The sequence below is a fragment of the Phycodurus eques genome, chromosome 9 (genome assembly GCF_024500275.1).
Source record: "Phycodurus eques isolate BA_2022a chromosome 9, UOR_Pequ_1.1, whole genome shotgun sequence".
Lineage (NCBI taxonomy): Eukaryota > Metazoa > Chordata > Actinopteri > Syngnathiformes > Syngnathidae > Phycodurus > Phycodurus eques.
Genome location: NC_084533.1, coordinates 25,051,626 through 25,326,812, shown reverse-complemented (window position 1 = coordinate 25,326,812; position 275,187 = coordinate 25,051,626). Strand labels below are relative to the sequence as shown.

Below are 275,187 nucleotides of genomic sequence, written 5' to 3'. Positions count from 1 at the left end.
TCCCTCAGGCGGCGCTGCATTAAAAACCGACATCAATGTGTAAAGGATATCACCACGTGGGCTCAGGAACACTTCAGAAAACCAATGTCAGTAAATACAGTTCGGCGCGACATCCGTAAGTGCAACTTGAAACGATGCAAAGCAAAAGCCATTTATCAACAACACCCAGAAACGCCCCCGGCTTCTCTGGGCCCGAGCTCATCTAAGATGCACTGATGCAAAGTGGAAAAGTGTTCTGTGGTCTGACGAGTGAACATTTCAAATTGTTTTTGCAAATTGTGGCCGTCGTGTCCTCCGGGCCAAAGAGGAAAAGAACCATCCGGACTGTTATGGACGCAAAGTTCAAAAGCCAGCATCTGTGATGGTATGGGGCTGTGTTAGTGCCAATGGCATGGGTAACTTAAGGCACCATTAATGCTGAAAGGTACATATAGGTTTTAGAGAAACATATGCTGCCATCCAAGCAACATCTTTTGCATGGACGCCCCTGTTTATTTCAGCAAGACAATGCCAAACCACATTCTGCACGTGTTACAACAGCGTGGCTTCGTAGTGAAAGAGTGCGGGTACTAGACTGGCCTGCCTCCAGTCCAGACCTGTCTCCCATTGAAAACGTGTGGCGCATTATGAAGCGTAAAATACGACAACGGAGACCCCGGACTGTTGAACGGCTGAAGCTGTACATCAAGCAAGAATGGGAAAGAATTCCACCGACAAAGCTTCAACAATTAGTGTCCTCAGTTCCCATACCTTTATTGAATGTTGTTAAAGGAAAAGGTGATGTAACACAGTGGTAAACATGACCCTGTTCCAGCTTTTTTGGAACGTGTTGCAGCCATAAAATTCTAAGTTAATGATTATTTGCTAAAAACAATCAAGTTGATCAGTTTGAACATTAAATATCTTGTCTTTGTAGTGTATTCAATTAAATATCGGTTGAACATGATTTGCAAACCATTGTGTTCACTTTTTATTTATCTTTAACACGTCCCAACTTCATTGGAATTGGGGTTGTACTAGATTGTGGCCAGAAACTGAGCCACTGAGAACAAGAGTGGGCTAACTGCACTTTAGTGCAGAAATCCAATATGTTCCAATTTTGACATGTAAGGCGCAGTCATTATTGTACTCAGCACTTTTCCTGATTCATCAGTGCAACATTGGGCCAACTCCCCTCCAAAAACGATAATTTGATTAAATTTGATTTTACTCACAAATCAAGAATACAGCCGTATTATACAAGGACAAACGTGTATTGTAATCGGCTTCATTCATTTTGTTCAACACATATAATTCAGGGTGAAAAGTTGAACAATTTACGACAAAAGCATTTGATAATGTTCATCAGATTCGTTGTACTCAGTGGTTATCAAAGTTTTAAATCACATTGCATTTGTGTATTTCAGGTGACTGTTTTTATGAAATAAAATAGGTTCTGTTTCAGATGTTAGGGACACCCTGTATCATTTCAAGAATTTATTCATGTTTGATCTTTTAATGTCTTTTACAATTATTTTTTGAATAATTCAACACATTTCCCACTATGTAAAATTAATTGTACATTTTCAAGAAAAACTGATGAGCAAAATAAAGCCTTAAGAGCTTGTGAAAAATGAAAGAGGAACTTTAATAAGGGTTGTAGTTCCCCATATTAGGTCCTTTAGGTTGTATACCTTTCTTTTGAAAAGTTGAATATTTTCACTTAATTTTTTTTAATGTTTTAGATTCATAGTCAGCAGTTTATGAGAATAAAGTAAAAAAAAAAATATATATATATATATTATATTATTAAAATATATATATATATATTATATATATTGTATATTTTGTGAATGAAATCATAATAGAAAAGGTATATTTTTAGATTAAAATTAAAAATCTTATGAGAATAAAGTCGAGGAAAAAGTCCCAATAGGATGGAAATAAAGTCGTACAATTTTCTTCAGAACAAATTTTTAAATCTTATGAGAATAAGGTTTTATTTACACTTGAGAAAATGTCATGTTTCCGAGAAAAAAAATCACATTCAGTATTTTACCACTTTTTTGTCTACTTTCAATTAGAATAAAAAAAGTATATTCTCTAGATAAAAAGTCGTAATTCTATGAGAATAAAGTCCAAGCAACCACTTATTTGCCTAACCACTTCTCCTCACCTGCCGTACAAAACAAGCGACTGATTGTTTTTCTCTTTCCACCTGAAGAGACGGCCTATCGTTGTATGGGCTTCCTCACAGTCAAATGCAAACGAATGCAATTGATGGAGGACAAACACGGAGGAGGAGGAAAAAATGGAGTGGGAGCTCCCTTGACATTCTCTGCACGTGTGGAGATGACGACGCGGTGGCATCTGGGCTTTTAAACCAGCGGCGAGTACATGTCGCACTCCGCAAATACATCAAGTGAAGCGTTAATGTGCCGCATGCTAATTGGAGGAGATGTTATGCAAAGTTGATGCTGTCATTTTGTGTGCGCGTGTGTAGGTGTGTTTAATTGATAGTGACGCAGGTAGAGATTTCTTGTCGAGCAGGCTTACATGTCACCTTTTATTATTTTCATCCACAGTCGGGTTTCAGGGAGGTGGTTTCAAAAACAGGGTTCTGGTTTCAGATTAGGGCTTCGAAACAGGGTTATGGCTTCGAAACAGGGTTAGGGTTTTAACCCTGCGGTAGGGTTTCAAACAAGGGTTAGGGTTTCCAATGAGGGTTTGAAGACAGAATTAGGGTTCCAAATTGGGGTCTGAAGCCAAGTTTTGAGTTTCAAATTTGGGTTTCAAGACAGGATTAGGGTTTCAAACCAGGGTTAGCATTTCAAACAAGGAGTAGGGTTTCAAATTAGTATTTTAAGATGTGATTAGGGTTTACATTCAATGTTAGGGTTTCAAACAAGGGGTTAGGGTTTCAAATGAGGGTTTGAAGCAAAGTTTAGAGTTTCAAGACAGTCATCAGATTAACGTAGTATTTTAGGTTATGGTTTCAAGCCAAGGTTAGGCTTTCAAATGAGTGTTTCACGCCAAGGTTGGGGTTTCAACTGCGGTCACACAAGACCTCGGCCTTTTGGTGCGTTTCTAAATATAATTTAGTACATTTGGTTTTCTCCACTCCAGTGACGTTCTCCAGTGCGGCTGAGTGTTTTGCACTCGAGAGCGTTTTTTTTTTTTTTTCTTCAGTCGACCAGCGAAAAGTTGTCGGTAATGGACTCTCTCACCAGGGCATCCATAATGCAGCAGCCATTTGACTGAAAGCCTTTGTCTACACCCTCGTATGAAGCACCCTACAGTCCTAAAGTACTAAAAACGCCACACGGCTACAATGACGCACACTGCTTTTTCAGTTTTCAAGTTCATTCCACAATTTACGGTTTCAAGACAGGGGTACGGTTTGAAATTAGGGTTAGGGTTTGAGGACAGGGCAAGGGTTTCAAAGTTAAGTTTTACGACAGCGTTAAGGTTTGAATGAAGAGTTAGTTTCAAGAGGATTCGGCTTCCAAATTAGGGTTCCAGGCCTGGGTTAGGGTTTCTACAAGGACTAGGGTTTTATTCATCCAGTTAGTTTTTCAAAGTAGCGTTTCAAGACAGGGTTAAGGTTTTAGATTGGGTTTTCAAACCAAGATTAGGGCTTTAGAGATGAGTTTCAAGCATGGGTTATGGTGTTAAACAATGATTAGAGTTTCAATCATAAAAGGTTTCGGTTTCAAATCATAGTTTCAATCCAGAGTCATAGTTTCAGGTTAGGGTTTCAATCCAGATTTAGGGTTTCCAAAATAGGGTTAGGGTTTCAAATTTGGGTTAGGTTTCAGTCATCCAGAGTTTGTTTTTCAAGTTAAGATTTTAAACCAAAGTTATGGTTTCATTAGGGTTATAATCCAGATTTAAGATTTTCAAGACAGGGTTAGGGTTTCAGTCATCCAGGGTGAGGGTTTAGGTTGATGGTTTCAAATTAGGGTTTCAAGACAGGGTTCAAACCTGTGTTAGCGTTTCAAATGGGATAGGTATTTCATTCATCCAGAATTAGGGTTTCAAAGTAGGAATTTAAGACAGGGTTATGGTTTCAGGGTTATATATTCAAGACAAGATTAGGGTTTTAAGGCTGAGTTTCAAGACAGGGTTCAGGTTTCAATACAAGGGTTTTAAAGATGGGTCTAATAGATGGGTTAGGGTTGTACACAATGATTAGGGTTAGAATTTCCATCATTCGAGGTTGGGTTTACAGTAAAGGGTTTCAAATGAGGGTTTTAAGAGTTTGGGTTTCAGTCTTCCAGAGTTAGGAGTTCAAAGTAAGATTTCATGCCAGGTTTAGGTTTGAAGTTTCAGCGAAAAGGTTCACAGATGTAGGCTCACACACACGTAAAAACGAAGCTGACTATTTTTTGATTGAACTTTTCATTGATTAAAAGTGAACAGCTCAACTGTGCTCAAACATTTCTAGAAAGACAAAAGAGCAAAGCACATCAGCGCTGATCCAACATGCTGGACAAACGAACGCTGTAACCTTGTGAAGTGCACTTAGTCATACAGTACGGTGTTTCCCAACAGGCGTGTACTTCGACTGGTTGCAGCGGGAGAGAAGAGAGAAAAACAAAGCCAAAGAGAAACTCTACTTGGACGTTAAAAAAAAAAAAAAAAAACAACAACAACAAAAAAAAAGATGTGATATGGATTTTTGAAACACTCTGAAGGGGGTGAAAACATTAACGAGCTCTGCTGACTGTAGTGTTGGTGCAGTCAAGGTGTTGCGGACATGAATTAGTATGAAAATCCTGTAATGCCGTGGTCGCAGTGGCAGGTTTTGATCCCCCCTTCCGACCCCCCGTCGAAATAGTAGTCTTACGGGAGCGCAAACTAGGGCTGTCTCAGTGGGCGCCATTCAAGACAGCACACCTACTGGGTGGTCGGATGAATTTTTCATGTGGATGTGTGTTACTGTGGAGTTAGAGATTGGGTAACGTTAGATTCAGGTCAAGGGTTAGGGTGATTAGGGGTAGTGTAGAGTAAAGGGTAAGCAAGTAAGAGTAAGGTTGGCATTAACGTGGTTAGGGGTCTAGGTTATGGTCATGGTTAGGGTTGCTAGGGGTTCCGTTTTGGGTGGTTAGGAGTTAAGGAGGTAGAGAACTGGGTTTTTGTAGGGTAAGAGATTAGGTTAGAGTGATGGTAGATTGAGTTAGGGTGGTTAGAGGTCAGGGATGGTAGGATTATGGATGAATATCTTGGAATAAAATTAGGGTTGTTCGGGTTAGGATTAGGTTAGGTTAATTAGCATTAGGGTAGGTAGGATTATGGATGGACGATTAGGATTCAAGGACTTTAATTGTCATAGCAAAACACATTTACACATTATATGGCATGAAATTCGATACCCCAAATCCCAGATTATGAATTAGTTTGGGATTATGGTTAGGGTATTTAAGGTTCGTGGTTAGGATGGGTAAAATTAGTTTAGCGTTAGGGATTAGGTTAGTGTTAGGGGAATTAGGGTTAAGGTTACGGTAGTTAGGGTTCGGGTTGTTTGGGTTGGGGTTTAAATTCTACAGTAGATGTTAATTATGGGCGGCACGGTGAACAACTGGTTAGAGGGTCTGCCTCACAGTTCTGAGGCCCTAGGGTCAATCCCTGACCCCGCCTGTGTGGAGTTTGCATGTTCTCCCCGTGCCTCCGTGGGTTTTCTCCGGGCACTCCGGTTTCCTCCCATATCCCAAAAGTATGCATGGTAGGTTCATTGAAAACTCTAAATTGCCCGTAGGGGCGAATGGTTGTTTGTTTATATGTGCCCTGCGATTGGCTGGCAACCAGTTCAGGGTGTACCCCGCCTCCTGCCCGATGACAGCTGGGATTGGCTCCAGCACGCCCGCGACCCTTGTGAGGAGAAGCGCCTCAGAAAATGGATGGTTGTAATTTATTCACATTTTTAAAGTAATATTGTTCATTTTTGCAAGTTTGAGACATGATGATGATGATGATGATGATGAGCACTGGGGAGCCGTCTCAGCGGACCCTTCCAACCAGCATTGATATGCATGCCTGCATTCTGTCCATATTGCCATCAGACCTCATTATGCAAAGCAAACGAACATGGCAGCTTCAGCACGGACTTTGCCTCAGTGGGGGCGCTGAGGGCGGGGGTTATCTTTCATAGCAAATGACTGTGTGATGACAAGCCTCATCCAGTTTGGATTAGCATCCCCGGTGAGCTTCCGGCGGCTGCGCTAATGTTGTTTTCAGTGAGTGTTGTGTAAATATTGACATTTAGACGTGACAGAGATGAAATGTCTTGATGATGGAGGTAAGAATGAATACTCTGGATGTCCATTTCTATACTAATATGACACATAGGGTTCAATGCCAAGGGACTGTGTTTCAGGACCAAAAAAGGTCATTAAAGAAGGTCATCCCCCAAAGGCATGTACTTACCCCAATTCCAGTGAAGTTGGGATGTTGTGTAAAACATAAATAAAAAGAACATAAATACAATGTTTTGCATTTCCTTTTTAACCTTTCAACCAATTGAATGCACAACAAAGACAAAATATTTCATCTTCTAACTGATGAACTATATTATTTCTTTTGCAAATATTCTCTCATTTTGAATTTGATGACAGCAACACTTTCCAAAAAAAAAGCTGGGACAGGGGCAACTTGAGGAATGCTCAAAAACACCTGTTCGGAACATTCCACAGGCGAATAGGCAAATAGTCCGACAGTTTAAGAAGCACGTTTCTCAATGTATAACTTCATCATCTACGGTCCGTAATATCATCCAAAGATTCAGACTCTCACACACACACACGGCTGACTTAAAGGTCCACAAGTACTTCGCAGCCTCTCTAGAAATATAGTGGAGTCAAAAGTGCAGTTTTCCTCTTTAAAATGTAGTGGAGTTTAAATAATATGTACTCCAAAGAATGTACTCAAGTACAGTACAGATAATCAAAATGTGTACTCAAGTACAATACGCCAGTAAATGTACTTTATTAATGTCCACCACTGCGTGTGATTTATTGTTGACTTTGTGGTTTCACTTTTCAGCTTGTTATTTGTTATTGATAATGAGAAATTGTCATGCACAGAAAATACAACGTAAACAATAACATTCAATGCGCGCCTGCCTGCCCGTTTGTAGCGGAGAGAATGGCTTGATTTTTCATGATTTTGATGTTTCAGTTTTGTTTAATCGGTCAAATTTGGAAGAGTTGTTAACAACACTCTTCTCTGTAGTGTGTTGAATATAGAAGACATTCATTTTTACTTTATAAAATGTTTAAGGTTAAGGTTAGGGCGTTACTGATAGAGATTAGGTTAGGGTTAACGTTTGTTCTTATTTGGATAGTTTGAATTTGAGCATTGAGAGCTCGGGCAGTCAGGGTTATATTAGGGTGGTTGGGGTTATGGTTAGTGAGGTTAGCTTTTGGGATTAGTTTATGTTGTGTTTGTGTTCAAGAGAGGGTTAGGTATTAGATTTGGTCAGGGTATGCAAGGTCAGGGTTGTTGTTGTGGTTTGTGGTTTGTACATGACACTCAAATTTGACTTTAATTAAGCAATATGCAACATTTCTCACTCAAAACTACCAAAGCGCTGAAAACGGGATGTATACTGCATGTTCAATTCATATTTTGTTCATGTTTTCTTCCAATATGTGGCATGCCTGCAAGCGCTACAGGCTTTTCAAACCACACAGGAGGAACATTTGACAGCATAACAGTCGCTCGCCTCTCTGTCTAACTCATCTGTCAGTTTTCCAGCCTGCCACCTCGCATCGTTTTCATCCACACAAAAAAGGAGAATCTGAATATATGTGTGAAATGTTTACAAGCTACATTTATAGGACAAAGATGTGAAAGAGCAGACTTTTTTTTTTAGTTAATTAATTTGATGCGCAAATTGGAAGATCAGACCCCGACGGAACTACAGTAAATCTTTTATCATAGGCTGCTGATCTTAAGTACAGTTTCACATTTTTTTGCTTTTAAGTTTTGGCTATATTTTTGATCTTTTAAACCATAGGTGTCAAACTCAAGCCCCGGGGGCCAGATGCGGCCCGCCACATCATTTTATGTGGCCCGCGAAAGCAAATCATGCTCGTCGACTTCTGTGTTTTTTTGCTAAAATCCATCCATCCATCCATTTTCTGAGCCGCTTCTCCTCAATAGGGTCGCGGGCGTGCTGGAGCCTATCCCAGCTATCATCGGGCAGGAGGGGGGGGTACACCCTGAACTGGTTGCCAGCCAATCGCAGGGCACATACAAACAAACAACCATTTGCACTTGCTTTCACACCGACGGGCAATTTAGAGTCTCCAATTCGTGCATGTTTCTGGGATGTGGGAGGAAACCGGAGTGCCCGGAGAAAACCCACGCAGGCACGGGGAGAACATGCAAACTCCACACAGGCGGCGCCGGGGATTGAACCCCAGTCCCTCAGAACTGTGAGGCAGACGCTCTAACCAGTCGTCCACCGTTCCACCGATCTCAAAACTAGTTATCCCTCAATTTGTTGTGTAATGGTAAGAATATGTTTTGGTGATGATTAAACATTTATATGAATGAATGAATGAATGATTGGTTCCACTGTTGTAACGGCCCTCTGAGGGAAATCAGAACTACAATGTGGCCCGAGACAAAAAAAAGTTTGACACCCCTGTTTTAAACTGTTATATCCATTAAGATAAACCGTAACAATAGCAGGCTCTGGGTACAAGCTATGCAGTTGTCTGCATAGTCAGTTGAATGCCTCAAATATCAAAACTAGTCCAGATAAATGCAGGCTCTGGATAGAGCAATGCGGTCGTCAAAGATTTTTGAAATATTCAGGGTGTCATTTTCCACTTACATCCTGGAATTTGGTTCAACAATACAAAATCCAGCTTCTTGGAACCATCAAACCAGCGTTATGAAGTCTGCACTGATTCATCAAATCTGCTTTGCTGACATATGAGAGAAAATGTCAAGGTTTTTAATCATCACATATTGGGAGAAAGCACATCTTCTTACTAGGAAAATGTCTTCCATCTTTATTTCTAATACATCATTCAGTATCAGTCGCCCCACTGCCAGCTTGGCTCTATAATGGGGATGAAACCCTTTGGAAAAAAATATGCCTCAAAATTCAAAGAAAACTTTGAAGCACATCAGCAAAGGAAAGTGTGTTTTGTTTCTTCTTTGGCTTTTTGGTGTTTCAGGATCTTCCTGTCATTTTCTTTCTTGTCCTCCAATGTGTGTGTGTATGTGTGTGTGTGTGTGTGTGTCAGGCATTTTCAAAGGCTGGGCTAATTAGAGTTAGGGTTATGGGTTTGGGCGTTGGGATTAGGGTTAGTGTGGTTAGGGTTGGGGTGTTGCAGTTCGGGCATTTCGATTTAGGGAGGTTAGGGTGGTTACAGTTAGGGTTATGGTTGTTAGTGTGAGGGTGATGAGGGTTAAGGTCAGGGTGGTTAGGGGAGTCAAGAATTCAGGGGTTTATGGTTGGGGTTCAGGTTTAGGTTTGGTTGTTTGATTAAGGTTGTGAGATTTGGCTTTTTTCAAGTTTCAGGATCATTTTCTTCCCTGATGCATGTTTCTTACAGGCATCTTTAAAGGGGCGAGTACTTTTACTTTGTATCAGTTATATCGTCCTTTACTTCTCTTTATACTTGTACGGTGGTGTTATGGCACATGAAGGTACTTTCTACACAGCTTGTAATAAACCCCAAGAGTTGTCTTTTGGTTCTTGCGAGAGGATGCAAGATTACATAGCGCAGACACCCGGTATGTGACCTACACGGTTTTCAGAGGCAGGTTTATGTTAGAATGAAGGTTAACTAAAAGCTTCTTTGATGTTTTAAATTCCCTTCATCCCAAAACAACAAGGTATCTGAGGAGATCCGGTGGATGAAAAATTGTTTTCCCAGCTGAAGATAAAAATGATAATGAAAAGCTCCATGATGGACAGCCGTGTTATTTTTCCCTTTAATTACTCGCCAGAGCTGCATTTCGGCATCGAGGAACAGCTGTTGGCGCTTTCAACACTACTTCCTTCCCGAGATGAAGGTCCCGCCTCACGGCAGCGTTGAACAATTCCAATTCTTGATCCTTCGCCGACTCCTATTTCTGATTGTTTCCTCGCACACGCGTGTGAAAGCGAGACCTCAATAGTCACTCGAGCAGATGCTGCTGATTAACGGCAATTTACCGCCAATCTCTGTTTTATCACATTCGCACCCCCCTGTGACAAACCCCTTGGAGAGTAGCTTACTCATCGAAACGGGCTCACATTCGATCATCTTTAATCTATCATGAAGGTGTTGTTGGTTTTGAGTCCCACTTCTGAAATCAATATTGGGGTGGGTTGCTCTTCTGACACCAATTTTGAGGTGGGGTAATTGTCTATCCCAAAAGTGTTGCTGGTTTCAAATCCCATTTTTGATACCAATTTTAATTTTTTTTGGATACCAATTTTACTTTGTTGTTTGTCCCAAAGGTGTGGATATTTTGAAACCCACTTCTGACACCAGGCGGGGTTGTAGTCTATCCGGAATGCGTTACTGATTTTGACTCCCACTTCTGACACCACTTTTAGAGCTCGGTGGTAGTCTGACCATGAGGCATTGTTGGTTTAGAATCCCGCTTCGGACAGCAATTCTGGGGCAGGGCTTTGATCTATACAGAACGCGTTGTTGGTTTCAAGCACCACTTCTGACACCAAGTTTGGTGTGGAGGTTTATCGAGAAAATGCTGCTGAATTCAATTTTGAACTTATTTCTTATGAAGATGTTCATTCAAAGGCCCTAATTAGCATGAATTGACAAAACGTTTGTCAGAATGACACTTTTTATTTATTTTTGAATTTTTTTAAAGATGATGGTCTGTATTTTTATCCAAAAGCAAAATTGCGAAGCTAACCTATTCAAATGTAGACAGAATATATGAACCCATAATGTACTTTAAAATAGATTTGAAAATGTTACCAATGGTTGCCATGGTAACATGAGTAATGCTATTTGTCAGGAACTACTGGATGGATTTGGCTGAAACTTGTGATGCACCTACTTGTAAAGCTTAACCACGATAAAATGTGTAACTATTTAATTTGGTGCTACAGAGCTAATTTTACTTGATGCTAAAAAAAACCCGAAAAAACTCCAAACCTAAGTGGCTGAAATTTATCATTATTCGTCAGAAGAGCAGTGTGGACAGTAGAATAGGTAATGCACTTTAGTCATCACTTGTTTTTCCTCACAAATGTATTTGTTCTGGAGTATTTTAAAGGTGTTTGAAGTTCTCATTCTATGTTTTTTTTTTCTTTTTTTTTCTCTCGAAAATTTCACCAAGATGGCGGCCACGTGTCACGTTGCTACTTTTTGCACATTACCGCCGCAATCCAAACAATTCCATTTTTCATCTTAAATGTGCAGATAAAAGGCAGAGGAAGGAAATACTGAGGACTTTTTAAATTTGTACAAATTAGGATTAAAACAAAAACTGAATGATCAGATGTGCTTAAGTATTCATCTCGTTTACTCAATACTTTGCATCACTTTTCAGTGTTCAGATGGAAACAAAAATCTACTTTTGTTTGTGGTTTCAAGGCTCCAAAATACTAATGTCACGTGAATGAATGCCCCAAATGAATCAATTTGTATCCGTTTTTGGAAATGGTGCTGATGCATATAGGCTTTAATGTCTCAGGTCTTATGTTAACAATTAATCTTGTCACTTGAATAGACATTAAACATGCTTGTGAAAGATTGGCGCAATCTACCTTCTATTCTATCTGAGAGAGTTGCTTGGACTTTGAGCAAAGACTCATGGGGACATCTAGTGTTGACTAAGGAAAAGACATTTTAAGAGCCACAATGAGCAAATCCTCAAAAACATGGTGTAGCGTGAATGGCAAAATGCTATACAAAATACTGTACTGTCTATTCTATGAATACAAATAAGCACAGCTTGCATAAGAAGACTATTAGAAAATGTTTAATGGTACAACATAGCAAAAAAAATTATTAGTACCTACTACCTGCTGCGATACTGGCTGTATACACTTAGTATCGGATAAATACCGAATCTTGATATCGTGATATTGGCCTTATATTTACTTTTTATACGATCGAAACCAAATCGTCCCATCACGGACCACGTTTCAGACGCTGACCTTGTATTTACGTAGTATAGGACCAATACCAGATCTTGCCATCACTGGTATCATCCCTTGCAATTAGGCGACTTGGATAGGAGCTGCATTTACTTAGTATCAAATTGATACCTAATCTTGCTATCACCGATACTGGCCCTGTATTGACTTAGTATTGGGTTGATACAAAATGTCGCTATTGCTGATACCGACTCTGTTGATACAGACTCGACAGTTGACTAATGTTTTTTAGATAGGGAAAAAGTTAGATCGGAATCAAAATCTTCGCAATTAATTTACTAATCGACATCATTGTTTATTTTTTTGAAGCTTTGTTTTTCTCACAAAACTGCTTCAGTAACCTCCCGCCGATGCCGCTCTTATCTGCCTTCCGTGATGATGCACAAGCGCCGCAGTAGTGGTAATCCGGGTCGGCCGTGATTCAACCAGAAAAGGCTTCAAAAACGGCGTTAGCAATGAAAATTGAAGCATTCCACCCAAAATGCTAAATGGGAATAGGATGCAAAACCTGCAAGACGTAACTTACTTTTCATGGCAGCAACTTGTATTCACTTAGTATCGGCTCAATCATCAAATCACCCACCGCCGATACCAAGACTGTCTGGCCCTATATTTACTTGGTATCAAATCACTTCCGATACTGGCCTTGTATTTCCTTAGTTTCTGCTGGATACCAAATTATGCTAATGCTGAAAGTGATTCTGACATATCAAGTAAACACTTGATATCGAATCAATATCGGAACTGGCCCTGTATTCAATTCAAATTGTCTTGATAACAAATTTTGCTATCACTGATTCTGGCCTTGTATTTACTTAGTTGATATTGATACCACATCCTGTTGTATCGCGTGCCTCGAAAGCACCAGTGTCAGACTCAAGGCCCGGGGACAGGTCCGGGCCACCTTGTCAACTTACACGAATAGATTTGTTAAATCAAAACAAAGGAAATGTATTTATATAGCGCAATTCATACACAAGGTAACTCAATTGGCTTTACATGATTAAAAGCAGTTAAAAACAAAGAAATAAAAAAACAGCTTATAAACATTTAAAACAAAGCGAGAGAAAAAATACTATTAAAACAACATACAGTGCAAGGAATATCATTGAAAAGTGGAAATGCTCTAAAAAGCATGGGAAAAATGAAGAGTTTTTAACCTGGACTTAAAAGGATTCACACTTGGGGCTGACCTCACTTCTGTTGGCAACTTATTCCATTTGTGAGCAGCATAATAGCTAAATGCTGTTTGCTTTGGACTATTTGACCTGAGTCTGTTGATCTCAGAGCCCTACTGGGTTTATATTCCATTAGCATTTCATTCATGTATTCAGGACCTAAACAGTTTAGTGATTTATAGACCAGTAGCAGAACTTTAATATCTATTCTAAAGCTGACAGGAAGCCAGTGTAAATACTTTAGAATTGGGGTAATATGCGCTGACCTTTTTGCTCCGGTCAGAACCCGAGCTGCAGCATTCTGAATGAGCTGCAGCTGTTTAATGCTCTTTTTAGGGAGTCCAGTCAGAAGACCATTACAATAGTCAAGTCAACTTGAGATACAAGCATGGATGAGCTTCTCCTGGTCTGCTTGACACATGCAAGCCTTCACTCTGGATATGTTCTTCAGATGGTAGAAGGCAGTTTTAGTACGTAATTGATTTGATATGACTGTTGAAAGTCAGGTTGGATTCTATCAGATCACCAAGGTTTCGGACTTGATCTTTGGTTTTTAAAAAGAGTGACTCCAGGTATTTACTAACAGCAATCCTCTTTTTTTTATTGCTAAAAACAATTATCTCAGTTTTGTTGTGGTCTAATTGAAGAAAATTTTGGCTCGTCCAGTTATTTATCTGTTTTAGACAGTGACACAACAGCTCACCTCTTTTCATTTTGGCAGAAAATCTGTACTGAAACGAAGATTTTTTTTTTTCAAACCAGTTTTATTTTCACCAAATCTAGTAGACTGTTACACATTTGCTCCACAATGTTGTGTGCTTTAATGACAATAAACGCTTTAGTAGACTGACAATGTGGTTGTGCCACAATGCCGTGTGCTTTCACAACTGATTTCTCCACAATATTGTGTTCTTAAATGAAAATTCGACACATGTGCTCACTCCACAATATTGTGTGTTTGAACAATAGGTCACTCCATAATGCTGTATCTGTGAACAATGATTGGTTGATTCACATTTTTGTATGGTTTAACAGTGATAAGCATTCCACTAGCTTCTCACTTGTGGTCGTTCCACAATGTTGTGTGCTTTAATGATGACTGGTTGCTTGAATGGGTTCTTAAACAATGATTGGTTGCTCCACAATATTGTGTGTTTTAACAACAGTTAGCTGTCCAGTATGAGCACTCCACAATATTGTGTGCATCAATGATGACCGGTCACTCCACAATGTTCTGTGCTTTAACGATGATTTGACATGTGGTCGCTATACAACATTGTGTGCTTCAAAACTGATTGGTCACCTGACCAAAATTGTGTTCTTAAACTCAGAATCGCGTTCCAGTAGATTCTCACGTGTTCGTTCCACAATGTTGTTTAAAAAACAACATGAATTTCCGTGAGAATCTCGCAAATGATTTTTCCACAAAGCTGTGTTCTTTAACAGCAACAATCTTTCCAAAAGCTTCTCACAAGTATTCGCTCCACAATGTTGTGCGTCCATATTTATTTTCAAGAGCTACGAGACTTCTCCACTTCTTTCCATTCTTCTGCATTCACAGCAGTGTGCATATGCATGTGTCGTACATATACAGCTAAATGTGATACACATTAGAGCCCTCCATACACAATACTGTGTGTTTTTCATGAGCGTGAGGCATGTAGCATTGGCACAGACTAGTGCAGATAATGACAACAATGATGCTGCTCTTTTCTGTGTCCTCAGCATTTCAACCAGCATTGTCCGAGTGTCCGCTGAATGGAAATTAGATGATGGTTGGCACAAAACAAGCCACACACACACAATAAAAAAAAGAAATAAATACTGCCAGGCTTTTCATGAGGGCCCCTTAAAGTCAAAATACATTTTGGTTGGTATTACTAAAGTGGGATTTTTCATTTGTCACTTTACAATGGGTTATTGCTACTTCGTGATAGCAATAGTTTTCTTGTCATTCTTTGATGATTAATTGTGAAATAAAACACTCGTTGAGTTTAATGCGGGCATACAAGTAAATTGTATTGCAACCTGTTGCTCAACCAGAGACACGTTACCTCAAATCCGTGGGATATCTCACACACCACTGAATTCCGACTTGGTTCCACTAAATTAAATGATAGCCATTCTTCTCTTCCCATTGCTTGATGACAACGTTTTCGATGAAGAACTCTTTTTAGTTTTGTGCTCACGTACACGGAAATAGTAAAAGCCGACGATGAGCATGACAGGGAAAATTACAGTACGTCCCTCAATGCAACTATCAATTCCGCTCCACCAACCTGTTGCTGTGACCAGGGAGCCGCCTCCTCCTCGTCTCCTTCCTTCCGCATTCCCTCTTCGCCTGTTATTTGCCTCTGCCTCGGCTCGCTCCACCCGGCAGAAGCATGGCTGCTAACAAAGTGATAGTTTACGGCGGAAGAGGCGCGCTGGGCTCCAAGTGTGTGGAGCATTTCAAATCCAAAGGATGGGTGAGTGTACGCGTGCTAGCCAAAAAGGCTAACTTGACAGCTAGCCACCGTTTCAACGAGTTCACTTATCTCAGGGGAGTGAAAATAAATGCGAATTCAATCTATTTTTTTTGTCCTGTTCTAAATCACCAGTGGGTGGCCAATATCGACATGAGTGCTAATGAGGAGGCTAACGAGAACGTGATTGTCAAGTTGACTGACTCCTTCTGCGAGCAGGCGGGCCAGGTGAGTGATGGCAGACAGCCACGCCACATAACTTGCATGCAGCTACAGGTACAACGTGACGATATTAAATTGCTCACTTTTGTGTTTAACGACGCGCGGTTGGAACTTCTTTTTTTTTTTTTTGCCGTCGGTGATGCGTTCACGCTACTGGCAACGAGCGTATGATTCTTGGTGTTGCGTTCAGGTTCCTGGCAGGAGCGTGCGTTTTTTTTTTCCTTTTTAATTGGTGCGGGCGGCTGCCTTTTTTTGTTTTGTCTATTTTTTTGTCATGTAGGGTTAGCAATATGGCAACCCCTTGATCAGTGTATACTGTAATGCCCATGTATATGTTAAAGTATGACACAGTCACTGATGCACTGCAGTTGATTTATTACCTTATGCAGTACATTGCACAATGCACATTCATACAAGAACTGCTATCGGCTACAACTCTTAAATCACCCTGTGGTCTCTCATCTGAAATTTGCCTTTGTCCCCTTGAGCGCTCATTTCTACTGACGTCACAACCGCCAGCCATCAGGCCCACACTCAGAGCTAGAGATGTTACAATACTATAAAACAGTGGCACAAGTACGCGTAATTATTTTTCTCAATGGCCGTGCTACTACATGCTTGTACATTTAAACAAGTCGACTATTGATACATTTCTTGAAATTATAAAACGGTACATTTACTGCTTTGAGAATACATTTGAGAAAGACCCTTTGTTGTCAAGCTGCCTTGTGACCACAGGCATCAGCTGACAGATTATTTTTAGAAAATGTGAATAATCCCCACATCTAGCCTTAGTGTGCATGATCTGTTTTTGATGTCTTAACGGATTTAGTTTTACATATATTTTACTGTTAATTTTTTTATTTATTTTTATATAGGTCACAGCAGATGTCTCCCAGCTGCTCGGCGAGCAGAAGGTGGACGCCATTTTGTGCGTGGCTGGCGGATGGGCGGGAGGAAACTGCAGTTCCAAAGGTAAGAGGTCAATATGTTTGCTTTGCACAAGCAAATGAAATCTGGTTAATACATTTGGTGAGATTTGGGGCATCTTAATACAGCCGTATGAAAATGTTCCCCAATTTGAAACGAATTCCATGTTTTTAATATCATGTCTGTGATTAGTTTTGGTTAAGAATTACAACAAACATATCAAGACTCTTGAAATCCGGGAACTCACCTGCCTTCATGTAAACAAGTCACTGCTCACACAGCACAGAATATGTACTTGATTGTGTAAATTAATGCTTGATGGGTGGGCAGGCACTGCAGAGACCCAACTATTTATACATATGAAATTAAAATGTCAAATTTCCACCACACGTCCCCACATTGTGCAAAGCCCCCCTGGTCCGAGGGAAACATGAGGATACACTGGAGTAAAACTTAAAAACACTCCAAGACAACCGGACAGGATAAAAAGTGAACAAAGGGAGATACAATAAAATAGGATGGAAAACATAAATAGATAAATGAATAATACATAAGAAATAATTCAACAGATAAATGAATGAGTTAAAAGCAAAATAAATAATTAAAAAATTCAGTTAAAAAATAAACCAAACTAATGAGTCTTGAGCCTCCTTTTAAAAGCATCAACAGTCTCTACGTTGCTGATGGCCTCTGGCAGGCTGTTCCAGAGGCGGACACCAGAATGGCTGAATGCCGCCGCTCCATAGGTTTTTGGTCTAGTGTTTGGAATAATTAAAGGGCCTCAGGACCCACGAGGCTTGATATTAGAAAAGCATATCAGATAGATATGGGGGCCTAAGACCGTTAAGACATAAAAACTATTACAAACACCTTAAACTCGATCCTGAAACACACAGGGAACCAATGCAGCGCTCTTAAAACGGGAGTTTGGCAAAGTATGAGCCCCATGGTATTCACCACAAAATGGCTACTTTAACTAAAAATGGCCGACTTCCTGTTCAATTTCAGGCGTGGGTTCTTGATCATTTTTCTTGCGTCCAGTCATGTTAGCCATGTTCAACCAATTTTAGGGACGGGGGCGTTCATGTTCAGGGACCCCTAAAATACAAAGATTTCATCAGAATGCAACTTGGATGTCTCCTGTGTCTCAGATTATCACAAATGTGTGCTCTTGCTCTTCAGACTTGTACAAGAACACGGATCTGATGTGGAAACAAAGCGTGTGGACCTCCACCATCTCCAGCCACCTGGCGGCTGTGCACCTGAAACCGGGAGGTCTGTTGACTTTGGCTGGGGCCAAAGCCGCTCTGTCGGGGACCGGAGGTGAGGTCTACTCGTGCGTGTGTGTTTACCATCCTCGTCCATGTGAGCCTATTGATCTACGTTTGTTGTCTGTCTTGTCAATACAGATGATGTGTGTAATAGAAAGCGCCGCACGGAATCAACTCTCTTATTGGAAGATGTGCCGATAAAATGGATCTGAGCAAGAGGGGAAAAATTTGGACAATTCTGTGCTTCGTAAACAAAGTCGATGCGCTGATCGGCCCGTTTGTCCATCAGCCGGCTCGCTGACCTGGCCGCGACCCAATCGCCTCGTTTTGATCACTGGCAAAGTGAAGCTGAGTCAATATTTAGAAAGTAGTTCACCAGAGTTCACGTGGGGAGCCTCTGAAACTCCAAATGCTGCAGACTTTGTAGGAGTACAGAATAATGCTTGGGTCTTTCGAAAACATGATAACTCTAGTGTTACTTACATGAAAAGAAATGGCATTAAAATCACTCTCTGACCGCATTGGTAGGCTGTTAAGTGGACGGCAAAGTAGCACGTGCCGCTGGAGCCGAACCCCTGACTGTTTTAGCTAAAGAGAAGCCCGAAGAAAGTCATTTCCGGAAAAGGCAACTTAAACAAAATAGTAATAATTAGGCATGTGGTTTGACACTGAACTATAGTTCCTCTGAATATAAACTTTGCAAAACATGCATAACTATAAAAAATAAAAACCAAAAATATAATTAATACAACTAACATTTAAAATTGTAAATGTAACAAAATAACAACTGAACTAAAATAATTAATATAATACAATTAAAATTGAAATATAAAAAAATGCTCTATAACAATAAAATAAAAATATTAATGTAATTAAAAAACATAAAATAATACATGTGGACTGAGTAAGCCTGTAGTATGTTAACAAAAATGAATACTATACAAAATTACCATGAAATAAAGCAAATATAATAAAATACAGTAAAAAATAAAATAATAAAAATATGATTTACAAAACATTAAATTTAACTAAAATATAATTATGTAATATATAGATATATATATAGATATCTATAGATATCGTGTATATATTTTTATATTTTAGTCGAAAAAGTCCTGTAAATGTAATTTGTGGCACTGCCCTTAATGAGTTTAACTAACAAAAGATATTTATATAATAACAATAAAATCTAACTATTAAAAATAAAATAGTAAAAAGTAAAAAATTCGCAATAAAGATTATTTATATTCACTGGCCTTGATGATGTTGTTTGAACCTGAATTAACACGTGTACCCCACTCGGCAGCTGAATAGGTAAAGTCTCCCAGTCTCGACTTACTATTATTATTTAAAGATCTTTCAAAAAATATGGTTTAAAAATAGTCATTTTGTCAGCTTTAACTGTACAAAATAATGTGAACAATTATTTCCCCATCTTTCTTCCAAAAATCTTTCTTCACAATCCCCTCGTCGCATTATTTCCACATTGAACACCATTATTGATCCTCAATTTGTGCTGTAGAGGCAAACAAGCGCATTAGATTATCTTCAATAGTGCAGGGGGCTCGAACTTGCATCCTGTCTCATAGCACAAGTCCGCGCTTAAGGCTAACCTCAGCTTAGCATCAATTTTGCATTCTATCTTGGACATTTGACTCATTTAACGATCGTAATGAACTTATAAGAGAACTCTCCTCGCTTCCATTGATCCATTCTTTATTGGTGGGCCACCAGACTGCCCCAAGCAAGAATTCTTGGGATTCTGCAGCAAGCCACTTTACATTATTGGGGGGGGGGCGTCGTTAAGTACATCCAGATGCTGAAGCTACAGAACATTCTCATCCAACTGCTTTTGATTTTTTTCCCCCCACCGCTTTTCTTTGTTGACCCTAAGGCATGATTGGCTACGGGATGTCTAAGGCCGCTGTGCACCAGCTATGTCAGAGTCTGGCCGTCAAAAACAGCGGGATGCCTTCAGGGGCCGCTGCGGTGGCCATTTTGCCGTAAGTGTTTGAACCCTAGTTTGTCATGCCAGTTTTCCTATTTTATGTTATCAAATAGTGACCCCGTCCACTAATAGATGCTGGACCCCAATTAGTCAGCAGGTGTACCATCAACTGGAGTTGAAGAAACGCCTTTCTCAAATAGACTCTCATCATATTAGTCAAACAGTTAATTGTGGAGCCCATTAAACTATGTTGCTAACCAAAACAACAGCACCTACCAATGCACGAAAACAGTTTCTCAGATAAATTAAAGTTGCAATGTTTTGTTTTCATCTGCAGTTTAACTCAACGTAGATTATAATATACCAGTAAAATAGTTGTGTATTATTTATTAAGGATGTTGCGATCCAACTTTTTCACTTCCGATCCAATACCGATATTGCAGCCTTGAGTTTGGGTCTATTCCGATATGAGTCTGATCCGATCAGCGATAATCGTACATCCATCCATCCCCTTTCTGTACCGCTTATCCTCATTAGGGGAGCGGGCATGCTGGAGCCTATCCCAGCTATCTTCGGGTGAGAGGTGGGGCACACCCTGAACTGGTCTTCAGCCAATTGCAGGGCACATATAAACAAACAACCATTCACACTCACATTCACACGTAAGGGCAATTTAGAGTCTTCAATCAACCTACCATGCATGTTTTTGGGATGTGGGAGGCAAACGGAGTACCTGGAGAAAACCCACGCAGGCACGGGCAGAACATGCAAACTCCACAGGGGCGGGGCCAGGATTTGAACCCCGGTCCTCAGAAGTTTGAGGCAGATGTGCTACCCAGTCGCCCAACGTTCCGCCATAATTGTACATAATTTAAATATTTTGTAATGTGGAATGTTATAAAAGTGATATTACTCAAGCAGAGAACAATAATCAGCTACAGTAGGTACGAAAAAAAATGATCAATTTATTATTAGCCAATGGGTTACATAAAGTAACTGCTATGCAGGTCTTGACCTCTGAGGGGCAGTGTGGTGTACGCAATCACATACACACTTACAGTAACAAAGATATATGTATGTGTGTGTGTGTGTGTGTGTGTGTGTGTGTATATATATATATATATATATATATATATATATATATATATATATATATATATATATATATATACACACACACACACACACACACACACACACACACATATATGGTAAGGCATATTAACAATGACCTTAAAACGAACAAGAGGGTTTTTTGGTTTTTTTTCCTTCAACAATTGCAAAGACGGTTACTGTAATTAGCCCTGTGCTGCACGCGCGTCGCATCATGTTGGACAGATAAGCAGCAGACAATCATCATAAATAAGGTTATAAATGGCAGATCACTGATGAGTCTGTTGTCGCTGAGCGGTTTCTTTTTGCACAATCATCATGGATATCTAGAATGTTCTTTCTTTGTAAAAGGAGGGTGTATCTACATTGCGCTTTCTATTTGGTTGCTCTTTCCACCAACAGCAGCAGCCTGCTGGAGGGAGGCTGTCACATCTGTTTTGCATTAGCCCAATGACTTGCATTTCTGCTGCTTTTCAACCCCCATGCACCAACTTCAGGTCACATGACCGGTGCTGCCTGGCATCATAAGGCAAGCATGTGGCTCCTTTTGTGGCGGCTTTTTGTTTTCTTCACTGGCCACAACATTAGGTACACCTGCACAATGCAATATCCTAAATCCAAACAAAATCCAATTGCAAATCAAATCAAATGGATTTTGAAGTTTTTTTCAAACCGTTGAATGCACCTCAAAGTGCTGTACAAATCAATCCCCTCCCACCACACAGACACACACATGCACACACACGCGAAGGTTAAAAATAATGTAATAACCTATTGCTGACGGGGAAAAAAACTGCAACTTTTGATGCTTTTGTTTATACTATTAATTTAACTGCCACATTGATTTATTACCTTGAAATGTTCTTATCTCCCAAGGATGAACTTAACTTGATTCTGTGTATTGCATATTCATTTTTAAGCTTTGTACTGAAATTCCAAATTTAAAAATGTTTTTTATTTTATATAAATTATGGTTATGAAAAAGGTTTAGCCTACACTTTCATTACAATATGACAGGGCTACATATGACTGCATATACTTTATGTACAGTTGTGCTCATACGTTTACATACCCAGGCAGAATTTGTGAACAATTTTGTTTTTTTAAATACAATTCATGACTGAACAGCAACCATCATTAATTTCTTTATGATTATGTTTTGTTTAATGATAATCCTTTTTTGAAATGCTTGACAGTTTAATTTGAATCCCATTAAAATAAAATTAAATGTGTTTTGACTGGTCCTTCATGTTTAAAGAATTGTTCACATCTTACAAATTCTGCCTGGGTAATCAAACATATGAGCACTATTGTGCATTTTCTCCTTTACTAAATAAAAGTAGGGCTGTGAATTTCAAAATAAGAGCAAGAAAGTATTAGATGTTCAAATGCAGTGCTTAACTTGAGAATAATTATTAGGAAAAAAATAAAGTACAGATAATACTTCGTGTTTTGATCATATGAGTAGAAGCAAAATCATGCATTGTCGGTAGAAGGGTTTTCCGGAATCTTTAGGTCAACTTTGGGGGTGCGTATAATACATGGGTGCGCATTATACACGCGAAATTACAGTAAATCATTTTAAAACTTTTCCCACTGTTTATTTTTAAATTTTAATTATTTTAAATTTTAAATGAAACACTCTTTTTGAGAGGGGAATTAAAAACTAAACAAAAAAACAACTGAAAGTGTGCACACCCTCTTATAAATGGGATGTGTCTGTGTCCAGAATTAACCCATCACATTCAAAATCATGTTAAATGGAAGTGAGCACGCACTTGCAACCATTTGAAGTTCTAGTAGGCTTTTCCTGACTTTTTTGTTTCTAGTAAGAAGCCTGAAGGTTTGTGCTAATATTGACCGGTATTTGTAACCGTTCCTAATTCCCTCCACCTTGTTTAAGGCCGCAGTTCCAGCTGAAGAAAAACAGCCCCAAAGTAAAGTGCTGCCACCACTATGCTTCAATGTATGTGTGGTGTTCTTTTGGTGATGACCATTGTGTATGCTGTATACCCGTAACCCAGACATACTGTCTGAAAAAGACGGGGATTCTTGTCACATGTACTAAACAGCCAGTACTTATTCGAAATTCCTGCAGCTTCGTCAATGTTGCCGTCAGCCTCTTCGCAGCCTCTCTGATCAATTTTCTTCTCGTCTTTTCATCAATTTCGGAAGGACGTCCAGTACTTGGTAATGTCAATGTGTTTGATGGTATTAATGCCTTGGAAATTCTTATGTACCCTTCTATTGACCTTTGAACAATGAGATCCCTCTGATGCTGTGGAAGCTCTCTGCGGACCATGGCTTGTGACGTAAGATGCGATTACAAAAATGTCAGAAGAAGGATAACTGTATTTTGATTTAATCAGGGATATTTTTAAATGGTGGTAGGTGTGTGCTGACTAGCATATGAGACGAGTTTGAATGTAATTGGTTAATTCTGATCACAGTCATTTCTCAAGTTATACGAGGGTGTGCACCCTTGTGCAACCACATTATCTCAGTTGTTTATCTTTGTTCCCATTCTGAAAGTTTGTATTATTATTTTTTCAATTTAGTGTCACAGGTTATCGGTCACATTAAGGGTGGAAAAGTTTATCTTGGTGTCATTTTTTTTTTTTACGTCACAAAAACCTGACATTTTGTGTCGAATTTTTATATCCACTTGCATCTTTTCTTATAAATATATTTTACTCAAATCTGGATATATTTTTTTTAAATTAAAAACTAAATATTATTTAAAAGAATTGTATTCAAATCTCAGAGATTTTTTTGTAAACGTTCTATTCCCCTTTTTAAACTAAAATTTTTTGGGGGGCCTTAAAATGTTATTCCTATTACTTTGTATGTTTTACTATGTTTTTTTTTTTTTTTTTTTTTTTACTGGACAGGTTTGAAAGCATTTTACGTATTTGACTCGGTCTAGTTGCACACACTGATGCCTTTTATGAGTCAGAGCCAGGCGCATCTGCTGCTGCTCACCCTGATTGTCATCTGCAATCCATTTCACAACAGGGTTACCTTGGATACACCCATGAACAGGAAGTTCATGCCGGACGCTGATTTTGGCACGTGGACACCTCTGGAGTATGTTGCAGAGTGAGTATGAGTTTATTATATTACCATCTACCACTCATAGTTATCTGGTATGAGGTAGAGTAATAGTTTTATTGTACAGTGTTTAACTTCTCCTTATACTTACTTGTATGGGTTTGGAGAAATTCAATTAAAGCATGAATTTAAAAAAAGGTTCCTAAAGGTTTTATAGCAGTAAACTGTAGTCATTTAAGTTGATTTTAATTTATTTGCTCATTTTATGATGACCTCTCTTTTTATGTACATTGCATGGGGGAAAAGCAAATGCAGATGCCTTAAAATAGATGCTGGATGTATATAAATCCACACCAGATTACCAGGAGGGAATAGATTAAGATTAGATGCAGGTCCAGGGGAAGCAAATAGAAAAAAATCCGCCTGGAAAATGAAAAGCGATGGCGATCCTTTCAGTCATTCTCCTTTTTTATTAGCATAATGACCTTGCGCGTGATGACCGTGCATCATAACTCCTGAGATGCTGCCTTTGTTAGCAGTGAAGGAGTTTGCATTACGCCTCCTGTCATGTTCATTTCTCAGGAACAGCAGTCATGTCCATGGGTCATTTTTACCGCGGGCTTGTTATATGATCCAAAATTGTCACCCCCCCCCAAAAAAAACACCCCAAAATAACATTGGTTATACAGTGCCCTGAAAGAATTTGCCTCCTCCTAAAATAAATTTTTGCATAGTTTATTAAAATAACTCAAGTAAACATAAAATGTCATTTTTAACTCATTTTATTTATTTGTGGATTTAAAAAAAAAAAAATTAAAAAATAAAATAATTCAAAGTTACCTGGTCCTGTGTGGAAAAGTAATTGCCCTCCTTGTTAATCATGAATTCACTTTAGCTAATCACAATTCTTGGAAAGCTGAGAAAGAACCTTCCTGACAAAATGAAGTCTGCCAAAAGATCTAAAAAAAAAAGCTGCAACAAAGTGCCACGATCGAAAGAAATTCAAGAAGAAATGAGAATTAAAGTACAGTATTTGACATCTATCAGTCTGGAAAAGGTTACGAAGCCGTTTCTAAAGCTTGAGGACTCCAGCAATCCACAGTGAGAGCCATTATTTGCAAACGGACAAAACATGGAAAAGTAGTGAACCTTTCCAGCAGTGGCCAGCCTACAAAAATGACCCCGAGATCACAGAGATGACTCATCCAGGAGGTCACAAAGGAACCCAGACAACATCTAAAGAACTGCAGGCCTCCCTCGCCTCAGTTAAGGTCAGTGTTCATGACCCAACAATAAAGAAAAGAAACTAGGCAAAAATGGCATCCATAGCAGAATTCCAAGGCAAAAACCACTGCTGACCAAAAAGAACATAAAGGCTTGTCTTATTTATGGGGGGGGGGGGGGGGGGGGGACATCAGAATTATTCCTTAGACTTTGGGAGAATATTAAATGGACTGACAAGACCAATGTTTACTTTTTGGAAGGTGTATGTCTCATTTGGTGTGAATGTAACACATCCATGATGATGATGATGATGATGATGAGGAGGAGGAGATTATTGTTGATTGATGGAACCATGAATTCTGCTCTTTACCAGAAAATCCTGAAGTAGAATATTCAGCCATCAGTTTATCTCTAGCCGAAACGAAATGAGTTCTTCAGCAGGACAAAAATCCAAAACACACCACAAAGTCAACTTATGAATAGCTTCTAAAAACAAACAAAACAAAAAAAATCAAGAGTTTTGGAGTGGCCAAGTCAAAATCTGTATTTCAATTCGATGGAAATTCTTGGGCATGGCCTTAAAAAGGCCGTTAATGCTCTTAAATTGTCCAGTGTTGCAGAATTAAAACAATTCTGCAAGGACGAGTGGGCCAAAATATCTCCACAGAGATGTGAAAGACTCATTGCCAAAACGCTCGATTGCAGTTGTTGATCCCGAGGATGGCCCAACCAGTAATTCGTTTAGGGGGCCATTACTTTGTCACACAGGGCTAGGTAGCTTTTCAAGAGGTTTTTAAATAAAATCACCCTTTAAAAACTGCATTTTATGTTTACTTTGGTTATTTTTGTATATTTATATTTGTTCGATTACCTTCAACATTAAAGTGGGGAAACTATACAAAAAAAGAGAGAATTTGAGAAAAGAAGGGGGCACATACTTTTTCATGGCACTAACTACAAGCATGATGATGATGATTATTATTATTATTATCAATATTAATATTCCCTATAATAATTTGGCAGTTGGAAACATTGTTTTTTTTTGTTTTTTTTTTTCCCTCTTTCTTTCTCCCGCTACTCGTGGCAGGGCATTGCCACTATTCCCTCTGTGGGGTTTTACTGTACAGAAACAATTTTTATTTTTTTTATTATATATTTTTTTTTTAAATAAAATCAATCCATTTTCTATACTCCTCATCCTGTTCAGGGTCGCAGCCATGAAAAGAAATTACTTCCATAATATGTCTCCTTTAATACTCGGTTAACTGTTTTTTTTCATTACGGTTCATGGCTTATTTGTACACACATAACAGTTTAGAATGCCAATGATAGATTTACATTATATCCAGTGGGGAAAACAAATTTTGCTATCACACTGATGTCCGTGAACGCATAGTGGAGGTTTCACTGGGATGCAAATCCACATTTTAAATGTGTTTGCGGCCATGTTTAAACCTCTCCTCGCCTCCTTTTCCCGCTTAAGAATGTTCCTCAAGTGGGCCATGGGCGTCAACAGGCCAGCGTCGGGCAGCCTGATGCAGCTGGTCACCTGTGGTGGGGAAACTCAGGCCGTGGCAGCGCCCTAGAGGACAGACGGAAGGACGGACGGATGGGGATGTGGCGAGAAGATAACGATGGAGAAGCGATAGAAGGCTCACAGGGTCATGGAGTTTGAAGGCAAGCGAGGAGAGAGGAAAAAAAACAAAAGGTAACTGGTTCAGTGTCACATGAAGGACAACAGCGTTATCTAGCTGTGGATGTCTGTATTGCTGTTACGGCATTGGATGCTCCTCAACAACATGATTACAAAATATAATAAAAGGACCAATATGATGTTCAATGGTGAGTTTTATTGGGGTGAAACAAGTGATGGGCCAAAACATTAGCTACACAACCCAATGAGATCTAGTAACAAAAACAATACCGTAACACTTTATTATTGTGGTTACAGGCATCATTGGCACATGGAAAGCTGTTTCTAATATTCTGACCATATAATGTCACTGCATGGGGTAACCAAAGCATTAGATATAGCAGATACATTTACCTTAAATAACTAATAAGGGTCTCTGACTGACAATCAAAACTGAGCATTCTTCCAGCTTTTATATTTTATTTTTGTTTATACACCACAGACTGTTTCTAATATTTTGACTTAACCAAAATATTAGCTATAACGGCTAAAATTTCTATAATTAACTAATACATATTTAGATTTTTTTTTTTAAACATATACTAATAAATTAGCCCTGACTAGTGATTAAAACTAATGATACCATCCCAGTAATTATTATACAGCACCTTTTTTTAAGGGAAACAAATATCTGTTTTCTTGACAAAATGATTAATATAAAAACTACAAGTTTACGAAATACTTAAACTAAAATGATTTATTGAAAAATACACTATCTTTCAAAAGTCAAAATCTATTGGTTCAAGTGTAGTAATGAAGCGTGCAGTATATTTCTCTCCACCAGGTGGCAGTGTTTAACAGTCCTTTTGGACGCGCGCGCACGCACAGCCGCGTGTGCTTGGGCATAAAAATAATTTACACACTGCTCTTTGCTCGCCTCCCTCTCACCTTGGCGAATGCAAATGCGCGCTTGCATCCGTTGCACGACCAAAAGATAATTTCAGCGTGCCTGTTTTCAGTTGTGTGCAGCGCAGCAGCTCGTATATTCAGCAGCAGTGTGGAGGCAAGTGCTCATAAACAGGCAGAGTGCTAAACTCTGGTGTTTCTCGTATATGGCGTGCTGCCGTGGGAGCACACGCGTGGCTGTTGACAAGCTCGCTGCGATAAATCACCGCCGCTGAGGATTAATAGAAAGAAGCAAAAGCGGCGCCCGGCTCCCCGGAGGAGCTGATGTGTATTTATTCGAGGTGGCGGAATCATTCACAGGCGTGAACGCCGCCTCCCATGATGCCTTGCTGCTGCACCCAGTGAGTCACTTCTGGGTGAACGCTTCTGACATGGAGTGGTGGGCCGATGAAGTTGACTCTGTGATTTTATATTCAAGTATCCGAGGCAGGACACTGTTTGTGTGTAAGGGGATGCTGTGTGAAACTTGTGGCATTATCCCGGCTTCACTGGGTTATGTGTAAAAGACACAGGTTAGACATATGCTGGGTCTTCTGTTGCGGCAGAAAATGATACTACCGCATAAGGTGGAAAATTCATGGATCAGTGCAACACTCGTTTCAAGAAGGGGGGGGGGAAGCATACTAGACCAGCTGAACTTCATTTAGGGTTAATCAGAGGCACTTCAAATGGCAGCACGTGTGTGTAGACTCACATTTAAAGCTGGGGAAAAAAAACATTTTGTTGAATAAAGTGGGAGGAAAAAGTGTGTGAACCCTTTGGTATTTCTGCATAAAATGGTAATAAAATGTAGTCGGGCCATCTAAATAAGAATATGTTACCATTCCCAAGATAGGGATGAAAAGGTATAGACTTTGGGTTCTTTAAGAGCTAATCAGAGTCAGGTGTGAACCTACCTGGATTCTAATTGAGACAAGATTGGAGGTGTGGCTTAAAGCGCTTCTGGCCACTAGGAAACGCACGTTAGAATTGTTTCGTGTCATGGTACACATCATTGCCTGATGTGTACCATGTCTCGCTCAAAAGAGCTGTTGGAAGACCTCCGCTTAAGAAGTGTTCACTTGTATGAAGCTAGATAAGGTTAGAAAAGTATCTCTACCAGTATAGCTGTTCATCCTCAAAAAAAAAAAAAAAGAACGTTCGGCATTTTTGCTTGCTTCTAGGGAGTGGCCTTCCTGTAATGAAGACTGCAAGACCACATTACAGACTACTCAATGAGGTAAAAACACCAAAAACAAAAAACAACCTAGAGTGTCAGCTGAAGACTTACAGAAATCACTGGCTGAAGACTTACAGAAATCACTGGCAGAGTCTACCTTACGTAAAACATTAAACAAGAGTGTGGTTCATGGGAGAACACCAAAGAGGTAGCTGTTGCTGTCTAAAAAACATTGATCCATGTTTTAAATTTGCTAAAGAGCACTTGGATGTCCCATAGCACCATTGGCAAAATATTCTTTGGATGGATGAAACCAAAGCCCAATTATTTGGGAGGAACACACAAACGCCATGTGTGGAGGAAAAATGGCACAGCACACCAACATCAAATCCTTATCCCAAGTGTGAAGCATGGTCGATGGAGCATCATGGTATGGTCGTGCTTTGCTCCCTCAGGGCCTGGACAGCTTGCTATCATCAATGTAAACATTAACTCACAAGTTTATCAAGATCATTTGCAGAAGAACTTGAGACCATCTGTCCAACAGTTGAATCTCAAAAGAGGATGTAAGAAGTCCAAAATGAATCCTGATTGTTGTGCACGTCTGATCTGCTACAACAGGCAACGTTTGGTTGAGCTTATGAATGTTTACATTTTATATGAACATGACATTAAATGAGGCTACTTTGAAATCTTGTGAGCATTTTGTAAACTTGCATCCCCTGCCTTGAACATGAGTTTGAATGTGATTGGTTAAGTTTTTCACACAACCACATGCCCAGTTATGAGGATGTGCGTATTTCGGCAACCACATTATCGCAGTTGTTTTTTTGTTTGTTTGCTTGTTTTTTTAATTCCCCGCTCTAAAATATTTCATGTTTGTTTTTTTTCTTTTCAATCAAATTGTATTGGTTGTAAGTCACGTTAATGTTAAAGGTTTTGACATTTATCCTATCCTAAATTATTAAACCTGGGATTTGAACAGGGGTGTGTAGACTTTGTGCATCCACTATATATTATACCTTACACCTGTGGCTGGGTAATATGGCCTTAAAATAAAATCTCAGATGAAATGTGATCTCCTCTGCTGTTTTTTTTTTTTTTTTTTTTTTTTTATTATTATTGTTTTTATTCTCAGTGAAATCATCCGCAAAGTCATAACAACATGTCAACATGGGAAAATATGAACGTGGCCAGTTTTCATTCAGGTGTTTACATGAAAGCATATGTAGCAGATTGCGTTTCACACTTAGCGTTATTGGCGACGGGGGGTCGAGGTTCTCGGACTTGGGCGGTCCACTCGGTGATTCATCGTGCAAGGCGACCACGAAAGCGTCTCGCAAACAAAAAGCAACCCCCCAGCCCCGTTCCTGAGGTGAATTTGTTGATTAAAATCTCTCGTGTGTGTGTGTGTGTGTGTGTGTGTGTGTGTGTGTGTGCATGCACGCACGCACGCATGTACGGGGGGGGCAAAGGTCATATATGTCAATACTAGACTTTACACCGATTTGATCGGGCTGATCAGTATCGGCCGATATTTCGCATTTTAAGCTGAACGGCTTTAATGTCATCATCCGCAAAAGACGTTAACTCCGCGTCGCCACGTGCACAGTATATTTGAATCCAAAAGCTAGTTTATTATTAGCCTTGTCGCGTGTCTTTTGACGTAGTATTGTTAATATCTGACGGCCAATTAAGTTATTTAAAAAAAATAAATTGGTCTTCCAATGTGAACTTGTCACAAAAATAGACAAACAGTCTGCTGAAACTAATACCACACCAACAATTACTTGTTTTTATTGGACACACTTATGTACAGATTGGAAAAAGTATGAACCTTAAGGCTAATGACTTCTTCAAGTTCTAATTGGAGTCCCGAGTCAGCCAACCTTCCTCGGGGCCTGGACGCATTGCTGTCATTGACAGAAAAAGGAAACTGATGAAGTTAATCAATTGAAAAAGCACAACTCAAAAGTATTTTCTGTCAAATGCCAATCTGTCGTCGTAGTAGAGCGGCTCCAGCTACCGGAGACAAATTCCTTGTATGTTCTTGCCATGGCAAATAAATATTTGACATTCATGTTTCAGGTAGAAGTCGTTTTAAAAGAATGACTCTTTTAAAAGTAGGCTATATATATATATATATACATATATATATATATATATAATTTTTATAGCAGTTTTGTCATTCGACACGATTGAGTGAGGGTATTTAAAGGTACAATGATGATGTGTTTTTGTGTGTGCGTGTGTGTGTGTGCCCATTTGTGCAAAATGTGTGTGACAAGGAGGTGCCCTGCATGTGGAAGCCATCGAGGTGCACATGGAAGGTGAGTCCAGATGGTAGTGGTTATCCCTCGGCGGCGGCGGTTTGCGTGTAATCCGACCTTGCGGGGGAAGGACCTCTCCGTTTCCCGAGGACCAGACGCCGCATGTGTTGCGTGAGACTAAGTCACCCACCCCACAAAAAAAAAAAAAAGCCCAGGAACCCCCACCAGCCTCTTAGGTTCTTGGCAGCGGTGCTCTCTCCTTTTTTTTATAGTTTATTTTGTTTTTCTTGTTGGCTAACAGTATGAGTGGATCAGAGGTGAGCCATCCTGAGAAAAAAATGTGCTAGTGGTTCTATTGTGTGTGTGTGTGTGTGTGTGTGTGTGTGTTTTGCTTTAACTGCAAAAATAATGGTGGTAAGTGTACTGGACTCACTTCAAAACACGCAGCAATTTGGCACACATAGTGAACAATTCTTCAAAAAAAGAGGCTTCTATATATATATATGTGTGTGTGTGTTTTTTTATTTATTTATTTATTTTTGTTTTGTTTTTTGACAGTTGAAGTTTGTCAAACTAATCATAAAGCAGAGAGACTTACACATAGGGTGGTTAAAACAACCACAGCTGTCTTTAAATCCGCTATCTTAACACTAATGCTAAAGCAAAATGGGAAACTCTATAGACGTGCTAACAGTAGCATCTATATGGCAGTGTTCTAACCCTTTAAGCGATGGATATTTGAACACCTAGGGTGCAGCAGCACATGGAGACAGACAGTGGCTGTTACAGTTCGCTAACTGCATACGCACAGATTTGTGCTTAAATCGTGCGTACGCATGTTTGGCGGACTAATCTGTGATTCATCGATATGTTCGTATTTGAATTGGTGTGTACTCTGAGAAGGAATTTAGAACCTCAGATCGTGTATGCACCAATAATGACAGATCAGCTAAATAAAAAGGCATTCTTTTATTACATTAATATGCTATATACTTATGATGATAGGATAGTATAATGATGTTATTGTGTATAAATTAAAAGGCATTCTATTATATGACCAATTTGATATAAAACACAACTATGTACAATATTGATATAAGTAGGCGGCTCAGTTTGAGGGCAGTTTGGCCTAGAAATTATTGAAGCCCCCTGATATATATAAAAAAAGACTGGTTATTGGAATTGGTTTGGAGAAGCGGCAAGTTATCGGTTATCAGTATCGGTGTAAAAAAAAAAAAAATCAATCAATCAATTATTATTAAAGAATGAATCCTCATAATGACTGCCATACCCTTAATGGAACCCTGGTACCATCTGCCATTGAGTAAATAAAGGTCCTCCAGTCACTCACTTGAACGACCCCGTTTGGACAAAGGTATTGGCACACGCTTCTTAATTAGTCAAAGTTTTTCAGCTTTTGGGTCCGAGTTTGTTTTTTCGGGAGAGGTGGTTATACCCGCATTGACCTCTAGATGGCACTGAAGTCCCTTGTCAAACGGAGCTGTGGCGTGGCGGCAGCATCATTAAAAATACTAGTGATAAGTTTGTGATTTAATTAAATGGCCCTGAAGCCAGCGACTGGCAGCGCAAGGTCGGCGTGGATGTGGAATTTGTTTTCTCTCTCTCTCTCTCTCTCTCTCTCTCTCTCTCCTATACTTCTCGCAGAAAGGCAACATGAGTTTGGGAGTCTCTCAAGTTCAAGGCAGCATGAGATGTGGAGAGAGAGAGAGAGAGAGAGAGAGAGAGAGCAATCTATGTGAATGAATAAATAATGTTCTGAAGAGGAGGAGCCGCTCCACATCGTCCTTCTGTGCGTGCTCATGCATGCACGTCGACTGCCGCAACCAAAAGTTTTTGGGGATTTATTATCTTTGTTGTTGTAACACCGTTATGCTTATTAGTGTCACTTGCAGTTGCCATGCACAACTGCACTGCATCATGCAAACAGCGGCAAAGGGGGCTTTTGGTTACGGCGGTCTTTAGTTGCATTTTTTGAATATTCATAGATTTTTAATTATATATATATATATATATATATATATATTTTTTTTTTTATATTCTCACTTTTTTTTTGCTGAAAAACTCACCACTTTGATTTTTTGTGTGCCATCTGGTTGCATCTTGGTGCCAAGGAACTGCCTAAAGTAGCCCTTTAATGCAGTGAACATTGACACTTACCTTGTTCTGGACTTTTCAAAAATTGTCTGCAGAAAGACCAGTTGGTTATATGAGGGTGTGCACACTTTTGCAACCACAATATCTCAGTTGTTTATATGTACTCCCCCTCTTGAAAATATGTCATTTTTAAATTGAGTTGTGCAGGTTACAGGTCACATTCAATGTGGAAAAAGTTTTGAAATCATTTCGCTTGGTGTATTTTTATTTTTCATATCACAAAACCGGGCATTTGAACAGGGGTGTGTTGACTTTTTAAATCACTGTTTATGAGGAAATCCGGTAATTTGAATCAGATTTTTAGATGTTTACTCCCAAACCAAGTTGAGATGATTCGAAAGTAGACTATAATGTTCTCCGGACATATAGGCATACACTTGTTTCCTGGCCTCTTGACCTCACAGCGTCATCCAGGAGTTAGCCAGTACCCTCCCCACCCCCCGGTGGGCCTCAGGCTACGTGCGCTACACATGACCTTCCTTCTCAGCCGCAAACCAGCTCCTCCTCCTCCTAGCAGCATTCTTAGACTTTCTTAGTCCAAGACCATGAGAGAGGAGGAAGGCAGCCATAATGGACTCGTTATATCGCGGCAAGTTGGAGGGTAAGCGGGGGTTGGGTGGGTGGGCGAAAGCGGGTGTTGGGGGGCGGGGTGGGGTTTCTGGGATGGGCGACATCACACACGACCCACCTAATCACATCTGACCTGCGTGAGATGACAGGGAAAAAAAAACTATCAGCTTCTTTTCCTGCTTGTTAAGAGCACCTCGCAAATCATGTGCAGCATTTGTTGCTAACGCGTGCAAACACACATGTACACACACACACACACACAAGGGACACACGAGAATGGAAAGGTCAATCTGGTGGTTCAAGAGATTTGTCAAATGTTGTCATTTGTGAACTCGTTCCTCCGTAATAACGGTACCGTGTCATCAAGAAAAAAAATGTTCCCTACTGGTTTATGCATAACGTTAGGGCAAAGTGAATCTGTGACATGGTTGAAGTTTGACATCTGTGCGGTTTGTCGATTGGATCCAAAAGTCAATAAATGGCTAATAAGGCTTGCAAAATGGCCGGATTGGAAATCGCCGACGTAGTTATGTCAGTTACACTTTTTGGTTGGTAGGCAGTTATGTGCAAGTGAACGGGAGCGGCAGACGAGACTAACATTAAAATATCCCCCCCTTTTTTATTTTTTTATTTTATTTTTTTTAACCCACATCCCCTTTCAATTCCCATTCTCTATTAGTGGGGAAATAATCCCACAAACGTTTGGTGAATTCTGATTCACAGTGATAGTAAAACCCCACTTCGAGGGACCCAAATGCAATGTCACTACGAACGCTTGGCCGCCGCAAGCCACAAGACAGCGGATATTGCCAAGAACCGGTCAGAGAAAAGCTGTTTTCCACATTTAAATGAAGAATCACAGCAATGCAATCACTACGGCGCGTATTTACGTATCAAATATTCATGAGAAATTCTCAATTGCAAGGCGTAAAAGACCACCTAGAATAGCTTGAAAAAGGGACATTCTGGGCATTTTCAACTGAAATTATCGTGCAAACCTGATACATTTTTTGATGCAATGAGACCTTTAAAAAAACAGTCATAATAATACAAAATATAACTTTATTTTTGGAACGTTACTATTACATTTTTGCAACTACTTCTTGCTATTTGCGGTTGGACCCAATCCCTATACCTCCAAATAGAGCAGATCCACTGTACTGCATCTTTTTCTCCAAAAATTCATCATATGACTTGCATATGATACATTTTCTTTAAAAAAATGCAATTTACTGATTTTATATATATATATATATATATATATATATATTCCTTGTAACATTGCAAGTTTTCTTCTCGATAAAAATAGATTTCAATTTCCTGATGTTTTTTTTTTCTTTCTTTTCAGCGCTAGCTTAATACTCTTTTGCCGTGTCTAAGAAAGAACTAGAGCGCCACCATCTGGATCTGCTGAGCCACTGCTCTTGCTCCTAATGCCTGGTCGCACCGTCCAGACAGTAGTCAAGTCCGACGTACAAATACATGTTGTGCACGGCACACTACTGCCGTGTTGTTCCAAAATGTTGTCTGTACTCTTGTTGGTATTTATTTTTTATTTTTTTTGCCCTCCGTCTCAGCAGAAACATGCAACAACCTGAGCCTCGGAGTCAGTGTGGGCGGAAACTGCAGCGGGCAGTAGTCAGTCAAATCCAGGTCAGTGGTGGGGGGGGTCTCATGTGGAGGGGTTGGCTGTCGGCAATGTAACAATAGGCGAGACCAACTATGTGACCAAATGGAGACTTTCCATAGCGTCGACAGGATCTGACCAAGTTAATCCTCTTGAGAGCGGCGTGGTCGCCTCTTAGGACGGATTACGCACGCACACGTGCGCGCGCGCACACCTCTCCTCTGCTGCACATCTGTCTGGCTCCTGTCAATCAATCTGTCTGTCTGCCATACAGTGGGCATTTAAAAATAAAAATGAGGCCCTCAAACCGTAGAAGAGACAATGGGGTTCCCTGACTGAGACTCTGGTCGCTGTGGAAACCGTCTCCCCAAACATCACCTCTTCCATACTCCCACGACACCGAGCGTCGTCCAGACACACGGGCCGCCCACACACAAACGTGTTCCTCATTTACATCCCGGGTCACAAAAAGGGTGTGCCTGTGCCGGTTCCATATAGATTTTTTCAGCTGATTTTACACAATTAAAACATTGTCGCCGGCGCTTTAAAAACATGGCCGCCGACGTGGATTTTCGTATTTTAATAGTGGACATCTGTGTGTTCGTATGTGGCATTTAGATATAAACTGGAGTTTCACTCATTTTGTGTACGTGGGTTATATTTTGTTTCGTTTCCTTAGATTGAAAATGGAAGTCATTTTAAAAATCACCGTAATACACTAACTTTTTTACTTCTAACAGTATGACTTTATTGTTGTAAGATTCTGACTTTTGTCTTGGTAAAATTCATCTTTGTTCTGGTTATATTCTGACTTTTTTAAAATTAAAAAATATGACTTTATACTCGCAACATTAAAAAAAAAATTCCTATTGTGAAATTTATTACAACTTTTTTTCCCTGACACCATAACCACCTTTTTTTAAGAATACAAATACTCAAAAATAGGACCAAACCTGTAAAATTGGGACTTTTTTTCCCCTGTAAAAAAAAGCACAACTTAATTCTAGTAAGATTAAACCTTACAGTACATAGACTAAAAAATACAACATTATACTGGCAAAAATGACTACTTTAATTGTTGTTGTTCAATTGTTAAAGTTGTGAATTTTCGTCTTCCCACAAAATCAACAGGATATTGAAATATTTGTCCTTGTAAAAACTTGAATCCTGCAAATTGCAACTAAAAAGAAATACAAATTTGTTCCTCGTAGCATTCAAACATTTTCTATAAACAACGATAACGTTATTGTTGTGTGATTTAAACTATGAACTGTGAACAAGTGCGTGAGAAAATAGTCGAACAGTTTTAGGACAATGTTCCTCAACGTACAATTGCAAGGAATTTAGGGATTTCATCTTCTGCGGTCCATAATATCATCAAAAGGTTCAGAGAATCTGGAGAAATCATTGCATGGAAGCGGCAAAGCCGAAAACCAACATTGAATGCCCGTGACCTTCGATCCCTCAGGCGGATCTGCATCAAAAACCGACGACAATGTGTAAAGGATATCACCACGTGGGCTCAGGAACACTTCAGAAAACCAATGTCAGTAAATACAGTTCGGCGCGACATCCGTAAGTGCAACTTGAAACGATGCAAAGCAAAAGCCATTTATCAGCAACACCCAGAAACGCCGCCGGCTTCTCTGGGCCCGAGCTCATCTAAGATGGACTGACGCAAAGTGGAAAAGTGTTCTGTGGTCCGACGAGTCCAGAGTTCAAATTGTTTTTGGAAATTGTGAGCGTCGTGTCCTCCGGGCCAAAGAGGAAAAGAACCATCCGGACTGTTATGGACGCAAAGTTCAAAAGCCAGCATCTGTGATGGTATGGGGCTGTGTTAGTGCCAATGGCATGGGTAACTTAAGGCACCATTAATGCTGAAAGGTACATATAGGTTTTAGAGAAACATATGCTGCCATCCAAGCAACGTCTTTTTCATGGACGCCCCTGCTTATTTCAGCAAGACAATGCCAAACCACATTCTGCACGTGTTACAACAGCGTGGCTTCGTAGTAAAAGAGTGCGGGTACTAGACTGGCCTGCCTCCAGTCCAGACCTGTCTCCCATTGAAAACGTGTGGCGCATTATGAAGCGTGAAATACGACAACGGAGACCCCGGACTGTTGAACGGCTGAAGCTGTACATCGAGCAAGAATGGGAACGAATTCCACCTCCAAAGCTTCAACAATTCGTGTCCTCAGTTCCCAAATGTTTATTGAATGTTGTTAAAAGAAAAGATGATTTAACACAATGGTAAACGTGACCCTGTCTCAGCTTTTTTGGAACGTGTTGCAGCCATAAAATTCCAAGTTAATGATTATTGGCTAAAAACAATCAAGTTTATCAGTTTGAACATTAAATAGCTTGTCTTTGTAGTGTATTCAATGAAATATAGGTCGAACATGATTTGCAAACCATTGTATTCTGTTTTTATTTATGTTTAACACACCATCCTAACTTCATTGGAATTGGGGTTGTAAAAGAAAATATAACATTATTCTTGTAAGATTAAAACATTTTCTTTTAAGATTGAGAACTGTGCTTCTGAACCCTTTCCACAAAATTGACGTAATGTAGCTTTTTATCTTGTAACATTACGACTAAAATCTTTAGTCGTAATGTTAAAAAAAATTCTTTGAAAATAAAATTTTGTTCCTGTAACATTGCAACTTTTTTGATGAACAAATAGAACTTAATTTTCATAATATAAAAAAAAAAAAAAGAAAACAGGGCAGCATGGGCAGCACCGACTGGTTAGCGCATCTGCCTCACAGTTCTGAGGACTGGGGTTCAAGTCCCGGCCCGCCTGTGTGGAGTTTGCATGTTCTCCCCGTGCCTGCGTGGGTTTTCTCCGGGCACTCCGGTTTCCTCCCACCTCCCAAAAACATGAGTGGAAGGTTAATTGAAGACTCTAAATTACCCGTAGGTGTAAACTTGAGTGCAAATGGTTGTTTGTTTCTATGTGCCCTGCGATTGGCTGGCGACCAGTTCAGGGTGGACACCGCCTCTCGCCCGAAGATAGCCTGGATAGGCTCCAGCACGTCCGCGACCCCAGTGAGGATAAGCGGTATAGAAACAGGATGGATGGATGGCTGGATTAAAAAAAAAAAAAAAGAATTCATACTGATAAAAATGTTTTTGTCAGACTTATGACTTAATTCTTGTAAAATTAATACTTTTTGAAACTTTATACTCAGTAGAATGCATTTACAAACAAATCTCTGAACTCACTTTACAGGGTCTTTAATGAATCTGAAAAATACTGTATGAGTTTCATTTTTTTTTTTCATTGAACTGCTGAAATAAATGAACTTTTCTACCGTCTCCTATTTTACCGAGGGACACCTGTACATAACATTACGACGAAATGCAAGTGATATGGGGATGTAGCTGGTGGTCTTCCATTTTACTTTGGATTATCACTCCAACGCGGTATCATGAAATGATCGTTTGGAAAAGGATCGTAATTGTACCGTGAGTTCCTCTGTCATGCGGTTGCATCTAAAGTTCATCCTCGTGTGTGCTAAAACACGACGCACGTGTGCTTCCCGATCACACGTTTGATTCAGAGCTAGTTTTTCCTCCTGCGTTCCTGACGGGAGAATATCTGTGAATCGCTTTTGTCCTTGATTAGCCATGTTAATTTATGCAAGCCGCCACCCGACTAATACAATTTCGGAATATATAAGTGTGCCTCGCGCTGCGGTAATGAGATATGCCAATAATAGTATGTAAATGTGCTAAATTATTGAATAGGCATGACTGAGGATTTCTTATTAGTTTGCATATTTATTTCCCCTCCTCTCTCCTCCCTAAAAAAAAAAAAAAAAGATTTTCATTTTTCAGTGCACCTCAATCCAATAAGTCAATCTAATCAAACACAGAATCAATAATTCAGATGTTGATGAGCTTGCGCTGGCCTGACCTCCAAATGTTAAGTTTTAGGGGGGATTTGGGGGCGCAAAATTTGGCCAGCGGTCATCTTTGCCCGCCATACCTTATTAATAAACTCATGACTGATCTGAAATCAATACAGTTTAGCAGACACTCACCAGCAATTAGTGCTAAGTGCACATTTTAATGACTCAGCACACTCGTCGCTCCCCTCGTGTGGGATTCTGTCAATATTTATTTAAAAATGAAAATTACAAATAAATAATAAATACCTAAAAATCCCTAATATAGAAAAATCGAAAATAAATAAAGTGACCTGGTGTGGGATTTTTTTTTTTTTTTTAAATAGTCAATACAGGATGTAATAGAATAATACAATACTAATAAATATGTACCAAATAATGACTACAATAAAAAAATATACATGCACCAAAAATATCTTACGGATACATTTTAAAAATATGACTGGTGAAGAATTTTTGTACCCCAAAAAATCTATGTAAAAAAATTTCCCAAAATAAAATTACGTACAAAATGAACACAATACAAAATTGTAATTACAATAAATAATAGATACCTGAAAACAACTAAAATAAAAATATATTTCCAAAACAAAAAAATTATAAACTATTACATAATATGATATTATTATTAAATACATTTCAATCATAAATACATACAATTATTTCAAATATCTACTACATATAAAATTATTTTGTCAAATTATAGCGTATAATGAATAAAAAACATACCTAGTAGTCACAAAGACATACTGTAAATAAATGATAAATATTACTAAATAAATTACCATAATAAATAAATACATACAGTTATTTCAAAATATCATTTTACATATGAAATAAATGTGATAAAAAGTAAATAAACAAAAACTAACAAATGTAGTGAATGTAAATAGATAATGATGAATACATGAATGTTTAAATGTATAAAGTGTATGAAATTAGCCTGTTGCAGTAAATGCCTTCTTCTTCACCTCTCTCCTTGCCCTTCGTCTTCGCACTCTCTCCATTCGCGCTGCCTCATTTGCAATGATTATGTTATCAGGGCAGCCAGGCAAAAGGGTGGAGCAGCCATAATTTCCAGTGCGGGATTAGGCAGAAATAACGAGGTCACCAAGTTACAGTTGCCATGGAGACGACACATCCAAGAACGCAGGATGCGGTTGCTAAAAAAGAAGAAGAAGAAGAAGAAGAAAGACGAAACAAGAAGGCGCAGGGTTCTTTTTTTTTCAACTTTTTTTTTCCTTCTCTCGCGCTGTCTCGGGAGAACTTTTTTTTTTTGGAATATATATATATATATATATACCCCCTTTTGTTTCTCCAGCATATTCACAATGATACATTCAGTGAATCTGCACGTCTCCTGCTCATATTTGTGTGTACTTTTGACTGCAGCTGCTGCCTCAGAGGCGCGCAATCCAGGCCGCAGGTTAAGGCCCAGCGTGACGGCTAACTATTGGCCCACATCAATGACAAAATAATGCCACTGCTTCAGACACAACGTTTCGGGAATCCTCTGCGAATTCCCATGATGCACCTGGCAGCTGGGAAGAGGCGTTGCCGATCATCGGCAGCTCTATTGATGCTCTTTGGGATGATGGCAACTATCCATCCATCCATCCGTTTTCTGAGCCGCTTCTCCTCACTAGGGTCGCGGGGGTGCTGGAGCCTATCCCAGCTGTCATGGGGCAGGAGGCGGGGTACACCCTTAACTGGTTGCCAGCCAATCGCAGGGCACATACAAACAAACAACCATCCGTACTCACATTCACTTCTACGGGTAATTTAGAGTCTCCAATGAATGCATGTTTTTGGGATGTGGGCGGAAACCGGAGTGCCCGGAGAAAACCCACGCAGGCACGGGGAGAACATGCAAACTCCACACAGGCGGGGCCGGGGATTGAACCCGGGTCCTCAGAACTGTGAGGCTGACGCTCTAACCAGTCGGCCACCGTGCCGCCTGATGGCAACTATGCTCACTAAATATTATTGTTATATTATTGTGACATCAATTTAAAAAAAAGTCCCATCTTGCAGCGCTAGCATACAAAGAAAAGGCAAAGAAAAGGAACGTTAGCGTGTTGAAACTGGTGAAATTTTTAAGAACATGTTGACTGGGTTCTGGTAACGTATGATGTTAACATGAAAGCTAAAAAAAAAATAAAAATAGGGAAAATATGGAAAAATGACTAGTATTGCAATATTATCTTATTTTATGTGACAAAAAAAGCAATGGCAATTTTGAAAAATGCAGAACTCTTGCAGTATTAGCATTAATAAAAGTGACAAAAAAATAAGGTGAACTTTGACATTTTTTTTATCTGGCACCATTAAAAGTGCCCACCCATCCCTCCCCAAAAAAGAACAAAATGTAAATGTGGAAATAATTGCATATCACAAGTGACAGGAAAGACAAATGTTGAAAAAGCCTGATCCCGGGATGTTAATGTATGAAACATGTCAAAAAGTTAGAAAAATGTTGGAAAATGCCCTATTTGTGCACTGCTATCATGCCAAAAGAGTAAAAATGTGTTAAAATTGTACATGAACTCCTAAAATGGCGGCATCCATCTTCTGTACCGCTTTATCCTCATTAGGGTCGCGGGCGTGCTAGACCCTGTCCCAGCCATCTTCGGGCGAGAGGCGGGCACACCCTGAACCGGTCGCCAGCCAATCGCAAGGCACATAGAAACAAACAACCATTCGCACTCACATTCACACCAATGTTGTTGTTGATGCTCGCAGGTTGATGAAGCCAACAGAAGCACATCATCTGCAAAAAAACCCAAAAAAAACCAGAGATGCAATACTGAGGTCACCGCAGCGGACCCCCTCAAATTCTGTCCATAAAGGTAATGAAGAGAATCGGTGACACAAGGTAGCCTTGGCGGACTGCAAACCTCTCTAGAAACGAATCCGACTTTAGGGGAAAGTGCCATATGTCGTACAGTTCTTTCGGTCTTTGCTGTTTAAAGAAGCTCAAAATGACTTCAGCTATGAAAGTAGCTTCCTTGAGCTAGCTGCAGCACCTTTAAATATGATGACTTGAATTAGCATGATTTTTGGGTTGTGTGTGTGCGCGAGTAGCGCTGGAACATTCATTGTGCTTCTGGATTATTCCAGTTGCCTCACATCAGGTAGCTCAGAGAGATCGGCTGTGTGTACGTGTGTGTGTGTGTGTGTGTGTGTGTGTGTGTGTGCGAGACTGCTGCCATGCCTACAAGATGGGGGATGGTGGTAGCAGCTCAGCCATCTTTTTTTTTTCTTTTCTTTCTTTCTCTTCCTGAACATCAAGTTTGGTCTCGCACAACGGTCTTCGACATGTCATTGTACAAATCTAGATGAGGGGAAAAAAAAAAAAACAAAAAAAAAAACAAGGAAAACTTTGACAAATGACCTATTTGGCAATGTTGGCATATCAATAGTGGGGGGAAATAAGGAATGTGTTACAAAATGGTAAACGGTGTACGGAACGCACTTTATATAACGTTTTATCCACACAAATCATGTTTCCTGGAGCCCTTTACAAATGCTCACACATTCACTCATTTGCACACACATTTATACAACAATGTAGGGTGCAGTGTCTTGCCCAAGGACACTTCGACAGCGGACAGTCGGAGCCGGGATTCGAGCTGCCCGCATTTCAGTCACTAGACAACCAAGCCACAGCCATCAAAATGCAATCCATTGCAATGTTAACATATAACATAAAAGTGCCAAAAACTTAAATATTTGAAAAATGCCGTGTCTTGCAGTGTTTGCATATCAAAAGTGAGTAAAATATAAGGAAAATGTCTTAATGTTGAGAAATGCCATACATTTGCGATGTTAACACGTTCAAGGTGCAAACAAAATTAAGAAACATGACGGGAAAACGCCGCGTCTTGCCTGTGTCAGCTTATTAAAAGTGCTATATAAACGAAGAAGCTGTTTACAAATTTCCTGTCTTGAAATGTTAGCATATTAAAATTCACCAAAACAATTAAAGAAAATGTTTAACATGTTTTATCTTGCTATTTTACCATGTTAAAAGTGACCGGAAATTATGGAAACAGTTAAAAAAAAAAAAAATGTTAGCATTTTTAGAATGACCAAAATGAAAAAAAATATATATATTTTTAAATGCCATGTCTTACAATTTTACCTGTTAAAGTGACCTGGCATTATAGAAAAAGTTAAAAACAATGCATATTAGCATACTAAAAATGACCCAAGTTAAGAAAAAAATGTGCCATTTTTCAACATTATCATATTAAAAATGCCCACAATTTGAAGAAACATGTTGAAATATTTCATGTCCTGCAATTTTAGCATATTAAAAGTGTCCAGAAATGATGGAAAATGTTGAAAAATGCCCCATCTTGGAATGTTAGCATATTAAAAGTGTCAGAAATTCAAACAAAAGTTCAAAAATGCCATATTTTGCAATGTCATTTTAAAATGGGAAAGATATGCCTGCACATGCAGTAGTTTTGATGCCATATACAGTCAATCTTTTTTTTTTTCTTTTTTTTTTTCTTTTTTTACCTACTTACCCTTTTCCAGTGAAGTTGGAACTTTGTGTAAAACATAAACTCAAAAAGAATACAATGATTTGCAAATCCTTTTCGACCTGCATTCAATTGAGTACACTACAAAGACAAGCTGTTTCATGTTTGAACTGAAGAAAATTATTGTTTTTTTTCTTTGCAAATATTCACTCAATTTGAATTAGATGACCACGCTTGAAATGTTAGCATATTAAAAGTAACAAAATGCACCATATCTGGCAGTTTGCATGTTAAAAGTGACAAGAAATCAAGGAGAATGCTAAAAATGCCATATCTTGCAATGTTACCCCATTAAAGGTCATTCAAATGAATAAAAATGTTACAAATGGTCTATCATGCAATGTTAATGTGTTTAAGGGTAAAGATATTTTGGAATATTTGGGAACGGTTCCCTACCTTGAGGTGTTAGCATATTTAAAGTGCAAAAATATAAGTCATGTGTTGATTAATGACATCTCTTGCAATGTTCGCATATTGAAAGTGACAAAACAGTTAAAGCAATGTTGAAAAATGTCCTCTCTTATTATGTTAGCATATTAAAAGTGACTCTTTCAAAAATGTTTGTGTCCTAAGATGTCAAGATATCAAAATTGACCAACAATGCTACAAATGATCTAGCTTGCAATGTTAGCATATTAAACGTGTCAAAGCAAAATAAGCAACATGTTGAAAAATGATCTTTATTAAAATTTTTGCATGTTCAATGTGCCCAAAATGATGGATAATCTTGCTATATTATTGTATTGAACATGGCCAAAAAAAACAAGAAACGTCCAAAAAATGCCATATGTTGTAATGTTAGCATATTTACCGTGACAAAGGATGACCTGTGTTCTCATTTGAAGGTATCTGTTCAGTTTGTTTAATTAAGACTACGTGTGGGGTGGGGGGCGGGGGGAGATTGCTCTCATGATGGCGCTTCTGACTTCGCGCACTCGCAGCGTTGTCAACAACCTCTATTTGACCTCTGTCCATCTGCCAAAAGTTGTCGACGACGCTTGGCCAAGCGGCATTAGCTTTACTCGACTGGGGAACTCGTTTTCACCCGAACATCTGCAGCAGTGGGGTGAAGGGGAAAGGAGGATGACGGGGGAGATGGTGGGAGAGGGGCGGCCGGTGGTGAAGTCTGCAGGCACGTAGCAGAATCTGGCGACGACTTTTAGAAAAGGATAAATCCCAAACGCAGCTAAAGTGCGCCAGGCCAGGACTTTTTTTTACATCACCGTAAGAAGGACGCGCGCTCTCAATCGGGAATAGGTTGGCTTAAAGCTAACAAACAATGCAAAACGCTGCAGAGAAACTAACTGTGTCACACACAGACGGTAGAGCAACACGGAGACAGACTATATGATAATACTCACAAGTATATTTTCTTTATGCTCTGCAAAAAAAAAAAAACGACAAATTTTACTGCAGCTTACTGAGTCACTTGGTTGTGATCGTCTCCATGTATATTAGCATGTCTGTACGATGCTGCTCCCAAGTGGCACAGACGTGCACAGCAGTGATGCACAAATTACGTTCTATTTAATAATGTAATTATTATATATATTTTGGTAAAGTGCAATATTACAGACTGCTATTTTCCTGTGAAATTTCCCAATAATAGCGTTTCCATATGAGTGTTTTAAGTTACGAGCATGGTCACAGATCGACTTGTATCTCAAAGCACCGCTGTATATTATAAGTGACAAAAATAAGAAACGTTAGAAAATGTGTATTAAAAGTGACAAAAATGAAGGAAAATTTTTACAAAATTGCCTAATGTTGGAAATGTTAGCATAGAAATAGTGACCCAAAAATAGGACAATAGATTTTCAGGATTCTCCTATTTTGCTTCGTTAGCATATTTCCTGATGTGGTGGGGGTGCGTAATGGGGGGCTCGGGGGTGCATATGAAGTGCTAAAAATAAGGAACATGTTGCCACTATAGAAATGTTTGCATTTTGAAAGTGACAACAAATAAAGGAAAATGTTGAAAATTGAAAATTCTTAAATTGTTCACATTCTAAAAGTGACAAGGAGCATGTTTAAGGAGCATGTTTAAAAAAACAAATTCAGTGTTGCAAGATGTTAGCAAATGCACAGCGACCGAAAAAATAGGGCAATTTTTTTTTGGGGGGGGGGGGTGTTTCAATTCATTATGTGTCACTTTGAACATGCTAACATTCCCAGAGAGGTTATTTTTATTTTTCAACAGTTTCCTCATTTAAAAAAAAATAAAAAATAAAATGCAAGCATGCAACATTAGCATAATAAGTGACAAAAATGAGGATGCGATGCTAGCATAGTAAAAAAGCCCCCCAAAATTAAGGAACCTGTTTTAAAATTTTAGCATATTAAAAGAGCCAAAACGCACCCAAGCGTGCTGACCCGTAAATATCCAGCCAGCCATTTTCTACGAGTACATCCTGGACTGGTTTCCTGTCAATCACACAACACAGATGGAAAATCTTTAGTTAACGTTATAAGAATATAAATATATATTACTGTTTTGAAACTTTTTTACACTGTTATGTTCTAATAGATATTCCAACCCACGTCTCCCGGCATACGAGCTAACCACTAGTGTTAACCATGACCTGTGACCTTAAAACCAGGGTACGTACATACTGAACGGTGATTTCGTTAGCATGATCATTTCCGTGTTTTGAAACTTCCTACCGATAGATGGCACTGTGATTTTAAGGAAGAACAGGGTGACTTTCTTGGAGTTGAGGCACAAAACGTTGCGGGGCAACTCATTAGTGGGCCCACGCTAACGCGCACCTAACGTGTTGTGCGACGGCCATAGGTGAGCGAGACGTGCCCTTAAACGCACCCTCGGGTGAGGTTGGGGCGCGTATGTTTTTCACATGTTCGCTTTCCTGCCGCACCAGGGTAATCTTCCGTTGCCTCGGCGGACCACGGCATCCTGTATGAGCCAATTCCCGGGAGACGTGCCCCCCCCCCCCCCCCCCCCCCAACGCCACCACCACAACTCCGCGGCCCTCCGCTCTCCAATCGCGCCCCCCCATCTCTCGCTCTCTCTCTCTCTCTCTCTCTTTCTCTACATGTCCTCCAGACAGCCGAGCCCTGCACAGGCTCGCTTATTAACTGACCTGGGGGGTGGCGATGGGGGGCTGGTGGAGGGAGGGATGGAGTGAGTGGTGGGGGGGAGGAGGAGGAGGAGGATAGGGAGAGGGGGGGGCGAGATGGAGAAGGGAGGAAGAGGAGGGGGGAGGTTGTTGAGCCCAGGGAGGGAGGAGGAGGAAACGGTGGGTGGGGGGGGGAATTATGAGCTTGTGTGTGTGTGCGTGTTTGTGTGTGTATGCGTTTGTGTGTCTGTGTGTGTGTGCGCGCGCACCAGTCTGAGTGTGATCAAGGGTGATGGGTTGCACGAATGTGTGAGTGCGCGCGTGTGTTTCTGTGGGTGCGTGTGAGTTTGTGCGCATGATTTTGTGTGTGTGTGCGTGTGTGTGTGTGTGTGTGTGTGTGCGTCAAAGTCAGAACTGGTAGAAAATATTAACCCTTTGCTCACTGCACTGCTGTGTACAGTGTGTAGTCAAAACTATGTAAACTGTGCGCGTCTGTGTATTGTTTGTGTCTGGTTCTGTATGTTTCACTATTTGTGTGTGTGTGTACGTGTATGCATAGCCTTGCTGTCTAATGTGGGTCCATGTGTTGTCATGCTTGTTTGGAAGTGCGTTTTCCATATATGTGTATGCACGTGTGGTCGTGTGCGTTTTCTCAATGCATGTCTGTATACACGTGCATTTGTGTACTCGTGTTTGTTTGTGTGTTTCTTAATGCATACTTCTCCGCGGTTTCATGCTGCTTTCAGGCTGTGAGTGTGGTTTTTTTTTTCAGGCATGGCTGTGTGTGCATATAATAAATGTAAATATAAGTATATACTGTATATATATATATATATATATATATATATATGTATCTGTATGTATCACATATATGTTTGTGTGTATTTTTCTGTTTCATGTGTGCACGTGTGTGTTCATGCTTCTTTGTGATTGTGTTCCCTTCTGTTTGTGTGTGTGCTTCTATGCATACTGTATGTCTGTTGCACATTCGTGTGCATGGGGGCGTGCGTGCGTGTGTGTTACCGCAAGAACTGCAAGAAAATATGAACCCTTTCCTCACCAAACTGCTTGGTTGTGTGTCTGCATGCGTTACTGTTTGTGTTTTTGTGACGAGAGTGAATGCGTTGGTGTTTGTCTGTGTACAGAATGAATCATTTGTGTAGTTCTGCAGTTGAGTTCAAAAACCTACGTGGCGTCGGTGGATGGAACGAGACGTGATGTCCCAGATGTGCTCACTTGGATTCAGATCTGGGGAATGGGAAGGCCAGTCCATAAGATCGTGGGGAGGGGGTTATCTTGTGTGGGTTGTAGACACTGCCTCATAATACCGCAAAGTGGTGAGAGTACGGGCAAAGGACGAGGGCGGGGGAAAGGTCTGCAAAAGCATTCCCTTACAGAGTTGTCTCGCTAATTGCCTCTCATTTCCACCTGTTGTCTGTCCCAGTTGAAATTCATTCACAATCAGTCTTGCTTCCGAACTGAACAGGCTCACGACTCGGAATTACATTGTGTTGTTGTTGTTGTATGTGTGTATTACTCTAGGGCGGGGTACCTTGAGTGGCCTGACTTACGAGTTTTTCGAGATAGAAGCTGCCACTCAGCCGATTCTTTTGGTTTGTTTGTTTTTGTCTTGAGTTGTGAGCAAACGTTTGGTAAGAGTGAGCAATTCTTCCAAAAAAAAAAGGCCAAGTTGAAGTTTACTGTCAAACTGAACAAAACAAAGAGAATTACGTGTTATGCAGCCAAACAAAGCACATGATTTTGTCTTTTGGTAGTGCACCATGGGAAACGCCATAGGCGGGCTAATGAAACTAGCATTGAGATTATGGCAGATAAAAACCTTTAAACAGCTGATACTCGAACACAACAAAAGCAGAAAGTGCATATAACAACAATCGCAGGCATTTATTATTTATCCACTGTGAAAAACGACTAAAATTACCAAAGCTTATTTGCGCCGGTTTTCTTTTGTGTTTCATCGTCAAATCTACTTGTAGTATATCTCTATGCATTATTATACTACCCCCTGGTGGCCAAGGCGTACACACTAGAAGGAGCAGCACAATGATGACAACATGATGCAGAAACAGTTATTAACAATCTATTAAGTGCAATATTATAGAGTGCTATTTTTCTGATACAAAAAAAAAATCATGCTATAAAAATCTTTGTTGGTGTTTTTTTTTTTTTTTTTTTTTTGCAGTGAGTTCATGGCATTGCCATGAGATATTGGTATGTTCTGAGTTAAGAGCGTGACCACTGGACAAATTAAATTTGCGAAGTCGAGGCACCACCGTGTGTATGTGCAGGGTGCATTGAGTGTGTGCGTGTGTGTGTGTGAGTGATGCGACTGTGCGAATATTTTTGGTGAGTGTATTTACTTTAGTTTTGTCCTCTGCGTGAGTGCGTGCGTCTGTTTATTTTGTGTGTTGTGTGCGTCTGTGTCTGCATACGCAGGTGTCTTTGTATGTGCTTCTGTATTTGTGCGTGTGTGTGTGTGTGTGCGTGTGTGCACTCTTGTGTGTTGCGCTTGATTTTGTGCCTATATTACTGTTTGTGCGTGTATGTGATGTGACTGTGTCACTATATTTGTATACTATTGTGTGCATACAGTGTATACTTTTGTTTGTGTGTCCTGCACGAGTCTGTGCGAGCGTTACTGTTTGTATGTGTTTTTTGCCTGTGTGTGTGTGTGTGTGTGTGTGCGCGCCTGTATACACGTGTCCTTGCATGGGCTCCTTTTTTTGTGCGCGTGTACTACTGTTTGTACTTCTCACATGAGTGTGTTACTGTTTGTGTGCGCGTGTATTTTTGCATGTCTGTACCTTTGCCTCTGAGTGTGTGTTGCTTTTTGCATGTGTTCTTTTTTTCCCCCTCCTGTTTGAACACACTGCAGTAAAAAGCAGGACCGTGGTGCGATCAAGGACATGCGTACAGACCCACGCAGACAATACAATATGTCTAAACTTGTCATGTGTGTCCTCAATGCCTAATATGATTGTGTTATACTCTCTTTGCTTTTCAATTATCATTTGCTGAACATAGATAACTAAATAAATACAAAACAAGAGAGCTTCTTTCAAGTTTTACTCTCACTTCCATCATTATTATTATTATTATTATTATTATTATTCGGCCAGCAGCCGAGAGGGAAGAGGGCGAGCAGGGTAAGGAAGAGGGAGAGAATCACTCACAGCAAAATGCAAATGAGCCTGGAAGCTATTACGATGCTAATGAGATTCCACCATAGCAGAAGTATTCCGGTATTCGGGGTATATTTCTTCCATATTTGGCTGAGATGGAAACAGGCAACGCGCTACTGTGCTTGTATGTAGATGTGCTCATATTTTCTAGCTTAGCATTCTAGCTTAGCGTTAAAATGGGCGCTATTGTAATTAATTTGTGCATTCATGCCAGAATTAAACCTTAAATGGTGTTCTTGCACAAATAAGCATGTAGCTATAACATACTTACAAAATGTTTTTTTGTTTTTTTTTTAATGGTTGTTTGTCTTTCTTAATGGTTGTGTGTTGTTTGTTTTTTATAACATGTCGGTACTCTCACACTTACTATTCAAATGGTTTTAGCGGACTCTCCTGCACAATACTGAAAAGTTTTCGCTCATAAACGCTCGTGAAACGCTCTCCTACGTATGACTGAATGTCTTGCTCTCATAAACTCAAACGCTCTTTTCCGCGCATGTCAATTGCGCTCGCGCACGCATGTCGCACACGCTCCCGCGCGCATGTCCATTGCGCTCATGCGCAAGTCCGTCTGACCCGCGCGCTTGTCAATCGCGCTCATGTGCACGAGTTGTCTTCAGTGAACTAATGTACGTCTTTAATGGATGTATCATGTATTTGTTTTCGTAAACACATCAAAGACAGCTTATCCTACGATTACATGCAACGGCATAGTATATATGGTATGGCGTCGTGGTAGAGAAAGTCTCAACGCAGGAAAGAAGCTTCCAACAAACCCAGACATTTCTTGCAGTGTGACAGCAATGCATACCGCTCGCTCACCGGTCCATTCTTGGACAGGAAACAAAATGTACCTTGGAGTTGTGAGTGAGGAGGAGGAGGAGTTGCGAAACATGGTGGCAAACACTTGTGGCTGAGAACGGAAATGGGTCAGGACACAAGCACAGACAATCCGCTTCTCTCTCGCCGTGTTACCATGGCAACGCACCCTATCTCCTGACACTACCTGCTTTTCGCGCACACACAGACACACGCCCCACACCTCGGCAGCCGCAGGTTTGCGTTGCACCTGAACGCACCGCTGCAGCAGTTGCTGTGCCTTGAACGCACCTTATCATCTCGCCTGATAAAGTTTTAGATCCTTGCTTGCTTGTTTGTGCGAGAACACACGGAAAGGTTTAATTGTGACGTTTATGTGCAAATTAACACGATAGAGCTTTTATTTATTCATTTTTTATTATTTTTTTTAAACAAAACTACACTCTAAAGTTATCGATGAGCCCATCAGACGTTGTCCTAAACACCTAGGCCAATTTGGAGTCTTGAATGAATCTCGATCGGTTTTGCGCCGGACGGTCACATATAAAAGATGACTGAATACTGCCACTTTAAAGCGTAGTACATTTCTTTTTCCACACCGACTGTGCAGTGAATTCGGTCTCCACCTCTGCCACTGACATCGCACCGAGACACGAGGGGGCGTGTCAATTTTGGCGATGAAAAAGGGCTGTCCCGAAGACAATCAGTTATTTACCAATTACCAAAATTGACGGCTATTATAGGAAATGACTGCCAGTTTTATTCTCGTGAGCGAAGGATGCATAAAATCAACTTGTTAGTGAAATACGAACCATTTGCAGCCCGTAGGTCCTTTAAAGGTCACATCTGTATTTTTTTCTTTTTCTCTGAACTACACAGGGACGACACAACGTTCTCTATGATTGTGTATACTTAGCGGCGTTAGGGAATGTACTTACATATATTGGCTGTCAGGGAGAGGATCCAAAGGGACATCAATGTCCAGGTTTAAGAGGGACGACACAATGGAGTCAATTTAATATGTAAATGTATTTAAGGGGCTGTTCAGCTGAACGTGCTGGCCTCATTGGATGGAGTGTGTGTGGGGGGGGAGCGCTGGGGGCAAGCGAGCAAATCCTGTGAGAAAATGTCAATTGAAAAGGTCTTGAGATATTAAAATATGTAGTTTTTAATTAAAGCTTTATTAATAGATTTTTCAAAAGTTTTTGGCTTTTTTTTTTTTTTTTTTTTTTTTTTTTTGAATTACCCGAGCGGATGCCCGAGGCGTTTGGATTACAACAGTTATCTCGCTCGATACCGACTGCACGCGGCCCTCCCTCCTTCAGACATTCCGGATTAAAAGTCAGACTTCATCAATGCTCTTCATTAATTCCCAACGCGAGGCGTTGAAATGTGCACACGTCGCGTCCTGTTTATTTTTAAGATGCAGGCAGCCGAGGCTTCTGCTTCTCGTCATCATCGTCATTATCGTCATCATCAAATTTAGTAGCGATCGGACAAAATCTTTTTGTACGAGGTCGTCTTTGGAGGAGCCCTGGAAATAGGCAAAATGATGCGAAAACGGGACACTGCCAAAACTCCCAAATCCTACCAAGAATATTTGTGTCGTAGTTTTAATTTGACACAAACGCACGGGCAAACTAAAACTCCACCTTGTGGCATTATGCGTTTCCTGCTTTGTGGCTCGTCATCAAATTTTGCCGCCATGCTACGTCCACACGCGATGAATGAAAGATGTCCTGAGTTTTTGCAGACTTTTTTTTCCCCCCCCCCATTTACAGGAGGTGCTACTGAGCCAATTTTTGTGATATGCAGTGCCCTTGAAGATAAATGCATTCTGGGAAAAATCTAGGAAACAGCTCCATTGCCACAGTTTGAGCGAGGTCCCCAAAAGCGACGTTCGGAAGACTTGACTGTGGAAGAAGAAGCTCGCAAAGAGTGCACGTGATGACCTGCAAAGTGCACTTTATTCATCTTTTAAGACCATTAAAGTAAGACAAGAACACACGGGATGTATTTTATCGTTTCATATTTCAGTCTGGTTGGCCTTTTATCAAAAAATAATTGACAATAGAACATACTAAGATACTCAAATGGGCTTTTCTTAGTGTTTTAATCTCACAGCAAAAAATACAATTTACTGAATTTAGTTTGTCGTTTTAATAGGTTAATATAAAAATACTTCTAATGTCCTACACGGAGTAGCAGCTGTTAGGTCACGTTTCCTTAAAGCTGACATGATCGTTTTTTTTTTTTTTGAAAGACGCTATTGTTAAAAAAAAAAACGGACATTTAAGCGTTTACTTCTGAGTTCAGTTGAACTCTCTTGTTAACCAAAACAGGAGCACCTCCCGTCGGCCACGTCAAGAGCCTCTCAGATGAATGAAGTCAACCAGTTGGACAAATCAATGCCTCCCTCAAGTAGACGCACATGACGGTAATTAAGCCAACCAGGAGAACTCTGTTGCTAACCGAAACAGCAGCACCTACCTTGCCGTGTAAACAGTCTCTTGGATTAATGAAATTGTTGACTTAGCTAACGCTTCAAATAGACATCCCACGACCACCGGAACACTATTTTTCAGATCGCAGATGTCGCTAACCAAAGCAGCAGCACCTATGGAAGAGTTTCTCAGATTAATGAACAGTGCAGAGTCCATCATAATCAGTCTTATTTTGCTTCAAACTCCACTTTCACTTGCCACACATCGCAATACTCTTCCTCCCTCTCCCATCTGCAGTTGAGTCAATGATGAAGTTTTAGCCCCTCCCCCTTAAAACAAAAAAGGCGCACGTGAACTTTGCAGGAGTGCAAAAGTCAAGAGGAAATCTTCTCTGGTTTTGGAGGGGGAGGGGTGGGGGTGGGGGGGGGGGGGGGTCCTTGCAGGAAACAACTCCCCTCCTCCTCCTCCTTGCACACTCCTCCACATCTGCCCCCTCCCCCCTCACTCTCCTCTTCCTCCTCCTCCTCCTCTTCCTCGCGCGAGCAACTTGCAGAGTGCCGCTCAGCCTCGACCGCGCGGCTCCCGCTTGACGCCGGGGGTCCCTGCAGAGGAGCGCCCGCCCGCCTCCATGTGCGTGTCCGCTGCGTGCTGAGATCGCGCCGGCCCCCCCCCCTCTCCCTACCCCTAACCCTCCCACCGAACCGAACCGCCGAACCGAACCATGTGCAACAACGACCCCTTCTACTCGTCCCCCTTCGGACCCTTCTACCGGAGACACTCGCCCTACATGGTGCAGCCCGAGTACCGGATCTATGAGATGAACAGGCGGCTCCAGACGCGCACCGAGGTGAGTGAGCCGGCGTGCCCGGCCGGCGAGCTGCATAGTGCGGCTTGGTGTTGGAGGAGGCACCGGTGGACGGTGGAGGTCCGGAGACGGAGGAGTCAAAAGTGCGATTTTGAAGTGTTTGACGGGGCCGAGGGTTTCGTGTGGCGTTCAGGTACCCAATTACTTGGCGTCACCTCATTTTTCTCCATTGCGCAGATAATGTGTGGTGACACCAGTTGTTGTTTTTTTGTGTTTGTTTGTTTGTTCGTTTGTTTTGTCATTTGAACCTATTCAACATTTTAAGCCACACATCATGAGTTTATAGTTGTTTGGTGGAATGATACGTTCACGTAACCAATTAGGTTCAATGTGCACCTGAATTATGTGAGAAAGCACTTTCTAGTGTGAAGATTTGAAATATCAGGAATTTATTTACATGTACTGTCATACTAGTTTCCCCCCCATTTATCAAGTTTCTCAGCTTCTTAAAAGCTGCGTATGGAACTATTTCCAGCAGAAATCATGCTGTATTTGCAGATTCTAAGGCAGAAATCCTGACTTTATAGTTGTGTCTTGGAATGATATGTTCAAGTAACCAATTAGATTCAAGATGCACCTGAACTAGGTGAAAAAGAACATTTTTTAAGGGAAGATTTGTGGAATCTCACTGCATTATTTAGATGCATTAAAATACTTAAACTTATAACTATTTTCTACAGAAAAGATGCTGTATTTTCATATTTGAAGGCAGAAATTCCATGTCTATTACTTTATACTTAAAAAAAATTGCATCTTTTGTGTTGTTAACTGCAGGAATCCTGCTGCGCTTTATATATTACTAAAGCATAGTTGTGTGCAGCAATCCCGATTTTTAATACTGAACTACAGTTGAATGTAACATTGCAATTGTATGATGCGTTCAAGGACCTCATTTGTGGTGTTCAAGCTGAGCCTGTAGCAGGAGAAAAGACACATTACAGTTGTTTACAACTTCAATCTTGTTGCGGTTTAACATTTTAAGGCAGTGATTCTCAAACCTTTTACACAAAGTTATACCGAAAAAAAAAAACCACTTAACTCTCCAAGTACCACCATAATCACCAACATTAAAACATGTTTTTTTTCATTAGCCACAGTAACATGCAGAGTTTGAACATTAAAATAGAGAGAAAAAAAATACTTAAGTGATTTCATTAAAATGTATTGCGCGGCCAAGTTAAATACAAATGTCGCCTAAATTAACGTTTAAAAGCAAATATTTCTAAATGGTTAAAGGCAAAAATATTGTACCTAAAAGGGAAGTACAACCAAACTGTACTTATTAACTGTACTGGATTAAAAAAAAAAAGAAACAAAAAGTTGAAGCCCATGTAACATTTATGCACAATGTGAACAATTAATTCAGTGATTCTTTTGGGTACCACTAGAGGGAGCCAGCGTACCACAAGTGGTACACATACCACACTTTGAGAGTCACTGTTTCAAGGCAGAGTTGTGTGCAGAAATGCTGCACCCACTGCGATTTTTCTTTTTAGGGTATAAATATGATGCGTTCAAGAACACAATTAGTTGTCTTGCGTCTGAACTAAGAAATAATTTCTTTGACGCCAGTCAAGTATGAACTAATATTTTGCAAAACATTTTTTTTTTGCACAATGTGCAATTAAAAGACATATTTCCCACATGCAGTGTATTCATTTGCATGTATTTACATACAAATACATGCATGTTTTATGTATTTTTTTTACCCTCTTTTAAACCAAATGCAAGCCCCGGGCTCATGCAGGACAACTCTTTTGACCCACCCCTTGGTAATTATTGATGGTGCCTTTAGTTTATGAATACACTTTGGCCACTATATGTCAACTTTTTGCTGATCCTAGTGAGGATAAAAGTGTGTAAATGTGCAGATACAGTCTGTATATGATCGCTGTCCAATGAAAAACAATGAGTACATTCTTGTTGTATGGCTAACGAGGCGTCATTAGGGGATATTTTAAATAACATTCTTATAGCTAGAGGCTAATTGTGTGCATACAGTATGTGTTTCAGTATTGTGATTTATTATTATTTTATTTTTTATTTTTGGGTAAACTGAATTTTAAAGCCAGGCAACAGCAGCTTGCAGATGGCGACTTTTTTTTGTTTCTTTTTTTCCTCCCTTAAGAGGAACTTAAAGCTGAGCGAGGCGGTGCGGTGTAGCTGCGTGATGCATTATTCATATATATCGCGGAGCGCTCTGTCCGAGCACCCCCCCCCCACCGGGACCCCCGCACCAACCCCGCTCACGCACGGTGCGATAAAACACGCTTGTGTGTGTGCGGACAATCTAATGAGATGTATGTAAAATCCTGCCTTTACAAAGATAATGATGCAGACTTTTGATTTTGATTGACAACTGTCAGAAAGGCTGTGTCGTCCACCGAGAAATACACGCCTCCCTCAAAAAGATTGCTTCCCTTTTATGATCAGGAAAATAATATATAGAAACTATAATGACCTCAGTTGGTAGACACTGCCCAAGGTTTTTCCTGGCTCAAATTGAGCTGGTACACATGCGGATGCCACGCCTGCCGCTGGCTCAAACGAACACATTTTATTTTTTTTTAACATACATTTTATTGTTCTTTAACATCAGTCACTTAAATCATATGTGGTAGTGAACTACAAAAAAATAAATATAGGAACCGTGTTGGATAGTAAGTTAAATCCGTTGATATGATCCGTTGTTAGTTAGTTAATTAGTTAGTCTGTAGTAAGAAATTTATATTGGAACACAAACGGTGTGGCAACACACATATACAGACCATATGGCAACACTCACAGGCATGTATTTTTTATCTTCTGTGAAGAACAACTAATATTACTTCCGTACTGAGAAGCCAAGAGAGGAGTTGAGCCTCCAGTACAGGATATCCCAAAGTCAAAGTCATTTTTGTTGTGGACCTCATCGTAGATATGGGTTCCCTCAGCGGGCCCTTATGACTCTGAACCTACATAAATGTATGATTGCCTCATGCTATAACATATAAACAAAACATTTATAGATAGCTACTTTTGAAATCAGAAGTGACCAAAAAGTTTGTTTTTCCAACTTTTATGCAGTTTATTTTGAAAGTGTGATTGGTAGCAAACAAAAAATGCTTGCAATATCTCAGTGTGATTAAAAATGAAGAAATGAGCAGTTTTGGTACTTTAGTACAAATCATGAAGTCGACGCACACGATTTGCTTTCGCGGGCCTCTTACAATGATGTGGCAGGCCGGATCTGGCCCCCAGCCCGCGAGTTCAACACATGTGGTGTATCCATATGTCTGTCTTATACTGCCCCCAGGTGGCCAAGGTGCGCACACCGCAGTGAGAGTGACGAAAACTCATTTTTTTGAATTGTATTAAGTCATTGCTTTATAAAAGATATTATAGAGTTCCATATTCCTCATTAAATAAAATGACAATTGACAAATGGATGAACTATTGTAAAGTTGCCAATCACGTAGTATGCTGAATCTTTTTGTGTCCTTTGACATCTGGCCGGCGCAATTTGGCGACTGAGGGCTCTTTTTTGATGATTTTGATGAAATGATTTGCTTTAAACAACCATTATTTATAACTTTTAGACAAAATTGTTTTTATGTGATGCCTTCCATAAATGATGGTGGTTTTAATGTCACTCTACTAACATCGGGTTAATATTTTCCTGAGCAATCAGACGTGCTTGGTTCCAAGAGAGACAATATTTACCTGTTTGTCCATGAACTCGTCTGACACATTTGCAGTCGTTAAAAAAAAAAAAAAAAAAAAAAATTCATACTGTATTTAAACGAGCATATTTTCTAACGTATAACTTTGTTTATTGCGTAGGGGTTCCTCAAACCGTGGCCGTCTCAGACATAAGCGGTAATTGCTGAGCCCATTTGATCTCTGTTGCGAACCAAAACAGCAGCGTGTCAACAGTGTCTCAGTCGAATTTGAGTCTTAATGAGTTCCCTTCGCAAAAATAAAGGCTAGTATGTTATGTGAAGACTGCGCTTTTAGTAAAGTTTCCATCGACTCCGACGAGCGGTCGCTCCAGAATGCTGTTGTGTGTGAGACATATTTTTCACACATTTTTGCCTCCTTGCTTTGGTTTTTCAGTGTTGGGCTTTTAATTATACAATATTATTTTCCTTCATTGTGTTGTTATGTAAATAAAATATTATTTTATCAACATATCAATTCTAAAAATAAAATAAAATCATGTTGATCATATTTAAATGTTAATAAATTGATTAAAAAGGAAATTAACCCTTCAATGTATTTCTTTTTTTTTTCATTTAAGAGTCACAAAATAATATTTCCCTTCATAGTATTTTTATGTTAATGCCAAAATAATATGGATTGCTATAGTATTTTTTAAATGTTGTTATTTTTTTGTAATAAACATAGTCATTGTAATTCTTTAAAAAAACATATTCTTTCCCTCACAATATTTGTATTTAATTAAAACCATTTTTTTTCAATTTTTCTATTTTGATATATATATTTTTAAATTTGTGCTTAAAGCAAAAAAAATCAATTTCCATCCATCCATTTTCAACACCGCTTATCCTGGTTAGGGTCGCAGGACACTGGAGCCTATCCCAGCTGACTTCGGGCGAAAGGCGGACTACACCCTGAACTGGTCGCCAGTCAGTCGCAGGGCACACATAGACACGGACGACCATTCGCACTCACATTCACACCGTCACTGAGTGGGAACTGAACCCACGCTGCCTGCACCAAAGTCAGGCGAGTGTACCACTACACCATCAGTGACTTAAAGCGAACAAATAATACAATATTAGTTTCCTTCTTAGTATTTTATTTCATTGTAAATGTTTTTTAATAAATTACATAATATTAATCATTTATTTCATTAAATGAAATTGTTAATTTAAAACCATAAAATATCGGATGTATTTTTATGTGAATAAAAAATATTGACTCATATAATGCAAATCAAAAAATATTTACCATTGATCATATTTTTTATTTTATTTGTATTTATTAATTATAGTCATAAAATCATATTCTCCATATTGTTTTTTCATTTTCATGATGTTTTTTTATTTTTTATTTTGTTTCATAACATTTAAAAAAATATAAAGTACAAGTAATATGAGTTTCCTTCAATGTATTTAAGAGTAATTATCTCATGCTCGTGAGTCTTTTTGCTGACTGGCTGCGAGAAGTCACATGATCCTAGCGCTTAACTATGGCGAGGAGCCATGTGGCTTGATTCGAGTTGAGTTTGGTCTCTTTTTCCTCCCGAGCAGACCGCTGAAGCCAAACAAGTCGCTCGTTAGCTATTCCGTCATCTTTGGAGGGTCTCGAACCGGAGAAGGTGACCGACCTCGGCGCAACGCCACCTTGTATGAAAGTGGACTCAAGTCTCCCCGCCAACCCCCCCCGCCTACCGCCCTCCTCCGCCGACAGAAACCCTCCCATTTGTCTTATTCATGAGCGAGCGTTTGAACGCGCTCGGCTGCCGCTCACACTCAAGGACTTGACATTCAGAGGAGACTCGCGTTCGCTCCCGAGAGGACGCCGTCGTCTCGGCGAGTATCGCTGGCGTCACCTCCGCGTGTCATTTGTTCCGCGTTTTGCCTAAACGCCTTCATTGGTGCCTTCCGAACCGCCGATGGGAACACTTTTTATTGACTCGAGGGGCATCCTTCCTTCTGACCTTGTTGAGATGAGTTATTAGTTTTGTGCTTTATGAGTACCTTCAAACTTCTCCAACCATGCTTCGCTCAAATACCCTGACAAAAACTAAAACGGTCTTGCGGTTTAGGATTGTCCATCTATTTAGGATATGTGGTGCAAATGTGGTCGTAATTTGATAAATTCATCTTTGAGGACCCCTGAAAATGTACGAAATAACCCACTAATGGCCGCTTGAAACCAAAATGGCAAACTTCCTGTCGGCTTTTTGAGATTTTTTTGTGTTGCGACGTGAAACTGGCTTTGGGGGCTGGATTTTTAAAACTACACCTTGTGGTGTGATAGGAGTTTTGTGTTGTACAGCGCGTCATCAGACTTGGCCGCCGTGCCCCGTCGACACGCAATGACAGACAATATAATTTTTCACAATTTAGCGTCATCCATTTGTTTTGTATACGTGATTATAACTTGGTATTCATTGGAGACAATCTCTAGGAAAATCCATCCATCCATTTTCTGAGCCGCTCATCCTCACAAGGGGGGTCGCGGGAGTGCTGGAGCCAATCCCAGCAATCATCGGGCAGGAGGCGGGGTACACCCTGAACTGGTTGCCAGCCAATCGCGGGGCGCATACAAACAAACCACCATTCGCACTCACATTCACACCTACGGGCAATTTAGAGACTTCAATTAACCTACCATGCATGTTTTTGGGATGTGGGAGGAAACCGGAGTATCTGGAGAAAACTCACGCAGGCACGGGGAGAACATGCTAACTCCACACAGGCGGGGCCGGGGATTGAACCCAGGTCCTCAGAACTGTGAGGCAGACGCTCTAACCAGTCGTCCACCGTTCCGCCTCTCTAGGAGAAGTTTGTCTTAAAAGGACCACCGAAAAGGTCCAAATTGAGGTTAAAAAGGCAGACCTCCTGTGTGGTTTCAGGCCTGGCTTCTTGAGACTTTTTTGTGGGTCTACACATGATAGCCATGTCTACCAAATTTCATGTGACTGAGTCAAACCGGCTGTGGGGGTTGAATTTAACACAATTCTGCAATCTGACAAACAAAAGGATGATTTCGAAAACAAACTTCCTTGGTGGAGGTTCGGCAATGGGTCACATTCTGTCGTCTTGAGCGCCGATTGGCATAGCTCGCGTGGAAAATGAAAAGGGAGCAAAAAGCCAAAGTCGCGCTGCTGTCGGGATTGACCCTCCAACCTCGGCGACTTAAGCGCTCGTGGCCCTGTGATGACTGTGGCCGTGTTTCCATCGGCGCCTTATTACCGCCTCGCTTCGTACTTATTACCTGCCGGCTGTATTGCCGCACGCCGCCGCCGCTATCCCATTACCTTCATTTTAGACCCCCGCAACCCCGTCGCGACCCGCGACAATCTTAAACGGGGCTTTGATGTGGCTTTGATGCGACGCCTCGACGCCGTTGTTTCTCTGTCTGCGGTGATTTACAGGTCGAATTTGACACTTTAGCGTATGGAAATGAGGTGATGGATTAGCATTCAGAGGAGGAGCTTGATGCGATCTCTGCCGCGCTAAGGCCATTAGCATAGAAGGCATTAATATGCAGTGCAGGCACAAAAACGCTGTAAGTAAAGCAGTAAGACAAAAGCCTCAGGGGTTTTGTTGTTGTCTTTTCAGGAGGGGTCGCTGTTATGACACCTCATTCTGACCGTGGAATACAAGAAAATAAGCCTTTTTTTCGATGTGGCAAGTACATGAATAGAGTAATAAAGGACTAGGTATGTGGATATGCAAATTCCAACCTGTACACGAATAAGCAATTTATAGAGATGTGAATGTGAACGGCAGCAAGAAGAGTCAGCAGCGTTGTAGACAGTACAAAAATGTCATGTATCATTAGTCTATACGGTATTCGAGAAGTTGAGAATGAAATACCAGTAATGCTATGAGAAGTGCAATGAAAATAAGACTTACAGCAAGAATAGTCGGCAGCATTGTATTTAGCAAAAACAACACACTAAGATGTTGATGTAAAGAAAAAACTAGCAAGTGATGCTAATGCTTACACGCTCTCCCTGAGTGGACATGGACTTGATTGGATTTTGTTCGTCCAGTGCTCATAGTCCCGCCCTTATTATTCCGCATTCAAACGACTCACGAGACATCTGACTCGTTGTCCGGCGCGCCCGTGGAGTGTTCATTACGACCAAATCCCTTGTTCCTGTCAGGGCTAGAAGTGGATGGGCTCCTCTTGCTGGCTCACACGCGTCACATTAGCCTTACTATGTGGGGTCAAGCTGAGCGGAAAGGATTAAGATGGACAGTCGGGAGATCAGCATAACGTTGGACGTCAACGCCACCTCCCTATTTCCAGACAGGAGCTGTAATTACCTCAGTTCATAGACATAAACATTAAAGAGTGAAAATATTTGAAGTCTGTTGTCCACCAAAACAGCAGCACCTTATAAGGCAGCATTAATTGAGCCAAAGTCTTTCCGCATGTTTTAAACAACTTCACTATGCGCTAGTAAAGATGATTTTGGACAGTGGTTCTCCCCAATTAAACAAATATACGAAATCAAATACTCCTGCTTACCTTAGCTTTAGGACATTTAAAAGCTCTGATATGATTGTAATGTGTTCTGACACAGAAATGTGACATCCTTGCATTGTTTTATTCATCAATAAAGTAACATTCCTTTTTTTTTTAGTACATTAAGTATTTCATTACAGTAATAACGACCTAATTTTTGTAGATCATGGTCTTTCTCTCAGTTCTTTTTAGAGACTTTTTTTAAATGAGTCCCGATCAGAAGCAGGTATCCGGGACAGATGTATGAGCTAAATATTTGCCTATGCCATCTCGCTACCCGCCACTTTAATTCTTGTTTGACTGTTTTAACAACCACAACAAAAAAAAGCTCAATACATTATGAAGCACATTAGTTTTTCTTGATTTCTTGATATCAAATTCTGGTTATTTACTAAGAAAAAGTAGGTTTAGTGATTGAATGTTACACTTGATTCATTTCTGATTGCTCAAATTTGGGTATAAGATAGCAAATTCAGTTTAGAAATTCCTCAATCCCGTTCAAAATAATAAAACGTCACGAGCTCGCCGAAATCAAAACTTCCACATTAAAGCACTTCTTAATGCCTGATGCTCTCGTGCTGATTTTTATGACAGGTGATCCTGATATAATGAGACATGTGTCTACATAAATATATACAATATTGTACTTTATTATAAAAACAAACGGTAACAACAGTTTGGGCATCATGATTAATTAATGGGGATGTATGCAAGTATTAAAACTGCGAGCAAGCTTTGAATCTAGCCTGGTTTCAGTCTCCGCCCCCACCACTGCCCCCTGCCGCCTCGCCTGTCTGCACAAAGGAACGCCCACAGCTCACTCAACGAAAAAAAAAACAAAAAAACACGAAGACCGCGCCTCGTCACGCCTTCAGAGTTCTCCTCTGTCGGCCAGGTGAGCGCGAGGAAGATTCACAACTGCTGTGAGTGACACAGTAAGCTGCTGTAATCGTAGTCATTTCTCACAGAGGATAAATAATCTATACCTGTGACGATTGCTATATTGTCTACTTACATGTGTTGCTGCACAGGTTGTGTTAGAATATCAGTTGCTTAAAGAAGCTATTTGTTAGCCCGTCTATGACGTTTTGCATTGTGTGTTCGCATGAAAGTAGCGGACTTAAAGGCAAAGTATGGGATTGTTTTGAATACACAAAGTGTCAATTGTTGCGTAAACTGTGAGTGACATTAAACATCTTGAAGACTTTCTGACTGAAGGCTCGTATTGAAAAACAGACGAGCATTTAACGTTTGGATCGGCACACGGTTTTAGCAATGATAACGTTTGATATGTTTATGTTTCTTAGTTAGCATTATTTTCTGGGGAGATGCCGAATTGTGTGGCGCTAAATCACAGTTGAAGAAGGAAAGTAGCTGGAAGCTGCTGTGTGGTGCGATGCTTTACATTCCCAACATGGTAGCCACAACCAAGTTTTATAAGCTGATTAGCAGGGGGAAAAAATAAATAAATAAAAGTGGATTTTATTCATCCTTTTCTGCCCACGCATAAAGCCGGCTGCCGGAGATTTACTTGGAATCTACTAACCCATACCGCCCCTCTCCCGGCCCCTAACTCATGTGTTGCCATGTAAAATATTCAACCAGAATGATATTTCATCATTAAAAAAAGAAATGAAGCTTGAGGTTAGTTAGCAGGCGGCTTGCGCTTTCTGCATGTTTCATCATTTTGCGGATATTCTCTGTGGAGATGAACTCGGTTCAACTCTTCTGCATCAAAACAGAGAGCAGAATATCGCAGCTGATGACTGTTTATTTTTCTCCCGTGTGTTTATTTATTTTGGAACTGACGCTCGGAACAATTAATAGGTGTAAGATCACAAAAACCTTTCTTTACATCTTTACATCCAATTTCTCCTAACTGCAGAGACAAATATTAGCTGTGGTTGTAGAAAACATTCCCTTCCTGAGTTAATTGTTAGCATGGAACGGAGATGCTCAGAATCTTTTTGTGGTCATTTCAAACTTCCGCATGGTTGTTTGTTGCTAGGCAGAGTTTGTCAGGAAACATCATTCGTAGTCATATTACACTTTCGCAGTGGCTTGTTACTAGGCCGGTTTAGTTTGGTTCAAAAAATTGTGGTCATGTCAAGTTTCTGTGGTCACTTGTTGCTATGCAGAAATTGTTGGGTGAAATCATTTGTGGCCATGTCAAATTTTTGCGCGTTCGTTTGTTCATAGAAGAAATTGTTGGCCAAAACCATTTGTTTGTTGCTAGGCAGACGTTATTGGCCAAACGTAATTTGGGGTCATGTTAAACTTTTCTGCAGTTGCTTGTCGCTAGGGAAAATTCACTCGCCAAAATAATTCATGTTAATGTCATGTTTTTGCATGTTTGGTTGTTTCTAGGCAGAATTTATTGGGCAAAAATAATTTGCAGTCATGTTAAACTTTTGTGCATTTACTTGTTGCTTGGTGAAATTCATGACAAATTAGTGCGGTGACTTGCTGCGAGGCGAAATTCGTTAGGCAAAATGATTTGTGGTCATGTCATACGTATGGGTGTCCACTTGTTGCTAGGCAGAAATCATTGAGCAAACTCATCAGGGGCCATGGCAAACTTTGGTGCGTTCCATTGTTGCTAAGCAGAATTAATTGTGCTAAATCATTTAGGGTCCTGTCGATTTTGGGGGGTGATTATTTGGTGCTTGGCAGAATTTGTTTTTCAAAATAATTTGTGGTCCTGTCAACCTTTTGTGTGGCGTGGTGGCCTGTTGCTTGGGGGAATTTGTTGGGTCCACTGCACCACATAGCAGATAAAAGGACAGGGAGAGGCGGCAGGAACAAACACACTACTACGGAAGTGATGCGTCTCTCGTGTTCAAAGTGGTCCCTCCACATGTTGTTTGCGTCCATGTTTATGGTCTGACTTTCCGGTTAAAGTGCGCTTGTTCAAGGGCAACGTGTTATTATTATTTTTTTTTCTGCATTAATTTAGCTTCATTTGCCTAATGCATGGCTGCCGGTGGTGGGTGCTGTGCGTCGGCCAAGTGCGGCAACATTGTAGGGCCAAGAGGGTAAAACCTGCATAACATCTGGACATGATTAAAACACTCTGCGGTCGAAAAGTAGCAGTTCAGGTACTTTTAAGACCAGAAATTGGTTTTGAATCAATAGGTTTTTGAACACTGATAAGGGCCTGTCCATGTTAATTTTTGTCTTCTTCATTTAGGCTGAGATTCACTAAATGTTTGCGCATGAGAAAACTGGCACAAACATGATTGCGTGTGCCAACAGATGTGGAAGCTGATCTACTAACCGGGGCGCAACCAGCATTCTGCCATATGCGCTAAATTGCTGCATGGTTCGTTTTGCGCTTTGTGGGAAATTTTAAAATGCGCAATATGATTTATCAATCCTAAGACAAATTGCGCTTGCTTTAAATAGCGCGACCGAGAGGCAAGTGCGGGACCAGCATAGTGTGGGCAAAATGAGAACTTTTCCACTCTTTTGAACATTTTTTAAATGCCAAAAACATAATACATCAGGACGTATCGTCTATTCAGCAATGTCCTTTTTAACCGTGACGAAGGGAGCCAGTCACAAGAAGGAGTCATGCCACCTGGCCCTTAGTGGTTTAAGGTGATTTGTAAAGCTGCAACACTGCCCCCAAGTGGCACGAAGCAGCTCGTCGGCAGGATGGCTGCGTTGGGTTTCCCAAAAGCGGACAGTTTAAAAGTGATTCAGAGGGAATGGATTGGAATAAGTGGTGACTGTTTGGACGGTATTCCCTGGAAGACATACATTTTTAATTGCATTTACAAAGAAAAATGTGAGCGCCTGTCAAAGTTATCCGAACTGCTGGTGACATATGGTCAGGCACGTGCACACACAGACCGACCCCTAGTGGTGCTCACGCACCTGCCTTTTTGCCGTGGCTGTGTTCAGAATAAACCAATCACATTCTCGTGTCAAATGAGAGTCAGCACACACCCGCCTACATTTCAAGTGACTTTGATTAACCCCAAATAACGTTCAGGTGTTCTTGTATCACACACTCATACATTTTCCAAAAACACACTTGAAATTTTAAGTGTGTTTTTGGAAAATGTAGCTTGGCTTGGATGTTTTTCTTTTCTATTAAATTGTATGCATTTTATTGTTATGTATTTATTTTGTATTATTTATGTATTTATTTTTTATCCCTCAAATGTTCTCATTTCTATCACATCACTTTCGCCATACATCAGCTGATTTCTATGCTTGGGTTACATTTAGCAACGCAAAAGATATTTATTTATATAGCGCATTTCATACACAAGGTAACTCAATGTGCTTTACATTATTAAAAGCATTTAAAAACAAAGAAAAAAACAGCTTGTAAACATTAAATGCAATTAAAACAGCATACCTTGCAAGAAATATCATTTAAAAGTGGAAATGCTCTAAAACGCATGGGGGAAAAAAAGAGTTTTTAACTTGGACTTAAAAAGATTCACACTTGGGGCTGACCTCACTTCTGTTGGCAACTTATTCTATTTGTGTGCAGCGTAATAGCAAATGCTGCTTCACCATGTTTGCTTTGGACTCTGTGCTCCACTGTTTGACCTGAGTCTGTCAATCTCAGAGCCCTAATGGGTTTATATACCATTAGCATTTCATTCATGTATTCAGGACTTAAACCGTTTAGTGATTTATAGACCAGTAGCATAACTTTTAAATCTATTCTAAAGCTAACTGGAAGCCAGTGTAAAGACTTTAGAATTGGAGTAATATGCTCTGACCGCTTTGTTCTGGTCAGAACCCGACCTGAATTATTCTGAATGAGCTGCAGCTCTTTAATGCTCTTTTTAGGGAGTCCAGTCAGAGGACCATTACAATAGTCAAGTCTACTTGAGATAAAAGCATGGATGAGCTTCTCCCGGTCTGCTTGACACATGCAAGCCTTCACTCTGGATATGTTCTTCGGATGGTAAAAAAACTTTGCTCTTCCCTATTTTCCATTATTTTATTTTTCTGTTGCTGTTGAAGTTGCAGAAACAACAACGGTCACTTATGACTTTCTTCTGGTTTCGAATGGGCTGACATTTTTTTTTTTCAAACTGTATGTTTTATGGAGTGCACAGTTTAATGCTTTAATACCCGTTTATGTCATCTAGCTTGCAGACCATTAAATAAAGCCTCGCTTGCTAAACAAGCTTCCTACATGTATGCCGTTCAGTTGTTCTGTACTCCCACATGTACAATATAACCCGAGGCTCTTTTGAGTCTCAGTCAAACTTGCTTCCCGCCGGTCGCTTCGCAGGGGCTGCGTTCTATTCAGGAGCCGAAAAGGCTTTCAGAAAATGTTATTTCTCAGAGATCACGACCCCTAAAAACGCCCACGCTACACTCTTACCAGAGGCTGGAAGAAATAACAGGGAAAAATATTCAGGCAGACGAGTGAAAGCTACACGGTAAAATGTTTTTTTTAATTATTATTATTTTTTTTTAAAAACATATATATTGAAAGAGGAAATTTTTGAGAAATTAACTCCAAGCAAACAATAACTGAGCTTGGTGACAGGGTGGATAGTGACAGGGTGGATATTTTTGGCTAATCTTTGCATTTAATGAGCATATGGTCGAGCTTTGCAAAAATGATTCAGTTAGCCAGCGGACTGTGTACTTTTTAACAAATATATTTAAAATTTCTGAAAGGATTTTTATTATATATATATATATATATATATATATATATATATATATATATATATATATATATATATATATATATATTTATTTATTTATTAATTGATATTTCACTATGGCAGAGTGGACACGTTAAGCTCGACAGCATCCAACTACACACAATACTAAAAAAAATAACACACAATACTACTAAAAATAACGAAAAATGTATGCAAATATATATATATATATATATATTTTATCTTTCTTGGAATAAAGGCAAAACACTGGTTGTAATGTCACTAAAAACATCAGAGAGTTTTTAAAGGGTGGACAGCAATTGAATGTTAAATATGATTATGAAAATAGAATACAGTAGTCGTGGTTGCCGCAATCTTGCGGAATTTGTTATAACATTGTTCCTCCATTTTTTTTCCCATACTCTTTGTACAATATTTTTGTGATATCCATTGCCCTTCCTCTCTCGATATCCAGTATTTTATGTGTTTAAATGTATTTATATTTTTTGAAACTGTCTTTAGAGACCTTAAAAAACAATCCAGTGTCATAAATGCTATAAAAACATGCATAGGGGTGTATTTACAGTACATTATTGTGGGGAAGGTCTGGAACGTAACCCCAGCGATGAGTGACTCGTGTTATCAAATTATTTGTTGTGAACAACCAACCTATGTACAAAATTAGATTTAGTAGCATTTAAGCACTTATTATACACACTTCGGCGGCACGGTGGCCCGACTGGTTAGAGCGTCAGCCTCACAGTTCTGAGGAGCGGGGTTCAATCCCCGGTCCCGCCTGTGTGGAGTTTGCATGTTCTCCCCGTGCCTGCGAGGGTTTTCTCCGGGCACTCCGGTTTCCTCCCACATCCCAAAAACATGCATGAATTGGGGACTCTAAATTGCCCGTAGGTGTGAATGTGAGTGCGAATGTTGTTTGTTTGTATGTGCCCTGCGATTGGCTGGCAACCAGTTCAGGGTGTACCCCGCCTCCTGCCCGATGACGGCTGGGATAGGCTCCAGCACGCCCGCGACCCTTGTGAGGAGAAGCGGCTCAGAAAATGGATGGATGGATGGATATACACACTTCAGTTAGCAGAGGAGTGTGTGGGATTTGCCAAAGTTACCTACATCCACTGAAAAAAAAAGGTATATCATGAAAGAAACACATATTAAGAGCCTTTTAAGATCATTTTACTGCTATGTGTGCAAATGTTTGCAACATTTTCATAATGCTTGAGTGATTGTGATTAGGGCAACAAAGACACTTTATTGTGTTATTGTGTCTCCACTGGTCCAATATTACAGCGGAACCTTGCTTTTAATTATATATTCATTCCCAAAAAAAAAAAAAAAAAAAAAAAGTCAGACTAAAACCAAATTATATGAAAACTGAAGCAAAATTTCCCATTGGGAATAATGTAAATCCAATTAATATGTTCCAGACACCCCAAAAAATTAACAAAACAAAACATTTGATTGAGAATAACTATAGTTTAACATACAGAAAACAATATGAAAGAAATATAAATGACTAAGGCTAGATTCCAGGAAATGAGTGGCTGAGTCACATGGGTGGCCAGATGCGTTTGCCACCAATCGTTTTCAACTGGATGAAAATGGAGTCAAAAAAAAAATAATTAGCGCATACGCAAACTGAGATTCCGCTGTATATTAAAGGCGGACACACTTTGTTTGTTTGAATTCTGATGCAGCGTCCGGCTGCGACCGAGCGGGTTCCCCACCTCCGTTTGGCGGCGGGCGGGCAAGCGGGCGGGTGCGCCTGATTTGTAGCATATGACAACAAACACGGTCACGCCACGCGGCTCGTCAGGGAGGCTGAAGGCGTGAATGAAGGGAGGATGTTGTCTGTCAGGCAGCTGCAGGGAGGCGAGCGGCACGGCGCACCCCGACACATTAAAGCCGCGGGGAGCTTGAACTACGCTAAATATATCATTTACAAGTGGCAGTGTCGGTTTGGTGACGCTGGCTGGCCTTAGAGCGGCGCTGCAAGATTTATATGCCCCCAAAATCAAACATACCTGGTACTGTCATTTCTTTGATTTCATATATAGTTGTTTATTTCATTTAAACATTCTCAAAAGGCATGTGCAACAATCATATTGTCGAATTCGCATCTTAATACGTGTTTGGTGTCCCTCGAAAAAGCCTTTGATCTTTGAGTTCTGCTCGTGAAAAATAGGAGCAATAACAAAAGAGATGCATTTAGATTTTGGTTCGGTACACTTGTATGTACTTCCTGGCGTCTTTAATTCTGGCTGTCACTATAAGTCACTGACAAAGACATTTAGACAAAGAATTGTATTTGTGAGTTTCACTTCGCAACATAAGATTTAGCAGGCATGTCTATAGCGACGAGACCCACGAAAAAGTCTCAAGATGCCAGGCCTGAAAAGACACAGGAAGTCTGCCGTTTTGGTTTGAAGCTGCCATTTTGGCCGTCAATGACCACCTCCTCCTGGAGGTTTTGTTCAATTGATAGCCAGTTTGACAGATGGGCGCTATTAAATTGCAAGAATTTTTAGTTTTCGTCATAGCGTGTGGTCAGAGCGTGGCTGTGAAATTCGATGACTCGCCATGAAACATGAAACTCTAACCCAGCTTGACAACATTTTCACTTGGAAACATGAAACTTGGTTGACATGTTTATCACGAGTAGACCCACCAAAAAGAAACAAAAAATAAATTCTCAAAAACGAAAAGAGACAGAAAATCTGCCATTTTGCTTTGAAGCGGACAGTTTAGGCTCAATTTGTCCATTTCCAGTGGTCCTTCTAAAGCGGGCTTGTCATATTGATACCAAATTTAAACAACCTATAATAAATATTTGTTGGCCAGTACTAAATTGCCAAAGATTTTAGTTTTCACTACACTTTACGCCGATCTGATCGGTGTTATCGGTATCGGCCGATAATTAGCATTTTATGCTTATCGGCTTTCATGCCATAAGTCGCCGACGTCATCGATCGGCTCCGCACAAGACATTTAACTCTGCGTCTTCGTCACGTATGAATCCAAAAGCTAATTTATTTTTAGCCTTGTCACGTGTTTTGTAGCGCAGTACTGTAACAATCTGACGGCCAATAAAGTTTTTCCAATCTTGTCGGTCAAAAATCACGGCGTCGGTGTGGGACTGTTTTGCGGTGTCTGAGCACAACTCATGTACGTCGTGGGGAACGTTATCGAAATGCTTCAACACAACAAATTTGATCGTGCACCTGAAGAATGTACACGAGGAGCGTGCCGCGTTCAAGCAATGCAGCGTGGGGGGAAATTTTTTAATTTATTTTTTTTAAGTCAAACGGACAAACTCTGGACAACACCCGTGCATATAGCCGGGACAGTGAGAAAGCGTGTCATTAACATTATTTATTAAAGTAATTTAATTGCAGTAAGTTAGCACCCATTATTTCTGTCATGTAATGTTGATTTGACCTAAACTTATGTCAGTGGCCGATCCTTGAATGCCCCCTAGAGGTCATTGGTGTTTTAACCTTTGTCTAAAATGCTAGAGAATAATTTGAGCTGGGACGGCTCCAGCACGCCCGCAGCCCTTGTGAGGATAAGCTGTACAGAAAATGGATGGATGGATGGATGAATACAGTATACAGTACACAAGTATATACAATAAATGAACAAGTCATATAAATAGACACATTGCTCCATCTTGTGATCGGATCGGTGATCGGTTATCTTTTTTTTTTTAACTTGTTGATCGATGATCGGCCCCAAAAATCCTGATCGTGTAAAGCCTAGTTTTCACTATTGCGTGCGGTGAAGTTTGACTCCCCATAAAACAGGGTCAAAGATGAACCAAGTGTTTGTTTTTAGAATCTCTTGGAGGGCCGTATTGATTTTGTGGGCCGCGGCCCGTAAGGTGCCCCCGCCTTGATTTGATATGTGAACGTTACTTTCTCTTTGCATGATGGCCGAGTTTGTCGGACACATCTGGATGGCGGTAGTTGTCAGTAGTCGTAATTTGTTGTAATTGTCAACATGTGGGAAGTGCTCGGCGCGTCATAACTTGTCAGAGCATATTAGCATCAATGCTAAGTCTTAAAGGAGGGGGGAGCAAGGAGAGAGTCAGCAAATCCCATCTGGACTGCTGGGAACGAATGTAACAACACTGAAGAGCTGCCAGTCTCCAATGTAATCCCATTATCATTAAAGCTCACGTTAGCGTGTGGAGTGTTATTTGTGACGAGCACGGAGGATGGAGAAGGAATAGTTAAGTGTGGGATTTTGAAAGGCAGCATAGAGCGTCCTCCCCTGGTGTGAAGCGTGTAGCATTCAAAGTGGCTGGACTTCGCTATGACTTGTCGGAGCCTCAGGCGAAGTCCACGGTGAAGAATAGTCAAAAGCACACTGAGGCTTCTTCACGCTGGCCTGTGGGATGCAAAGACTATTTAGTATTCTATCAACCTAACATAGGTTATTTAAAAAAATAAAAAATAAATAAAAAAAAAAAATCGAGTTTTTGTAAACACACAAACAGAGAATTTAAATGTCTTATATGAACCTAAGGAAACATCCAAAACTATTTAGTCTTCATGAACCAAACATACTTGTTTGGTAAACATCCATCCATCCATCCATCCATCCATCCATCTATCTATCTATCTATCTGTCTATCTGGTTAGTCAGCGGATGACATATTTTAGATGCTACTTTCTGCTCTAAAGTGCACACCGTTTCGCTCGTTAGTAAACGAGAGAGAGAGAAAAAAAGAGAGAGTTTTGCGTGCCTGTGAACCGAAACGAAAGGTTCGGACTAATGTCATGAACCGTCCCACCCCTAGTTACGCTACTTAGTTGTAGTAAAATGTTCCCAATCACATATTTTTTTTATTTTTAATCGTTTCAAACCAGTCAATGAAACTTAATGTTTTAACAGTTAGCTAAACTGTTAAATTAGCTTACCTGTCATTGTGGGTTTTGTAGTGACGGATAAAGTTTGTCGTCGTTGTCGTGTCTTTAATGCACAAGTTGCAAACCATGCAGGTTGCCAGGCTCTTTTTGCACACTTCATCGAAAACATAATCCTTGAATCCAAATTGTTGTTGTTGACGCAGGGGGCTACGTCACACTGGCAAGTACGTAACAATGCAGACTGTGTTGCCAGGTTGGCGCGAACGACCCCCCAAAAGCTTTCTTTTTCTTTTTTTTTAATTTTTTTTATTTTATTTTTTTTAAAAAAGCAACCTTAGTTAAAATGCAGATTTCCAACTTTAAACAAGATGACTTGTTCAAATCCTTTGATTTAAATCAAAGTCAAGTCTTTCTGAAGTATTTGGCAAGCAAGTCGCAGGTCATAAAACGGGCAGATCGAGTCGACTCGAGTCCAGTCATTTGATTGGAGTCGCCCCATCTCTGCTAAAGAATAGAAATAAATACAAGATCTTTAAACAAAAGACAATTTAAAGTCTCTAATTGGCCTAATGTTCATAATTATGTAAATGTTGACGATAATTTGGTCTTCAATGAACCAAACAACGCAATTAATCAACATAGATTCCACGCCATGGCGAGATTCTTAACATCTCTCCGCGACTGTCTTTTGCACAGGAAAGCGACAGTTTGTGGTGGGACGCCTTCGCCGCAGAATTCTTCGAGGAGGACGCCACGCTCACACTGTCCTTCTGCCTAGAGGATGGACCAAAGAGATACAGTAAGAGCAATGCTTTGAGCTTTCTTGCTGAGAAACTCCGACATGTGGTCGCTCCACAATGTTGTGTGCGTCCATGTTAATCTTCCCTGGAAATACGAGACCTATTTGTTCCACCCGGTCTACCTCACTTGTTGCTGATTTCTCCATAATACTCCTTTTTTGTTTGTTTCAAACTCCATTTTCACAGTAAACCCGGACTACTCAGTCACCCCGCAATGTGGCGTAACGCTACTTTTGATCAGTTATGTAAAGATGAGTGCATGATTGTGATTATTATTCGATATTGCGCCTTGGTCACAACTGCATGCAGTGGACATATTGATGCAGATAAGGAAGCGGCGCCCGCGTGATTCCGCTCCGTCACGGAGGAGGCGAGGCGATGTCTCGCTTTCGGTATAAAAATTCAAAAAGAAATAACAAAAAGAAAACCCCCGAACGGCATTGAGACGAAAACCTCGTTTCCCCCGAGGAGCGCGAGTCTTAGCGGCATCCAAAGCAGCGATGACTCACTGTCGTTGACTCTCCGATTATGTATCCACCTGTGGAGAAAACTGTGATCCGCAGCGGGAGCAGGATTTTACCAAACACTGAAAAAGGCAGCTATTCATTTTACAATTGGAAGAAAAGCTACAAGGTTAGCAGCAAAGCTTCTGTTTGGTGCCCCCAAAGTAATAATAATTTTAGAAAAATGTGTAAAAAAATACATTCATGAAAAGTAAAAATGTGGTTAGCTTCTGGTTTTATGCCCCGGTAACAAGTTGGGGACTGATTTAAAAATGTTTTTCAATAACAATTGGCCTATTTTGAATGAATTAATTTCATGTCAACGTGCTAACATTAGCCTAGCCCTTTCACTCAGGAAGTACAGTAAACGAGCCCAAACCTGTCGATCGTTTTATAAAAACAACACAACACAACACAGAGTCGAGGGGATTTGAACTCCACAACAACTCCGGTGTATTCAATGAAAAGCTGAAAACAACTTTTCTCTCAAGTCAACAAGCTAACATTAGCCTAGCGTCACATACGTCTGTAACATATTCTGTTCTTAAAATATCAATTAGGCAGCTACTTGTTATTTTGCGTCTTATTGTTATTGCACAATCAGTAATAACAACACCGGCGGCTCGTCCAATCACATTTCAGCCTTCCTCGTCTTGCTTTTAAAAGACAATTTGGGGGCGCGCGTAGCGTCTCCCTCACGTCGTAAGAGAGCACATTAAAGTCTTTTTACAGCCATGACATTATATTGCCTTGTTCCTGCTAATATTTTTTATGCCCGCCTGAGTGTCAAAAATGGCCTGGCGGGAGCGTGCGAGAGGTGCGTTGTTTACGCCAAACAACTCTCCATCAGGCAATTATTGTGCGCCGCGCTGTGCCGAATATTCAACACACACACACACACACACGAGCGTATAATTACGCACTACCCCTCGAGTAGCCACCACGGCCCTCGTCTGGCTGGAGGCGTCTGATGAAAGCGTCGTGATGCAACCAAAGAGCAAGGCTCGTTTCCCCCTAAATGAGAACAACGGCGTGCAAGTGTTCCCTCGCAATCGTTGCAGCAGGAAGATGACCACTAATTAACCGAGTCAATGGAACTTCAGTGTTATTCGTATTACAGTCAAGCCTTGCGACAGCAAAACGTTTGCCAATAATAGACGCCACACCAAAGAATGTTTAGAAGTGCCTATATAAATAGTTTAAACGCCAATTATACAACATTACTCTTAAAAATGATTGGCTTACAGATGATTTGAGTTGGGGGAAAAAATGCAGCGGAAGTGTGAGAATGCAACCCGTAAAAAAAATAAATCAAATAAATATATATACATATATACGTATATACTACTTTCCTGTTAGCCTTTTTTTAAATTTTTGACTCAGTGATACATTTTTTGGAGCTACTTACCTTACGGTTCGAAAGTTTTGGGGGTCACTTATAAATGTTCTTTTTTTGTTTGTTTGTTTGTTTTTGTTTTTTAAAGAAAAACATTTTCCATAACCAGAAAAGGAAATCTTAATAATACAAAAATACATCAATAAAAATAATAATAATAAATAAAAGGTAGAAGCTTGTTAAAATAATTGCATTTATTTATTTTCTATTTAACAAAATGAGTAAAGTAAATTAATGGATGTATTTATTATATATGTATTTATTTTTTTATAGTTCCATTTAAAAATAAAGCGATTATATTTTTTTATTTGTTGTAGTATTGTTAATATAAAACAATTCTGAGGAATTACAAGATAAAATGCTGTGGGAAAAGATTTCCTAATTCCTAATTAAAACATGAAAATAATTAAATTAATGAGAATAATGATGACTAGGTAACAAAATCAAAAACTCAATTCATAAAATACAAATAATTACTTAATTGTTTAAATGCTTGTAACACATGTTGACTTAATTTCCTAATTTTTAAATTAACTAACACACAATGCTGACGAAACTAGCATCGATGTCCTGGTAGTTATAACTCTCAATAATGAACACATTATTATTATTATTATTATTATTATTATTGAACAACGAAGCAGCAATACATGTAGACAGACAATATAACAATATTCACAGGAATATATTCTCTATTTGCTGCAAAAAACGACTAATATCGTTGCAGTTTAATTAACTTGAAAGACACCATCTTCTTCATGCATTTATTATTATTATTTATTTATTATACTTCCCCCTGGTGGCCAAGGCGCACACACCAGAAGGAGCAGCACAAATTATTATGATGTATAAACTGTTTAATTCTTTGCACTATGGTATTACTGTATATTTTTATTAAAAAAAAAAAAAACAATACTGTAGAATGCTATTTATCTTTGAAAAAAAAAAACATGTTTGGTGATGATTTGAGACACAAGACTTTGACTAGTTAAGATAACCGTCACAGAACAAATGAAACTTGCAAGTCTAGGCACCACTGTATAAAGATGTTCTTTTTTATATATGGGTTCTCTATATTGTGGATTTTCACCAATTGTGGGCGGGTGCGGAACGTATCGCCTGTGATAAACAGGGGCTCACTGTATTATACACCCAAGAAATGGTTAAACACCAAAAATCCAAACGTGTTAGTCTCGTCTTGACATATTTTACCACACGCATTTTAACAGGTAGGGGCGGGTTGTTTAGCAGCAGTGTACAATATCAAAAGGGATGTTTTGCAGAGTTATGTGCATGAAAGGGGGCTGGGGGAGGGTTTCGAGGCGGGTGGTGTCGGGGCTCAGAGGTGAAGTCCGCCATCCGACTCACTTTCTGGCGAATCAAAAGATTGACAGCGGCGAGGGTGTCGGAGTGGGAAGCTGCTTTTATTAAATCGGCTGCTGGAGTGTGTGTTGAAGGAGTGCAAAACGGGTGGAGAGAGCGGGTGTTTTTTGAGAAGAAGGCGGTGGCGGGGGGGGGGGGGGGGGCGGGAGTTGGCGGGTGGGGGGATGGAAGGGGCACGGCGTGATTGACAGGCGGGATGATGCGGCGGCGGCGCCTCAGCTGCAGAGCGGAGATGTAACCCCGCTCCCTCTCCTCGCCGTTGATTGACAGCTGAGCCCCGTCCTCGCTAACGCAGCGGCGGAAGATTCCGTGGGGTTGTTGACTGAAACACTATTTCGTGCAGCTTTCGACGTTTTTCTTTCGTGTTGTTGATGCTTCGGTGCCAGGGGTGTCCAAAATTTGGCCCAGGGGCCATTTGGTGACTGCTGCCTAGCTGGTATTGGTCCACACTTCTAATACAGTGTTCCCTCTATACTGTGTTTATTTGTGATGCTCTCGCATGTGGGAAAGGAGAGCCACAGTGGCCGATGGACTTTTCAGCCGCAGCTTATTGAATGCCGGGAGAACAGTAAACCACAAACGCAACGAGCATACTCGCGCAAGAACTGCTGTCGGCCACAGCTCACACCCAGACTAGCCGACGTCATAGGCCCCGCCTCTTAAAAGCGCATATGTAGCACACGTACACAATACGTACTCGTTTGCCTGTACATTTTACGCCTGCATTTTGTTTGTGTTTGTTCAAATACGTTTACAATGGGTTTAAAATGTGTTTTAAGATTAAATGTGTCTTATGTATGTGGGAGGGGTAAAACCATACAAAAAATGTATGTATTTTTGTATGGTTTCTATAGCTTGCATTGTCACCCCTTTTACAAGATATCGCACTACATGTTTTTTAAAAAAAAAATTTAATTGAATGTTGCAATTTTTAAATTCACTCATACAAGGTAAGTGCTGATTAAAAAAAAAATCACATTTTTATTTTATTGCAAAAATAGCTTTTAGTTATTCATAAGAATCAAAATAACAAAACATTTCAATGATTAAATATAAAATAGAACGCTGATTAATTTTAAAAGATTATTTAAGATAGAACATCTATTATATTTTCTTTAAATTTGAGTGCAAAATAATATTTTAAATATTGATTTATTTTAAAAGTCTTTGGAACAAAAACATGCCAAATGTACCCAAAAGAATGCTGATAAAAATTAATTTTTCATTGAATTGTAAAATGTTTAAATATAAAATATGACTAATTTAAAAAGCATAAAAACATCATATGTTTTTTTTATTAAAAACATATCTATATATTAAAAAGAAATGACTGATAAAAAAAATATATAATAAGATGGATAAACTTTGACCTTTGACCTGTATTGCAAAGAAGATGATTGGCTGGTTGATAAAATGGAAAATTCCTTCAAGGTTGTGAAGACACAATAATTAAAGATACATTTAAAGGTCAATAGTGTCCTTGCGTTGCTGTAAACCTTTGTAAAAGAGGCTTGTTTCAAGCTGCCATTGAGTTAAGGTGACAAGTACAAATTTAACCTTTGACCTCAACTACGTCGGCCACTTTTTGTCAACACGTGATTGAAAATCTATTATATTCTCGCTTTGTCATGGAACAATTCATCCATTCAGGTTGAAGAAGAGAAGTAGAGAAGAGAAGGGAATCTTTTCTGCAGCGGTGCCAATCAATAATAAAAGCTCAAATTGATGCAGGTTGACTTTGATGATTTTTTCATGCAGTCTGCATGACTCAAGTGGGCGTGAGCACACTAGCGCTATTTATTTTAGTCGGTCGGGTGAGAGCGCACCAGCAGAATATCATTCATGAGAATTATTTTGAGCTTTTCGTGACACCCAAAAATGCTTCATACTGTAGGTTAAAATAAAAAGAATCCATTTGGAATAAAATAAAAAAATTTAATTAATGTGTAAATAATACAATAAAAATATCAAACAAATACAGCAATATATAAAATTCTAATTTTTAAATGTTCACGAACAAAACAACAAATATAATGACAGAAAGGGTTTAAATATATCTGATAAATAAATACACATATTTAATGGTATAATTGTCAGTAGATTCAAAGACACAGGTGGAAGCGAAAAAAGTTAAAAAAGAAAATGCATGAATAAATTAAATTGAGAATTTCATAAGCAAATACAGTAAAATAATAATAAATAAAACAATGGATAATATATCGACAAGTGGAATAAATACATACAGTATCACATACTATACATAAAATAAAAAATATATAAAATAAATATATAATTGTTACCTCTGCCAACAAACAATGTCACATTCTAAAGAACAAAAAATACACAAACTACAGCAAGAAAAAAAAAGGTAGTTAAACTTTAATCATGTCAGCTCAGAGACGGCCATTAAAGTTAACTGATGAGCCCAATTGAACTCTGTTGCCAGTCAAAACAGCAGTACCTATTGAGGAACGGAAATATTCTCTGAGAGGAACTCAAGTGTGCAATGAGGCGCTAATTAGTTTACCAGTAGACCCATATGCAGATTTTTTACAATTTTTGATTTTCGATTTTTTTGCTTATCTCTTGCATTGGATGTGATCGGGTCAGCGGTGTCCCTAATGTTGTGGCTGTTGACGGGAGTCGGCGGCGGAGGGTGGGAACGCGGCCGACAGGAAAGCCGGCGACGGCTATCGGAGGGCGCCAGCCGTCCGCGAGGATGGGCCGCTCCTCGGACTTCCCGTTTCTCGCCGCGGCTGCCGAAACAAGACAAGCGCAAACGCGGCCTCAGAAACAATAGACGAGGCCGACGCGAGCTCGCGAGTCATCCTTCCTCCAAATCTTCCCCCTCGTGGATCAACATCCTGTCCTAAACCAGTGCGTCTTTATCAACTGTTGCATTGTGCTGTCTCTTGTCACTGGCAAACATTCAGAACGAGCACAGGCATAGTCCTCTTAACAATAGACGGTTTATTAGTGGGTTTCTATTATTTTGACCCTCTCATGTCAACATTTATCATGGTGGCCCGTGAGTGCTTGTGAGCAACATTTCCCACTACTGCTACTACAATTGATATTTATAATTTAGCACTTTCAAATCATAGAATACGCTAAAATAGATTTTTTTTTTTTTTTTTTAAAATAGGTGGGGTACACCCTAAACTGGTCACCAGCCAATACTTTACAATTGAAAAATAAATTACAGTAAAATATACACTCCTAAAATAAATGGCAAAAAAAAAACCAAATATATATACAATAAAATGCAATGAAGTACCACGGCACAAAACAAAATACTATAAAATCAAAATATTAATTGCAATGAAAATAGAACAATATACTACAATGAATTAGAAAATATAGGAAAATAAAATGAAGAGAACAAAGTACAATAAAATAGAAAAATAAAGTACAACAAAAATAGAAAAATACAGTACAATAAAACTAAATAGAAAAATAAAATATAATAATATAATAAATAAAATACTAAAACAAATACAATAAACAGAATGCAAATATCGACAAATAAAATCCAATTAAATAAAAATATAACAATAATAATACAACAGAATGAAGTAAAACAAAGCAAAGCAAAGTTATTTATGTAGCGCATTTCATACACAAGGTAACTCAATGTGCTTTACATGATTAAAAGCATTTAAAAACAAAGAAAAAACAGCTTATAAACGTTTAAAACAAACAGAAAAATAAATCAATAATACAATTAAAAGAGCACACAGTGCAAGAAATATCATTTAAAAGTGGAAATGCTCTAAAAAGCATGGGAAAAAAGAAGAGTTTCTATTTCTAACCTGGACTTAAAAACATGCACACTTGGGGCTGACGTCACTTCTGTTGACAACTTCTTCCATTTTTGTGCAGCATCATAGCTAAATGCTACTTCACCATGTTTGCTTTGGACTATTTGACCCGAGTCTGTCGATCTCAGAGACCTACTGGCTTTATATTCCATTCATGTATTCAGGACTTCAACCGTTTATTTATGAAATAAAAACTCAAATATCAAATAAATGATGAAATACAATACAAAAACAAAAATATGATAAAAATAGAAAATTAACACAATAGGAAATAAAACATGAACAAAAACAAAGATGAAAACTGAAAATAGAACCACAGAACCATAAAATATCAATACAAATATCAACAACGTTAAAATATGATGTACTTATTTTCCTTTTAAAAAATTGTGATATAATATAAGACCTACAAATAATTTTTTTTTAAAATTGTTACCTGTGAGGCCACGTGTTTTTTGCCTTATTTGTTTGTGATCGCCCACGATGACAAAAACTGCTCAATCAAATTGTGGAGCTTGCGGAATATGTTAATTAAGATTCCCTTCAATTGTGCCAATTTAATACATTTTTTTTTAGTCTTGAATCCTAATGAGGGAAGATGAGGATTCAGACCTTCCTTCCTTCTTGGCAGATTTCTGGTTTGACATGTTTCTAACCTTATTTATTCAAAAATCTGAGCGAGTTAGCTGCTAGTGTGTCATGGCTGACACACACGCACCTAATCTAAAGTGACTTGCGCGCCCGTATGACGTCCACAGACCCGGTATTTCCGCCGCGTCCCGCTCGGCCTCTCTGTGTCGTCTTTTCCGGCCAATTAAACAAGTGAGCTCCACGGCGAGGAGACTTGTCACTGACACAAATCTCCCGAGTGAATTAGTGCGTGAACGGAGAGGACGCGGCAAAAGGATAAATTACACACCTACCGACGCCTTCGTCCTCCTCTTTCCTCTTCTTTTGGTCGCCATCGCGGGACTTTTCTCTGCCATCTGGAGTGAAGAAAAGTGGCGGGCGACGCATCGGGGTAGTGTGAACGCGCTTGTTCACATCGCAAGTTCTATAAGTTCTTACAGTGGGTGACCGTGTGGGAGATGTACACTCAGTACAGTGCTTATTTTATAACAGCGACAAAAGTGTGGGTGTTCAACCCTTTCACCGGGATGACAGTGGGTGTCGAAACGGCGCCCCTGCTGAACACATTTCTTAAGCCACCTGTAAAGGCCATCCGCCATGGTGACGTGCGTTAATGCGGATTCGTTCGGATTCGGAGAGTTCTCTGGGTTTTACTGAAGGAGGAATTTCTAACGGAATTCACCGTTTGTATACAGTACGTTGAGTGCTTGACGAAAAAGACGTATTTTCAGCACCTGGTGGGATAACTTTGTTTCTATCGTGAATTGGCCAAAGTAACAGCATTGGCAAGTGCCAAAAGCCTTAGTTTTAGGGTTCTGTAATGGCAAATACAGTATAGCAGTATGTTGAAATTGTTCGTCCAAAATGATATTTTGAACGCTAGAATATTATTTTGATTATTATATATATATATATATATTTATATATATATATATATATATATATATATATACACACACAATTTTGTCCCTCCAAGGGAAATTCAAACGCTCACTCCAATTTCTACTTTTATGTTGCAGACCGCACATACAGCAATGCAAAAACAACACACAAAGAAATTATTTTGCACTTTCCCAAAAAGAGACAAACTCTTATACTTTCCCAAAAAGATGACACACTATTCTTTCCCGTTCCAGAAAAGTAGATAAACTTGATGCTGCGCTTCCCCCCCCCAAAAAAATACATTTTCACTTTTCCAAATAAAGAGACAAGTTTGATGTTGCATTTTCCTCAAAAAGAAGCGAAACTGTTGATGTTTGCTTTGCAAAAAAAAGAAGACAAGCTATTGATGTGAGACTCCACCCTCCCCCCCCCAAAAAAAAATATTGATGTTACACTTTCCCCAAAAAGAAGACAATCTATGAATGTTGAACTTTCCAAAAAGACAAACCTGATTTTGCACTGACTCAAAAAAGAAGACAAACTTGATGTTGCGCTTTCAGGAAAAAGAAGGCAAATTGTTGATGCTCGCTTTCCAAAAAAGGAGACAAACTGATGTTGCACTTAAAGCACAACAAAATATTGATTTTTCACTCGCCAAAAAAGAAGACAAACTTGATGTTGCGTTTTTCAGAAAGACAAAATTGATTTGACACTTTCAAAAAAAGATGACAGAATTAATTTTGCACTTTACAAACAATCGACAAACTTAGTGTTGCGCTTTGCTAAAAAGAAGGCGAACTGTCGATGTTTACTTTCTCAAAAAGAAGACAAACTATTAATCTTACACTCCCACCCCCCCAAAAAAACTATTGATGTTACACTTCCTTAGAAAGAAGACAAATTATCAGTGTTGCACTTTTTAAAAAGACAAAACTGATTTTGCGCTTTCTAAAACAGAAGACAAAGTTGACGATTCACTTTCCAAAGAAAAACGATTGCTATTACACTTTGCCCAAAATAAAATATTTCAGATGTTCTACTGTATGTTGCGCCGCACAGGAAGGGCCTGGGCCGAGATCCGAACCCAGAAGCTTGGATGTGCGAGACAGACATGCTAACCACTACCACACCGTTCTGCCCCATCTTCAATTCCAATTTAGCCAATTCAGCTTTGCTCTTTGGGGGAAATAAGCCTCAACGTCTGAATGCTTCTAAACATGACACACATTTACATCTTAAAGCGTCCGGCCCGGCTAGGTAGCCCCGCGAGGTCCGTTACCGAACAAATCTGCCATTTTTGTTTTTACTCTTTTTTTTTTTTGTGCCTGTGTAATTTAGTCTCTTTTTACAGCGACAAACAAGGCGCTCATGAAAAAATGACGCGCAAAGTGCAGCGGCCGGGCTTTTAACAGTGAAAGATTCTGGCGGAAGGTCAGCGAGGCGAGCGCAGGGAGAGGAGAGCTGGATTAATAATGAATACCAGCCTCATCTGCAAAGCGGATGGATGGACGGACGGACGGATGCGCGGGAACACATTCACCTAGAAAAGATCCGCACACACACACTGACAGGAAGCGACGTGATACACAAACACACACACAGTTATTGACACATGGAAGAAAAATCCATATTTATATATAATACAGTGTGCAGGAGACCCATCAGCCTCTATGGTCCGCGCGAGGCTTTACTTAAGGCATAAAATGTTTATGTGGGCCTTTTTGCAAATTTGACTGTATAGACATATTTTTATTTTATTTGCTTAATTGCTTCATCTAAGCGTCACAATCTATCTCTACAGTTCTCTTCAAAATATCAATATATCTGTTGGAAATTTTTATTTTTTTAAAATCCTGTGTCCAGATTTGCAGGCTGTTATTGCATGCCAGAGTAACAATTAGGTGGCAATTAGGCTTCCAAATCAGGTTTTGGGTTTCAATTTAGAATCTCTGAAATTAGGTTTTCAAATGCAGGATTGGGTTTTCGTGGTAGGGTTACAAATTGGGGTCTCAGACCTCGGTTCAGGGTTCAAATTGGAGTTTCAAGCCAGGGTTAGGGTACGAAATGAAGATTTCAAAGTGGGGTTACAAATTAGGGTTTCAAACCTGGGTTAAAGGTTTTCAAACAAGGGTTAGGGGTTTCAATTTAGGGTTACAAGCCTGTGTTAGGATTTGAATTTAGGGTTTCAAGGCAGATTTAGGGTTTCAAATTAAGGCTTTAATTTAGGGTTTGTATGTAATTTTGTGTGTGCGTGCATGTAGAATTCACAATTGTCATTTCCTTGAAGGTTATGTTGACTTGCGGCGCCATGGTTACCGTAATGACTCACATTGTTGACCATGTGAAGCTGAGCGGCATGCAAACAATCAAGTTGTTGTTTTGTTCCGAAGCATCCAGGGGAGGACAGGGGGGGAGTTCATCAACCAAAATGACCTAAGACCCCCCCACACACACACACACAGACTAAATAGGTGGTGGGTTTTTTGCCAGGTATCATTGCCCCTTTCGGATTAGCGCTTGATTATCAGAGGCCAAACAGAGACAAGCGGTGCTCATTATCATTGATTCCGACTTCCCCGGGAATGTGCGTGTGCGTGTGTGTGCGTGTGCGTGTGCGTGTGTGTGTGTGTGTGTGGTTGGTATTGAACGACACAGCGTGGGGACGCCTTGTCAGAGCGGTCCTTGGCAATGACTGTTTTATGGGGAAAGTGATACACGGTGTTACAGTGTTTGGGTGGTGCTGCTGTTGGGTTATCAGGGGTTGGGGTAAAGGAAGGGAGGGTTGTGGGGGGTGCATCTATGTCTCCCGTTTCCCGAGGGGGGGTTAGTGCAGGAGCCCCCCCACCCCCCCTCCGCACTGTTGAATTATGGATGGAGGTGAAGAGGGGATGAGGGCTGGCCTCGAGGGAACAACCCCCCCTCCCCCCTTACCTTACCTCCATCCTCCAGCCTAACCCCCATCTTCATTTCTCCCTCATGTTTTTTTTCTCCCTCTTTTGTCGCACCTTCACCCTCATCCCTCTCTTCCTCCAACATCGGTCCACTCTGCTGAAACTAGTCGGCAACGTGCGTTATGCTATTTAACCCTTAAAATGGACAGTTCACCCTTGTTTGTGCCTAATGGCCAAAAAAAAAAAAAAAAAAGCCACAAACTGCTGTTTATTTCCCCCCCACTTGAAATGAGTCGTTTTAAACCTACTTCAGCCTGAAAATGTTCGAATGTACTGTGTATATATAGATTTCAAAAAAAATGATTGTCAAATGAAAATGCCATTTTTGATCCCACGTTTATTATAATCATAAACTAATATGATCCTTCTTGAAGGGGAGCTTGCAATAATTGTTTTATAGATAGGGAGAAAAAATATATTTATTATTCATATTTGTTAAAACACTCATTATGACATGACTGTAGAACATGATGAAAAATAATTTGTGAAAAAAAGCAGCAGTATACAAGAAACAGCCGCGCCCGAGGAAAAACAATCAATAGACAGACGGTGTGAATTACGAAGTTTCAATCATTGAAAAGCACTCGCTAAACTGTCAAAGTAGCATTTTAAACCCGTGTTAGGGTTTCAAACAAGCATTAGGGTTTTAAATTAGGGTTTCAAGACAGGGGTATGGTTTCAAAGCAGGATTTTAAAATAGGGTTTCAAATTTGGGTTAGGGTTTAAAAAAAGGGTTGGTATTTGAAATTACAGTTTCAAGCCTTGGTTAGTTTTTCAAGCAAGATTTAAGTTTTCACATTGGAGTATCAAGGTAGCGTTATGTAGGCAAAGTAAAGTTTAAAACCAGGGTTTGGGTTTCAAATCAAGATTACAAATTAGGGGGTGTTTCACACTTTTGTTAGGGTTTCAAACAACAGTTAGGATTTCAAATTAGTTCTTTGCCACTTGACTCCGGTATATGCGCAACCTACTTCGGCTACTTCCGCAAAACGGGTCGAAGCATTTCCTCGAAGGGGGAAATTCTTAACACGAGATGTCAACACACAGCCACCAAAGATGACAATAGTCCATGTTTAGGCGTAGTTCTTGTTTACATATGTATTATCATATTTGTATAAAGACATTATTTACATGTATTTTACTTGTGTCCGAAGACACGAGCCATAAATAAAACAAACATTTAGCAAATTTGTCTCAGGCTCGTAGCATACACAGGAAGTCAGCTCGCCTGTTTTCCAGGTTTGCTCCGCATATAGACGATTCTTATCACGCTTTTTAAGTTGTTCAGGTTTCTGATTGGCTAAATGGTCTTTCAGGCAGGGGTTAGTCCATCTCAACTTTCGTTCGTACCTTTTATCTGACACGACCCACTCAAGCCTGTCTACACTCCACACAATTACTATTGCCCACTCATGGAAAAAAGGATTTACAGAATAATTCCTGGATCCGCACGCTAATTCCTTGCCGCTCTGAGATTAAATTGACTTTTTGGGGTTTTTTTTTTTGTTAGCACATTCTGAAGGTTTAAAGGAGCTTCTTGGATGGAAAACTTCCTGGATGGACGTAAAAACCACAGAAATGGAATGAAAGTCTGTTCTATTTTTAAACATGGCTGAATTGAAATTTTTTTTAAAAAAATATCTTCACCTTTGTGACACAGGGATCTACTAACTCAAGGTTTCAAGGCTAGGTAAGTGAAGTTAGGGTTTGGGTTTCAAGTTTGGGTTAAGGTTTCAAGTCAGTGTTACAAATGACAGTTTCAAGTCTGGGATAGGGTTTCAAGTTAGGGTTAAGGTTTCAAGCTTGGGTTAGCGTGTCAAATCGGGGTTAGGGTTTTAAGTCAGCGTTACAAATGAGTATTTCAAGCCTGGGTTAGGGTTTTCAAAATAGATTCAAATCATGGTTAAGGTTTTAAATTCGGGTTGTAAATTATTAATGATGATAGTTTCAAGCCATATTTGTTTTTCACATTAGGGTTTCAAATCTGAGTTGTTGTGTTTATGAACATTTTCTAAACGCTTACTCCATAATGAAGAAGAATCAGATTTTTGACATGATGACTGTCGAAATTGTAAAGGAATCAACATACTTCGTACACAAGGAGACCTTCTGATTGGTGGAATTAAAGCTGTTGTTGTTTTTGCAGCAGCAAAGTTGTTGAGCTGACGGAAAAAAAAAAAAAAACACAAGATGCCAGCTTTGATGACAGGAAGTATGCAGAGAAGACGACCAGAGACGGAATTAAACTTTTATGACCCATGAATATTTCATGTTCTGGGCAGTGATTCCCACAGTCTAGTGCATATACTGTGTGTGTGCGTGTGTGTGTGTGTGTGTGTGTGTGTGTGTGTGTGTGTGAGTGTGTCTAGGAGGACCCCCGCTAGTTGTGAGTATTCCTCTAGATTTGTGGTTTTCATTTACATAGTAATAGTTTTGAAAATTCAGCCCTTGAAGCCAGTTTCACTTAGCATCGTGTAATTTGGTAGTCATGTGTATCGCAAGTAAACCCACCAAAAATTCTCAGGAAGCCATGCCCAAAAAAAGACACAGGAAGTCTACCATTTTGGCTTACAGCCGCCATTTTAAGGTTGTTTTGAAATTCTAATAGGTAACGCCACAATTTTGAATATGCATCCCTTGGAGACAGTTTCATTTAGAAATATATAATTTGGTTGGCATGTCTATCCAAAAAGTTTGAAGTCACCACTTTGGGCTAATTTTGCCCCTTTCTAAGAGTCATTCACTGACTAATTTGTCCAAGGGATCTTGTCAGATTGCTACCAAGCAAAAACAATTCAGCCCCCGGTGCTAATTTCACATACCAAGACGCAGTTTGGTTGGCATGTCTATAATGTGTAGACTCACAAAAAAGTCTCAAGAAGCCATGCCTGAAAAGACAGAGGAAGTCTCCCATTTTGGTCTGAATCCGGCATGTTATGGTCATTTTGGCATGTTTGTCTAAATGCTACCAAATTTGAACCACATATACGGCCAAGTTTGACAGCTCGCCCAGAGGCAGGGCAAACATTTAACTTGAGTCGACTTAATTATTTTGCCAATGAAGCTAGGACCCTCCCTCCCATTCGAGCTGCGACGGCGGAACCGGCCCCGGCTCAATCGATGATCGAGCCGGGGCCGATCGATACGTCAGTTCGGTTTTCAGCCGTGCCTCGCTGGTCTCGCCGATCGACAACACCAGCGAATGCCGAAGGCTAATCATCGATTGGGGTAGTATTTTTAGCTTAGCATATTGATCAGGGGCCGCACTGTAGGTGGAACAGAGCGCGGGTTTGTACACAACGCCTCGCACTGTAAGGAAATCAATAGACCTCAGCCAGATGCTTGATCCATTCTGTTGTTCCTGCTCCTATAATGCGTTTGCTTATATTTGTCGATGCTAGTCATTATCCATTTTGCTATTCATATATATATGCTATCGACGTTGGTATGTGCTTGGCGAAATTTATCGATGTTTCTCGCTGATATTAAAGTTATTGAATACTTGTATATTATATTGCGTATTGTAAAAAATAAATAAAACAAAAATAAAAAGCCAAAGACAAAGCAAAACACACTTGTGGAGTTAATCCTTTTGATCAGTGATTCCCACCCACTGCGCCTTATCATATTTGACGGAACTGATCTGAAAATGATGAATTATTTACTCCAAATATTCTGTTTTTTTATTCCCGTGACGTATAGTGTCTCGCGAGATTTGCCATTTATGGTTTAACCAAAGCATTTCCCCAGTTTTCATATTTTCATAAAATTTTGATCATGTTACACTATATATATTTTTTAAACTATGTTTAGGCAACTAATCCTGCAATATGTCTCGTTGCTACTTTTTGTGTCAAATGCTTCAAAATTTTCCATTAGAACAGACTCCTTCAGGATATGCGATGGCAAGAACACAAATTAAGTATATGTAATGAATAATTAAAGGCCCTGTAAAGTGAAAATAAAATTTGGCACACGCCTGCCAATTTTAAAATGAATAAAAAAATTGCAAAGTGTATAAAATGAGGCTCCAAAACCATAAAAAATAGAGCCCACCTCCAAGCTTTCGGTCGCTGCGGATATGTCCGCTGAATGCTGTGAAAACACGCCTGTTTGACCTTCACCTGTCAATCAAACAAGTTTGTTCGTTCACTATGTGCTCAAATGTTATAATAACGTGTGCTGCCATTTTTAATGCCTCCACCCCACATACACACACAACACCGAGCGAGGCGCTAACATATTAGACAACCCCGCCACTGGTATCGCAAGTTCACAAGCTTGTTAGCTCGCTAGCTTGTTAGCTCATGAGCTCACGGTTTAGTGAATGTAATAGTTAAGTTTCCCTTCAATGTCTCTGGTGTGTGGATCTACGCACGGCGCATAGGGCGAGGCTGCGGCGTATTAGACGGAACCAACGCTGGTCCACGAGCTCGCTAGCGGCTACTAGCTACGAGCCGGTAGTGACTATTAGCCATTAGCGGGCTTGCAAACCGACAGTGGAGCCATCCGATTCGCCATCACCTCGCTCCGTGCACCGCATATGGCATAACACGTCAGCGAAAATACATTTTTTACAGGTTTTAGGCATAGATTGATGGCTAACTGCACCCTGTGGTGGTAGAAAGGGGCCACGTTATTAAGTAACGCGCAATTGTGCCAAACAGCCACCGATGGAATGACGGTGCTCTGTAGTTTTATAGTGCGGTAGGGCCAACTAATGCCTGAAAGCCCAAGTGTGTATTTCGCCTTCTTTTTAGCCTCGCCTAAATAAACCAGACAGTTGAGATGGTGAAAAGAGTTTAACGTTACATCGCAACAATTCAGTACTAAATTGTTCACAGTCTTTGCACGTTTTCAGCTGTTTAGAAACAAAACACAGAAATGACTTTACAGGGCCTGTCGTATTTGATGATAAACTCATTTGTTATGTACAGTATGTGTATTATGGGATGTACAGTATGATGTTTGATGATGTTCTTGCATGTGGGTGTTGTTCGCCCAGCAGCCTTTCCACTAACTCTGCGCAAGATTACGACTCTAAATGTACATCCTCTATATTGTATGTGTGTGTCTATGCCTATATGTATATATATGTGTGTGTGTGTGTGTGGGCAGCTCAAAGCATTGCAGTCTACTGTTGCATTTGTACCATACATGCCAGAGATTTTGGTCCATATATGGCTAAAAAAAAACAAGCAAAGGAAGGATTGCAAAGACACCTCCACAGTACCATAGGAAACAAAGCTAATACCAACAATATAAGTATTTATTGTCAAATGTCAGTGTCCAGTTTTTCAGTAAATAGTGCTCAACTACACACAAAAGGATAGTTCATCCTGGTCAAAATGTGTTTTATGTAGTGAACCCCGCAATATTTTGAAAATTCAATCCCTGACGTTTGTTTCACTGAACATCCTGAAATTTGGTAGACATGTCTATCATGAGCAGAGCCACACAAAAAGTCCCAAGAAGCCAAGCCCAAAAATGCAAAGGAAGTCTGCCATTTTGGTTTGAAACAGACATTGTAAGTCATTTTCAGGGGTCCTATAACAACAAACTTGTCCTAGAGATTTTGTCTGATTGCAACCAGATAAAAAAAAAAAGAAAAGAAAATCTGCCCCTTTTTTTCCTTTCGCAACATGAAATTTGGCAGGGGTGTCTACCATGAGTAGAGCCACAAATGAGTCTCAAGAAGCCATGGCCGAAAAGATGTTTTGTTTTGAAACAGATGTTTTGGTACGGTTGCTAATAAATTTGAACTACGTATACTTGACAGATGGACGACGCTAAATTGTGAAGCACTTTGGTTTTCGCCATTGCACGTACAGTAGGTGTAACATGGCAGCTAAATGTGACTACATTTATTGTGAAATGTGTATATCATATTTCCGTAAACAGTATTTATTGACTTACTTATTTACTTCAGATTGGATGAGGCCTTTATTTGTACCAACACATTTTTGGGTGTATATCCGCCTCTGTAGGTGATGTGTATTTGTTGGCAGTGGTACTTTGTGTACTTGTCTCAGTTTAGTTTGTGTGTGCAGCCTCCATACATTTTATATGCGCACTGAATGTACAAGCTTTTGTGTAATATATCTGTGTGCATTTATATGTGTGTGTGTGTGTGTGCGCGTAAGAGTGGGTAAGAGCGGCCCCTCTTTATTCAAAGCACAAACAAAAAGGGCTCCCGACGTATTTTCTGGCTGGCTGACGTTGCTGGCAGGAGTCCTGGGCACCGCCGGTGGTGGGATGGGGCGAAGGGGGGAGTTGGGGGGAACAATCTCGACAAAGTGGCGTGAATTAATGTGACTAATTAACACGACGTTAATTATTTGTAAATTGCATGTTTGGATACACATTACTTGAGAGGCATATGCCGGTCGTTGTCTTCCCTCCTGAGCCTGTGCCAGCTATCGCGCATCTCTGAAGGCGCGCCAGCCAGAAAGCCGGCCAGGGGAAAGACTACACAAAAAGTGAGATCTGGTGTACTAGTGTAATTCATATCATATACGGTAGTGGCTTGAGATACAAGTGTAATTAGTTCTGTGACCAGCTAACGCTATCTCAAATCATCTTTCCCAATTGAAATGAATGGAAATGCAATTATTCCGTCCCCCCCCCCCCCCCAAAAAAGACCGCAAATTCATTTTTTTGTTTGTTTTTTTTTTCAAAAGAAAATTTTCACTCAACAGTATTGTACTGTATACAAACATAGTGAAACATTTGCTGTCCACACAATAACCTGTAATGTGAGCACAAAACACAACTGAAGGGTCTGAAGCGCACTTGTATCTCAAGGCAAAAAATTGTCCAAGCGACAGCTTGAATGTTGAATAACCCATAAGTCAAGGCACTCATAGCTCAAGGCATCCATGTATGACAATAAAAAAACTGCAGATATTTTGTCTTAAAAAATAAAAAAGTAATTAAATTATTTTTATTTAAGCAAGATGATCTGCCAATAAAAAAGGAAAACATAGCTAGCCTAAAAAACGCTGATGTAGGAAAATATTTAAGAATTACTTTCTAAATATATAGGAAAATGTGCGTCTATCATCCAATAAAAAGGATGCACAAAAAAGTCTCAAGGACGCATGCCTGAAATTCAACAGGAAGTCAACCATTTTGAATTGAAGCAGCAATTTTGGACGAAATCATGGGCTCATGCTTTGACAAACTCCTACTTGGAAATCTTTCTGACTAAGTCCCGGTCACAGATGAGTGATGCTAAATTGCCAAGCTTTATTACCTAATATTTGCTAAGCCTTTTTGTTTGATCATATATATTTGTTTATAAATTAGCTTAAACACCAGTTTCATAAATTTGAAATTTGGTGGACGCGTCTCTCATAGTACATACATACAATACATTGTCTATTTGAGCCCTCCTCGCACTCATGAAATCAAAGCTCTGAAGCCCCAATCAGTAAGAGGTGTCCTACGGAAACGGGCGGATCTAAATTGATAGTGATTTTAGCCTACCACGTTTAAAGTTGTTGAGTAGGCGTGAAAGTTTGATGATTATGTTGAAGTTTCGCCATCGAGTAACAGGAGCAGTCCATGAATGGACGTCAGCTGACTTGTCAACAGTCTGCGGGCTTTTGCAAGGGACCCCAAGCTGCTCGTTCTTCAGTCGAGCCGGCTCGAGTGTAAATAAAAAAAAGTCCGACCAAAGCCGAACGACGACGGCAAGGCTTGAAACGATCCCAGCGTGGCCGCCATTACTCGCCATCTATCACTCTGTCACCCCCGGCGACGCACGCTGGGTTTGATTGTGACGCCTTTTTTGGCAAGACAAACTCTAGGCCTCGCTCCACCTCGCCACCTCTCTCTCTCTCTCTCTTTCTCTCTCTCTCCTTAGCCCCCTCCGTCCCTCTCTAGCTCGCTGACAACCCTTATTTTATTTTTTTCATCTTCCCTCCTTCTACCTCTCCCTCTCTCCATCTTTCATCCCTCCAACCCCCACCCCTTGGAGCTCCTGCTCATTAGCAGTCAGCTCCATTGCGAGACGTACTTTGTTTTGCAGTGCGGGCCGAGCGAGGGAGGCAGAGACAGAGAGAGAGAGTGAGAGAGTGAGAGAGCGTGAGGGGTCCAATTGCTGCTCACGATGCCAAACACTGTATGTGTTATTTAGCCATGACTGACTGTATTGAGTTGGAAAAACATGCCAATCGTTGTTATGCACAGACAGACACACACATGCACACAAATGAATAAACACACACACAAACACACATAATTTATTTTCCTTAAGTAGCAATAGAAATGGTAATAATCTGTTCTGAAGTCAAACTGCAGCCATGGTAAATGCTTTTACGTGATGTTTTAACCTTATAACCCTCTTGCATACAAGTGTAAAAAAAGGAAAACAATGAATCACACTAGTTTAAATTTGGAGGAAAGCAAAAGTGACAAAACGTGCAGTGTTGCTGGAGTCTAACTGATTTGAATGTGATGTCACTTTAGCATAGCATCTGTTCGTATCCATTGTCAAAAGGGTATCCGACTACAGGGTGTGATTTAAAACTTTGACTGTCTGACTACAGGGCACGGTGTGAAATCCCTATGCATCTGCCTGCAGTTGCTCTCTTGCTATATGTCAGTTTACTAACTTTTAGCATGTCAACATGTTATCCACTCTCATCTGAAAGGGTATCTGTCTGCAGTGTATGATGTGGATAAGGTGCTTTCTATACAGTGTTCCTGACCGAGCCCTGCCACAAATAGCAAAAAGCTGTTCGTAATTTAGGCCCGCTAAAAAGGTTTATATTTGCCTACAGATGCCACACGATGGTGGTAAAGCACCATTTTTATCGAAATGAAGCTCTCAACTCTCTTAACATAGTTCCAATGCACCGAGATGCCACACGATGGTGGCAAAGCACTACTTTTGTCTAAACGAAGCTCCTGAGCTCACATAGTTCCTTGGCACTGAGATGCGACATGATTGCGGCAAAGGACCAAAATAAATTCCAGAAGAAGCTCCTCAACTCACTCCAACATAGTTCCTTGGCACCAAGGTGTCACAGGATGGTGAATAGTTATAGGTTCCCCCCAAAATCCGCTAATAGGTGAATTGATGAATGCAGAACCACAAATATGTGGTATTCAAGTTGCTTTAAGATAGCATACAAAGTCTTAACATGTTGGGATTTTTTTTTGCGCATTCTCATTTGGAAGGGTATCTGACGACAGGGCATGATGTAAACACCCTGTGTTTCTGCTTTTTTTGTTGTACTCAACTGGCTGTCTTGCGATATGTTAGCATAGCAACTCTGTGAGTTAACTCTTAGCATGTCTTAGCATTCTAAATAGTCCATGAAGATGTTACAGAATAAACAGATATTAGATATTAGCATACCAAATGTTACTGCATTGTATGTTTGTACTGTTTAGCACACCGTCTGATAGCATGTTAGCATTTTATCCATTCCCATTTTAAAGGGTATCTGAATACAGGAAGTAGTGTAAAATTCCTTTCTTACTCTCTATTCAAGGTGATGTCTTGCTTCTGTATACATATGTTAGCAACTATTAGCATGTTGGCATTCTACATGCAGTGTTTCATTGACCACCTCTTTGTTACCTCCCTCTGCTCCAGCGATTGGCCGGACGCTGATCCCCCGCTACTTCAGCACGGTGTTCGAGGGCGGCGTCAGCGAGCTGCACTACGTCCTCAAGCACTCCAAGGAGTCCTTCCACAACTCGTGCATCACGCTGGACTGCGACCAATGCACCATGGTCACCCAGCATGGCAAACCCATGTTCACCAAGGTACGGCGAACCCCTGTTTATCACAGTGGATACAGTATGTTCCAGACCAACCTGCCAGTGATAGAGACCATTAAAAAAAAATGTAAATAGTTTTACTCCTACCCAATGCTTTAAACACATGTAATCTTTTTAAAACATGCTTAAACTTGTAACCCAGTATGTAACCCAGCCGCTATTCCCAGTCATCATAGAGATGGTTGCATCTTCATCTGGTAAGCATCAATGCTGTGTGTTTTTCCTTTCTCTGTGTTTCAACTCCCACCTGCACATTATTAATATACATATTTGAGAGGCCTTGTCAGGTGTTCAATTTTGATTTATGATGAAAACATTATTTTCCCAGGGGCAAAATTGCATTGCACTTCAATTAAAAAGACTTTCACCCCTGCCAATCCCCCCCCCCCCCCCCCCCCCCCCCACACACACACACCTAACCCACGTTTTCCCTTGCTCCATTCAGATGCTACACATTAATTACAATTTGTTTTTTGAAGGAACCCTTGAAATGGGCAAAACAGGCCTAAAATATCTGCTCCAAAGATAAATAGCAGACATCCCGTGTCTTTTCAGGCATTGGTTTTTGAGACTTTTTTGTGGGTTTTTCAACCAAATTTCATGTTGCGAAATGAAAATTATTTCTGGGGCCAAATTTTCAGATTTGTGGAGTTACTGTATTAGAGTTACCTGGTTTATGGCCTTTGTCACTACGTTGTTGCCCACACGCAATGACAAAAAAAAAAATGTTTTACATTTTTGCATCGTTCATCTGTCTAGTATACTGAATGTGTTTCAAACTTTGTAACAAATGGGAAAAGTTTAGCTTTAAACGACATCTGGAAATAGTCCAAATTGGTCCTAAAATTGCCACTTTTGTGGGTCTACTCATGATAGATAAGCCGACCAAATTCCATGTTGCTCAGTGAAACTGGCTTCGGGGGCTGAATTTATAAATTTTTTCGTATAGGTTTTTTGACTTTTTTTTTTGGAGGTCTACTCATGACAGACATGGCTACCAAATTTCATGTTAAGTTCAACTTGCGTCGGAGGATGAACTTTCACAATTGTGGTGTTATGTACTGGAGTTTCAAAATGACCCTAAAATGGCAGACTTCCTGTCTTTTTTTTTTTTTTGTATGGGTTTTTTGAGACCTTTTTTTATTGGTCTACTCATGATAGACCTGACTACCAAATTTTATATTGCTAAGTGACACAGGTTTCGGAGGCTGAATTTTTTGTTTTATATATTTTTGGTAGCAATCGGGGAAAAAAAATCTGAAGGGCAAGTTCATCTTTGAAAAACAGCAAAAAATGAGCCAAATGACCGTAAAATGGCCGATTCAATCCAAAATGCCAATCCTCTTGTAATTTCTTGGGCATGGCTTCTTGAAACTTTTTTTGGGGTCTCCGCATGATCGTCACGCGTACCAGATTTCTTGTTGCTATCTGGAACTGGCTTTGGGGGCTGAATTTTCCCAACATTCCTGGGTTTCATGCATAAACAATTTTCGCAGGCATCAGCAATGTATGTTTTCGAGTAGCCCTCAAAATGGCTTTTTATTTGGACTAAGAATAATTTCCATGCAGCAATTTTAAGAAGCCCTCTAATGATAAATAACACAATCCATAAAATTACGAATCAGATACGAACGTGGCGCCGCGGGCCCGGTCAACACAAAGCTACATTTTTTTGTGTGCCCGCCGTGATTCTCTCCCTCTTTTCATCTGGCTCTAAATTGGATGAGAATAATTAATTTATTAGGAAAAAGAAAAAAAAGAAAAGAAAAGCAGAATTCCAATAAGCAACCATGTTCTCCCTCAGCTCCCAGCAGCGCCGCCGAGCCTCGCAGCTCCGGATGCCCGAATCTCAATCAGCTCTGCTTCGCCTCGCTTTTCCCTCACGCACCCCCTCCAACGCCCCCCAAACGCCCCCGCCCCCCCCCCCGCCTCCCACCCAGCCTCACCTCAACACCCCCCCTATCATTCCCTTGCTCGCTCACTCATTCTCCCTTCGCTCTCTCTCCTCCACCGTTCTCCCTCTCATCCCATTCCCCTCTCTCCTACACCCCCCTGCGCACCCTCGACACGCACACACACACGCACACACACACATGCATCCTTCATCCCTAGAGAAATCATCCCCAGCTCCCATCTCGCTCTCCTCCGCCCTCTCCCTCTCTTCCTCTTTCTCTTGCTCATTCTCTCTGTCTGTCTCTTTCTTTGAATGTCTCTCGCCCACAATTCTACATTAACGGCGCGAGCACATTTTTGAGTTTTATTGCAATTCACGCTAGTCTCATTTTCTTCTTAATTTTTTCGCTATGCTGCCATAACAATGCATAATTTGTTTTGTGTAATGTGTAATGACAGTGTGCTAACAACAGTGCATGTTAACTGTGTAATAACTTGGTAATAACATTGTAATAACAATCCTTAATAATACATTATACATCTTTTTAAAATAAACCTAAAAGGTTTTAGTAAACAAATAACTTGAACCAGAAAAAAATCTGTTTATTTAAGTGCAAAAGTAAGATATTTTAAAATGTAGGCTTTTGCGCAAAACTTTAATTGGTGGTCATTTCAGTCATTTCTTTCCAAGAATATATAATTTCCACAACTGTAGCCTAATTTGCACACAAAAAACATACCATTTTTGGTAACTTTTGTGTAAGATCTGATATGTTCCTTTGTATAAAATTCTAATTACATGCAAAAACATTAGTCCTACGTTTATATAAAGTGGATTTTTTTTTTAGAATGTAGGCTTTTGAGCAAAACTTAAATTGCTACAAAACCTTTTGTAATATAATCTCATCTCGACACTAATTTGCATGAAAGTTTAATTAGTCACAAAGACATATTCATGTTCACGTAAAAATCTAAGTTTTTTTGAGTGTAGGATTTTGTGCAAAATTTAAATAGAAAGCATATTTTAAGGTCAGTTTTTAAGTTTTTCAATATTTTTGATTGATACATTCTCATTAACCCTACACTAATTTGCATGAAAGTAACATCACTCATATTGACGTGAAAATCAAAAACCAAAACTTTTTTCCAAATGTAGGATTTTGTGCAAAACTGATTGGTGAAAAACATTCGACGTAAATTGCCTCATATTTTTTGCGTAATATAATCTCATTAGCTCTACACAAATTTACATAAAAGTAACATCTAATTACATGCAACAACATTACAATCATGTTAACAAGTAAAAATTGAAAACATTTTCCAGTATAGGATTTTGCGCTAAACTTGAATTAGGAGAAAATCTTTTTATGTCAGTTTCTTTTGTTACATTTTTTGGGGTTGTTTTTGAGTAGGCTATTACATTCTCATCAAATCTACGCTCATTTGCATATCAGTACCTTCTAATTACACACACAAACTATGTAAAAATGTAGAATTTTTGGTCATGTAGGATTTTGTGCACAATTTGAATTGGAAGCAAACAGGCATCTTTTTATTTCCACCCCCCACCCCCCCCCCCCCTTTATTTTACTGTTTTTGACTGAAATATGCACTCTTCAGCTACACTAATTTGCTTCAAAGTAACATCAAAGTCATCGTATTAAAAAGTTACATTATGCGCTATAATTCCTGTTGTCATGGATTTCTGTCAACTTTTGTCTTGCCATTTGTATTCGCAGCCAATGTCTCGCATCATCCAAATTGATTTAAGCGCGCCGGGCTCGCAAGTCACTAACTGATTGAGCACCGCTGTGTTGTCCTTTGGCGCTCGTCGCCGTCGGAGATGCCCTCGTCTCAGCGTCGCCGTGCGCAAGATTTATAACCCCCTCGGTCCTAAATCAATGCAGGGGGGAAGGGGTGGTCTGCGAGGGGCCTCCGACTGTTTAATGGAGCGCTTTTTAATCCGGGGTATTCTCCTTCATCTTTTCAGTGGCTATTTATCGTCACGTAATTTGATTGGAGAGCATTGTGCCCGTGACAAAAAATATATGCGCGTCTGATCGAATCCATGTACAAAAAGCTTGCATTCGGGGGGGTGATATAGTGTATCTCCGCAATTTTGCCGCCAAGATGAATTTCAGCAGCTTTATTACAATGGTAAATTAATTCTAATATATTTATTTCAAGAGCAAGCAGAGGCTTAGCTAACCACACAGGTTGTGCCATTCAAATCAAACCCATAAATGTACACGTTGTACAGTTGTACCTCAACTTAGGAATGACCATTTGCGTTTTTTGCCATATTATGGTGGTTGATTGACTGATTGGTTTATTTTGTCGCGTGTTGCGAGCAAATGTTTGAGGTGGTGGCAGCGAACTTCCCAACAAGCAGAAGTTTGGCACAGAGTGCTTGCTTCAACTGTTAAATGCTACGCCCAGTTGAAGCTTATCGTCAAACTGAACATGAAACAAATAATTACACATTTTGTCTTCAACCAAACCTCATAACTTTGCCTAACAAAAGTCAGCTAGCTTACTGCTAAATCACAATGCAGAATGCCAAAGACGGGCTAACGGAGCTAGCATCTATTATGTGGTAGCAACGTATGAAGACAGCACATACAGCACTCACAGGCATATGTTATTTACCTGTGTGCGCTGCGAAAAACGATTAATATTACCGAAGATTAACTGCAACTGTCTTCTTCTGTGTTTCATCGTCAAATCTCCATGTAATATTTAGATATTGTACTGCCCCCTGGTGGCCAAGGATCACAGATCAGCAGGAGACCCATTGAATTAAAGCATGAAATCATGATACACAAACTGTTTCATTCATTACAGGTAATATAATTATGATATTACAGTAGGCTTTTATAACCCAAAAAAAAAAACGACTGTAGTGTTAATTTACTTATTGAAAAACACATTACAAATATCTTTGGGGTTGTTTTTTGTGGGGGAACAGATTCATGGCATATCAACTCATTTCAATTGGGCAAAATGATTCAATTCCATTGATTCCATTTCATTGCAGTACTGTCAATTAAAGTAATGCGCATTACGAAGTGGATGCCAACTGCCACACACTTTCACTTTCAGCTTTTTTCCCCCCACAGTGCCATCTGCTGGATCAGGTCATCACTGTCCCACTCGGCCCCAATACAAGCAGTCAGTCATGGCAAATTCATAAAAAACGACATGCCTCGATAATATGTTCAGTGGAATAAATATATGTTGTATTTTATAAATATGTAAACATTTTGATTGATTTAATTTCATTTAAATTGAATTCATTTTTTTTTTAAATGGGTCTCACAATCCTAATAATTTGGGACAGAAGTGTGGGTGTTTTTCCCACCTCTTTTGTGCCTTTTATGGTTCTGTCATTTCCTTGATATACCTCTGGAGATCTATCTAGTTCTCTCTCTCTCTCTCTCTCATGACTATGCTGTTTATACACAACAGCAACACAGGAAAAAGGCTTATAATTGTGTGTAAAGTTATTTGCATGTTGAAGAAAAACATCCTTTATGGATCGTTTCAGTGATTATTAGCTTGGATTACTAAAAGCATGCCAAAAAAAACAAAACAAAGTTGAACCAGTTTTTGCACCCAGCTATGAAGTGTTTTCTTTTTTTCTTTCTGTGTGTGGGCCTCCTTAGGAGCAGCCTTGCTTTGCCGTTAAAAAAAAACAAAAAAAAAACGACAAAAAAAGTGAGCGTAAAAGTGTATAATCCTGTGAGGCTGTTTTGACGTGCGAGACAAAAGAAGTTCAGGTCAGGCAGAGTTGCCAATTAGGCGAGAGAGAGAGCGAAAGCAAAAGCGCGAGAGGGAGAGCGAGAGAGACACACAGAAACGATGAAGAGAACATTTTCTAGCTCCCTTTAGCTGAAGCCAGCACTCGCCGGGGCGCTCGCTCGCTCGCTCGCTCCAGCTTCTCCTCACGCCGTGTTGCCGTGACAACCAGCAGGCGAGAGAGGAACGGAGGGAAAAAAAAACAGCTGATTAGTCGGCATGGCAACGGCCAAGATGTAATCCCAGCAGACACACTCGCTCTAATCAATGTCCCCCCCAGCGCAGATGCTCTCCTGAGGATCAACAAGAAAGATGCTGCCGGCCATATTGCACGCCATGTGAACCCTCACCCGATGCCAATACGCCTCACTCCCAAAAATATAACGTCAAGCTCGCCCACAATTTCGAGCAAATTCCCTCATAGGAGTTGGTCAAAATGCAATCCCGAGAATTTGCCCAAAACGGCTGCTTCAAACAAAAATGGTCGACTTCCTGTTTCATTTCGGGCATAGGCCCTTGATACTTTTTCGTAAGTTCTTTTATGACGGAAATGTTCACCCAATTTCGTGCGAAACTGGTGTTTCAAATACTCAAAAAATACTCAAAATGATGATCAATGATGATGTTCCGCCCACATTGGATGAACAGGAAAGACAAAGAGTTTGGTAATTTAGCATAACTCATCTGTGTAGTTGGCCATACGTGCCTCTAATGGCGGCTCATTTGGGCGAATTCGCTATTAGGCGTTGGTCAAAGTGCGATCCCTGGAATGTCACCGAAATGTATGGAGACATGTCCAGCAATTTTCGTATAGATCAGTCAAACTGGTTTCAGGGGCTAAATAGTTTTAACTTACTCGTAGTCGTTAAACTTTGACGCCATGCTCCGCCCACATTACATGGCATACCGTAGGTAAAGAATCTGTGTGGTTGAGCGCTGACCAACTGTCAAGAAAACCTGCTTCCGATCGGGGCTAATTTAGGCAATTTTCCTAGTAGGAGTTTGTTAATGTGCGATCCCTAGAATTCACCCGAAATATCTGCTTTAAACCAAAATGGCCGACTTCCTGTTCAATTTTGTCCATGGGTCATTGAGACATTGGTGCATCCTGTTATGATAGACATATGACTTAATTTCAAAATCGATGGGTTAACTGGTGTGAAGGGCAACAAAAAATTGTAAGTCGCTAGTGGGCGCTATGGAGTAAGTTTGGGGGGGTTAGGTTTGGGGCCCCGCTAAAATAAATACATATCCAACAGAATACACGCAGGTGCCAAAATTGGTGAGTTTTTAGCTGTTTCTCTCTAGCAGATAAAATGCATGCTCTATACAGTTTAAGTCTGGAAATGGATCCGTCCAATATTAAACCTTCCACTTTTTGCCCCTGATAAACTCCTTTGTTGCTTTGACAATGTGTTTTGGGTCATTCCCCCACACACAGCTCTTATGTTATACTTAATAATTTAGAATAATACAGTATTATACATATCCGTTGTGCTTTAGTCAGCTCTTACTACTTGCTGTTCCCTTTTAAAGAGCTATATAAATGTTCACCTCCTCTTTAAATATTTAGTCCCTTCTTTGCAGTTGTTCATGCATTGATTTCACTACTGATAGATGTTAAAGCCTTGGCAGAGGTCTTTTTTTTGTTGTTGTTGCTTAAATGAATCTAACAAGTGACAACGTGGCGGCAGGTTTGCACGGAGGGCCGTCTGATCGTGGAGTTCGCCTTCGACGACCTGATGAGGATTAAAACGTGGCACTTTACCATCCGGCAGTACCGAGAGCTCATTCCCCGCAGCATACTGGCCATGCACGTGAGTTGTGCCACACTGTGACCATTCTGTGACTGTATCACGTGCGCACGCACACACACACACACACACACACACACACACACACATATATTGAAAACCCGAAAATGCATCTTTTTAATTTTAAAGTGAGCGGTATTGTCTGTTGGAGTGGTTGGGTAATAATAATCGGCTTAATGCCAGTAAGTGATACTTTGTCCCTTAATCTGTCGACTATGTCTAGACATGGAAGCTGTGTTAAAAACAAAAACAAAACAAAAATATTCCACACAATTATAATACACCAGGCCGTTTTAACTCCATATAGGCAATTTGATAATCAACTAATCATTTGAACAAAGGTCTTAATTGAATTTTGAATGCTTCCAACTTTATGGGAAAAGTTTTGGGGGAATGAGAAGGTCCTTTTATGTTGGCTGTACACTAAGCAAGGATGGTGTGAGATGGTGAGGAAGAGCAAGCACATTACACACGTTTGGAATCAACTCTTTGTGTCCTGTTGGTGACACTTTTCCCAATACAGTGGTACCTTGACTGATGAGTGACCCAACTTACGAGTTCTTCCAGATACGGACCGTCGCTCGGCCGATTCATTGCTTTGACTTGCGACCCAAAAAGTTGACATGCGAGCGTTAGTTGGTGGCAGTGAACTCATCAGTTAGGCAGTCAGCGGACAATTCTTTTAAAAAAAAACAAAAAAAAAAAAACAAACAAACTTCGAGCCGTTTATTGCCAGGTGAAGTTTGTTGTCAAATTAGACGTCAAATTAAGAGAATTACACATTGGGTATTTAGAACAACCACATTACTTAGCTTACTAGCTTACTAGCTTAATGCAAACACGCAATGCAAGACGCCATTGACGTGCTAATGAAAGCATTTATGTTGTGGTGTTATAAGCTTTTAAACAATGGCTACTTTTGGTACAGCAACACATATATTCTAGACGTTCTGTTTCATGTGGATATTCATTATACTCAGTGAAAAAAACTAATATGACTTAATAATAATAATAATAACAATGATGACTGAGTCACTTGGTTGTTAAAGTCTTCTTCGTTTGTGTCTGTATGTCTGTATTATACTGCCCCCTGGTGGCCAAGTCACACCAAGTCACCAGAAGGAGCACAATGTGTGACTGGAAGGGGTTAATGGCATTTGCACTCGTTTCAATAGGAAAAAAAGATTTGAGATATGAGTGTTTAGAGTTACAAGCGTGATCACGGAATGAATTCAACTCGTTAGTCAGGGAACCACTGCACTTTTGTCGAAACAAAGTTGACGTGTCGCAATCCATATGTTGCATCGTGTACTGTACAGTATGTGATGGCCATGATGTGCGTGTGTGTGTGTTTTGGCCAAATCTTCATAAGAATTTTACCTTGCCGATAAATTGGCCCCTCTGGGTGCCGTCTCACTAATTCCAGAAGAGGTGCATTGTGGGCGTTGTGTGTGTATATGTGTGTGTGTGTGTGTGTGTGTGTGTGTGTGTGTGTGTGTGCGTGCGTGCGAGCCTTCATTAGACGGTGCAGCCATCAAAATGAGTGAACACTGCAGACTACACACACACACACATGCATACGCACGGCTTCGCGCGCGCGCACACACACACTGGGAAATAAGAGTAGAGTCCACAACTCAAGAGACGTGGAACTTGTTTGACGCTTTTCTAGTTATTCTGCTTATTTAGCAAGAGGAGCCATCACATTAATCATGTGACACATGCTAGCGTGCTGATACGTTTTTTTTACTCTATAGATTACTTTGTTATTTTGCATATTTCTATCGTGCATTGTCATGAATAACTGGGCAGTGTAGGATTTTTATTTTTATTTTATTTCATTTTATTTTATGAATTATATATCCCTAGTTGCCCAGTGCAGCATGCACTTATGGTTAAGAATAAGAAAATAATTGCTACAATCACATTTTACAACGTACATTATATTCTGTGAGAGTATATAAAGCTGTTACGAGATCGCTGTTTAGTGGCGTGGGAACGTGCAGTAGCCATAAAGTCAAATAAATCATCACCTAAGTAAATGTTAGCGAGCTTAGCTTAGTGTGAAAATGAAAATACACGAAGAACCAATGTAGTGTGTGAATACATAATGGTCCATTGTAAGGCAATGGCTCCTTCAGTGGATGAAAAAACTATCAACAACTATGCTACATGTGCTTATTGTTACTATGTCAAAACAATCTTGAACATGAGTTACGTGTGGTTCCACTCCAGTGCTGTAGGGGGCAGTCATAAGCATTACAAAGTGGGTGTTCCACAACAGTAAACTTAATGTTAAACCACAGCTCTATCTGCTGAGTCGTTGCCCTACTTGTCCCCAATTCAAGCAGACTGTAACAGCTCTGCGTTTTTGTGCTCGGCAGAATTTGTGGGTCATTTGTGCCCCCAATACCAGATTTTTTTACATAAATGGGAGAAATGGCACACGCTAAACAAATCCATGCATGTATTCTCATTAATTTTTCAATTTAAAAAGTGATGGTTTTGGAGATGTAAGGTTTCTGCCTGGCGCCAGTGAGATTCCAAATAATTATTTGAACAACTGTGTATGACATTAAAATCAGAGAGCGAGCGCTTTTCTCACCACTGCAGCCCCTGGTGGATCTTCTGGGGCACTGCCCCACTTGCCTCAGTGTTAGCATAGTGGTCGTGCATGTCATTGCTACTTGCAGTGTGTACGGAAAGTATTCAGACCCCTTAAATGTTTCACTCTTTTTTTATTTTGCAGACATTTGCTAAAATCCTTTCAGTTCATTTTCCCCCACATTAATTTACACACAGCACTCCATATTGACATATTTATTAAAAATGAAATATCACACAGCTATAAGTATTAAGACCCTTTTCTCAGTATTTAGTAGAAGCACCCTTTTGAGCTAATACAGCCATGAGTCTTTTTGGGAATGATGCAACAAGTTTTTCACACCTGGATTTGGGGATCCTCTGCCATTCGTCCTTGCAGATCCTCTCCAGTTCTGTCAGGTTGGATGGTGAACGTTAGTGGGCAGCCATTTTCAGGTCTTTCCAGAGATGCTCAATTGGGTTTAAGTCAGGGCTCTGGCTGGGCCATTCAAGAACAGTCACGGAGTTGTTCTGAAGCCACTCCTTTGTTATTTTAGCTGTGCGCTTAGGGTCATTGTCTTGTTTGAAGGTGAACCTGAACACTCTGGAGAAGGTTTTCGTCCAGGATATCCCTGTACTTGGCCGCATTCATCTTTTCATCGATTGCAACCAGTCGTCCTGTCCCTGCAGCTGAAAAACACCACAGCATGATGCTGCCAGTGATGGTTGACTTCCTAGAACTTTTGCCCATCTCCACGACTGGGGATATATATTTGGGTTCTTCTTGACCTCTCTCACCAAGGCTCTTCTCCCCCAATTGCTCAGTATTGCCGGACGGCCTGCTCTAGGAAGGGTTCTGATCGTCCCAAACGTCTTCCATTTAAGGATTAATTAACAGATCTGTGCCTTGCCACAATTCTGTCTCTGAGCTCTTCAGGCAGTTCTTTTGACCTCATGATTCTCATTTGTTCTGACGTGCACTGTGAGTTTTAAGGTCTTATATAGACAGGGGTGTGGCTCTCCTAATCAAGTCCAATCAGTATAACCAAACATAGCTGGACTCCAATGAAGGTGTAGAACCATCTTAAGGATGATCAGAAGAAATGGACACCACCCGAGTTAAATATATGAGTGTCACAGCAAAGGGTCTGAATACTTTTGGCCGTGTGATATTTCAGTTTTTATTTTTTTAATAAATCAGCAAAAATTTCAACAATTCCGTTTTTCCCCTGTCAATATGTGGTGCTGTGTGTACATTAATGAGGGGAAAAATGAACTTAAATGATTTTAACAAATGGCTGCAATATAACAAAGAGTGAAAAATTTCAGGGGGTCTGAAAACTTTCCTTACCCACTGTATGTATGCTTTGTTTGCAGGGTCACCTTCATTTGTGACCCTCGCAAAATATGACATCTCGTCTCAACATGTTTGCCACTTATTGCTTGGCAGATTTTGTGGGGCACTGTCCTTCGTGGCTCCAAGACCCAATGACAAACTGATGAATACCAACCTGGGGCAGAGGGCTCCACTGCTCCAAAAGCAGAGAAACACAAGAAAGATGTTGTACACAAATGTATACACGTTTTTACAACACTTTTTTGAGCACTTGAATTTTCCCACTGCAGCGCTATATGATGGATCTTGCGGGGGGGATATCGGTGCCCTACAAATTCTGCCTAGATACATGTGGCTTTGTGTGATGTAAAAATAATCAGAGCTATTCCATTGATTTAAAAGGCTCAATAAAGGTGCAGATCAAACTAGTCATTTTTTATTTTATTTTTTTGCATTGGGGGACAAGTGGCACAGTGACCAAAACCACAAAGATGGTGCCGCAGTTAAAAATGATGGCTCCTCCTTTTGTTACAATCTGTGTTTCGTGCTTAAATTATAAAACAATAATGCAAATAAATACATTTGTTTCCACATTTCTTTGCATTATTTCCTTAGTATGTGCCACCTCCCCCCCCATCCTTTCTGGGCTATATGGTGGTTTCGTTGATTGGTCTCATCCATAGCGCCCCCTCCCGTGGAACTTGTGGGGAACTGTCCTATCTTTGCCGCTAATTGTCAGACTCTCACTGTTATCCATTAGCCTAGCGGTTAGCCCGTCAGTTAGCATTTCGCATTCAGTTTGCATTGTTGTTGTTTCTTTAGAATTCCCCCTGGAGGCTGAGAATTCAATTAGTGACAAGGATTTGGACACGGAAATCATAATTTTATTAATTATATGGCTTTATTAGCGCGGCAGTAACAAAGGTCTTCTTGACTTAAAATGGCAACATGTGTTTTTTTGTTTTTTTTTGTGTGTTTTTTGTTTTTTTGCATTCACGACTTGAGTGCGTCGAATCCATATGAATGCTAATCAGCGTAATTGGCTGTGGATAATTGCTTGTATTTGGATTTATGTAGTGAGTACTGTGTTGTGTTTTTTTGGGGAGGCCTTTGTCTGCATGCGTTTTCTTCTGCAGGCACAAGACCCTCAAGTGCTGGAGCAACTGTCCAAAAACATCACACGCATGGGTTTGACCAACTTCACCCTCAACTACCTCAGGGTAAGTCTGTGGGTGTATGTAGTTTATGTATGTGTGAACAATGTAGAGCAGTGATTCCCAACTGTTATTGAGCCAAGGCATATATTTTGTATTTTACATTGGAAAAAAATCTCACAGCACACCACTGAACACATGTCCCAAAACACTGCCTATACAATATATAGCATAGTTAATTGTTCCTTCTGCTATCGAGAGAAAGAGCATTCCATTGTTCTACCACTATATGTATGGCGTTGGCATAGATAGATGAATAAAGATACATTATTTGTAGTAAATAAATAATAATTGTCAAATTTTAACAGAATATTGTAAAAAAATAAAATAGATTAAAGTAAATATATTATCAATAATAAATCAACTACAATGAAATGCGTTGATTCTTACATGTAATACTATAGCAGAATGTTGTCCAAAGTAATATAATGTCAGGGTTTTGCGGTGATGGTGTAAAAAGTGGAGGACCCCAGCGCAGGGAAGCGAGGCAGGATGAATCTCAAAAAGGACTTCAAGTCAGTAACACAAAAAAAAACAACCAAGGCATGTGGAAAGTCAAAATACTAAATTACCAAAGTTCCCCCCCCCCCCCCCCCCAAAAGAAAATCTACATTAAAAGTTACAAACACAAAACAAAACAAAATACTCACAACAGGAAATATGACAAAACTATAAACATGACTAAAAACAACAATACGACACAGAATGGGTTAAAAAAAAACGCAGGTAACTAAATGAACAAATTGACAAGACAATAAAGAAATTGATGAGACAACGAGGCACACCCGGGACGAGACACGAGTTGCTGGAAGGAGCAAAAGGCGGAACAGGGCTGACAAAAACAGGTGGAGACAAAAACCTAACGAGTTAGCAAGACATGGGAGGGAAACGAGACTTAGCGTGAAACTAAACTAAATACATTCAAAACAATGCGAAAGTCCACAAACACAGATCATGACCTATAAAATATACTTCTACTTCTACTACTACTACTAATAATAATATTAATCAATAAAAATCCATACATTGTAACATTTCTACATTTGAAAAGTACATAATATCCATTACGTGTTACATATTGCAGAAGAATATATAATAGAATGTTATATTAATATTCCAAAATGCGAGACGGACAATATGTTCGTGTCTACTTTCTCATTTAACAAAAATTACAATTACTTTGTTTAGTTTATGCTGGCACTTGAGGAAAAAAAAAAACAGCCAATAATTTCTTCTTTACTTGTGCATGTTTATGTAGTGTGTCTAAGCTATACTGCGTGATAACCGCAAACTGGAAGGTGCTGTTTTTATAATAGAAATATATGTATAACTCAGCTGTTGACTGACAAGCTCGTATTTTTCCAAATGGTGAGATGCGAGTGTGAGGCGGAGGAATTAATTGGATACAGAAAATTAGCATAACATTAATGAACGCTCCCTGTTGAGACGCGTAATTGCGAAATGGCACGCGATTCGGGCAAGGGTGGAGGTGGGGTGCGGTTGGTGATGAGATGGGGGGGGGGGGGGGGGCGCGGTAAGGGCACCTCGGCTGCTTATAATAACCCAATTGAGGGAGACACAAAGGGGGGTTGGGGGAGGGAGGAATTGGGGAAGGGAAGGAGAGAGGAAGGTGGTTGCCTGTTTTTGTTTTTCCCTTCACAATGATTGTTAATGCATAAAAGCATCTGCAACGCAGCCGATAGACTGTCCTTTGCCTAATTATGTCTGCTTTTGAGGAACAAACACAAACCTTTGCGGAATTTAGGATCAAGTATGTGATCCAAATTTAGCAGCAATTGGACAAAATCTGGAGGGCAAGTTATTGTTTAAAGGACCCCTGGAAATGGGCAAAATAACCCTAAAATGCTAGTTTTGAACCAAAATGGCTGACTTTCTGTGGGGTTTTTTTTTTTTGGGCATGGTTTCCTGAGACTTTTTTTGTGGTTTTACTCATGGTAGACATGTTTGCCAAATTTCATGTTGCTCAGTCGATCTGGCTTTGAGGGCTGTTTTTTTTTTTTTTTTTTTTTTTTTTGGTAACAATCTGAGTAAAAGTAATTATTCCCACGACCCCTGGAAATGGCCTAAAATGTCTGCTTCAAAACAAAATGGCAGACTTTCTGTGTCTTTTTGGGCATGGGTTCTTGAGACATTTTTGTGGGTCTACTCCTGATAGACGTCTATTAAATTTCTTGTTGCTAAGTGGAGCTAGCTTCGGGGGTTGAATTGTTCTAGATTGATAACAATCGGACAAAATATCAAAGTCCTAAATGGTCTGCTTCAAACCAAAATGGAAGACTTCCTGTGACTTTTCTGGCATGGGTTTTTGGGACTTTTTTTTTGTGAGTCTGTTCATTATATACTTGCCTAACTAATTTCATGCTGCTAAATTAAACCGGCTTCAGGGGCCGGATTTCAAAAATTAAGAAATAATCTATGGCGAACTACCATTTTTCTAGCTTCTACCTGCGACTTCGGCCAGATCAAAATCTTTAGCAGGATGAAAACGTCTGCAATATTTGGAGAGTTTTTGCGTATGGTAAAGCTCTCACAATTGCAAAATTTGGCCGAAAACAAGGTACACACACACACATTGTTGTTGTACAATCTTGTTGACTATGCAGTCATCAATCTTATCCATCATGGCACACAAATGTTAGCTTCCCTTCTGTTATCTTAGATCACCAGTCCATACAATACACCCTTTCCTCGTACGTATGAGAGCGAGGGAAAAGGTCCTGACACCTTCCCCTTGTCTCTCTTTGGGAATACATCAACGTGTTTTGCACGTAGCCGAGCTTCCTTCAATTCAGTCTGAAAATAGACGCGGATTTCAGGAAGAGAGCCAGCGTTGACTGGCAACGCCGATCACAGGCCAGAGTTGGAAATCGTAGAAAAGCACGAACTGAAGAAATAGCGTGTTGCTGTTGTTGACGTTGTCATTGTTGTTGGGTAAACTTTTCAGCTCGAAGTGTGTGTTGCTAGGCGACATCGTCCTTCGTTGCGGCCGTCGTTGTAATATGGCGGGGGGAAAGGACTGGGTTGTTTTCTTTTTTAATTTCTATTCTTTTGGATTTTTTTCTGTAAGAAAATCGAGCTTTTTATTTCTATATATTATTTTGTACTTTTTTGTTCAAAATATATATTTTGTACACTTGTTAATGATTATGTATTTCTATTTTGAGAATATAAGCTATTTTGAGCATATAAGCTTAAATGCTTATATATAAGCTTATAAGCTTATAATATATCAGCTTATATAAATATAAGCATATTTTTCATGAAATTATTTTGTATTTTTAATTGAACTTTGTGTTATGATTTTAAAAAATACAGTACATTTTGCTTTTGTGTTTAAGCTATTTTATTTTTTATTTTATATTCCCAAAAAATTGGAATATAATTACTAAAGAACTAATTCAATTAATCTTTTCTTTTAAAATAGCTCGCTATTTTTATTTGTTTAAATGTCTCTATTAAAATATGAATTCAAACCTTTATTTCAAATATTTTTATTTTATTATATTTTGTCTTTAAAATATTTCAAGCTACAAAGTATGCAGTATATAAATAACATTTTACTCCAATGACTTTCTAGTTTTCATTTTAAAATATTGTCTTTTTATCGACTCAATTTGTAATCATTATTTGAAAACATTGAGTTTTTATTTCTATAAATTATTTTTCATTATTTTCCCCCAAAATATCAAATTTGTTGTGCAATATTCTTTTATTCTTTTGTGGTCTATTGTTTATATATATATATATATATATATATATATATATATATATATATATGTGTGTGTGAGTGTATATATTATATACATATGTATGGGGTTTACAGTTTTTTTTTTTTTAGCACAAGCAAGTGATCAAGCTTAATTAAAAATTGATTCCTGCACATTTAAACATTCGATAAGAAAGTCTTTGAGGCGTAAACAGCTTAACAAATGCTGCACATATTAAAACAAAACTAAGAAAAATCGTCTTGCGCCATTAGGATGTGTGTTCTAACAGACTCCGAGTTGCTCTGGTGCACATGACAATAAACTTCTTTTCTCAGACGATTTCATAAACGCCCATAAAAGTCTGATTTACGGGGCAATTAACACATCAAGCGAGAAGAGCAGCAAAGCCTGCCTTTTTATGGATTTCTTTTAATGGGGGCAACGCTTAACGTGGCTCATTTGCATGTTCTTGTTTAATTTACGAGTATTTTTCTGTCTTTTACCCGTCCTTTCCGTGCAGTTGTGTGTCATCCTGGAGCCCATGCAGGAGCTCATGTCCCGACACAAGACGTACAACCTCAGCCCGCGCGACTGTCTCAAGACATGCCTGTTCCAAAAGTGGCAGAGAATGGTGGCGCCGCCAGGTAAGCGGAACCCCGTACTCTTAAAGGACACCCCCCCCCCCCACACACACACACAGTGTGGCAGGACCGCAGATGTGCTTCATGGAGATAAACATCAAGAAAAGCACTGCTTGACAATGAAAAATAATCTTTAAATCCACCATTTGAATGTCCTGCAGCAGACAGAGTAAAACATATATATATATTTCATACTTTTCCTACTAATAACGGTCTCGTCAAGTGAATTTGACTTATATGGCGTCAGTTCACAACAGAAGTTATCGCTCTTTAGATTGAGGGGAGGGATATAGTATTTTATTACAAATGTGCGTTTGTGATTTGTTTTGTAGTTTACAATTTCATGACTTTATGATTTTATTATTTTATTTGCATATGTATGCCAAGAATATCATTGTTATTATTGTATGAGTTTGTTTTATTATTTTTGGATTTTACAATTTACATTTTTTTGATTTTATTATTTTGTATTTGTATTTGCATATGGGTATTTATAACAATTCCTTGTTGTGACTTATTTTATTTGAGGTAAAGGAATATTATTATATATTTTATTTATTTACATTTTTTGTGTTATACTGATTTTTTAAATAGTAATTTTAGTTAATAACGTACATTATTAGAAGATAAATAATAGCTTCATTATTATTATTATTTTAAATTGTTATATTATTATTATTAGTATTATTACTCATTGCTATCCGGTATTTTTAAATAATACTATTAGGTAATACAAATAAACTATTTGTAAATAAATAGTAGATTTATTTGATGATATTTTATAATAAAATAATTTGTTTATAATAATAATAATTATTATTATCCATTGTTTCTTATTGCAATTATTATGTGTTTTTCACATTTACTTTTTTCATTACTCAGTACAATGCTCTAAACACACAAAAAAAGTACTAAAAAGTCAAACTCTAAAAACTAATTACAGATTTTAAAACTGAAAATTTACACCGAAAGCTTCCATATTGGTGCTTCCCCTCCCTTTTCTCCCTCTTTGCTTTCCTGCCATTCTTCTCCAACCCTCTCCCGCCAGGAAGGAAGCATCCACAGGATTTGCACCCCATGATAATTTATTTTTTTTTTCTTCCTCATTATTTATTTTATTTTTTTTTTTCCGGGAGGGGAAACAGGAAGCGATTGCAGTGCGTCAGCGGCGCAGGAAAACCCCGTCCGATAACACAAATCTGTGACAATAGTTTTCCGAGGAGCACACGCATCTGTCAATGTCAACAATGCAAAGAGGAAAGATGCGGATAAGAAAAAAGTCAAGTACAGAACAAAAAAAGCGGTAAGGGTCACAATTGTGCCCGTAGGAAATAATGGAAGTGAACATAAAGAAAATAAAACCTGTATTTTACAAAAAAATATATACTATTATTTATATTTTTAATATATGTTATTATATTATCGAATATAATAATATACAATGATAATATTACTTATCATATTTATAGAGCACATAAATGAAGACATAATGTGATTTTATATTCATATCATGTGAATATAAATATGTTCATGTCATATTTTTTATACAATATCAAACTTATTATTTTTCTTATTTCATGTATTGTTATTATGTATTTATAGTAATATTATCATCATATATTACTAAGTGTAAAATGAATAAGATAACCAATGCAAAACAACAAGAAAAAAACAAACAGTGAGCTTAACTTTGATAACAAGTGAGGTTTTACTGCTGTGAATGTGAGTCCACTTAACCCACATAACTTTTACATTCTTAGCTGTCGTACTACAATTTAACCGCTGTTCATTTTAAAGCATAAACACAATCAAACGCTCAGTTTTAACTTTAATGGGGAGAAAGGTGATCGCTTGTCTTTTTTTTGGTTTGTTTTTTGTTTACCACTTTTAACTCATATAAGTGTCACAACGACAAGGTTTTGTTGAATGTTTGGATATTTGTGTTCACCTTCTTTGTGATCAACGTGCCTCACTCTCTTCACTGCTTTGAGTCAGCGCAGACAAAAAAAAAAAAAAAAAAACTCAACATCATTTTGGCTTTCAGCTGGACACCCGCAGAACTTCAAAACGGAAATATTCCCCACCAATCACAAAAAAGGTATCTTTTGTTCCCAGACGGACAAAAATCTTCCCGCCGAATGCCTTGACTCTTCTACATGTTCAAATAATGACTGCAATGGAACTTAATGCATGTTAGAATTCTCCTACAAGCTCGTGATGAAAGGCACAATAGATTAAAAGCAGATTGAAGCATGAATGTGACCTGTGCCTCACATCAGTGGCCCTGATTAAAAAAAATAATAATAAAAACTTGCATGCTCGATTCACGGTATTTATGTGAAATTTAACTCTGAAAACAAACCATATGTCATTAAAACTAGTCTTATTTATAGTTTTTTTAAAATTATTAGTAATTCAAACGTACTCTTTGGTATACATACTTTTATCACCCAGTTCTACTTATCTTCATTTTATAATGTTATAATTTGCATAATTTTTTGTATTTGCTATTAGAATATTTCCCAAAAATTATAAACAAAATTTTAGGGTTTTTATGACTTAATGTAGTTTGTAATATATTTTTAAATATTTTTTCCAATAACTTTAATTTTTTTTCATGACTAAAATTCTTAATATTGTTAGTGTTAATTTATTTTCATAATGAAATAAGAATTCTGTCTCGTTTTAAATATTGACACATAATTTCATTATGAATAATCAACCAAATATTGAATGTATAAATATGTTTAATAAATGCATAAATTGTTTCTTTTATGAATGTTTTATTTTATTTTTTTACAGTCAATCAACTAGACATTTATTGAGATGAATGAATAAAAGATCAATTGAGAAGGAATTATAATGAATAGATTTTGATTAACCAATTTTGGGGGAAATTGGCTGAATTCATGAAAAATAATAGTTTAATAATAAAATATGATTAATGCTCCTTTTTAATGTTCTTATTTAAAATTAAATACAAACAAAATGACATTTATATGTAAAATTGTTTATTTTATCCATAATTTGTATTTTATTATGTACAAAAAATAAATTAACCTAATACTTAATGAGATATATTTTCAATGAATCAATTTAATTAGAAATTGTAAATGCAACATTAAATACCTTATTTTAATTATAAAATAAAAATCCATGCTAATCTCATTTTATAATTGATTTAATTATAATTAATGAAAGTATATGTATGTGTACAATTATTTTGGACTCTTTTTTTTTTTTTTTTTTTTTTTTTTCATTTTATTAGTTACAATAAATAAACCCCTGCCACAGAGAGCTTCCGCTACTAGTGCATTCATAGATTGACGCTTCTGCATGTGCCCGGCCGCCGTCTCCTTTGTGCCCGACTGTATGCGTTATGTCCCTGGCATGGCCTCTGTTTTGTCTTTGCTGGTCGCGCCAAAGCTGAGCCTGCCCGACAGACCACCACCAAGCGGAGGAAACGGAAGAACTCGGCCAGCAGCGCCAGCAGCAGCGTAGGCGCCGCCGCCGGCAAGAAGCGCAGCCCCGCCACCAACTTCAGCCTCTCCAGTCAGGTACCTGTAAGCATCGGCTCCATCCTGGTTTGACTCCCTTTAAGTGCTTTTTTTTTTTTTTTTTTCCATAGGAACGCTAACAAAATGTTACCAAAGAAGTTTTGTATGCATTACCTGGCAATTGTGTTAACCAGTGTTTCCAAACCTTGTGTTCCAGACACAACCTAATAGAAAAGAATCTATGAAGTACCGACCGTATATTTATTTTAAATATATATATATATATATATATATATATATATATATATATATATATATATATATATAATTTTATTAAAGCGCTAGTCATAGTACCAAAACAAAATTTGCATGGTGTAGGTATTATTTTCATCACATTCTACACTGTAGTATCTGTGACTTGAATGAATGTGTGTCGCTTTAAAAGGCGGGGCCTGGCCTGTTGAGTGACGTAGAGTTGGTAGTTGCTGGCTCAGGATCGCGCTGGCTGTTAAGTGACTAACCATTTGCCACGTTAAGTTTACTCAGCATAAATCGTGGCCATCGGCAGCTCGTGAATGAATGCGCTAATTGCCAGTCAGTCAGTAGTGCCACTAGCCACCCCAAAAGATGGATTTGGTTATTGTGTTAAAGTCCTTTGATTTTTCTGTATGTTGCCCTTGAAAGAAAAAGTAATGTAATAAAATATAATACACAAATACTCACAGGCATGTATTCTTTATCCTCTGCAAAAAAACAACTAACATTACTGCAGCTTACTGAAAGAGGATTTGAGTTACGAGCGTGGTCATGGAACAAATTAAACGTGTATCTCAAAGCAGCACTGTACTTTGACAAACTACTAAACGAGCCCCAATCGGAAGCAGCGATCCAAGACAAAAGTGTGAAAGGGCTTCACAGGTTCCGCACTCTTGTGTTCCCAACTCACAGCCGACTAAATATAGATTGACGGTGAAAACTTTTCCCAGCAAAGTTGAACCTCCAAAACAAATCTTTTTTTTTGGTCTTTTTTCTGTCTCTCTAAGTGCTGCTGCTCGCTGTACGAGAGGTGGAGAGAAAAAAAAACACACACACACACACAAACGTATTCCGTCTGTCTCCCACACACTGTGTCCTCGTTTGCTTTCGCTGCCGTGTCTGTCTGTGCCACGCTTTGCTGTCTCGTCATTTTGTCGCGTTTGTTGCCCTCGTCGCTCTCTCCCACTCTCACAGGCGTCACGCACACGCGCAACCGCGCACATACATACACACCAGGCCTGCAATTGTTTTCTCTCGAACAGGCAGCCTGGATTGGTGCCAGCTCTCATTATTGCATGTGTGTACCCCCCAATCCCATCTACTGCCCACCCAACACACACACATTCACACTCCTCTTGAACGCCGGCAGTGAGGATGCTAACACGCTGGATACATATGTTGCACACCTGCTGTCTTTGTCTGAGAAGTTGTTGAGTTTTTTTGGTGTGTGTGTGTGTGTGTGTGTCTGAGCGCGAGCCTACGTGAGCCCAATGACAACAAGCAGTGGACCCTCGCCAAGGGAGGAGCGTGGGGGGTTCTGCTTGCGGTGGTGGTGGGTGGGAGGAGATGGGGTGGTGAACAACCGCTGGAGGAGAAAATGTGTGTGTGTGTGTGTGTGTGTGCGCGTGTGCGTGTTGAGGATTGGGTGCCTACAGTGTGCAACAGTGATCTCTAGTGGCCAAGTGGGGATTGAATAATATTATAAGACGCACCTCCAGCGCCTATTCACAAATTCACCTACAGTGGTGCCTTGTGATAGGAGTTTATTTTTTTTTTAGTAATAGTCTCTCAAATCATCTTTCCCAGTTGACGTGAACGGAAATAAAAGTGTTTGTAATGGGTTTTTTTTTTTTATAAAAAAAATTGCAGTCTATAATATTGTAGTTTAGAAAAATGGTAAATAAAGTGCACTTATATAGCACTTCATCTACACCATGTGGTGCCCAAAGAGCTTTAAAAAGCCACCCATCTTAAAACATGGGCGGCGGCTGCCATGCAAGGCACTGCCAGGCCCATTGGGGTGAAATCAGGGTTCAGTGTCTTGCCCAAGGACACTTCAACGGCGGACAGTCAGAGCCAGTATTCAAACCAGCTACCCTTCAGTTAGTGGATGACCCACTTTACCAACTGAGTCACAGCCTTGTCAAAACATACAGTAATCAAAATAGCATTAGCTAACAGGGTTAGCTGCTGATAAGCGTCAATTTTTCTTGATTGCTTGGCGAAGTTATCAACGTGGTGGCGGTGGTTTTGTGTCGAGGGATGTGTCCACGCGCCACAGACGCACAGTGCAGTTTATGAAGTGCCGCCTGTACGGGTGAAAAACAGTATTGTTTACAGTATTGTCTTTACGGGCACTCAATTGTTTCCCCCAACACTCTGGGCTCTGCAGCCACAATAGTAACAACGCTCAGACTCAGACACTTGTCACTTCCATTTCCTGTTCTATGTTTATTGTCATTTTTCCTCTTATCAAAGGTTTGAGAAATTAAATTTAATTGCTATAAAAAATATGCTGATGAGGCACAAGGGACAATTGGCACGGGCCCATTCAAAAGCTCAGGTGCATTGCCGCTGCTAGCACCAAGGCTAACTCATAACGAGATGAGTAGTCAAGTAGGCAGCGGTAATTAGCGAGCAATTAACACACCGCCAAGTCTCGCACTCGCCACCAGCTGTTGTCATCAGAGGAGTTTTTGGCAGTGGGTGGGTGGGGGGTCCAGAGGAAGGTTGACGGGCCTCCTCACGAGAACAGATGGCGAATGAGGCGCACTTGTTGGCAATCAGCACGTTTTTGAGCTAATGACTTAATTAGCTATGCAAATGGGCAAATCAGTGTGGATATTGTCATTTAGTTGAAAAAGCTCACCTAAATTAATTAGCCCGATTAAGGCATAGCTGGGCAGAAAAACGGTCACTGGGGGGGGGCGAGGGGGGGGGGGGTGATTTTTTTTGAGAGGGACTTTGATAAATAAAGTGAGCAGCACAGTGGAAACGTGATTAGTACATCTGCCCCGTAGATCTGAGGTTTGGGGTTCGAATTTCGGCTACGGCCTTCCTTTGTGGAGTTTCCACTTTCTCCTGCGGGTATTCTGGCTTCCTCACATTTCAACTCATACTTGTGCGGTTCATTGAACGCTTCATCGTCCATCGGTGTGAATGTGAGCGCGAATGGTTGTTTGTTTATGTCGTCGCTCTCAGGCGCCGTCATCGCATCTCCAAAATGACAAAAAAAAAAAAAAAAAAAAATCTTGCTTGAGCTACCAACACCGCATCATTCAAGCACAGGTGTCAAACTCAGGGCCCGGGTGCCAGATCCGGCCCGCCACATCATTTTATGTGCCCCGCGAAAGCGAATCATGGACATCAACTTCCATGATTCCTACTAAAATCTGAACCAAAAATTTAAAATTTTCATACATCGCAAGCATTATTTTGTTACTAAACCCTTTTTTACAGTAACTCGTTTGAACGAACAATTATCCTTGACTTCTGATTTAAAAACTAGCTAGCCATCAATTTGTTGTGCGAATGTAATAATATGATGAAGCAATTCAACATTTATATGACTTTGGCGCCATCTTGTGGCACATTTATATGTTGAATTGCTTCAACGCCACACAGGCAGGGCCGCGATTTGAACCACGGTCCTCAGAACTGTGAGGCAGATGTGCTAACCAGTCGCCCACCGAGCCGCGACTAGTAGTATTGATTTGATTTTTAAAAAAATATGAAATTCACCAAATTTGGACACGTGGTTTCCACCCAACAGCGGCGATACGTGCCCTGTGATTGGCCGGCGACCCGTCCAGGGTGTACGTTGCATCTCTCCCAAAGTCAGACCCTAATGAGAATAAGCAGTATCGAAGATGGATCATCTTTTCTTTTTCTTTTTTTTATAAAAGTGTGAGTGTGTGCGAATATGCATTCAGGTTATCTGCCTCTGTTTGTGTTGTTATGATATGATTGCAATGGTAAGCATATCTTGCATTGTGTACATGTTTGTGTTATGCACTGTATGTGTGTGCGTGTGTGTGTGTGTGTGTGTGTGTAGCTGAACGGGCCAGACGGCGTTGACACACATGACCACTGAAGCGTGCGCTCCATTTAGCGGCGCCGCTTCCACCCAGGTTTCAGTGGGGGGCCTTGTTTGGTCCTGTTTTTCGGCATCTTAAAATGCTTTTCATGGAATAAAATTTTAAAGGGTACGTATTATGGATAATTGACTTTTTAATTGGTTGCATACAAATAGTTAGAACTCTCCAGGGTCTTCTTATCCATCAAGTGTGAACGTAAACAACCAAGTAAATCTTAATTACTGCTGTTTCTCATCTTTTTTGTATTTAACACAGAGCTGTGATTTCGAACTGGGTGTTTGTCATTCAAAAACAGCCTAGTTGGCGAGGCTGGCATAATCCAATTTTTATTAACGTATGGTGTATGTCCCACAAACCTTTGCAACAGCAGGAACAAATAATCCAGCCTAGGTTGCTGGTTTTCAACAATAACAATGTTTTATATTTAATACAGAGTTGTGATTCCATGTGGTGTTTGTCATTGAAAGAGTCTAACAGGCATAAATAGTTTTGGGGTTTTTTTTGGCCCGTGAGGCAAAAAATGTTTGTGCCCCACGAATTCTGCCTGCTAGCAAGTTACCACGTGTTGTGACCAGGGGGAAAAAAAAAAATATATATATATATATATATATTTCTGAACTATCCGTCCTACCAGATCCAGCAGATAGTGCTGTTGTTCTGCTTGGGGCACAGATGTGTGGCCAACGAATCCTGCAAAGTAACAAGTAGCTATCAGCAGAAATATTTTTTGAAAAAGTTGAACAATGGTGCATAAACAGGTTAATTGTACATTCTGCCATCTAATGGAAGAGCATTTAATTGTTCTGTCTGCCACTATACGGTAGGGCTGGGCGATTAATCGAAATGTATTTGTGATTTCGATTTTGGCTTCTCACGATCATAAAAATATATAACAATATAACAATACTCACGCGCATTATATACTTCCTAATTTGTGAAAAACGAGTTCAATAAAGTTTACTGCAACTTTCTTCTTCTTCCTCCCCGACAGGTCTTAGTCTTGTAGTTGAGATGTATCACGTCAACATACTTCCTTGACACCAATTACTACTTTCCTAAGCGCAAGGACCTTGGCGCCATCTTGTGGCATTTTAGGCCGTTACAAAAAGCGCACCAAAAATGTGAAAAGGTGAATTTTTTAGCAAATAGCTACAGATTAGGATCCACGTGCGAAAAATGTGAATAGGTGAATTTGTCAATAGCGAACCACAAATGGGCGGAGATTCACTGTACATTATTAGATTGAAAAAACGCCTGATGATCTCTGATGATTGGCACAATGGTTGGGAATCACCGGTCGAAGTGATTAAGTGATGTTAATAGGATGCACACAAAACGGAACAAGCTCATTCTCGCTCGTCTTTCCATCTTCGCCAGGACGTGATGGTGGTGGGCGAGCCCACGCTGATGGGCGGCGAGTTCGGCGACGAGGACGAGCGCCTGATCACCCGTCTGGAGAACACGCAGTACGACGCCACCAACGGCCTGGACGACGAGGACGACTTCACCAGCTCGCCGGCGCTGACCAACAACGGGCCGTGGAACGGCAAGGCGCCCAACGGCGGGCCTGACGGCAAAGCAGAAAACGCGGCGTCGCAGGCTTCGCAGTAGGAGCGGCGTATAGGGAACAAAGCAATAGCCACACAAGCTGGACATTTTCAAAATGTATGTAAATGTACAAAATACAAATTGCAAGGTGTGGACTTCTTTTTGGGCAAGAAAAGCTTTCGGTGGACTATCGCCGCTGTGACTGGTGGACGTGGGTCACATGACACCACACAGCAGAGCGGCAAGAAGGCATTTTGTTGTTTTTGAAAGCACCAGCTGATGTTGTTTGAGGCCACCGCATAGTCAGTCGTTCTCGTTGTTTTCTGTTTCAAATTAGCGGGAAATAACAGTCCCTTTGTTTTGGCTTTTAGGCAGCGCGGTGAATGAGTGGCTAACACATCCGCCTCACACATCAGAGGTTTGGGTTCAAATCTCAGATCTCGGCTTCCTCACGCATCCCAAAAAAATGCATGTTAGGTTAAGACTCTAAATTGACCATAGGTTTGAATGTGAATGGCTGTGTCTATATGTGCCCTGCGATTGGCCGGGGACCAATCCAGGGTGTACCCCGCCTCTTGCCCAATGTCAGCTGGGATAGGCTCCTACTCACTCTCTGACCCTCATGAGGATAAAAAGTATAGAAAATGGATATTTTGGTTCCCCCCCACTCGTTACCACCATTTTATACAAAAGGCTGTGTGACTTTCTCTTCAAAAGATTGGACTTTTCTCCCTTTAATACTCCCAAACTGCATGATTTTTATAGGGTTATTATTTTGGGGGTTAATTTGATATATGTGCTTTATTTAAAAAAAAAAAATCCCCAAAAAAACACAACAATCTGCTTGTCCTCTATCAGTTTGGGAAGGTTTGTAAATAGAAGTCCGGTTTATTTTGTCTATTAGCCACAGGGAAGCAGTTTCTTTACAGCAGCTGTTTTGTTTTCCACACAAGGTTCCAAATTTCTCAAGGGGGGTCCTAAATGTGCAAACCACCCCCCACCCCCCGACCTCGTTTAGCTAGTGCACAGCCAAAGCCACAATACAACACGGTCGCATTTCTTGTGTATTTGGTGACGTATATGAAAACGAAGCCACCCTGTAGAAGTGCTGCGCCGTCCCTTTAATTGTGTTCACGAGACTGCAAAAGTCAGGATTTTTCTGTATTTTTTTGCCCTGTGCCAATGTTCTGCAAAAACAGCACCGACACGGTGTTTGGCGGTAGTATCAGAGCCGTAACAGAGACAGGAATGGGTTTCCGCAATGTCAGGAAAACTTCAAACGCTCACTTCTCTGTCCGACTTGTGTTAAAAGCAATTGTTGCTGTCTGACAAGCATTTTTTTTTGTACATCACACCATTTTTCCAAAGGTGGAAAAATGATGGTTCTTCTTTTAAGAAACTTGGAGGGATCTCTGTGTGAAAAAGTGAAGCTAACCTTGTGAACCAGTAGCCCCTTTCACACAGCCTCCCAAAAGTGTAATTTTTCCTTTTTTTCCCTGTGTCTGTTCTGTAAAAACAGAAGAACAATGTAATGACATTAAAATAGCATTTTTTTGCCATCATTGTGGGTAAAAACAGGGCCGCAACAGAGACGTGACAACAGCTGTGTCTGAAGGAATTTTGGGCACACGGCAATATCCCGCCTTTGCTGGGTTTTGTGTAAAAGGCAAAAGCAGATCTATTACGGCTGTGATCTCTGCCGTCAGCGGTAGTAACAGATCTGTATCAGTGGCAGGATAGTGCCGAATGCTGTGTCACCGCGTGAAACCCGCCTTTGCTGCATTCTGTGTGAAAAGGCAAATGCAGATGTGTAATGGCACATATCGTTAGGGGACCTGCGGCAATTTCCGGCACTGTCTGAACACCAAAGGTGGGTAAATGTGGAGTAATCTGTTGAGGCTCCGATGCTGAAAGTCTGCAGGATCTCTGCGTGAACAAGATGACAATGAAGCCCCTTTCACACTGCCTGCCAAAAGCGGGATTTTTACAGCCTTTTACCTGTCCCGCTGTTGTTACGGCACCAAAGCCCAACAGGGGAGAAACTTGACAGATCGCAGGATGCCGCATATTGCATATATTTCGCAACTGCGACATTGATATCGCGTTGTTGTTACAGTTCCGATTCAGCTGTTTCGCAGGCTCTCCATGTGAATGGAGGCTTTTTGGTTGAACTTTCCCTGAGAAGACAAAAGGGCACACCTCTTCACTGCTTATTTATTCGAGCTTTTTTTTTTTTTAAGGAACCAAAACACACACATTTCTGAATATGTTTGAGGCTAGTGTTATTAGACACCGTTTGTACATTATATAGCAGAGGTGTTCTGTGTCATATCTGATGTCTGGTATGTATGCTTTACCATTAACTTGTGCCAATAAAACCGTGCTTACAAATAACATGGAGGGCGACTCCTTTAAAACGAATAAAGATGTTAAATAAGGTGGAAAATCAACTAGCAACTTAATTGAAAAGGATTTGCCTGCAGATTATGTTAATTAGCATCATTTTTGGGATAGGTTTATGGCTTTCAAATGTTTCTTTTTATTTTTTTGTGGAGGTGAGGGGCGGCTACTTTCTAGCTTTTAAAATGTGGTAATTGGGGACGATGCCAGAATGAGAAACCAATATGGGAGTAAATTTAAGATTCCAATCACTGGATTAATAAAGGGCAAAAAAATAAATAAGGGTATTTTCACATTTCAATGGGAATAAGCTCCTATGCCATAAAACGTGGATTCTTCTGGACTGAGTTCTGTTGTTTGGTAGAATAGACTTTGCAAGGCGACTCGGTGGATCTTTAGCGACACCAAGTAGTTCTTGTAGGGTACTGCAACATCATTCTCATTGCATACATACATTTTTACTTGCATAATAATGCTGTGAAAATAATTTAACAAGAACAAGTATACACATAATCTTTTTATGGAAGAAATTATTGTGTAGAATTTCTGTACAGACATATGTAAAAGTCAAAAAACATTTCTTTTTTTCTCACTTTATATGATTTTTAAAAAAAAAAAGGGGGGAAAAAAATAGTGGCGGAATTCAAGAAAAAATATACTTTTAAATATTTAAAAATTAAAACAAATTTCAGAAGATGATCACAGGGACAATCAATAAATCTTTATAACATTATCAAATACATAGTAAAATTAATAAATATTTTTTATTTTTTAATTTATAATCAAAAACGACTTTTTCTAACACCTAACTTTCTCTTTGACGTGAAGAATATTTTCATTTAAAAAACGTTAACTTTATTTTAACAAGAAATGCACGTATCAAACATTAGTAACACATTGCATGAGCACTGTATACAAATACAATAAAAGGGGTTCATACATTAATCAATAAAACGCCTTGAATCTTTCCATTGAAAGAATAGATGTAACCTAGCTGTCGTGCCCTGTTTTTTAACTTTATGTAATTTCCATGTGTCAAACAATAATATAGCACATAGTTTGCTGTAAAAATGCATACAATAAAATAAAAGAACTGAAGCAAAGCAAATATATTTATATAGCGTATTTCAGACGCAAGGTAACTCAGCGTGCTTTACATATTTAAAAGCATTTTAAAAAAAACAGCTTATAAACATTTAAAACAAAGAGAAAAATAAATATAAAAATGATCACAGTTTTGTTGTGGTTTAACTGAAGAAAGATTTGGCTCATCTAGTTATTTATCTGTTTTAGACAGTGGCCTCAGTCGAGCTGTAGTGATCTGATCTGATATGCTTCTGATTCTGGAGACACTGCTAGATATACAGTAACTGTGTGTCATCTGCATAGCTATGATAGTCAACGTTAAGGTTCAGAAGAATTTGACCCAAGGGTAGCATATAAAAGCTGAACGGGAGGGGTTCAAGAACTGACCCTTGAGGGACCCCATAGGCCATTGCCATTCGATGAGATTGAAGAATTCCATTGGTTACGAAATAACTTTCCTCCAGGTAGGACCTGAACCATTTAAGGACTGTTCCATTTAGTCGCACCCACGTTTCCAACCTGTTCAGCAGTATATTAAGATCTAGCGTATCAAAAGCCGCACTGAGATCCAAGAGCAGAATTGACACCTTTCCCGAGAAAATATATTGCTCAATAAAAATGTGAAGCATTTTTCTTACTGAATGAATAGCAAACAATACAACAACATTTTAACGTTTACAAACAATTTTCAGCATGTATATCTGCGTATAAGAATACTACTTTAAATAAAGATTACAAGACAGATCACCATAGTATATAAACATGATCGAAAAATAAAATAAAAAACTGAAAAGTCGAAGTGTATACCTTGGCCGACGTTGTGTGATGATGTCAGAACGGCGCGACACAGTCCGTCAAGTCCGGTCCCACAGTAAAGATGGCGGACGCGTCGGGGACCGAGCTGTCAGACGAGAAAGAGAAAGAAGCGGACACTGAGCGCAAAAACAAACAACAGACGCGACCGTGGCAGGATGCGAGCAAGTCGGGGAAAGTCGTCATTTCTTCACCACTGCCCGAGACTTTGGGCATTTACGACATTAGCGCTGACATCAGGCACGAGCGAAGGGACCACTCGCCAGGTAAACGTTGAACCCACCTCCCACCCCTTTTTATGCTAACAACAATGACACTTAAACGTTACCATTACACATTTATTCTTTCCGCTGAATGTTTAGCGAGCTGACTGAAGAAACCTAAAACGTGAAGTACTGTCAATTTGGGACGCTTAGCCCCAAATGCTAGTTAGGGCCCACACAGTAAGAAAACCAATCAGCTTAAAGTTAGTTCGTGAACGTAGTGTTTTCATTTTATTTCATTATTAACATGATTATTTCTACAATACAAAAACAGTAAATCCAGTTCTCTTGGACAAAAACATCGATAATTAATAATGGCGTGTATATGTACCATGACGTTACATGTTCTTCCGGGTGGCAAAAGCTCGCGTTCTCTCTCCATGCCAGCATGTTTATATATATATATATATATATATATATATATATTACTGTTTTACTGGATTTACTGGATTTACTGTTTTTGTATTGTAGAAATAATAATGTTAATAATGAAATAAAATGAAAACACTACGTTCACGAACTAACTTTAAGCTGATTGGTTATATATATATATATATATATATATATATATATATTCCTCTTACGTCATTTGACCAAGGCAGATCAATTGGGGAAAATTGCTTGAATTGTGTTTTGCTCCTTCTTCCCTATCGCGTTAGTGTAGTAGTGTGAAGCGTCAGTCGAAAACAAGATGTTACCTGAGGTCAATTGCTTCAAACAGCCAACAGCATTTACGTTTCAACAGGTAAGTTGATACCAAAAATAGACGTGGTGGAAATTCACGATATAGTTAACAAAACACCCGAAAGTACACCGGCACCTATTGTTTACAAACATTATGAAAATGTTGGTGATCTCCTGATGCCCCACATACCCTATTTAATCCCAAAGGGGTCAAGATTAATTGCCAAATAATGGTCTGTTTACATTCATCAAAGAGCTCTTCTTTGTGTAAATTCATATCATAATCTGTTTAATTTACGTTATTTTCTGTTGAAGTCGCTCCTTCATTCCTTCCAAGGCAAATGAGAATCTGTTCTCAATGGTCTTACCTGGACAAATAAAGGTGGTTAAAAAAATAAATAAATAGAAATTTAGACTTTTCTTTTGTTTGATGAGTCATACATGCCGGATGTCTGGTTTCAACTGTATCACCACGTACAGTTCTGCATGTTTGCAAAGCTAACCATAACATAACATTGTGAATGTTGAATGACGTGACAATGGGGACTTTGTTCATTGCAAGCAACGTTGTTCCAGACACATCGCTGACGCGCTTCATCTGCACGGAGCTGACCCGAGGCTACTTCCTGGAGCACAATGAGGCCAAGTACACCGAGCGTCGGGAGAGGGTTTACACGTGCATGCGCATCCCCAAGGAGCTGGAAAAGGTAACCCCCCCCCCCCCAAAAAAAAAAAAACCTCAACCCAAACTTAATTTGCACGATGATCACACTCCTAACTTAAAACAGTCGTATCTATCAATATATTTTCCCCAATGGAAGGAATGAATTCTAACTCACTCCCAAAAAACACCAAAATGTGTTTTTAGATGTTTTTTCATAAGAAAAGTTGCACTCAACGGTACTGTATAAAAACACACGGTAGTAACACTTGCTTTACACATAACCTGCAAACACGGAAAAATGCGAGCCCAAAACAAAACTGTACTTACTGTTTTGTCCTTCCTTCTTCCTCTGTGGGGTTTATTGGCGATTGGCAAACTAGCTTAATGTGCAATACTGCCACCAACTAATATCATCCTTCCACTGCAAGGAAACCAATGTGAATTGATGGTGGCCGCGTGTTGTGAAGTTTGCTGCTGCCATGTAGCAATGTGGGTCTAAAGCAGACATGTCCAAAGTCTGGCCCGGGGGCCAAATGCGGCCCGTGGTCAAATTTTATCCGGCCCGCAGCCTCTGTCATAAAATTTAACGTCTGGTCCGTTGCCCTGTTGACCAGCGTATAAAATACACGCTAAATGCAATTTCACATTTACCCACAAGAGGGTAGCAGCATTCTGTCCATCTCCATAACCCTGTGTGACACTTTCCGGACAGTTTCTAATATGGTGACAATGATTTAAAAAAGGAAAGTTGACAGCGAGGGCAGACAATTCAAGGAAAGGTGGAGATTGGAATTTTCTTCACTGAAATATGCGGCAACTGTGTCTGCCTCATTTGCAAGGAGACTGTGGCTGTTTTTAAAGAGTTCAATGTCAAGAGACATTACCAAGCAAGACACATGCTAACACCTACGACAAGATTACAGCGAACCAACGCAGCGAAAAATTGAAGCAACTGGAAACTAGTTTAATGTCACAGCAGCAGTTTTTCACAAGAGCTCGAGAGTCAAATGAAAACGCCACAAAGGCCAGTTATGAGGTGGCAGCGCTGATTGCTAAGCACTGCAAACCGTTTACTGAGGGTGAGTTTATCAAAGACTGTGTGATGACCATGGTGAAGGAAATCTGTCCTGAGAAGCAGCAAGATTTTGCCAAGGTTTGCCTGGCACTTAGTACTGTGGCGCGCAGAATTGAAGAAGTGTCATCAGATATCAAGTGACAGTTGGGAGCCAGAGGAGATGAGTTTGACTTTTTTTCTTTCATTTGCGGTGAAAGCACGGACGCATCTGACACTGCTCAGTGATTTATTTTGTTTGAGGGGAGTGCACAATGAAATGAACGTGACTGAAGAGCTACTTGACCTGCAGAGCCTTAAAAACCAAACAAGAGGAACCGATTTATTCTCTGCTGTTTGCGCCCCCGTATATGACATGAAACTCCAGTGGAATAAAATTTCTGGGATTATTACGGATGGAGGCGGCACGGTGGACGACTGGTTAGAGCGTCAGCCTCACAGTTCTGAGGACCCGGGTTCAATCCCCGGCCCCACCTGTGTGGAGTTTGCATGTTCTCCCCGTGCCTGCGTGGGTTTTCTCCGGGCACTCCGGTTTCCTCCCACCTCCCAAAAACATGCATTAATTGGAGACTCTAAATTGCCCATAGGTGTGACTGTGAGTGCGAATGGTTGTTTGTTTGTATGTGCCCTGCGATTGGCTGGCAACCAGTTCAGGGTGTACCCCGCCTCCTGCCCGATGATAGCTGGGATAGGCTCCAGCACGCCCGCGACCCTAGTGAGGAGAAGCGGTTCAGAAAATGGATGGATGGATATTACGGATGGCGCACCTTTCATGACTGGCGACCGGAGTGGATTATCAACACTAATATGCAACAAAGGCAGCGAAGAAGGAGGTAAAGCTGTAAAACTCTGTTGTATCATTCACCAGCAAGTTCTATGTGCCAATCATCGAACATATGAACATGTTATGAAACCGGTGATTAAGGCTATTAACTATATCCACTCCAAAGCGCTGTGCCACCGTCAGTTTCAAAAGTTTCTAATCGAGATCCATGCTAAACTTTTCGAAAGACACCTGTCACAACCCCAGCCCAATACCACACACTTCCCAGCGCTGCAAGAAAATAGGACCAGTTTCCCACAGAGAAATATCAGTGCGCAAACGAGGAAGTATGCAGCGGACATTCTATCTCTGGCTGAAGAGTTCCGGCAACGCTTTTGGGATTTTGCAGCTATTGAGAAGGGCATCACGCGTTTTTCCTCACCTTTCTCCGTGGAACCTGATGATGCTCCTGACCAGTTGCAGCTGGAGCTCATTGAGCTGCAATGTGACGCCGAGAGCCGCGGTCGACACCAGCGGCTCTCTCTCGCCAACCTTTACCGACAGTCGGATAAAAGCAGGTTCCGTGAGATTCGAACATTTGCTAAGAAAACGCAGAGCTTGTTTGGATCGCCGTATTTGTGTGAGGAGACATTCTCGATTATGAACTTTAACAAGAGCCTCGTGCGAGACTAACTGACTCCCACCTGTGTGACATCTTGCGCATCAATACCACTGCCATTGAGCCAGACCTCTGGCCTTTGTGCTGCAATCCAGATCTCAGTACCACCCTTCACATTAATGCAGGCAAGTCGTCTGTCATTTACAATGCCTAATATAAAAATGTTGGATTGATCTTGCCCAACATTATAAAAAATAGACACAAAAGGAATGAAGACGCTGGTTTCTTTTTCTCATGAGGAGGGCGCATGGGAGATTGTTCAGATTACAGCCTCTCAACACGCTCTAAACAATCTCTCCCGTCGCTCCTGCATTTATTTGAAAATAGGGAGGTTTCTAAGTTTACAAGACATAACGTACTAAGCTACAAGACACAACACACTAAGGGGGGGGTTTCAAGGTGAAAACATGGGACCAACACCTGCCACGTCCTTGTCTCTGATGATTCCTGCTGAGTCATCTTCTTGAAGGCGAGACATCTTTCTTTCTAAACATTGTCCATAATACTAATGCAAGCTAAGCAAATAAATGATAACTTCTACAATATATCTAACATTTCCCTCCTGTTTATCATGTATTTCCACAAATTCTCATATCATTTAACAGTCACTTCATTTCGATTTTTTAACTGTAGAATCATTTTTATGAAACAAATACATTTACACTCAGAGTAAACTTGTCATACATGAATGTTGTAGTTTAAACATCGTAATCATCTGGATCAGGAAACAAATCAGTTAAAGCAAAATCATTATCTTTATCATCAAACAGTAATGGATACATCAGCTCCATACGGTTCTCCATGGGGGTTATGGCTGTGGTGATTAATTTACTGATTAATGCCCGAATGCATAGGATACAACAACATCCACAAAATGTCAGAATGGCTGCAAAAACAGCAATTGATATCAATATTGGTGGAATTAGGGTTTTATATTTACCAAAAACGTCCATCCAGCTTTCCCACAACGAAGTGTTGATTGAGGGTCCGTAGACCTTCGATGGCTCTGGTCAAGCTGCCATCTGAAGCAGTATTGTTTGTTCTCCAAACATACTGCAAACACCTCCCTCTCTTGCGAGGAGCATGTCGACAGCTAAGCGGTTTTGGAACGTCCTTGAGCTGCTCATGAACAGCTTCCAACCCACTCTGAGTCCAATTTCCTAATCTCTGTACATTGAAGTGGATATAGTTTATCCTTATCAACATTTTTATTAATCGTACACCACCAGCATATGAAAGACTCAAATCCTCCTGCAACTTGGTCAGCTAATTTGTATTGATTAGGAACCCCACGAGGAACACCTATGGTGTTGATGTATGTTTTATGTTGGATAATTTTGCCTCTACTAGGATAAATCTCTTTTTTGTCTATGTTCTAGATTGGACAAAAACATTGGTGCCCTTTCCATTAAATCTTGAACAGGCATAGGGTGTACTGACACATGCAATATCAAAGTGATAATAGCGCACAATCCAGATTTATCTTTAGGTAATCTATCAAACAGTCTATCATCTCCGGACCACCACCAGGTGTCGCTCCGTGATACTGGCATAAACTTTATTATTTGTTTTATTAGGATCAAAACCACTTCTGAATAACATGACTTATTTCCCTGTTTTTGAACTTTAAAAGTGCAGTGAACATTTATTTTCAACGATATGCCATGTTTCAAATGAACCCTGCACTGGGTTACATATTTCCGTTATTGAATTAAAAGGTTCAGAGAACATTTCATTGCCAGTGGTGATATTTCATGTTTGAAATGTAATTTGCACTGGTGAATACTGTTACTTATTTCCCTGTTTTTGAACTTTAAAAGTTCAGTGAACATGTAATTGCCAATGATATGTCATGTTTCAAATGAACCAAAAGACATGTTTAAGAATCTTGACATTTAAATAAAAAAGTCAAATATGAAAGGCAGACTGGTTTGCCAAAATTTGTTTAGATTTATTGGTGTTCCATGTAAAAAAGAATGTCAAGTTAAATGGTCGGCCCCCCCACATTTTCACCTCACCAAATCTGGCCCTCTTTGCAAAAAGTTTGGACACCCCTGGTCTGAAGCCCACCTCGGCTTATAAGTCGAGAGGCAGGCGAGGAATGTGGAGGCAGGCGAGGAATGTGTAAACACGAGAAAGCTCAGTACATTCACTGTGTCAACCAACTTGACCCACACATTAACACATTAATTTATCTCTCTTCCTAGCGTGCCAACCTAGGCTTTCTATAAAAAATATCGACTGTTTGCGCCATGAAAAGTCACGTGGACGCTGCCAATCGGAGGCGTCCACCTTTACTTGGCTCACAGCTCCCTCAGTTTAAACAGTGCGACGTTGTTGAAGCACAAAATGCACATAAATAAAAGGAAAATTAGCAGATGACCACATGAAGGTGCGCCTTTTTTAGGTCATTACTTTAGTCGCACCCGTGTTGTTGATCATTTTCTGTCGTTGTCATTTGTGGCAGTTGATGATCTTTGGCTTCTTCCTGTGCGTGGACGCCTTCTTGTACGTGTTCACGCTGTTGCCCCTCAGGGTGCTGCTGGCACTGCTCCGCCTCCTCACCCTGCCCTGCTGTGGCTTCAGGTCAGAAACAACACACACACAGACTGTACATAATACATGTACATACACTTTCATGCTGTGTGAAGTCACTGTATTCAGTGTAAAACTTAAACAGCGGTGGAACTGTTGGTCTGCTTTGTGTATTTCTGGAAAGTGCATTAGTGCAAAAACAAAACACACAATCTAATAATTAATTAAAAGTAATTTTAATTAAAATTAAAAAATATATATATATATATATTTTTACAAATTATTATTGTAAAATAAAAAAATAAAAAAGTTCTATGCAGGAAGTGCATTGGTGAAAAAACTGGGATGAGAAACAGCACCTCCATAACTGAGGCCTGGAGGAAGAGCTGTGTTCTCGATTTACTCGTTGATTTACGTTCCTTCCCTCACCTATGGTCACGAACCGTGGGTAATGACCGAAGGGACCGAAGAATACAAGTGGCCAAAATGAGCTTCCGCCGCGGGCTGAGAAGCTCTGTCATCCTGGAGCGGGTTAGAGTCGAGCCGCTGCTCCTCTGCAGCGAGAGGAGCCAGATGAGGTGGATCGGCATCTGGTTAGGATGCCCCCCGAACGCCTCCCTGGTGAGGTGTTCCGGCCACGTTCCACCGAGGGGAGACCAGGGACGGCCCAAGAACACGTTGGCATTAGTGCAAAAAACTTTAGTAATTTATTAAAAGAATATTAATTAAACTAAAAACAAAACATCAACAATATTTTAGAGTAAATAGAAGAAAATAGGAAGTTTAGTAGTGCAAAAATAATTAAAATAAAAATATTCTGAAAAAGAATGTGTGATGAAAATTTGTGTCAATTGTATCACTTTTTGAAAAATAATCCTTTGTAGACTTGCTATTTTTTTAAATATTATTACAATAAATTTAGTTTATTTACGATAGTCTTTTTTTTTTTTTTCTCTTAAAAAATGTAATTAGTTATTCATACAACAACTGCGACATGTTTGTGCCCGTCCTTCTCCCTCTCTCACTGTAGGGCACGCACATGCCCCTACTGCAGAAGAAGCAGGTACGCTCCCATCAGTCTTACTCATGTTCATTCACAAGCTCCAACCCTCTCTCTACCTTCATCCTCATCTCCATCATGTCCCTTAGATGTTCAGCTGCTCATCATCATCACGGTCCACTTAACAGCACCTTAGTGGTTAGTCCGCCCCCATTACTGTGGATATTGCTTTCAACCACGTCAGCGGCGGTTTACTGAGCATGCATGTTCATCCTCCACGTTGTTTGCTCTTGAAATGCCCAAAAAAGCAGCCTGTATGTATGTTGGAAGCATTATGAAGTTGCCAAATGTGTCTGAGGAGTCTTATATGAAGGAGAACAAGAATGAGAAGTAGTGTTTGACTTTTGCTTGATGTCTGAGTGTCGCGTTTGTGAAGAAACAGGTGCTCAGCGGTATGCAGTACTCAGCTACAACCAGCAAAGGGCGCTGCTGGGTCGCGGGCGCGCTGGAGCCTATCCCCGCTATCTTCTTCTTTTGTCAAAGCAGCATTGATGCTAGTTTGGAAAATTGCATTTTTGATCCATAAGCACTGGAAATCTAAGCATCCATGTTCACATTGAGCCCGCTAAATGTTCATTTTTCTTAGTCAAAATTATTATTTTTTTTGCATGTTAAGTAGTCTCTTTAGACGTCTGGCGTGCATGACTTTGTTGAAAAAGAGGAATAATTCAAAGTGAAAGAAGTATACTGTAGTCACTCGTATAAGTCAGTGGTGTGTTTGTGTGTGTGTGTGTGTGTGTGTGTGTCCAGTGGGTCGAGGCTGCTGCAGCCTGCGCAGGTGTGCGACATGCTGAAAGGCCTCATCCTGGTGCTGTGCTTCTCCATGATGCACTACGTGGACTACGCCATGATGTACCACCTGATCAGAGGGCAGTCGGTCATTAAGCTCTACATCATCTACAACATGCTAGAGGTGCCACTTTCACACAATTCGCTTCACAGAAATGCTGCAATTAATGTCCCACGGCTGGGGCAGTTTATTTAACTCAACTGCAGATGGGTGGAGGCACTAAGTAATGTTAAACCGTGTTGCCAGTGTATTACAAATCATTTCAAGTGAAATTGGAGTTAAAAATGGATTAGAAATGAGGAAAAATATTGGACATCATGAGACTTTCATGTTAAGGTATACTGTTTTGTGTTTTTTTGCATTTCACAGTGTTAAACCTCTTTTTATACTTGTGTGACAATTAACAGTGTTATTTAGCTAATAAGTGTGGTGACAATTTGACCTGATACTGTAACTGATCTATTATTTCCTATGGGGCAAAAAAAAAAAAATATCATCCCGGGAAAAAGGTGGCAGATCGCCTCTTCTCCTCCTTCGGCCAAGACATCCTGGATGCTCTCTACTGGACCGCCACGGAGCCCAAAGAGCGCAAGAGGGACAGCATCGGGGTCATCCCTCACTTCCTCATGGCCGTCTTTTATGTTTGTATCCTTCCACAGTGTTGGGTGTTTAAAAACTTGATACCAGGAAACAAGTGTAGATTGTGGGTTCTCTTTGTGTTCCTTGCTTGTCATTGCACACAAATTAATTATGCTGCTTAAAATCAGGGCTTCTCGTTCACTTTTTGAGTTCAGGGACTCCTTACTGCTTTAAATCTTTCCTTGAGCGTCACATAATCAGTCCTCCACGCCATCCTCATCATGGTCCAAGCCTCAACGCTAAACGTGGCTTTCAACTCGCATAACAAGTCCCTGCTCACCATCATGATGTCCAGCAACGTAAGTACAAACACAAACGCACACATTCACATCATACCACAAGACGAAAGTACACAGGAACCTCGATAAAACTTACCCCCGACATAACGGATATCGGATATAGGCAGAGACTGGCAGACAAGTGTTTCTGGGGCATAAATAGCCAATATGACTAGATCCAACCCACAGATGTGTCTATCTGGCGGCCATTGTTGCATGTGGCAACATTTCCATGTGGCTGCCATGATGGCAGGAGTTGATCGATTAAAGTAGCTAAATTGCATAGTGCTCTGCGCTGCAGAGAGAGCTCACATGGATAGCTGCGGTGTTAACGCAAAGAAGAATACGACACACAAGTCTCTGCAGTCTGGAACATGCTATTTTTGGTACAGTTACAGTTTTTTTTCTTTGTTTTGTCTAGCCGTTCATCTATGGCAACGGAGTTGGAACTAACAAGCACTTAATTCTTCGCGGCTCATGAAAGCGACTCGTCTATGACGACTACGTCAACAATGTCTAAATAAAGCACAATACCGGTACGTTTAGATACATTTTGAAACTTTTCAATCATTTTCTAGCTTTTTTATATTTATTTACAATAATGGCATTTTAGGCCATGAAAAGAGTACAAAACATTTATTTTCTACTGTACTAATATGGTGTATATATATATATATGGCCACAGAAAAAAAAATTGTGCTTTAAAAGTATCGGATATTTATATATTTAAAGTACCCCCCCCCCCCAATCCCCCGTTATAGTCTGTTTTATCGAGGTTCCACTGTACACAGGATTATTTTGTATGATTAATTTTAAATATAGCTAATGTCACATAACTGGTTCTCATTTCACAGTTTGTGGAGATCAAAGGCAGCGTATTCAAGAAATTTGAGAAGAACAACTTGTTCCAAATGTCCAACAGCGGTATGATATGCTTCAGTGTCTTATCAGGAGTGAACAGATAAAAGTTGGAATACATTCCGAAATAATATCTTTGATACTGTTTATCCTTGTATAACAATAGCTTGGGGCTTGCAAGTGTGCATTTGCTCACTGGCATGCCGCAGAAAAAGTGTTGTTCACTGTAACGGTGTTGTATAGAAAAGCTTTCTTTCTTGAGCTTTTATGAACCCAATATCTGTTTTGAGCCTAAAGTAATATTACAGCTGTAGATGAAATGTCCTGGAAGCTGTGTGTGGTTATGACCGCGGCAGACATTTTCCTCACAAGCGCGACGCGACAGCAGCAGTTGTCATTTGTCTTCTCCTGGCAGATATCAAGGAGCGCTTCACCAGCTACGTTCTCATGCTCATCGTGTGTCTGAGAAATATGGAGCAGTTCTCATGGAACCTGGGTAATAACCTTTAAAACTGTTTTTTAAATGTCTTTTAGTTAGAACAGTATCACCTACCCTTTTCCGTTTTATGGCAGCAGTGGCAGCATCTCCCACTCAGAATCGTCACTGCTCCATGAAGTAGTCTGCTAACTAACATACAGATGGCCAAACGAGCCCACAAACATACACAGCACAGTCAGCGAATGGCTCGATCACAGTTGGGACAAACATGCTGAGCCGTGATCGGTTTTGTCCTCTAGAGGGAATTGCGTGGCGATGGGCTGACAGCCCGATTGACAGCTTCGTGAGGCGCGTGGCGTGACAAGCGTCGTGACGCTCCGAAAGGCAAACGCGTGGGCGCTGACTGACAGAGGCCGCCTGTCAGCCACACCGTGACACAGATGCGCTCATTCGCCTTAAACGTCATTTACGGTCTCTTTCCTCAATGCTTTGTTGTGATAAGCTAGTGTAGCAAGCTTTTCTCAGAATGAGCTACAAAAGCATGTTTTGTGTTGTTAGTCGTTTTTCTATAATGGACTTGAGGACTTACAAAGGATGTCTTCTTCCTTAGCATAGAGATTTAGATTTGGAAATAAAGTTTTAAAATGTATATTATCTTTGTGTTTAACAATGTTTATATTATTATTTTATACTGCACTGCATCATACTGACAGCTGTTTCTGATATTTTGACGAGAGATGGAGATCCTCCAAAATTCGTGCCACTTTCACACAGAGAGCCTGTAAAATGACCATCTCTGTTACATTCACATCTTACATAACTGACACCTTTTTAACGTGGAGTTTTTGTAAAATGACCGCCTCGATCACATGAAGCTAATGCAAAATGACCACCTCTTTCACACTTAAATCCTGCAAATTTATTACCACTTCACACTGACATCCTGTAAAACGACTTCCTCTTTCACACAACGAGCCGGCATAATTACTGCCCAAAAGTGGGAAAATGAATGACTGATTAATGACTGCTTTTTAAATATTGCTTACATGTTGCTTTTGCAGTATTGTTTATATTTACATTTTTATACAAAAATATGATTCATCATTCTTTATAATATATATTTATTAGCTATTTATTGTCTTAGTTTTAACATTTAAATACAATGAACAAAATAATTACAGTTGTGTTATAATTGTAATAATAACATGAATGAATAATTATAATTAGTCGACCGCAAGCTATGCGCAGTGGCAAAGTCGACATGTCGCTTAGTCGACTAATCTGTTCAACCCGTGTGTGTGTGTGTGTGTGGTTTGTTTCCTGTGCTGCAGAGCACCTGTGGGTGTTGTTCCCTGACGTCTTCATGGTCCTCACCTCCGAAGTGGCCGTGGACGCCATCAAGCACGCCTTCATCACCAAGTTCAATGACATCACAGCAGACGTAAGGATTGAAATATATAATATATATAAATAGAGAGAGAGAGAGAGAGAGGTTAGTCTGGAATCCCCGTGGATGATGTTTGCAGATGATGTTGTGATCTGCAGTGAAAGCAGGGAGCAGGTGGAGGGACAGTTAGAAAGATGGAGGCATGCACTGGAAAGCAGAGGAATGGAGATTACAGAAAACAGAATATATGTGCTTGAATGAGATGGGTGGAAGGTGTCAGGTGTGTCATGTGACAGAAGAGTCTCTGCTAGGATGAAGGGCAAAGTTTTTAAAACAGTGGTGAGGCCAGCCATGATGTGCGGATTCAAGACAGTGGCAATGAAGATGTTGAGGTTCGCTCTCGGAGTGACCAGGTTGGATAAAATTCAAAATGAGCTCATCAGAGGGACAGCCGAGGTTCGATTTTTTTGGAGACAAAGTTAGAGAGAGCAGACTTGGATGGTTTGGACACGTCCAGAGGAGAAATAGTGAGTATATTGGTAGAAGGATGATGAGAATGGAGCTGCCAGGCAAGAGAGCTAGAGGAAGACCAAAGAGAAGGTTGATGGATGTCGTGAGGGAAGACATGAGGGCAGTTGGTGTTCGGGAGGAGGATGCAGGAGATAGGCTTACATGGAAAAGGATGACCCGCTAAAGGGTCAAGCCGAAAGGAAAAGAAGACCTAATCATCCTACATCTCTCTACTGATTCAAACAATTAAAATTTCCAACTGTTCGGTTCATTGAGAACATCTTGGGAATGATTTTTCACATGACAATAATTCCAACATTTTTCAATATTTCAGATTTTCATACTAAATTTCCCAAATTAAGAGACATTTTACTTATTTACACAAGCCCCCCCGACCCTTCCACATTTCAAGTTGAGCTCACTTAGAACATTTGCTTTCCATACTCAGGTTACTATTTTGCAGTATTTTAGCATGTCTACTATAAAATCATCATCTGTCGTAGTGATTGGAATTTCATAATCTCCTCTAGCAGCCCCACCAGTAACCCTTGTTACAGGTGATCTCAATTGTAAAAGGCTACAGAGTGGCGGTTGTGATAAGATGTGATGGATTTTATATACAAGGCAGCAGTTCTTGAAAATACCAAAATTGTTCCAACTTCGTAGCTTAATTTTATTGAGGATTGTGCAATGATGGAAGGATCTTGCTTTTTTCATCCAGTATTTGGAGCGCTTGTTTGTATAAGGATATTAGAGCAGTAGAGTTTGCAGTTGGCCAGGTGGGTAGACAGTTTGAGAATTTTGCTCACTTAATCAGCATGATGTTTAAAAGTGAGATCGCTGTCTAACATAATGCCGATAAGCATTCGTATCTATTTACAGTTTGGATTTTCTGTCCAGAAATAAAAACATCAGATTCTGTGTATGACTATACTACTATAATTCAGTATTATTTTCTAACATTTTGCATGGGCTTCATTTCACTTAATGCTACGTCATTTCCGTTGAGTGTCAGCTTTTCATTCTCGCTTCCTGTAAGTTTTCCAAAAATCCTTCTCCTCCGACTGTCGTCCATGTCGTCTGGTAGGTTTACAGCGAATACAGAGCCAGTTTGGCCTTTGATCTCGTCAGCAGTCGCCAGAAGAATGTAAGTAGGCCAAGGTTTCTTTTCAATTTGCACTCATTCTGTTGACATCAAGTGTGTTCTGTGTTAGGCCTACACGGACTACAGCGACTCAGTGGCCCGCCGGATGGGCTTCATCCCGCTGCCTTTGGCCGTGCTAGTAAGACGCCGCAGCTTCGAAACACTGTTGACCTGCAAATACATGATCTCAACACCTTTTTTTGTGTGTGTTTGAGCAGCTTAGCCGGGTGGTCATGAGTTCAGTCAAGGTGCGAGGGGCGCTGTCATACACTTGTGTGTTCCTCTTTTATCTCGGGTAAGACCCAATTCACTTTACTGCAGGTTGCTTCTCTGAACCGATAAATAATGGTTATAAGTTAGTATTGAGTAACTAGCATTTTCTGAGTCATATTTACACTACAATTATGCCTATGCTTAATGGAAATGTGTAATTTACCACAGCTGCAAGCTGCTGGAAACGCTTAAAATGATCCGGAAGTTGTTTTTGAAAGACATGACAGTGGAAAGAGATCATTCAAAAGATCCTGCAAACTCACTTTGTCAAAACAGAAACCCTGCAAAATGACCACCTCTCACACTGATCCTGGAAAATTACTGCCTCTTTAACACTAAGATCCTGTAAAATTACGACACTTATCAAGAAAATTATTAAAATGTATTATATTGACTTGTCTTTTATTTTGCTTTGTTTGTACTCGACTGTCTGCAGCCAGGTTGACATTGCAAATGACAATCTGTTCTCAATTGCTTTACCTGGATAAATAAATAGATTACTAAAATTACGCCCCCTTTCACACTGAGATTCTGAAAAATGACCACGCCCTTCTCACACCAACACTTCTTTTCCACAGAGACCATGCAAGAGTATTAGTAGAGATACTGCAAAATGAGCACCTCTTTTAATACCGAAATCCCACAAAATGACCACCGATTTTACACAGAGACCCTGTGAAATTACCACCTTTCACAGAGATCCCACAAAATTACTCTTTGACTCAAAGATCCTGTAAAATGACTGCCTTTCACACTGAGATCCTGTACAACGACCATTCCTTTCACATTTAACTGCAAAATGAGCACCTCCTTAATTGAAATCCCACAAAATGACCACCTATTTTACAAAGAGACCCTGCGTAATTACCACCTCTCAGATATCCTGCAAATGTTCTGCCTCTTAACACAAAGATCCTCTTTCTCTGAGACCTCATTTATTGTGTTTAATATTTTAAATTTGTTTGCCCTTACAGTATAAAGCAACAGCCCATTGACAGAATTTGTATTTGTGCCTGTTTTTATTCAAAGCATGCATGTTGTACGTCATAAAAATGACTCAAAATAATCCCACACACGCACACTCGGTTACATAAGCATTAACATTGTGTCCTCGCGTTGTCCCCGCGCTCGTTCGCCGTATCCCATCGAGCCGGCGCCATTGAAGAGTTTCCCCCTTGGGGTGAACGGTACCGTGTTGTCATCTCGGCTGGCATCTTGGTGGTTTAAAAATAGCTCCGGCTGCAACACGCTGCCGTGCCCTGGCAGCAGTTCAGCTGCACTGACATGCATTCGTTCTTAACACCTCATCACATGCAGCAGCTCCATAGACCTAATTTTGTCTGCTTGCCATCAGTGATGCCTCGTTTAGCCCTGATGATGGCACACTTGGACCGCAAATGCTTCACGATGGACCAGTAGTAGTTTTACACACCATTGAACATGTGCTCAAAAGCTCTTGTGTACCCCTTAGCAACAACATACTGAGAAACATTTTGGTTACTTGACTTACCTATGTGAGAAAGTCTACACAATACACATTTTAATTCTGCCGATGAAAAATGGCACAAACATCATCATCCGGTTGACTGCAGATCGCCACCAAGGTCAGACAATCCTGATTTGGATCATTAATCATATTAATCATCATCATTCACTTAGAAATTAAAGAATAAGTACATTTGAATTTACAGTGAGAGAAAAAGTATGTGAACCCTTTGGAATTTCTTACATTTTTGCATAAATTGGTCATATCTAGTCTGATCTTCATCTAAATCACAATTACAAACAAACAGATTCTGCTTAAACTAGTACCACACAAACATGGGGTGTCTCGTGTGAATAGCTCTTTTAAGGTCAACAAGATGAACTTGTTAAATTATGTCTCTTTCACACATGGATCCTGCAAAATGACGCAGACACACAAGACAGATTGCAGCCTCCTTCAGACAGAGACCCAGCAAAATTACAGCCTCTTTTATACAGAAACCTTGCAAAATCAGAGCCTCTATTACACAGACCCTGCAGATCACTTCCACACTGAGACCTGCAAAATTAACTCTTTCTTATAGAGAACCTGTAGAAATTACTGACCTTTTCACAAAGAGATCCTGAAAAAAAACACAGCAAAATTGTCTCTTTCACATAGAGAACCTGAGAGATATTCCCTCGTTCACATAAAGATCCTGCAAAAAGACCGACTCTTTCACACAGCGATCCTGCAAAGTAGCCACCTTTTTCCACACAATCACTGTAAAATTATTGCCTCATCCACTTACATAACCTGGGAAATGACCACCTCTTTCACAGGGACCCTGCAAACTTGCGCGTCTTTCAAGCTAATACGCTGCAGAATTACTGCCTCTTTCACGCTGATACCTGTAACATAATCCCCTCTCTATCCGCAGACTGGTCACACTGAAGGTGCTGAACAGCATCGTGCTGCTCGGCAAGTCGTGCGTGTACGTCAAGAGGGCCAACATGGAGGGCAAACTGTTCCAGAAGCCCCATACCACGGCACCCTCTTCGCCCAAGATCCCGAACAACAAAGCCGACCACGCCCCGGCTCCAAAATCCTCAGGTAATACCGCCCAAGTCCCCAGCAAGCAGTTGTAGCTTCTTTTATACAAAGGCCCTTCCAAAATGACTGCTTCTGTCAAAAAATAAATAAACAACTCGGTCTTTCACCCAGAAATCCTGTAAAATTAGTAGACTTGCCACGGATCTGATTGGCTATAGAGGGTCGAACAATATTGAGCATTATATGCAAATTTTGTGATGTAATGTCTTAATTTGCAGAATTAAACTGTCACTACACTATTGTATATTTAGCAATATAGTCTCGAGGCATTGTATTGGGTAAATTGAAATTGAAAAAATAAAATAAAAAAGCTGTTACTATTTTGTCACTCAAAACTTTTTAAGGAAAGAAAATATAATAATAAAAGTATGAAAATCTAAAGGACGTTTTAGTGTTCTGAGTTTTTCTGGTGGCGTGGGCTTATTTTGGCTACAATGCAAATGTTCCCGACAAAAGGAAAACGTTCCAGAATGTTCCTGAGAGCTGATGATGGGTAGATGCAGTACATTGCTCCACCTTGTGATCCGTTTATTAAACTTCGCTAATTGGCGATCGGCCTCGACAAATCCTGATTGTGTTAGTCTAAAAATTACCGCCTCGTATATGTCGAGATCCTGAAAAATAACCACCTCTTTCGCACAGAGATCTGGTAAAGTGACTGCCTATTTCACAGAAAAATCCTACAAAATTCACGCAGAGACTCTGCAAAGTACCTTATCTAGCACAGAGACCCTGAAAAAGAACAGATCCTGTTAAATAACTGCCACTTTCACACGGAGACCGTATGAAAAGTCGACCTCTTTCGCATAGTTAACCTGCAAAATGACTGCCTCGTTCACGTGGAGATGCCCCGCACAACGACTCAGATGCACACCTTAACACACACGTGCTAGGCGCGAAATGTCGTCCCATGGTTGCCATGACAACACACTGAGGTTGACGTCCAAGTGGTGCTGCTTTTGGACGCCCGGTTCATCAGGCCGAACACAGTCACGTTTTCTTGGAGGTGGCGGCGTCTTCCTGTCATTTGCAGCAAAATCCCCTTCGCTCTCACCTCCGTGTTTGGTTCCGCCCACAGTTCTCAACAGAAGCTTTGAGGTGACAAAAGATCCTGATGGCGTGTCACTTCCTGTCCACCTTCTCTGGATTGACAAAAGCGACAAGATGCCACATCTTTCAGCTGGGATTTGAACCCGTGACGTCAGCTACCACGCTAACCTCACTTGTAACCTCACGCTTACGAAACTGCCACTCCGCCGCACAATTATGTGCATGTCTTTGTTTTTAAATCTCGCCTGGATTCACAGTACACCACAAAGACACCCCATCTGCTTTTGTGTGTTTGCCCGCAGGGCAATGAGTACATTGACATCAGCCATTTGCTCTTAACTTTTATTCAGAAACAAATACAAGCTCTCGGAGCACAAACATACTAAAATGGACTGTGCTAGGATCCAGCAGAATTACTTCCCTTTTCACACAGAGAGCCTTTAAAATGACCACTTCTCTTACATACTGAGATCCTGTGTAGTTTACCCCCATTCACATAGTTGCAGTTGTATGACCACAACTTCCGCACAGAGACCTTGCAAAATGACCACCACTTTCACACAGAGCTTTTACTGAGATTCTGTAAAATGAATGTGTTGTTCACACAGCGATCATGTGAAATCACCCCAACTCGTGCAGCGAACTTCACAAGGAGCACCGTTTGGGTTAATCGTGAAAAATGCTTTACAAAAAGGCTGTTTATTGTCTATCTAAACATAAAACAAAGAGTTGCGCATCGTGTATGAAGATAATTTTGCCTTCCAAAAGTCAGTTAGCGTAATGCTAATACATACTGAGAAACGCCATAAACTAAACATAAAACAAATAATTACGCATCGTGTATTAAGATAACTTTGCCTTCCATAAGTCAGTTAGCTTAATGCGAATACAAAATGAGAAACGCCATAGAAATGAGAAACGCCATAGAAGCATTGATACTGTGATATTTATAAACCTTTCAACAACTTATATTTGAACACAAACGTAGCAACCCGTCTTTTTTTATACTGACCCCTGGTGGCCAGGAAGCGCATTGAATTAAAGCACGGAATCATGATGCATGATTTATTTAATGTCATTGCTGTATGTTTTTACGAAGTGCAATACTGTATAATGCTATTTTATTATTATTAAAAAACAGGTTACAAACATTCTTTGGGTGTTTTTTTAGGTGACGCTAGAAGAGCTAAAAGCATTTCTATTCATTTTAATGGGAAAGGATGATTTGAGATACCAATATGGATTCTTACAAAAATGTGTTGTCCTTTAAAGGCTCATAAATAATCCGTGTTATAATTGCTTACAAACAAACATGTGCCTATTTAACCTAATAATAACAACACAGATGAGAACACGACTGTTGCTATCAATCACTGCGTTTTCTTTTTCATCTTAACAGGTGACGCCAAGCCGAACCCGAACCCACCATCCATCCCTCCTTCCTTCTCATCCTCCCCTTCTTCAGTGATCACTCAGCCAGCACCAAGGTGGGACTTTCCCCCGCCTCCTGTCGAGTCCTCGGCGCCTCCTCCTCATCAGCCGCCTCCCGCACCTGAACCCCAGCACCCTGCTCCCTCGCCCCCCAGAGAGGAGCAGGCGCACGGGCCAGAGGGGAGGCCCGAGGCTCCCAAAAAGGACCTGCTGGAAATTGACCGCTTCACCATCTGCGGCAACCGCATAGACTGAATAAAAAGAGACAGGGAGTATTTATTGAAGCAAGAAAAGTAAGTTATTGGACGCGCATTGTGGTTATTTCCTGTCATTTTGAGACATTTCATGACAGGAAGATAGAGCGGATTGATAATCAATAATGTGTGGTAGCTGGATCTGAAAGGACCACATGAGCACAGCTGGAACACCTGCAAAAGGTGGCCGGGGGACTCTCATTCCGCGAGAGACTCAAAAAGATTCCCGTCCTGAATGTCACGACGCTGCACAAGATGGGGTTTACGCTTTCTGAAGATCGTGACGACGAGTCACGCTTATGTGTTTGGTTTGAGATTTTATGACATTGTGTTTTTTCAAAGACGAGCTAAGTTTCCAGCGAACGCTAGAGTTTACGCAGCTCCCATGTTTGTAGCCGCTTTCACAAAGGGAGCATGCAAAATGGCCAACACTTTCACACAGAGACCATGCAAAGTTATTACCTGGGTCACACAGAGACCCTGCAAAATCACCATCTTTGACAGTGACAACTTACAAAATGACTGCCTCTTCAACACAAAAATCCAACAAAATTACCACCACTTTCATACAGAGACCCTGCAAAATCATAGCATTTTTTTTTTTACAACGCAGATCTTGCCAAATTAGGGATGCTCTTACACATTGATTCCTGCAAAATGAACGTTGCTTTCATATAGCCCTTGCAAAATTACCACCTTTCACACAGAGACCAAGCCAAATGAGTGCCTCCTTCACCCAGAGACCATGCAAAGCTCCTGCCTGGTTTACACAGAGACCCTCCAAAATACCCGTCATATTCAATTCATACACAAAAACAGCATAATTACTGTCTCTACATCGCAAACACTGCACAATACGTTTTTTTTTCCACAAAGACCCCTTAAAATTAATGCTTTTCACAGTCCATAATTATAGCCTCAGTCAAACAGATCTGCCAGTTTTACACAGAACCATGCAAAATTAATGCCCCACTCATAGTGATCCTACAAAATTCTAACCTTGTTAGCACAGAGCCCAGATGGCTGTTTCATACAGAGACTCTGCAAAATGGACCTTTGTCCTTCACAAAGTGATGAAGGAAAATTAGCATCTCTTTTACAAAGACCTCACAAAATTACTTTCATACACACACATACCAAATTAACATCCGTTTCAAACAGGTGATGCAAAATCACTGCCTCTTTCACACAAAGACCCTGAAAAATGACTGAACCTTTCACACAGAGATACCGCAAAATGAGCGCCTCATTCACCCATGCTTTCAACTTTGTGAGTACACTTTCTCCTCTTCCCAGTGCACAAATCAAGGTCCATAAAGACATGCCGACATGTGTGGTGTGGAAGATCACGCCCAGAGTGAAAGCTGCTCTTACTGCAAAATGGCAGACCAACTCTTGTGTTTTCTTCCATTTTGACTTCCTACCATCTGTCCCAATACATTTCTCCATGAGTGTTATGGCTGATGGACCAAACTTGCTTGTTGCCTTCATGAGCCTTTGCCCATCATGTTTACATCCTTTTCATGGTTTGCACAATGAAAGCTTTTTATTTGGACTGTGTTCACATTTACTTCCATTGCAATGAAATGATATTTTGTTTCCTGCTGAATGAATGAATAATCCTCTTTTTGTTTGATGCAAGATGTGACATATCAAGTGTGATTTATTGATTTATTTAATCTTATTTAAGGTACTTTCCTGCCATGTTGGGGATACGTAAGACTTTATGTACATTTGGGAGTAAAATCTCTGTCACGTTTATTGCCATTGTAATAATGTGTTAAAAATATATTTTCGGGGGAGGTACGACTTGTGATATGATCATAACTGAGCTTGTTTTGTGTCCATGGCATATTTTGTGAAATTAAAAAAAAAAAAACTTTCTCAATGTTGTTCCAGTCATGTAACATTGAGTTTGCCATTTTTCTTTGTATTATTTTATTTAGGAGGAGTTGTCCATAGCTTTCAGTCTTTTTTTTAATTTATTTTTTTATAAATTGGTTTGTTGTCTTCTCCAGGAGTCCCAAACAGGCCTGAGAGTGAGTTGAGTATTTTATGATGATCATACTTCATGTCCATTTTTTGACTTGTTTTTGCCTCACAAGTGCAGGCCACGAATTTCATTAGCTGTCAAGAAGTCAAAGCCGGATCTCACAACCAACTTAAACAAATGGTGAGTAAACTTTAGTGTGTATAAGATGTGATTGCCTTTCACACAGATAGCCTGTAAAATTAACTCCTCTTCTGTACAGAAACCTGGCAAAATTACTGTCTGTTTTACACAGAGACCCTCCAAATGTATTGCCTTTTACAGACAAATTCTGCATTAATTACCAACTTTCTCACAGATACTATGCTAAGTTCTTGATTCCTCATTCGTACAGAAACTCGGCAAAATTACTGGCTGTTACACACGAATATCCTGCAAATGTACTGCTGCTACAGAGAACCTGCTAAATTATCGCCTCTTTCATTCAGAAATTGTGCATTAATTCCTCCCTTTCACAGAGACAGGGCAAAATTTCAATTTCCCTATTCATAATGCGATCCAGCTAAATTATGACCTCGTTTACACACTATCTTGCAAGTGTACTGCCTTTTTCCACACAGAAACCCTGCAAAGGTATGGCCTTTTTCATACACAAGTTGTGCAAAATTTCCACCTTTCACACAAAGAATATTGCAAAATTCTGACTTTCTCATTTGAGATGCGGCCAAATGACTCAGTTTCACACAAATATCCTGCAATTGTACTGCATTTTTCACACACAGACCCGGTCTCAAAATTGCCCCCTTTCACAGAGAGACACCTGAAAAATGTTTGCTTTTTCCTACTACTATAGAGATGTGGCAAAATTACTGCTTATTTCACACAGATATTCTGTGTACAGTGTACTTTTACACATTGACCTTGCAAAATTACTGGTATGCAAAATTTCTCACAAAAACAAATAAAATGGCGACCTCTTTCACAGAGACCCTGATTTAAAAAAAAAAAAAAACACCCGTTTCACACAGCTGCTGCAAAAATTACACCCTTTTCACACAAAGACACTGCACAACTCTCTCCTCATTTACAGAGACTTTGCAAAATCACTGCCTTTTTCAAACAGAAACCCAAAGTGACCTCCCTTTTCATACATAAACTTTGTAGAATTACAGCTACTTTCGCAGAGAGACCCAGCAAAATGGCTGACACTCACAGATTCTGTGGAATTTTCCCAGAGACACTGTGTGAAATGACCTCCTGTTTTTCACAGATATCACAAGATTAAACTATATACTTCCTACCTGTCATTTCTGGATGGGCCTATTTGAAGAAGGCGTTCACGCTGTTTATCAGTGTCAATAGGAAACTGGTTTTGACCTTGTTGATTTATTTTCAATGACTGCCAGTAAGCTGAGATTTACCCCAGATGACCTCACCTGTCCCAGAGGCCTTCTTGTGTGTCACACTTTACGCAAAGTGTGCCACAGACACTTATTAGCGGACCAATAAGCTCCTTATGTAAGGACGCTCACGGCTGAGACGCATTTTGGTCAGTTACCATTAAAATCATCCTTTGTTCGCCACCACTTTAAATCGAAAAAATACAATTTCAAGCAGGGATGTACAAACTCTTTCAACATACAGAAAATGAAGGGGAAAACAATTGTGGGCAGGAGGCACTTTGTGGTTATGAAACATGCTACAACATATTTAATATTTGCAGTTAAACATATTTAAAGAAATAAAAATGGTCTAAATCTCAGTTTGGTTTCATCGGTGACAGAACACATTTTATTTGTATTAGCGTGATATCAATGTTTAATAATCTTTATTATTATTATTATTATTATACTTTTTGGGATTATTTATGATTGTATGAACATTTTATGTTTTGTGTACAGCACTTTGGTACAACTGCAGTTGTTGTGGAAGTGCTGTATAAATAAAGTTGAGTTAAAGATTTTTTAAAAAAATTAAATACTTACTTTTCTTCAAATATTTAAATCTTAGCTTTGTTTTATTGGTGACGAGCCCAAAAAAAATACTTAGTATCATTATGCTATTTATATTTTATTTAAAAAAAATGTTTGCTTGATATCTTGTAACATTCAACTAATAACACACACTTTATATATTTTTTTCAGCTTTCCCATGATCCTCTTTGTGAGGGTCACTCCCAGCCCCGAGGGAAGGTATAGACATCCAATACCTGCTTAAGGAAACACAATGACATCATTGTCCTCACCCCGGATGTCAGGGGCCCCATGGTGGCAAGGTCCTGTCGATCAAATCCGGTGGAACGTGATATAATTTGAATTTCAACGGATATGTTATGGGAGGTGCATAATAGTTTGGCTTTTTGTGTGTGTGATGCCACTACACACGGGGTACCCGTGATTATAACCCATAAAAACAGGATGTCAAAAAAAAAAACACAAGGAATTTGTCTCCGGTAGTTGGAGCCGCTCTAGTACGACAACAGACAAGTCAATTGACAGAGAATACTTTTGATACATAAAAGCATAAAAACACAGTCACTGAGTAATAAAAGGTTGCCAGTAATGTGGTAATGCCAGTACAATTTGTTTTCTTCTTTTCTTTTTTTTTTTTTTTTTGACAATTGTGCAAAATGATGCCGAGTCCTCTAGCAATTAGAGCAGTTTTAAATGAATAGTAGAGCAATAGTCGGGTGCAATGACCATTGTGCAAATGGCGCAGAGACTTCAAGAAATGGATGTAGTTTAAAGCGACTCGTAGTGCGATAATCTGGGACACAATGTGCATGTATAAAGTTATTTTAAAAATGGCTACATCATTTACAATGTAATAATTTCATATTATTGTTATTATGTTTTGTTTTTTTTGCATTTGTTTTTTAAACATCTCTCAGGTGTTTTAATTTTGTATTTGATTTATTTATATTGATTATAATATCACACGGGGAAAGTCAACAAATAAAACGCAGACACTTGTTTTTGTTTCTCCATCAAACAAATAATCAGATACTGTGTTTTGCTAAGCATATACTTAAAATTTAAACGTAAACTGTATTTACTACGAAAATAGATTTGTTTCATACATTTTTAGTCACTAATGTCCTTTATTTAAAGAAAAGCACTGTTCTGTTTTGTTTCAATGAAAATAATAATACTGTACAGTGAATACTTTGTTGATGAAAAAAACAGCGCTTTTCTTTAAAAAAAATTAAAAAAAAATTCACAGTGACCCCAAAGCTTTTAATCGGAAGTGTATATAAATTGTATTTATTTATTTGAGTATTTTCTCAGCGAAAGTTGTGGTGTCCTTCCTCTCGTCTGCGGCAGGGGGAGCTCTTCCCTCCAGCGAACGCTCACTCCCGCTACGCACGCACGGATGCTGCGAGGCGGGGATTGTGCGCGCCGCCCATCGCAAGTGCGGGCTCGTCTCGGAGCGGAGACGGCGGAGGAAGGATCTCCCGGCGTGGAGGCGCAGAACGCAGCGGGGCAAGGGGGGACAACGATGCCCAATCGCCGGTAGGCCGGTGCTCCATTTACGGACACTTTTCCACATCTTATCCCGCTCGCCCGAGCCACGAGCTCAGAAGACCCACGATGCCTTTGAACGGACTCACGATGGGAAAGAGCGGAACCATGGTTCTTCTCTGCATGCTGTTGGGCTCCGGGGAACTCCAGGAGCCGGAGCCGCGGAGGTTGCCACCCCCGCCGGCCAAATTGGACTTCGGTTACGTGCCCGCCGGAGTGTACGAGACGGTGGCCCACTACGAACCGGGACCCATCGGCATTCTGTTCCACATGGTGCACACTTTCCTGAGCCTGGTGCAGCCTAACGACTTCCCGCAAGGTAAGCAAAGCCATACTTTTCAATGTCTTTGTAATTGCACACTTTTATTTTGGGCGAACCTGTGAAAAAGTCAAAGCAGCTTGAGCCCTAAGAGCCTCTGGTTCGATTCCTTGAGCTATGTTCAAGGTAAAAGTCGAAAATTCTGTGAAACATACATTTTTTGAAACACCCAAGTTGTAATATAGTCCTAGCATAAATAATGTAAGGGTGTGCAAACGGAGGCACATGGGCCCACGAGAGCCTACCATTAGCGCACAACAGTTTCTTGAGGGGTAAAAATCATACACAGTATATATTATAAAAACTGAAATATGTAACCCAAGCTCGAGTGTGTCAATGTATCAGATTGTCTTTGTTTTCGTTAGCGCTTAGCACTGAAACCTTGTCATTTTAGGATTAGCTGCAATATATATTTTTTTTTTTGTAATCTCCATATAACATATTAGCATATCATGAGCTGGCTGTTGCATAGTTTTATGAATGCTCATCTATAACCCCTACACTAACTTGTCAACGCATCAGCATTTTGTTTGTTTTTGTTGGCCTACATACGTCATGCTATCTTAGCATTAGCGATGACACAGCTAAACCTGTTAAACATGGAAAATTGCACCCAAATTAAAAGAGGCAACAGGTACATATAGCTTGCTTGGCCTCTGAAAGCCTTGTTAGCTTTGCATTAGCTGCTGCAAGGTTTTTGTTTATATATTTTTTTTTTTTTTTTGTTTATAAGACCTGTGCTAATACTTCAACACATCTGCTTTTTCTTTGTTGTTTTTTTTGCATGTCACATGTTAGCTTAGCATAAATTGCTACGTAAATTTTATTAAAGCGCAAATGAAAACCCCTGAGCTAATGTGTCAACGCATCAGCTATTTGTTTGTTTTTGGAATCCTCCATATGCATGTTAAGTTAGCATTAATCATGACAGCTTTTAAAAAACTAAAATGGTTTAACCCTGATCTAATGTGTCAACACATCAGCTTTATTGTTCGTTTTTCTTGGCCTCCATATGCCGTTTTGCTCAGGATTAATTGCTGCTGTTTTTTTTTTTTTTTTTTGTATAAAAACAGAAATGGATAACCCCAGTGCTAATGTGTCAACATGTCCGCTTTGTTTGTTTTTGTTAACGTCCATAAGGCATGTTAGATTAGTAGTAGCCACCACATATCTTAAAAAATAACTGAAATGGATAAGCCCTGCTCTAATTTGTGAACACATCAGCTTTGTTGTTTGTTTTTGTTGGCCTCCATTCGCTCTTTTAGCTCAGCATTAATTGCTACAGGTTTAAAAACGGAAATGGAAAATCTCTGCGCTAATGTGTCAACGTCTCAATTTTTTTTTTTTTGTTAGCGTCCATAAGCAATGTTAACTTAGCATTATTTACTACATGGTTTTCATGAAAAATAAATAGATAACCCCATGTGCTAATATGTCACTGCATCAGTTTTTTTAGTTTTTTTTTGTTGGCCTCCATACGCCATCTTAGCTTAGCATTAGCAATGGTACAGGTGACTAAACCTGTCAAACGTAGAAAGTGGTGCATGCAACCGGTACATTAGCACTTAGATTTTGTTCTCTTTGTTTGTTAGCCTTGCGTCAAATCGAAATGTGCAACAGCTATATTAGCATCTACCCTCTATTCACTATGTTAGCATGTCACCATTCTGCTTGACCTAGTTGCCAAACAGGACAGGTAAAAAAATTAAAATAAAATAACATTTGTCCCCCCCCTCCACACGAACATGTTACAATGCTCTGCTTTGTTTTCTTTTTTTTTGTGATGCTATTAGTTTGCACTTAAACACATGTACACACTCCATGAGACAGACACACACAGAGCGTGTACATGCGTGTGTGTGTGTATGTTTCTGTTTAATGGGGGTCTCGCGATGTACAAAGACGCCCTCCTTGTCTAAATCTACAGGACATTTTGCAGATTAGCCACTCTGTGAGTCACCTCGTTAACTGGATAAATCCCATAATGCTTTGCACCATATGCCGTTTAAAGCCCTTGTTCCATGCAAGCACTACACTAACATAGACACACATTGTGGTAAATGGTACATAATATACTAAGAAACGTTCCAAGATGTCGTTTACGATATATCGGAATGTATTGCAATGTGCCCTATTTTATCGATACACCAGCATTAGTTAATATCATCGCATATTGTATCGATCGTTCTCTCAGGGTTTAATATCAATACACCAGCATTAGATACCATTATCATAACTTATATTTATTGGTCTCTTGTCGGACAGTTCTGATACATATTCATTAACTATCATGACATACCGCATGGTTACATCTCAGGATACAGTATTGATTTCAATATGTGTCATATCCCTCAGAAATCAGTATAATATCGACAATTGGCATTAAATATGGATATTACCGTAGATCATATTATTTCTCAATGAACAGTATCAACTCAACAGAATTATACTTTACATTGATATGTATCGTATCGTTATCGGTCAAAGAACAGTATTGTTTCACCAACATCGGATATCAAGATCACAGTGTATCGTGCCATTGTCTCTCAGGGTACAGTATCAGTAGAAGCTCTGTTGGCTGTTGGTGGCCTCTCGTGCTCCCGCAGGGTGGGTGGAGTTGGAGGTGGGGGGCAGTGGCGCTGGTGGAGCTTGTGGTGGGCCGATGCATTCTCCCCTTTGTGGGCGTTGGGGTGCTTCGGTGGGGCTGGCGGACTGGCATGGGTTCGTTGGCATGAGTGGTGTCCTGGCGGCCAGGCTGCACCCGGGTGGGACCCCTGGCCCAGCTTTTCCTCTCCAATGGGTGAGGTGGGGTGACAGCCCGGGTGACTTGAGAAGTAAATTTGTACGACAACAGGATACCCAACCGATTACCGGTGATAACCTATCATTAGACATCAATATGTATCATATCGGTATCTCTCAGGGTACAGTATTGATACACCAGTTTATGTGTTGCTATGTATTGTGTCACATACTGTAGTATCATTATCTGTCGGGGTGCAGTATCAATACACCGCCCAGCGAGCTTGAATGACGTCAACGGTGAGGTGGGGAGGAACTGCCGCCCTGGACGACTTCCCCGGTTGCCCATATCTAAAAATGCCCCCGAATTTACTAGCACTAGATGTTGATATTTTATCTATGGCATTAGCCATTGATATCACAACATATCGTGTTTGCTCTTAGGGTACAGTATTGATACAATCCATCCATCCATTTTCTGAGCCGCTTCTCCTCACTAGGGTCGCGGGCGTACTGGAGCCTATCCCAGCTGTCATCGGGCAGGAGGCGGGCTACACCCTGAACTGGTTGCCAGCCAATCGCAGTATTGATACAATACTATTAGATATTAATATCGGTGAATACAGTATCTTCACATTTAACAAACAAAAAAAAAAGTAACTTTTTTAAATTTATGTCTCAGAGAGTAATAATCATTTCATCATCATCATCAAAACCTGACATTTTCTGGCTTAGGTTTTGAAAAATCCATGTGTTTGCTAATGGGCGCAGCCGCGGGAAGCCACTCAACACTTTGTGGCTGCACACAATGGCTGCTTGTGGTTTTGTGTTACAAATGACCACTCATGTCATGTACTAGTCGGGCTAGTTGTTGTTGTTAGCGTGCTGCTTCAGTGTTTGAATAGTGTGGCCGCTGTTCCATTGTGAGTGTGTATGAGTGACTAAGCTCAAATATTTAGTGGTGCCTTCATCCCTCTCCACGTTTCCCCAGGCAGTTCTGTCCAACATCATCAGGAAGCAGCTCATTCATTCTGCACATGAACTGACTCCAGATCAGCCCAGACATGTGAAGCACTGATACTGTATCAATTTGTACATACTTATCTCTCAAGGTATGGGTACACCGGCATTAGATATCATTCTCGCAATATGCGGTATCATTATCTCTCAAGCTACAATATCGATAAACCAGTTTCTAATATCCGTGTGCATCATGCTGTTATCACTCAGAATACAGTTTCGGCAGAACAGCATTTGATATTTATATTACGACATATCATTAATTTTGTGAGCAGCATCAATTCTTTTATTATCATTATTATCATCATTATTATATTATCATCATTATCAGCAGACCTGTTGCCAGACCTCAGTCTTAAGGGGGGCTCATAAAATTCCTTAACAGTACATGCAGTGGTTTTGATAATCCTGTAGCCTACTCTATTTGCGAAGCACTGACTCATTAATCATCGTGTTCAACCAACAGCAAATATGACCAGCGACAACACCAGTCCTCATAATTTAAGGTCTCAATATCCACAAAACACTTGAGTGTTCAACTTCTGAGCTATAACTTAAGAAGCAGATCTCAAACTGAAAAAGCAGTTTTTTTCAGTTTTTCAGAAGTGTATCAATATACCGTATACCATAAGGCGCACCGTATTATTGGGCGCAGGCATGGTAAAACATATGCTAGCTTAAAACATACGGTAGCATGCATGCACGCTAAAACAATGTTTTTAAAAATGCAGCGGGAGCAAAACTGAGTTCGGTTGTACTTTATTGAAGTATTTAACAATGTACTCACTTTATTTTTTGATCAATCCTATTCCACAAATCCGTCAAAGTCCTCATGTTCTTTATCCGAAATGAACAGCTGGGCAAGTTCTCAATCAAACACGCCGGGTTCGCGTCAGTCTCGTTGGCGTGCGAAAGCTCGAACAACAGTGTAAGCAGACACGTTAGCCCAGCATCCACAATCCATTCACAAATTGTGGCGTAACCTCGCCCGGCGCTGCCTCCTAGTCTTAGTAAAGCTGTGTTCGCCATCTGTCCGCCATCGCTTCCTCGCCGCTCGCAACTTCACTTTGAACGCCCTGTTTACACCGATGTCCAGCGGTTCGTCAAGCCTCCAGGAATGATGGCAAGCCACGGGTTATTCTTTGCTCATGAATCCATTGCTCGAGTTGCTCTTCCAACTCAGGCCACCTCGCCTTGTTTCCGCATTTTGTTTTTCTTTTTTTTCCGCGAAAACTCCGCTTCGTCTTCTTGACTTGGCGAAGCTCGTTTTCCTGCTTCCTCCACTTGCGAATCATGGATTCGTTGATCTTGAATTCTCTCAGGGCTGCTCGGGGTCCTTCTTCTTAGCCAAATGTGCTATATCCTGACTGGGGGCGTGGCTTTAGCGTCCTTCCCCTGTCCTCAGCCACGTCCGCTTTTCCTCTGCGTAAGCAGCGTGTCGGCAGGAAATGCTCCAAAAAAAAAAAAAGTCGAGCAGCACGCTCATCACACAACAACATTTATAGATGTCGGAACTCGGTGCACACATAAGACGCGCCGCATTATAAGGCGCCCCGTCCATTTTGGAGAAAATTTAAGACTTTTAAGTGCGCTTTATGGTCGTGAAAATACGGTATGTAGCGTTCGGCGTGTTAACAACGAGCCCATGGGCTGAAGAAAATTGCTGGTGGTGACTATACACCCTGAGCAAAATACAAACAATGGGAAAGAAACACACGCATATAATGTATGCATGTAGTCAAGATGTATTTTTAACGGCTAATGACTCACCAATGGCCGCTTTTTTTTCAGTTTTTGCTTAAAGACCCAGTAAAGTCAATTTCGTGTTTGTTTTTTTTTTTTTTCCTGAAAACGTGTAAATACTGAGACCAATTAAGTACTGAATTGCTGAGCTATTGTGCTAAAATTCTTTTTCACTTTCTAAGTTGACCAGATTTTTTTTTGGGCAGGGCTAAAACGAGGCCAGATGACGCAAGCAGGCCTCTGACATGAGTCGTCCCTCCCGCACTATATTAGTACCAAGCGCCCTTATTCCATGCAGTAGCTTTTCTGCACAATTGCTACTTCCTTACTGATAACTTATGTGTTATGTTTATGTGTTATTTGGGCTACAGTGTCCGTGTTGTGTGCCACGCATAGCAAGGCAGCGGGGAACCGAACGGCTCCATGCCCCACACGAGCTAGAGTAGCCGCCTGCGGTCGAGCGCACCAGTGTTGGGCCCGTCCAACTCGCCACAGCCGCGCCCCGTGTGGGCCCTCACAACGGAGACGCTTCAGGGAAAGATAACTGTGAAGCCTACGTGCGTGAGCTAACAAGCTAGCTGGCTAGTGAGCTAACGAGGCAGCGAGATCACCGGTACGGTGTCAGCTTGTTCAGTAAGTTGTCGCTTGGTACTACCAATATTATCGATTGATATCGATATTGTGACACATCATTATCTTTGTGTAAAATATTGATACACCAGTAATTGATCTTGAAACAGTACAATATTGGTACATCACCATCAGGTATTGATATTGTGACAAATCATCTCGTCAGCTACCATGGTGCATATCATTACACAAGTGTCCTGGTTGGGACCTTTAATGGTCCCCTACAGAGTTTAGTCATGAAACAAAGTCGAAGCAGTTTGTCTTTAGCTGTGTTCGCTGTGATTCAACTCTGAGCAACACGCTCTAATTATTTCAAGTCGTCAAGCAATAATTCATCAACATTTTTTTTTTCCTTCACTTTTATAAGGCAAACGATGTTCACATACCCAGAGAGAGACTGAGAAATCGGGCTGGCGTTGATGCTCTTATTAAGGCATTCTGTTTGACTGGATTGCTGCCCCGTAGCCTGGAGCGCACCAACAGCGTTTATGACTGTTGTTCACAAAACATATAAATATTGCATACCATTTTTCAGCTTTCATCTACTAAAAAAAATCCCAAAAAACAATTTGACGTGTTTTTTTCTTGTTTTCCAAAAATGTTAAAATATGACTTAGGCAACTATGCTATTAGGCTAACGATTTTTGTATACCACAAATATAATTTGGTACTTTCCCAAGCATTCTATTATGGACGCAATTGGCAGACGTTTGAATGCTTTTGTCTGTATGGCGTATATAACCAAAGCTATCGTTTATCTCCAAATAGCAAACGCCAAAGCGACCTTTTATCGGAACAGAGATGAGCAACTTCCAGCAATCAGATGAGCGTGCGTTGACATTTCTAGCTGCGTTCTGTCAGACAAACTCCCACGGTGAGGCGCAATCAGTCAAAACAAGCGGCGTCGGAGTGCTGCGCTGTTACGGCACAGGGAGCGCTGACCTTTTCGACGGTCTGATTGCACCTTCCCACGGGGCCTCAAAACAAGATGGTACTTTTGCCATTTGTCCTCATAAGTTAGTGCAGTGATTCACAACCACTAAATCCGTCAGAGATCATCTGGTGTACAACGGGAAAGTTATTTATTTAGTACAAATATTGTATCATTATTTCATAATCATAATCTGTTAATTAATTGAGGCAAGGTCATCATTATGCAATGTATTCCAGACCCAAAGACAATAGGTGAAAATCCAATTCCAATTTGTACAAATACTTTTGTGGTTGTTGGCTAATGAATAATCCAAATGAAACTAGTCACAAAAACAAAACAAAAAAATGAATGAAAATTCATTCAGATTTAGCAATTTCATGATGAATCAACCTTAATTATTAAAAAGTATCGGTATATATATCTGCGATACTGGTCAGATATTTACTTGGTATCGGATCGATAACAAATCTTGCAGTATCGCACACGATTTATATTACAGTAACGTTTACCTCTCTCTGACCCTTTAAACACATTTAAACGTATTAAAACGCTTCAACTTAGTGAAAAACATTAATAAATTTTTCCTTTAGCGTCTGTTCTCAAACTCCTGCTCACACAGTTCTCCAAATAAGAGGCAAAGCGTGCTTGCTTAAAGAGGCTTCTCACTCCCAGTTGAAGTTTACTGTAAAACTGGCATATAAAAGCAAATTAAACACTGTATGTTTAAACATCAAAGAGGATAATGTTGTCTAACGAACGTCCGCTATCTTAATGCTAACATTATACAAAATGCTAGAGATACGCTAATGGTAATTAGCATAGATGTTACAGTAATTATAAGCATTCCAACAGCTGCTACTTTAACACACGGTGCAGCAACACATACAAACAATACTCACAGGCATACTGTATATTGTGTCTGCTCTGTGGGAACAATGACTATGATTTGAGATTAGGGAATGCTTTATATTTATTGTGACATTTTTGTTTGTTGGGTACCCATGAGGTTTTTTTTCTAATGTTAAAATGTGCCTTGGCTCAAAGGTTGGGAAACACAGAGTTAGTGTACTTTGTGTTAAGTCGTTTTTGTTGCATGTTCCGTGACCTTGTGGTCGATCTAAACATGAGACAGTCTGCATGTCTAATCCCCAGATTGGGATCCATTTCACCAGTTACAACGTGATGTCGCCAACGGCTATATTGAACTCGGTTCACAAGAGCGGAGCTGCCAGCAGGGAATTAAAGCGCTGCATAATATTGCTTTTTGTGTTCCAATGTCGCAGCGTGAGACATCGTAAGTGAAAAAGACGCTGAGGAGTGAAGGGTAAATTAACCCCCCGAATGTCATATGTAGCACCATCGTTCGATATTGTCACGTTATTTTTCTCAGGGTACAGTATCGATACACCAGCCTTAGCTATCGATATTGCAAAGTCTCGTATCGTTATCTCTCTGGGTGCAGTATGAATACCACTAGTTACCACCGTAGTTGTCAAGAGGCGTGTTTCAATACTTATGGACAAGTACTGTATGTAAATAGCAAACAAATAGACATCGGACCAAGCATGACATTAAGAAGTTTGAGCTCGACGTGACAAAAAATGTAGGAAGGCTAGCAAAGGACGACTCAATTAAAGGACACATTCAAAACGGCGGAAAAATCGGATGTTGGCTTCCTCCGGGTGCTTCCGAGGCCGCGTCTCATCAGGGTTGAGGGTGGTGACGTCGTATTCGGGTCATCGGAAGAGAAGCGAGGTGGCCGAGGCGAGCGGGGATGGCAAGTCATGCGTTCCCCGGTTCCTTTGTTCCGCTTGGTTGGCGGGTGCAGCGTCTCCCTTCCGCTTGCGCAAGCGGACTCGCGATGCTAAACGTCCTGACTCGTCTCCTCCGCCAAAACCGCTTCCTTTGAGGACACGCTAACCACGTGGCATCAGGAACTCTGGCCGACGAGCGGGAAAGTTTCGTGCAAATTGGTGCACGGTGAAATCTAGCCCTGAGATTGGGAGGCGTTCCCACTTTTCTGACGCCATTTTTCATGAAAGTTGCATACTATAAACTTAGGTACCCTGACCGTGGTACTCAAAATTTGCGGAAGACCGTGTCAGAAATGTGAGCAAACCTAGATTCCTGAATTCAAATCCAGGTTTAGATTTAATATATAATGTATAATGAACATGGGTCCAATGGGTTACAAAACCCTGTACAATGACCGACCCAAGAGCGAGGTAGCCAGTTTCCGAACTGGACGTGTCACGGATGACCTCAGTGCTTGTGATCCCACTTCTGACACCGTTTGTCAAATTTGAACCTTCACTGTTTTGTCAAATTTGAACCTCGTGACTTTGGTTCATTGAGGCACGCGGGTTCATTCAAAGCTGCGTTGGTGCGTAATGTTACATCATGGCAAGTGGTGACTCCGAGCAACTACTATGTGTCACCTCACACCCATGTCACATTCACGCTCACTATGTCGTTTTCATCCCGTTTGAGGTTAGCCGACGCGACGGAAGCTCATCTCCGTGTGTATGTGTACGCGCGCTACCCATCAATGTGATTCCCACTCGAGGGGGAGGCTGTCATGTTAAAAACATGCCGTCTTTTTCTCTTTTTTCCCCCCTTTTTCCCCCCAGATGCTCATGCGGTCAGTCGAGCGCACGAGCAGCCGCGCATGTGAGCACATTTAAAAAAATAATAATTTTATTTTATGTTGTTGGACGGGCAGAAGGACACATCTGGTGAACCTGCCAATCATGCACGTGTGTAGGCAGGACATTTTGTGTGCCCTTGTGTGGAGTAAAGGCAGATTCTCTCGCCATAGTAATAGATTCTATGGTAACAGTCCTGCCCTTGTGCAGAGGTGTTAATTTTCCACTGTGCTCAAGAAGCAGATAGGAATATTGAAACACACACACACGGCTATTAAGTATAGTGGTATATAGAATGGATGCACTTTATTGCCTTTTGCTAAGGCCGTCAAATGATTCTCGAGCTCATGAGTGCGTCATTTTCCACGTTTTTGCTGAAGCGTAAAGGAAATGTTCTCTTCTTTTTGTCTGTGGAGCTCTTGGGGAGGAGTATCCACAACCTAGATTTGGTCTATTGGGTTGCAAACCGTCCCACTTCTGACACCATTTGTCACATAAATTGCGAAAACTCATAGTGTCTATTGGGCCATTAAGCATGCCGCCAAAGAGCTTGGCTTGCCACTGCTTGTGATCCAACTTCTGACACCATCTGTCACAAAAGATGAGTAGCCCTTATACACTATTGACCCTGATGCTAGCTTCCAACTGGGACTCACAGTGAATGATCCTACTTCTGACACCGGTTTGCTTGGACGTTGGGTAAACTCAACCCACATTTAAACCTGGGTCGAAAAACCTGTTACTTCATCATGTAGCCAACTAGCCAGGCTGTTTTTGTGGGGGTAGCGAGTTTCCAGCTGGGCCTAAATGTTTGTGGTCCCACTTCTGACACCATTTGTCGCTGAAGTTGAATACCCTCAAATGTTTAGATTTGTATGATTGATTGTCTATTCGGTGAAAAAAAAAAAAACAGTACATGGAGCAAGCTAGCCGGCTTTTAACCTGACATGCCACTGCTTGTGATCCCACTTCTGTCACAGTTTTGCATGGATACTGTGTAAACTCAACACAGTTCTGAACCTGGGTCTTTTGAGTTGAATAACCTGTAGCTTGACCATTCTGCTATAGATCCCGGCTGTTTGCTGTGGTAGCCAGCCCCAAACTTGGAAGACCTCACCTGCTTGTGATCCCACTTCTAACACAATTTATCAGAAAAATTTAATAACCTCAAATCAGATTTGCTCGCAAGTCTATTAGGTGAAAAATAAACAGTAAATTGAGCAGTCTTCCAACACGACGTGCCACTCCTTGAGATCCCACTTCTGACACCATATTATCACAGAGTTTGGGTAAAGTCACCCCATTTCAACTCGGGATTATTGTTTCATACCGACTGCAAAACGAGCCGAATCATCAACTAATCTTCCTTACCTTCAAGTGGGTACTTTTTTAAAAATGTCTTTCAGAATGTGAAAATTTTAGCTTTAGCTTTAAATTTCAGCAAACTTCCCGGTTCATGCCAAGCGAAGTTCCCTTCCCGCAGTCCAATTCCACGTGGATTGCGACTCCAAACATCAAATTCACAGAGATAACGTCACAGGCAAAATCCCCGAGTGGCTTTTTGCTTTGTCGTCTTACGAGCGGCGCAAGGCTGAATGAAGTTTAGCGGCGTGCCAGCGTGTCCCGGCCTGGCTTACATATTCCATATTTATTTTCTCCCCTACTTTGTTCAGTAAGCCTGTTAGCATGGAGCTTAGCAAGCGGGCTGATATTAGAGTCTGGTGGCATTTAGAGCAACTTGATTAGTTTTTCTTCTTTCCTTGTGCATCCATCCATCCATTCATTCATTCATGTCGTTTTTACGTCTCACTTCTGCTTTTCTTCATCCGCCATCCTTGTCAGCCTGTCGACACATTTCCATTTACTACACAGACGTTTTTTGCTTCCTTCTGTCTTCCCAATTTTTATTTATTTCTTTTTTTTTTAACACTTTCAGCCTTTTAGCTCCTCAGTGCTTATCCCGAGCGACTCATCAGACGAGAGGATAAGCTCCAGTCCTGACACGGGCGAGCCGCGTTCAGCACTTTGAGTGCCGCTTTGCAAATTTTATGTTTGAGCTGAGCCCGTCGCAGAGCTTCTATAGGCGGACATATTAATAATATAATAATAAAATAGTAGCTGGCTACTGTACCAACTGGTCATGCATGTTGTCAGAAAATATACACACAGGTACATCTTTTTTTTTTTACTATGATAAAAGTATTACTCCTAATACTACTATTTTTACTACTGATGATCATGAGGGTGGTATTGATGGTGATTAAAATATTATTCAAACCAATAAAAATAATAAAAATTAAATACTAATCCAATACTAATACTACTTAATCCAAAATACATGTTATCATAGTTATTAGTATTACTATATTGCTTAAATTCTGTATTTCTTTAATTTGTTTTTATTTTGTTATAACAAAGGTAGTAAGACAGTTAGTAATATATTTTCTTTATTTGTATTTTATTTGTATTTCTTTCAGTAATTGTTATGAATGTTTTTTTTTTAAATATCGAAATAACTTTATATATTTTTTTAATTTTGCTTGGCAGTTGATAAATGTATTCAGTTAGCTTGTTAGTTGGATGATTGGTGGGTTGGTTATGGTTATTTGTTTGTTTGGTTATTATCCATCCATCCATCCATTTTCCGAGCCGCTTATCCTCACAAGGGTCGCGGGAGCGCTGGAGCCTATCCCACCTATCTTCGGGCAAGAGGCCGGTCTCACCCTGAACTGGTTGCTAGCCAATCGCAGGGCACATGTAAACAAACAACCATTCGCACTCACATTCACACCTACGGGCAATTTAGAATCTTCAATCAACCTACCATGCATGTTTTTGGGATGTGGGAGGAAACCGGAGTAGCCGGAGAAAAGCCACGCAGGCACGGGGAGAACATGCAAACGCCACACAGGCGGGGCCGGAATTTGAACCCCAGTTCTCAGAACTGTGAAGCAGACGCTCTAAGTCTCCACCGTGCCGCCTGGGTTATTATTATTACTATTATTCTTTTTTTTAGAAGCTATTTTGGGATTATCAGATTCATTCACTCTGCCCATCACTCAAGATTGTATTGGTTATATTTTTATCACATTTCTTTGTTATTTTTAGTATTTTTGCTAAAAAGCGAGTTCAACATTTTATTGTTACTTTAGATGAGTTCACATGTATTTATTTGTATATATATATATATATATATATATATATATATATATATTTTTTTTAGCTCAATTTCATCCTGATGGGAAATTACATTATTTGTGTTTTTATTTATTTGTTTGTTTATTCATTTATCTATTTATTTATTTAATAGTAATAATAAGAACTTGGTATTGTTAAAAAAAAATTACTATTTTTGGGGGAGTTTTTTTTACCTTTATTTAAAACCATATCTTTTTCAAGGGAAGCCTGGCCAAGACAGCAGCTTAAAAACACAAAATGTCCACAATTAAAACAGACAACATTCACAGAGTAATTAAATAGGCCAAAACAAAAATTCATGGTAGTCAGGAGGAATAAATAAACAGGACTGTCAATTACAAAAAAGAGCAGGAGCGATATGAAGATGCTCGCAATGTTTTTGAAAGTTCCAAGAGAAACTAGTTCCTTCAGTTTCGAAGTGCTCTGAAGTGAATTCCAAGAAGCCGGTGCGGAGTTCATAAATGAACGGTTGCCTAATTCAGTGCGAACGTTTAGAATATTTAGCAATTAAAAAAACTAAATTAGGAAGGTAAACTGTGGCTTCTAATGATGTCGCCACATAAATATTGGGGAAGTAGGCCTTAACCATGCCTATCAAACCTTTGGCTTTGTCTATGAAAATGTAGCAGTGTGAGAAACGGCGTGCCACCAAAGAGCGCCACTCAACTCTGCCACAAATGGTACAGTGGTGAGTGAGGGCCTTACGGCATGTAACCAACCTCAGGGCACCATGGTGTACACAATCCAGGGATTGCAGACATTTTTCCTGCTGCATTCAGCTATAATCAAGCACAGGAGGAAAGGTGGCAGAAAGCAACTTCTTCCTGGCAGCAAAGAAAAAAAACAGCTGAGGCGATAAAAGAAACCCAGTTTCAGCTTTCAGTCTACATGAGATCAAAAAGACAGCCCATTGAAAAGCGATTTTAATTTTTAAATTATATTATTTGGGTGCCTTCAATTTTCAGAACACAGGGCACAGGGGGATTGTGGCGTCAATGGAGGGGAAAGCCCCCGTACAAAAGCCTCAAAGATGATCGCTGTCCTTTATGCGGTTTCCCCTTTTTTTGCTTTCCTTCCGAGAGCCCTGATCCTTTTACACCTGGCCTCAAACACACAATAGATGTTGACAAAAGCCATACAAACTCGCACAAGAACTGTGAAGTAGCACACACTGACCTTTTCCCAAACATTGCTTGCTCGGAGAAACATCAGGTGTTCACTTACTGCAAAGCAGACAACCAGCACTCCTACTTTTCCGTTGCGTTATGATTAATGCGACCGCTCCTCTCACCAATTATTCATGATAACTGCCTCAAGCACAATAGAAATCAACACAACAGCTACAAATAAACCACAAAGTTGGTAAAGTTGCAGTTACAGCACTGAAGTCATGTCACGGTTCAAATATTACTAGTTTGAGTTGAATCCACAAATATATATATATATATATATATACACACATACATATTTATTTATTTATTTTTGAGGCAGGGGGGAATGTTGAAGTAAGCAGTATGTCAACAGGATCGAAAGGAATTCATTAAAATCTTTGACCCTGTCAGTTTTTAACCCAAGGGGAAGATTTTGGTGGCGGGGATTGTGGTGTCAGATTTTGGCTGACGACGTCACTTTTCAACTCTCACATCACGTGTGTGTTTCTCTGTGTGCTTTGGATTTTCTTATTGTTTATTTTTCAATCTGATGATTATTTCTATTGTTCTGATCATCCCCAGTAAGCAAGGTAGCAGTTATCAATTTTAACTGGCAAGGAATTCTCGCATACATTTTATGTAATCGTATGAAATGTCTACATCGTGCATATGCATGTGTTGTTGTATGTCAAAAAATTTTTTGGGACACTGTGGATGATTTCGAGTCAACGGAAAATGTGTGTTTGTACAATTTATAATTGTGGACATTTTTGGAAAGATTTAGCACCCGAAAACATTGTCTAAAGTGTAGACAAGAAGGAACTCTTTGGAATAGTTTAACACCAGAAAATGCATATCAATGTGTTTTTGTGTGCAAATGTAAACATTTTGGGATGGTTTAGCACCTGAAAAATGTTTGTGCAAATGTTGACAATTCTGGTATAGTTAAGCACCAGAAATGCATATCCATGTATGTGTATGTACAAGGTGGGACATTTTGCAATGGTTTAGCAACACAAAATAAATGGCCTTGTGTGTTCCTAGAAAAGGCTAGACTTTCGGGAATGGTTTAGCACTGGAAAATGGACAATCTGGACATTTAGGGAATAATTTACTTTTTAATTCACTTAATTTAAGTTAATGTTACTTTTCACAATGTCTTGCAGATCTTCTTATCAGACTGGCCAAGGACAAGTTTGGAGCTCTTCAAACTGAATATCAGAAGGTCAGTGGATGAATTTAAAAGGAGTAAACATTCATGATTTCCGAGGCTAATTCCATGTTGATTGCCATGGCAATTTTTCATCAAGGCCCATAATAGAAATCCCGAGAAGTTTCTTTACCTGTGTGCATGCTGTATGTATCTTGTTTTTTTTTTTTTAATTATTATTTCCTCTTTAGTTTTATGTTTTGTTTTTGTTCCTGCGCTTTCTTTGACGCTTGTGTTTTATTGCTTTGTCTTCTGCATGCATCTTCTTCTTCTTCTTCTTCATATGAAACCATCTGATATCTCCTTCAGCCGGAGAACATAGTGCTGAGCCTGCAGGTAAAGTCTAAAATTCCAAAGCAAACAACACCACTTCTCATGAGACACGCACTCCCTTTTTCATTTACATCTTTAGCCATAAAATGCATGGTTTTGCTTTTCATCCCTGTAAGCAAACATGTTACGCCTGTTTTAGAGCTTTTTAGCATCCCGTAGGGAATAATATTGTCCTTTACTATTTCAAATATACCTGTAGCGAAATCTCAAATTATTCCCATAGGGAATATTGTAATGCATGCCACATAACCTTCATTAACTGCACAGGTGATTTATACACTTCACACCTTTCCTTCTTTTTTAACATTCTAAATTATACGAGCTATGTAACATTTGACACTAAAAAGGTCTAGCCGTGTACATAAAGACGTATGAGTATTCTTTTTTGGGGTGGGTGGGTCCTACAGTGCTCTAAAATGTCTACATTTGCAGTATGCACAACTATGGTTGTGCGTTTTCGAGAGCTCAACCATTGAAGACCTCCACCCTTGTATAAACATATATTGATATGCTTTTCTGGTGCCAAAACATTCCAGAAATGTCCAATTTTGCGCATCGATATATATATTTATCTGTATTGTCTAGTAATGAATTATTTCAAAATGTTCACATTTTTGCATAAACATATATGGTTATGATATTTTCTGGTGCTGAATAATTCCAGAAATGTCCAATTTCCACATATATATACTTGCACATATGTACACTTTGCACATAAATACATACAGTATGGACACACATTGTCTGGTGCAGAATCATTCCAAAATATTAGTCATTGTATATAAACATATATGGATATATATTTTAGGTCCAAAACAATTTCAGAAATGTCCAGATTTGCTCATAAACACATACTTTATTGATATGCATTTTGTGGTAATAAAACCCTTCATGAATGCCCACATTTGTGCATAAACACATATTGAAATGCTTTTTTAATAGTGCTAAACCATTCTAAAATCTAACAAAGTGCAGTCGAATTTAGCACGAGTTCTTTCCAAGCACGAAGCTGCAACTTTCCCTCTGCCCGAGGACGCTCTGGCGGCTGTTTGGGTGATTTTGAACGTCTTAACAGCGACACGCCGCCACCTCATCTTTGCGGAAGGTCACATTCTTCCTTCGGGCTCTCGCCAAAACAAAGTGATCGTCCAAAAATAGTATGAGCTGCAGGCCAATTCAAGGATGATGGGGGGGGAACCACACATTTTTGTTGTTATCATGTATGACAACTCAGCCCATGACAACAAGATTTTGAACACAGTCCTTTCCATGAAACTGGAATTTCTGGGGTTTTACTTTATTTCTTTTTATCATTTTTGGGCCCTTGGACTTTCTCTGCGTTTGCCCAGCTGGAACTCGAGCCTTTCATCAAAATTTCCGTCTTTCCTCCTTCGTTAGTGATGCGGCAGCGCCGCAGGGATACATGCACTGATCTGTGAGGCGTGCGCCAACAATAATGTGCTTTCTATGGCATTGATCATATTTAATAACGGCGCAGGACGGTTCGTTATCAGACGTTTTTTTTTTTTTTTTTTTTTTTTTTTTTAATACAGTTTCAGCAGATTTTTGACACTGTCGTGTACACTAATCCCATTTGTACTCACAATAGAGACGCCGTTAATTAATTCAACATCGCATTTGTCTCGTGGCCTCTAATTTTTCTTCTATCTACATCGTCCCTCGTTTTCTTCCTTACTGACACACAAAACACAAATGGATATTATTTTTCTGGCATTTCACCATTCCGAAATATCAATATTTTCCCGTAAACATATACAAATAGACACGTAGTGGTTTGTGGTGCTAAACCATTCGGAAATGTCTCCACTTGAGAAACCATTTTAAATATATTCATATGTCCATGTTTCCATATAAACATATAAATATGCATTTTCAGGCATTAAATTAATCCAAAGTGTCCGCATGTGCCCATAAACATCTGGATATGCATTTTATGGTGCTAAAGCATTCCAAAATAACTACCCTGAGGTGTTAACATACTGTATATACAGTATGTATGTATTTTCTAGTACTTAACCATTCCCCAAATGACCATATTAATGCATAAACACATATGGCTATTAATTTCTGGTCATAAACTTCTCCAGAATGTCTACACTTGTCTATAAAAACACATTTGGATTAGCACTTTATAGTGCCAAATCATTCCAAAATATCCACATTTGCATCTATACATGAATGCATATGCATTTTCAGGCGCTAAACCACTCCAAACTGCACACTATCATTTCTGCATAGGGATTATTTTATGCTGAATCATAAAATGTTTACACTGTAAATACAAATAGAAGATACATTTCTGGTCCATATTTGCACATGAACAAACATGCCTATGGAATTTGAGCCACTAAACCATTCCATAAATATTCCTAAATATAAATGTTTGAGCAAAACCATTCTTCTTGTATGCCCTAAACGGCAACCCCCGACTGTCATCCCTCCCTCCGTCCCCCCCAGGCGATCTACTACGAGGTGGGCTTCCTGGTGTGTGCCGCCGTGGGTGTCCTGTTCGCCGTCCTGGTGCCCGTGGTGGGCCTCTTCTTCTGCCTGTGCCGCTGCTGCGACAACTGCGGCGGGGAGATGCACCAGCGGCAGAGGAAGAATGCCGACTGTCGACGAGGCTTGCTGGGAACGTTGCTCTTCTCCACCTCGCTGGTCGTCACGTGAGTCCGCTGCTTACGTGACACAAAAATAGTACACCGCTGCAAACTAACATACAAAGTACGATTTGTACACACACAAGCAACATGTTTTTATGGCTAACTGTATTTTCTGGCACTAAACCATTCCAAAGTGTCCACAGACATACATAGCGCTGCATTTTCTGGGTGCTAAAACATTCCAAAAATGTCCTTATTTGCACATACAGTCGACATTTTGTGATGCACTTTTACAAGCTCTTCCATCTCTCTCCGGGTGTTTCTGGTTCTGTCTGGATCTAACTTGATTCAAAGTGTTCCTGCAGCGAAAGCATCAATTTTGTAAAAGTCAAGTGTGAATGACTGTAAGAAGAAGAAAGCGCCATGAGGTTGATTTTGTTCCTCATTTCACTCCAGCGTCTGCTCTGGTCGCTGGGGAGATTTAATAAGTAACGACGCTCCCTGGTGTCTGCTCGTCGTGCTTTGAAATTTCCAATAAGCCAGACGCCTTCCACTCATGGAGGAAAGTCAGCCCTCGTCAATGTAAATACACTCCTGCTGCATCGCCATGGCAACACTTTCTTTTCCCACTGACACACACTCACCATATTATAATAGCAATGTGTACAGATGTCTAACTTATTAGAGTTACGAGCCATCTCTTGGTAATTTTTTTTTGTTTTTGGAGTAAAGTGGAGAAAAATGGAGCAATAAAGATACTGTAATGCCCTCGCATGTGGGCAAGGAGAGCCGTCGTCACCGATTCGGGACAGTCAAACAAACAAATACAAAATGAGCACACATCTCACGGGCAGATGCTCCCACGCCTCTGCGGCCCGCCGTCGTAGGTAGCCGCTTTAGCTCGTAGGTAGCTGAGGCGGCGCTAAATAGCATGCAACAAGCATTCCCCGATACAAACAGTGGAAAGCAGGGAAGTTGGGCAATTGTTCAATGTGGACCTGCCGTTTTCATTTTTTTTACAATACAGTGTACACAATTGCGCACGAGCTGCGGTTTTTGCTTGCGTCATAACAACGGCCATTTTATTTCCGTGACTGTCGTATTTCGGTCTGAAAGCAAAAAGGAACTTTTGGGGCATTTTCGGAGAAATATTTTTGATGGCTGAAAATTCGGTGCATCTTTATTACTATATCCATACGCGTTTATATAAAGTATACGGGTGAACATTTTAGAATAGTTTAACACCAGAAAATGTGTGTCCATATGGGTTTGTGTGCACATTTTGGTATGGTTTCGCACCAAGAATATATGAACATGCATTTTCCGGTGCTAAACCATTCCAAAAGTGTCCACAATTGACCATAAACGGAATTTAGCATTAATGCAAGTCTACGAGCTAGTTAGCCTCTTGAGGCGTGTAGCCTTATCCCTAACACGTCGATTTATGAACAACAACATAACATGAGCTGACGTTTTCGTGCATGTACCGGTTTCTAATTAATAGCTACATTTTTAGAGGAAATCTTACTATGTATGCAAAAAGTAGAGAAATTACTATTAAGAAATGCGAACGAATGAACCGTGATGAAGTCAGTGTTGTTGTTATTTTTTGCGAGTGCATCAAAACACAACTTGTCTCATGTCGTTACCCAGCGTGCATTTCCACGCTCTATTTTCGTCGCGGGCTGTCTAACACCATTAGCGCAAACGGTCGCAACATGACGAGCTCGGCAAAACCCCCGCCACGCTAATCCTACGGGGGTCTAATTAATAATAATGTCGACACCACCCGCCCACTCTCAAAGCCATTTAAATGCCTCGCTTGGACCCTTTAGTAATCCAAGATGAACGCTACCAAACTACAACATTGCTCCCATTATTATTATTTTCATGTCACCTAAGGAGGGAAGCTTCCTTGTAAGAACATAAATATGAATTAGAAAGTAACTGAAATGCTGGGGAATTAATTATTATTGGAAGAAATGTTGAATATGAGAATATAAATGATTGAGGCATTTGGGTTGGATCTGTAAAATGTCTGCGGGTGGTTAGACCGGGTTCTTATAATTTCGCAGACGCGCGCAAGCTGGCGTATTTTAAAGAGCGCTGTTTGCGCCGCTCTGGGGGCGAACGCAATCGACTTCATTCGCCGCCAAACAAAGCGGCTCCCCTCGTTACCCTTAAATATGGCGCGCTCACAGTCTGGCATGGCGACAGCTTTGTGCGATAGAAGACACGCTGCGTAATCGCAATAATTTCAATAATTCGTAATTTAATTAAAGAAGATAATAGCATGGCAGAGGAGGGATCACCTGAGCTTCCGCACGGACAAACATCTTCCAGTGACTCACGCCACAATCAGTTGACAAACAGGAGGCGTTGAAATCCACTAAACGACGCCCGCGAGGGGCCCAAGCGTAGGCAGAAAATAGTCGGAGAGAGGAAAATATAAAGGAATGAGAGATGACAGCGGGAAAAGGGAGCTGGGGCGGCGGCGGGGGTGGAACAGTGGAGCACAGACCTCCGCCAGGGCTCAGCCATTCACTCAAAAGCATCCAGTTTCCTGTTTGTGCTTTTCAATGATGGGAATCATATCGTATTGTGTATCGTTAGCCTAATAGTATAGTTGCCTATATTATATTATACTATATTTCAGCATTTTTGGAAAACAAGAACAAAGAAATGGTGGGGGCGGGGGTGGGGGGGTCATTTTTATCGATTTGGTAACAGTAAGATCAAAATGACTTTTTCTTGATGCATTTTTTTACGAATTGGGCCTACGTTGTATTCCGTGTCTCCGTACTGTAATATGTAGCTAACATGCAGCAAGTAATTTTGCAACAAGATAACGCCCCAGCGCATTATTTACGTGAGGTTCGCGCGCTCCGGTTGTGGTGGTCCTGTGGAATGGGCTCCCCGTTGACCTGCTCTCCCACCATTGAGTCTAAAAAAAATAAAAAATTAATAAAACGAAAAAAAAGTCTATGGAGAAAGGCCTCGGGATTATTAGAATTGAAAATGTAATTAAATAATTTTGTATAAATTAAATTAATAAAGAGCCATTAAAACCTTTTTTTTTTCATTTGAATAATTCACTAAAATAAATTTATTTTTAAATGTACATTTTATACGTACAGTGGTGTGAAAAAGTTTTTCCCCCCTTCCTCATTTCTTATTTTTATTAAATTTTTTCACACACACCCATGTAGGTTTGGATTTTTTTCTCCCTTTGTAATAAAAACCTCAAGTTAAAAACTACGTTTTGTGTTTACTTGTGTTATCATTAACTAATATTTAAATTTGTTTGATGATGGCAAAAACATCTAAGTGTGACAAACATGCAAAAAAAGACCACTGTAGGTATAAAAAATTATGACTGCATTTAGGAATTATATAAACGAATACGTTGCATTTTATAACTATTGTTCATTTATTTCATGACCTTTTCATTGCCCTTGAAATAACAGACCATTTAATTATTCATAGTAGTTGTAGTCACCCCTTAGGCATCATCATCATATTAATATTTATTAATTATTACCAACATATCCATCGTTGTGGACACACGAAAAAATTTATCAAATTGAAATTGCATACTATGAAATAAAATCTGAAAGTGAATGTTGAGAGCTCCATGCAGTAAGTAACAGCTAAGCGGCCATCTTCGGTCTCTTTTTGGGCTTGGAGGATTTCTGTGTCTATAAAAAGCTCCACTATAGAATATACTGTCAATGGATCCCTCTTTTATTTCTTGAGTCTGCGATTAAGCGAAGCCAGGAACAAAAAAGCTGCTTTGACTTGTGTGCTCTCTTCCATCTCGAACTCAAGCAATCCTTTTCTTTGGGGATTACTTTTCTATTTTTCACGGCTTCAAAGCAACCGACTGCACTTGTTTTTAAAGAAGATACCTTTTTTTTAAGGTACCATGGGTCAAAATATGTTGACCTTTTTTTTTTTCCCACCTCAGAACTACATGCATGCATAAAATGTTCGGTCAGTGATTCTCAACTGATGGGTCGGGACGAGGGCTGTCACTATCGAATCTTTTTAGCATCGATTCTCCAATTGATTATTGGCCGAGTAAGAAATCGCCATGCCTCCCCACTATGAAAAAACTATTTCTGCCTATCCATTTTTTTGCTACTAACATGCATTTCATTCTCATTTATAAGGAATGGGCTTCGATCCTCAAACTGCAGATGTTGGTATTGAGTGTATGGTAATTGGTTAGCAATCGCGATTAGCACTGGCGCACTAGCGATTACCACTTTAGGTCAAAAAATGCTAACTACCATTAGCTACTACAGCAAACTCAATTGAAATGGCATTTGAAAATATAATATACTGTACATATGTTTTCAGAGGCTATTTTCAAACAACAACAAAAAAGATCTTGTATGAAAGTTTGTTGCGACTTTGCAACAATAGGAAAATGCGGGTCCATTGAGTTAAATCACTCTTGATTGGTCAGTCCAACATCACATGTAGCAGCAGTTATTGGTCCGTTACAGTGGTTTCTTTTCATTGGTCATCTTAAATCACAGGTTTCAAACTGGTGGCCCGGGGGCCAGATCCGGCCCGTCACATCATTTTATGAAGCCCGTGAAAGCAAATCAATTGCTCATTGTGTTCTGGTGTAATAGCATTGAGATATTTGCAAGCATTTTTTTGTTACCAATCCCCCTTTGAAAAGAAATGTAATAGTTGAAAAACATGTTTTTATAGGCTTCGTATTTCAAAACTGATTATTCATCAATGTGTTGTGTATACTGAATGTAATTAGAATATATGTGGTAATCTTTCATTTATTTGGGTTCACAGTCGTAGCGGCCCTCCGAGGGAAGTCAGAACTACGATGTGGCCGGTGACAAAAATGACTTAAATGTTAGTCCTAAAAAGTAGCAGTGTTTATTGGCCATTTAGATGTATTATTTCTTTTCTTTTTTCACTTCTAATTTTCGGCTGTAGAACCTGGTTTTCGAGGTTCGTCATGGGTCACCTAATAACTATTGTATTGTGTTTCTCTCAATATGAAACTTTCCTTCCATTCATTTCCTTCAAGGTGAAATGCGAGCAGGTTGACAGTGATTGTATCGGCTCTCGTGGGGGATTTGTTGTTGAAAACTCGTCTTTGTGCTACGCAGCTATGAGCCTTGGCAGATGTCTGCCCTGTCCGTGCGGCTGCACTTATTGTGTTGTGTTGTGCGGAGATGATGATGATGATGATGGAGGTTCACTTCCATTCTAGTGGAAGCAGGGAGGGGAGTCTGGTGGGTGAATGCAGGCCATTGTTAGCGTCGCTACAAGCTATGGCGCCGGCAGACCGTGTCAACCCCCAATAGTGGCCTACATTTGCGCCAATTTGATGCCCTCCTTCTTCTTCTTTTTATTTTTCTGCTTTTGTGAACTTTTTCCGACAGCCTGAGTTTCATGTGTCCTTTGGCTCGGAATGAAACGGGGGGGGGGGACGACGACGACAAAGGCTTTCCCAAAACTTTGTGCCGGTAAATGTTGCCCCCTCTAGTGGACAATTTGGCAACAACAATGTTGTGTTGTCTACTCACAAAGAACCTGCAAAGATAAGATTGCCTGTCCCTTTTACGTAGAGGCCAGCAAAACAGGATATGGCTGCACACAGCTCCATGTCATAGATAATGATTTCTTTCATGATTCAGCCATCTGTTTTAATATTATTTTTACATTTTCTTCATGTACGATTTATTAATTCCATGACTCATTTATTATTGTAGTTTTTATTTATTTTATAACTTTTTATTGCTGTTTAAGAAATAATTAAAATGTATTTCTTAATTATTAAATTCTTAAATAATTATGAATTGATTTTATTTTTTTATTTCATGACCGATTTTTATTTTGTGACCTTTTTTTTTTAGACTTTACGCCAATATGATCGGTGTAATCGGTATCGGCCGATCAATGACGTCATCGATCGGCTCCGCAAAAGACATCTACTCCGCGTGCACAGTATATTTGAATTCAAAACCTAGTTTATTTTTAGCGTTGTCGCGTGTCTTTTGACGTAGTATTGGAAATATCTTGCTTGAGGTTTGTTCACGTACTTTTAATACGATACGGCTCGCAAGCAGGCAACAAAAACGTTGCGTAGCCTAGCAAGTTACTGCTAGCACGGACGGTTGTACGTAAACATGCCGGCGTTCTGTCGAATCATGCTCTAAAGTTTCGGTGTGGGTGAAGTCATTTAATTAAAAATAAAGTAATTAGCACCCATTATTTCTGTCATGTTTTTAATGTTGGTTTGACCTGATTAGAATACACGATGTGACTAGAGCAGTGATTTCCAACCTTTATGGAGTCAAGGAACATGCATCCATCCATCCATTTTATGAGCCGCTTATCCTCACAAGGATCGCGGGAGTGCTGGAGACAATCCTAGCTATCATTGGGCAGGAGTCGGGGTACACCCTGAACTGGTTGCCAGCCAATCGCAGGGCACACATAAACAAACAACCATTCTCACTCAGTATTTCTAATTTCATATCTATCTGTGGATGAAATAGCGAAGCTTGTGGCCAAAATATTTGGAAGCGTTACGGACTGGTTACGTTCAAGTGAATGAGAACTAGCTGAGCCTCTGAATATATCCGCACTATTCTCTTTATTCTCAACAATGTCCTATCTCTGTAGCAACCCACTTCATCCTTAACTATTACTGTGTTTTTATGGTTTATTAAATATGATAAAGTACAGTATTCTGTCAGCGTTTAACATAGCAGGGTGTCCATATATCAAATCTCAGAATGTGCAGGTGTGAGTCACCAACTGTCTTTTTTTTTTTTTTTATAAATGTAATGGTCCTGTCCAGTCGGGCTAGACCTTGTCACGCAGTGTGCGGTGGACCTTAGCAACCTGGCCAAATGTAAATGAGACTTCAAAATCCTGAAAAATCAAGCTTTTGTCTCCACTCTCAGACGCTGCAGGCGTTTCTGCTCAATGTGCTAAAACCACGCCCCACTCAACTGCCAGCAGTCGATCAAATCCCACTTCTACTTCTTCTGGAAAAATAGATGCTATTTCATCAAGCATCTTTCTTATGCCTTCACGTAACTACATGTTTTGAGCCATGAAAATATATCGTTGCGAGGCTTTTCCATGCCACAACAATGAAGCGCTCTAAAGTGGCCAGACCAGTCCACATGCTGGCTGCCATGTTGGACTTTTTTTCTTTTTCTTTTTAATTATACCTTGCTCTTCTTACTTCTCTCCATGGCGTGGGCGCCCCCCACGTCACACAATGAGGTGCTCTAAATTGATATATCACAAAAACCTTGCATTTGGACAAGGGTGTGTAGACTTTTTATTTCCATTGTAGATGGATAGACAGACAGGTCGGCAAACAGACAGACAGAATCTGCTCTTTTCTCTATTATGCACCGACGACAATGATTTAATCTGAGGTACAAAGACATTTGTTTGGGTTCAGTATCTCACCTTGACTGAATGTGGATGATATCTACGGGATTATAGAGGTAAGATTAACGGGATTCTGAACACAAAAGGGTTTTGTTTGGTGGAGGGGGGGGGCTTCTGCAGGGTCCTCATCTCAGGACTGGAAAAGATGAAATGCGCCTCGTTCACACATCGGCGACGACACTGAGGCGCAGAAGAAAGGCCCGTGTCTCACTTTGCGTCTTGTGTTCACCTTCAGAGAGGAAAATACAATCCGTTTTGCATCATTCATGAAGATTGTCACTGCTCAAAGTTGCTCTTATACAACTTGTGCATTCTAAAATGAGGATCCACACACACACGCACTGTATATCTAAATACTGTATATATGTAGTTTTAGCTGTGAGCTGCTGCGCTGACAATTCCGCCGGGATTGAGGGTGAGTCATGGAAGCGGTTTTATATTATGGGCTGCCCTCGCCTTGATGTTGCTCGTGCTAATTAAGCCTGAGACGAACCGCTCAGGTCTGCCTGATGAGGGCGAAGGGACTGGCTTCAATCGGCGCTATGATGCAAGCTTCATTTGAATATGTTGACAAAGCTTCAGAATAAAACTTCGTAATAAATATGCTTGTATTCTTGCTCTTTCATCCAAGGGAAATAGTTTGATTAAAAAGGCCGACTCAACATTTGACAAATCTGATGCTAAAATAATAATAATAATAATGCAATGTGTTCTTATTTTATTTATTTTATTGAAGTCCATTTTTATTTGAACCTATTTTTGTATCGTATTTTATTTCATATTTTAATTAACTATTTATTTTGTACTTTATACTACTGTATTTGGTTAATGTTAGTCATTTTTTTATTCGGTTTCTATTTTAACATTTTAACAGGGTCCTCATCAATTTGGCGTGCTCCCACCTGCTTTTTTGAAACACGTCATTGTCCCCCAAACTAACAGAAAATCCTTCGCTTTGGCAGAATCGGCCTGTTGTGCGCGTACGCCGCCAACCAGAACCTGAGCGCTCAGGTCAAGAACATCCGACGTCTGGTCAACAGCAACATGAGGGACCTGCACGCCTTCGCTAACGACACGCCCATGGTAGGATGGCAAGTCTGGACTTTTTTCTTTTTTTTTTTCATAGCAAATCCTCAAAATGATCCTCAAAGTTGAATTCCAATCTCCGCCCACATTAGATGGTGTAAAAAAAATAATAATAATAAAACGCTTGGCAATTTAGCATTGCCCATCTGGCGACAGTCTAGGATACTTTCTTTCGATTCGATTAGTCCTGGAATTTGTCCCAAAATGCCTGCTTCCAACCAAAATGCCGACTTCTTGTTCAATTTTGTTCATGGGGGCCCTTGGGATTTTTTCGTGCGTCCTGTCACAAAAGACATGCTCGCCCAATTTCGTGTCGATCGGTGTATGGGTGTATGGGTGTCGGGGACAGAATTATTTTTTACTTCCCAGGATACGAGATTTAGTGAGTTTTGGAACGGGTCATTTTCATATAATTTGATCAATAATGGTAAAGACAAAATCAATTCATTTTATAATAGACTAGAACTTGATTTTCACTGTCACAGGACCAATGCAAATCAGTTAGGCATCGCTGATTTTCATTTACTTCATTTACGTGTTTCATTTTCATATCATTAACTTATATGAGTATTTGAATTATTGGCAGTTGTTATCCATCAAAAGATCATCATCGTTTTTGTCAGAAAAAAATATTCTACAGTAATATTTTTCAAACTTTTAATGCCAAACTGTCTTGACTGTTAGGTGTCTGAAATGAAAGTTCATGATTTGCAACATGTTTTCTGGAGATGCTAATTACTCGTACATTACAATACTATCGCTTAATATGTCTTTTCCAAGAAAACTAACACAGACAGCATCCCAGCGTCTTTTTGGGGTTGTTTTCAAAACAGTCCTTCTTTGTCACGAGTCATTTGTCATGTTGTTGCAATACACCAGCGGGATCTGTGAGTTGAAGTGCCAGGAAGAGGCAGCCATTTTGCATTCACACAACAGGAGACAGCAGTGTTATTTCTGAAATATTAATGAATATTTATGAATTTGTGAAAGTTTTGCGTCTTCACCGTCATTACGATTGTATAAAGATCTTAAAAGGGTTTAAGCAGTCAGGATCATTTATGCACTTGTAGCCGCAGAGTGTGTGACACGTCCCACACCGTCCCTCGGTGTGGGACGTGTCCCGTCCGCCGGGCTGCTCTCGGGTGGACCCCTGGGCCTGATCCCGCCCCTCGATTGATTGGGTGGGGTCCTCAGCCGCGGCGGTGCGGCCACAGCAATTACGGGACACTTCTGTCAGTCTTTGTGCATGTAAAACGGTATCAATTCACTCGCATGTATCCGCAGGCACACACCCCTCGGACTCTTTCACTGGGTGTGGGGTCACGCACTTACTGCTACAAATAACTCATGAATATGTAAATCGCTTGTGTATCCCCTCACTTATGCTCTCGTCCTGTAGACTTTTATAATTCACACAATGAATGCCACCACACTTCAGTTGTACAGTCGGGTTCACGACCCCGGTCCTGCATGCTTCTTCTCCTGTCCTTGTCCTGTTCTATCTTGTCCTGTCCTTCCCTCACAGGGTGTAGCACTACAGCCCCATGCAACACTCATATTGAACGTTTCATTGTTGTAGATAATGTAATGATTTACTTCTCTCATCCTGTTTACAATTAGTGGTTTGTCTTTTGTCTTTGTTTCTCTCTCCCTTCGAGAAACTTTGTTCTGTTCGACTGATCAAGTCTGATTCTCAATAAACCTCAATTATAATACCACAGCGGAAGCTTAAAAACTCCACTGTGACACAGTAAAACTGTTACGGCATAAAAGGGATACAGATTTTCCATTCTGCTTGACCGAACAGGAATTCCTTAATGACTATGATGTCGTTGCCCATTATGAATGCCTAAAATTTTAAATCATCAATCATTTTTTTTTAAAATAAGACTTCAGCATAGGAGGCATTTAGCTGTATAAAACCAATGCGGCATTTCTCTTCCACTATTTGTTTTTTAAAAAATATATATCGATTACCTGTATGTATAAAATAACCCATAAATTGTACAGTTTGTATGTGTTTCCTGTTTGCAGCAAATCGATTACCTCACCTCCCAGTATGCCACCGCCAAGGACCAAGTTTTGTACGACCTGGAGAGTAAGTTTGTTCCTTGTCTACCACTTCCCCCTACTGGCGAGTTTCATCACCACATCCAATTTCATGATTACAAATTGTGTCGGCTTTAATTGCCTCAGCAAATAACAATATTATTATATAGTGTATATATATATGATTGTGTGTTAGCATTGACTATTAATGATGGTTTCATTCCATTAAAAACCTTTGTCGGACACTCAATGAAATACTGTACAGTATTTGAGAATTCAAATAGTTTTCAGTTTTTTGTTTAGTTTTTTGTGCTTTAGTATTTATTTTAAATATTAAATAATTCCCCAGAATAATATCCCAAAAATGTAATTAATTCATGAAAATGAAGAGATTAATTCTAATGAAATCATTTCAAAATATAAAAAAAAAAAAATTCAATTAATGAAATTTAACTCATTATTAAGTACTATAAATGAGGGCTCCATTCCATTAAAACCCATTGTGTGACACTCACGAAAAAAAATTAAAATACATTTTTTTTGTAAGTTTTTTGTTGGACTTTAATAGTTTAATTAAAAAATTATCAGTGCCTTAGAATAATGCCCCAAAAGTGTAATTTAATTCATTAAATTAAACTAAAATTGTTCGCAGAGTACGCACAAATTCAAGTTCGAACATATTGATGAATCACAGATTTGTACGTCAAACAAACGAATGTGTGTGTACGTACTGTTAGTGAACAAGGAGGCCAATTGTCTTTTTCTACTGTTTTTCTGTGTTTTCTGATTCTACAGTGTTGCCAAAAGTTTAAATCTGATGATGACCTTGTGTGATGTATTTCTACAAATGGCCCTCATAAGTGACATAATGAACTGTGTGTTATCTTTTAATATTTGTTTATCTCTTATTGTCATCCAGACATAGGTCCGCTATTAGGCGGAAGGATACGCGATACGTTAGATAAGGAGGTGGACCCGGCCTTGGATGCCGTGCTGAAAACAACAGGTGGTGCGTATGAGCTTTGGGTTTCATATCCTAGAAGGGATAACTCCAGGATGAAAACAAAACCAAAAAAAGTCTTATTTGTTTCGAGAATGGATGGTGAAGGGAAGTAAGGAAATGCACGCCAGTGTCTGCGATACTGATATCGATAATTTAAATGAAAAAAAACAATGAAAAGAAATCAAGTAAAATAATGAAAGACAATCAAATAACCAAAACAAATCAATTTTACTAATGAAAAATTTCAATTAAAATAATACAAAAATTAAGTACAATAAGAAAAAAGGAGGTTTTTTCAGAAAGAAAATCATTCAAAGATCAAGATGAAAAAATAACTAATTAAAATAATGAAAAAACATCAAATTATGAAAAATAATCAAAAAATGAACTGCAAAGCAAATAAAATAATCAATAAAAACAATTTAAATAACGTTGCTAAAATAACGATGATAAACTAGTTATAATGATAGAAAAATCCAATAAAATAATGAAAATTAGTCATGTAAAAATCATTTACAAATAAGAAAAATATCATAATATATCAAGTCAAATAAAGTGGGGAAACGGGTAAAACAGTTTAACAAATTAAAACACTAAGGAAAATATTAAGTTATATAATGAAAATATTAAATAAGTTACATAATGAAAAAAATAAAGTGAAACGATCAATTAAATACAAATAAACAAAATAATTGATAAAGATGTTTAACAAGAAAAACTTTCAGATATAATAATGAAAAAAAAATCTTATAAAATAATAAAAAAGAATCAGGTAAAATGTTGAATAAAAAAAAATCCAATAAAATAATCAATTAAAAACAACTAAAATAATGGAAACCAAGTAACATAAAGAACATAATAATAAGAATAATTAAATAAATTAATAAAAGTCAAGTTAAATAATGAACTACGGAAGGTGGTTGGAATGATATTTTACAAGTAACAAATACTGACTGTAGACAAAAGCAGTTGCTGATACTGTGATACCATTTTGATGACATCATAGTTTAGCCTCTTGTTTTTTTGTTTTTCTTTCTTTTTGTGTTTTTTTTTTTTTTTTTTTTTGTGAAGTGAAAATCGACAGAGCCATCAAAGGTAACAGAAACTGGACCATGACCTCGAGTCTGGTTTTTCCCTGTGTGGTAATCCCTTTTGCCCCCTTCGTCAACTCTTAATTGAACATTAAAACTGCACTGTACACTCATAAAATTAGGTCAAATAGACGCTGCTGTTGACTTGCAATTGTACAGCTTTTTGTGAACAAAGGACTTTGATTTGTGAAGATGTACACTGCTGACATGGCTTGATAGGACAGCTGGAACCGGTATATCCACCAGATTTTTATGATCAAATACTGTAACTTTGATTTTCATCTACTGTGACTGCTGTTTGTGTTAGCCACTCTGCCGCTGCTTTTTGTGAACAAAGTATTTCATCAGTCTGTTTTGGTTGACAAGGTGGTGCACTGCGTGAAGACATTAAGTGCTATGTTAGCTTCGAACTAGCTCCCATTCCTGTTGGCTTGATAGGAATCTTAGCTGAGACAGGCATTGACTAGCTTTTTGTGAATAAAAGACTGAGTCAGATCATCTGTGACTGGTTTTCCATCGGTTTGTGCTGTTTGACAAGAAGGTGCACTGAGTAACTATGTAGACTGCTACGTTAGCTTCGCTCTAGATCCCATTCCTGTGTGCTTGATTGGACTCTACCTGACCAGCATTTTGTAAACAAAAGGACTGGTTTGATTGCTGGACATTTGACTCCATCTGTTTTTGCTATTTAACTGAGTAAAGATGTAGACCCCTACGTTAGCTTCTTGCTAGCTTAAATTCCTGCTTGTAAGGATTTTGAGCCTGTTGAGCAGCTTTTTGTGAACAAGGGACATTATCTTGGATGTTCAGTGACATTTCTGTTGTTTTCAGGATGTTCAAAATTGACCAAATAGGAGTTGGAATGATGACTATACTGAAACATTTATTAGAGACCTCCTGCTTGGTGCAGTTTTAAATCACTTTTGTGATCATCGAACCTGTGTGTCACAGTCACTTCCCAGTTTTTTTCCTCTTTCCCCTCCATCTTAAATGCATTCAAGGATGCAAGAGGACTCGTGCATGCCCCGATCCCTTTGCAAAATGTCTGCCAAGTGGCGACTTTGTCATTTTCCTATCCTTCGCTTCTTTGTTGTGTCCCCCGGTGCTTTTAAACTTTTTATTACCCCGTGTACAACGACAAGAACAAAGATTTGCATCAAAAAAAGCATTAAAATACAACACCAACAAGAATAAGAAAGCTATTAGCTTGCAAGGCTAGCTTGCCAAAATAGGGTACATTTTAGATTAGATCGATAGATATTTAAAATTAAAACCCGCTAGCAAGATAACTGGCTAGCTAATAATTTCGATGATTGTAGAGTCTTAGCACGATTGCTGGACAGCTAGGCAGCCAAAATATGACGGTGATTAGATAGATCGATGTATTTTTTTATTGAAATGCAGCGCACAAAAATAACTAGATGACATTAAAAACATTTTTAAATTGCATTTTTAAGATTAAAACTCACTTGCAAGATAGTTATTGATGACCAAAATATTGATATTGATGGCCAAAATATGGTTACCCTAAGAGGGCGAAATGTATTATTTATTGAATTTTAATGCACAAAAATACTTCAAGGACATTAAAGACATACAAAAGACATTTAGAAGATTGAAACTAGCTAGCAATATTACTTTAGCAAAGAGCACTAGCATGACAGTTGTGGAGCTAGCTAGCCAAAATGTGACTAGCCTACGATAGATGTTTTTTATTCATATTTAGAAATTTAAAAATTACATTTAGAAGATCAAAACATGGTAGCAAGTTAGATGGGCAGGTTTTATTTTTGGATGATGGGATAGCTAGCCAAATATTCTCACCCTGTGGATACTTTTAGCTCATTTAAATTTAGGATAACATGACTTTAAAAAAACATAAGCTGGCTAGGAGACTAAAATACATCGCGAGCAAGCTATCTAAAATAGGTAGCATGCTAACACGTTGTGCTTGTTCCACAGCTATGCGCGAAACCAAGGAGGCCCTGGAGAATGTGAGCGTGTCTCTGCAAGTGCTGCAGGAGGCCACGGGCAAGCTGGACTTGAACCTGAGCCTGCTCAGGGCCAACATCAAGCGCTCGCTCAACGACCCCGGGTGCCACGACGAGGAGTCGGACGCCACCTCGGCCCAACTGTGCCGGGGAATCCGCCGGTCACTGGAGCAGCTGCACATCAGCGCCAACTTCACGCGGGTACCGGAAATACCCACTTTCATCAGATTTTATGGATCGCACCAGTATAGGATACATTAGATTTATTTTTATTTTTTTTTTATTTTTATTTTTTATTTATATATGTATAATCACTGTAGATCATGTATTTTAAGTCCCAACCTTGGACTATAATAGTAGCCCCATCTTAAACTTTATGTATTGTATGTTGTAATTAATGATAGTTAAACTATTTTGTAAATATTTCCACTTTTTTTAAATACATGTATGATTTGAGTGATTATTATTTATTCAAAATGTTTTACCAATTTGTGTTTAATAATAATGAATCATGATTTTGTTCTTTAAAATATTTAACAAATCTTTTATTGTAGTTGTTTACTATTTATATATTTATTATTAATGATGAATTATTTATTAAAATATTTTACAAATAAAACAAAATCATATTTTAATTTTTACTCATTTGTGACGAACAGTTGATGTTTTTTTCTCCTCCACTGGGTAGTAGAAAAGTGTCTACAAAGTATAATAAACCAATGAATTTATATTTATTTCATTTATTTATTACTGTAATATATATATTTTTTTACATTTTATAAAGATTTGATTTAAAAGCTTAATAACACAACTTTAACACCATTATATTTTATATATTTTTAACACGTAATAGCCAACAAGAAATTATAAGTTGTTGTTTTGCAAGGACGTTAAAATACAATCCATATGATGGTCGATTGACTACATTGTCATTCCCCACCAGACATGCTTGTCTTTGTTTTCTTCTTCCACGTTTCAGCTTCCCAACGTGAACGCTCAGCTGGAGAAGATGAACGACGTGTTGAAAACGGACCTCAGCGCCGTCGTCAACAAGGTGAAGGCAAAGTCTTCAATTTATTGTTGTGTATTTGACTGGTGTTATTGACTTTGGGGAAAACAAACACATGTTTTCGTAAACAAACAAATGTTTTCGTATTTTATTTGTCTGTTCCCTCTCTTAGGGTTACACATCCTTGAACGACACGCCTTACATGGTGATGGTTCAGACCCGGGGTGTTGTCGACAGTAAGTCAACGCAAAGTACTTTTTTTGGGGGGGGGGGGGGGGATATATTACGTCTTATTTGTATCTTCAGTAAAATCATCAGAAGTGATGTCATAAATGGAGATTGGCTTTTTTTTTTAATCTGAGCTATTTAAACATTTTATTAGAAGTGGGAAAACATGTATTAAATTTGGAGTCTTATTCTTATGTCGTATAAAGAAAATATTTACTGTTCTTTAATGTCTCCAAAAGGTCTCCTTATTTTATGTTTTTGTCAAACGTGGGGATCCATTTTTTAAATGTAGCTTATTTTCATATCAAATTCAGAAGTGGGGAAACACTTTTTAAATATGGATTCCTTTTTTAATGTCAAGTAAAACGTTTATATATATTTTTTTTATTATTATTATTTTTTGTCACCAGTGGGATCCGTTTTCATGACTGTGGCTTCTTATTTTTACGTCCACTAAATAATGTTTTTTTGTCAGAAGTAGTGTCAGAAGTGGAGCTCATTTATTTTTAAATATAGTTTATTTTTGTATCTAATAAAACAGCTTTTTTTCCAGAAGTAGGCATACATTTGTATGACTCTGGCGTCTTATTTTTATTTGCAACGAAACAACATTTTTGTCAGAGATGGTGTCAGAAGTCCACTAAACAACGTTTTTTTTTTTTTTTTTTTTGTCAGGAGTAGGGATCAGTTTTTATAAATCAGGCTTCTTGGGGTTTTTTTTTTGTCAGAAATGGCATCAGCAGTAGGGGTCCATTTAAAAAGATATGGCTTCTCATTTTCATGTCCAGTGAAACAACTTTTATGTGCTGGTGTCAGAATTAGGGATCCACTAAAACAACTTTTTTTTTTTTTGGTCAAAATTTGGGCCCTTTTTAAAATTAAAACTTCTATTTTTCTGCCTAATAAAACAACCTAAGTTGTTTCTAATTGAAACTGTCAGGGGTGCAGAACTTGGTGGCCGACATCGGCGGGAACGTGGGCAACCTATCCAAAGCGTTCCCCGTGCACACCTACTTGTCCAACTTCACCATCTTCATCAGCCACGTCCACGCCAAGATCGAGGACCAGTACCCTGAAATTGACAAGCTGGACTTCTACAGGTGAGCCCACCTCCTCCACACTTGCACAAACATGCGTTCCCTGTCTGTCATCCATGGGTGCAATATCCGTTTAACTAAGTCAAATTCAATGATGATTTAAAAAAAAAAAAGTCATTAAATAAATAAAAGCATAGCATTTGTAATATATTATTTATTGACACTGTTCATCCAGCATCCTGGTTTAGATGTGAAAAAGTCCACTTGCATATAGTTTAAAAATAGAACACATCAAGAGTGATATATTTCAATTATCTTGTTTCTGTTCCCCTCGTGTTGTTGTTGTTGTGTTTGTGTGCGCGTTGTCAGGTGGACGGGCTGCGTGGCTTTGTGCTGCATGCTGGTACTGGTGCTGGCCTTCAACTACCTGGGGCTGCTTTGCGGCACGCTGGGCTACGACAAGCACGCCTCGCCCACCACGCGAGGGTGCATCTCCAACACGGGGGGCACCATGATCATGGCGTAAGAAGCTGTCCTTTTTCAAACGGAGCCCCACTTCTGATAGTACTTCTGAGATAAAAATGTTTTACTGTGTAAAATTAAGAAACCATTTTTTGCTTTTCTAAAAGAGGTTCTCTACTTCTAACAAGAAAAATAACAAAATGTTGTTTTAATGGACAAAAAGTAAGCAATATTTTTGAAGTGGATCCCCACTTCTGACACCACCACTTTAAAAAAGTTGCTTAATTGGGTATAAAATCAGAAGCGTTTTTGTGGATCTCCACTTTTGATACCACTTCTAACAAAATGTTTCACGAGGTCAATGTATTAAGCGATATTTTAAAAAGTGGATCCCCACTTCTGAGACTACTTTTAACGTAAAATAATAAACCCTGTTTTTTAAAGTGGAGCCTCACGTTTGACAAAGAAAAATGTAGTTCCATTGGGTGTAAAATTTAACACACAAAAAAGTGGATATCTACTTCTGACAGCACACCTAGCAAAATGCTGTTTCAATGCACATAAAAGTAACAAATAGTTTAAAAAGTGGATCCCCATTTATGACACCACTTTGAACAAAAAAGTTGCTTAGTTGAGCATAATATAAGAGGCTATGTTTTAAAAATGGTTCCCCACTTCTAAAACCACCTCTGACCAAAAAGTTTAATTGGGCACTAAAATAAGAAGCCATGTTATTTTACTTGAGCCCAACTTTTGAAATAAAGCAGATTTGTTGGACGTAAAATGACAGTTAAATCCAGTTGAAGTTAGCCACTGTGAAATAAGTCAAACTATTCACATCGCCAGACCGACAAGTGTTAGCAGACGTACTGTATAATAAAAATGAAGTAAAACAACTAATTGTTCTGATGATGATGATGACGTAATGCTGTGTGTCCTCCACAGTGGCGTGGGCTTCACCTTCATCTTCTCCTGGGTTCTTATGGGCCTGCTGACCGCCATCTTCCTGGCGGGGGGGAACACGGAGAAGCTGGTCTGCGAGCCCTTCCACACCAAAGAACTCTTTAAGGCCAGTCATCATGTGACCAAGCAACACGGCAATGTGATCGGTCAACGTCGCTCGCTTTGGTTTTGGTCTCCAGGTGGTGGACGCGCCGTACCTGGTGAACTCCGAGTGGAGGAACTTCATCCCGGGGTACCTGTACAACGACTCCGAGCTGGAGCTGACTGCAGAGAGCTTGTACAGGTGAAAACGTGGATTTTTGAAATATTCAGAAAAATTCTGTATTGCGATTCGTATTCTTTTTGACTTTTTCCTGCCTTCTGATTGGTTAAAAGGGCCCCGCGGTTTGTCGTCATATCAGAAGAGTTCAATATGTATTTTCTGTCTCCTTTTTTGATACTATTTCTTGTTTTAGACTGTGTAAATGTGTGCTACCTCCCAGAAAATTCCACTTCCTGTTTGTAGTCACTTTTCCTGTGTACACAGGATTTTTTTTTCTAACCCCAGAGAGATATGCGTGGTGTTTATTTATTTATTTATTTTTTGCAAGGGTTGTCTGACATCATTCCTTTTCCCAATCATGTTGCGCTCCATAAAGTCACGTACATGACACAGCATCGTAAAACCTTAACTCAGATTTACATGCGTCAGCTGCAAATCTAAACTTCCTGTCCAGAGAGAACGTGTGTCATGCACATCCTGTCATGTTCACTAGGTGGCAGCAAATGCTCTGCCTAACATGTCCCCATTTTGTGTGTTCGCAGCACTTGCAAAGAAAACAAAGGCATTTACTCGGCCCTGCGCCTGGACAAAGTGTTCAACGTCTCGTCTTTCCTCAACGCCACAGTGGTCAGTGAACGCAACATGAGCATGCGCCAGCCTGCTCTATGACTGTGCATATACAGTTGTATGGGTAGGATCACTTTAATTTAATTTAATAATAATAACTTCGTGCTTTCAAGGGAACTAAGGAAAAAAAAAAAAATTTAATTGCACAACTTTTACTCATTTTGAAAATTCAGCTGACATTCTACTAAATATAAACAAATAGAACTCAAATAAGTTTAAGAAATTTACTAAATTAATAAAGTAAAATAAATATTGCAAATTTAAAGGTCCCATGCCATCAGAACCATTCTTTTCTACTGTTTTATGTATAACATAGGTCAAAATGAGAGTGTGTGACCTGGTTTAAGTTTGACATCTACGTGCTTTGTCGATTGAATGCAAAAGCTTTTAAACAGCACAAAAACGTTTGCAAACGACAAAATTTGAAATCGCTGACGGTGTGATCTAGTGTTCCCATTTAATATTCAAGTACCTGCCCACTTCGTGGTTGCTACATGCCCGTTCATCTCGGGAAATATCCCCGAGGCACAGCGCGGCTGCGTCTCGTGCAAAACTTAAACGTTGCATTACCTGCCATACTCGGACGAGTTGAGCAGCATTTTGTAATTGGCTTGTTCTCACTGTTGACAGTTCACCAAGGACGTGGGGGCGCTGCTGAGCAGCGTGAAAATCGACCTGAGAGACGTCATCTTGCTGGAAGCGGAGGGCAAGCAGAATCTTCTGGATTTCTCTGAGGCAGGACTCTCGGAAACGAACTACGCGGACTACCTGGAAGAGGTGATGCATTTCACTCAAAAGGCCATGGCGGACTAATACCTTGGTCTTCTGTTTTGCGGGATTTCTGTGAAAAAAAGATACTACTGTTTTTAAAAAAAAAAAATTCCCCCAATAGCTGGATGAGTGTCATAATTAAAACCTGACACTATTCTTCTCCTGCCCTGTTGTGTTGAAAGCAATGGTCGCTGTCTGAACATTAAAGTACACAGTGGCGTCAATATGTCTTCAATGGGTTCTGTGCGAAAGGAAAAGGCGGCTACGATGCTGCAATTTGACAGGGTTTCTGCGCGAATGAGCCCGATGAGATTCATAGCTTTTCTTACGGACAAAAAAAAGCTGTGAATGTTCCTCGGAGGAATCTCAAAGTTAATTCGACGTGAATGAAGCATAAAAATATGATTTCTCTCCTGCAGGTCAACAAAGGAATCACAGTGGTGGACTTGCTTTCGTTTGCCAAAGAGCTGGAAGCCCAGACAGACCTGATGGTATTTAACAATACGCTTCATTTGTCTGTTGATTTCAAGTATTCATGTTTAATACGCCTCCACCGGATCAACTCTAGCGGCAACGTGTTTGCAAAAAAATAACCATCACTGGTAGTATACCGGGCATAATCATTGGGAGTGACAAAATAAAAGTACTGTTCTTTGTTTCTGTACTAAAATAGATTTTTCTGATTGATTCTGATTGTATCTGGAGCTTTACTTGACTATTTATTTTTCTGCTGAATTTTGTACTTTTGCTCCCTACATTTGAAAACGGATATCTGTTATGTTCTACTCCTTACTTTGTCAAAATAGGCTTGCTGCCTATTTCAACCTCAGCCGAAAACGACACGGCGTAAATCGAGAATGATAAAAGTCAAGCGCAGCTGAGATCTGAATTGATTGAGCTCTTGGTGACAGACAAACAGGGACCGTGGCAACATGGAGGAACATGAACCAGGGAGCATTAATGACGACATGTTCGGAGAAGCAAGATATTCCCCATCAATGACCTCATTTAAGACAATAGTTTGATGTTTTCGGCGACACTCATGATTCGTGGCGAATCTGTTGAGAGCCTCAAAAGTCTTGGCGACCCTAGCTAGCTCTTAAGCGACATGTAACATGATTTTTTTTTTTCTCAAAAGGGGTATTGAATTTTTTTCTCAAAAGGGGTATTTCAGTTACTTAACCACCTCTAACAGTTTCTAGTAGCAAATGAATACTATCTTACTAAGTGTAACTTTTGTAACTGCGTTTTGTTGTGTGATCCAGCCTCGGGCTCTTTTGCAAAGGTCTCTGAAAGGTCACGCGGGCACCGTGCGACAGATCCACAGCCAGCAGGTGGTCCCCATGCAGCAGGCCATGGTAACGCTCAGACGAACACCACAAGACCCTTTCCGCCTCCGTTTGCACTCCGCCCCGCCCCTTATTTATTTTTGATTCACGTTTCACTCTGCACCAAAATAGCTGTTAGCATTCTTCTGAGAAGACACACCATCTGTTCCAATACACTTCTTTATGCTTGTTTTCTACTTTCAACGTCAAGAAATACGTTAGAGCCAGGGTAAGCACACACACACAAGTGTGTCCATGTTGTGTATTCGTGGTTGTCATTTTGTTACCGTGTGCAACGTGGAAGCCATGTTTCCATCAGGTGGTGCAGATAGCGTGTAAGGCGCCAATGAATGCCACTGAAAGTTAGTACAGTAAACAACAGTAATGATAATGGAAACGGAATTAGTGAAGAAAATGTTTATTTTGGGGCTAACTGCCATTTCTGCAATCAACAGAGTGCGCTCTGACAAGAACGAGGCAGTAGATCACAAAATCTTGCCATAAAAAACGCGAAAGAAACAATTCCATCGCAAGAATAACAAATTTGTAAAATGTGTAGCTCTCGTTCTGCAATCTACAGAGTGCGCTCTGACAAGAACAAGGCTGTAAATCGCAAAATCTTGCCATTGAAACACGACAAAACAAATCCAACTCAAGGATAACACAAATTACACACGAAAATGTGTCGCACGGTTTCTTCAATCAGCGAACGCTCTACAACAATGAAGCAGTAGTGAGGAGCCATTCTGGAGCATTTGGCAGAATTATTGCAAAGCCACACACAAAATCTTGGAACTACAACACAACTGAAGTTAACAACACATCCTGACGTGTGGTACACAAAAGATGACTAATGATGGCAGGAACGCACCATTTTTGTTCCTGGAGTGGAGCTAATGCGTCCATTGTGACTCAAGCAGCAAAAGAAAATAATCCCTCAAACAAAACTTGAAAATTGTCTTTTTCTTCTCTTTGTTTATCCATCGATACGGTAGCTTAGCCAAACAAATATGCGGGGAAATTATGTATCCCAGTTTCTGCAATCGGCAGTGTGCGCTCTACAAGAATGAGGCAGTAACAAGGAGCCATTTTGGCAGAATGATTGTGAAGTCAAAAGCAAAATCTTGGACAAACTGCGGCATAAATCCAAATAAACAACACGAGAAAATGTGTGCTACGCAAAAGGATGAACGTAGCATTCCAAATGGTGGCAACTGTATCCAGATTTACACGAAGTTCTCGCAAAGCCATAGTTGCCACCCTTGCGCCCAATATCACTCCAATTCTTTGCATATTTCTTGAATAATACTGCGGTAATACAGTTTATGCTAAACTGCGCTGCTTGGTGTAAACAGGTTACTGGAGTGGTGTGTGTTTTCCAGACGGCACACCCGAAAACGTGTATCACATTTTGGAGGATACAGTCACAGTGTGCAATGTGTGTGCGTGTTGTGTGTGTGCGTGTGTGTGTGTGTGTGTGTGTGTGTAGATCCTTCAAAGCAGTAATTCCCATCCACACCCATTTCACTTAATGGGTCTGAAAATTCTTGTATCTTTGTTCATCGGCCTATGCTATTTATGAGTTAAATTTGTTCCGTGACTGCCGGAGCTGTAACTCGTAGTGGTACAAGTACTGTAACTAAAAACGCTCATATTAAAAAAAAAATAATCATCATCTTTGTACATTAAAATGAAGAGAAATACCATTAATTCATTCCAACTTCTTAAAAAGCTGGTTTGAATTAGCCCATCTATTGGGTTTTGCATTATGTGTTAGCACTAAGCTAGTGGACTTTCGTAAGACAAAGTTAATGTGGTTTAGTTAAATACCCAGCTTGTTTATTCTGTTTGCTTTATGTTTAGTTTTCCGCTAAACTTCAACTAGGAACGGCAAGAAACATCTTAAAGCGAACACTTGTGCTTGCAACTCAAATGTTCTTGTCACTAAAGGTTGGGAAAGACTGCCTTAAGGTTGTTGTATGAAAAGACTTTGTGGCCAAAATGCCAACAAGCGTCCGCTTACAATGAACGGTTTGACATTTTGCTCTCTTTCTATTTAAGAGTGAGGGTCACATATTTTATTTACTGGATTTGTGAAAAGCACCCGATTTCCTCAAATAGCGGCCTGTGCACCAGTTAGTCTGAAAATACTTCATCCATTTATTTGTGGAAAGATTCTTTTCAAATCCATCCATTTTATTTTGTATATGGCACTTTGTCAGGCGCGTGCACAGACATTTTTGCAGGCTGGTGCTCAAGCCAAAAAAGGCACCCATTACCAAAATTATTCATGCAGTTAATAAAAATTGGTAGTATGTATTTAACTTATACTTGATGCAGAAAACGGGGTTACGGGCTGGACTGGTCAGCGGCTAATCGCATTCCTGATGAGGATATGCGGCACTGAAAATGGATGGATGTTCGACTTTAAGGATCTTTTCATATTGGAGTCCAATCCTTCTGCATGTGCGATATGACAAACGTAGCCACTTTAGCTTGTGCGTGTGAGTTTTGAGTGATTATTGTTTCTGCTGACTCGTCATGATCCAAGCGTACGCCATGCTTTGATGTTTATCCTTGTTGTTTCTTTGATTGTCCATTTTTATTTTTTCTCCCTTGAAGAGCGCTCTGAACCAGAGCATGAGATTCTTGGAAAGAACCGCCTCAGACCTGCCAGTAAGTCAACACATACAGCGCACTTAGTCACAAAACACCCAAATTTGAGTCCTTTGCTGACTAAAAGTTGCTTGATACCAGCTTCAGTCGACTCAACAGGAGAGAGCTAGCTATAAGCTAATGTAGCGGTCTACATCTTCACTCAGTGCTCCTTGTCAAATCTACAAAATCCAGTCACCGAAAATCCCAATCAAAGTCCTTTGTTCACAAAAAGCTGGTCAATACAGGTTCCGGCTGAAGGTCCCATCATGCCAACAAGACGAAACCAAAACCAGGAAGTAGAAACCTACCAAAAGAAAACCAAACAACAAACACAAACGTAACAGAATAAGTGTTGCAATACGAAAAAGCCAAACACCCAAATATGTCTCTTCTCCACAGAACAAAGTCTTAGCCGTGCTGGATGCAATCAATGCAGCCCAGTATCTCATTTCCCATAATGCAACACAACTTATTGACCGGGTAACAACACTATTCCCATTACCGACGTCTAATATTTAATATTGTCATTTTTAATTTTCATTGTTTTCTCCTTCAGGAAAGTGCAAAATACACATCAAATATTGTGAGCTACTTCCATCAATACATTGAGTGGGTCAAGACCTCTGTAAGTCTTAACATTATAATAACACATTAATAATAATGTAATAACAATAATATTAAGTATGTTAACATACAATGAGCTGGTCTGTTTATGTGTTGCTTTGCTGCAGCTGGCCATGGAGGTGGCACCGTGCAAGCCTATCAGCAACGTGCTGGACACGGTGGAAATAATCACCTGCAGTTTCCTAGTGGACTCCATGGTATCCAATTCATCCAACCATTCATCCATCTGTCAAATTTCTGCCATGAGTTTTCAAATGAGAAATTACATTTATAGTGGGTGCAAAAAAAAGTGCATACATTTTTTTTTCCCAAGGAATGCAAAAAACAAACAAAACAAAAAACAAAAATATATATATATATATATATATATATATATATTCGCAAATTTGAAACTCCCAAGGCTTTCTCACCCCCTCAGCCCTACCAAAGTGAAGCCAAATGGCTGCTTTGTTTTAATAAAATAAAATAAAATAAAAAACTAACTAGACCACCCCCTTGGGAGTAATTGCTACATTTTCAGAACATGGGGCACCAGTCACTGGTGATTAAGAATATTAAGTAAAAACAATCTGACCAAGTGGCTACCCTATGGTAGAGATATTGGGCTAGAGTGGACCCGTCATTCAAGCACCCGCGGATTCAACTTTTCGCAGATTTTTTTGCTGTTATTTTTTTAAATTGTCAATATATTTTTTTTGGGGGGTGGGGGGGTTAAATAAATTTGACATTTGGTATTAATTTTATTTGAGCTAAATTAATATACATTACCTTTCAAATTAGATGACATAAGGTTTGTTTGGGGTGCAGTACTGTTCTCTCAAATCTCATTTGACAAGAAATGTATACATTTTGAGCAAAAAATACATACATGTGAAAATGTACTTATATGTGCAAACGGGGGGTGAGAGAACTTGGATTTGTCAATTTTCCCATTTTCTATCTTTTTTTTTTTTTTTTTTTAAATTACAATCATTATTATGATTTTTCTTGTTGTTTTTCCGCCAGTAAGGAATAATGGCTGTTTTTGGTGCAGAACGTGTTCTGGATGGGTCTCGGCTGCAGCACGCTCTTCCTCATCCCGAGCATCGTGCTCGCCGTCCGGCTGGCCAAGTTCTACCGCAGGATGGACACGGAGGACGTTTACGACGAGTGAGTGCTTTTGCTTTCCTTTGACACGCTGCAGATGAATGCCGTGCCTCACAAAAATAAAAAATAAAAAACGCCATTTATGTATGTGCCTGAAATGGTGACTCTTTGCCAGATATGTTGTCTTTAACCGTCCTGTTATTGTTGTTTCTTTGGTATGCCACATGTGAATATATGTTTAACCGTGACAAAAATAATAATAATGATAATTGTTGTTTTTCATTGTCTAATATTGGAACATCCACAAATTCAATAAATGTGTTGCAGTTTTACCTAAAATGACTTTGCAAGTCAAAGTCTTCAACTTTAAAACATGTCAATTTGATGCGCAAAACAACAGAACGGTTTCAACTCTGCTTTCCTGCATTAGTTTGAAAACGAAATTTGAATAAGATTTTATATTAAAGCTTCTTTTAATTTTCTATCCTAACTCTTTCTTCCCACTTTTACTTTCTCCTTCCTCATAGTTCCTCCGTTTCTGGGACTTGGCATTTTACTTTGTGATAACCATTCCTACTATTTCCATCATCCAGCTCATCCTTCATCATCTCTTTTTGCTTTTCGCATCTCCTCTTCCTCTCCTTCTTCTTCTTCGCACTCAGCACTTTACAAAGACTCGGGCTTGAAAGGCATGGGTCAGACTACTTCCTGGAGCATTCCATATAACATTGTTACTGTATTTTCTTTTCTTTTTTGTTTGCCATGAAATGCCCATTTCTGCTTTTACCATTGAATTGTTTACTACTACTACTACTACTAATTCTTGGTGCTGGTTTTGGGGGTGAAAAGTGTCCCTTACCTTTCAATGAAGGGCTTTCGCAATCGCTACCTTACAAATGCTCGACTGTGTATTGCTGTAAATAATGAAAAAGAAAATGGTGCCCTCATTGAAAACAAACAGAAGCATGCCACGTTTCATCTCACATCTTTCATGGTTTTGTTTGTATGCAATGTTTTGTTTTCAGTATGGAAAGTGGTAATAATGGTTATCATAGCGAGCGCCCACAAGGCATCCTAAACCCCCCCGTGACCAGGTAACTACGGCCTTTGGTAGTAAAGGTGCATGCAAAGGGGGTAAATGGTGGTGGGTGCATGCGCACACACACACACACACACACACACGCACACACACACACACACACATTCAAACGGAAGCTTTATCCAGCGTAGCTTTCATTTATCTCTGTAATCTTGGACTTTTTTTGTTTTTGTTTTTTTTGACTAGGCAGCCAACCTCATATCTTATCTAGAGCTTACATATATCTGGCCTCATTTTGACTTTTGAGGGTTTGAAAAGCAACAGACTAAGTCGATTGTTTACTTTGTCGGTTGATTTCTGCGGACGACCGCGTAGCTTTATCCAGCTCAGCCCGCATTTATCTGCATGAGTTAATTTTGTTTCTGACTATGTGGTCGACCGTATAGCGTTATCCAACGCTTGCATTTACCTGGCTTAATTTGAACTTTTTAGAGGTTCGAAGTAGGATTGTGTGTGTGTGTGTGGGGGGGGGGGGAGTCTAACTTGGCCAAGTCGACCACAAAATTTCGTCGATGCTAAAATTTAAGGGGATAAAAAATGTTAATAAAGCATATTTGCGCCGCCCGGAACTATTTGGCCACTGTTTACCGCATGGAAAATTGTTGCAGACGGGCGCACTGTTGGGCCCGTGGAAAAGCATCGCCAAAAATGACAGAGGAGCGTCTCTAAGTGGTTTTTAAGACACTATTAAATGTGTTTTTAAGACACTATTAAATGTGTAATGTTCATAAAACATGATGTATGACTGAGCTAAATGGTAGTTAGCGGGTGTTTTTTTTTTTTTTTTTTTCTTAGCGAAAATGGTAATCGCAAGCATGCTAATGCTTATCGTGAATGCTAACCCTTTAGCAAAGGTTAATTTTGTTGTCTCAAATTCTGCACAGAGTTTATGCTACACATTCAATACCAACATATGCAGTTTAAGGATAGAAGTGCAGATTCAAAGGCTTTATCCAGAACCTGCATTTATCTGGGCTATAAAACAAACAAACAACATTTTCCTTCACCTAGCATATCGCGAGGCGTGACATCTGTTAGCCAGAAGCTGAACTACACTGTTTTTGTTTACTGCATCATGCATGAAAACTCTGTAATCCTCTGTACCGTACCGAATGTTCTGTAACGAAAAATCTGAATTTGAATACATGTAACTGTTACGCCCCTACTAAGTCCTAATGCTAAGAAAACAGAAGCATACCGCTATCATAAAAAGTGCTCAAAAGGAACCATTGTGAATCCGTCCTTGAATTTGGTGGCTGCTGAATGTTCTGCTTTTTCATTTGTGCGGTGGCGGCGCGACAGAACGCCATCGCTAACATTTTGCATGCCACATCTCAACCGTGCCAGCAAATCACTTTTTCCTCTCGTTTAGAGTCAGCCAAAGTCCAATGAATGTGCACCTCATCCTTTTGTTCCCGGAGAGGCAAGCATGGCAAAACGCTTTGGATTGTGCTTCCTTTTATTTTCTCGCTAATCCCACCCAAAAAAAAAAAATAATAATAATAATAATTAACTGCATGGTTCTTTTTTTTTTTTTTTTTTTTTTTTTTAATAAATTTTATTTTTATTTTATTTTTGTACTTACCGTTTGAATATTAGCCCACAACTTCAGGCAGAGAGCAAAACATGGAACAAAAAAAAAAGTAATTATGCTGTCTTAATTAACACAACTCGTCATAAAATCAACCAGCTTTTGTGGAGAAAAATGAGTATGAAATTAAAAACTGAAGGAAATAAAGAGCTCTTTAAAGCAACATTCTGTGTATTCCAAGAAACATCTGTTTTTTAAACCTTGAAAAAAAATGACACGTCTTGTGCTAATCACCAACCGATTTACGAGCTAAATTGAAAGAACTACAGTAGCTAGTACCAGTAATTACGATACATCAATAATAATATATAATAATAATAATATTATTATAATAATAATATATAATAATAATAATATTATTATAATAATAATATATATTATTATTATATAATACAAAAAATATATAATAAATATAATATTTCTATTGCACATGAGAAATTAAAGATGTTAAAATAATCAAATAATATAGGCACATATTTTACAGTCACATTTGAGCAATTAAGGTATAAATATGAATAATAGTCCAAAGGTATATAGGATATAATATCTAGGATACAATGTCAAATTCAAATATTTGTTGATTTTCTTTGTCATTGCCAGTACTTGTTTGCGCGACACTTTCGTTGTCATGTTTTGCTCTCTAACCTAACGAGCTTGTTATTTTAATCCCAAAAGGAGTTTTTGTTTTCCTTCTTCCTCCTCTGTCTCCATGTACGTCTGCTAACGTTGTTGTTCCTGTGCTAGCATCCCAACATACGATACCATGAACCGATTCCCGCGGGCCTCGGCTCCTCCGAGGCACATCGACTGGTGACCGAGAGCTCACATTCTCTTGTGGCTCCCGGACCGACAGGTACTTTTTTGTGTGTGTGTGTGTGTGTGTGTGTGTGTGTGTCTAACTAACACCATCTTTTTTGTTGTTGTTTTAAACAACAACTTGTTACAGCATGAATCGGCCCTTTAGTCTTCCATTATCGTAATGGTTATTACACAATAACTTACGTATGTAACGTCCATTTTTTCCCCCCCTGTAACGCACAGGTGTCAAACTCAAGGCCCCGGGGGCCCAATCTGGCCGGCCAAGTCATTTCATGTGGCCCGCGAAAGCAAATCATCTTTGTCAACTTCCATGATTATTGCTCAAATTCTCATAAAATAATAACAATAAATAGTAGCGTTGAGACTTTGCAAGCATGATCTGTTTATGGTAACTTGAACAATAGTTAAACTATTATCCTTGACTTCTGATTTCAAAACTAGGTATCCATCAATTTGTTGTGTGTATGTAATAATGAGGTGACTAAGCATTTATATTGTTTCACAGTCAACGGCCCTCTGAGGGAAACCGTGACTACAATGTGGCCCCCCAACAAAAATGAGTTTGACCCACCTGCTGTCACGTTTTCGCATGACATTGCGACTTTTTCATGTAATACTACTTTATCCCCGCAGCGTTTTCAATTTTGTAAAACGTTAACAGTATTTTCTTGTAACTTTACAACTTTATTCTCATAATGTCCTTTCATAAAGATGCAACCTTTTTTGCCCAGCATTTCTTTTTCACCATAAAAATCTGACTTTATTCTCGCAAAATGTTTTTTAGTAGCATCCTGTGACATAAATGTAGAAATATAATAATAATATACTGTATAAAAATAATAATAATAATACCATTGTAAAATTTTCTATTTTAACTTTTTTCTCATCACCCTTTTCTCCCAGGATTATTTCATGTAATAAAATGCGATGAGTTAATTCTTGTAAAATGTTTTCCTTTAATATACAACTTCATTTGCATGAAATTACGACTTTCTAGCGAAAATATTTATTAAAATAAAAAATAACTATGTTCTTTTAATACTACAACTTTTTTCTCAGAATGGTTTCCTTTTCTCCTAAAGATGCACATTGCACAACCTTCTTCAAACATTTTTTTCCAGAATAATTGGACCTTATTCTCAAGATATTACAATTTTTTTTTTTTTATTAATGACGACTTGATGACTTGATTCTTGTAATGTTTTTCCTTTGGCTTGTAAAAACACAACTTTTCCCCCCAAAAAATTCTGTTTCCTTATAAAATACAACACAATTATTTTCAATATTTACAATTCTTGTGAATATTTATTCTTCTTATAACGCTACGACTTTATTCTCGCCGTAGTCTGACTGTTACGCGTCAGACTGGGACTTTACTGTATTAACAAAACATTTCATTGTTTCTGCTATAACTTAATTATTGTAATGTTACTATAAGCAAGCAAGTTTTCTCCTGACATTTTTCGACACGGCAAGTTTATTCCCCCCCCCCCCCCCCCGCTCAGGGCATTGAATCGATCGCAACTGGACTGCAATGAAATAATGACCTTTGTGAATGAAAATAGTCACAGACAAGCATACTCCATGTAAAAATGTATTTTTATTCTCACAAGATTCTGACTATACAGTATATTATGTCTTTCTTCTTTTCATTATTTTGTAAAATTACTAATTTGACTCGACATATCTGTTAAACATTTATTTTCTGAACAAGAATTTTAAGACATTTTCCCATCATAAGAAATGACTATTCTCGTAACGTTGCATTATTTTCTTCTACAGAATGCTTTATAATTCCAGCTTGGAACCATCCTTTCATGTGCATTTTAACCTCTCTTTCCTCTAACTAACTAACAACTTAACTCTTTCTTCAAGCTTCTTTTAGGCAGTTCGTCTCTTGAGAGTGACGTCATGGTGAGAATGATGATGATAATCATGTGCAATGTTTCTGCAAACGCCGCATGAGGACATTTTCTTCTTTTGCTTGCTTTGTTTTTGCATGCAGCTTATTTCATATAACTCGATGTGCCTCTCGATGTTGTGTTTTGTGTGCCAGAGGGACCATTTTTGCAAGGCCAATATGGAAATTTCAAAGTGAATCACACACACACACAAAACGATGCGTATGACTCAGTGCTCCCTCGTTTATTCCTCGGTGTCGTTTTACGTCGTAAAGATAAACGAGAAGACGTCGACGCGCAGCCAAACGGTGTTTTTATGTTGATTGATTGATTTGTGGAATGCAGTGGAGAAGCGCTACTGAGAGAAACCCAACAGAAATCTTCACAAGACTGCAGTACTGAAATGGATTCACCTGCTCCCATGTCGTTTTGGCACTAAATTGTATCATGTTCTGAAAAGAAACGTGTCATAAATGCAGCTTCAATTATGCCAGGCTCATTTGTACTGTGCACGGCTAGTTATGAGTTTGCAAAAATAATTCCTTGCCGTTAAAACAATAATGTTGGATTTTTATTGTTTACACGTTTTAGGGGGTCAAAAAGTACATCTGAAGTCATTTTATTAAATATAATAAACATTTAAATTTGAAATGTTACAAGAATGAAGTTGTATCGGTACGAAACATGACATGAAATACGATCACCGATCAGCGAGTTTAAAAAAAATAAAAAATAAAAAAAATAACCAATCACAAGATGCCGCAATGTGTCTATTTAAATGACCTGTTCATTTACTCTATGTACTTAATTGCTCAATACAAAATCGGATCGGATCGGCGAATTATGACATTAAAGCCGGATCAGCATAAAATGGTAATTATCAGCCGATACCGATCAGGCCGATAAAATCGGTGTAAAATCTCATTCATTGGCATACATTTTATGTATTGCATTTTGTATTTGTGACATTTCTTACTTCTCATAAAACTACAACTTTATTCTTATCATCAGAATACCGCAATTTTTTTCAACATTTTTCTCTTAAAAGCGACGACTTTCTTTTTGCCACTCGTCTTATTGTTGTAACATTCTAATAGTTTCATAGCTTTACACCTTTTTTCTTGTAAATTGCGATATTTTCATAAAACGATGAATATATTCTCAAATATTATATATATAAATACTCTCTTCTCGTGGAATTACTACTTTGACTTTCTCCTAGCTACATTCCTACTTTTACAACTGTTTTTAACATTATATTATGATATAATTTTTGTGGCAATGCAATTTTCTTTCTTGTAAACGTTCTCAGAATACAACAACTTTATTCTTGTTCGAGTCTGGATTTCCCCCCCCCCCCCCCCCCCCCCCCCCCCCCCCCCCCCCCCCCCCCCCCCCCCCTTAAAAATCCAATTTTATTCTCATGAAGTTACAACCCCTTGTGATTTTTATTTCGGTTTTGGGGATTGATTCTCGTTTGTAATTTCCAACAACCAAAATGATGCCTTTCATATTCTCCCACAACCGTTTTCAACCAATGCCATATAAGAGTCGTTTTTGTCCGAGGCTAACGGCAGATTAAAGCCTTTAAAAAAATAAAAATAAAAAAACTAATTGAGGCCTGGAGGAATCCTCGTTTCTTTCTTTTATTACCCTTTACAGCTCGAGCTGCTTGACTCTCCCAGACTTCCGGTGCAAATATTGCCGTTTATTGAAACGTGACGCCAAAGTCTAATTCTTTCATATTCCTCTCTGCAGCTGCCACGGACTCCACTGGAACTAATAAAAAAAACAAAAAGAAGTCCACGGTGAGTTCTCCACACTTTTTCTTTATTTTATTCGGCGATAGATTCCCTGGACGAGCGCAACGAGTTTCGATTGTTCGGATCGATGAAAGCTAATAAAAGCTTCGGAGGTTGTTGTTCACGCGGCCATTTAAGAAGCAATTTGAACAAACGCATTTCTGTTTACGCACCATGGTAACTCGTTCGTTTGCCTCCATAGACAACGTGCTGCTGGGCTGACAAGTTTGTGCAAGAAAATTGTTGGTTTTACTTTGAACGAATATGAAAAAAAGTGTTGAAAGGATTATGAACACATATTACGAAGTGAAAATTCTGGTTTTAGATTAGACATACTGTATTATTCAGTGATTTTTTAAATATTGAGTAGGGTTTTCATTATCACTTCTGGATGGCGCTGGCTAATTTAAACACATCCCTCTTATTAAAATGATTCTTTTGACATTGCTTTTCCTTTGAAAATATGACTTAATTCTCTTATTACGACTTATTTATTATTTTCTTTATAGGAAACTGAAGTCAATGAAACTCAAAAACAGGATTTTTCTGTGACGACGACGAACTTTCGGAGCCCTTTCAGTGTGTTTTCATCATCATCATCATCATCATCGGTCCTGCAGGACATCAATGGGCCGAAGTCCATCTGTTTACATTTCTTTGGACGCAAAAAAAAAAAAAAAAAATAGCAAACATCCGGACTGGACTGCAACAATGAGTGGCAAAGTGGTCACAGGACGGTAACGACGCGCTGCTGAAGGACCTGCTAATCAGGTAGCTTCGTTATTCTTGTGGATGACGGAAAAATGAGGCTTATTGTTACGTTTGCAGCATGTTGGCATCAACGAAGTGGAAAAAAACTAAACAAAAAGAAACTGGACAAAGTGGAGATAGCATGACTTTTAAATGTTTACAGTAATGCACAAAATAACGTCAACCTTGTGGAAATGTTGGGGCTCATTACGAAAAGACTGGTTGCCTTTCAGGTTGGCATTTATTGCTTTTTAAAGGGACTGTTCGCCCTGCGTAGTGCTCACGCTGTTTTTGAAGTTTCTCAACTCTGTGGGAAGATGTTTAGTGCAGCCTTTTGGTCTAGTTTTTTTTTTTTTTTTTTGCTGAAGCTGTACGCTCGACTTTTGTCCGCGTTTGTAAATTTCACTGCACTCTGCGTAATGAAATTTGACTGGACCCCGTCCGATATCATCAGGTCGCTATTTTATTCATTTCGCATTCAAATTTTGCACGTTCGCAACAATATCTCTCTCAAAATCTCCACATGGATCAAAAGTGATATATTTTTCTTCAATTGTATTATTTTATTTTTTTTGAAGACATTTTTCCCCACATGGATTTAAATAATTCAAAAACTAGTCGACGGTTTCAGTTCTCGTGTTTTCTCCAGGCTCTTGTCCTTATATTTGTGTAAAAAAAAATAAAAAATAAAAATAAAAATCGCAGTTGAACCAAAGAGTGACTTTCTGTTAGTTAAGTGAAACATTCGACATGACAAATTAGATGTCGATATTGAAAAATATATGGATATATTTAACGAAAAACGTACTTTTCTCTGTAGGTTGCTAAATCAACAGCCAACCCCTCCAATAAATCTCACCACCTTTTTTTTTTTTTACTGACTGAAGTGGAGAACAATCACAGATAAAACAATCAGTACACCCACAAATCAATCAAAAGCTGAAATATATCCTCGATAGCTATTTTCGGAAAAGTACTTTCCCTTTGTACTTTGTTTCATAATGTCTTCAACATTTATATCTCTGGTGAATTAGCATTCAAGGACAAGGTGGAGAGAATTATTGTTGTCAAGCTATTTTTTTTTAACCGTAGATCTCAGGTTTTTCCCGCTAATTTCCACTCATGTTCCTTTTTTTTTTTGTAATCTAAACTACATGAATACATTTATCGAATATTGAGCTAGAGCAAGCGAATGTATTCCACTTAGTTTTTTGTCATTTTGTACATTGAACACTAACGCTAATACGTCCTGCTAATATATCGCCTCCGTGGTTACAGGCTAGTTGCTGCTAATTGCTGTTGATGTTTAAAATAAAAAATAAAAAAAGACATTCTGCTTATGATAAAATACGTCATTTTGGTGTGGAAAAACAAAATACATAAGAGAAAATAAGCAAAATGACACAGCAAGCTAGTGCCTAGCTAGCATCTGAAATCTTATAAGATGGCCTACTGTAAATTCAAGATTTCTTTGAAAAAAAAAAAAAAAAAAAAAAAACATCATCTTGAGGTGAACCATTCATCAAAATGATGTCATTTAGTTGATTCTTGAGGTTTTAAGAACATTTTTACTCAACTGTTAGCTTGGTTTTATGCTACAGTTGTACCTTGACTTCTGAGTGCCCCAATTTACGAGTTTTTCAAGTTACGAGCTGTGACTTTTTTTTGGTTTTGTTTTGGGTTTTTTTGCTTCGTGTTGCAAGCCAACATTTGAGTTAAGAGTTCAGATACGCCGCCCCATGACTAATGTAAACGAAAATGAATGTAGTTTCAGCAGTTTATTGAACTTGCAAAGAGCTGCTGTAGGCCACGACTCACACGTGGACGCTCACAAGCAGACTAATCGACTAAAGCTCCTGATGTCACTCACTCGGCCACCCCCTTAAAGGGACAACCCCAACACATGACGACAATGCTTACAGTAATTACACTTTATTTCTTTACATTCTCCTTTATTAAGTTTTGATAAAAATAGAGTCCTATTTGTATTTATTAAAAACGTAACAAAAAATGGTGGGCGCTAGAATGGATGGCATATTTCATTTCAAAGGGGAATATTGATTTGATAAACGAATGGATTGGGTTACAAACTTGGTCACCCAATGAATTAAACTTGCAAGTCAAGGTAACACTGTCTTCGGTGCAAAGTAACGTTGAAATGTCATATCAAAAATGGAATTTTGATGGACGGAAAGAACTCTGTTTGACTACCGATGTTAATCCAAGTTAGCTGCTAGCGAGAAAGCTAACCGTCCCTTTTTTTTTTTTTTTCTGCGTACAGTTGAATTAAATGAAACATATTTCCACGCTAAAATTCTCTGCATAGCTACAGAGTGCACACATATCATACAGTAATATAACTTTTACTCAGCTATGATTTTTAGAAGACCTTCCCGCATGTCTGCTAATTTTTCTGGCTTAGGGTTTGGTTCTTGCTAGTGGGGGGAAAAAAAAAAAAAAAAAAAAAAAAATTCCGATGTGAACCATTCATAGAGTGGACAGCGCTTGATTTTTCTCGAGTGCTTCAATGTGCAAACTGTGAATAAAGTTTTCATTTGCGCTTGGAACTATTTTCTCGAGTCTTTCTTCTCGTGTGTTTGGTCATAGTGACTCGGTAACGATCCTTGACAGGTTTAGCATCGTTTTGTTTCGTTGAAAATGTCAAATCCGTGGCGCTGCTTCATCGCTTTAATGCATCCGTCGACAAATTGTCACTTTTCGGCCCAATCTTTTGCGTCCTTTGTGCGCTTAAACAGACATTTGCAAAACAATAAGAAATGCATGTGCCACAATATTGAACTTGGGACATTTCACGAGAAGTTGATATTTTCAAGTATAGATGCAGTTCCCTGCTACACCATTGACTGTCACTGTTGCTTAAACAAGGAGGCCACTCCATCAATATGACTGTAAAGACGTCTTCAGGCTGCTTTCACAAGGTTTGAACTCATTTTGGTTTTGATATTAAAGAGTAACGGCAGATGGTCCTTTCCCTTATGATATGATTAATAAAACGTATGTAACACATAACTTCATTGAAAAAGTTCTATTGCAGCAAAAATGTGTGAGCGCGCGCTTGTGTGTGCGTGCGTGGAGGGCAGGGGAGGGCAAATTCCTCAAATTGCTGCAAACAGAAGCAAGGCAGCAAACAGGTTCACCTGGAAAATTTTAGCTTTGCTCGATTTCATTTTTTATTCTTATCAAGGTAAGTTAATTAGTTTTTGGGGAGTAGTTCTATTTTTGCAAAAGTAACTTTCATGTGTGAAATGTTGCAAATTGTTGTATTGCAATCCGTGATCCCAAGATGAGAGACATATTTAGTGTTCATTTGTTTGACTTTTTTCTTACTGTTTGCAATTGCTTCAATTGGCCTTGGGGTTGATTTAAAAAGTCTGCAGTCAGCCGAGCCCCATGACCATAGAAAAAGTCTTTCAATGGCATAAACGCAAACGCCTGTGTTACCTCTTCTTTGGAGGTTTAAAGAGGACCTTTAACCCGACTTTTGCGTGTGTGTGGCGACTCAACTTGCTTGATTGTTGCCACGGTAACTTGGAACTTGCTTGAAACTTAAAGGTAAAGATTTGAGACTTATTTACAACTTATGATTGGTCCTGCTACAGGTTGTGTTGATGGCTTTGGTCTCCAACATGGTCCTACTGCTTTTGCTGGTGTGCCTGTGCCAGCAGTTGGCGCCGGTGAGCAGTCACAGAAACCAGAAGAGTGACCGAAGAGCCGACAAGGACGCGCACAAGGGGGCGAAAAAGGCCTCCTCGCGGCTTTTTCGGGGCAGGGACAAGCGCGGGTGCAGCTGGGCCGCGTCGGGCGATGACCGTGACGTCACCCTGGTGGTCACCTGCCTCGAACGGGGGTCCGCCTTCGTCTGCCAGTACGCCGCCACGCCATCCTCGTGCGCCCGCTACGCCGCCGATTCCAAACTGTACTGGAAGCAAATGGGACGGGCGCTGAGGAGGCACGGGAGTTTGTGCCGGGAAGGCAGCGCGCCGGTCAGGGCGGCGCTGTGCAGGGGCGCACCCCCACAGGCTCGCTTCAGACTGAAGACCACGGAGACCCCGACCGCAACCTCGGTGAAGTCGTGTATCCCCGAGAACAGGAAGTTAGCCAGGGAGTACTGCAAAGAGGCCTGGTCCGATTTATGCACCTTTTTGTTCACTATGGTGCAAGGAGACGCATGCTGAGACAAAAATGAAAAATGATAGCGTCCCCGCCTACCTTCTGTTATTTGTTGGAAAGCTCACTTATTTTTGTGCTTTTTCTGAAATGCCACAAAATGGCGCCAAAGCCTTGTCCAATAGAAAAGTCGTCATAGGGCTTTGGTGCCAAGGAAGTACAGTGGTGCCTTAACTTAAGTGTGTCCCGACTTCAAGTTTGTTGAGATACGAGCCACAGCACGACTAATTTTATACTGTGACTTGCGAGTAAAAATTGGTGATTCGAGCGCTAGATATCTGCAAATTCAACTTGAGTGACTTCACAACACGCTGCTGTCTGGCCAGATAGTGAACAATTCTTCAGAAGAGGCTTCAAGTTGCAGTTTACCGTCATACTAAGAGAATTTCACATTGTGCATTGAAAACAATCAGTCAATGTTGCCTCTGGAAAGTCCAACAGCTTAATGCTAACACACAATGTAAAACGTCATAGACAGGCTAATTTATAGCACCGATAGTCGTGGACAGATCAAATAATCCTTGCTGGCATATATTCTTTATCCTCTGCAAAAAACAACTAATATTACTGCATCTTATTTAGTCAGCTGTGGGGTGTCAATTATTCACGGGGTTACTGTCCTATAGAAAACATCCGTGCTGTTTTTTTTTTTGTTTTTTTTTCCTGACTGTGGGTAGGTGTTCAAATACTTGGAATGCCAATGAGCTTGTGAATCAACCGACGTGTATGTGAAATTTAAAATCCGTTTCATGCGCAGGAAGTATAGAGGAGATTATAGAGTTAGCGTTCCAGTATGGTTCGGGTATTATAAAGGTTTTGCGTTGAGAATGAACTGAAGTAGCTGTGTTAAACATGACCCTGTCCCATCTTTTTTGGAACGTTTGCAGCCCTAAAATTCTAAGTTAACGATTATTTGCTCAAAACAATCAAGTTTACGATTGTATAGGATGACGTTAGGTCTGGACTTATTCAGGGTTTGTGTTAATGTTTGGGTTAGCATTTGGTGAGGAGTGGAGCTTTGGTCTTTTATCATGTAAACCAAGAGATTCAAAAAAAAATAATAATAATCTAGCTAGACGACACATAGACCGAGACAGTCAGGACATGCTGTGATGTGAGTCATCAAAACGACTTTTCTCCTCCTCTAATGACACAAAATTGCCCTCCTGGTGTCACACTAACATTTACTCTCGGAGGAAAGAACGCATCCAGTTTGCTTTCTCCGCACGTTGCTTTTGAACCTCGGAGGAGCAAATTAGTAGGGCGACGCTAAATAACTGCAGCGAGTGCTGCGCTAACCACAACATTAGATATTCATAATATATCTGACTGCTTTAAAATGTTATGAAAAGATACCAAAAGAACATCTAGCTATGTTGCTCTCTGGAGCAGCAACAACAAAATAACTAAAGAAGACCAACAACAAAACTACAGAATAAAATAAACCTGACGTGGCACATTAAAGTCTGGAATTGTGGAAAAACAAAGTACAAAAAAATTATTAATAAAACACAAAATTACAAAATAATAATAAAATTTAAAAAACAATAACACTACCGCTAACGAAAAAACAACAACAAAATACAACAGATGAAACTAATGAAATACACCCCCAATTCCAATGAAGTTGGGACTTTGTGTTAAACATAAATAAAAACAGAATACAATGATTTGCAAATCATGTTCAACCTATGTTTAATTGAATACACTACAAAGACAAGATATTTAATGTTCAAACTGATAAACTTTAGTTTTTTGGAAATAATCATGAACTTAGTATTTTATGGCTGCAACACAGGTGAACAGGGTCATTGGGAACAGGCGGGTGCCATGATTGGGTAGAAAAGGAGCTTCCCTGAATCGCTCAGTCATTCACAAGCAAAGATGGGGCGAGGTTCCCCTCTTTGGGAACAAGTGCGTGAGAAAAGAGTCCAACAGTTAAGGGGCAATGTTCCTCAATGTGCAATTGCAAGGAATTGAGGGATTTCATCATCTACGGTCCATAATATCATCGAAAGGTTCAGAGAATCTGGAGAAATCGCTGCATGTCAGCGGCAAGGCCGAAAAGCAACATTGAATGCCCGTGACCTTCGATCCATCAGGCGACGCTGCATCAAAAACCGACATCAATGTGTGAAGGATATCGCCACGTGGGCTCAGGAACACTTCAGAAAACCAATGTCAGTAAATACAGTTTGGCGCTACATGAAACTCTACTATGCAAAGCAAAAGCCATTTATCAACAACAGACAGAAACGCCGCCGGCTTCTCTGGGCCCGAGCTCATCTAAGAAGGACTGATGAAAAGTGGAAAAGTGTTCTGTGGTCCGACGAGTCCACATTTCAAATTGTTTTTGGAAATGGTGGACATCGTGTCCTCCGGGCCAAAGAGGAAAAGAACCGTCCGGACTGTTATGGACGCAAAGTTCAAAAGCCAGCATCTGTGATGGTATGGGGCTGTGTTAGTGCCAACGGCATGGGGAACTTACACATCTGTGAAGGCACCATTCATGCTGAAAGGTACATACAGGTTTTGGAGAAACATATGCTGCCATCCAAGCAACGTTTTTTTCATGGACGCCCCTGCTTTTTTCACCAAGACAATGCCAAACCACATTCTGCACATGTTACAACAGCGTGGCTTTGTAGTAAAAGAGTGCGGCTACTAGACTGGCCTGCCTGCAGTCCAGACCTGTCTCCCATTGAAAACGTGTGGCGCATTGTGAAGCGTAAAATACGACAACGGAGACCCCGGACTGTTGAACAGCTGAAGCTGTACATCAAGCAAGAATGGGAAAGAATTCCACCGACAAAGCTTCAACAATTAGTGTCCTGTCGCAGCTTTTATGGAACGTGTCGCAGCCATAAAATTCTAAGTTAATGATTATTTTCGAAAAACAATAAGGTTTATCAGTTTGAACATTATATATCTTGTCTTTGTAGTGTATTCAATTAAATAGAGTTTGAACATGATTTCCAAATCAATGTATTCAGTTTTTATTTATGTTTAACGCAATATCCAAACTTTATTGGAATTGGGGTTGTAACAAACACCCCAAAGAAGTTATAAAAAAGTCAGCAAAATAATCATATCAACAAAACAACAGACGAGGTGGCTATTTTACCAGCTAGCTACTGTATGTTGCTAGCGATCTAATTATTGTCACATTACAGTAATTTCGTTTAACTTTTACAAGCCCCTTCTGGCTTTAAATTCTTTAAATCGCTTTTCTTTGAAGCCAAAAAACTTGAGTTGCTCCGGAGCGGATTTACAGGCGGGCCCAACCGCTCGTCTCCTCTGATTGGCCAATTGGTCACCAGGCCGACTGTGGGGCCACAAACAGATTACACACTGCGATGAAAGCCTGTGTGTGCGTGAGAGTGTTTGTGTACTTTTTAAAGCGCTTTTTGGGCCTCTAAGCACCTAACAAAGAACAGCGCACCGTGGTGAAACAGCACAAAGGTCATTGTTAGCATTAGCACATAGCATGACATGCATGGATACTGTGCCTGCTAACCTTTTGCTGACTCATATATATATAAATTAGGAAATTGTAATATTAAATACTATTATATAGATAATATTAGAACTGCGCAACATTACAAGAAGGAAATAGGAATTTTGCAAGGAAAAAAAATCCAAGACAAACTTTAAATTTTAAGAGGGCAAAATAATCGTTAGTTGTTAACAGTAATATTTACATTTATCTATTATAATATTAGTACATGAAAATAATTGTAACATTTACCTGAAAAAGTCACAATTTTACCAGAATAAAATTTATTTTAAGATGTTGACACGCAAGGCAATCGCACGAACGGAATCAATCACAACAACAACAGGGGCGATGGTGACATGACAATCGCCGGCGTTGCGGCGAGGAGGAGGTCGTCTTAGAGGCGCGGCGTCAATTTTTGGGGCCGCAAAGGTAAAGCAAACACTTCTGGTAGGCACCTGACGTATCCTCCTACACACACACACACATTTTACTTTGAACGAGGTGTTGTGTTTCTGATGAGAGCAATTCAATGATCAAAATGCAATTTTACTCCAAATTGTCTCATCCTGACAAAAAAAAAGTTAGTTTTTGGTCTAACTGAGGCTCGAAACCCTATCCTGGAAGCCGTCCCCTTATCGTGGTGGAGGGGTTTGTGTGTCCCCATGATCCTAGGAGCTAAGTTGTGAGGTCGAGAAGTTCCGACTAGATATAGTCTGACTCGCCTCCACACCCTAACTATGACTTGAAATCTTACTTTGAAACCCTAACCCTTGTTTGAAACCATAAATGAGTTTTGAAACCCTAACCATGACTTAAAACACACATTTGAAAGCTTAATCCTTGTTTAAAACCCTAACCTTATTTGAAGACCTAAACCTTGTTGTGATCCCTACCCCTGGCTTGACACCTTCGTTTCAAACCCTAACCCTGTCTTGAAGCCCTACTCTGTGAAACAACAGGATGTTGTCAGTGCTCCGTGTTTTGCCGCCGCCGCGTACGTACGTACTTGTACGGCATCGTGGAGCGAGGCGCCGTACCGGTCCTTGAAGCACGCGGCGATGTCTAGCATGTCCTCCTCGCTCCTGGACACCGCGATCCTCATCAGGGTGTCGTCGTCCGTCCCTGCGCGCTGTAAAAGAAATAATTATAATAATTAAATACATTTAAAAAAAACACATTCCACAGGTGCAGTAAATAAAGCCAACATCAAATAGCCGGTAAAACTGACGTGGATGCTTACACTGGCTTCTATCTTACCGTACCCTCATTTGAAACCAAAACAAAGGCCGAAAACCCTACTTTCAAACTTTAACCCTGTTTTGAGACCCTAACCTTTGCTTGAAACCCAAATGAAAACCCTGAACAGGCTTGAAACCTTAAACCTGGCTTGATATTATTATAATTTGAAACCCTATCCTTTGATGAAAACACCAATTCGAAACCGTAGCCCTTGTTTGAAACCATAATGCTCTCCTGAAACGCTATTGTGAGAGCATAACGTCGAAACCCTCATCTAAAACTCCAACCCTAGTTTTAAACCCAACCTTTAAAACGCAGCATTGTTAAAATGTAATACTTATCGTATCATTGAGCATTGACTTGAGGCAATCGGCCATTTTGTTCTTTGCTAATATGTGAACTCGAGTAGAAATAGGCAATGTGAAGAATTCACACGAACGTCAGCGCATGCACACAGCGCACAATATTTCTTAGAAAAAACGAATAAAATCCGGATACTTCACGTTTTAAGCATGGATACCAGCAAATCGGTGATGAGTATTATACTTGGGTAGAAGGGAATTCATGATTTTGGGGGTCATATTATACTTCAAGAACATATGAGATGCGAGAAATTAAGGTGTGTCAGAAATGAATTCGGCCGAATCCCTTTTTGTCTCTCGGCTAACCGTAGCGTCGGAACATGTTCTCCAATTAATCGCTTTGCGGTACAATTACGGGAAAACAACAACCGACATAACGTAATACGCACCCTCATTGATTTGTACAGCGACTCAGCAAAAAAAGACGGAAGGCGCCGGGTGCATTTCACTGTGGATGTACAGAAATGATTTAGTCAATAACAAAAACGTCATGAATAATAATCCAAAATGTCGTACCGACGGCTAGCAGCAAATTCTCCAGATTCCCTGTGGTCTCGCCTTCAATGCTGTCCTCGATGTCGGAAGCGCACAACTTTCTGTACGCAGCGAACACTGCGCACACAAACGCGCTTTTGTAAACAGATTATTCTTAACACATCGAACAATGTATATGAAAATACACACGATAAAATAGTCACCATTTTGTGTTTGCTGGACAAAATATTAATAATATGTAATATATAGAGAGTAATCCAGTTGGATGATGTACAGCTCATAAATTGACCGTTGCAATAACATAATCTAGTTATAAATGATGAAATCGACTTATCCCATCCATGAAGCGTACTCTTACCTTTACGGAGATGTTCTGCACTCCTGTTTCCAAGAATGTTGATGAATTTCTCCTCATCTGTTCCGAACTTGCCCACGCCCGCCGCATACAAGTCCTGCGGTCACGGTAAATGGACTTGATTATGACTTTTGAGTTATTAATGCCCGAGCAGCAGCTGGTGCGATGGCCCCGTCGGAATTGCTTTTCATTAGTATTCTTTCTACGTATGAATCTCCTTTTTCTGAGTCCTCAGCGTGCCAGTAAACTCATCGATTTTTGCAAGCGTGTGTGTATCCGTGTGAAAATGGAATTTAAGGGTTCGCAACGCGACCATCCAAAATTCACTCAGTAGCGCCCCCTGGAAAGTTAGAGAGAGAAAAGAAATCAGCCCCCAAAAACAGTTTCACCAATCGACATGGAAGTGGGGCTATCGTAGCAGAGTGCACAAAAAAGTCTCACGGACCCATGCCCGAAATTGAAAAGGAAGGCGAAAGGGAAGTTCAAAGCAACCATTGTGTGCCAATGTCAAAGCTTTGATGATCAGGAAGTCGTCCATTTTGGTTTGAAGCAAACATTTTGGGCAAATTCCAGGACTCGTACTTTGGCGGACTCCTACTATTACTATTACTACTTTTCCTTCGGTTAAATTTGCAGCTGCTAGCCAGGGTTGGACTTACCATGAGGCAAACAGATGCAGTTGCCTAGGACCTTGAGATTTGCAGGGTCCCCCAAATGTCTCATAGAAGCTGATTTAAAGTGATTATTATTGTTTTATTCTTAACTCGCACACTTAATACACGGAATAAAATGCTTAATCTAGCATCATTTCAAGTGCTACCCCTCCCTTCCCATGCAATGGACTATTCCGTTTTCTTATCACGGCTGTGCAGACAGATTCAGGAAGAGGGTAAAAAGAAAAAAAAATGTTGGAGTGTTCTGAGGGAAATGAAGCAGCGTGGAGCAAAGAAGGGGAGAGGGAAACTGTTTTTTTTTTTCCTCAACCTTTTTCACGGTGTGCATAACCGACAACATTAAGAGTCAGTCACTCTTTGCCGTCAAAATAGGAAACTGTTAAATGCTGATTAATGTTATCAATGACAGTGAAAGTGTTGCCATGATTCACTTGTTAGAAGATAATAATCCTCAAAGAAGATTTTTTTTTTTTTTTTTTTTAGGACTCAGGATATATAAGAATTTTCTCCAATTCACACTTTGTAGTGGATGATACATTTCAAATCTTTGCAAACCACAGATGAGGAGGAGGGCCCCGTGATTTGTTTTACCTTGTGCCCCAAAGTGACTCAATAGGCCCCTGCTGGTAAGCAACCACCTCGTCGTTAAGCAAGCGCAAATGTCGTATTTACTCATTTACATTTAGTTTTTCCTCACCATTCCCCGGGGCGAAAAAAGACAATTTCCACACAAGAACAACATTTCTCAGGAGGCCGTGTTTTTACGCGGCTGCCAGCGACACCTGATCCGAAAGCTGCCTCTATGTGTGTGTGTGTGTGTACATGTGTGGAATAGATAATAATAAATGATTTGCTTCCTACCTTGGCATCTTTCTCGATGTTTGCCTCGTTGACTCCCTGCTCCCTGCCTCCCTTCTCGGCGCAATCACAGAAAGACGGACAAAAAAAAAATACCAACAAGTGTCACAAAAATAAAGTTGTACAGTTAAGATAATAATAATAATTGTATTGTTTTACCCAGAAAAAAAATGTTCCAGAATTACAATTGCATTTTTTTAAATTTTCATTTAATTGTAATTGTTAGATTTATTAGATTGTATGGCATATAATTTTGATTAAACTGTAGTACAATTTAATTTTATGTACTCGTTATATGCAGTATTGTCAAAAAATATATGAAAAGATATTGCACTTTATTGCGATTAATATGAATCAATGACATTATTAATATTACAACTTTCTTCTCCGCATAACATCACAACTTCATTGTTATAATATTGAAACTTTTTTTCTTGATATAGTACAAGTCATTTATGTTATGACTCTTATTTTAATGGCTTTATGCGCTATGTTACAAATTGATTTGCATAATCTTACAACTAACTGAAATATTACCATGCTATAATTTAATGAGAAAAACATTATCATTATCATAATCTTTTGTGGAGAAAGTTGCAACTTGAATTATTGTCATTTGTTTTTTTTGGTGTGTTTTTTTAATCTGTGCAAAATGCCTTTTTTCCCCCCTTATATTACGACTTTACTAAAGTAAATGCACAAGCGTATGAATAAAAATATATTTGAACTTTCTTCTCCTTGTAACGTTCCAAATGGAGTTCACCTGCAGGAGGATGACCAGCAGCCTCTGGTAGTAACCTGAGGTGTCGCTGCAAATGTCTTTCTCCAGCTTGTTTCCAAACTCTGCAAGATATGACATACCCACATTATTCTTTTAGAATATTACCACTTTAATCTTGTGATATTACAACTTTTTTTTCTAGTAATTGTTTCTCCATTTTTTTCTCCTCCATTTTTCCTTTTCAGTGTGGCCATTAATACTCATACTTCAAAGAACAATTACACTGACTATTAATTTATTGTAACTTTACTAATATATTATTATAAATGTTTGACCTTTATTTCTGGTAAAATTTCAGACTTTTTTATTTTTTTTTTTTTAACATGATAGATTTTTTTCAAATTTGTTGTCATAGCATTAAACACAGAACTCTATTCACGAATTTCTCGTGTATAATGCGCAACCCCAAACTTGACCTCAAAATTCTGGAAAACCCTTCTACCCATTTATAATGCATTTTTACAATGCATGATTTTGCTTCTACCCATATGATCAAAACATGATGTATTATCTGTATTTTGTTAGTTTTTTTCAAAGAATTATTCTGACGTTAAGCACTTTATTTGAACACATAATACTTTCTTTTAATTTACTTGCTCTTATTTTGGAATTCACAGCCCTACTTCTATTTAGTAAATGAGAAAACACACAGTTGTGCTCATATGTTTGATTACCCAGGCAGAATTTGTAAGATGTGTACAATTATTTAAAGAAAACCTGAAGGACCAGGCGAAACGTATTTAATTTTATTTTAATGGGATTCAAATTAAACTGTTAAGTATTTTAGAAAAGCATTATCATGAAACAAAACCTAACCATAAAGAAATGAATGATGGTTGTTGTTCAGTCATCAGTCGTATTTATAAAAAAAAAAATAAAAAAACATATTTCACAAATTCTGCCTGGGTATGTAAACTTACGAGCACAATTGTACATATATGCAGTCATACGTACCCCTGTCATATTGGAATGAAAGTGTAGGCTACACCTTTTTCATAACCTCGAGGTGGCGGTGGGATATTGGAATGAAAGTGTACAGCTTTTTCATGACCTCTAGATGGCGGCATACTTTTATAAAATGTGAAAGTCTTTTTCATTTTCTCCTATAGCTATGTATAATGCACACTTATGTATAATGAACACTATTGACTTTTGACAATTCTTTGGGGAAAGAAATGTGCATTATACACAAGAAATTATGGTAGTCCATTTCCCCACAAGCAGTGAGAGTTCATCATGTGAATTTATTCTCAACATAATTTTTTTTTTTTTTATTTATTTATTTTTTTTTTTAAATGAGCCGTATTTTACTTTCACATGTACAATATGCCTGAAAGAGTATCGTAGAAAATGCCTCGATCAATAAATCATTTTAACTGCACTGACGAGGCGTTCTAATTACCAAATTTCATTCGCAGTTACATGGATCAATGCACTTACTCATGATCATAACTGCAGTTTGACGAGTCTTTTTTTTTCGCCCGTGGGAGTGTTAGTTTATGTGGTAACGGCCGAATAATTCACCGCTAACGGCGATAAAAGCATGTGCTAATCCATCAGCTGACCTTGCTTGTAGACCATATCGACGTCTCGAAGGCGCGGTCCACTCCTGGAGGCCAAGATCTCAATCAGCACGTCGTCATCAGTCCCGACACCCTGCAGTGCACCCCAACAGAATCATCAAGAAGCTACCCGCGTGGTTTTTATGGCGCCAGACTGATTAGAACAAAAAACTAAGAAACAAATGCATTTCCCGTTTCTATTTTTCTTGTCTGATGCGAGCGAGCCGAGTTGCCATGGCGACCCAGCGGAACACCCTCAATTCCATCTTTTTTTGCGTTCAATTAACTCGCTTCACACTGGTCTGTCTCAATGGGGGTCGCACAAAGCCTTTTGTTAGGATGTCATTTTGCTGCTTGACGAGCAGTAGGGATGCATATCTGCATAGAAAGTATTTAAAGGAGAAGATAGAGTAGTTTGTGCTGGGGAGTCATGAATTACATGTAACGATGATATCATTAGAATATGTGTAATTAAATTACACTTGCCTTGGGAAATTTCCATAATTACAATTTTAGTTATGTCTGAAAAATCGCCACAAAAGTTCAGATTTTTCTTTTTTTTTTTCTTTTTTTCTTTTTTTTTTTTTTTTCTTTCATGACTTCCTCCTTCTCAAGCCAATGTTTGTGACTGGCTCTCTAGGGTTATGTGCCATTTTTGCTGTAGTCTCAGACCCATGGCAAACAGGTCCTAGGTGAGGGACCAGACAAAGCACGGCTAAAAGACCCCTATGATGAAAACTATTAATGGATCTAGGTTTCCTTTGCCCAGACTCGGGTCACCGGGGCCTCCCTCTGGAGCCAGGCCTGGAGGTGGGGCTCGAAGGCGAGCGCCTGGTGGCCGGGCCTGCGCCCGTGGGGGCCGGCAAGTCACAGCCAGAAAGTATAACGTGGGCCCCCCTTCCCATGGGCTCACCACCTGTGGGAGGGGCCATAGGGATCGGGTGCAGTGTGAGCTGGACGGTGGCCGAAGCCAGGGACCTTGGCGATTCGATCCCCGCCTACAGAAGCTGGCTCTGGGTACGTAGAATGTCACCTCTCTGGCAGGGAAGGAGCCCGAGCTGGTGTGTGAGGTCGAGAAGTTCCGACTAGATATAGTCGGACTCGCCTCCACACACAGCTTGGGCTCTGGTACTAGTCCTCTCGAGAGGGTTTTTTTGAGCAAACAAATAATCGAAAACCAACTCTTGATCTAATACTTTAATACTTGGCCCAGATAAATGTGTGACTCGTATTTTATTAGCTTTAACTTAACTATTTTTATACGTTGGGAGCTTTTAAGGACGAATATGAAAGGCAAAATGCTGAAGGGAAACTCGATGATGTCAAATGAACAAACGATGAATCGAAAAACAACTCTTGACATCGCACTTCAACAATTGAAGTCGGTAAAATCGTTTGACTCCTTTCACATGGGAGATATTATGTCTAGTCATTTTAAATATTGGGTATCTTTTTGTGACGAATAAAAAGGCAAAATGATGTACGGAAATATCTATGATCTCAAACGAAAAACAAACACCTAGCTCCAATCGAAACAATCGTAAAAACAACTCTTGACCAAATGTTTCAACGCCTGGCAGAGGGAAATATGCAACCCGTTTTGCATGCTAATATTTTTATTCCCTTTAATTCATCAGTTTCAGAATATTGGAGGTTTTTCATGGTAGGTAAATATGCAACTTTTTGACATGTGAGCTTTAATTAATTAATTATTTTTTTCTGAATGTTGAGAGATTTTCCGGGAAAGAAAAATCCCAGCTGGAGAAATACAATTTTCATGGCACCTGGGGATTGCTATGTTGTGATGTATCAAGTCCTCGATTCATTTATTTTTTGGTCGGCATTTTGGCTCCTCGAGCACTATCTCTTCGCAATTGGCAATTTTTTTTTTTTTTTTTTTTTAGCTGAAAGTGGAATTGATGACTAAAGTCTCGGGCGTTACCTTGATGGCCTTGTGCAGCAGCGTGGCATCGTACAAGACGGGCGGAGTCATCAAGGCCACGACGAGACGCTCGAACAGACCTCCCAGCTCCGACTTGAGAGCGCCGACCAGATCCTGCCGGAGCGTAACGATTAATGATGTCCGCTCGCCGTAATAATTGCATTTGTATCGAACTGCGTTGTGTTTCATTCGGAACGTCAGGAAATTAGAGAAGGAAAACAAATGAGGTCTTCATCCGTCGCCCGGGCAACGTGAGATATTGAAATAATGGTAGCTTAGTGACCAAATCCAAATCATTCTTTTTCATGCGCGCACAAAATCAAAAAGATTAAATGCAACTGAATTATACTTAACAAATGTACTGTACTGGATTAAGAAAACCAAAATAACATTATGCACAGTTTTGAATATTTCATTCAGTGGTTCTTAAGAGCCTAAATTCTAATATTTGTTTTATGAAATTGTACTCCAACAGCTTATTGTCTATTAAGTGTGTGTTGTTTTTTTTTTCTTGTTCATTTTGACTAGGAATGATGAATTTCACGCTTGAGTCACCTTTTTGTACGTAATTGAATCAACCATAAAATTCAACCACTTCAGTTATTTTTTGTGTTCAGGAAGTCAATTTCTAGAATTTGACACATGCCGATATTTGGACTAAATTTTAACATTTTTCCATCCAATCACGAACGACATAAGTAAGAGTTAGGGATAGTAAGTGTTTGTAGTAAGTTTGCTTATGTGCCTGACATTTCTTAGACGCTATCGTTCACATACGGATACCAAAAGGTTAACTGCTGAGCCCATTTTGAACTCTGTTGCTAACCAAAACAGCAGCCCTACAGATGCAAGCAAGTAAATAGCGACGATCTCGTCTCAATTTACACACAAATGGACTTAGTGTGAACTCTGGACCCGTTTCGTTGAACACAAAGCTATTATTCTGTTTTACGAATGGCAACAGGTGGATACACGGGTTTATCGGATCTTCTGCCATCTAGTGGAAGAGTATTTAATTGATCTGCCATTCAAAAAATGTATAACTAAAGGCCCGCCCCCCAATAGGCGCTGATGCAAACGGGCCTTCAGTTGCCTCACCTTTCCGTAGGCCGTTTTGTACGCCGCTTTTATTTGCTGCCGCTGATCGTTGCTGCGCGCCGCCAGCAGCATAAGGACCACGTCTTCATCTGTGCCTGTAAGACAAACGACTCATGGGGTATAAGACGAAGAAGAAGGGGCTCAAGGTCAGAGAGGAGAACAGGCAAAGTAGATGATCCAATAATACATAACTCGTGAAAGTCGGAGAGGCAGGCGAGAATGCGACAGGGGTCAACGTAAAAGAATCGAGGCTCATCCCGAGCTAAAGAGCTAATGTGAGGTTGCGTTATTGGAAAAGGCTCAAGTCTAAGTGCTCATCAATACCATTGATCAGCACAAATGAATGAACAAAACAAAATGATGTTTGGGTGTCGTGGCTTTGTGCGATCAAAACAGTTTCAGCCAACCTTTATTGAGCCAGGGGCCCGTATTAGAAAACTCTTACGACACACGGCCACACAAAAAATGTCACGAAAAAGTATACACCGCTATCCTGAAATAATGGTGATCACATCTCAATTTAAATTTACTTACTAAGTGTGAAATCTGGGCCCGTTTTTGTTCCTGCAAACATGTCGTGGTCCAAAAACTATTTTATTATTTTATAATTATTATTTATTTTATTCTCCCATTAAGTGCAAAATTAAACAACTTCCATAATTTCTGGTGTATAATGCGCAACCGCACGGTAACCAAGTGGTTAGAGCGTCAGCCTCACAGTTCTGAGGACCGGGGTTCAATCCACGTCCCCGCCTGTGTGGAGTTTGCATGTTCTCCCCGGGCCTGCGTGGGTTTTCTCCGGGCACTCCGGTTTCCTCCCACATCCCAAAAACATGCATTAATTGGAGACTCTAAATTGCCCGTAGGCATGACTGTGAGTGCGAATGGTTGTTTGTTTCTATGTGCCCTGCGATTGGCTGGCAACCAGTTCAGGGTGTACCCCGCCTCCTGCCCGATGATAGCTGGGAAAGGCTCCAGCACGCCCGCGACCCTATTGAGGAGAAGCAGCTCAGAAAATGGATGGATGGATAATGCGCAACCCCAAAGTTGACCTCAAAATTCTGGAAAACCCTTCTACCTATGTATAATGCATTTTTACAATGCATGATTTTGCTTCTACCCATATACAAATTCCTTGTGTGTTTTGGACATACTTGGCAAATAAAGATGATTCTGATTCTGATGATCAAAACATGAAGTATTATCTGTATTGTTAGTTTTTTCAAATTATTCTGCACTTTATTTGAACACCTAATACTTTCTTTTTATGTACTTGCTCTTATTTTGAAATTCCCAGCCCTACTTTAATTTAGTAAATGTGCAAACATAGTTGTGCTCATATGTTTGCTTACCCAAGCAAAATTTGTAAGATGGGTAAAATTATTTAAAGAAAACATGAAGGGCCAGGTGAAACACATTTTATTTTATTTTAATGAGATTCAAATTAAACTGTCAAGCATTTCAGAAAAGCAATGTCATTAAACAAAACATAACCATAAAGAAATTAATGATGGTTGTTTTTCAGTCATCAGTTGTATATAAAAAAAAAAAAATTAAAAAAAAAAATTTCACAAATTCTGCCAGGGTATGTAAACTTATGAGCACAACTGTACAGATACGCAGTCATACGTGGCGGTGGCATATTAGACTGACTAGATGGTATTCATAAAATGTGAAAGTTTTTTTCCCAGTTTCCTCTATACCTATGTATAATGCGCATTATTGACTTGACAATTTTTGGGGGGAAACTTTTTGCATTATACACGAGAAATTACAGTAAGTAAATCTTTTGTTACCTTCCTATTTCTGAAAATGAGTCTGCAATGATGCATTCTGAATTTTGCCAAATTTGGCCTTTAGCAAAACATTTTGTGGGTGGGGCATCCTTACTTATGAGTAAGCAGTAATATAGCTTCATACATAAAAAAAAAATTCTAAGCATACTTTATTGCAGTCTGCTGACAGCTGCGGCGCGCTAATGCTAAAACTAGCCGAGCACTAAATGGGAAAAGCAATTTGATGACCGCTTTTCAGACAATATTGTTCAAATATTTACACAGAGGGATTTGTCCGGGCATTTCAAACACACGCAAACTTCTGCTTGTTTGAGAATGCAAGTAAAACACATGGGGAATGAATACTAATGTTAAGAATGGCGGCAAAGCCAGTTGAGCACTTGCCGAGTCCTTTCATGGCTCGGTGGAGGATCTCTGCGTCGTGTTTGGCGTCGAAGTTAACAAAAGGTCGGACGCTGCCTCGGTACGCCTGCGGGGAGGAAATGAATGTAATGATGGATTTTTAAAATTGCCTTTTTTGCAATTCATTATAATGTTAGTTCTTTCTCCATTTGGCCTAAAAAATGCTAACATGCTATCAGTTGCTATGCTAACATATTTCTATAGTAATTTACACACCTAATATGAAAAATTATACAGTACCTGTAATTGTTTTATATATAATAATTATTTTAATTTCTTATATATAAAAATCATTTGAAAAATACACATTGTAGAGTACCAAAAAGTGAATTATTATTATTGTTATTATTATTACTACTACTACTAGTATTGTTAGGGTTATTATTATTATCTGTGGTATCTTATTGTGTTTTATGTATTAGCTATTCTATCTGCCGAAGCAAGTGTAAACACAAAGGTGCGTTTAAAGGTGCTAGATAAATACATCATCATTATTATTATTAGTAGTAGTATATTATTACATATACACATCAACCTTTTTTAATAAAAAACTGAATTTTACATTTATTTTACAAATAAATGAAAAAATTAATTATTATTCCTGTATTACTGTTTCTTTTGTCTTCTGTAATACAAACTTTGAATAAAAAAAACATGTATAACCTTTTTTGTAATTCATTATAAACGTGTAACGCGTATCACTTTAAAGCCTTTTTTTTTTTTTTTACATAAGGGACGTTTTAATAAGCCGGGTGGTTCAACTTCTTAAATTTGTATTTATTTTTTTTTTTTTTACTTAAAAAAAGGTGTACATTTAATTACACCTGCTATTATTATAAGAAAAGCATTGTGCTCATCACACAGACGTGTTGCCATGACAACATGATTTATTTTATTTTCATCAAAGATGTCAGCTGAAGCGTTTTTTGTTTTGTTTTTTTTTAATCGAGAACAATGAGACGATGAATGAATACGCTTTCGGTAGCGAGCGCTCGTCAGGTGCGCGGGCAGGAAGGGGTAATAATAAGCTCATTTAGTGTATTATCTGCACTTCAAGGGAAGCCATTGACCTTTTCTCCCTTCATTACATCCGGCGACCCGTGTGAAGAGACATCTATTTTTTGCTGATTGAAAACCTTACACCAGAGAGAATTTTTTTTTTTTATACAAGGAGGGACTCACCATGTTCGCTTCTGATAAATGGACAAAGCTGCAAAAGACAAGATATCATTCATTTGGATCACTAGCTGCTTTTCACAAAGGCACTATGATAGCTAAAATGCTAACATGCTACCATTTGCCGTGCTAAAATCTAGCATATCAAACACCTCATATGGTTGTGTCAAGCACTATACCTAAAATCGAGGAAGATAAAATTCTAACCTTCTACCAATTGCTTCAGAGGACAAAACGATAACATGCTACCAGTTGGTTGTAAAAAAAATTTTTAGGTATGGCAAGTACTGTATAAAAGCCTGACAAGGAAGTAAAATTACATTAATACATTACAATTACAAAAAAAAACATTCTTGCAGTCGGTACACTAACATCAAATGTGGTTATGTCTAACTACCAATTTGAAAGCCTAACAAGAAAGATGAAATGCAAACGTGTTGTGCTCACATTTGGCTATGTAATGTGGCAATGTCAAGTACCATGTTGAAAAGCTCATGAGAAGGATAACATGCTGTCATGCTACCAATTTGGATGTTATAATCTAACAATATACCAGTTGCTACTAGGAGTTGTACCAGTTGGTACACCAACATTGAGCATGCTACTCAAAACAGAGTGTGGTTCTGACAAGTGTGATACCAAAAGCCTAGTAAGGAGGACAAAATGCTAACATGCTAACAGTTGCTGCAATAAGACAAAATGCTAAAATACTACCAAAAAAAACACATTTAGGTATGTCAAGCATCCTACTACACAGTATTAAAAGCCTTGCAAAGACGAAAAAAGACTAACACGCTACCAGTTGCTCTGCTTACATCGAGCATATCACATGCCTAAAGCGGTTGTGTCAAATCCTATTTTCAAAACCTAAATAGGAGGATAAAATGTTAACAAGCTACCAGTTTCTATGCTAATATCTAGCATATAAAATGCCCGATATGGTGTCAAGTACCGTATTATGAGTCTAATGAGGATGAAATGCGAACATGTTACCCGTTTCCATGCCAACATCTAGCATATCAAATGCCTAATGTGATTCTGTCAAGTGCAATATCGAAAACCTAACCAAAATGCATGCTAACATGCTCAAATGCTTCTATTTGGTACGCTAACATCTATCATATCAAACACTTAATTTGGTCCTGTAAAAATACTACGTTGAAAGCCAAACAAGGTAGAAAATATGCAAATAAGCTACCAGTTTCTATGCTATTATGAAACATATGCTTAATGCGGCTGTAATGTCTAGTACTCCTTCAAATATATGGATAAAATGCTAACATGCTACCAGCTGGTATGCTGACATCTCGCTTATCAAATGCTGGTCGTACTACACTGAAACCTGAGCAAGTAGGATGAAAGGCTAACATGCTATCAGTTGCTACGCTAACGTCTATCAGCTCAAACTGCGAGTGTGGTTGTGGGTTGTGGTCTTCGATTGAGAGGACATTGTGAGGTCTTACCAGAAGTGGCGCGTCCTCTCTGGGTCAGGGTGTTCAGCAAGTGGCGTACGAGCAGCGTGTCGAGTTAACAAAGCGAACCCGAAGCCGGTCCGCCTGAGGTGTCATCTTCCTCTGCAGGTTTCCATGACCTCACGGGGATCGCCGCCATTGTATCACATTTTGTTAAATTAGTAAGTGAACCACCCCCCGCCCCCCAACGCAGGAACGACATTTTAGACCAGGTCTACGGCTTTCTGAGACAATTGGCATACAGTCGATATATTACATTACAACCAGAAGTGGCAAAAGTACTCAGACTCTATACTCAGAGTGGATATAAAAAGTCTCCACACCCCCGTTCCAATGACAAGTTTTTGTGATATTTAAAAAAAAAATGAGACCAAGATGAATCATTTCAAAAGCCTACTAGAACAGCTGCAATTTATCAGGGGTTAATCAGAGGAGACTAAAATAAATAATTGCAGAACTTTTTTCAACCAGTGAGATAATGTGGTTGCACAAGTGTGCACACCCTCTTATAACTATATGGCTTTTTGTGCTAGTAGTAGTAACCAATCACATTCAAACTCATGTTAAATGGGAGTCAGTCATGAAGACAATAAAGTTGTCACTTTTTTTTTTTTTTTTTTTTTAGGAAAAATCATCAAGAGAAAAAAACTATTGTAACATGACATTTTTTTCCACCTAAAAACATGGGCGTATACAGACAAATTGAAACAAAAGTAAAATTACAAAGTTTTTTTTTAAATATGAGAGAAATAAATACAGAACAAGAACTAGTTTACAACTTTATCCTTGCCGTATCCTAAAAAGAAATTGGAAAAAATAATATGAGAATAAAGTAAAAATATTTCAAATAGATTGAAATCTTAAATTAAGCTTTTTGTATTCATGTTACACTGTGACTCATTTCCATGTAATAGAGCCACTTTGAAAATGTTTAATTACCAAAAAAAGTTTACAAAATATTATAAAGAAATATCTCTCTAAAATTAAGGTAATTTATTTCTTTGTCAAAATATTGTAACGTTATGGGAATACATTCAAATAACTATTAATATTTTTTTAATTACAAATTCTTGATCTTACAGGAGAAAAAGTTAATATTCTTTATTTTTTATTCCATGTGACAAAATATTGCCAAAAAAATAATTCTTAGTATAGCAAAACGAAATGGAAAGTCCGCTCGGATTAGGGTTGGACTATTTTGCGTGTCATCCATCTGTCGTCGTCATTTGTTTAATTGATATGCGTTTGTATCTCTTTGAGCACGGGTTGGTCTTGTCTTGCGTCTCAATTGCTTAAGTGCGTTGCAAAGACGACTGCGTTTTTAGGTTTGGTCTCGTAGGAGTGAACCTGGTAGGTATTACCACACACACACACACACACACACACACACCTCGCATATCAGTGCACCTTAATTAAAGCGAACTGTGACTAGCATCTGCTCATGCAGGCGAGCGTGCAGCCAATTTCCTCCAAGACCAAGTAAACAAGACAACTGGGCAGCTAATAACGCCAAGATCAGAATGAGCGGAGATCCAAGAGAGATCTTTTGTGGTTCAGACCGTGATGCTCCATTGTAATTTCATGTAGCTATTCATACAATTATCACCGGGTGGCTTCACTTCACATTAAAATGAGACGGAGAAATACAAGCCACGCTATCGTATGGTCATCTTTATTGTTGTGAATCATCCGATAAAGTTACCAAGTCCAAATTATATTTTTTTAAAAATAAAGGGGGGGGGGAATGTCATGACAATAAAGCCAAAGTAATGTTGTGAAAAGATTTGTTTGTAATATTATAAAGGGGGGTAAAAGGTCCTGTACTTAAAGTCTTGTACCTGTAATACAATCTTTTTCTGGGGCTAAATTACATTACAGGTTAATGTAGAAATATTACGAAATATTATGCTGAAAAAAAAAAAGGAGTTAGTATTGAGGCTTAGTTGTGGTATTTCCGAGCCACAGACGTATTCACGCTTGAGCCCGTTGAGTGACCGACTTGCAGTAAATTCTGTCCTCCATCCTCAGGCCTCCTGAGCCTCATCTTCTCGCGACTAGATTCATTTTTTTTTTTTGTAGTCTATCCATCCATCCATCCATTTTCTGAGCCGCTTCTCCTCACTAGGGTGGCGGGCGTGCTGGAGCCTATCCCAGCTATCATCGGGCAGCAGGCGGGGTACACCCTGAACTGGTTGCCAGCCAATCGCAGGGCACATAGAAACAAACAACCATTCGCAATCACATTCACACCTACGGGCAATTTAGAGTCTCCAATTAATCCATTTAGGAGTTGTCAATTAACCTACCATGCATGTTTTCGGGATGTGGGAGGAAACCGGAGTCCCCGGAGAAAACCCACGCAGGCACGGGAAGAACATGCAAACTCCACACAGGCGGGGCCGGGGATTGAACCCCGGTCCTCAGAACTGTGAGGCAGACGTGCTAACTAGTCCGACCACCGAATTTTGAGGTCAAATTTGGTGTGTGCGCATTATACACGAGAAATTACTATATATATATATATATATATATATATATATATATATATATATATATATATATATAATTCCAATGAAGTTGGGATGTGTTCATCATAAATAAAAACTGAATACAATGATTTGCAAATCTTGTCTTTGTAGTGTATTCAGCTAAATATAGGTCGAAAAATAATTTGCAAATCATTGTATTCTGTTTTTATTTATGTTTAACACAACGTCCCAACTTCATTGGAATTGGGATTGTATATATATATCAGTGTGTGTGTGTGATGTGTGTGTGTAAAATACTGAATGTACAAAAGTCATACCAATTTGACCTGTAATACAATAGGATGGTTAAATATAAGTCGTTTTCCCCACTTTTTTCCTCAAAAAAAATAAAATAAATTCATGTCATAATCATATTTAAATTTTTCTCTTTTATATTTTCTTCTCCTTTTTTTTTAGTATTTCCATTGTGTTTGTTGTGTGTTTTTTTTAACTAACAACAAATGTTAATGGCTTAATGTGACCGACTGTTCGTTTTATTAACCAACAATAGAATCACAAAATGCATGTTCTATATAAAAATAAATAAATAATAATACATTTTAAAAAACATTAAAAAAGAAGAGAAGAGGAAAAAATATGGCTGGAAAAAGTTTTCGACCACTTCCAGATGTCCAAGGGGAAACACTGTGGTCATCGTCAAGCTTTTTTTTTTTTAACAATAATTATAATAATAATAATAATGAGGAGAACATAGCTGCAATCAGGCAGAACACAGCATGTAGATGTCCTTTTAGGGCAAGTCCATCACATTTGTTATTTTCCTTCCATCAGTCCACGAGGAGAATCCGTTCACAGCACATGCCGGAGCTCCTGATCCGAGGCGGCGGCGGCGTTGGAAGTGTTGCCGGGGAGCTGTCGGAAGGATCTGGCCAGCTGCAGCGTGGCTTTGCCCACCGAGTGGCGCAGCTGCTTGATGAGCATCCACAGCAGCAGCATGATGAGCCCCAGCAGCCCCAGCAGCATCGCCAGGTACACGCTCACGTTCCATCCCCAGTCCAGCTGCAGGGGCAGCGTCGTGGACGCCAGGAGGAATTTACGGGGGGCCGGCATGGAGGCGAGACACACGCCCTCCCTAAAAAGAAGGAAAAAAATACAAACTTCTCAGGGATTGCGCGCAGAGGACATTCCGACAGGTACCCGAGCGCTAGGTGATGAAATTCCCGTCCGTCTCCATGATTGAAATGGACGTTCCCTATTTTTTTTCCCCCTGCAGCTGTGTCCCCCTCCTTGTGCTCCCGTCTCACTCTGCCTGACAAGTTAGGTAAGGAAGGAAGGAAGCAAGGAGGAGGAGGAGGAGGCACAGGCACGTCACTGGAACCCTGAAAAAGATCACAGCAAAATGTTTGTTATTTTTCCATCATTCATCCTCAGTTCACATGCAAAGACAATGATGGTAAAAGTCAAAATTGTATCTTCATTTTGGGGGTCAAATGCACATTTGAAGTTGTACAACTTTGGGGTTCGGCAACATACAATGCGAGACTCTTTGACTTTTATTTTTATTTTTTAAAACATTTTGCACTTGTATGACTGTCCAATTATTAACTGCCGTGGATGTTCAACTAATCGTTCACTGCCAGTAACGTATATATTAGTAGAGTATGTTTCGCCCAGCCTGTCTGTGAAATTCAGGTTTGTAAACCACTGCAATGACTAACATACAGCGGTAGATGGTGGCATTGCATCGCTTTGCATTTGAGATCAGCGCAGCTTTTGAGCCGAAGATAAATAAGCCGGGGTATACTGTATATTTCGGCTTGGCACGTCAATTATGAGGGACAGAGGTGCCAACACATTGGACGTCGGACAAGTTTAGGCACCTGACACTTGAACAGAGTATGTATGGTATAAAGTGTGTGTCGCAATCGTGAGAAAAGATGACACGGTTCGTTGAATAGATGACAAATTGCATGTAAAAAAAAGAACCCGCTGACAATGAGTCAGCGTCGCTCACGGTGTGTTTCTTAGTTGTGTATCGATAAATAAATTACTATTTTGCCATCAAAAGCCGTCTTGAGTCTTTATTTTGTTGTTTTTATAGTGTTGAGGTGTTACAACAACAAAAGTATGAACGTCAAAGTCATTGTTCTGTGTGACGTTTCTTTTCAGAAAAAGCTAACAGTCTCCGCTTTCAATCAACGTTCTATTACTGATGACTAAAGAACAGAAAAAGCTAGATTATTTTTTTTTGCTTTTGTTTTTTTAAATTTTATTTTATTTACAACCCCAATTCCAATGAAGTTGGGACGTTGTGTTAAACAAATAAAAACAGAATACAATGATTTGCAAATCATGCTCAACCTATATTGAATTGAATACACTACAAAGACAAGATATTTAATGTTCAAACTGACTTTATTGTTTTTAGCAAATAATTATTAATTTTATGGCTGCAACACGTTCCAAAAAAGCTGCGACAGGTGGCAAAAAAGACTGAGAAAGTGGAGGAATGCTCATCAAACAGCTGTTTGGAACATCCCACAGGTGAACAGGCTCATTGGGAACAGGTGGGTGCCATGATTGGGTAGAAAAGGAGCTTCCCTGAATTGCTCAGTCATTCACAAGCAAACATGGGGCGAGGTTCACCTCTTTGTGAACAAGTGCGTGAGAAAAGAGTCCAACAGTTAAGGGGCAATGTTCCTCAATGTGCAATTGCAAGGAATTGAGGGATTTCATCATCTACGGTCCATAATATCATCAAAAGGTTCAGAGAATCTGGAGAAATCACTGCATGTCAGCGGCAAGGCCGAAAACCAACATTGAATGCCCGTGACCTTCGATCCCTCAGGCGGCACTGCATCAAAAACCGACATCAATGTGTAAAGGATATCACCGCGTGGGCTCAGGAACACTTCAGAAAACCAATGTCAGTAAATACAGTTCGGCGCGACATCCGTAAGTGCAACTTAAAACTGTGCAAAGCAAAAGCCATTTATCAACAACACCCAGAAAGGCCGCCGGCTTCTCTGGGCCCGAGCTCATCTAAGATGGACTGATGCAAAGTGGAAAAGTGTTCTGTGGTCCGACAAGTCCACAGTTCAAATTGTTTTTGGAAATTGTGGGCGTCGTGTCCTCCGGGCCAAAGAGGAAAAGAACCATCCGGACTGTTATGGACGCAAAGTTCAAAAGCCAGCATCTGTGATGGTATGGGGCTGTGTTAGTGCCAATGGCATGGGTAACTTACACATCTGTGAAGGCATATGCTGCCATCCAAGCAACGTCTTTTTCATGGACGCCCCTGCTTATTTCAGCAAGACAATGCCAAACCACATTCTGCACGTGTTACAACAGCGTGGCTTCGTAGTAAAAGAGTGCGGGTACTAGACTGGCCTGCCTCCAGTCCAGACCTGTCTCCCATTGAAAACGTGTGGCGCATTATGAAGCGTAAAATACGACAACGGAGACCCCGGACTGCTGAACAGCCGAAGCTGTACATCTAGCAAGAATGGGAACTAATTCCACCTACAAAGCTTCAACAATGAGTGAACTCAGTTCGCAAACATTTATTGAATGTTGTTAAAAGAAAAGGTGATGTAACACAGTGGTAAACATGACCCTGTCCCAGCTTTTTTGGAACGTGTTGCAGCCATAAAATTCCAAGTTAATGATTATTTGCTAAAAACAATAAAGTTGATCAGTTTGAACATTAAATATCTTGTCTTTGTAGTGTAATTATATATAGGTTGAACATGATTTGCAAATCATTGGATTCTGTTTTTATTTATGTTTAACACAATGTCCCAACTTCATTGGAATTGGGGTTGTATTTATTTATTTATTTTCTGGTGAAAGAAGTGTCTAGTCTTTCTTTTGTTGTCACAGAACACAATACTCAATACAATAGTTAAAATGCTTGAAAAGAGCCGTCAATATGGGGAACTGCTTTGAAAATGGCTGGCAGTGAATGAGTTTAGAATGTTAAAAAAAAAATGCTTTTTCAAGCATGAACTTTACAATCTCATCAAGAAGTTTATTTTTATTTTTTTAAATACACCTCGAGAGTCACATGGTACTTTGGCGTTCCAACCACCATCACAAGACCTCAGTTCAGTGAGCAGTTAAATTTTTCTGTGGATGTTATTTTGACTCGAGGTAGACTGTTTTGTTGTTTTCACGCTTTACAGCCCTTTTAATAGTTTCTAGTGTCGTCACAGTTACCGTGAAAAGGTAATTTGATTACTGATCATTCCTTTACAAAATAACTTCCTGATTACTTAATTACAATTACAAGTTACCATACTTTATTAATTACATTCAGCAACTACAAAAGGCACATCAATCAGGAAACGTGACCAAATACAACTTGAAGGTGAACGGAACAATAATACAAGTCCTACGAACAAAATTGTATTAGTTTTTTTTCTTTTTAAACTTATGCTGACAGTTATGGATATGGAAAATGCGCTTTCATTTGGTCAAATTCAAGCACAAAATTCAGAATGCTATCAAAATTCTCAAGAAAATATGCCTCTAAAGTCGTGCCAAAACTTCTGAGTCCCAACCGCGTCCAGAGACTTCAGTTCAGAGTTCAAAATTCTCAGGTAAATAAAAAAAGGCTAACAAACCCCCAAACTTATTTACATTTATTATGTAATTTAGTTACATTCATGGTAGCCTTTAGAGTCACAAAATTTTGAGGTTTGTTAGCATAACAATGAGCAAGCGTTTGTCTTTGGTGAGGTGGACTGTTTTGTGGTTCCTGGACATTTTCCAGTTCGTTTTACGCTCGACAAAAAAACAAGTCACACACAAAATTCACAATTCCACCTCAAAATTTGGGGAAAATTCCGGCTCCTGATCATGCAATACTTTGACGTTTTAACCGTCTACACAGTAGGCCTCAGTCCAATCAAAAGAAGTGTAGGGTTTTATAGGTCAAATCCATGGGAATTTCATCCCAAAAGCTTATTCTTGCCCGATAGGAGAGAACGTAGAAATGGGGACGTGCATCTCTAACAGCACAGAAAATGAGTCACAGATCTGCCGCTTATTGGAAATAAGAGATGCAATAACAGAACACAATTGTGTTACATTCACGGTAGCCTTTGAAAAAAAAAAAAAGAAAAAAAAAAAAAAAGGAATAAATCCAAAGAGTTTGTATTGTTGCGCAGGTGTTCTCTAACGAGACCTTCCTGTGCACAAGGTTCTTCGGCTTTACGTTAGTCATTTTTTCCTCTCTGCAGTCCCAATCTAATAAATAGATCGGTGATGTGTTGTCAAATGTACATTTCATGTTTTGTCATCACTGGTTCTTACTAATTGGGTTTCAAAACCAATCTCTTTAAACAGTCTTTTGAAACCCTAAATTCCCCTTTGAACACCAATTTGAAAAATTTTTTTTTTTTTTTGAGGGGTTCAACCTAATCTGCAGCAGACTGCAGTATTCCCTCCCAGACTTGATTTTTGAAGGATTCAACCATATGGCCGACTGCATAGCTTTAGCAATACTGCATTACAGTTTTGATTGGGACTCAGTTTTAGACTTCATTAGGAATTCAAGACTGCACAACCCCTTACATTTCTGGAGACTGCAATTATGCAGATTAGTTTTGATTTGAAGTATTCTGACAATGCACCCCAGCGCATAGCGTTGTCCACAAACTGCATTTATGGCTTTTGAATTGAGCGATTTAAGCAACTACGCAAATAACGTCGACGCTTCATCTGGAGCCTGCACTTGTTTGATTTGAGAGCTTCACAGTAGATAAAACTGGAAGTTGACATCAACAATTGCCTCCCCGTCATATTTATGAAGCTGTACTAAAGGAACAAAATGTTACTAAAACAGTTTAACAGCCCAGTTAAGTTTTAAAAAGGAGCATTACCTTCTCCAAATGAGTCTAAAGACACCACTCTTACAGTTTTCAACTTTCTTGGGTCTCTAGATGGATTTAAAGCGATCCTTTGCTGCCCCCCTGTGGTTAAAACAGAATTTGTAGGCCATACATGAGCTTTAAAGTGGATTTTATTTACAAGAGCCTTATTTTACAGTGCTGGAAGGTGACCCGACGAACTCTTGTCAGTCACCCAAATGTAACGACAACTGACTCCATGTCTGACAAACACGTTTAATATGCAAAACCCACATGCTTTAAACCAACTAGGTTGACTTAGGAAAAAGCAACAACCCAGCAATGACAACTGCTTGGGCATAAAAACGACCCTGGAGTGGGGGGAACCTCTTGTATTTACACATGGGTCTGATTTTAAAACCAGATTAAAACACTATGAACATCAGGGGATTTAAAAAAAAAAAAAAAAAAAAAAGGAAAAAGACAGTACTTCAAGGAAAGGCCACAAGGAAAAAGACAAGTGACAGGAAGTACAAAAAAAGTCAAAGGGTGTTTAGTCAAATTGCAGAGTGGTTGGAGGCTCAATGGCAGAAACTTCATGATGCCTGGAGAGGAAAAAATTGTATAGGTCACATTTGAATTATTAAACCAATCACGTGCGTGGCATTCATTCTTACTTTGAAGTCTTGTACTTCTCCCTGACTGACTGCTGTGCATGCTGCGGTGCGTTCAGGTACACCCGGTGAAGGTCCTCCACACATGGCCTCAGCTGGCTCAGGGTGTAGCCCGTCTTTTCTACCAGAGATTTGGGCTGCAACAAGAGTGTCGCGTCACACTTGTGCCACAGCAGCGGAAATTGATTTATTTTCAACGCTAAACATACCCATGATGCACCAGTGACGGTGCTGTTGGCCAGGATGTAGGCGGCGGCGGCAGTCTGGGAAGGACGGTACTTCAGGAAGGGGTCAGAATCCACCAAGCTGAGCTCACCAAGATACTGTGGACAAAATCAAAACAATCACATAACTGCTTCCTTCGCCCACCAAAAAAAATAAAAAAATAACTCATTTTCTGTGCATTTGGCTAATTTTGATACAGTTTCTAACTTTTGTCCCATTCATCTTTTTATGCAATTACCATTGCAAAAAGGTGGTAATGGCAACCTTAGTTCCAGGGGAAATGTTATTCAAAAGCAGTTGATTTTTAATGTCTATCTACATAGACCCAAGTGAAATTCTGCATAAACAAGCCACAATTACTTAAATATAATTTAAACAAATATAAAGTCTTGCCTCAAGTTTTCTGGCTGCACAGATTTATGGAAATCTTTACTTAGGCCTGTTAAAAGGATTTTCCAAGTCTTAAAAAGGGTAAGGAAACCCTGATGACAACATTTTGCAATCAAAACCAGTCATTAACATTAAGAAAGGGTGGTGGTGGTGGGGGGGGGGGGGGAAACCAACCTCATGTCACAACCAACCCCAGAAATCAGGTTCCCCGCATATGCTGCGATAAATAGAACTACGGGGTCGACCACCAACCTGCAGCATTCACAGGTGGCCGGCTATCCTGCTTTGGTCACGCGACGCTGGCAATTACACTTGATGTTAATTTGGGTCGAGAGCAGAGCGCAATATTGCCCGATGTGGCAGCCCCAGAGCTCTGCGAAAATGTATCCATTTAATTCTTATTCGACCAATGCTTTATCACAATACCGTGTTAAGACAAACAACTAGTTTACAGTGACAAAAGTCTGAAAAACAATCCCTGAGGTACATTTTGCTTCAACCTTTTGTACTAAAATGACACTTAATCATTTCCGCGGCCATTTGGCGCTCACCATGGCGAGGCTCTCCACCTGCTTGCTGGCAGCATGGTGCAGGAAGTACTGAGTGAGGAACTGGTTGATGGTGGGCGCCGCCAGGTCAAAGGAGAGCACTTTGAGCACCAGCTGCTCCATCCTCAACACCTGCTTCTTTGTGTAGGTGTCGTCCGTGATGTAGACAAACTCCGACACCTCCGGGGGATAGATCTCCTCGAATTTGCTGCGCGCACGTGTGGGAAAAGCGACGTTACGTGACAGCGATAACGGCCAGGGGTGACGAAACTCAACTTACGAGGCCAGCAGCATGGCAGCGGTGCCCACCAGCTGCAACTTGCCGCGCAGCACCGACATGGACGACAGGAAGCGGTCGATGTAATTGACGGCCAGATAGAGAGTCTCGCTCTGGAGCTTGTACTCCTCGCCCACCTCGACCAGCCAATCCACCAGGATGGCACGCATGCTGCTGGTGATGTCGGGCTGCTTCCTCATGTAGCCCGATCGGGGCTGGCACTTGACCTGTGGAGCCGTTCAGCTGTGTCATTTAAAACAAGGGGCTCCAAAATGTTCAGCAATTTACAGGACTCCCAAATGTATTGTGTGAAACCTCAGTCTCAACACCAAACTATTATTCTGATGAAATAACAGCAGGAGGCAACTAAAGAGGTTAACTGGACCTTCTGCCATTTAGTGGAAGAGCAATTAGTTATTCTGCCTGTCACTACGTCCCGCTGGCATAGATAAACATTACCGTAATCAGCTAAATTCCAGGGGATCAGGTGAGCGACCTTGATAAAACTGACTGGACTCATCCTCTGGATGTGCAACAGGCAGTAGGGCCGCCGTGCAACGTCTCACCTCCATTTCCCTCAAATAGGTGTGAATCTCTGCGGCATATTCGGGCACCTCCGTGACATCGAAAGTCTTCTCCTCGCCCTCGACCACGGACATGTCCATGGGAGAGCCTTGGAAGGGAAATCCCACGTGAGTGACGTAGCGCACGGGAAAGCATAATTTTGAACACTTTCGGTCAAGCAACCTACCAAAACTGATGTCCATGGGCGCCACGGGGATGTCGAGTGTGGCCAGAGGCTGGCGCAGACGGGCGACGGCATGGTCTATCTTCAGCGGAGAGTCCTCTGGGAGCTCTTGGACCTTGACGGCGGCGCCACCGTCGCACTGCTTCTTGACACAGGCGTCGGAGGGCGGGTCCACGTGTATCTGGAAGGCGGGCGGCTTGGAGACTTTGCAGAAGTCTTCATTTTTCAAGGGCAGGGGCTGTGAGGATTCCTGTGAAGCAGAATTTAGCATAAGAGCAACGCTCATATTGTTGCTCCTGTTCTGACGCGTAGCACTTTAGAAGCACACAGACTTTGTAAATCTTCCTTGTTGTGTTTTCACTTGCTTGCCAGCCATTTGGTGAGAATTCAATGCTCATTTTGGGTTGACGTAATCTATCGAAATAAGTTTTTAGTAGTTCTAGTGTTCTCATGACTACTTTTTCTTTTGTACATCATCCATTCTATAGTTATGACAACGTATTCTCTGCTTTCTGGGCCATGAAGAGATCACTGTTCAAAAAAAGAAATAAAATTCTACAAATATTTCACTTTAAGGGCCTTGTGATTTAAAAAAAAATTAACATTAATGTAACCGTTCTAAAAATGAAAAATGAAATGTTAAGTTAAAATTGCATTGTGTCAAAGTGATGCAGTCCATTTTAAAACACTAGACTATTATAGTTTACCATTTCAACAATTTTGGACTGAAAAAACAAAATTAGAAGCATTGATTGTTCTAATATGACATTGGGAAAAGAATGCATGGTGATCAATACGCGTCCTGCTCACTTTAAGACCATAGTTTGTACAAGTATAATTTAGGGCTTATTAAAAAAGGGGTCAAAATCTAAACTTAAGTTTAATTTAAAAAATAAAATAGGCATTTAATGCATTTTTAAAATAAGAGTGGCATTGATGGTCTGCTTTTGAAATTCAACACTTAATTTTTTTTTTTTTTTTTGTAACTTAAAAATACTTTATACTGCAAAGTTAAACGGTGAAGTTCTTAAAATGGCGGACAAACCGGTTAAGGTTAATTAATCGGCTCGGGCAACTACGAAACGCATTTTGACGTTAATAACCATCACCGTGTAAGAGTTAAACAGTCAATTTGATTTGAGCGCATTGGTGTAACAGCGTTGCCTCCAAAAATTATTTAAAAAATAAAAAATTAATAAAATAAAAAACTACAGCAACAGAAGAAAACGCTATATTTAGCACATCTCGCTTAGCACGCAAGCTAACTGGCTAGCCAGGCTACAACAAGGGATCGGCGAGCCCAACTGACCTGCTTGAGGGCGCGCTGGCTCGTCTGGTTGTTATGCAGGGCCCCCAGCACGGTCCTGGGGGCCGCCGGCTGCGGCGGAACGTTCTCCTGGTTCTCCGCGGCGGCCGACCGGGGCTTCAGCGAGCCTCGCAGTCTTGCCTGCGTGTTCTCCTGGTTGTGGAGCTCGCTGGTTCGGCTACGACTTGCGCCCGACATGCTTCGACTTGGCCTCCGCTCCTGCACCCCTAAAACTAGCAGTTAAGTGCAGCCGTTGCTCTCTTTCCCCCCCTTTTTTTTCTTTTTTTTTTTTGCAGCGATATCAAAGACAACACAGAGTTTAACGTTACAAGCGAGACAACTGCGCCGTAAGCAACCGAAACCCAAGCAGTTGAAAGAGCAACAAGTACTCGGGGGAGGCAAGAAAGCCACAACACGAGCAACGCTGTCGTTTCAAATGTCTGTGAACACTTTCCAGGGCGCCATAGTTTGGAAGTCCCACCAACCTGCAAGACAAGGTGACTCGCCGCCCGCTGCTGCCTTTATGAGTTGCCTGCCACACTCTATTCGCTCGTCCCTGCACTTGCTTTTCTCTCATTCAAGCAGCCCGCGAGGATTGAAACGGACCAATCACCGCTCGCCGTTTGGGTGACGTACGCACATCGACGGCAGCCGAGCGGGGACAAGCCATTTGATTACTTATTCAATACCGGTTCGCAATTGAAATGCAATCGTATGTGACGGACATTTGTATTAGATTTAAAATAATATTAAAGTTCATAGGGTAGGTAGTGGGCAAAAGAAAGAAGAAACAATGTTAACAAGGTTAAAATAGGGACACTGTGGCTTAAACGACACTAAAATTGATAGGAAAATGTGAAACTGGTTTGAGTGCCAGGAAGAGGAGTCTGTACAACATGAATGAGTGAAAACAATTTATAAAAAAAACAAAAAAAAAAACTAAAAACTTCCAGTAACAAGAATAGTATATAGTGAATTCATAATTGAACAAAATAAAAATGTTTGAATTATAATAAAGATGTTTTTCAACCATTAAGCACACACATTTCACAATGTCATAATTCATGGAATTGTTTAATCTGATTTAAAAAATAAAGTTGTGCAGCTAATAAAAATAAAGTAGTGTAGTGGTAGAATAGTTAAATTACTGTGCCTTATTTATCATTTAAAGTATGCAAAAAAAACCATCAATATAGTAGTTTATTCATCACACCAAGTAGTATGAAAATAATATATTACATCATACATGGGAGTGACATGAGTTCACATCTATAAAGAGAAACAATCACAATTGCTTAAATATACACACAAAATATAAAACTATCTCACATGATTAAGCCTCATTGAAAAAGTCTAATAATGAATTTAAATCGTAACTATCCAGGATCTCCAAGAGCGACGACACTTTGGCTTTCACATTCTGTCCTTTGAACTTGAACTTATCGATGAAGAGGTCTGTGATCATGCCTGCAGGGAGGAAGGAAAAACAACATCAATGAAGGATAAAAAAAGTATGTAAATGATAAAGTCTCACCGTAAAGCCTCTCCAGGTGCGCCGGCTGCCTCTTGTACTCCTCCAGCAGATTGGCCGACTCGTCCAGGATGCTGCGATATTCCAAGATGAGAAAGTCGGCGTTGCCCTCGTGAAGCTGGAGCTCCTAAACCATCAAAAGATGAGCAATTAGAATTTAACTTGACAAGCAGCTAGGCATGAGCCGGTTACCGATTTCAAGGTATACTGCGGTTTCAAACAGGTCACGGTTTCAAAACTGCTAAAACTTTCCGTCAGCGGTACCTCCTCTCCACATCTCCTCCGGGCTCCACGTTGACTACGCTCCTTGCTCAGCTCCCTCAGGCATCCATCCATCCAGTCGTTTAATAATAAATACAATAGACTTGCTACCGAGGCGGATAACTAGCTAAAATCAAGTTATTTTTGGACTTACTTTCAGAGCATCAATGAGCTGAACTTTTCTCGCCAGGACAAGCTGGTACTCCAGTTTCGGGTGGATCATCTTGAGGGTGTGGCTCACAGAGTCATCGTTGATATCTGCAGAGGAGCACCAGCACCTTTAACTCGTAAACCCCACCACAACGGACGAATAATAATCCACCTGCAGCCCACCGTATGAAATGTTCAGGTTGATTTTGCGTTTGGTGGCCTCTTTGGAGAGGACGTCGCTCAGGATGGAGATGGTGGAGATGTTGTCCGACCTAAAGTGACCCTCCCCTTTGCTGGGAAAGAAAAAATACAAGCACCACTTCATTGGAATAAATACTAATAAATGCTAAAATGCTAATGCTAACATTCTACCAGTCACTATGCTAACATCTAGCTTGACAAACGCCCTAAGTGTTTAATATATGTCAAGTACTCTATTAAAAACCTAACAAGGATAAAATACTAGTGTGATAACAGTTGTTCTAACATGCAACCTATCCAAAGCCTACTGAGGTTCTGATGTCAGGTGATATTTTGGGGATATCAATAAAATGCAAGCAATTGCTATGCTAACATCCAGCATGTGTGATTATTAAGTACTATATTGAAACCCTGAGAAGGAGGATAAAATGCTAACATATAATACCCCTTGCTATGCTAACATCCGACATATGTGCTTGCGCCAGGTGCTATATTGAAACCCTAACGAGGAGGATAAAATATTAACATGCCACAGTTGCTATGCTAACATCCAGCACATCAAATGACTAATCTCATGTGGTTATGTCAAGTCAAATAAAATCTCTTAAAATCAAATGCTAACATGCTAACAGTTGCCATGCTAAAGTCGACCTACCTAATGTGGGTATGTCAAGTACTACATTGAAAGCCCAAGGAGGAGAATGAAATGACAGCATGCTACCAATTGCTATGCCAACAGCTAGCTGCCTCATGTGGTTATGTCAAGTACTAGATTGAAAGTCCATCAAGGAAGCTAAAATGTTAACAGTTTGATATGCTAAACTCAAGGATATCAAATGCCTAATGAAGTTGTGATGTCAACGACTATTGGATTTTGAAAATCAAGTATAAGTATAATACCCCCCCCCCCCCCCCAAAAAAAAAATTGACCGCCGCAAAATCAGGAATTGCCTTCTACCCATGTATAATATGCACCATCGATTTGCTGGTAATCCGTGCTCAAAACATGAAGTACTCTCTATTTTATTAGGTTTTTTAAATAAATATTCTGCTCTGTGTGCATAAACTGACGTTAGCATTGCTTCCTCACATTGTATTTCTACTCAAGTTCTTATATTAGCAAATAACAAAGACGGTGATCAACTCAAATCAATGGTCAATGATGGTAAGTATAACATTTTAATAGTACTGTTGACAGTACATTTCTGCCGTCATGATTCTCGGTGAGCAGTGAAAATTTACTGTATTATATATAAATTTGTAACATTAGACATTACATATCATATTGGCATGAAAGTACACTTTTCACAACTCTTAGGTAACAGTATACGTCTATACAATGTAACAACATTTTTTCATTTTCCTTATACCGATGAACAAACGTATAATACGCGCTGTCGATTTTGGATGAATTGTTTGTTTTTTTTAGGAAGAAATGCATATGAAAAAGAAAGTATGGTAACATGGTACAATTTCAGCTTGTAGTACAGGAGCTGACCTGTAGGTGGCGTGCAGCTGCGTACCCAGGAAGGTGTTGAGGAAGTAAAAGGAGACGCTCTCTCCAGCTGGCGTCTTTTCCGGCACCTCCGGCAGACAGAAGACCACCCATGAGTGGATCTCTGCGAAACTGAACTGTCCCACCAGACACAGCCTGTTCATGGGTCTGGATCCACAACACAGAATACACAGGATCGTAAGGTTAGCTCACATTGTTTTAATAAGAAGATGATGATTTACGGTCTGGGGTGGAAAGTCACCTGTCGTGGTCGATGTTGTGTGTGCGCTGGTGAAGAGACAGAGGTTTGATGTGATACTGGCGAACCTGACACGTCTTGGGCTGCAGTCTGTGGGTCACGTAAGCCTGCAAGGTGCCGTACTGCCCCTCGATGGACCTTACCTACAAAACATATATACTGCCTTTCTAAAGTTTGGGGGTCACCCAGACAATCTCAGATCTCCATGCAAACACACCGTTGTATAGATAAACACAAAACCGTCTGGGGGTCACTTAGAAATACAGTATCCATGTATAGACTGTATTTCTGATTAAATTAATGTTATCTTCTCGGAATTTCTGCCCCCCAAAATATCATTTAAAATTTTTAAGTGACCCCGAATGGTAGTGTGTGTGTGTGTGTATATATATATATATATATATATATATATATATATATATATATATATATATATATATCGAATGAACCCCCGTTTATCGTGGGGGATATGTACCAGATCCACCCTCAAGGGTTGAAAATACACAACATAGAGAGACCATATACATTCTGCATTATTATTCTATAGATTTTTTTTAAAGTTTTAACCATTAAATACACTTTCAACATTTAAACGTATTAAAATAAAAGTTTTGAACACATTGTAAAAGTCTTTGAACACACGAAAACCATAAGAAAACAAAATATATAGAAAATACTGTTTGATTGTATTGTAGTGTCTGCGTATATGCATGCGCCTTTAAGAGGAGGCACCTGGTGGGGGTGGCGCGTGACCTTGGCGAGTCTGGATGTGAGTGTCCGAGCGTGAGCTGTGGCACAGCAGCTCCTGGTTAAATGTTCAAAAAACAGCTGAAAAGTGCATATGCGACGGTGGCTCTCCAATCCGTCATACGAGGGCAGTACTGTAAGTATTGTAAGGTAAAAAATAAAAAATAAAACAAATAAACGATCGCTAGAAACCACAAAGTTCTGCGATATTGTGGGAAATTTCCGTGACAGCGATACACTCACCCAAAAAAGAATCTGTGATATAGCAAGGGCACAAACAATGAACAACAATATAGCTGGGAACACAAATTTTAATCTGAAATTATATGAGTGTCTTAGGCTCATACTTTAGGTATATTTGAGGAATTTAAACTCAATACAGGCAATTATGACTTTTTTTTTAAGGAGATGTCATTATTTACAAATGTTTGCCACTCACATCGGGTCCACTGTATACATGACTTGTATTAGGCGCCGATTACAGAGACACTACTTACCTTGAGCTCCAGTCTGGTGGTGTTAGCTTGACACCTGTAAGTGGCCAACAGGAAGTTGCCATTCGGCTGCTGGGGGAAGAGGGGGAGAGAGTGAGTGAGTGATAGAGCGAGAGAGAGAGAGCGAGAGAGAGAAAAAGAACACAGTGAGGTCTTGGCTCACCTCAGAGTCGCACTCGCTGAAGCTGACCACCGCCGAGTTGTTGTCCACATCCAGCAGGTCGATGGGGACGTCGCTCTGCAAGAAACAGGGACATATTATGGAAAATTGACTTTTTATGGGTTGCTTACAAATAGTTGGATCTCTGGAGTGGCTGTTCACCCATCAAGTGTGAAATTAAAGACGAAAGTACATACGCACTTCTGGTGCTATTTCGATGGGCGCTTGAGAACCTCGGTTCTTTCCGGAAGGGCCGACTTGCGGGCCGAGCGTACGCGAATGTAAGATCGCTGTGAATGAACATCCCGCCACCCCCCTGCTGAAGTAACAGTTTGTATTCAAATAGCCGCAGCTTAAAGGGTTATAATAACCACAACATCGACGCCAGTTTTGTTAGCCCATCTATAGCATTTTGCATCGTGTGTTAGCATTCGGCTCGCAAGTTTGTGAAATTGTAATTCTTTATCCTGTCTGTATAGTATTTTAACAGAAGAATGTCAGAGGCATTTTATTAAGACACCTGAGAAGTGTTGGAAATTGTGAGGAAAGATAAAATAAAATCATGCAATGTCCCTTTTAAGGCAGCACTTACCTGGAGCAGCAGGTTGTCGATGGCCGTCTGCACCTCCAGCATGAGGCTGTAGCTGGCGTCATCCTGGCACAGCGTGAACTTGTCGTTGATGCTGAAAGCGGGCACCACGGTGACGGCAGTCTTGGACAGCGACGTCTGCTGGTACTGCTCGCGGCCCAGCTGAACTTTCACCTGGAGCTGCTCCACCTCGGCCCTGCGATTCAAATGAATTCAAAAATAAATAAAAGCTCACGTTTGCGCGCCTCGCACGGGGGACCAACGTCGTCAACGGTTGTGGTTACCTGAGGGCTTCCACTTTGGACTGAGTCTCTTTACTCATCCTGACCTCTTCTCCAGCACCCCCTTCAGCCTTTTGGGGCTCTGTGGTCAGACCTGTCACCCAACCTGGAAAGACACGCGACAGACCCAAAATGTGTTCATTGGTCGGCTAGGACACACTTTATGATTGATGGGCTACAAGGAGTCATTTTTCTACATGCACGGACATAACTTGATGATGGATGGATGTGTAATTACTCATATTTACTCAACTGCCTTCAGTTTAGGCTGAACTAGCATGGATGTCATGTGTGCATGGTTACAGATAATGCCTTTATTGGCTGTAAACCGCCTAAGTTTGGACTTTTTTGAGTGTTTGGAAGCTTGTGGAGTACAGGGATGTCGTATGGGGGCTTGGGGTGGGGAGGCGCGCCAAATCTATGCTGAAGCAGGTGCGTGGCTTTAAAAGTGCGGCAAAGACTGCTTTATATTTGTTTGGGGGTGTGTGTGCAGGGAACAGGAGGTGCGCCAACTATGCCGGGATGCTCAAGTGGGAGAGCGGCTTAAAAAAAAAAAAAAAAAGCATGTCCAATAGTGATGTCACCTGTGTAGGTAGCCGTCAAGACCTCGTCATAGGATTCCTTTCCGACGCAGCCTCCCTGGATGGAGGTTACGCTTTCGGACAAGGCCTGTGTAAGGTAAAGGAAGGAAATTAAAAGCCGATGGTTACATGCCGACTCGTATCAAGTCTAGTTTTAAAGACCCCCCCCCCTCACATGCTCAAAGCGTAGCGTGGGCTCGCTGGCGCTGTCAAAACCGTAAACGGCCACCGTGCCGTCGTCGCGGCCCACCAGGACGTCGCTCACGCCGTCGCCGGTGATGTCGTAGGCGTCGAGGCAGAGAATACCTGGACGGAGCACAGCATCACGGGTCACTTTATTAGGTACACCCGCGCATGAGATTCAGAACACAAACAGTATAGTACCGTACCGCCTTTCCTTTTGTCGTTGTCAATCTCCCATTTAATTGCCGCCACACTCTCACCGATCTGAATCAGGCCGATTTTGCCGTCCGTCGTCCCGTACAGGACATCCTCTCCTGCGACAGAATGAGTCACAGTTCCCACAATTCACTCGGGCTCCAACTTCACAAAATACAATGCAGTGTGAAATGCCGCATCATGTCCGTCTGTCATTCCGATCCATCCATTTTCCATATGAAATCTGATTGCCTTTTTTAAAATATACTCCAAAAGTTAGAACTTGGAATTTAGACTCATGCAAGCCTTCAACGCAATGAAAACCTAAAGCAGGACAAACATGGGCAAAGTTTTTGCTCATGGGCCACATTTGATTTTTGAAGTCAGACAGGTTATTCGTAAATGAGGTTAAAGCATAAAATAGTTAAAATGCGGATGTAAAATAGTCAATTTTAAAAAGGAAATGCATCATAATTCACGCTCATTTTTAATTTGTATTATTCATAATGAATTAGTTTATTCATTGTTTTTTTGGGGCGTGAAAGACATTTTTATATTTAATCATCTTGTATATAGTGAAGTATTTCACAAATAATACAATAAATGAATAAAAGTAAGTAGAACTAAATTCATTTAAATGTACAAATTTCATGACAAAGATATCTAAATTCATGCAACAAACATCACAGGGCTCTTGACATTGTAAATGCCCAGCAGGCATGATTAAAGAGGCTAAAGAATTATGACTGTGTACTGGTCTATTGTCTGTCTACATGCGTTGATGCAGCGTTTGTGTTCAAATATCTGCTGCATAAAGTGTTATAATACCATGGCATTGATGCTATGCATTAGCCCGTCTATGGCACTTTGCCTTGCAGGTCAAAGTTGTGTGGTTGTTTGAAATATGCAACATGTAATTCTCTTTGGTTTTTGTTTAGTTTGAGTCGAGCTTGCTGCCACCATCGAGCGCTCGCATCTTCATTTTCAAAGCAAAAACGTAGATAAAAAATGTCCGAGCAAGAGTACCATTCTCGAAAAACTCCTAATTCGGGTGATTAAGACACTGCTGTAAAATAAGTTAAGACACTGCTGTAAAATAGAACAATTAATAAGAGGCACAATTGTTTGGAAATATGAACAAAGGGGGACTAACTTGCCTCCATCTTTGTTGTAGCGTTCGAGTACAGACGGCGGTCCAGGCACTTCTGCTTCATAGGCCAGCTCAGATCCCTGAAGGATTTTAAATACACGCGAAAACTGTATTATTTAAGTATTGGACAATCAGGACTAGCAAAACGCTTTTTCTACCTGCAGCACCCTGAGAACACGATCTTGACACGCCAGCACCGGGACGGGGCAAGCCAGCTTCTCCGAGGTCAAACAGACGATGTCGTTGATCTTGTCCCCAGACAGGAAGTAGTCCTGGTCCTTGCAGTCGCAGTAGTGGTTGTAGATGTAGCTGGCGCACACAAAGAGGTCAGCGCCGGTCACGTGCCTGCGTGGGAAAGTACAACATGGGTGGGGACCCGGGAGTGGACCGGGTATTTACGTAACAATACATCCATCCGTTTGCAACTGCTCTTGTCGAATGAGCATCGCGAGTGCGAGTAATGTCCCCTATTAATAATTCAAGCCATACATATACCACAAACTATGATCCCCATAACAGTTGATTCTCATTTCAAACATATCTTACAACACAACCCTTGAAAAGAAATGGCTTCGAGATGATTTGACTTCAACGAAATGCACCACAAATGCTCATTTACTTCCAGCAAAGACTGTAATTTGTGCTAACGACCCAGGCTAAACTTAGCTCCTCCCTGACATACAAAGCTTGTTCTTCAATCAAGATGTATCACTGAGGGACACCATTACAGTGCTGCTTTCCTATTTATACAAGGCTTTGGCAGCTTCGTGTTGTTTGAGAAAGAGCGCAAAATTAAAAAAAACTCACCATGATTTGGGATTTTTACGTTTTGTTTTTTCATTTTCGTTTTTTGAATGAATTCCGAGAAGTTCTGAGGATCTGCTGTATGTTTATCATTTTGGTAGTAGCTTGCATTAGAAACTACAAAACCCACATTGGGATACCTTGCGATTGTCTTAAGAGAGCTGTGAGGACTATTTCTCCAGTAGCAACTATTGTTTGGATTCGATGTTTTTGTACGTGTTTCCCACGAGTCATAAATTCCCCAGCCATATTCTAGAACCTTGACGGAGTTGCTTCCTACATGGCGTTGATGCTCTCGGTGAGGTTGGCGTCAAAGGTGAGGAACTGTTTGCCCTTCTTGGTGAATCCTCGCACTTGAGATCCAGAACAGACGAAGATCTTCTCCTGCGGCGTTCCCGCCACTCCGCCCAGGTCCATTCGGGATATTTTCTGCCCCGGTAGTGTTTTGAAAACGGGCTATGACACATGGACTTGTGTTAGCAACAAAATATGGACACAAATACGGCATTGCTTGAATGGAAAATCCTCTCACTACTGCCTCGCCCTTCTTCATTCCGAAACATGTCAAGATGCCATCTTGGTCAGCTACAGCTACCTGCAACAATAATAACACGAAAACACATTATTTTGATGCTTCATTCGTTTAAGAACATAAAATGATCACTTTGAAAGACAGTACTATTCATCGATGATACCTTCTGGGTTGCCTTTTTTCCAAGTACTGGCAGCAGTCTCATTGTTTTTTGGGACGTCACACCAACCTGTACGTGACAAGAATTGTTTGTTTGGAGGAAACTCACGTAAAACAACCAGTGTGACATTCGTATAATAGTTAAAAATTCTGAAACATCAACACGATGCTGACAAAGAGAAGAGACAGAGAAGGGATTTACCTGGATATAATCAACTCGATTTAGATTAATCTCCATCTTTATTTGGGGCGACTCCTGACTCCGGAGGAAATAACAGGACAAGCCGCCAAACTAGATGTTTATCCGGCCACAAATGCGGGGAACCAGTCGGTCCATTCGTCAGTCACAAGCCGCTGCTAACATTGAAGGTTCATCGTTGTAAGAAGAGAGAGGAGGATTATCCACTCAAGAAGATTAGCTCGACGTGCTAACGTTGGCTAGCCAGCTAGTTAGCATTTCGCACGAGTGGGCGAGTAAGTACTTTAACGACGAAAACGAGTTGTGTTTTAAGTAAAATACAGACGAAACTAAGTGGTGAAGGTAAAATCAAACCACTGTCAGGTCGAAACCGAGACGAATTTGGGGTGAGAACGTGGAGGTTTTTACGCTTAAAACAGCTTCCATGGCAACGTTGTCAACCGCAATAATCTGCACAATCATTGGACGCCGTTTGAGCAATACATATTGAAGCAGTCTCCTGGTTGGATAGTTGGCTTCCGCAGCCGGAGAAAGGAGCCGCGGTCATAGATTTAGCATTACTGTGTATTTATAATAGTACAGATGCCTCTCAATAAATTAGAAGACTGTAGGAGAGTTTATTGTATTTCGGTATTGCAATTCCAAAAATGAAACTCGAATTATATAGATTTATTCAACACAAGGAAATACTTTTCAGAAGGCCAATTCCAACCTCATTTCCATATATATAAATCATTTTGACTGTTTATGTAACATTCTAATTTCTTGGGAGATGATAAAAGGTGGGTTTGCGTTAGCTGTAAACTAAAATCATCCAGTAAAACCATAAAATAGTTTAGTCTGTGTAGGGAATCTATGACTTTTTACAATGGAACTACAGAAATTCAAGGTGTTCTTATTTATTGAGAGGCACCTGTATATAGAATATTTATCTCTGTGGGTGCAGCCACAACACGGACTGTCATGGAGTAAGTAGCAACCACAGAATTATCAGTACAAAAATGTTATCACTACTTTATTTTATTTCATAATTTTTAAGAGCGCATCTCACGATAAAAACGTGGTTCATCTCTTGGCAAATGAAGATAATGAACATCAGAGAAAGAAATTAGGGCACATGTAAGCAAAGGTATTAGTACAAGGGGAGTAAATGCATTAAAAAATATATATGAGAGGAATTGAATCACAATGCATTGAAAAGCAGTGCAGCTTCCACTTAATGGATGACATGCATCATGCAGTTCATTTCCAAGAGAAATCCAACATCATATAAATCCATAATTTATGCTCGTCCTATAAAATACAACAGATGACATTTTTACATAAAAAAGGAGTGAAGTTAGGCCTTTAAAGAGTACATACAAAAAAGAAACTCGTGTATTTTCATGACCATAAGGCCCACTTAAAAGTCTTAAGTTTTCTCCAAAATGGACGGGTCGCCTTATAATGCGGCCCGCCTTGGGCGTGGACAGAGTTCCAAAATTTGTAAATGTTGTTGTGTTACTTTGATGAGCGCTCGGCTGGACTGACTGGGAGCATTTCCTGCCGACACGCTGCTTATATAGAGGAAAGGCGGACGTGACTGAGGACAGCATGCAGACGTTAAAGGGGGAAGGGTGCGCGTGAAAGAGAATGCTAAAGGCACGCCCCCCACTAGGTATATAGTGCCGATATGTGCATTGTGCAAAACAACATCGGTTTGGCTAAGGACCCCCGAAAATGGTACCTACGAAGAGACACGCTCACGAAGCACAGTTACGCGGAGGAACATGTGAATCGAGCAGCCGCGAGAGAATTCAAGATCAACGAATCCATGGGTCACAAGCGGAGGAAGCAGGAAAACGCCATCATCATTGCTGAACAGCCCCCGCGGCAACGAGACTGACTCCGACAATGATGAGAGGGAACCCGGCATGTTTGATGGCGTAATTGCCCAGCTGTTCATTTCGGATACAGAAGATGAGGACTTAGATGGATTTGTGGATGAGGATTGATCAAAAAATAACATTGAGCACACTGTTAAATACTTCACTAAAGTACAACCGAAGTCAGTTTTGACCCGCTGCCTTTTTTGAAAGATACGCCAGCATGCATGCTACCGTATGTTTTAAGATAGCGTATGTTTTACCATGCCTGCGCCTTATGTATGTGTTAAATACAGAAATAGACCCCGTAACTGGAACTGCGCCTTTTAATACGGTGCGACTTATGGTCATGAAAATACGGTAAATATTAAACTGCACACAAATCATCACCATTGCCTACATCCTCTTTCGGCATGTTTTAATCTGTGATCATATAAATTAAGATCATTTTGTTACTAATCCCAGAACATTAGTTGATAAATAAGGTCATAGAATGACATTAAGATGTCCGATGCTCTCCAGCATAACAAAAGAGCGGCGGGTTCACAGTTTTGATGAGGTCACATTACAGGAGGACGACAGGGGGAGAAGAGGACGACCCCCCCCCAAAAAATGTAGATACTTCAGTGCATTACAGGCTGGTCTTGAAGTGGAGCACGCTGCCAAGTTGTCATTGCAACAATAAAAACAAAATGTCCTCCAGTGATGCCGCCATTGTGTGTCCTCATCCAAAATGGAAGTCACATCCTCGGCGGCGGTGGCCAAATGCAAAGAGGGAGCCGGAGAGGGGAGGGAGGCCACGGCTTTCAGACACCGGTGGGAGCCAAACGGCTGACGAACGCGATGCTGCTCAGGCACATCCTCCGGAAGAAGACGGGGCACGCAGGCTTCATGATGAAGTGCTCCAGGATGATTCGGAGCTCGGTGAACAGAGTGCTGAAAACAACAACATCATAGACGAGTCTCAATAGACGCAAGTATAGAACAATGATGTATGGTTTGTCGCGCGCTTACCGGCAGTATGGGTTTCTTCTGGAAGTGTAGCGCAGGCTGAGGAAGCGATAGTAGATGAAAGGTAGCAGCAAGCTTCCCTGACCACTAGTGACAAAAATAGGAACAAAATTAACATGAACGTACAAGTCCACAACATTTTAAAGGGGACATATTATGGGGGGAAAAATACTCTTTAACGGCTCAAAAGCATTCCCCTCAGTACCCAAACAGTGGAAAGCAGGGCGGTTGGGCGACTGTTCAATGTGGACGCTGTTTTTTTTCTCTCTTTACAATATAGTGTTTATTTCATCTATTTCATTTATGAAATTTGTACTGGCCAGCGTTTGAAGCCCCATGGTGGCCCGACACAGCGCCGTACTGGCCGGTAATGTCGGACGCTGGATGGCATTTACGTGTTAGGGCCGGAACGAGTCAGCGTTCAGCTATTTGCATTACAAAGTACAGGCGCGCCATAACATTTGACACCTCTGACCATGCCTTGGCACCTCACCATCATGAAATATCCCAAAAAAGAGGCTGTTGGTGGGTTGTTAATTGTTAAAAATATACATTGACTATGTTACATACCTTCATTATGCGCGTTTTCCCGATTTGTTTCTTTCCTATTGTTTGTATTTTGCTCAGGCAGTATATCACTGGTGACTTTCTTTAGTCCCTGGGCTCGTTGTCAACAGACTATTTACACAGTTGGCGCTTCCGCGTTTGGGGAGGAGGCGTGCTTACTGCTTCGGTTTTCGGGGGTGTCAGCCAATCAGAAGTTCCGCTGAAGTGCGCGATTCCTTGTGTCAGCCAATCATAAGCCGCGCAACATACGTGTCAATCACGTGATACCTACTTGCTTGCTCAATGGCAAACTCCAAGTTAAGCACGTATGCATTATTTCACCCTTACCCCGGACACACGGCAACTTCTCGTAGGAAAATGGGGCCAAACCGGAACACTTAGCATCTCTGCAAGAGTCTACTTCAAGACTAAAGGTTGCGAAAGACGAGTGACAGCTGTGTGTGGAACGACAGAATGGGAGTGGTGCACACGTGTAAATAAAGCAAAGAGAAGGTGTTTGGGGTATTCATGTGCAGAACCTGAAGAGCATGAAGACGGTGGCGGGCATCAAGAAGATCTCGTTACAGGCGATGAACTTGAGGATGTTCTGCTGATTGGCCGACATCTTGTCCAGGAGGTTTCGGATGAACATCAGGCTGCTGGGGCCCACCGACTGGAGGGATAACGACGACAACAACATCATCGTTATGTACAGTGAACGCCCACCTATTCCTCCTCTGTGAACTGTGAATTTTGTTGATACAAGCCAGCATCCTCTATTAGATTTCAGGTTTTTTTCCCCCAGGCAACATGATGGAGTAGCTATTTAAAACTCCATTTGGATGATGTAATACCTCATTTGCTCTTTTCCGCAACAACACTTGTTTTTTTATTCCTGTCACAAGAAAGCAATAAAAGTCACAGCCAGAGGCGGTGGTGTACTTACATCGAGGACCTTTTTAGTGTAGGTGGTTGCGTGGAGCAGGGAGAAGAGGAAGACCGGGAAGATGCTCACTGGAGACAATGGATTAAGGAGCAACAAAATAATACCCGGGGAGCTGCTCGGCATTTTAATGAGCTGGCGAGCCAGTAATCGCACTAAATGTGATTATAGCTCATGAGGAATATAAGAAAGTAATCCAAGTGGAGGCCAAATAATGACAGTCATCAAAATCCCATTATGACAACAACGTCCTCGTATCTTTGCTTAAAAATAAATAAATAAAAGGACATTCAAAAGTTTTTCTCAAATTTCTTTGAAATATTGGCTAGTGGCTAGCTTGTATTTTTGGGGTGACACTACAAAAAAAAAAAAAAAAAACCCAAAAAAAAACCAACATTCATGATTGGCCACAACTGCGAAGAGTTTGGGTTTCTTTATTTTAGGTGTGTGATTCTTACAATAAACTTCAACTGGAAGTTGCAACTCATAGTGGATTAGACTTTGGTCTTCCAGAGTTTCCTCAAGTGATGTCTCTCTGCACTTGCTGTAGTTGTTGTGGGGCCCGGGAGTCTGAAAAAACAAACAAACTTTGCTACACACTACCGCAGAGCACTCGTCCAGCTTTTGTTCTTGCCACGTACAAATACTACAAATGCTCGCTATCTGCCGAACTGTGCAGAAGTACCGGTACTAAAAATATGTAGTATGATTTCTTTTTGACGGTATACCATGCTAACCCTGAAGCAGAGATTATTAGGATTTCCACACAGAACATTCAGTAAGGGCCAAGAATTGGAACTTCTACACATCTAATCTGTAAACAAACACAGTGGAGTTAAGCTTCTGGCTAACCATTTGTATACTAGCACGGTACAAAAAACTTCACGGGATTTAAACAGCCTCTCCTGGGCTCTTCAGATGGAGCCAAAGTAAAAAGTAATTTGTTTTTAATCGCATAATAATTGACTGTCTAAATTGTTGTCTGCAATCCTCACTTTTATAAAAAAAAAAAAAAAAAAAAAAAAAAACCTCACACAAATGATGTCCGGTCTTAAAAAGAAAAGATTAAATCAGTCAAGGTTTCATTTCAGACGTAATTAAATTGTTCCCGTTTCCACAAGGATAAACATGCTTTTTGCATTTTTGTCCCCTTACTGCACCCGATGTGAACTAAACTGTGACTAGCATTTATATGTATTTTAATCTGCCCCCCACCCCGATGCAAACCATCACTACAACGTGGCAAATTTGACACCAATGCCACTAAAGCTCATAGGTAGAGTGCAGTCAAGAGAGTTGAACTCAAGGATATTGGTGATGGGGTAGGAGTTGACGAGGATGAGCGAGTAGAGCAGGTAGTGACAGCTATCCTCTTGCAGCGCCTGCGCCAGGAACGTCCGGCTCAGCTGGAACCTGGGTAGCCTCTGGTGCAAGCGCAGGGCGCTGGTAAGCGCATTGGCCAGCAGTGCCCGTTGATAGAAGTTGGACGCAGCGTAGGGCCTGAATTTAAACAAAAAAGAAAAAGTTTCCACGCAATGAGATTTTGCGATTCTAAAGGACAACCGTGTTAGCGCACACTCACCCCAAAATTGGTAGTATGAACATAACGGAACAGTAGACGGTGAAGAGGCGGGACAGCCACATGGCAGTTTCCAGCTTGTTGTTAATTAAAAATTGCTACAGGAGGAGAAAAAGGTGCTGTTAAATGAGTTATACACACACACACACACACACACACACAAAACACATTAAATGGGACAATATGTAAAACCTATTCTCAATTGTTTGCGGAAAACCTCACTTATTTGCACATTTTTGTGCTCTGACACAATGGTGCCAGAGCCATGTCTAATATGATAGTAATTGGTGTCAAGGAAGTATTGTTAAAGTGATAAATCTAGACTGAGAGCCTAAGATCTTTGTATGTTGAAGAGGAGCCAAGTTTAGCCTGGGTTGTTAGTGGTAGTTACGGAGTCTTTCCCACATTTACACGCCCACCTTTGGTGCATTTTTCCCCCTAAATCAAATCATCTGTAAGCCATTTATTTTCAAGGGTAATGATGTCAGACTGAGTTTCTCTGCCCAGGACGGGATCAGCTAACTTCTGATAAGCGGCACATGATTACTCAGCGACGTTGTCAATGCAGTGGTGGGGTATTTGTGTTGCGTGATGGGTCTATGCGCCACATACACACAGTGTAGTGTAGCGTACCGGTATAAACTGCTGCCTCCACGATTAAAAATGCTTTTATCATCCCTTTGGGAGCTTGCTTTTATACCACACACTGCTCGAACCTAATATATTTAAACGTTCGCTATTAACTGCGGTCAGTCTGTCCAATATACCCGCCTTTAAATACGGCACAGCAAAAGGCTCTTTAACCATGTTAGCAACTTTGTGCTCAGGCCCTAATGAATGTTACCTAAAATAGAGCAGTGTGTTTCTCGTCGGCGTGTTACTCTGGCACGTTTGTGAGACGGTTCGAAAGGCACATTTTCCTAATGGTCGGCATTAACTGTTCCGAGCTTGGAAAAAGAAAAAAACAGAACTAAATTCAATATAGTAGCAAATTTGGGGAAGCTTTCATCCAAATGTCAGCTGGCCACATGACATTTTAGCTTGTCAAGGACCCTGATTGTGATCCACTAATCCAGTGTTTCCTTTTAAGTGATGCAAAAGTGGATTTTTATTTAAAGATTTGAGTGTTCGTTGAGCAAAAGCATCCAGTCACGCTGTATTCTAATCAAGTGTTCAGTGAGACTACACATTACAGGATGTTACTGAATTTCAGGCTATTGAGCAAACTTGCAAGAGTTACCAGACAAAAGAAAACAGGGGAAAAAAGAAAAAAAGAACCCTTGTTTTTCTTATATAAAACTTTGTGTGTTGGGCACACATAAGCCCAAAAACAAGAAACAATCGTTGCTGTGGTGTTAAGCGACTGGCTTACCAAAGGTCCCAGTCTCTGAGGGCTTGGTTGGTTGTTGTCTGCCATCTTAGGTGCTTGCGTGTGTCACTCTGTTCAAGAAAGAACAAAAATAATACACAGGAAAGAAAGAGCGTAGAGTTTTTGTTAGTTTGCCATGAACCCTCGCTATAAATTATTACCAAGGTGGGGGATTCCAAAACGGTCAATGACTTAACAAGTGTACCAATATGGCATCATCAATTTAAGTAGTATGTATATATATTTTTTTTAAATCGGAAAATAAAACAAGGGGGGCAACAACTGGACAATGACGAAGCAGTTGATATGACACTACATCTCTTACGACATACATTGAGTTTCTCTATCATGTCAGGACACAGAACTATTATTTTGCTGGTGGATAATTGATCAAATATTCTTACAATGATGACGCAAATCCACACAATAAAAACAATCGTTTTCCTTTCCATCACTGACCGTGGTCTGAATGGTACCACAATAGCTTAGCATGCCTGCCACAGATGCTACTTTTAAATGAGGCTCTTTAAATTTAATATAAGGGTGTGGGGGTGGTCCACGAACACCGCCGCCGCCGCGTACATGTCAAGGCCGGTATATGTGCGTGGATATTCGGCGACCAAAGTTGGCTTTTTCACGCTTCGTCAAAGGCAGCTAGCAGCAGGTGAATCTAGAATGTTCTCTTTCGGCTAGCATAGGGGGGCTAGGCTAACGGCGTGACCGACCGCCGCTTCACGACAACTTACCCGGATTGTGTGGCACATATCTGATTATAAATGGGAATTCATGGCTGGCTTTCAGTAGATATTAGATGTTAAAATAAGAGGAGAAAAAAAATCAACCTACCGCTGTTCGCGCGTGGAACTACTCTGCCGTGCTGCTCAGCTGTCGTCAACGATCAGCTGACCTTGCTTAGACGACGAAAATCGCGCAAACTCACGCGATGATAGGAAAAGAGGACTTCCGGAACCGAAGAGGATCTTTTTTAAAACGTTTCATTTACAGACTTTTTTTTTTTTTTTACAATTTAGAAAATGGCAATAAGACTTCATAACATCATGAAATGACTGCCGATATAAAATTCCTTTCGGAATTAATTTGGAAATGTATTTTTGTGGATAATATTTTTTTTATTTGTACAAAGTTCCTCGTTCTTATTTTCGTTTCACTTCGAAACACAGAGCATAGAAATTCAATCGCCAGGGGGGTGAAATACAAACACAGGCAAAAAGTCTCATTGCAGAAATACATTATATAGATTTTGTCAATTTTGTCTTTTTTTTTTTTAGGGGGGTGGGGGTTCAATTTGAGTTGTTTTCACGGTAGTCAAATATGTGGTTATTAACGTGTTCATTATTTGTATGTGTTTATAATTTGACCACTTAAATTTTAAGCAAATACTTTTGAACCAAATGATCAAAAATAGGCTACAAAATATAAATGTCAATCAGAGCCCTGACCTCGCGAGGGCGACAAAGCTGCGCGTACGTTTACGCAGGTGGCTCTGCGCATGCGTAGTCAACAACACTTATTGCCAAACGCCTCTCGCTCTTCTTTATGGCTTAAAAACACTCATTTATGGTAATTATACTGATTATATAAATTCTTAGGTGGGTTTGACGGTTAAATGGATCATTTTATGTGGTAAGAGGTCATCTTTTCGTCCCCTGAGGTGTTTTACGCCAACTCGACACCAGATGGCGGACTCGTGCAGAAAAGTGAGCCCAAGCGATTGTGTGTTTGTTGCACTAAAAAAAAAAAGGAAAAAAAAGAAAGAAAGCTTTAACTGTTCTTTATTCAGTCCCAACATGTTTTAAAACGTTACACTTGACTCTTAACTGCAACTCTGCGTGTTGCGTTCACTGCCAACAATGCTCGCTTTCTTCTGCAGACGCCATTTGAAAATATAGGCAGCGTGTGCAAGCACTGTAGAATCTAATTATTTCTTTGCAAAACCTAATTAGGCATTAAAAAAAAAAAAAAAAGGTTAACGCCAGCTCCTGAAACGTTTTTGTTTAATAATCCCATTACTGGCGGCTCATCATGTATAAAATGGTGTGCATGAGGACACAAAGTGTGCACTTGCTAAAGGGAATCATGGTGGAGGAAAGTAGCTGCTTTATTTTTAGCTTATATATATATATATATATATATATATATATATATATATATATATATATATAGCTTGTCGCCATGTTGACACTGCGGAGGACACACAGGTACACATTGCGATAAATAGGTAAGAACTACAGCCTCCGTATTGCATGCATGTTCCCTTTTTTTTTTCTCTCAAAACGCGGACTATCTCGTGTCTGTTTGTTAAGCATGATGTCAATATAATGAATGGAGCTACATAGAGACGCGTTTTAACTAATCACCGGAGAGATCAACTGTGACAGTTGAAATGATGCAGCAACATGTTTGAGCATTTATAAAAATAAAAAAATAAATAAATAAAAATTATTTATTTTTAAATAAATTAATTATCGGGGGAGATGTGAGGCTTTTACATTTCAAATCTTGTCGTAGTTTTAAATCAGTTTTATTTTTGTGCCGTGGCGTAATATTTAAAAGGAGATTGGCTTGGGTTCAAATCAACCGGACAAAAAAGAGCGCAAACTTACTTTTGCATTTTGCAAAAACAATTTTTTAAATCCATATGTATAGATTTTGTTTGTGCGTGTGTGTGTTTTTTAAAAAAAGTGAAAACGTGACCAAAAAAAAAAAAAACACACCCGTAAGTAAAGCCACCTTGTTTGCTTTTTTAAAGCGTGGAAACGTGAGCAGATCGATCAAATGGGAAAATGTTGATTATTTTACCATATTGAGCCGAATGTTGACATCATTAATATTGATCATAATATATTATTATTGTTGTTGTATATGTATTCGTTGTCCATAAGACAGTTTCACAGGCGTGAGCAGGCGATGAACAGTCAAATGTTGATTGTTTTACAAAATTCCGCTGAATGTTGGCCTCATTAATGTTGATAATACGACTAAATTATTATTATTATTGTTTATATATATTTAAGAAAACTATATTCAAAAGGCTTTAAATAATAAATATTGTTATTGAAAATACTTTTATTATTTTGTTATTATCATGTATGATGTTTTTTTTTTTTTTTTTTTTTTTTTTTTGTCATTGTTACCATTATTATTATTATTTTTTGTAGGATTTATCTGTACTCAAGAAAAACGGACTGCATTTTAAAACCACGTCAAGAAAAAAAATCATTTCATTGAACGTATCATTTCATGTACCATGTGCTTTTTTCTATTAAAAAATATTTTTTTAAATTACATTAAAAAATAGTGTCCATACTATCCAGCCCTATAATAATAATATTTTTGTTTATTTATTTGTATTATTTATTTATTAAAAACACTCAATACCTTGTGTATTACACTTTATTTTACAATTATTATGTTTGTATTTTATTCGAAAATACTGTACCATTTTGAAACAAAAGCGGACTTATTTTTAATTGCCATTAAAACTCCTGCGTTTGCTGAGAGAACAAACATAATTACCCCACGCTTTTTGGTTTATGTGGACATTTGGCCTAACATGATCATAATAATAATAATAATAATAATATCATCATTTTTAAATAATAACAAAACAAAACATGTCTCCCACATTTTTTAAAATATGCGTTTTTGCCCACTTGACTGTTGTTTCTCCATCATGAGCTGCCTGCGCGGGGAAAAAAGAAAAAAAGAAGAGAAAGGAACGAAAACAGAGAAATTAAAGTAAAACGGATTAAAGCCGTTTGAGAGAAAAGAAGTCAAGAAGCGTGTTTATTCTTTCTAGGCGCTTTCTGGCTCCATTGGAGTCAAAAACAAACAAAATAACAACAACAAAAAAATATTATTTTATTGTTATTATTATCAACACTCTTTGTTATCTTAAATTAAAGTATTTTTGAAGGTATAGAGATCTCCTTTTAATTTAAATTTTTTTAAACATGAAAGCAATCTCATTGAGATACACACTTAAAAATTATTTTCGGGACATTTCCCCGACTGGTTTTACTTATAAACAGGCCTAACTTCATATAAATACTTACTTTTCTCTGTAAAAGTGATTGCATTTGTGGATTTAGGTCAAAAATAATTTAAAAAAATAAAAGATTTTAATGATAAAATACTCGCAGGCCACTTCATTAGGCACACCCCCAGACAATGGTATTTTTTTATTGGCACAGTTTTTAACTTTAATGACAGCAGTTTCCTCACCTAAAAAAAACGTTTCCAACCGGTTCTTTTAATTACTTGACATTTTAAACAATCCAAAGCAGTTAGAAATTCCTGATTTTACTTTAGTTACACATTTTTATAATGCAAGAATAGTCAAAAACGCAAATTTTGACCTGGCGCACTGTTTTGATTATTGTGCACTGAGACTTGTTTGTAATAGTTGGAGACGTAAATACGGTGGTCAAAACATTAGAAACTGCTAATTTAATTACTAAATTCCCTGCAACCCCCCCCCCCCAAACAAATAAGAATGTAAAATATAGATTATATTTCAGGCAATGTGATCATTTTTAAGAAAAAAATTATATATATATATATATATATATATATATGTGTGTTTGTATGTAAATAAAAACGAAACATTATTTAATTTTTTTTAGCACTTTTTTTGTTTCGAGCTGCACTGATTACATCCCAACATCCGTTGTAGATTAATTATTAAAAAATATATATTTTTTGAAAATGAAGATGCCTGTTTTTGTTTGGAATGTGATATTATAAATGATCATTGTTGAAAAATGTCAACACGCGTGGGGGTTTAATCCTGGACATTCCCCCCGCCCCCCCCCCCCCCAGAAAAAAATAAAACAATAGCAATAAAATATTTTTAGTCCACAAAAAGTCAGTATATACTGTATATGCTTTTTATTGGACAAAAGTCACAAAAGTGGAGAAACATGTTTTTCATTGGACTGTGTGAAAAAGTAGGATAAACATGTTAAACATGAAATGTTTAAAGTAAAAAAAAATATATATATATATAAAATAAAAAAACACTGGATCCCAAAAATAACAACATAAAAATATTATTTTTAATTGTTTCAGAAAGGTAAGCACATTTGGAGATACATGCATTTTGTTGGACAGCAATATAATGTAGGGTAAAGAGGGGAAATAGTCACAAACAGTAACAAAAATTATGGGTTTTTTTCTTAAGGTTTCAGAAAAATGCACACACAAAAAGAAGTGGAGGTACGTGCTTTTATAGTAATTGGACAGCGATATTATGGAGTAAAATTGTTCAAAATATTTTTTAAAAGTGTGGGGGGGGGGGGGGGGAAGTAAACCTCGATTTAAAAAAACAAACAAACAAAAAACAACCTAAAAACAATTTTTAGTGTTTTCAGGGGAAAAAAAGTGGAGCTACAGTATACTGTACATGTTTTATTTCTTTTACTGCACAACAATGCAACAATCAAAAATAATGTGGAGAAATAAAATACTACACCCAAACATAGTTTTCTTTGTGATTCAAGATTTTTTAAAATTAAAAACAATATTTTATTCATTTATTTAGGTTTACAAAAAATGCCAATACTACACCATATCGCTGTGCAATAATAAAAACCATGTAACATTGTTACAGAAAAAAAAAAAAAAAGTTTGTGTTCAGGAATTGTTGAGGGTACATGGTTTTATTAAATCATTGCCAAAAATGAGCTTCTGGTAAAAATGTCATCTTTATCCAAAATGCAATGAACAAAAGGTTGGAATTTTTGTCTGCATAGGTTGCATTAGAAATTAAAATAAAATGATAACGTAAAAGAATATCGTCCCAAAAAATAAAAACAATTGGAGATTCACGTTTTTCTTTGGACAGTGACAGAAAGCAACTAAAATCATATTCATAAATAGCTTAATTTAAAACCTGAAATTGATATTATTGACACCTCGAATAAGACGTCATTCATAATTTGCATGATTTGTATGGAAATATCCGGGTCCCATCTGTGGAGCAAAACAAAAGACCTCGCCGGGCCTCAGACAAAATCATGCAAACATATTTGCGCGGCAGTAAAGCGGTCAAAAGTGCTGCAAAGTCAAGCGGCTTTTATTGCATCGTCCAACACAATCAAAAGGCAAATTAATCAAGCACACACACACACACACACACGCACGCGCGTGCACACATTGTTTGCGTGTAATGGATGTGCTGTGAAATGTGACGTTATTATGTGCCGTCCTACCCGGAGAAACAAATTGAACATTTATTGCATATATATTAAAAATTATACCCAGTGCTTGATGTCTCTGTTATTGAGGCGCACTGAGAGGTGAGGTCCCGGCGGATGCATTTCGCTTGTTGGTGGATGTTTGGAGGAAAATGCCTGCACGGCTAAATTGATTCAGAAACAAATTCATAACTTGGGGGGGGGGGGGTCCGGGGGTGGGTTGAACTGCACGATCCCATTTTTTTGCCTGTGGCAAAAGGCTGGGCGAAACTTTTAAGTTTATTTGTCAAGAGCTTTGTTTTTGGTTGTCGTTCTTCTCAATAGATTTCTTTTCGCGGCTGATGTGCACTTCTTACACGATCATCCTGGCTGCAAACAGAAAGGAGTCAGTGGCGGGCCGGGGCATTTGGCACCTGGGCCTTCCGTACCTGGGCCTTCAGTGGGGACTTGTACAACTTAATTCACTTTAGGGCTGGGTGATATGGGCTGAAAATAAAATCGCAAATTTAGGTTTTCATCCAAAAATACGATTTAAGAGGCAAGCAGCAGAATTTTGAACCGATAGTAGACGTTTGAGGGAGGACTGGCTGACTCCAAAGTGAAGTGCACTACAATAATCCATCTGAAATAGGGCTGTCACTATCGATTGTTTTTACAGTCGATCCTCCTTTTGATTATTGGTCGAATAATCGAATAATAATCGTCCCCACCCCACGATTATCTTTTTGTTCTTTTACCACTACCATGCATTTTATTCTCATTTACGAGGGATGGACTTTGAGCCTTAAACTGCACATGTTGGTACTACAGAGTTCATGGTATAAATTTGGTGTACAGAATTTGAGAACGCAAAATGCTAAATGGTTAGCAATCGCGATTAGCATCAGCGCACTCGGGATGACCGTTTTAGATTAAAAAACGCTAAGTACCGTTCAGCTCACTCATACATTATATATATACTTATGTGTACATTACACATCCAACAATGTCTTAAAAGCCACTTAAAGACGCTCGTCTGTCGCTTTTGGCAAAGTTTATCAGTGGCCCTACACTGTGTCCATCTGCAATCTGGGTTTTTTTGTTTGTGTGTGTTTTTTTTTTTTGGGGGTGCCGGCATAGCTTCGTGGCAGAAATTTTGCGAAGTCGACTTTAGAGTTATTCGATTTTTAATTATTTTTTTTCCTCCCCAGCCTGAATCTGAGATGCAACGTGCAAATGTTAGAATTTTGGTTGTAAATGTTGGCAAGTGCTTTTGACAGTGTTTAGGCCAGCAGGAAAAAAATGGCATACTCACATGCTTTTTAAAGGGGAAAAATAATCTATTAAAATCAGATTTGGGGTTTTCAAAAATAACAAAATAAATAAAACGATCAGAGATTCAATTTGAAGGCCATATATTGCCCAGCCCTACTGCAGCCTATTTTTCATTCCATGCATGCGTTTGATAGGTTGCGTTTGGTTTTGGGTGGCTTGGCAAACATAACCATTAAGAGCTCACAATGCTTTTATTGTGCACTCCATGTCGAAATGGCGGCCCGGGCCCCGACCGCCGCGTCCACGACAAACTGCGGCGAGAGAAGGCCCTGCTCTTTGTGAGGCCGCCACCAGATGAATGGCCCGTGTCACCCGCGTGATTAGTTTGCGCTATTAAATTGTCAAAAAGAAAGATTTTTTTCCTCCAAAGAATTATGGAATTCAGACTTGTGTGTGACTGATGACGAGGGGTAGGGGGGGGCGGCGGGCGGCCGGGTTGAAGGTCACGCAGAGTTCTCAGCGCCTCGTGTGGACACTCCCAGGACATTGCATTAGGTACACCATCAAAATCCCCAAAATGCTGCCTTTAAAAGACAAAGCTCATTTTTGAGGTACAGTGAACCCACGCATACATACGCAGTTTGGCATTCGGAGATGTTTTGACATTATAATAATAACAGTATTGCTTTAGCGCCACCTGTTGGCATCTTGTGAATTGAGTTGAGGAGCTTCATTTCAACAAAAGTAGTCCTTTCCCGCCATCTCATGGCATCTATAGGCAATTGAACCCTTTTTATGGGGGCATCAATTAGTCGTGGATTTTCAAGTATTCATTTTGCAACCTCACAGTCAAGAGGTTCCAGGTTTGAATCCCGGCTCCTCCCTGTGCTTGCGAGGGATTTCCTCCCAATGGTCAATGGAAGACTCTAAATTGTCCGTAGATGTGAACGTGAGTGGCTATTTAAGCCGCAGCATTGTTGCTTAGCGGGTAGCAAAAGATCCGAGTTCGAATCCCCATCGGATGCCGCGGCATTTGATCGCATTGCAATGCAAAACATGCACGTTAGGTTCGTTGAAAACTCCAAATTGTCCATAGGTGTGAATGTGATTTTTGTCAATACGTGCTCTGCGAGTATGTATACGTGTACATCACCTCTCGTCCATTAGTCCCATCCACCATAATTTTGCAGGGTATCTGTGCGTAAGAGGCTATAAAGTTGATTTTTTGGCAGGGTCATTGTGCGAAAGGACATACATATATATATATATATATATATATATATATATATATATATATTTAAAGTTTTGCAGGATGTCCGCATGAAAGAGGCTTTACTTTACCATTTTTTAGGATCTGTGTGTGAACGAGCCACGAGTTTAGTTTGGTGGGGTCTCTGTTTGAAACTCTATAGCTTATAGTTTTGATGGATCTCTGTGCAAAAGTGGCTACATTTGATAACTTTGAAGGGTTTCTTGTAATCTTTCAGGATCTCGGCTTGACAGAGGCTGATTTGATAATTTTGCAGGGTCTCTTTGTGGGTCTCAATATTTGGTAACTTTTCAAGACCTCTGTGTGAAAGAAGCTACCGAGGTAAAAACAAGACAAATTTAAAGCACGGATGTCAAACTCATGAGCTCACGGGCCACATTCACCTGCATTTTATTTGTGGCCTAATAATCTATAAATAACAACAACTCCAACGTGTTCCTATTTTTTGGGTGCAAATAATTACAATTACGTTTGGAAAATATTCACACTTATTGATTATTATCTTGTTGCAAAGCTTGTTTCAGATCCTACGAGCAGGCTGAAATTTCTTACCAAAACTGAGTGCAAGTTCAACAATATTCAATTTGTGTTTTCATTCACACACGTCCAAGCAATTTACAGATCACAGTCAGTTTGGAGTTTTCGATTCCGGCCCGCTCGCCGCACGTTCGACACCCCTGATGAAGCAACGCGGTGCGAATAAAGGCATTGAAAAAAAAGAATCATTTGGTCAACGGTACAATTCGGAGGCGTGCGTGTCACGCCCGCCCCGCCCACTCCATCTTGGGAACCCTTTTCCTTTCTTCCCCTTTCAGCCTTTTCTCCACGCCCCAATGTTTTGTGTAAAATGTTAACAAGTCTGTGCGGTGCATTTAATGGCCCACAACAAACGTGTGTTGACTCCAACACTCGCCTCCATTGTGGCCATTGTGCGCCTGCCCCCGCCCAGGAGATTTATCTATTTTTGATATCGAATTCCTTCTGTCATCAAGACTGCTCTCCTGTTGACTTTTCTTGACCCCCTTTTACCCGGTCGCTTCAACGTTCCCATATTTAACGCGGGACCTTAAACGCCCCACCTCGCCCACCGCTACAAAGCAGTCAATGCTCTGGGCGTCCTTTTGTTGACATGTGCTGTTTGCTCTGTTCTTGAACTTCAGTGTCCCCGAACGCTACTTTGAACCCTGTGCAGCGTCCCTGAACGCATCGCTACTTTCTTCTGTCTTGCCGTGCTTGGCTGGATTCTGTGTAAAATGCACTCCTATACAAAGGTGGGTAGAGTAACCAAAATATTGTACTCAAGTAAGTAGTATTGTTACTTGATAATAATGCGACTCAAGTAAAAGTAAAAAGGACTCCCCCCAAAAAATTACTTGAATAACAATAAGAAAAAGTACACAGTGAAAAAATTACTTAAATACTGAGTAAATGGTGAGTAACATCTGATTTTTGTTTAATCAGAGCATGAACATCAATATAATAAAAATAAAATAAAATGCAAATGTGGAAATTCTTATATTGCCGTGTGTGTGCATGAGATTAGCACGTACCCAAAGAGATGCATGTCTTACAGTTGTGATGAAAAAAAAAAAAGGCTAATGCGGGCTAATATGCACAGCCAAAAGAACAACAAGTTTTCTCAAGTTAGAAGTGGGCTGAAATATCCATGTTTGGGCAGACATTGCCAGATAAATACTACAAATACATGAAAGCTGTTGGCCCCCCGTCTAAATGTAAAAACGAGTCACTCGCCGTTGCCTTCAATGGTAACAACGACCAACATGGCCGCCACGTAGGCACGTCGATTAGCCGGGCTGGCTTATCTAGTGTTAATACCTATGCCCAGGAAGTCCAAGAGATGATGTGTGTAGTCATGTGACTTCATTATGTCATTTGATTGGCGGACTAGACATACTCATCACGAGCGCTTAAATTGGATTGGCGCAAACAGCGGCCAATGCAGAAGTCGAAGTCTAAACAGGTCGCGCACAAAATACTTGATAAATAAGCAATAATTGATCAATAAAAGTAGCGAGCGGCATTTAGATCACTGTAACGGAGTAAAAAAATACCATTTCATTTCTTCTTAAGATAAATACTCCACTAAAGAAAGAAGTATCCAGTGTTAAAACTACTTTGACAAGTACGATTTATCCAAAATGCTATTTGAGTAAATGTAACGGCGTAAATGTAGCGCATTACTACTACTGCCCACCTCTGCTCGTATACGGCTCTGCCAATTTTGCAGAGTATAAAGGAGGCGACAATATCTAGCTATATCACACTTTGCTGTGTTATGTGTCAAAGAGTTTGAAAATAGTCATTCATTTACGGGTCAGATGCCCGCTATAATTCCCTTTACTGGGTTCTGTGTGTAAGGCACAGGCGGATAAAAGTCTTCTGTTACAGGTGGGATAGCAGCTATACACCTGGCTGTCGGAAAAAAAATTGTCTGTTAAGGGTCGGATCGCGGCGTTACCGTGCTTCGCTGTGTTCTGTGTCAAAGGCTTGGATGGTGGCTCCAGCCCACTTTTGCTGGGTTCTGTGTGTAAGGATCATGCGGCCAAAAGTCTTTTACTAGTTAGATGCCATGTACATTGCTTCACTGGTCTCAGTGCACTCATTGTGAACTCTAGGCCTGTTAAGTGGAACAAAAATATTTGATTCCGTTGCGTCAATGGCGACATCTAGTGAGCGAGTATTTCCCGGAGTTGTTCGTTCATGTCACTACACGTCGCTGCCATAGACCGACGAACAAAGACATTTTTTTAAACTACGGAGGCGTGCGTGATGATCCCAAGCTTCCCGAACACAATTTTGCGTTTTACGCCTTGGATTTGACTGGCAAATGTGATAACTGAATGAAACTTAGGCCGCTTTTTCTTTTACGGAGGGATGTCCGCACCGTCCTGTATGTGGTCCGTGTTGTCCATACAAGCCTCCCCGGGCCTGCCCAGCTTGCTAATTAGTTAAACAAACGCTCCAACTAATGATCCCACTGGCACGGTGAGCTTTCGGGGCTTTTTGTTTGCCTTTTTCCTTGCTGGAAACTTGGCCCCCGCTGACCCGAGCTATCACGGGCGCTGTGGCGACGGCCGGACCGCCCTGTCCGGAGAGCGGCCGCCCCCTCTCGCCCCTCGCGAGGGTCAAAGGGCGGCGTCCGAGGGCCGGGAATGCCACCACCAGCTGCTAGCTCTGACATGGCGGACAAAAGGGGATTGGTGAGCGATCTGTCTGCGGGCTGTCAGAGTTGTGACAGCGCTGGACTTATTCACTTTTTGACTTATTCACTCACGGAGTCCAAAATACTCACGGATGAAACTGATGGGTGCCAGCAGCCGGCCAAAATGAGCCTAAAATGGCAGCTAAACTAAAATGGCAGACTTGGGTGCTTTTTTGCGTGTGGGTCCACTCATGATAAACATGCCTACCAAATTTCATGTCGCTAAGTGAAACTGAGTCTGACCTTGTGCGGCTGATGTATTAGTTTCATGTGTTTAATGGTGAGTAATCAAACTTTGCTATGGTGCAAATTCTCGTGTTTAGTTTATGGTCACCCGTCTCTCTGTGGTTCAAATTTAATAGCAATCAGACAAAATGTCTTGGAGGAGTTCATCTTGACAGGAACCCTCCAATAAAATACCCGCTATAAAACCCCAAATCGCTCACTGAGACTTTTTTGTTGTTGTTGCTCTGTTCATGATAGACGTTCCTACCAAATGATATTGCGCTGAGCGAAAGCGTTTTTTTTTGAGGGCTCAGGATGGAGTTGATGTTGGTCGACAGTTGACGTGGTCGCAGTTGGACAGCGTGAGGGGCAATTGTGACAAATGATGTTTCCTGAAGTCCAAATCGAATATAGTGGTTCAAATTTGGTAGCGATTGTGAACAAAATCTCTCGGAGAAATCTGTCCTTGAAGGGCCCCTGTAAATGGCCAAAATGACCCAAAAATGGTCGCGTCAAACCAAAATGGCAGACCTCTCCTGAGATTTCGGGCATGGCCCAATTCTGTGGGCCTACTCATGAAGAACGTGCCTATCAAAAGTAATGTTATTAAGTGAAACTGGCTTCACTGGCCGAATTGTTTTATTTGGCAGCAATTGGACAAAATATGTCGGACGAGAACCCCTGTAAATGTCCAAAATGACCCTAAAACAGTCACTTCCGACCAAAATGGCACGAAAGACCCAATGGCCGACACGTGACAACGGCAGCAATGCAGTAATAGCACCGGATGCATTTTTCGCCGGTGGCCGCCGCCCGCTCCGCGGAGGTCCCGGCCGGGGGCTGACACGGCTCCTAATTGCGGGCCCCGCCGGCGTCGGGCTGCCGGCTGCGGCCGACACGGAGCGCCCGCGGGCAGCTGGAGGAGCAGCTTGTCAGCCTCTAATTGACAAGGCCTTGTCTGTGGTGGCGGCAGCTGCTCCTAAGCACCGCGCCACGCACAATCAGCGCCGTGACACGGTCCCGACGTCGCCCCGAGGACACTTTAGTGAGGGGCGGGCGGGCGGGCGGGCGGGGAAAAAAAACACAGTGGTTAAAGGGAGATTTATTGAAGCTCCCTTCGGGTGAGGCCGTATTAAGTAGGCAATATGAGGGCCTTATTGGGTGCAAAGGGGAGGCACGCTGCTGGTATTAATAAAAGAGGCCAATTAGAGCGGACAGGTGATATGAATCACTGCGCAAACAAGACAAGCAAATAACAGAAGCCCGCATCACTTTGTCACACCCGGCATATAAAAAAAAAGGGAAAGTTTTTTTCTTTTCTTTTGCGCAAAGCCCATAAATGTGCACGGGCGATGTCATTCCGGAAGCATTTTAATATGACACATTTCTACGAGTGTGCGGTAGTAAACGTCGCTCTTGGGGTCCAGGGGCAAAACAAAACAAAAAGTCATAATATGCATCATTTCTACATCTACACAACGTGTGGTAATTTTCCAAATGAGCAAAACCTGAAGTTCTTAGCTATTTAGCGCTGGCCATCTGTATCGCACATGTGGTTTCCAATTTGGAAGCATTCGGACAAAAGCGATAGGACGACTTTAGAATGAAAGAACAACAACAAAAATAGTGGCCATTTATGACCCATAAATGGCCACTTTGAACCAAAATGGCAGACTTCCTTTTGAGACTTTTTGGCGGTTCTACTCATGATAGATATTGCTACCAAATTTCCTTTTGTTCCGTGAGTGTAAACTCGGTAGCAATCGTTTGTCTTTGAACGAGCCTTAACTTGCCACTTTGAGCCAAAATGGCCGTCTTTCCACCTGTTTTCGACTTCTTGAGACTTTTTTGTGGGTCTACTCATGATGGACATGGCGACCAAATTTCATGCTGCTAAGTGAAGCCGAGTACACGTTGGACTTTAAAGGCTTCTTGGAAGTGAGCCTAAAATGGCTGCTTCCGACTAAAATGGCAGACGTCTTAATACTTTTTTTTTTTGTGGGTCAGCACATGATCCATATGGCTACCAACTTTCATTTTGCCGTGTGAAAATAGCTCATTTGGTCGTAATGGGACAATTCCTCTAGAAGGACTTTGTCTTCAAAAGTTAACCAGAAACGGACAAATTGACCCTCAACTTTGAAGAAAAATGGCCGCCTTCACATACGTTTTCGAGCATGGGCGCTTGAGACTTTTTTTTTTTCTCAGGTCACAAAGTCAAACTTAGTTAAATCTGGATATCTGAACTAATATTTTGATTTATTGACTGGGAACTGGATGTGTGTATATGTGTGTGTGTGTGTGTGTGTGGGGGGGGGGGGGGGGGGGGGCTATATCTGCATCGTTAACTAACAATCAATTCATTATTCGGGGCCCGTCCTATGAGCCCATTCCTTGTGTCTAAAGCTGAATGCACCAAGAACAAGTACATTGTTTCCGTTGATACAAGAGGAAAAAGTTTTCCTGCACTTTCCCACTGCATGTAAAAGAAAACTTTTGCCTTTTTTTTTTTAGCCTCTTTTGAGGCTAAAATGGTGATTTCTTCCCTCCCGGGACGTCGCTCCCCCTTTTCTTCGCGCGGGACAATGGCAACAGTGCAGCACCCCGCCGGTGCGCCACAGTTGGGGATCCCCTGGATTGCTTTGGACATCTTTGGATTTCATCAATCAAAATGACTGCGGTTTTCCATAAAAATGCGGAATTCGGCGGCTCGAAGCAAACGGCGCAAGGTAGCGACATAGGAAAGCTGTCCGAGTGCCATGATAAATGGGCATCCTTTGGTTTTGGGGGTGGGTAGAGAGGGAGGGGGGCGGGGGCAAAGAAATAAACACACAACAGTGTATAACACAACATTGTTGTAACAGCACACCTGCACTGTGTCATCACACCCGATGCGGGTCCGATTAACCCGCGTATTAATTTGTTGCCATTCATACGACAAAATAAGAGCTTCATGCGCAACTAAACAGGCAAAGCGTATTCGAATGCAAACGGTGCAGCAACACATGCAGACAGACGATGTAACAAAACTCACAGGCATTTATTGGAATACCGCTAAACACTCCGAAATTGCCAGGTGCAGTAAACCACTTACGCCTTTCCACTTTAGCTTTGGGACAATTAAAGCTCTGCTATGATTATGACATCATCACATAAATCGCCGCATGAATACATTTAATATTATTACAAGATGAAGGTATGTTTTTGAGAACAAAAGACATTTTTTTTTATTAATATGGTATGTATTTTTTTTTTTTTTAGAGAGAATGACGGCATCTTTTCTAGAATAAAAGGTGTAATATTGGGAGAATAGTTGTATTTTTTAAATTAACTTTCTTCCCTCAATAAACTTAAAATATGACTTTATTTTTGTAAGATTACAGCCTTTTTTTCCCTTTTTTTTCCTTTTTATAGTAGCTACTGTATTTTAAATTGGTGTTAGGATTTGGAGGAGGTACTTCGTAATTTCCTCCTTTTACGGTGTCCCTGCCCCCCCCCCCCCCAAAAAAAAAAAAAAAAAAAACATGGAGTACACCGTCATTCATTTGTTATCGCCATTGAAGAAGAAAAAAAAATCTGCTTTTCGTTAAAAAAAATAAGAACATTTCCAACATATCCCATACTTTTGAACGGTAGTCTAAGTGTCGCAGAAAAGCCGAAGAAAAAGCTGAACACTGTGGATTTGTTGACATGTTTTGTTTCTCCAAGGGATTTCTGTAAAAATAAATAAATTCCATATATATATCTGATTTATAATAATGTTCGCGAATCCAAAAATGCCATCCGTTTCTACTGTTCAGGTCAGGTTTTTATGCCAAGTTGTTGCTGTTAATCAAATGTTCCAAACATTGCTCACAGTAAATTGAATGGTCGTAAAAGGAAGTACCTGTAACTGGAATGTTACATCATCATGGTTCAAAGTTCAGGGCGTGAACCTTCCGCTTATTTGAACCTCTATAGCACGGGTGTCAAACTCTTGACCCGGGGCCCGGATCCGGCCCGGCACATCGTTTGATGTGGCCCGCGAAAGCAAATCATGCGCGTCAACTTCCATGATTCTTGCTCAAATCTGTACCAAAATTTCAAATTGTCAAGTGCAATAAATAATGTTGAGCTACTGCAAGCATTATTTTGTTACCAAGCCCCTTTTTACAGTAACTTGACAACTATTGCACTTGACTTATGATTAAAACTAGCCCGCCATCAATTTGTATTTGTATACTTTGTATACCGATAATATGATAAGGCAAGATTAAACATTTATATGGTTTCGCAGACATAACGGCGCTCTGAGGCAAACCTTTACTGCATTGTGGCCTGCAACAAAAATGAGTTTACCTGTACATGTAAACATCGTTCAAAAGGTTGACCCGATTGAGCAAAAACCAACGTGATAATTAGATCCGGCACATCAAAGTTGTCCTAAATCAGCTAAGAAATCTTAGACAATACATTTGTTGCTGACCAGTTATTTATTTCCGACAAATACCTTTGTGCATCTATCTATGCCAGCGACGTATAGCGACAGTCAGAACAATTCTCTTCCGTAGACGGCAGAAGGTGCAACGAACCTGTTGCCATTCACACAATAGAATGATAGCAAAGCGTTCGACGAATCACACCCGGGTTTCATAGTAAGCAAATTGAAATGAGATCATCGGTTTTCAGCGTACACCTCTCACAAAACGTTTGTGAAAATATGTTTTGTAAAAGTAGTGTTCCCCCACTCTTGCGCCACGGCGGCTCTGCCAGGTCCTAGCGGAGTCCTGATCCCCGATCTGGCTTGGCTGTCAGTCAAACACGTGACAGGCAGTGGCGTCGACACACAAATGTTCTGTTTGTCTCCTTTAGAGCTTCCTGGAGGGTCGCGATCAGCCGAGGCGTCCGGACGGCGGGATGATTGATGACGGCGAGGGCGAGGCCGAGCACGGGCAGAAAAAAGCCCCATCGACGCCTCAATAAAGAGCCCATCACCGTTCCCATCCCCCCACCGAGGAGGATGTCGGCGGGTGATCCGTTTATCCGGTCTGCGACAGGAGGAGAGCGATGGTGGCGGACGATGCGTTCGGAGTGAAAATGGCTGCTGCTTGAGAGCTGCTGCTGGTGGGGCTCCAGATTGGGGAGTCAAAGCGGAAAACGGGATGATCCCCGATCCGAAAAGAAAAAAAAAAGATTGATGGCGACGACGCCGTCGGCAACTCCGGTGGCCGCCGTGCGGCCAACAACAAGAACGCTGACCTCTGCCGGGACACATCAATGACGAGCCGCTAGCTGGGAAAAAAAACTGCGCCCCCCCCCCCCGTACCATCACCCTTCCGTCGGCGCACAGCGGCACTGAAAAGCACAATTAGACGGCAATCTGCTTCGACTGGCCGACTACACGGCATCCTGCGGACCGGCAGGAAGTAGAGACGGCGGCCATCGTCATTCCGTCATTGCATTCCGGAAACCCCCCCCCCCCCCCCCCCCCAAAAAAAAAACACCATCATTTTTTGTAGAAAAAAAAAAAGAATAAAAACCTTATAAAAAGAGAATACAGCATTCCCTCGCTATATCGCAGTGCACCTATTGCAGATTCAGTGCATTGTGGATTCCCCCCCCCCCCCCCACACATTCATATCACGTATAATTTGCCATATTGCGGGATTTGGAGTGTTTGCTGTAATTTATTTATTATTATTATTTTTTTATTGTGGTAAACGCTTCCTAGCCTAAAACATTACAACAACAAAAAATACCCAAAAATCAAATTCACCGAAACACATATTACAAGGAATAAAATGTTCAGAGTGTACAGTACGACTGTGCATTACTATACAGTATGTTTAAGAGTTTAAAAGGTGTTTAAAAGTATAGGATGCATTTATAAGACTGTGCTAGATGTTAATGGGAGTGTGGGGAAGATAAGATTCTGCGGAGGGGTCATACAGCTTTAAAATATATAGAAATGATAAAACACAGTTTATTTCTTAACATCTTCATTTGCGTGTGTGTGTTTTGTTTTTCCCCCCGGAGACCGCAACTAATAGAATTAACGGCATTTAAATTGACTTGATAGGAAGGAAATGGAGTTCCGAGCTTGGTCACGGAACAAATGAATTAATAAGAGTATTTAATATGTATATATATATATATATATATATATATATATATATATATTTTTTTTAAAGCTGAGTGTATTTGAGTCAATTATTACAAACAAAGCTCTTGATGACCATCTGTTTTGTGACGCGTCGCTCTACTTTTAGTCAAGCTATTTTCGCACCGCAGCTCATGAAAATCGATTGTTGACTACTTTTCAAGATGCATTGTGGGATATGCTTTACAGGGGCTAACCTGTAATACTCACTACACATTTGACAAACACTGCAAAATGGGGAACTTTCCGAACACAGTCCGTGCTTTGGAAATCATGATCGAAGAAGGCTCAGGTGTCGTTTTGTTTTTTCGTGTTCATGTTTTGTGTGTCATACGCACACATTCTGTGACTGGTATATTTGATTTTTTAAAAGTGCTTTTTGACCTGTGCTACTATAAACAAATTGACCAAAGTCTAACAGCGTTGCTTTTTATTCCTTTGCTGTCTGAATTTTCACAGATTTTTCGTTCGCACCACTGCTATACTGTGAATTTTAAGCGCTATTTTTTATTTATTATTATTATTATTTTTTTTTTTTTTACATTATGCAGGCACTCCCTTACTTACCAACATTTCCGTGCTAGCATTTAACATTTCTTTAAAGACTTCCACAAGTTTAGACCACGTTGCGCCGGACCATGCCAGTTAGCATTGAAGTCTACCGGAAGAGATGCAGCGTGATTAAGTGCAGGAAAGGGCAGAAAAGATCTCCGACGAAGCTGCAGTAATAGTTGCTGTTACCACAGAGCACAGAAAATATATGCTCGAAGGAACATGTCGCTTTTGTCTGTTTTGTTTGCTGCTCCGTGTGTATGAAAGTGGCAGTTGTTTGAAGCTTCGTAATCACCGAAACAGCAGTGCTCATTTCCGTTAGCCTGTCTGAAGGGTTTTGCATTTTATATTTGTATGAACACATTCACTGCCATTGACGGCTTTAGAGGTCAAATATCCACGTTAACTGGGAAGGCTGGCAGTGATTAAGCTGGTGGACTTTCATTTGATGAAATGATATGGTTTGCTTGGTTGGATGTTTGAGTTGAAATGTACAATGTTTAATTGTCTTGTGTTTTACGTGATGCTGTTCGATGTGTGTTGAAGTAGCAGTAGCCTGCAGGTTGACAATTAGCGTAAATATCTAGGGCAAATCCCGTTATGTCGTCCATGATGTTTCGCATTATATGTTAGCATTAAGCTATAGAAATACCTTCTTGTGCATTACATCGACATGAAATGGAATTTTCAGTTGGATATCAACATTTAAATGAACACCAAACACATCATTTAACGTAATTACTTTGTTTTGCGGCGTCGCTGTTGTCGTACACGGGCGGAGGGTCGACACAAGGCCGAGATGCGCGCCGAGGGAAATTATTGGCAAGTGGAGAATCATCGCAGCCTAATCCGATTTCCCAGCTCCGATAATGGAGGCCCCGGATAAATAAGAAGAAAAAAAAAAAAAAAAAAGGCAGATTTGTGCAAATGAAAAAGGATTCCTCCTGACATAATGGACGCCTCTAATGAGCAATTACATGTAGAGCTTCTCAAACACGCACACACACTCACAGATCCATGACCAAGGAAGCGGATCAATAGAAGCTAGGAGCACGTTGCACTATTAAAGATGGAATTTAGTAGGAATTGGTACAAAAATTAATGCACTGTAATTTGAAGAAAACTGATTCCCCTCCCTTACTTGATAAAAGCATGAAAAAATATAAATACAGTCATATGTCAGAAACAAAATAGTTGAAGATGGACATATTTGGTTTACTTGAGGATAAAAAAAAAATAATTTAAATTAATAATGGTCAGAAAATAAGAAAAATACGGGACAATTTAGCATTTTTATTATATTGAAAGTAAAACATTTAGTCGGATTTTGTA

At 39.9% G+C, this 275,187-nt stretch overlaps 9 protein-coding genes across 30 annotated transcripts; 5 read left to right on the top strand and 4 right to left on the bottom strand.

The window, feature by feature from the left end:
* The first annotated feature begins 15,576 nt into the window (after positions 1-15,576).
* Positions 15,577-30,318, top strand: qdpra (quinoid dihydropteridine reductase a). 2 transcript variants are annotated; one of them, XR_009769208.1, is made up of 8 exons: positions 15,577-15,764; positions 15,897-15,989; positions 16,862-16,958; positions 18,096-18,236; positions 20,079-20,187; positions 24,261-24,344; positions 27,004-27,228; positions 29,283-30,318. XR_009769208.1 is itself a non-coding variant. In XM_061685844.1 (7 exons), the coding sequence occupies exons 1-7, from the start codon at positions 15,681-15,683 to the stop codon at positions 27,104-27,106; spliced, it is 711 nt and encodes a 236-aa protein (XP_061541828.1). In that variant the 5' UTR covers positions 15,577-15,680; the 3' UTR covers positions 27,107-27,353. The 2 variants fall into 2 exon arrangements, 1 of the variants encoding a protein (XP_061541828.1); XM_061685844.1 differs by lacking the exon at positions 29,283-30,318 and having other exon boundaries at positions 27,004-27,353.
* Positions 30,319-35,791: 5,473 nt separating this feature from the next.
* Positions 35,792-124,264, top strand: ldb2a (LIM domain binding 2a). 6 transcript variants are annotated; one of them, XM_061685831.1, is made up of 9 exons: positions 35,792-35,946; positions 74,237-74,339; positions 95,514-95,686; positions 103,087-103,209; positions 108,262-108,345; positions 112,588-112,711; positions 114,753-114,806; positions 116,135-116,271; positions 121,716-124,264. In XM_061685831.1, the coding sequence occupies exons 1-9, from the start codon at positions 35,878-35,880 to the stop codon at positions 121,947-121,949; spliced, it is 1,101 nt and encodes a 366-aa protein (XP_061541815.1). In that variant the 5' UTR covers positions 35,792-35,877; the 3' UTR covers positions 121,950-124,264. The 6 variants fall into 6 exon arrangements, with proteins under 6 accessions (XP_061541815.1, XP_061541813.1, XP_061541814.1 ...); XM_061685829.1 differs by having other exon boundaries at positions 35,796-35,946; positions 114,753-114,808; positions 116,125-116,271; XM_061685830.1 differs by having other exon boundaries at positions 35,797-35,946; positions 114,753-114,808; positions 116,125-116,265.
* A 1,970-nt stretch (positions 124,265-126,234) lies between these two features.
* Positions 126,235-147,410, top strand: tapt1a (transmembrane anterior posterior transformation 1a). 2 transcript variants are annotated; one of them, XM_061685825.1, is made up of 15 exons: positions 126,235-126,451; positions 127,709-127,839; positions 132,778-132,896; positions 133,876-133,908; positions 134,656-134,818; positions 135,205-135,340; positions 135,536-135,633; positions 136,467-136,536; positions 136,886-136,966; positions 138,241-138,350; positions 139,894-139,953; positions 140,021-140,089; positions 140,169-140,245; positions 142,629-142,801; positions 145,251-147,410. In XM_061685825.1, exons 1-15 carry the CDS (start codon positions 126,250-126,252, stop codon positions 145,535-145,537), a joined length of 1,809 nt encoding a protein of 602 aa, XP_061541809.1. In that variant the 5' UTR covers positions 126,235-126,249; the 3' UTR covers positions 145,538-147,410. The 2 variants fall into 2 exon arrangements, with proteins under 2 accessions (XP_061541809.1, XP_061541808.1); XM_061685824.1 differs by lacking the exon at positions 133,876-133,908 and having other exon boundaries at positions 126,236-126,451.
* A 3,515-nt stretch (positions 147,411-150,925) lies between these two features.
* On the top strand, positions 150,926-205,849 carry prom1a (prominin 1a). 13 transcript variants are annotated; one of them, XM_061685807.1, is made up of 29 exons: positions 150,926-151,366; positions 166,596-166,654; positions 166,949-166,975; positions 169,451-169,656; positions 178,008-178,128; positions 180,166-180,229; positions 181,100-181,189; positions 182,255-182,278; positions 184,237-184,466; positions 185,245-185,319; positions 185,447-185,510; positions 186,443-186,602; positions 186,909-187,061; positions 187,947-188,070; positions 188,144-188,247; positions 188,769-188,853; positions 189,484-189,630; positions 190,044-190,115; positions 190,890-190,982; positions 191,164-191,181; positions 193,575-193,628; positions 194,010-194,090; positions 194,167-194,235; positions 194,342-194,431; positions 195,268-195,383; positions 196,346-196,414; positions 198,755-198,863; positions 202,489-202,538; positions 203,042-205,849. In XM_061685807.1, the coding sequence occupies exons 1-27, from the start codon at positions 151,117-151,119 to the stop codon at positions 198,822-198,824; spliced, it is 2,715 nt and encodes a 904-aa protein (XP_061541791.1). In that variant the 5' UTR covers positions 150,926-151,116; the 3' UTR covers positions 198,825-198,863; positions 202,489-202,538; positions 203,042-205,849. The 13 variants fall into 13 exon arrangements, with proteins under 13 accessions (XP_061541791.1, XP_061541794.1, XP_061541793.1 ...); XM_061685810.1 differs by lacking the exon at positions 166,949-166,975; XM_061685809.1 differs by lacking the exon at positions 182,255-182,278.
* Positions 176,921-223,732, bottom strand: anxa5a (annexin A5a). The gene is made up of 12 exons (XM_061685835.1): positions 223,716-223,732; positions 222,516-222,600; positions 220,336-220,430; positions 219,238-219,351; positions 217,299-217,389; positions 215,716-215,795; positions 214,956-215,006; positions 213,424-213,517; positions 213,087-213,182; positions 212,960-213,018; positions 211,976-212,098; positions 176,921-177,274 (listed from the first exon to the last, which is right to left on the bottom strand). The coding sequence occupies exons 1-12, from the start codon at positions 223,716-223,718 to the stop codon at positions 177,176-177,178; spliced, it is 990 nt and encodes a 329-aa protein (XP_061541819.1). The 5' UTR covers positions 223,719-223,732; the 3' UTR covers positions 176,921-177,175.
* fgfbp1a (fibroblast growth factor binding protein 1a) lies at positions 206,585-209,748 on the top strand. Its single transcript, XM_061685845.1, has one exon. The coding sequence runs from the start codon at positions 206,912-206,914 to the stop codon at positions 207,476-207,478; it is 567 nt and encodes a 188-aa protein (XP_061541829.1). The 5' UTR covers positions 206,585-206,911; the 3' UTR covers positions 207,479-209,748.
* Positions 223,733-233,691: 9,959 nt separating the features above from the next.
* ccna2 (cyclin A2) lies at positions 233,692-238,253 on the bottom strand. 2 transcript variants are annotated; one of them, XM_061685827.1, is made up of 9 exons: positions 238,176-238,253; positions 237,694-237,917; positions 236,388-236,634; positions 236,203-236,309; positions 235,640-235,863; positions 235,363-235,567; positions 234,406-234,519; positions 234,200-234,333; positions 233,692-234,127 (listed from the first exon to the last, which is right to left on the bottom strand). In XM_061685827.1, the coding sequence occupies exons 2-9, from the start codon at positions 237,886-237,888 to the stop codon at positions 234,076-234,078; spliced, it is 1,278 nt and encodes a 425-aa protein (XP_061541811.1). In that variant the 5' UTR covers positions 237,889-237,917; positions 238,176-238,253; the 3' UTR covers positions 233,692-234,075. The 2 variants fall into 2 exon arrangements, with proteins under 2 accessions (XP_061541811.1, XP_061541810.1); XM_061685826.1 differs by having other exon boundaries at positions 237,694-238,252.
* Positions 238,254-238,796: 543 nt separating this feature from the next.
* On the bottom strand, positions 238,797-248,182 carry bbs7 (Bardet-Biedl syndrome 7). 2 transcript variants are annotated; one of them, XM_061685822.1, is made up of 19 exons: positions 247,665-248,182; positions 247,467-247,532; positions 247,304-247,366; positions 247,052-247,227; positions 246,126-246,312; positions 245,975-246,047; positions 244,829-244,936; positions 244,615-244,745; positions 244,443-244,527; positions 243,862-243,964; positions 243,581-243,773; positions 242,992-243,066; positions 242,832-242,900; positions 241,591-241,730; positions 241,332-241,496; positions 239,816-239,925; positions 239,637-239,740; positions 239,225-239,348; positions 238,797-239,157 (listed from the first exon to the last, which is right to left on the bottom strand). In XM_061685822.1, the coding sequence occupies exons 1-19, from the start codon at positions 247,698-247,700 to the stop codon at positions 239,024-239,026; spliced, it is 2,142 nt and encodes a 713-aa protein (XP_061541806.1). In that variant the 5' UTR covers positions 247,701-248,182; the 3' UTR covers positions 238,797-239,023. The 2 variants fall into 2 exon arrangements, with proteins under 2 accessions (XP_061541806.1, XP_061541807.1); XM_061685823.1 differs by having other exon boundaries at positions 242,832-242,897.
* Positions 248,183-248,663: 481 nt separating this feature from the next.
* Positions 248,664-255,903, bottom strand: tmem33 (transmembrane protein 33). Its single transcript, XM_061685847.1, has 8 exons — positions 255,821-255,903; positions 254,978-255,045; positions 253,609-253,703; positions 253,329-253,526; positions 252,030-252,093; positions 251,623-251,756; positions 250,541-250,624; positions 248,664-250,462 (listed from the first exon to the last, which is right to left on the bottom strand). Exons 2-8 carry the CDS (start codon positions 255,020-255,022, stop codon positions 250,333-250,335), a joined length of 750 nt encoding a protein of 249 aa, XP_061541831.1. The 5' UTR covers positions 255,023-255,045; positions 255,821-255,903; the 3' UTR covers positions 248,664-250,332.
* Between the last annotated feature and the right edge of the window lie 19,284 nt (positions 255,904-275,187).

Coding starts and splice junctions, on each gene's coding strand:
- ccna2 (XM_061685827.1), bottom strand. CDS start 237,888: ATGTCGGGCGCAAGTCGTAGCCGAACCAGCGAGCTCCACAACCAGGAG. Junction 235,568..235,639: donor GCTGCCATGCTGCTGGCCTC/GTAAGTTGAGTT, acceptor ACGTGCGCGCAG/CAAATTCGAGGAGATCTATC. Junction 234,334..234,405: donor CCGTCACTGGTGCATCATGG/GTATGTTTAGCG, acceptor CTCTTGTTGCAG/CCCAAATCTCTGGTAGAAAA.
- tapt1a (XM_061685825.1), top strand. CDS start 126,250: ATGGCGGACGCGTCGGGGACCGAGCTGTCAGACGAGAAAGAGAAAGAA. Junction 133,909..134,655: donor CCCTACTGCAGAAGAAGCAG/GTACGCTCCCAT, acceptor GTGTGTGTCCAG/TGGGTCGAGGCTGCTGCAGC. Junction 139,954..140,020: donor TCAGCAGTCGCCAGAAGAAT/GTAAGTAGGCCA, acceptor GTTCTGTGTTAG/GCCTACACGGACTACAGCGA.
- anxa5a (XM_061685835.1), bottom strand. Junction 219,352..220,335: donor ACAAAACGGCCTACGGAAAG/GTGAGGCAACTG, acceptor ACGCTCCGGCAG/GATCTGGTCGGCGCTCTCAA. Junction 217,390..219,237: donor TGCTGCACAAGGCCATCAAG/GTAACGCCCGAG, acceptor GGTGCACTGCAG/GGTGTCGGGACTGATGACGA.
- ldb2a (XM_061685832.1), top strand. CDS start 54,652: ATGTGCAACAACGACCCCTTCTACTCGTCCCCCTTCGGACCCTTCTAC. Junction 54,778..74,236: donor GGCTCCAGACGCGCACCGAG/GTGAGTGAGCCG, acceptor TCTTTTGCACAG/GAAAGCGACAGTTTGTGGTG. Junction 116,272..121,715: donor GCCTCTCCAGTCAGGTACCT/GTAAGCATCGGC, acceptor CATCTTCGCCAG/GACGTGATGGTGGTGGGCGA.
- fgfbp1a (XM_061685845.1), top strand. CDS start 206,912: ATGGCTTTGGTCTCCAACATGGTCCTACTGCTTTTGCTGGTGTGCCTG.
- prom1a (XM_061685807.1), top strand. CDS start 151,117: ATGCCTTTGAACGGACTCACGATGGGAAAGAGCGGAACCATGGTTCTT. Junction 185,320..185,446: donor TCAGCGCCGTCGTCAACAAG/GTGAAGGCAAAG, acceptor TCCCTCTCTTAG/GGTTACACATCCTTGAACGA. Junction 188,854..189,483: donor CTTTCCTCAACGCCACAGTG/GTCAGTGAACGC, acceptor CACTGTTGACAG/TTCACCAAGGACGTGGGGGC.
- tmem33 (XM_061685847.1), bottom strand. CDS start 255,022: ATGGCAGACAACAACCAACCAAGCCCTCAGAGACTGGGACCTTTG. Junction 253,704..254,977: donor CTCAGAGACTGGGACCTTTG/GTAAGCCAGTCG, acceptor CTCCTCCTGTAG/CAATTTTTAATTAACAACAA. Junction 251,757..252,029: donor ACACTAAAAAGGTCCTCGAT/GTAAGTACACCA, acceptor TTATCCCTCCAG/TCGGTGGGCCCCAGCAGCCT.
- qdpra (XM_061685844.1), top strand. CDS start 15,681: ATGGCTGCTAACAAAGTGATAGTTTACGGCGGAAGAGGCGCGCTGGGC. Junction 20,188..24,260: donor GCTGCGGTGGCCATTTTGCC/GTAAGTGTTTGA, acceptor ATTTCACAACAG/GGTTACCTTGGATACACCCA. Junction 24,345..27,003: donor CCTCTGGAGTATGTTGCAGA/GTGAGTATGAGT, acceptor TTCCCGCTTAAG/AATGTTCCTCAAGTGGGCCA.
- bbs7 (XM_061685822.1), bottom strand. CDS start 247,700: ATGGAGATTAATCTAAATCGAGTTGATTATATCCAG. Junction 246,313..247,051: donor ACCGAGAGCATCAACGCCAT/GTAGGAAGCAAC, acceptor TTTCCCACGCAG/GCACGTGACCGGCGCTGACC. Junction 243,067..243,580: donor TCGACAACCTGCTGCTCCAG/GTAAGTGCTGCC, acceptor TGTTTCTTGCAG/AGCGACGTCCCCATCGACCT.